This window comes from Rhinolophus hipposideros (genome assembly GCF_964194185.1).
Source record: "Rhinolophus hipposideros genome assembly, chromosome: 1".
Lineage (NCBI taxonomy): Eukaryota > Metazoa > Chordata > Mammalia > Chiroptera > Rhinolophidae > Rhinolophus > Rhinolophus hipposideros.
In genome coordinates, this window is record NC_138047.1 from 89,117,876 (window position 1) to 89,406,233 (window position 288,358).

Consider the following 288,358-nt stretch of genomic DNA (forward strand, 5'->3'; position numbering starts at 1 on the left):
AGTTCTAAACTCATTTGTCACCACTTAGTACTGGAAAGCTACACGTCTCTTATGTTAAGTGGTAAAGGCTCTTCCCTGTGTCTTTCATATAAATATTCCATATTCAATGATAGTAATAATTATTCTCTCTGCCTTGAATTATTATTATTTTGCTTTAAATTAAAATAACTGACCTACTGAATTCATGGGTTGTCAAGAAAATTAAATAAGCAGTACCTTTTAATTTTTATATGTCTTATAATAATAAGACATTTTCCACGTATTATATTCAAATAAAGGAGATTTTGGAAAAATACAACATTCTCCATTTTCGATATAAAGATGCTATGATTAAGAGAAATTCACCTTCCTCTTTGAAATAGTAGATGTAGTTATGTCCTTGGTGTCTTAAAAGAGTTAGAATCATATTCTTTGTTCCAGTGCTTTTTGTTAATGAAATTATAGGAAATGTTTAAGAAAGTTAATATGTGCTTTTTTTATGGTTGTTTATTTATTCTGTCCTTCAAGATTTATTGAAAAAGTGATCCATATCAGGGGTCAAGAAAAGAGAACAAAAGGAAAAACAAAACAAAAAAGAAATCCCTGCCCTCTAGGAGCTTTTATTGTAATTGTGGGGAGGGGAGCAAATATGACAAACAAGTCAAATAAAGTGTTTAATAAGTTAGGTAGAGATACTTACTAAGGGGAAAAAATAAATATTACAGGTGAAAAGTTGTGTTCAGGACGCATGTCAATTTTATAAAGGATAGTCAGGAAAAGGTTCCCCAATGAGAAGACAATTGAAATCTACAGGAAGCAAGAAACAGACTAGGAGTTCTGCATGTGAAGGAAACTGAAATTGCAAAGATCCAGAAGTAGGTGGGTGCTGGTTGTTTTTAAGGAATAACAAAGTAGACACAAAAAGAAGAAAATTGAGGAAAAGGAAGAAAAGGAAGAGATGATGTCTGAAAGTTAACAAACGCGGGCAAAGTTCCAGTTATTGTTGGGCCTTAGAGGTTTTTTTTTATTTTTACTGAGTAAAATTTGAAAACAATGCAAGACTAAGTGACATTCTAGTATAATCTAAATAATTTTAACATGTCACCTCAGCTGCAATATCGTGTATAGAGCCTAGTCGATACACAATAAGAGAAGAAAGAGGAAGCTAGTTTGGTGGCTAATGCAGGAATCAAGAAAAAGGATGACAATCATATGAATCAAGGTCTATAGTTGGAAGTTAAAGCAAAACGAGGTATTAGATTGAAGAGATTGGGAGGGGTGAAAGAAAAAAAGAGGCAAGAACTTACTTTAGGGTTTGTAGCCTGTTGAATAAATTTAGTATTTAAGAAGGTATGACCGATTTGAGGTCAAAGACCAGGAATTCAGTTTTGGATTTATAAAATGTGAGATACTATTAGACATTTAAGTAGAAGTATTAAGTAAGTAGATATATACACTATTCTGAAAGGAAAATTGATAATGCAGAGGAAAGAGGGAGAGAATTGCTGGTACAGTATATTTGAGAGGCTGAGAGGTGTTGGGTCTAGTTTATTATTGAAAACAAGACAACAGGCCCAAAATGAAGTCACTTATGTTAAGCTCCATGTCACCAAACCAAGACTTAATCACAATTTCAAGTCTCCTAGAAATGGAATCTTAAACCAGTTGTTCAGGAATCACCTGATCAGCATTTCTTAGGTAATCTACCTGATAAACCCCTGTCATTTCCTAAAGGGAATGGGCCTTGCAATAACCAATTTGCTTTTGTGTCTAGAATAGCTTCTTTGATCCTGCTCCCTTCTGCCTATATAAGTCTCTCATTTTGTGGAGCTCTTTGAAGTTCTTTCTATCTGTTCGATTGGATGCTGTACTATTGGGATCCATTTTTGCTCAAACAAACTCTTAAAATGTGTAATATTCCTTACTGAATCTTTTAATAGTTCAAATTGAGAGTTTGGCCTTAGCTGGATTTTCATCCTTGAGAACATAAGAAGAGCATTTCATGGAGGTATATGGACATGGGTTTTAGCAGGTGGAAGTTCTTTTCTATTTATTTTAATTTCTCTTTAACGTAGGAAATAGAGTTGCCAGGTGAGGGGAAGAAAGAGAACGAGATGTTGATTGTTGGGGAGAGAAGAGAACTTAGGAAATAGATATTTAAGATATTGGAGGCACTAAGGACCACTAGGAGCAAGAGTATGCTTATTAGGCAACGATAAATAAACATAAACATAAAGTAAGACCAGCTGCATACATATGGGAGAGAATTTAGGTGGAGAGTTAAATTTAAGCATAATTGGAGTTTAGCCATACTAATATACAAAGTTTGACAGAGGCCAAGGAATTTATATCATATACAAAGGATTGAAATGACTGACTATGGAATTTAAATAGGATTTAACCAATTTTGCAATAAGTACTTAGTGATTCCCTTTGATGTGGCCAGTATCCTTTCCTGATAGACATGAGACAGGATACTGTCTGTAATGTTGGCAAATATTCATGCAAGACTTAATTTGTGTTTAGCAGAACCAATTTCTGGTAGTCAAACCAAAATATTATAGACCTTTAAATAAAGAATATAAGAGAAAATGTAAATAAATAAAATTATAATAAAAATACTGGATCACGCCAATGAATTGGTTAAATGCGGTTACATAAAATGCATTCAATAATAGCAACAAAAACTTTTTAGCACACTAGACATTACATTGTGCTTTATAACAGTGAAGAATTCCACATCATTGTATGACAGATTCATTCACTCCTTCATTCCACAAATAATCATTGATTTCCCACTTTGTGCTAAGCAACTGTATTACTTTTCTGTTACTTGCTGTAACAAATAAATTACCGCAAACTAGTCACTTAAAAAACACAGATTTCTTACCTTACAATTAGGTAGGTCAGAAGACCAAGACAGGTCTCAGAGATTAAAATCCAGGTATCAGCGGGTCTGAATTTTGTTCTGGAGGTTTAAAGAAACAATCTGTTTCCTTGCATTTTCCAGCTTCTAGGCTCTTGGCCCCCTTCCTCCACCTTTAAAGACAGCAACATCAAATATTTCCGACCTTTCTTTAGTAGTCACATCTCTCTAGCTGATCATAGCCTGGGAAGATTCTCCATGTTTATGGAATCATGTGATTAGATTGGGACTGCCTGAATAATCTCCCATGTAAATGCCATCAACGTTAATGATCTGAAAATTCCCTTTTTTCATCTAAGGTAAAATATTCCCACATTACAGATATGAGGATGTGAACCTCTGTGGAGGGTTTAGTTTTCTGTCTACCAACACAGTGGAAATATTGTTCTGCCTCCATTGAGTTAACATTTGAATGGGCCAGAATATTTCTATGTAGTGCATAATTATCATTAATTGATGTGTGAACTAGTCATGAGCTGTATTTGTATATTAATCATGTGGCTTTAGAATTCAAAAATGTGGTGAAAACTGACTGTGGTTATTATTGTACTACATTAATGAGCAAGAGCAATAATGCATCAATATCTCTTTGGGGAATATTGTTGAACACCAGAACATCAACTGCTTAAGGTGACAAAGTCCTAATAATCAATCTCACCAGTCTTTTTCTATGTCCTGTTTAATGAAGGTTTTACATTTCTCTTTTTTGAGAGAACTGAGAATCCTTACGTGGAAGAAACAACAAAGAATTCTTAGAGCATTCTAAACAACACCCATCACACTCAGGTGTGATGCTTAAGGAGCTGTGACCTGGAAAGCAGTGAAGTGTACCAAAGATAGGATGCCAGTACATTAAGGAACAGACTCAGTTTCATCTGGGCACCTGGCTTATGCAAATGTGGAATTCCCATGTGAGATACTGCTTCTTTGGGAGGCCATGGCATTGTTCTCTGAAAAGATCCCCTTTCTACGGGGGTAGGGAAAGGTAGGTCAGTTCATTATCATATTCTCTAATTCCACTCCTTTGTCCAGTGCTCTCCTAAGATCCCAACCCCTGACTTTAAGGAGTTTGCAATATCCTTCAGAGACAAATTACATCAAAGAAGCAATTAGAATAAATACTGTCAGATCACAGGCTATCATGAATTTAAATAGGAGAGAAGTTAAGAGAAGGAAAAAGATATAGACCAGGAATAATTAATCTCTGAATGCTCAAACTTTGTGTATCTGAACACTTTTTTTCTATGATCTATTGAGAGACAGGAGGGGATATAGAGCTTCATCACATAGAAGGGATTCATTCTCATTATGTTGAAAGGCTTTCTATCAAGTCTAACCTTATAAAAGTTTTGTTTGTCTGCTATGAAACACCTCAGCACATTTGTTAAAGAACTTTGGCAAGCACACTTGTCTTCATCAACAGAGTCAGCTATAGTCAAACACTTTATCTCCAAGTTCTGTCATCTCTTTTTCTGCTTTTCCTGCACCATATTACATAGAGCTGTTGCTCAGGAACTTTCAGACAATTCCAGGGTTTCAGGCTGACTCAAGCCAATTTGGTCTCGACAACTCCTCATAATATTGGCCTCCAAAGTGAGAGATGGATGAGTTAGTCACTCCCAAAATCTCACCACTCACTGACTAAATCCTGCTGTATATACAAACATGTATTAAACAAAAATTTACCATGAAGAAGGTTGTTACAGCGTGTCCAGTAAAGATGATGAAACTCCATCTTTCTGTTGTTTCAGATTCTTTCACTATACTTTTCATGCAAAGCTCACTTGAATCAGATACAGTAATATTATGGAAGCAGGATTTAGTTAGTGGAATGAGGCAACTAGAATCCTATGAATAACAGCTGGACTTAAACACATTTTAGAATAAATTCTACACACCATTCCAGAGGATCCAAGCCACCATCTCTGAGTCTTGCTCTCTAGAAGAGTGAAAAGTATCTCTAAAATAATTGAGCCAGTCCACATGCCCGACCACCTTTACTTTTACCAATGACAGCCCATTTCTAAAATGTGTTATCATAATAAGCTTCTGAGAACGTAAATCAAAAGCGATTTCTAAAATTTACTATAAAAATTAACAAAGCTTTGGTGGTAAAGAAACTTGAAATATTTCTAATACCATTCTATGGAGTGTGAGCTTTCTAAATAAATGCTAGGTGACTTCGCTGAAAGTCTGAAAATCCCTGATGAAAGCAAATGATAGCCCTTGCAGTATACATTTATATTAATTTACATGTACATATCTATTTTATCTTCTATTCAGACCCTCCCATACACAGAATTATAGACTTGTACACTTCCAAATTCTACTGCTTACTATATAACTCCACAAAAATCTCTAATAGCATTTGAAATTCAATATATCCAAAGAACAGTTTGATTCTTAGTCAATGTTTCCAAATTTTGCTTTTGGACTTTCCCTATTTAAGTGTATAAAACCAGTATGCACCAATTGCTCTGGTCAAAAGCTTACAAGGGTTCCTTGTTTGTCTTTGTTCCCATCTTCTCATTCTAACCCGTGAAAAAACCCTCTCCAAGCTACGTAAAGTCTTCTCATTTTCATTGGCACCTTCATAGTTGGAAAACATCATTGTTTCCTGTATGGTTTAATCAAATGCTCTCCTAACCAGTCTCCTTCACTTTTGTCTTCACCTAATTCCATCACTACCTAGCAGACAGATTGAACTCTTAAAGATTTAAATCAGATAGCACTATACCAAATGTTAACGTAATCAAAGGTTCTCATGATATTTAAAATAAACTCAAGACTTTTTACCATGATCTATAAATTCCAGTGTTATTAGTCCTTGCCTCATTTCAGTCTCATTTCACATGATTTCTTCTTTCTCGTGCTCCATGTTTTATGGGGTAAAAAATAAAAACACAAAAGACTCTTTTAAAATGCTTCTGTTTGTTTTACTGTCAGTGATAGAAAAAAAGACGACTGTTTTTAATAATGTTGGAATAAACATGATTTTTAGAGAAATATTCAATTTAAACATGTGCAATCAGTCACCTCCATACAACATATTTAAAACATTGACTTACCTCTAAGCAGAAAGTGCTACTTTCACTGTGATGACTCCTCAACTTACTCATATAGAGGAAGTTCAGGTAAAATATACCAGAACAGTTTTTTTTTCCTCCTATATTAAGAGATGACTATGCTTTTTCAAAGGTGAAAATTGAGAGGAGGAAAATATATCTATGCATAACATAACAGAAGAAGTGTAATCTTTTCCTGCCATTGATTTAGCTTACGCTTATCCATGCCAAACCCTCATAGTGAAATCACCCCCATTGCTGTTATTATTGGCATTTTTCATTGGTCCTAACCATTATTCCAGTCATCTCGTAAAAAAGAAAATGGAGTTTGAGGGCCACTGATTATTAATGCATGTTTTAGAATAAAATTATAAAAATAGTGATAAATCTATTATATTAAGGAACTTGTAAAAGTCCACAATTTCTTGGATGATCAGACTCTCCACATTTGATACAACTATTAGACCATGGGAGAAGCTCAACTTCCAACTTGGAATTGACACTGTTAAGAGGGGATATTTAATTAATTCTGTTGATGGGATTGTCCTGGTGACATAGATGACATCACCTGAGTACATAGAGGAACAACACATTTTTTTTCATGACATAGTATTAAAAAATTCTGAAATGCATTGAATGTCAGAATCATTTGAAGAACTTGAAGTTGAATTGCATGATAATGTAACATTTTTCACAAAAAAAGGAATTTTCTAAACTAACATCATTTTACCTTAAAATCTGTCATCATATTTAAAGAATTACCATATGCTTAAGGGGATCATACATTTCAGGACATCTAAGGTCTTTCTCCCTCTTTCAAAAGAACGTGTCATCAAATAAATGCTGTCAACATATTTTAACTCTATTCGTTGTTTCTATCTTTTAATTCTTTTGCGCTTAGGGTAGTTACTTTTTAAAAAGTTCTGTTTTAGAGAGGCATTGTCTACCACCTTTAAAAAAAGTGACAACTTTTGTGTTGCTGAAGGTTTTAAATGGGTTAGATTTAGTAACAACTTGTAAAATTTTAATTAGAAGCAAGGCTGATTTTACACTTGGGCGGGGGTTTTGCAAATTATAGTGTTTTAAGGACATTTAAAATTTGGTTACACAGTTCTTTTATTTTTCTTGCATTACAACTAGATCTTCTTTGTAAGAAATATTGATATTTGTAAGTTCACAAACAAAATGGAGCTATTAAAGATAATTATTTGTATTAAAACCATATTCATGAGAGGATTGCATTGAATTGCACTTTCCTCTTATGCATATCAAATAGGATTTGATTTTCAGTGTTAATTTACATTTTCATTAAAACATTTTTAATGAACTGAAATAATCCTGTAAATATTTTTACTTCAGTTTAATCTTTTCTTGCTTTATTAAAATATCTAGGTTATTTAAGATATTTAATAAATTACAGCCACCATTCTTAATAATATATGGATATTAAAGTATGTGCAGTATACATGAATATATACATACATAAGTATATATATACACACATACATATACATATGTATATATGTGTGTGTGCGTATATATATACATATATGTATATATATATATATACACATACATATATATATATATATATATATATATATATATATATATATATACACATTTGAAACTGGAATTTCAAGTTTTATGCTTCTTTTGATTCAACTAATGCTCAAAGACTCCCTGCTGGACTTAATCAAATTATTTACTTCCTGTTGTATTCTTTTACAGAAAACAAAAGCCACAAATCCATTGCTTAGTTCAGTCATTATATCCAGAAATAAAGTTAGATTTAATAATCAAAACAGTTAATTAATTATCTTTGCAGACACTATATTTTAACTTTATTAAATTTTTATTTGTCTCTAGTATATCACCAAACTCTTCTAACTACTTGCATTTCCCTCAACTTTCTCTTTGGCCACTTTATATTATAATTTAAAGTGGCCACACATTACCAGCATTAATAGAGGCACAACAGGATCTGAGAGTTAAACACTTGGATTCCAGAATCTTATATCCTTGCTTGAAAGTTGTGGCTACTATCATTTAACAACTGGAGAACCATGGATGAGTTCCTTAATGTGCATAAGGAATGCTTTTTATTTGAAAATAGGCATCATAAGGATGTCTAACTTCACAGGACCTTTATCATAATTGAATGAATTAATTCATATCAATATTTTTGCACAGAGTTAAAACACAAGAAATTTTTAATGAATGTATTAGAGACCTTTTACAATTTGAGGACAAATATGGAAAATCAGTTTGGAAAAGTCTTAATCTATGAGTTTTTTGTAATTGTTATTGTTGTCTTTATTAACTATTCTCATTATATGCATTATAAAAGTGATGCAATCACTTTTTTCTAAAATATGTTTCATGGGAAAAAGCACATCTGATAAAACCCTATAGTAATAAATTCCAGTAAATCAACGTTCATTTTCCATTTTTCCTGAAAAGTGCTTTAGAATCACAAACCTAACAAACACAATAATGAAAGTATTTCAAATGTGCCAAAATGCTTTGCTGAAAATAATTCAACATAGTGCCATTGTTGATATCATAGAAGGAAACAGAACTGATCTACAATTTATTTATTTATTTATTTTTTATTTTGGAGGCTTTTTTGGACATTCCCTCTGCATCTCCATTGTATTTATTATATACTTGTAATCTACTATGCGATATTTAAAATTACTATGTTTTATTTTTCAGACATTTGAAAAATCATAAATTGATCAGGGAAAATAAAGTGCAGCTGTAAAGTATTGTGCATTGGCTACCATTTTGTGTTGTTGTTGTTGTTGCTTTTAGTAATGCTACTTGAAATAGAAACTAACCCCTGGCTGGCAGGGGTGGGCTGGGGGGTAGCGAGAGAGAGAGAAAGAAAAAGAGAGAGAGAGTGAGAGAGAGAGAGAGAGAGAGAGAGAGAGAGAGAGAGAGAGAGAGAGAGAATGGGATAGAATGAGGCAGAATAGGTATCCTTCAGACAGAATAAAAAGACACCAATGGAGATATGGTGATACAAAAGGATAAATGGAAACTGAAGGGGAAAATATATGGGTTATTCTAAACGAGTATGCTATGAAAAATAGTTATAGTATCTTGTGTACCTTAAATATATATGTAAAATTAAAATGCATGTTTTTTAAAAGGACCAAACTGCAGTGACATAATACTGGTTACATGGAAATGAATAAAAATGGTGATACTAAGTCTAAATAGAAACAACATTCTGGAAATGAAATATTTCATACTAGTTATGAAATATTAGAAATTCAAGATGCATCTCAGACATTTCCTGTAGAAGCCAACTTTGGCCTTAAATCTGGGCTAATCCCTCATTTTTTCATCTTCCATAACAACCTCTATGTACTGTTATTGTTACTTTTCCACTTACCATATTAAATTCACTTTATTAGTTTCCATGTCAGCTACTCCAGATTCTACACCTTCAGTATAAAATCCATAACACCTTCAACCAGGATCTGGCACAAATAAGGCATGCAATAAATAACGACTGACCTATTTATTCCTCCTTCCCATTTACTCAGTTTCAGTCAAATTTTTATAAGTTACTTTATTATGTATTGTACTCTAGAGAGAGAAGAAACTTGAACAATCACAGAACAGATATGAACATAATCTTATGAGTCTAGATGAAAGTAAGATAGACATTTAAGAGTCAATGTGCAGATAGTCTGAAAAAGACAAACAAACAAACCTAAAAGCAGGCCATAAAAAAGAAGAGTGTGATGGAAGGTTGGTGATTATGGTCTGAGCACAGTGTGTTAGAGAACAACTGGGTGAGGAAAGCTTCTGTACCGAGTGGACAGTACTGGTGAGCAGCTCATGCATGAGGTCTCCAAGCACCTTTGTATAACATTTTTTTTCATTGCAAAGGGATGAAAAAGTAACTTTGTAATGGAGACCCTTCTGGAAGATTCCTCTTAAAACAAGGAAGAAATCACAGTTACAATTACCAATACTAGGACAAACTGAAATTGTAAGCCAATTGTTCTGATATAAGAAAACAGCATCTTTTCTATGACACATTTTGGTAATATAAGGAAACACCAGGCAGACCCCAGTAAAGTATCATTATTCAAAATAATTGGCCTGTAATAGTAAAAATTGTCAGCATCATAAAAATCAGATGCAAATATTCTAGATTAAAAGAAATAAAGGTTCCAACAAAACGCAACACAGGTTCTAGGTAGCGTATGTTTCCTTTAGAGGTCATTATTAGGATAATTAATTAAACTTATAATGAATCTGAAATTTAAAAGGTAGAATGTATCAGTGTTAACATATTAGCATTGATGAGTATATTGTATTTATATAAGAGAATAAATATCCTTTCTTATAAGAAATGCACTTAATTATTTGAGATATTGGGACATCATATCAGCAACTTAATCTCAAAAAGTTTAGGAAAGAAAATCCCTTTATATTTTTTAACATGTCTCTAGCTGTAAGATTATTTCCAATTAAACATTTTAAAAAGTAAAGGTGGTATAAATATGTTGAGTATTCATACAGCATATCAATGACAGAGCAATGAAAGAATGTATGCCTTCAAGAGAAATTATCAGAAATATGCACAAGATCAAGTGTAGAAGTTAGAAGCGTATGCTTACCTTGGAGTCAACTGTAATTTCTCCTTATGTGCTATTGTTTTATAAGCAATGACTGTTAAACTTTCTAATTACATGCAACACTATAGTGAACTTATTCTATGATGTGAGACCTCTTTTTTCTTGAATAGTCCAAATATAATGGGGATATAAAGTGTTTCAAAAAGATGGATACATGGAACAATTTCCCAAGAAGGCTACTGGGCTTCTTTGAAAGAAGAAGCCACTGTAGGCCTTCTTTGAAAACCAGTATGGTTTGCAAGTGTGTGTGTGTGTGTGTGTGTGTGTGTGTGTGTGTTTGAGTGTGTGTGTGTGTGTACATGTGTACGTGTGCGTGTGCCCAGGTACAAATAGCTTTAAAAAGCTTGGCACCAGTGAAACCTGAATAGCTCTATTCTTCTCTAAAATAGACTCATAAAGAAATGGTTGATTCTATATAAGGAATGGAATAAAAAATGTGAACATAAACATTTGTTAAGCCAGAAAAAGAGCTCCAACACTCCTGAGGATGTGTCAAAAGCACACAGACCCCAGTGAGAAGGGCACTCTGGCTAAATTGTGTACAACCTGAGCATCCAAAGGAATAATAAGAATACATTATATTGAAACAAAAGATCAAGAAGTACATAATAATTTACAAAATTAGGAAGGAAGAGGAATATTTTCTTAAGATAACGCTATGAGTTAAACTTAAAAATCATCATTTTACATTACTTAATATATTACAAGATTCAGGTATATATCAAGAATTGTTTCTGAAATCAATATATGCAAAGGTTTGGGAGAACAATATTCATGCCACCTTGAAGTACTACCTGAAAGTATGATTATTACTTACAAAGGGAAATAAATGGTTCTCTTTGAGTGGAGAGATCAGAGAAGATGCCACTTACGTTTCTACCAGACATTTTTAACCAAACCCCTTTTTCAACCTTAACATTGAAGTACAGTTAAATTGTTGGAAATCCCCTAAGCCGAATGATCAGAACTCTTCAGTAGTATCCATATTATAAAAAAAAAAAAAAAAAAAAAAAAAAAAAAAAGTGAAGTATCTCTAAATTTAAGAAGTCTAGAGATACAGGACAATCAAATGAAATGTGTGTCCTCTGATAGCATTCTGGGCTGAGGAAAACTGATACTATGAAAATTTGGGGTACAAATGGGAAATTCTGAAAGTGAACTATGTAGGTAAACAATATTATAATATCAATATAAATCAACTTTCTTTTGTGTCATAATGCTATTGCAGTCATGTAGCAGATTTTTCTTCTTTTTAGGAGACAGGTGCTAAAAGATTTCGAATGTTTCAGTGAAAAAAAGAACCAGGAGAAAGGAAGGGGAAGAAAAATGTGAGGTAGCAGAGAGAGAAGAGAAGAGAGGGAAGGGAAGGGAAGGGAAGGGAAGGGAAGGGAAGGGAAGGGAAGGGAAGGGAAGGGAAGGGAAGGGAAGGGAAGGGGAGGAAAAGGTAGGGAGGAGAGGAGAGGAGAGGAGAGGAGAGGAGAGGAGAGGGGAGAGGAGAGAGGAGAGGAGAGGAGGAGAGGAGAAAAGGAGGGAGACAAGCAAGGTAGAGGTCAAGCAATGTGGCAAATATTAACAATTGGTGAACCTTAAGTAAATGGTATATAAAAATTACTCAATACCTTCTCATTTTCTGTAATATTGATATTTTTCATTATAAAATGTTGGAAATGTATAAAAAATGGGCCACCCACTTATATCAATGCATAATATATTCCTTGGTATTCATAATGTTTCTACCTTTATCCACTTTGTGTTCTAAAAATTCATATATATGTATATATATATGAATTATATATATATATATATATATATATATGAATATACGCCATTAAAACACGTATTTATTCTCCTCCATCAGGTATATTAATATATACTCATAATTTCTGTGAACAGGAATTGCTATTTGTCTAACACCGATCATTGTAGTGTCATGTACATTTATGATGCTATTTAGATAAATAAAATAATGCTCAATTTCTTATGCATTTTATTGCACTCCTCTAAAATAAAATAAGCATTTAGAATTGATGTCTCACATAAATATTGAGCTCATATTTATTTATTATCTTTGTCATACATTCATAATGAAATAACATATTTTATTTTATATTTCATGACATTTACTTTTATAATCTGAAAAATCACTTCAATTAATCTATGAAATATTCACAACTGCTTTATAGCTGGAAACAAAAACCCTATATTTTAGAAGTATTTCACATTCTTAAAATTTTCCTGTTAGAAAAATTGATGGGATTAATTTCAGAAGTCTCTCTTTCTATAAAAATAAAATTTAATACAGTTCTCTGACCCTTTTTTTATGCAGTTTTAGCTTTAGAGAACATTCTTCAGTATTTTACAACATGGACTAGCAGGCCAAATTAATCTTCTGTGGTAGATTGCAAATATGGCTACAATTCTTCACTCCTTCCTGTATCTTCATCTTTTGCATTCTGACAGTATTTTCCTCTCACTTAAAAGGCAAAGTTTATTTCCCTATCACTGGAATTTGGACTGGCTTTGTAAGTTGCTTTGGCTTATAAAATATGGCAGAAGAATTGCATGCCAGTTCTGAAGGGGGAATGCAAGAGGTCACGTGTACTTCACTGAGAACTACATCACTAGGAGAAACTGGATCCATGTGAAAGCTGCAATGTTTCAACAAAACCAGCATGGTCAAGTATTAACATCCAAAGGCTGTCACCACATTTTTATACAGTGTCATTTTTTGTTGCTTTTTCATTTTTCACTAGGGTCTTTTATGTCTAAATATTATGATTTTTGTTTTGTATACTACATAATCAATCATAAGAACATTTTTTTAAACCTAGTTGAGGCTATCTATCTTAACCTTTCCTACCTCTGTCATGTTTTCCAAATTTTATATATATACTCATATATATACATATATATATATATATATATAGTATATGTACACAAAATAATATGCAACAAATGTATATAAATAATATGTACAAGTATAATAATCATATATTAAATGTGACACACTATTGTAATAAATATAAATAAAATAAAATATAAATACTATATAAATAAAATTATATATGTAAAATTGTCTATATGTAAATAAACACAGAGAGAGAGAGCGAGAGGGAGAAAGTAAATCTACATCTAACCAATTCAACTAAATAACTTCCGTGATAAGTTTCGGGCAACCGGGATGAGGTCATCATGGTCACCATACTTCAGAAGCTGCATTTAGCTCTCTTTGTAAAGGGGTCAAAACCTCTAAAAGAATGTTTTTTTTCTTCATGGAGAAGATAATGATGACGAGGAAAAATGCTTTCTTGGGTAGATAATATTACATTATTATTTCTTGGATCTTTTTAGTGTTTCCCTTTTCAACTGCCGTGTTCTTTTTTTTCAACTGCCGTGTTCTTTTTAATTAAATGAGTTATGGTTGGGGGGGGGGAGGAGGTGCTGAAGTAGAAGTAAAAAGTAGCAATAATCTCACTTACCAGGTGGAATTCTTTGTGGCTTTGGCTCTAATAAATTATAAAATGCCAAAGCAGCTATGAATCTTCATGAATTAATGTGGATCAGTTTGTGAAGAAAAAAATAAACAGAAACAACAAACTTGGCTCTGTAAAGCCAAATAATTCAGCAAAAATAAAAAAATAAAAATAAATAAATATTTACTTTAAAATTTCTACACAGAAGAAGGTTGAAAAAAAGGATCTTAAAACCACTTGTTTTTGAAAGTATAGGAAAAAATTAAGATGCATAGCTGTTAATATTGTTAATTTGTGTTTGTTGAAAAGTTCTCAGAAGATTGAATTCTCACAATTTGGCATGTGTAAAATAGGGTTTTAATTTGTGAACTTCTGGGAGTTGATGAAAAGGAGTTAACCTAATCTTGTAAGAAATAACAAGAAACCGTGGTTAGTTTTTCTGAGCTCCTTCTGTTCTTCTAGGTTATAATTTTCAGATTATTTAAAACTGCTTTTGATTAATGATGTTTGGGATTCATGCAAGCCATATAATGAAGCTTATTTATGAATGATTTTTACAAACTACTACTTTTATTAGGAACATTTCTGCTTGACATTTTGTGTTTTGACTGGCATTTTTTTGTTGCCAGCTGTCATAAAAAGGACTGCAACCCATGCCATTAGTAACATATGCCTTTTTGGGTGCTGAATAGCATTTTCATACAAAAAAATCAAATGATCCATAACATATTACTCTGTCACTTGAAAGCAGCATCAGAAATGAAACATTTTTCATGCCTGTAATATATTTTCTCCCCCAAGGCTCAATCTAGCATTTTCTTACTACTTTAAAAAATACAATGAGGTGAATGTTTATTCTTTAATTGACACTATTAGAGTTTTCAGAATACTAATATATATATATATATATATATATATATATATGTGTGTGTGTGTGTGTGTGTGTGTGTGTGTGTGTGTGTGTGTGTGTGCGTGTGTGTGTGAAGGTTGTAAAAATACATTTAGATGGCTTCATATATTGTTTATTTTACCAGTGTCTACTTAGTCTTCTGTTCCTCAGGAATATCTTTTTGTATACTTATTATATATCAGTAATTACATATACTTATCACCATGTAAAATTACATCTAAAGGCTGTTTTGTATCTTGGGTTGGAGCTCACTTAATAGAATATATGCAAATCAATGCAAAATATGCAGCAATAGATTAAAATATATGGCTAAACTGCATTATTAATTCTACTTAATTTTCTGTGTAATATATATCAAATAACAGTTTAGGATTTATACTGTAGGAATATCACCGAAGCCTTTATAAAAAATGGTTTGAAATTAGCAAAGCTGCTTTCCTACTTACTCAAATTTGACCCTCAAACTTTTGATATTGTATACTTAAATACAATTTATTTTTAAATTTTCTCTCTCCCTATTTTACTTAATTAAATCTCCAGAAAATAAACATTTTTTTTCTAAAGTATAGTATATATTTATGTTTGTTAGACAAAAGCATAGCTCAGCATATGATTACCTATGTTGTATATTTTTTGGACTCTGATATCTAGAAAAACATATTAAATTGTGTAAAAGTGTCTAGCTTATACATTTTAATTTCTTTTAGTTCAAACAGAGAATTTGTCTTATTAATTAATATCTTACAATCTCTCCATTCTACCAGTACCTGCTTTGTTCCCTAATGCAAAAATGTTAAATGAAGAACTAGATGTGAGTGATAGAATGAATGATACTTTTAAGAAAAAAGTTTAAAAACTCATTGATTACTGTATGAAAATGGCAAATATAAAGACATCATTATAAAAAAAAGACATCATTAAAAAGAAATATTAACATTACATAGCTAACTATGGCCTCTGTGAATCATATGGTTTGTGAATGACATTACCCATAAAATATCACTTTAAAATGGAGTTCAAAAACCAGTCTCAAACACCAGAAATGGAGGGTGCTTTCATGCAGAATCTAAATAGGTTTTGATTGGGGAGTTAAGACACTGACTTCCCACCACCAATGTTGGAGTCCTTAATGGAAACCAGCCATTTTCTGAGATAGTTCTTGAGTGTGACATTAGCAAGAATAAAACAAGTTCCGTGTTTTCAGTCCTGAGAACAAATGTACATCAAATTGTGGATCCCTTACTGAAAATAGCTTTTAATACATGGAGATAGATAATTCAAAAATGTGATATGAGTTACTACCATGTGAGAAATTGCCAAAACTTGTGGTTCTCATTTTGTTAAGAGAGATATGCAAAGTAAATTTGAAGTGGAGGTTAAGAAATTTACCTTAAATATTTTATGACAAAACTATTAGGGGAGTTTAAGTACTTTGATCTCCAGGGTTGTCGTTGATGAAATGGTTCAGAAAAAATAAATTAAACTTAGAAAGTATTAAGCTGAAGGTATCATTGAGCAGGTATTTTGTTATAAATCAAAGTCATTTATATTTCATGAGAAGAATTTTTATCCCTTGAAGCAAGACAATCTTATGCCAAAATATTTCATTTAATCTCAGCCATTTTGTTTCATTGCTAACTCAGATTATTGCAGGTGTTAAAAGATAGACTGAGGCATATTAAACATTTTTAAGAGTTTATTTGAGCAAAAATCAATTCAAAGAGGGCATCATCCATTCTAGCAGACAGGAGCTCCAAGAAGCTGTGCAAAAAGAAAGACCTATAGGCTGAAGGGAGCAGGGAAATGGAAGTTATATTAGATAAAAAAAGCGAATTGGTTATTGCAAGGCTGCTTTCCTTTAGAAAATGGCAGAGGTCTATCAGGCACATTAACTAAGTAGTGTTGATCAGGTGATTCCTGATTGACTAGTTTAAGATTCCATTACTGGAGAAACTTTAAGTCTTGGTTTCTTGGTTTGGTCTTGTGGATCTTAGCATAAGTGACTCCATTTTGAATCTCAGTTATTGCCTCTGTGTATGCATATAGTATGCATCACTGAATATAAAGAAATCATTCTCACACCTATCTTTAAGGAAGCATATTGATATAAATGAGAAAAAGAAATGTTAAATGTTGAATTGAGATTATCATCTATAACTTTATTTCAAAAGAAAAAATATCGTATCTTTCAAGTTATTAAATCCATCATTTTGCACCTGATTATCAACTATGAATTAAAGGAAAGGATGATCTTTAGCTAAACATTTGTAAAATGTTTACGGAATATGGTTATACTTGAAGAAAATACAGAAAATTTAGTGATGAAATGAAATAAAAGTTCCGAAAAGCATTTGATTTAATTGGTAAAACAAACAAACAAAAAAAAAATTCAAGTAACCTCTGACCATTTGTCACAATTTTTTTTTAAAACATTCAATGAGTCTTCAACAGTAACAGATTTGGTAAAGTCACACAAAGGCAAGGACAAAAGTAGGAGCAAGCCAATGATGAATGTATTTCTAAGGGAGTGCTATGACCAAATTGCCCCAAATAAGATACAACAATAAATTTAAAACATACAAATAAGATACAACAATAAATTTAAAAATGGAAATAGCTTTTTAAAAGATTTTTTAGTCATTAGCCCCTGTCTCAATGTTTGTCTGGTGACTATATATATATATATATATTCAGATCTAAGAAGAGGTATTCAATAGACACTAAAAAAAGGAGTGATGCTGTTATTTATTAATTTATGCCATTTGTAATATTTCCTCATGAGAGAATGAGCATAGAAAATGGACAATGGTCAGATTTTGCATGGAAATAGAACTATGACTCAGCCACCAGTTGGGGATGCCAAACTGTCTCTGCAGCAATTGGCCCAGAATAGTCAGGACTTGGTCACTAACTGCCAGCTTCTCTCATTTTTGTTCTCCCATTTCCAACCTCTTCAACCCCTCCACCCGCCCTATCTAGCTCATGACCAGCCACAGAAAACCAAATATGCTCTCCAAACCTATTACATAGGATGTCTCATGCTTTTCGTTAGCCTGCTTCAGCCTTCTTCATGCCAACCGCCGTCACTCACGGCATAACTGAAGCATTCCTTTTTGTTCAGTGCAAAGCTTTTCCACTCTGCGTCTGCTTTTGAGCCTGCCAAATGCAAATGATGATGGCTGGCTCTCTTCATATAGCAAGTTCTGAATAAATAACTCTGATTGTTCCTATTTGGACTTTGTTTACTTCTACACCTAAGGTGTTCAACAAATTTATATTAATTCTTAATTGACCACATATCTGTAGTATAATTATAACCATGGTATTATCATCATCCACATAGCTTTATTTTGAACTCAGCAGTAGAACCTTAAATAATTAATATAACTTCCTTTTCAACTGAAGCCCCAAATTAGATATAATTAAAACTCTACTTCATTCGTATTGTTTTACTCTATAGTCTGTCCTAAATGTTTTATGGTTGCTTTTCTTCCATGATTACAGATTGAATACACAAGGTCTAACAAAAGGTTAGACCAACAGGTCGCGATCTTGTTGCAACAATGTTCTAAACTTTTTTGATATTAGAGGCCTTATCCACTATGAATTTATACCAAACTGGACAAACAGTTGTTTAACCAAGTTTACTATTTGGAAGTGCTGAAAAGGCTGAGAGAAAAAGTTAGGCAATCTGAACTTTCTGCCATCGATTCATGGTTCTTGTATCAAGACAATGCAACAGTTCACACAGCACTGTCTGTGAGGGAATTTTGAGCAAGGAAACAAATAACTGCATTGGAACATCCTTTCTACTTACCTGATCTGGCCCTCAATGACTTCTTTCTTTACCTGAAGATAAAGGAAATATTGAAAGGAAGGCATTTTGATGACATTTAGGACATTAATAGTAATACGACGACAGCTCTGATGACCATTCCAGAAAGAGTTCCAAAATTGTTTTGAAGAGTGGACTAGGCACTGGCATTGGTGCATAGCTTTCCAGGGGTAATACTTTGAAGGTGACTGTAGCAATATTCAGCAATGAAGTATGTAGCACTTTTTCTAGGACGAGTTTGCAAACTTATTTGTCAGACCTTGTAGGACTAGATAGAGTCACTAGGGTGGTTTTGGAGAAATTGTCACTCTACCTAGTTTAAATCATGTCTCAGCCATTACTCGGGTCCTTTTTAATATGCATTACTCTTAACCTTTCTTGGCCTCTATGTATCACCTACAAAATAAGGATATTGGCTTATATAATATTTAACCTGGGTTTTTTTACAACTCTAAAACTTATATTCCAATCAAATATCCATTTTCTTTTCTCTTTTCATTTAATAATTAACAAAACAAAGCAAACAGAAAAACATTACTTTTCAGTGAAACTTTCTCTGCAAGTTTTTACTTCCCCAAGACAGCTTAAAATCCCTAACATACAGAAATTTCCAAAGCATCGCTAGTTACTAAAAGTAGACTCCAATTTGTCCTGCCAATGAATCAGTCCTTCAATCATCATCCATACTCTCACTAATACTATAATCTTAAAATACAGAAGTCATCTAATATTTTACCTAACTTAAAACCTTTATGGCATCCCTACTTTATGCAGGATAAAACCACTATCCATAATTCATATCTACTTTATAACATTATAAATAAATATTTGTTAATACCATTACCTTACCCAGCAAGCAAGAACTCTTTAAGGGTATAAGGATCTTAACTGTATTTATCTTTGTATTCCTAGGACCTAGCACAGAGTGGCAAATAAAGTAAGCACTCAGAAGTTACTCAAGGAATAATGGAATGAAGCAGAAATTCATCTCTGAGTTTTAACAAGATTTGAAGATGTCTTGCAATTAGATTCCCCCTATTAATGATTTGATTAAATGCAAGTTTATCATCTACATAGGGAACTTGCAAAGAATTCTTCAGAATCAAGGCTGAAAACAACACCCACTAACATTTTGATATTTAAAGAATGCTAAATTTTGTTCTTGTCCCTGTTAGTTCACTTCATGATGTTAACAATCCCCAGAATCGCGCAATTAATAGAAGCTCATCCTTAACATTTTGAAATCTCATTGTGAACATTCTTCAAAAAGTGTACTTATCTGTTTTACTTAATGGGTTTCAGCAAGACAAAATGTTATGTATATTAGAAAATTGCTATGCAATTAATTATTTGCTTAATTCATAATATTGATATGATAGAAAAATTCAGCTAAATAATTTTATAAGAGTAAAAGGTATTTTTAGGTTAAATGTCCCAACATATTTTCATAATTTTCAGTGAGAAAATTATCAATGATGAAACAATAGTTTTGAGAAAAGTTATAAAGTAAAATAAAATAAGATAGATATAAAATCCAAAGTACAGAAAATACAAAAATAATTTTAATATTTTAACTTTCTGAAGCAAATGAAAACATAATATATCTAAAATGAAACACATATTTAAAATGCATATGAACATGATAAAGTACGTATCATTAGCTGTATAAACAGTGATCAACTATGTTTGATATAATAAACATATTAATAATTTATTATAATTTATAATTTATTATATTAAAAATTATAACATATTTTAGAACAGTTGTATTAATTTATTTATAGCAGTTTTGTTAATACTGATTGTCTGAAATAAGATATAAGATATAGAAAATATATAATCTATGTGAACTATTTGATTGGCCAAGTGACTATAGCACTGATGAGTATATCTGGATATATAGATAGGCCCATAAATTGAGAAGAGTCAGCTATTATTTTTTGAATTTTTTTTTAAATCTTTTGGCACAGCAGTATGAACAGGTGTCACTAAATATACAGAGACATGTGGAGCCAATGTGGCAAGTCTATCAGGAAAATAAAAAAAAACAAAAAGATTTTTCTGCAGTCTTCTAATTTTGCAGATGTCATAAGGAAAATTCTGCAAGATGCTTTTCTTAAACTGAGTATCACCTGGCACTTCGAACTGTTGCCACTGCTGCCAAGGGTCCTACCGATCCTTGAGGAGGCAATATGCCATGGAAACAGATGAGCACAAATATAGACACCAAAATATAAATCCTAAAGATGAAATATATGATTTGGAGGATTATTTCTTAGGTGGACAAATTGACATGACTGGTACATATGGATAAGTATCTTCAACAGTGTCAAATGCAAGTTGTCTTTAAAGGAAACCAAAGCTAAGAAGAAAAAAAAAAAAAAACTGAATTACAAAACCATTTTTGTATGATGCAATCTGATTGCTACTAGTTACCCTAGTTCTCAGAATACTAACAACTGCATCCTTTTTTCACACTTCCAATTCATTATTTTGCTGAAGAATTCATTATTGTTTATTAATCAGTACCTTCATTGTTTCCTCTTTCTTCCATTTGTCCTCATACTTATATTTCTTAGTCACTCTTGATTCATTTGATTTCATAAATCATAATACCATCAATATCACTTTTATGTACAAACAACATTTTGTTTTGTTTTTTTAAAATCTGCTCTATCGTCTGTAAGATGACTATAAACTTTGATTGCAAACTAGCTCCTTTAGGTAGGAACAGCTACTGTATTGTACAACCTAGAAAACTCTTAACACAACCAGCATTTTTTTGCCTGTTCTACCCTGGGAGTTTCTTATTTACTGTTTTGTTGTTGTTACTTTTGAAGTCTTTCTCATCCTTTAGATCCAGTTAATGTGTCATTTTTCTTGGCCAAAATAACCCGTCTCGTTTCTCTTTATTCTCATTGTATTTTTGTTAGAATATCAACAAGAATTCTTATTTCATTCTGCTTTGTATTATATGAATTTTTAAATCCTCTTTTTCCTCTGCAAAGTATAATTGGGTTCTTGCAGAGAAGTTGTGTAGTTCAACTTTATAGTCCTAAAATTGTAAGGCAGATTGTTGGTATGTTTTAATTATTCCATGTGGGAGATCTCATCAAACTTTGAAACATGGAATTTGAGGATTTTAAGAATCTCTCTAAAGATTTTATAAAAGTACATCTGTCAATTTAAATTAGCATTCAAACTGATTGAGGGCTAAAAGTGAACCAAATGCATCCATAAAGGCAATTAATTTTAACTTGATCGATAAATATTTGCTTGATTTTTTTCGCACAGAATTAAAAGAATCCAAATTGCAAATAAGAAGATATCTTTGAAATATAAAGTAATAAAAGTATGTAACTTAACACTCCCTGGCAAGCACAGCAATGCATTTGAAAAGAAGAAAAATCGAATAGTTTATCACATAAAATGAATCAATGCAGTCTCTAAAATGTGCCACTTTTTATATATTTGCAGCTGAACATTTTCAAATATTGCAAGTCAGAAATATATTCTATTTATTTCTTTAATGCATGTTTTTATATATTATCTCATGAATTTTGACAATAAACAAAGAGGTAGACAATGTATTTCCATGCCACAGTCATTGAAACAGCATCAATGATAGAGTTAATATCAACACTCAGGTTTATACACCATTGCTGCCTCTGCATAAATTCTAGCCTCCATTTTACGATTTATTTTGATAAGTTCAAAAAAAACTTTTCAACTTGGAAATATTGTAAAGCTATGTTCACAGTGCATCCAGCTCTCTTTCGTTAGTAAACAAACAAACAAACAAACAAAAAAGCACTTCTTTTATTTCCAGTCCCAAAATGAGTAGGAAATAACAATCCTACTCAAAACTTTTAGGTTATGTTAAAAGTTATATCTTTTTAACATTTAATATAAAACAAAATATGTGTCAGTACTTAAATATTTTGAATCTTTGAAGATGTTGTGGAATTCTCAATTGGTTGCCAAACTTTGAAACCGAAGTTGTCCTACAAACATGAGTGGTTTCCTGTGGAATCTTCTGGAACACTTAAATCAAAACTATTTTTAATATTATAATTTCAGATAGAATGTTCCAAACATGAATTATAGAATTCAGATCTCTGCTGACATAAAAATGACACTTTACTTCAAAATAGTTGTTGTCAGTTAAAAATAAGCAGAATAAATCAGGTGGCTGTTGCATGAGTAACTGTATGGTTAACTGAAGTGGAATAACTTCAAACAGTGAGCAGAGGGCAAAATAGTACTAGAAGACATTAAAGATTAAGTTATACAATGAGAGGGACATTATAGAAAGGAGGAGAAGAGACTAGCAGTAGATTTTATTCCCTGTAGCAGGCCACAAATAGCTTATTTAAATGCTGCCATCAAATAACCACTGAGAAAATGTGTGTGATTTTTCCCTCTCAAATTGTATTTCAAAAAAAAAAAAAATATATGAATTTTAAAAATGTGAGATTGGCAAAAGACAGCACCCTTTAAGTTGAAAACTATAGCAACTTAAAATAACAAATAAACAGGGAAAACAATGCATAGCAATGAGTATTAGTAGTAGCTTCAATTATTGACCACTTACTAAATAGCAAGCTATATACAAAAGATATCAAATATGTTTATTCACCTCATTCTGTGACTAGCCTGCGAAGGTAATGTCAGACACATACTCCTACAACCAAATTTTACAAATGAAGGAACAGGTTCATACAGTTTGAGTAGCATGCTCAAGAAAATTTGACTAGCAAACTGGAGATTCAAAATTTTAACTCAGATGCATTGATTACAGAGCTTTCGCCATAAACGTAAAAGGTAGATGCACAGAATTATGCAGTTTTATGAGTGGATTTGGAGCAGTCATATATTGGGAAGGACCTGCAGTTTGTATACTTAATCTATGGCAATTAATTGTATATTTAATCTATTTATAACAGTGCTTGGCACACCGTAAAAAGTCAAAAATATTATTTTAATTTGGTATTATTAATACCATGCTAAACATTTGCAAATGTGAGATTAAAAGAACATTTTGAGCAGGCCATATACTTGCCAATGGATGGGCAACTAATATCTAAAACAAAATTTATCTTGGTTCCTAAATTACTCAATTAAGTTGGGTTGATGTCCAACATGAAGCAAATAATGGCCATGCAGTCTGTCACTCGGGGATGTTCATACACAGTTTATCTCAATCCAGTGACAGAGAACTAATATAGGTTAGTGTTATCTCACCTTAGCCCCAAAGAAAACTGACAGGTGAAGGGGTGTGGGGGCAGGTCCAGGAATAGCCTTGATGACACAGAGTCAGTTACTTGCCTGAAGTTTACGTGTTTGTGTAAATTGTGGCAGTGGTTGCACAGACCTGCAATTCAGAGGTATTTTCCTTCACTTAATCTACTTAGTATTTGATTTAAAAATGTTATGGACAGATTCTCATGCAAATATAAGGTTTTTTATTTATGTATAAAATGATTAAGTATTTCTACTAGAGAAAAAGTTATCCCTTTTATTTATCAAAATATAGTATTAAACTTATTAAATATTACTATCATCTCCAGTGTGTGCTTTCTGCAGAATATTAGGCAACTTCTGCTCTTTCTTTATAAGTGTGAGTGCAAAAAATCAAAGTTAAAAAGAGGGCTGTTTGAATTCCTTTGAAGAATGTAAAAGACTCAGTTTTTGCTACCGCGGCAGTGAAGTGAAATCAGAGGTTATCCACTGTGGGAGTAACAGGGTTTTAAGGTGACACATTCAAAAAGCTCTTTTTTGAATACACTTGTTGTGCTTTTGATCCTTTCTGAGAAGTAGAAAAAAGGAGGGGGAAAATAGTGTGTTCTACTGAATATGGCATGAGCTTCAGAAATAACTGGAATTGCACTGCATTAAATCTACTGCATTAAAAGATATAAGTAGCGCACTACTGATGGTTCGGCAGTAGTTTAATGGTAGTCAAGTATAAAATGTACTTGCTATTTTTTTGCACAATTTCTCAAATGACATGAGCAATGCAGCATTCAGTGCATTGGCTGTAACCAATTTTATAAATTTCTTTAACAAGTGAAATCGTCTTAAAGTAAGATATATTCTGGCACCCATCCTCTTATTTGCTATGCTTTCTAGATAACAATCAAATGACAGTTATTTTTTTTTTTACTATTGCTATTGTATTTTCTGTGGCTGTAACAGCATCATATATGTAGATATTCTGTTATGAATACTGAAAATAAAAATACATAATCAGGCCACCTACTGCTCAATTTTATTTTCAATCTGTCAACGATGGAAGTAAATTTACTTTACTTCTACGGAATCTTCTGCGTTGTAGTTTCTCTCTCTCCCTCTCCCTCTCCCTCTCCCTCTCCCTCTCCCTCTCCCTCTCCCTCTCCCTCTCCCTCTCCCTCTCCCTCTCCCTCTCCCTCTCCCTCTCCCCTCTCCCTCTCCCTCTCCCTCTCCCTCTCCCTCTCCCTCTCCCTCTCCCTCTCCCTCTCCCTCTCCCTCTCCCTCTCCCTCTCTCTTTCTCTGAGAAAATGACTCAAAGGATAAAAGGGGTTCACTATAAGCTTGGCAATCAAGAAAGTTACAAGCATCTAAATTGCCATCCAACTGAATAGACTATTTCAATAATAATAATAAAAAAATCCATTTGAAAAGAGAGTGGTTTTATTCCTTGTTATAAGGAACCGTGATCATTCAAGAAAGATTAGTCTCATCAGCTCTCAAAGGAATTACCCTTCTTTAGGAATCTTTTCTCTTTTTGATATTAAAAAAAAAAAAATCCTTTTCCTTCTAAACGAAAAAGAAAAAAATGTAATAACTTCAGAGATCTTGACAAACATTTCCTTAAACACTGACTGGCAGACATGTTGATGATTCTTGCAAAAAGATTAAAATGAAAATGCATCAGAGGAAAGAGGAGAGAAAAGGAATTGCTCATGTTCCGGCAGAAAGCTCCTCTGTTGTAAGGTCAACACTGGGAGCACATTTCAGGAACAAAAGTATTTTCCAGCCAAAACCCCTAGTGAGGCCAAGGTCAGTCCTGAGCTGGGAAAAGACAGCATGACTTTCACCTTGCCAGGTAGTTGCAATCTGTATCCAAATTGCTGCAACAAGGTGTGCTTACAAGACAAAATGTCAGTGTAAGTGAGGCTGTGTCAGCAATTGGCAGAAAAGTGAAACCTTCAGTCACAAAGTTGTCTTGTTTGTGAAGTTTCTACCAGACATCCAGCTCATAGGGAAATAAAGATGACTTGTAAAATTACCTTTTAAGATGATTGTTGGTGTGTGGGAACACATGATACCTCTTGTTGATGACTTTTCTAGCAACCAGTTCTTAGCAGATTTGACCAGTTGCAAGTAGCTGAGACTTGCTTTTACCACTTCCAAGACCTGCATATAGTTCGTTTTACTTCCTATGTTTGGCAGTTTCTCTGATGATGCCATTTGGAAAATTTGCAGGAGTCCTTTGGTATTCTAGCACAGCAACCAACAAGTGTGGCAATGCTAACACCTGAGGGAGCATCCTGGACCAATGAGGGAACAGAAGCCAATGGGTAAATGCTTCCCCTTACTCTTCCTTGGGCAAATAGTGTTGAGGTTCATAAGGCTTCTCAGACTTTCCTGTGAAATTGAGCACTGGGCACCTCAGGTGGCCGACTCAGTAATTCCAGGCATGGAGTATTGTGTATTGTGGTTCCCTAGTTTCTCGTTCTTACGATACATATATGTGTGTGTGTGTGTATATATATATATGTATATATATATATATATATATATATATATATATATGCACACATATATATACATATACATATCTATACATATATGTGTATATATATAATGCTTTATTAGTAAACTAGTCTACCAACTTTTGACACTGTCTGTTTTGGAAGAATTCCAGGAACTTAGAAGATGCACTTGTTAAAGTAAGTAGAAGCATTTATTTCTAGGCAAAGACTCTTTTTATTTTTATTTTTAATTTATTTATTTTTTATTACTAACTGTCTATCTGGAGGTTTTCCTGTATCTGCAAAAGTAAGCATAGTAGTATTTTTTGTTTATTTGTTTGTTTTTAAAGCACATTAAGCTGAGCAGATTTTAAATAACCTGTATGCCTTGCCACATTGTCTCTGGAACAAAGTTCAAGGTCTTTAACATGGCTTGCAGACCATTCAGGATCTACCAGATGCACTTCCTGTCACCACCAGCTACTGCTTACACACACACACACACACACACACACACACACACACACACGCACCACTCATACACATGCACATGAAATCTACATTTTGCCAAAACCAACACAAAATTACTCGATGTTCTCACAATTCATGATTGTCATGTTTCTTGATCTGTTTGTGTCTTCTTTCTTCTGCAAAAAAATTGTCCCCCTATTTGCCCATTAGATACACCTACTACTTTTTTTTTGCATGTACTCCACTGGATCCTTTCATCTATATTAGACAAGGTTATGTGATCGTCAGTAGTCTTATAAAAACATTCTCATATGTCAACTTTACAATGCACTAATTAAATTAGTGCTTACTTTTTAATGTGTTTCATGTGAAACTGAGGGCAGGACTTTTGTTCTATTTATAGTTTTACCTTCAGTGCCTCAGAGTAGATGCTCTATTAATATTAGAGATAAATCAATAATTGAATTATGATAGCATTTAGCCTTCCCTTAAATATATAATCCTTCTCTGAGGTCTCATAAGGATGACATTAGTTGAACTTTTATTAAAGATACCAAGCAGCATCGCTTCATAGTGTAGCCCAGCAAAAGAAGTGTATTATACACTCTTCAATTTCAGCCCTTTTAGATTATTTCCCTCAGATCATTAGCTTATTGGACTAATACTACTTCCTGTTCATTATATATCAGGCACTGAGACAAACACATGGGAAAAAATATATGGTTGCTTTCCCATGCTTTCTTAAAACTTAGATTATAGCCTAATGAGGAAACCAGGAATATACGAATAAGTAAATATAATTTCTATATTTAAAAGTTGTGACATGTAGTATAAAGGTAGTAAATGGCTAGTCAATAGAAAGACACGCTTTCAAGAGGAGAGGGGCAGCTTAAGTTAAAAACTGACTTTTTACATTATAAGGGGAGAAACATGTAAGGCCGAAGGAACAACATGTAAGGAACATCTGACATGAAAAGAACGGGTTATCTCCAATGAACTGAAAGAAAAGTGGTGTGCATAGACTTGGTAAGGAGAGGGAGGGCCTGTTAGGAATGAATTCAGAGAGAAAAGTAAGGGCAAGAGCAGGGTCACACGAGTCAACTTCAAAACTTCGTTTCTTTTGGGTTGGAATGAGAAGTTATTGAAGATTTTAAAGGACTGGAGTTAGAGGATGTGCTGAATACTTTACGAACAATTGGGCTTGTTACTTTGTGGAGAATTGTGTAGAAGAGATTAAGAGTGGAATTGAGAAGAAAGGAGTTAGATACATGTGTCTGAATCCGGCAGAGAAATTGTATATGAGATATACATTTGTGAGTCAATATTTAAATCATAGTTAAAGCAAAGGAAATAGATTAGATCACCAAGGTAAGGAGAGAATGAGAGAAAGAAGTGAAGCCTGTCCCTGTAAGAATTCAACAAAGAAAAGCTCAGCCTATCCTAGGGAAAGTCTGGAATATTCAGTGTCCCAGAAACTACACGATAAAAGTGTTTCAAGATGTTGAGAAGTATTAATTATGTGATATGCTATGTCAAGAGTTCTAGAAAGTTTATTACAAAAGTGTATTATTTGAAATAGGTAAAATGTAGGTCTTTGCCATTAGAAGAAACATGCTTGCGCTGACTTGGGTTAGAAGACACCAGAAAAAATAAGAAAGAAGTTGTAGTAACAATGAAAAACATGTATGAATTTTTAAGTTTGTTGTTGTAGGTTTGTTGTTAGTTTGCCTAACAATTGGTAAATACTAGATGTTGGAGTGCAGCTGCAGCAAGGATATAGAAATCAGGGAGAGAAAATCAGATACTCAGAGAAAACTTATTTGACACTTGAACAGTATTGGGGTAAGGGATTTGATCCCTGGGCAGATGAAAATCCTGTAAAACATATGACTCCCTAAAAACTTATTTGTGCCTCAGTTTGTGAGGGGGCATTCGTCCCAGGATGCCACACAAATACCAAAATCCATGAATACTCAAGTTCCCTACATAAAATGGCATAGATAAATGCATACAGTTGGCTCTCCACATTTGCAGACTCCCATTGTTAATGGAAAACGTACAGGTATTTACTGAAAAAAATCCACTTATAGATGGATCCACGCAGTTCAAACTTATATTGTTCAAGGGTCAACTGTATTTATAAGAGGTGAATGCTTAGCCAAGTCACAGGAATAAATAGGATGTAGTCAGCCATTCTTACAGATGGAGCAACTATGGGACAATATAAATAAAGAGGTGTGATTATATTACATTGGGGCGTTTTCACATAACCTTCATCAATCAACGTGTTGAAAAACAGAGCTTACTACTTCTTCAGAACAGTATCCACATTTATAAATTCAGCATGTTCTGCTCCACATTCTTCATATTTTCACTTATAAGACATGGAGAATTACAGAAGATTGAATCTCTATGGTAGTACTAGACCACAAAGTTAATTTGTAAATTAATTTTCAGTATCTTCTTACAAATATTTAACTATATTTGATCTTGAACATTTTTGATTTTTTAAAAAAATTACTTATTTTTCAAAGTTCAAATCAAAGTACCTCTTTTTGGCAAGTCATAGTTTGATTTATGCCAGATAAATTCAATTTGCAATCTAGCTATATACATTTAAAATATGCAATCATTTCAAATACTAGAACTCAAATCTCAAACTAACATCCTCTACAACTTTTTAAGTTTTGTTCGAGAAGAATATTAGTCTACATGCAAGTTGCTTCTATGACTTTTCTTAAAGGATCAGTGATAATAAGATGTCTAGGTACATTAAAGAATTAATTATATGTTGAATTTTTAAGAGAATATAGAAGACATATGGTCTCTAAGGAAAACCCACCTGCTTGGGAAAGGCTTTTATTGGGTATTGAGAATTTTACAGTTGTCACTATGTCTTGAAAAACAGAAAATATTTTCTAGGAACTTCTTTGTAATTTCCGAAAACAGCAGGATTAATTCATTGCCTTTGACTCAGAACCCAATGAACTGAAAAGAGAAAGACTCATTTTCATTTGCATGCTCAGGAGAATAAGGCAGTTGGACAGAAAAGTAATACAACTAACTATATGACCTCATATTGAGACAGTAATGTTAAGAATCTTGCCAGCAGTTATATGACTTGGGATTCAGTGATTTCGTTCTCAATATAATACTGAAATATACCTTATTAAATTAGTTACTGTCAATGAAAGTAAGAAGCATATGGAAAATCATTGGTAAAATGATCTTAATTAATTGCTTTCCTGTCCTTGTAAAATGCAAAGTGTAATATCTACAGAAGACAAAAAAAAAGAAAGTTCTTACTTGTAATTATTATAGAGAGGTTTGCATTGAAGTAAAGTCAAATAGATTTCCTCCATTTTATAAAGGCAAGCATTCTTACGCAGATAATTTAAACATACTGTTTAATGTTTAAATAATAAAAAAATGAAAACATTGTACATTATGGCCTTTTAAAATTTTTTCAGATCTTAAAAAAATATTTCATTTAGATACACATTTATTGAATAAGTTGATGTTAAAGAATAAGCAATTATTTTAGAAACCTGTCATTGTTTACAAGACATAGGACAAAAATTATTACTTTTAACTAATAGGTATAATTATTGGTTATAACATAATTTTTATAACTAAATGTAATTAAATATTATACAAATAATGTTTATAAATATTTCTAAATATATATTTGTAAATATTTATAAATATTTGTATATTATAATTATATTAAGTAAATATTAGACTACATTCACTTGTTTCTTCTAAACTCTTAAATTTATTTCAACTTCAGTTTTTTTAATTGGATCTTTGAAAATGAACTGTAGTTTCTTACTTATAACAATGTATGCATATTTGATGCACTTAAGTCTAATTTTTAAAGGGTTTGGAGCCTCTACTTTTCTTCCAGCTCCATTTTTATCACTATATTTCTATTTATATTTACTTTTGTAAAGAAAGACATAGGAAACAAGTTTATTTCAATATGTCTTTCACATTATTTGCATCTGTAGCCTCCCCCAAGTCAAACATGTAGAAAATTAATCCATTCTATACTTTTAACAAGTTACTTGATTTTAAATTAGTTGTAGCTACAAATTTTTCTCCCTTCATTTTCCTAAGGTATTTAATTATCTAGTTCATCCTAGATCACTCTGTAGATCATGTTGTTTTTTTTTTCTTTATGTATAGGATATCTTATATTTGTATTTTTGATAATTTCATTATTGCCACTTTGAAAACCTTAACATAGAGAGGGCATAGATTGAAAAAAAAAAAAAAAAGAAAGCCAATTATGGTGATAGTGTTATAAAATATGTTAGTGATATAGGTGTCACAATAATTTCCTAGGAGCTGAAGAACTCAAGGAACTCCTTATGAAAACATTGTTTTGTAAGTTGATTTTATGTGAAGGAGAGTATTTTAATAGATGATAGCAGTTTACCAAAACAGTCCATCTACTTGTTTTATTCCAGGGGTAGCAGAAAATATATGGTACTCCAGCTTAATAAAATTTTACTTATAACTGAGGGAAATATATATATATATATATATATATATATATATATATATATATATATATATATATATATATATACCTTTGTAATGCTGTTTTCAACAGAAATTGTAATTTGAAAATAACTTTAAGTAACACCAACTATCTGCTAATTTTTTGATGAAGTAATTGGTGTTAGATTAGCCCTGGCATGTGAACAACTATAAAGTTTGACAAAAGAAATAAAACAACTGTTCAGCTATTGGAAAACAAGCAGCAATAAATTGTGATACTTTACACACGTAAACTGCTTACATTTCGGCCTGGAGTTACTCTTGGGATTACTGCACTGGAGCTCAAGCAGAACAATTTAGTTTTGCTGACCTGTAGAGAAAGACATAGGATTCAAGGTCACTGAGGCAGTAGACATTTTCAGGGCAGTATAGTTAATAAACAGAAAGAAGCAGTGCAGAGAAGGAGCTGTAGAACCGTAAGTAGTTGTCCCCTTGAGTCTTGTCTCTATGCAAAGCCGTACATATGCAAGACATGAAGCCAGATAGGCACAGGACAACTACCATGAAACAAACAAAAACAGGGAACTATGATTTGAACACCTGACAGTACACAGGAATGTAAATGTTTTAGTTAAGCCAGAATGAATATATGAGTTTGATTAACCCATGCATTTAGTTGTGACTTCAGAAATGCTAGAAAAAGTTTGTCTAGTTCCAAGTCTTAAAACAGCCTTGAGCTGGGATTCTGGGAAAAAAATGGCGGCGTGAAGTGAGCCTCTGTAGCGCTCCCCTGGAATTTACAATGAATCAGACAACAATAACTCCACAAAGGACTCCCTACACAGCAGACAGGCAAGACGAAGAAGCCCACTACTGAATTCACCTTCAGCTGGGTAAATCACGCGAGCGAGGGAGGAGGGAGAGGAGAAGTGCGAAGATGGAGCCGCGCGGGCGCAGGACTCAGACCTAGCTCAGTGCTCAGAGCTCGCTGCTCCCGAACTGCACCAGCTGCGAAAGAGGGAAGGACTCAGACTGCTAGGGCTCCGCTTATGGTACACAGGGCTGAGGGGGCAGAATATAGCACAGCTGAACCCAACGCTCGCTCACCGCAGACCTCTGAGCGAAGACTGAGGGAGGAGGGCTGAAATCAGTGGTTTGAGCCCTCACTGCCAAGCGGAGAACGGAAGCCTTAGGCACGGAGACTAGCCGCTCCCTCCCTACCCTCCCAGAGCTTGCCCCGCCCCAACCTGCTTGGTGCTAGAAGTGATAAAGTAGCAGTGTCAGATCAAAGGACAGAATATTTGCTGCTCTGAGAACTGTGGACCGCAGACACAGATTCGCAGCTCAAGTAGTTCCGGCAAAGGGGAGGGAGCTATTGAAGCAGGACTGGCTGTGGTGCTGGTCACTGCCATTGCTCTGGGCCATCTCTCACAACTCACCCTGCCCCTGGCCCCACCTATCTGGGCGGATCCCTGCAGGAGTAAACAAAACTGCTGAAACATACGGTCTCTGAATCTGGTGCAGAAAGAGCTTTGGAAATTCAAAAGCTCTTCGCTTACCTATCAACCTGTTGCAGAAACCACTCCTGTAGATGTCTAGGAAAAGAAATAGTAAATCTTGATTGCCATGAATAACAAAGGCAACAAGATAGCTCAGAAAGAAAGTGAAAAGTCTCCAGAAAAGGAACTTAGAGATATGGAAATATGTGATTTAAATGACAGAGAATTCAAGATTGCAATTCTGAAAAAACTGAACAAGATGCAAGAAAACACAGAAAGGCAGTTTAATGAACTCAGAAACAATCAAAGAACACCATGAGCATTTTACAAGAGATTGAAATTTTGAAAAAGAACCCAAGTAGAATTTCTGGAGATTAAGAACTCAATAGAAGAATTAACAATAAAATATCCAGCTTAGGTAGTAGAGTTGACCAGATGGAGGAAAGAATCAGTGACATCGAAGATAGGAACCTGGAATTTACACAAAGGGAAGAAGAAAGAGACTTGAGACTTAAAAGAAATGAAAGAACTCTACACGAACTTTCTGACTCCATCAGAAAAAGCAATATAAGAATAATGGGCATACCAGAAGGAGAAGAAAGAGGGAAGGGAACAGAGAATATATTCAAACAAATCGTCGATGAGAACTTCCCAAACTTGTGGAAAGAACTGGATCCTCGAATCCAAGAAGCAAATAGAACACCTAATTACCTCAATCCCAACAGGCCTTCACCAAGGCACATTGTATTGAAGCTGTCTAAAATCAATGACAAAGAAAGAATCCTCAAGGCAGCCAGGGAAAAGAAGACGGTAACTTACAAAGGAAAGCCCATTAGATAATCATCAGATTTTTCAGCAGAAACTCTACAAGCTAGGAGGGAATGGAACCAAATATTCAAACTCTTGAAAGAGAGAAATTATGAGCCAAGAATAATATATCCAGCAAAGATCTCCTTTAAATATGAAGGAGGAATAAAGACCTTTCCAGACATCCAGAAGCTGAGAGAATTTTCTAATATACGACCTGCACTGCAAGAAATACTAAAGGAGGTTATTTGACCACCATCAACAGGGACAACTTTGGCAACCAAAACATAAAAAGGGGGAGAGTAAGGCCTGAACTGGAATACGGGAATAGAGCAAGTAAGCGTGCTGAAGAAACTGGAATACTCTAAATATCAAACTTTCTTTTACATAAACTTAAGGGTAACCACTAAGAAAACATCCAGAACTGAAATATATACTGTAATAAAAGAAGAAACAGAGGGAAACATCATAGAATACCACCAAACAGAAATAATAGACAAAACAAAAAGGCAAAGAAACAATGGAGACACAGCTTTACCAGAAAACTAAAGATAGAATGACAGGAAATCTTCACATATCAATAATCACCCTAAATGTAAATGGACTGAACTCACCATTAAAGAGACACAGAGTAGCAGATTGGATCAAAAAACTAAACCCAACCATATGCTGCCTACAAGAGACACATCTCAGCTACAAGGACAAGCATAGACTCAAAGTGAAAGGGTGGAAATTGACACTCCAAGCAAATGGTACCCAGAGAAAATCAGGTGTAGCCATAATGATATCAGATGAAACAGACTTCAGGGTGAAAAAGATAACAAGAGACAAAGATTGACATTTCATAATGGTAAAGGGGACTATACAACAAGAAGACATAACGGTCATCAGTATTTATGCCCCCAATCAGGGAACACCGAAATATACCAAGCTACTACTAACAGAACTAAAGGGAGAAATTGACCAAAACACTATTATACTAGGGGACTTAAATGCATCATTGACAGCTATGGATAGATCATCCAAACAGAAGATAAATAACAAAATAGCAGCCCTAAATGACACATTAGATGAAATAATTGACATATATAGAGCACTTCATCTTAAAACATCAGACTATACATTCTTTTCTAGTGTACATGGAACATTATCAAGGATAGACCATATATTGGGACACAAAATCAGCCTCAGCAAATTTAAGAAGATTGAAATCATACCAAGCATATTCTCCGATCAGAAGGCTTTGAAATTGGATATCAACTGCGAAAAGAAAGCAGAAAAAAACACAAATACATAAAGATTAAACAACATAGTTTTAAAGAACGACTGTGTTAAAGAAGAAATTAGAGGAGAGATCAAAAAATACATAGAAACAAATGACAATGAAAATACATCCTACCAAAATTTTTGGGATGCCGCAAAAGCAGTTTTAAGAGGGAAAGTTATATCATTACAGGCCTATCTCACGAAAAAAGAAAAATCCCAAATAAATAACCTCATGTTACACCTTAAAGAACTAGAAAAAGAAGAACAAGCGAAACCCAAGGTCAGCAGAAGAAAGCAGATAACAAAAATCAAAGCAGAACTAAATGAAATAGAGAACAAAAAGACAATAGAAAAAATTAATGTGACAAAGAGCTGGTTCTTTGAAAAGATTAACAAAATTGACAAACCCTTGGCTAGACTCACTAAGATAAAAAGAGAGAAGACACTAATTAACAAAATCAGAAATTAGAAAGGGGAAGTTATCACGGACACCACAGAAATACAAAGGATTATCCAAGAATACTATGAAGGACTACATGCCACCAAATTCAATAACTTGGAATAAATGGACAAGTTCTTAGAAACATATAGCCTTCCAAGGCTGAATCATGAAGAACTGGAAAATCTAAACAGGCCGATCACCAGTAACGAAATTGAATCAGTCATCAAAAACCTTCCCAAAATCAAAAGTCCTGGACCAGATGGCTTCACTAGTGAATTCTACCAAACCTTCAAAGAGGATCTAATACCAATCATGCTCAAACTCTTCCAAAAAATTGAAGAAGAGAAAGAACTCCCTAACTCATTTTATAAGGCCAAAATTACCCTGATACCAAAACCTGGTAAGGACAACACAAAAAAAGAAAACTACAGACCAATATCTCTGATGAATACAGATGCTAAAATCCTAAACAAAATTCTAGCAAATCGAATACAACAATGCATTAAAAAGATTATTCATCACGACCAGGTGGGGTTCATCCCTGGGCACCAGGATGGTTCAACATCTGCAAATCCATCAATGTGATACATCACATAAACAAAATAAAGGACAAAAATCATATGATTCTATCAATTGCTGCAGAAAAAGCATTTGATAAGATACAACATCCATTTATGATTAAAACACTTAATAAAATAGGTATAGAAGGAAAATACCTCAACATAATAAAGGTCATATATGACAAACCCTCAGCTAATCTCATAATTAATAGTGAAAAGCTGAAGCCCTTTGCTCTACCTTCAGGAACACAACAAGGTTGTCCCCTATCACCTCTGCTTTTAAACATAGTGTTGGAAGTCCTTGCCAGAGCCATCAGGCAAGAGAAAGAAATAAAAGGCATCCAAATTGGGAATGAAGAAGTTAAATTGTCACTCTTTGCAGATGACATGATGCTATATATAGAAAACCCTAAAGACTCCACCAAAAAGCTATTAGAAACAATCAATGAATACAGTAGAGTTGCTGACTACAAAATCAACATACAAAAGTCCATTGCTTTCCTATATACCAATGATGAAATCTCGGAAAAAGAAATAGAAAAAAACAATTCCTTTTGCAATTGCAGCAAAAAGAATAAAATACCTAGGAATAAACTTAACCAAGGATGTGAAGGACTTATATGCTGAAAACTATAAGACATTTTTGAAAGAAATTGAAGAAGACACAAAGAAATGGAAAGACATTCCGTGCTCATGGATTGGAAGAATCAACATAGTTAAAATGGCCATATTACCCAAAGCCATATACAGATTTAATGCAATCCTCATCAAAATCCCAATGGCATTTTTTAAAGAAATAGAACAAAAAATCATCAGATTTGTTTGGAACCACAAAAAACCCCAAATAGCCAAAGCATTACTAAAAAAAAGAACAATACTGGAGGTATCACACTCCCTGATTTTTGCTTGTACTACAGGGCTACCATAATCAAAACAGCTTGGTATTGGCGGAAAAACAGACACATAGACCAATGGAATAGAATTGAGAACCCAGAAATAAAACCACATAAATATGGACAGATAATTTTTGACAAAGAAGCTAAAAGCATACAATGGAGGAAAGACAGCCTCTTCAATAAGTGGTGCTGGCAGAATTGGATAGCCACGTGCAAAACAATGAAACTGGACTGCTATCTGTCACCATGTACCAAAATTAATTCAAAATGTATCAAAGACTTAAGCATAAGACCTGACACAATAAACTGCATTGAAGAAAACATAGGTACTAAACTTATGGACCTTGAGTTCAAAGAGCATTTTATGAATTTGACTCCAAAGGCAATGGAAGTAAAAACTAAAATAAATGAATGGGATTATATGAAACTGAAAAGCTTCTTCACAGCAAAAGAAACTATTGACAAAATAATGAGGCAACCAACTGAATGGGAGAAGATTTTTGCAAACAGTACCTCTGATAAGGGGCTAATATCCAAAATATACAAGGAACTCATGAAACTCAATAACAAAAAAAACAAAGAACCCAATTAAAAAATGGACAGAGGACCTGAAGAGACATTTCTTTAAATGGGATATACAAATGGCAAATAGACATATGAAAAAATGCTCAACATCGCTAATCATCAGAGAAATGCAAATGAAAACCACAATGAGATATCACCTCACACCAGTCAGATTGGCTTTCATCAACAAGACAAATAGTAATAAGTGTTGGAGAGGCTGTGGAGAAAAAGGAACCTTCATACACTGTTGGTGGGAATGCAGACTGGTGCAGCCGCTATGGAAGACAGTGTGGAGGTTCCTCAAGAAATTACGAATAGAATTACCATATGACCCAGCAATCGCTCTCCTGGGTATCTACCCAAAAAATATAAAAGCTTTTCTCTATAGAGACACGTGTACTCCAATGTTCATTGCAGCTTTGTTTATGGTGGCCAAGACATGGAAACAACCAAAATGTCCTTCGATAGAGGAATGGATGAAGAAGCTGTGGTACATATACACAATGGAATACTATTCGGCGTTAAGGAAAGATGATATAGGAACATTTGTGACAACATGGATGGATCTTGAGAGTATAATGCTAAGTGAAATACATCAGACAGAAAAAGCAGAGAACCCTATGATTTCACTGATATGTGGTATATAAACCAAAAACAACAAAGGAACAAGAAAAACAAATGAGAAAGAAAAACTCATAGACACAGACAATAATTTAGTGGTTACCAGAGGGTAAGGGGGTGGGGGGGTGGGTGATGAGGGTAAGGGGGATCAAATATATGGTGATGGAAGGAGAATTGACTCTGGGTGGTGAACACACAGTGGGATTTATAGATGATGTAATACAGAATTGTACACCTGAAATCTGTGTAAATTTACTAACAATTGTCACCCCAATAAATTTAATAAATTAAAAAAAAAAAACAGCCTCGAAAGGTTTAAGTTGACCCAAATGTAAATGAACTACCTTGCTTAAACAAATATTATTTAAAGGATGGTAATATCCAATGAATTGATAACATAATGCAATTTGTCTACTATCCAATCCAAAATTAGTATACATGCAAAAAAGCAGAAAATGTCATCCATAACTGAGAAACAGAATCAGTCAATTGAAACAACCATGCATTGACAAAGATAATGAAATTAGCAGCTAAGCTGTTTATAACAGTTATTACAAACATATTTATATATCTAAAGGAAAACACAAATTGGTAATATAAATGAAAGATATTAAAAAAACAAAATGAAATGTCTAGTACTCAAAGTAGAATCTACCTAATATAAAGCACAGAGATTTTAAAAAAAAAGCACAAAAATATAAAGAAAAATATAGTGTAATGTGGATAGTATTAAACAGATTAATATAAGAGTAATTGAAGTATTTGATGTAGTGAGGGGATTGGAGCAGATCAATATTTAAAGATAAAACCTGAATTCCTGAAATTTGATAAAAATGTAAGCTGAAGACTTATTTAAGTTATATTAATGAATATAGTATGCCTTTAGCATAAAGATAAGCAAAAAAATCAATGCAACTCAATCCATAGTCCAGAAATAGACTATATTTTTAGCATCAGTCGATTTTCAATTAAGGGAACCAAAACAAAGCGATAATATTGACATACAGTTGGCAAAATACACACAGCTGGACTCTTATGATCAGTGTATTTTATTTATGTAAATAATTTCTCAATCAACAAAAACAACAAAGCTATCTTTCTATTACTAAAATTTCTATTAAATACACTTCTGTTGCTCAAGATTTAGAATTTTAACATAGCATGTATTCTATGTATATATGGAATTATCTGTTGCAATAATAGGTGACAGGTGATAAATGTTAGAGAGAGAGAGAGAGAGAGAGAGAGAGAGAGAGAGAGAGAGAGAGAGAGAGAGAGAGAGAGAGGATAGATGGATGGATGGATGGATGAATGGATGGATGGATGGATGGATGGATAGATAGAGTGGTTTAATGAGCAAATATGAACTCTGCTGCATCACCCAGTATAATCTGCTGTAAGCTATTTTATAATTATTTTATTTTATACTGTGTATGTTCTTGGATCAATGGTTATATTAAAGTTAATATTTTATGCTCCATTTCTCAGAATAAATCTTTGATGGCATAGGTTAAAAATACTCTGAAGGCAAATCTTTCTAAAAACATTTCAGAGGAATACAAAGTTATGTTACCATAGGCTAACTGGACTGCACATTGTATGATTTGTCTTTTGTAGTTTGTAAGATACCTCTTGAGCATTAAGAAATAAAAGGCAAGCGTTTTCCTTTTGTATTCAAATTTCTTCCAAAGCAAGACCCCATGAGCACAAGCTTACCCAGAGGAATAAGATAATTTGTTCATATTAGACTATAAGGGATAAAAAATTGTGTAAAAAATAATTTTAAAAAACTTGTAAGACATGTGAAATGGAAAAGCAAGTTAATTTACCCAGGGAACATAAACTACTGCAACATTTGAACTGTGTATTTCAAGATCCGTAAAAAATTTAGAATTAAGCTGAAAAATAATTTTCCAAGAAAACCAATTCACAATATTTACGTGTTTTGTACATATTCACTTGAGAGCATAAAAATAATATTATTTCACTTGTCTAGTTATTATTAAATTTCTGCTTTCTAATATTAGCTGCATTTCCTTTTTAAAGTGTGAATGCTTATTTGTCTAACACTTTTGCACATATATAGAATTTTTCCCTCAGAGAAACAGTCATTGCCATAAAAGTTCTACTTATGTACTTTAATTCTTTATGCTCTACAGAAATCATGAAAAAATAATCTGTATAAAAGAACTGGTACTGGTAAATATGTTAAAATATGTTAAGAAAATGGATACATAGTTCACTCACATTATTGTGAAAATTTTTATTAAAATGTAGTTTTATTTCTAATCGCTTATGGGCCTGGATATTGACTATGCAGATCATAATGCGGTCATGTTATATTTTATAAAGACTTTTATTAAATTTGAGGATTCAGTTAAAGCATCACAGTATTCTAAATTATCAGTTTTTGTTTTCTAACCTATAATATTAAATTGGACAAAACCCAGAATTTACTAATCTACTACATAAAAAAATCCTGAATTTTTGTTACTAAATACAGGCTGAAACATATGTGAAGTCATAATGATTATCTTAAGAAATGTATTGCTAAAGTTATTTTTAAAACATTTTTCTATGTTATTCCTTTCACTTTATTAATATTACATTTAGTGATTCAATTTTATATGCATTGATAAACATTCGGTGCTTGATTTTAATAATCATATTAAAATTACATCTTTAAAATATCTTAATGTGTATATGTATATATACACATATATACATATTTAAATATATATAGCGCCATGTATACACACACACATTAAGTATATACATATACATATATATTTGGTAGAATTGATATAATTTGTTCACTTTTTATAAATCTGAATAAAATGTATTAATTAGAAAAATAATCTTATTATTTTCCCATCATAATCTGAGTTCTCACCAATCATCATCCCCAATAAAAAATTTTAAAAGTTTATTTCCAAACTATTATTTATTTACCCAGCACAATTAAACAAGCAAACTGAATTAAACTAAAGCAAAATAAAACAGGGAGGGAAATATGTATTGTATTTTCCATGGCTGCATCATATCCAAGTGTTTGTTTTGCTCTGTGATGCATTTCCCTTAGCCATTACTCCATTCTTCTTTTCATAGGGACCAAAATGAAGATTTGAAAAAGAGACCTGAATTCGGTGACAGTAGAATTATTATTCAGTGATAGAAGTTTCAGAAAATAGTTAATACTAAGTCTGATTCTTTTTTTCCACTTCTTCCCTATGGTGTTACTTCCAAAATGGGTATCTTCAAAACACTGACAAATAGTGAGTTGATTTAATGATTATAACTTGAAAACATCTTGATAGGTCCTTTTATTATGTAAGTTTAAATATATTACATATAATTAATTCTATTAAATATCATATTTCATTCTTATATATTCAACCTTCACTATACTGGCAAATAATGATTTAAAAAATCATTAAATGAGTTCCTCAATAGATAAAAATAGCCCCAATAAAACACAACCCTTTAAAGTTATTATAGAAACATATCTCAGATTCTTGTTATTCTTCTATATTTTCTCTTTCTCTCTTGCGTGTTTTCTCCAGGAGCTGGTGATTCCCTGCCACATTTGGAAGCTTTGGGATTGAGAACAGAATTTGATATTGTGTTATAATCACAATCTTGGGTGTCACCAAAATTGATCTGGCCATTGTCCCTCCAATCACAACCAAAAATCACTGACATAAATGTCATTTTTCCTTCAAAGAGTAACTTATTTTAATATAAGTAGTGGCACAATTAAAGTGTGTCACAAAGTAACTGGGAGCAGTGGAAGGTAACATAGAAACAGAGAATCAGGATGGAGAGAGGAACTATGCAGTCAGAGGAGGTGGTGAGAACAATGGTACATTGGCAAGAAACCCAACAAAATAACAAAATGTGCAGATTTTTATGTGTTTAGAGCCCAAAAAGCAAGGTTGAGAGCCAGAAATAATGAGGTGGGACAAAACCAAAATTTCATGGTTGACAGTTCACAAAAGAGGAAGAGTTTATGACAATATAGACATGAACAAATGTTACTCAAATATTACTGTATTATTAGATACACATCGAGTAAAGTCCACAAAAAAAGAGACTCGAGTATGATGAAATGATGAACCACAATTATTTATTTAAATTCCCCTAATTGCAAGCCATACAGAGTCAATTCTATAATAAAAACCTGGTTTGGAATATTATGTGGTAAATTAATGTTTAAAAAGCTACTCAATTTTCAAGTAATGCCAGAACATGGACTAAATGAGAGAGTACATGTTTTTCTAAAACTAAAAAGTCTTCTTTTTTCTTGCTACTTTTAGGTCTTTTAATTAAGTTGTCAATGTAATCAATGATTCAATGATTTCCTTTATTTAAAATATCGCCACCTAAAACTATATGGTTCACTTTTTATTTTAAATTTTATATCAATTATTAAACACTGATTCCCAAAATAAAAATTCTATGCATTAGTACTTGGACTTCAAGTTTGTTTCCCTTTGTTCGGTTTTTAAAATATGTGTAATATAGGCTGCCTGCAAACAGTTGCTATATCTACATATAGCTGTTTATTTCCAGCTGCTTTATAAAGCACATCTTTATTTTTCAATACGCACACGAATGAATTCTTCATAAGAGTGAAATTCACATGCTTTTACATAGCGACTACAAACCCTAAAATAAAAAGAGTTCCTTGCTGTGAAATAGAGACATAAAAATATGTTAACTGGAAGTTATTGTAAAACTGCTTTTTTCTAAGCAATATATTCTTGGTATAATTACCTTTGCTACATCAACCAGACAAACTTAGAATTTCAATCTTTATGAGAAAAATAAAATAAAACATTAATCCTTGTAAACTGGAAATTATAATAAAGCCAATTTACCGGTATAAAAAATATACTGCAATCTAATTTCCTCTAGTGGGAAGACATGACTAGGATGAAGACACTGAAGGTGAATATTATTAAACTAAAACCAGACACAGAAGAATGAAAATAAGTTATTGTATTTAATTATTTAGAAATATATTCAATATTAAAAATAATCTCCTGCCAAACAAAGATGAAAATGTTGAGTTAGAGCTGTTATTACTTTGCTTCCAAAACAATATCTCTGGAGTTGAAAATCTGATAGGAAAGAAAAAAAAACACAAAGTAAGAATGCAACTAAGAAATGGGTCTATACATGTAATATCTTGGATATCAAGAGTGGTTTGAATAGGAAACTACGAATTCGACTTTCAGCTGTCTGATGGACTTCAAATTTTGGAAAAACAAAATTTAAAAGTCACTCTAAAATATACTTACATTTTCTGAATAGATTACAACATATATTTTATTAAATGCATAGCTAAAGGAAAGGTGCAAGAAAATTCCCTTTTGCCAAAAACAAATGCTTGAAACCAGTGGTAACTGAGTACTCACACCCCAGGAGCATTTACCAACATCAAAAATCGTGAGCCTTAAGTGTAGATGACGATGTTGGTGAGAGAAGAAATGTGTAAGTTCCATTTATGGTGGGGATGACACCACTTCATAGAAATAGGTGTGAGGACAGGCTAGGTGCAGTTTGCCTGGCAGCAAAAGGAAATAGCCTGGTAAATTGTGTCAGACAGGAATGTGTTTACACCACTGTCCGCAGGCTTTAGAGGGTGATGTGCCAGCCTTTGGAGCAAGGAGTTTACATGACCAAGGGGACTGAATCATCCAGAATCCATGACACTTCTAGATCACATTCTGATGTCAGGACCCCAGATTTCCTTGTCCAACAGAAATAGGCTGCATTCAGGCCCTTTCATGAGAGGCTTCTCTGGTCTCATCCTCTCAAGGAAATGCACACAATTTAGGATTGAAAGTTGGCCAAGGGGAGGACTAGAGGTGGACCGGGGTTTATGGAACTTAAGAGAAATGTGCCTTTTTCCAGCCAGGACCACCATCTTCCAGTAATTCCTCAAAATGGCCAACACAACAGGAAAGAGGGGAGGCCTCTGCTATATGTTCTGTTCTCTAGGCCTTTTAGAAAACATGGAGTTGTTCCTTTGGCCATATACATGCGAATCTACAAGAAAGGAGATATCGTGGACATCAAGGGAATGGGCACTGTTCAAAAAGGAATGCCCCCAACTGTTACCATGGCAAAACTGGAAGGGTCTACCATATTGCCCAGCATGTGGTTGGCATTGTTGTAAACAAACAAGTTAAGGGCAAGGTTCTTGCCAAGATAATTAATGTACATAGTGAGCATATTAAATACTCTAAGAGCCAAGATAGCTTCCTGAAATGGGTGAAGAAAACAATCAGAAAAAGAAGGATGCCAAAAAGAAAGGTACCGGGGTTCAACTGAAATGCCATCCTGCGCCACCCAGAGAAGCACACTTGTGAGAACCAATGGAAAGGAGCCTAAGCTGCTGGAACCCATTCCCTATGAATTCATGGCATAAGTGTTAAAAATTAAAAGTCCTCTGTACTGTTGAGAGAAAGAGAGAGAGAGAGAGAGAGTGAGAGAGAGAGAGGTGCTACACCGTCTTGTTATCGATATGATGGTATGTAGGGCCCTTGTTTGTACAGAACACAAATAGTGCTTGGAAGAGAGAAGTGGACTACACATCAGAGATCTACATTTGTGTCCTTAACCCAGCCACACAAATGTTACTGATACACCTGGTCTCCAGATTTATTTCAGTGTATAAAATAATTAACACCCTTAGGAATTTATCATCAGAAGCTGTACTCACAGATGCAAATTTATACTATATGGATAGTCTGAAGATCATCAAATGAGCAGTAATCTTGAAGTGGTCTTAAGTTTACAGTGACTGGCAAAGCAAAAGAAAGCTCTGAAAAAAAGTGTAACACTTTTCCCCCATTAATCGAAAAATGAGCATCTCCTCCTCTCCTCAATCGGAAGGATTTTATATTATAATTTCTAAAAGTAAAATTAAACCTAAAAAAATAATAATTCAGTGTTTCACTTCATATATATCATCCTTCCTTAGTCTCTCTAAATCATGTTTTGGCAAACTATAGACCTCAATCCAGTCACCAGTTATACAGCCTGCAAGATAAAAATGTCATTATATTTTTAAATATTTGCAAAAAAAAAATGGAAGGAAAAATGACATTTGTGACATTAACATGAATTGATATTCCACTCCCTTCATGAACATAAGTTTGCTTTTTCAGGCCTCTTCTGCCCAGGCAAATGGTTTGGATGTTCATGACAGGATCTGAAAGACCCATAGCTCTTCAATGGAGAGCATCAACAAAATTCATACCCTATGATTCTTTAAGTTATTCACCTCAATCCTCATCCCACTGTTTTCCTTGCTCCTGAAATAGTTTATCATCCTTTCCCATTCTAACCTAATCAGAGTCTCACAGTGAAAGACCTACCGTAAACACAATTTCACATGAGAGTAGTTTCTGTTATCCTAAGGGGATACATTCCAGGATCCTTAGTGGATGTCTGAAACTACAGATAGTGCTAAATTATATATTTACTCTGTTTGTATCTTATACATACATATACACATTTTCACTTAAAGAAAACTTTACAGCTTCTCTTCAGCATAGCAGGATTGTCAGCTGTATTACTCTTGTGCTTTGGAGCTGCTATTAAGTAAAATACGGGTTACTTGAACACGAGCATTGTGATTCTGTGATTGTAGATTTGGTAACTGTTATGGCTACCAGATGGCCAATGAGTGGTAACATATACAATGTAAATCCACTGGACATAGAGATGGTTCATGTCCCAGGCAGGACAGAGTGGGACAGTGCTAGATTTTATTGCACTACTCAGAATGTCTTGTGGTTTAAAACTTATGAACTGTTTATTTCTGCAATTTGCCATTTAATTTGTTCAGACCATGGCTGACCATCAGTAACTGAAACTGCAAAAAGTGAAAATCTCAATAAGAGGGGACTATGGTATCAACAAATTCAGACCTTAGCTCCCTCCATCAGAGACACTGCCAAAGCTTTGGGGAGATTGTGTTTTCTCTCCCCATGGTAAACAATAAACTCAGTTTGCCTTATCAACAGATTGTGTTGGTAATATTTAGCGATATAGCTTTCAAGACTTTAGTAGTTACCACAAAGATCATATGGTCCACTAAGCCTAAAAAGAATGTACTATCCCTTGAAAGAAAGAGTTGTCTACCTCTGTTCTACATGAACAATATTAGTTCCATTGTAATCAAAACATCCAATCAAATATCTTCAAAGGTGTATTATTGCTTTGTTTACATCAGACTACAAGAGCCTCCTTCTTTGTTTTTCCCAAAATAATTTCTGGGAAAGGGCGGAGGGTAGGGGATTATACTTATATGTAAAAAATAAACTTTAAATCTGATGTTTTTAAGAACTGAGGCATTACCTGGTTTTTATCTAGTGGATGTTCCCCTCATTTCTTCCTGTATGCAGAATGTTTAGTAAATTGCAAAGATCATATTTTTAAAAATTCTGAGTGAGATACCCTGTCCACCATAATTTGGTGTCATTTTAGCAAGATTTGAAGCAACATGGGTATCACACAGAGTGGGTTAAAGGACAAGGATGGGGTTTGTACATAGTCAAGGGTGGAGTTTTCATGTAGATGGTGGTATCTTATCATAATTTCCTTCTCTGGGAATATACAAAGACTACCCCAACGAGAACCAACAGGCTATTTATGCAGAGCTGGCTATTGCAAGGGAGTCAGCCAGCATCACTCACATCTGGCAGAGACTCAAAAACTGTCAGAGGGATATAGATGTTTTGTAGTAGAAAAAAGGGAAGGCCTCAGGTATGCCCTGATTGGAGGTTGTTGGCAAGGGGAAGCTGGGTTAGGGCTAATTAGAAGCAGGGTATTGTATATGACTGGTTTAGTGAACATTTGGCTTTCTCTGGATAGGTTCTGATTTGGAAGTGGGGGCAAGCAATAGGGAAGCCGGTGGGCAGTGACCACATCCTGACTGTACTGGGCCTGTTGCTGCAGAGGCTGTGGTTTGGCTGTCTGTTCTGGTTGCTACAGAGGTTGTGGGTCGGAGTTCTTTCATATGTGTTCTAGCCAAAGTCCATTTGGGTATTCAATCTCACTGCTCCTTTTCTTTTCTACACTGAAAAAGGATTTCGCAGTAAATTCAACCTTGAACTGTTTCCATTTCTTTAAAAATTTCATCATTTCAGGAGTGATAACAGACTGAACTATAGGTTTGTTGTTGAGCTGTTCTTAGTTCCCCCACTCTTAAAAAAAGAGACACATTTTTTTCTTCTTTTCTGCATACCTGAGTTACATCTATCCCTAACACACTTAGAGGAGTTACAGGCCCTGAACCACCTCTAGTTCACATAGGGTAATTATAGCTGTTGGAAAAAACAACAACAAAAACACTGTATGTCAGAACACTGACAATACCAATATACTACAGTAAAATTGAAATTGTACTGTAAAATCAAGATTGCACTGGTTTTCCTAAAAACACCTTTGTAACAATTCCCGACAAGTTTTTATGTTTCTTTTCTTGTAAGATGAAAGGAAATTATCTATTAAATTACATTAATGTGAAATTAAGCTCCCAAAAGTATTCTTATTTTACACAGAAACTTTAGGAAAGCATGCTATAAAAATAATGGCCATTGCTTGATGTCCACCTTCCTTAAGTAGGAAAAAAAAAATCCTTCACAGGGAAAGTCCATTATACTGGTATGAATCCCTAATGGCTAAATACTGTGTGGAAAACACATTACGGTAACTTCCTTTACTCAGATTAATTTAGATATGAGGGACCGTTTGGATGAGAAAAATAATAATATATAATGGCTTTAGTCTAACAAGAGGAGTTTAAAAATATAATGATAAGAAGCTCTATTTTAACTTGTAAAGGCCCACTCATCTTTATAAAGAAAACATTGATGTTAAAAATGGGAGTGTTTAAAACATATTTTAATTTGTTGGATGAAAAACTATATCCAGGGATTTCAGAGTCTTAAGTAATGTCTTTTGGGGAAAAAAATCCCATGAAAAACAAAACAACTGTGGCACAAATATGAAATATGATGAATTTGTAGTTGACTATTTTCACTAGATGTGATTTGGTGATTTTAAGTTAAAAATAACAAGATGACATTTAATGTTTGAATATAAAACTGAAATGTATGCAAATTTGTCTTTACGAAACAGTTACTCTAGTTTTTATATCTATATTGTAAGTTGCAAAAGAGAAATTTGGAGATAAGATGTAGCTACTGGCCAATTGATGTAAGTTGGTCCTTGTCAATTTCAAGAGTCAAATTTCAACAATTAGAAAAAAAAACCTGTCTATTGGAATGCAAATTAGGATGTGTATATATGGCATTTTTCAATTTAGTTAAAGTAATGTTGAAATATTTAGATGTGATGCATAGTACAGCATAACTTAAATTAGGGGAAATATATATTTTGTCTGAAGTGCTTTTATAAAGTCAAGATAATCTGCAATTTGTATGAATCTATTAAAGAGTTTCTCCGTGAACTTTCTATGAGGAATTCAAAAATGTAGTATCTGTCACATGTTTATCCTTTTAAAAAAACACAAAACTGCCAGTTGAAGACAATTTTTACATATTCTGGCTATGTATAATAAAATTCTTAATTTTTATGAAATGTGAATGTGTAGCTACAAATATTTATAGAAAGTCAAAAGCGTTTAAGAAACTGGATAGCTGTACTGCCTTTAACTATAACTAAAATAAAGATATTTATATAATACAGTTTATAATATATGTCTGTGCATGTGCATGCACTTGTGTGTGTGTGTGTGTGGTGTGTGTGTGTGTGTGTGTGTGTGTGTGTGTATGATACATTTGGATTTTTAACAAGGAGTCAAAAGTAGGTTTTGGACAAACCTCCAAGTAGCTGTATATAAATATGGTAGTTTTTTGTTAATCATACAGCATTCAAAATACATTGGTTTTTTTCTTGATTCCCCTGCAGGAAATTTTTAAAATTTGATAAGAATTAAGTCAAGACTAAAGTAACTAGGAGAATAACTGGTCTTTACATATTTTAAGCTTTGGCATAGCAATGCATTGGCTGTTATATTAAGTTGAGAATGCCATATATATAAGAGTAGATCTAAAATTGGAGTAAGATGTAGTACAAAGTTTGGAGGGTCAGGACAGGCTTTAGCATAATTAACATCAAATAGTTAGCTTTATAAAAATACATGAATTCTAGTATTACTAGACATAAATCAGTAGACATAAAAATTGGTTTATGCGGGATATATATATATATATATATGTGTGTGTGTGTGTGTGTGTGTGTGTGTGTGTACATTCATATATATATATGAACCCTGCTCTTATATCTGTGTATTAAGTCATCCCTGATAGACTAGATATTGGTTAAATTATTAAAGTTAAATTATTTAAAGTCATTTTGAAAATTAAATTGTTTTATTATTTTAAGGAAGATAAAACTTTTATCTGTTCTTGTGTCTGACAGTTTCTTTCAAAAAGACTAGACGAAACAAGGCTGTATTTTCTAGGAACTTAAAACTATAAACCTTTAGAATGCCAATGACTTCAAGTTGAAATCAAACTGAATCAATTTACCAAATTATCCTGCAGTTAATTCTACCTACATTCACACAGATTAAGTAAGAACAAATAACCAGAGCACCAACCTCATTCAAATGCAGTACAAATCAAAAGAAAATTCCAGAAAATTTTGAACTTTATTCAGTAATTGCATTGCTTGATTTAATGTTCTATTTTTTTATTATTATTTCCCTGATTTATTTTAAAAAGTAATTATATTTATTTTTAGGAAGCCAAAGTTTCTTGTTTTACTAAATCTATTTGGGTGGCAATAGTAAGTAAAATTATATAGGGTTCAAGTGCACATTTCTATAATACATTATCTATATATTTCATTCTGTGTTCACCACCCAGAGTCAAGCAAAAGTAAGAACATTTATATGTAAGGATTTACACAAACATAATACTCTTAGAACTGTATTGAAAACATCATTATGAATGTATGCATTTAGAACATATGTCAATTAAACTTATATATTTTTCTATTTCTCTTTCCAGAAACAGAGATAGAAAAATATCTACTACCCTAGTAGTAAAGACACCCATACAGTGCATCCCAGTGCATAGATTCTGGTTTCTAATCCTATTTTTCCACTAGAAGGAACTAGAGTCTTTTGAAATAAAAAATGGCTAATTCAATATCTGGGTCTGAAAAGTACAAGATAAGCCTAACATAGCTTATTGTACCATAAACAATGAAACTTTAAAAGATTAATGGGGTCATGTTGAAACAATACAGGAGTCAATAAAAAGGGGACTCCCACTGGCTAAAGTTGAGACAATCTGAGCATTCAAATACTACTGGGATAATTTGACTGACATATAATACACCTGAAAAATCATAAGTACCTAAAAACACAAACATAGAACATGTTAAAATCTTCAAAAGGAATGCAAACAAATTGAATATATTCTGAAGAGTTGTTCAATAATTCTAATATCTGAAGCTCATTTATTGTATCAGTCAGAAGAGAAACTAAGTAAAATTATATCAGGCATTTCTAGGGTCAAGAAATGTTTAATTGAATGATCCAACATGTGTTGATCTCAAATCAAACAAAAATATCAAAACTTCAATGGGATATAATTTTGTTTCATTTAGAGTTATGTTACCTTAGTATTAAGAAAACATGCAGTTTTTCATCAATTCCAATGCTTAAAATTATGTTTCTTAGAATCTCATCAAGTTCTATAGTTAGAAGGAGAAAGATATTTATCTCAAGGACAAGCCAACATGGGCAAGAAACAATATAAAATTATGTTTTCTTAGAATCTCATCAAATTCCATAGTTAGAAAGAGAAAGAGCTCTACTTGTCTTAAGAATGAGTAAATGTGGGCAGGAAATAATATTTTATTAGATCATGAGGTCATAGTTTTTACTTGAATCTCAGGAAATTGTCCAAGACAGTCATCATTTGCCTATTGAAATTAGACAATCAACAATAACAACAAAATATAAGGTTCAATGGATCCCATCGTCTTCATATACTAGGATCTAAGCAGCTTTCCTATTAGTAGAAAGTAAAGACAATCCTCCACCTCACAGAAAAAAGAGTAGGAATGCAGGTTGCATGTAATTAAAGACCTCTCCAATTATCACAATAAATATAGGCTGCAGATACAAAAATGAGGACGTACAAACCCCAAGAACGGCTAAACCCATTTCAGGTCATTACCACCCAATAGCTAAGATCACACTTGCTCTTTTCATTGGATATATATATATATATATGAGCTGCCAGACTGCCAACATTGGTGGAGATTCGCTAATATAAAAAATTATGGAGAAAGAACTTCTGCCTGGAACAACCACATCAACACTGCCATCAAAACAAGGTGAACCTGCTGCTTCTGCAAATCGCGGAGGGCACGTTAATCTCTGAAAGCCTGAAGCAAACCACATTTTTCACAGCTCTCTGGCAGCTAAACTGGAAAATAAAAGAAGCATACCTCATAGCGTTTACAATTGACTAATGAAAACCACAATAAAGTCTGTGAAAAAGCACATGGACACACATCTTTAGGATTAGTGTTACAAATCGAGGAATCGTGGGCTAATATTGGCTATAGCAGGCATTTGTTCTTGCTTTGCTTAGGACTGCAGTTTTTTGGTATCTGGTAGAAAGATTTTCTTTCTTTACCAGTCTCCTTTTCTATCTTCTTCAGTTGTCCCTTATAGTCACGGTGACCAATCACAATCCCTGGACAGACGTTATCATGGCCTACTGTATCCATGCATATGTGGTTGTAAGGGTATGGATTTATACATACATCCACACATAGGAGGAATTATGAGGAAAATCAGTAACCCCCCCCAATCAGAAAAATGTATCTTTTTAAACTTCTATTTATTTAAGTGTGTTTTTACAGGACCCATCAGCTCCAAGTCAGGTAGTTGTTTCAATTTAGTTGTGGAGGGCACAGCTCACAGTGGCCCATGTGGGGATACAACCAGCAACCTTGTTGCTCAGAGCCCTGAGCTCTAACAAACTGAGCCAAACTGCCACACCCAAAAATTATTTTATGTGTTCAAATGTAACTATTAAAAAAAGAGCAGAACTTAATACTTTATCCCATCAGCATCATTCTACCTTAACTATTTTAAACAAATAATAGAACGCTCCTACTTTCCAAAAATATCTGAACTTATTTTCAGATATATGTTTGCTATCCTTAGTTTCTAAATTTGTATCAAATTGTTTTCAAATAAACTTTATTAGCTTGTTTAGTTGTGAGTCTAAGAACCGGTGAATCCAGAAAAAAATCTGGGAAGGTGAAGTGTGTGCAGTGCCCCAGCAGGCAGAGCTAAAACCTTAGGTTGTAATTATGAAGTGAAGAGAACCCACAAATCTAGTGTGAAAAAAACCAAGGTAAAGTAGAAACCTGACTTCTGCCTGGTGGATGTTTCTCTCATTTCTTCCTGAAGGCAGAATTTTAGTAAAAAACTAGAATCATATTCTTAAAAAAAAAAAGTAAATAACTTTCAATATGTAGTTTTGTTTCCACAATAATCCTCAATACAGACACCTCAATATTCTCACAGACAAAGACTCATAACATATGGGCTCAGAATCTAAAAGCAGACAATAGACAAAGAAAGAATCCACCATGAACAAAAGTTAGCAGGAAGAAGTAGGCCAAAGAGCTTCATATATTAAAGTTAGAATTGCTTAAGATGCTGATTAGATACATAAGAAGAAATAATAATTGAAGTGAAGATTTAAAGTAGATGCTTATTGTTATTTTAGAACTACACTTTAACAAAAGTTGAGATTTGTTAGTTAAGTATAACCACAACTGTGAAAATATATTTGTTTGGGGACAAACTAATGATCTTAAGCAATTTATTTCTTAACTTCTTTAAGCCTCAGATTTCTTATTTAAAAAAAAGAATAACAGGATGACATACTCTTTCTTGGGATTACTGTAAAGACTAATGATTTGATATGCAAAATGTATTAATAAAGTTATTTTTCCACAATATACTCACAATAAATGTTAACTACTATTATATCATAAACTACAATAATCAAATTGTCTTTAAACTTGAACAACACAATTTGTATTGCCTACATGTTATATTATTTCACATAACATTAAATTTGACTTCAGGAGTAATGAAAGCTCATCATAGAGTATTTGATTTATCCAAAAATACTTAAAGTACATTTTAAGAAATAAAAACAGAACTACTGCTCACAATTTTGTGTTTATCTTCTACTTTAAAAAAAATACACATTTTTATGTGAATGCAATTTCCTAGCAATTTGGAATATTGTCTCCTGAATATACCAATGTTCTAATAGTAAATATTCTAAAAATAGGTCTTTAATAGCTACAAAGTAGCCTGCTAATATCAATATTCATTTGCCCAGTACCCAAATATTAGACATTTAGGCTGCTCGTTTTTTTTTTTTAATATTGTAAATAATGATTCAGAATGTCTTTTGTATATAAATGTACACACATTTATGAGTATTTGCTTGGATGAATTGTTAATAAAGGAAGTGCTGTGCTAAAGGATATAAACAATTTTAAAAGATTTGGATACATGTCATATTTCACTCTTACATTTTGAACCAATTTATACTTCAAACATCCTATGAAGATTTTTTTCCCTGTACTCATGCCAACAAAGAGAATTATCCTGGAACATTTGATAGACAAATGCCTTTTCAATTTAACAAAATGAAACTCAAAGGTACATTTTACTGTTAATTACAGCAGTTAGTAAAACCTGAATAAAATATTCTGAGACTCAGAAAATTGTTTGATTCGTAGTCATCGTTTGATAAATATGTTAAGTGAATGCCACAGCTTCAAATACATAATACATAAATTGCCGCATCTTCTAATAATCCTTAATCTCTTCAAAATGAATTGCTGAATAACACAGATTAATATAAATTAAACTCTCCTGGCATTAATCTTACTGGATTTCAAATTTACTATTGTCAATATCAGAAAATATTTATGAAATAATTAAGAATAGCTTTCATCTCTTGATATATTTATTTTTGTAAGATAGTTTATTAATATGTTATGAATCTTTTACATATCATTTTGATGTCCATCTTTGTAATTGACATAATCAAATTTCAAGAATATTCTTTGAGGTATAGAAATAAAGCATACTTCAAAATGCTTTTGTACTTTTACTTCTACAAAATATCATAAGGACCTGACAGAGACTCTTTTAAGTTGAGTAAGCATATTTCTTATATTCTGAAATCCTATGAGTTTTATTTACAGAATAACAAAATACTAAAGAAGCATACAACAGTTTTCCTTACTTTATATATTTCAGTGCTGTATCTCCAAAGGAGAAAACCCACTAAGTATTTTCTCACAGAGAAAGTCAGTTAGACTAATAATATGCTAGAATGTAAACACAATATTGCAATATAGACTGAAATCCATCAATTTAATCATGTATGCTACAAACATTTTGAGTCTATCATATAGAGGCTATTCATATGCTCCCTGTGGTGAGTTTTATTACTTATCATTTTAAGATTATGCTGAGGTTCTTCATAAAGCAGAAGACAAAAGGAGACATATCTATGTACTTATGTTTCATGTGCAGATGTTTTAGCAACTTGGTTTAAGTTACCACTATAGATTTAAGATTTTTAAGAAGCAAAAGATATTTCTACTTGTTATAGAAATAGGGAATAGTGGGTTTGAGGTGGTAAGGGAACACATAGACTAATGTTTTACATTGGGGTTCTCCAGAAGCAGAACCTGAGAAAAAAATAAAGTAATTTAGGGAGAGGTTAACAGAACATAAGTAGGGGATACAAAATAAAGAGGGCAGTAAATGAAGTTTGTATTATCAAGGTAGTTACCATTTTATATAATTTATACATGTCTGCTGGAACTTAATCCAGCACACAAAACTGATCTGGGGCCAGTATAAAGCAATCATCCAATTTGTGCCAAGACAACTGGGTTACCGTATTTGCCGGCGTATAAGACGACTGGGCGTATAAGACGACCCCCTAACATTTCCACTCAAAATACACAGTTTGTTATATACTCGCCGTATAAGACTACCCCCTCTTCCGCACACCTTCCACACACCAAATAACTTTCAGTTTAAAATTTGCATCATACTTCTTTCTTTTGGCTGGTGCCATGATAGGGATGATAGGGGTTTGACTGGTCGACATTTTCTATGCTGTACTGTACAATGGTGCAGTATTGTGGTTGGCTGTTGGCTGTATACAAAGCCTGATTTGATTGGTCCCTGCTCCGTTTGCCCGCCCTGTCACTATAGCAGTCTGGTCCACCCTTGCATCAGCATCTCCCTGGGACCTCACTAGTGCGCAAGTGCGAGCTCTTCAACATTCTAACAGGCACCATGATAGCGCAAAATCGCGAATCTTCAATGCATATGTAAAGAAATATACGGTAACCCAAATTTACCACACTCGCAAAATCGCACACAGCCGACCATACACCCAGTATGGTATTGCGATTCGCGATTTTGCGCTATCATACTGGGTGTATGCTCGGCTGTGTGCGATTTTGCGAGTGTGGTAAAATCGCATAACAGCAAAATCGCATAACAGCCGAGCATACACCCAGCAGTGCTGCTGATGCCTGAACAGTATGTGGAATGAAGTGGGCGGGCATCGGGAGGCCACTATGGCACGGGGCAAGCACTATGGGCAGTCTATCTGAAGTGTACCTGGCGTATAAGACGACCCCCCCACTTGGAGGCATATTTTTCGGGGCCAAAAAATCTTATACGTCGGCAAATACGGTACTTATTTACCTACTCCTGTCAATTATTACTTTAGGTATGCTTTCAAGAACATTAATTATTGAGCACTTCCAGTCTACATTACATAAGATAATCTGTAGTCCCACAAAGACTGTAACAATAACAACTAAAGGAGGCTAGGAAACAAGATGGTGGTAATTCCATGCTGATTTATATCCAAAGTGCCCGTAACTCCTCTTACTGCTTCATTCTCTTTCAAACAAACAAAGAAGCAGACAAACAAAAAAACAAAACACAAAAAACAAAGTTTTTTATAAAAGTTTTAATATAAACATCTGTAACCTCTGCAGGGAATAGACTGTATTTTAGGAATATTGAAATATGCAAGCTTATTTTTGGATAAGAAAACGATCAATCTGACTCTTTCTCCAGAGTAGAATTTAAGGCCTCTGGGCTCCAGGACAAGAGTAGGAATACCAAACCAACAAAAGGAGAAATTAACAGAAGTCTGCATGAAAAACAAGAGATACTCCTCCAGAGCTACTTCCCCAACTTTGTTGAAAGGATATTGGAACGGTGTTTAAGCCACTAATCAAAAACAGGTATATATATAGAAACTAACATTGAAGGATCCCCCAATGAGTCAGTCCTGTCAGATAACACAACAGCGTAGCAACCCAGTCCACAAGCCGTCCTCTGTGAGAGTGACTTGATCAACTTTTAATTGTCTTATTTAGAGGCATGATTAGTCAGTCAAATATTGTAGAGATGGGAGCAATACTGAGAGTAGGAAAGTCAGATATTAGAGATCAAGCATTAGAAGGGCAAGGTAATAGTAAGGGGAAAACCATCATAAAAGCATCAATGTTCGTTTCATGGTTTAATTTCTGAGAGCTCACACTTTGAGTTATCAATATTTCTAAACGCTATGATTATAGATATTGATTTTTTAAAAATATCATTCACATTTTGAGGATCTTTGAGAATTATGCACACAATACTTTACTAGTGGCACAAACTATGTCTATGAACATAGTTTTCCTACAAAAATTTATTGAACACATGGCATGTGATACCATACTACCAAGTGTGGCAGGGTTTTAAGCAGTGACTGTCCAGACTGCTTAAATTCTAACATTTTTTAAAGCATATATTTCAATAGTCATTAATTACAATTCACTGCGACTTCTATTTTGCACTTTTTCAAATGATAATATATTATAATTTATAAATTAGCCGATCTTTCTATGTTACTGGGCAATATCATGCTCACCTCCAGAGAGAACTGGACTCACTCATGGTGAAAGAATCACTCTGTATGAACCTAATTCTTAGGTAAATTTATATTAATATTGGTGAAATTGTTTTATTTTTTCAATTTCTTGTAAAGACTCTTTGCTTTCCAAGAATTCCCTTAGTGATGTAATGTCAGATGAACTTATTCTTGCCAGAAGTGGAAAGTTTTGAAAGTCAGCAATTAGACAGACTATAATTTTTAACTAATTCACACACACACACACACACACACACAAATAGTGAAAATAATGTCACAACTTTTGAACTATATAATTAAGATGAAATTACTAAGACTAAAGAGGAATGAAATTTTAAAAATGTATTCCAAAACTGACGTCACATTGATAATTTTAAGTGGAGTTTTCCATATATATAAGATCTTGACAAATAATAATAAATGTATAAGCAAACTCTGAACAATCACTTTTTAACTGTTTTCATTTGTTACCTTCTTTCCCAGTATCCAATAACAATAGCCATTTTCCATCATGTGTGTCAAGTCCTTTTCTCTACCTTCCATCATACTTGTTACTTATACACTACTGCTTTTAATACTCTCTTTAATATTTTCTAAGACATTTATAATTAACATAATTTTCTATTGGATTTTCATACATAATGGAGTATTTTAAGACATAAATTCATATACCTACATAGATAAGAAAGTATACAAGTAGCCCTCAATTTATAATTATTATGGAGGTCTTTGTTTTGATTTAAATAAACTAGCTTAACTGAGGTCAATGTGTGGCATAGCAAGATGACTACCAGACACAAATAAATACATGAAGCACAAACACACTTATAGCATTTTACTTGTCAACAAACATTTCCCAGTAAGGGAACACACTGAGTTTTTTCTGAATTTTGATTAAAAGATGAAATACAACATGATTATGGTACAGAAAGAAAACAGGCTTCTCAAATATGCAAGATCCTCTTTCGCACAGACTATATTATCAGCTATTCTGTATGCACATTAGAGGTTTTGGAGTCTAAAGAAACCTAGAGAGAGGACCAATTAGGAAATGGAACTAAGGCAGATCCACCTTTTTTTTAAAGTGTGTTGTTCCAGGACCCATCAGCTCCAAGTCAAGTAGTTGTTTCAATCTAGTTGTGGAGGGCGCAGCTCACAGTGGTCCATGCTGGGATTAAACCAGCAACCTTCATCTTCAGATCACCGTGCTCTAACAAACTGAGCTAACCAACCGCTCCCTAAGGAAGGTCCATCTTTGAAAATCTCGATGAAAAAAAATTTACTCCTATGCCAAATATGTCTATAATTGATTATATTCTAATAACATCTTTTACTCCTAGTATGAGGAAGGGGATTTAAATGTGTCCTAACTTCCTATGATCTCAGATCCTCTCATGTAAAGAAAGATGCAAAGGAAGAGAGGAGGTTCTTATAACAGTCCAAGTGATTAAATGGTGAACTGAAAGAGCATGCTCATGACTTTTCGAAGCAAACATGGGTAACAAAAAACACATCCACTATTAGATCTTGGAAATGTTCAGAAGAAGATGGAGGATGAATCACATAAATGATTGACCTTCTTAATTAGCAAATAGCTTCAAATGCTATCATGATAAATATGTACTAGCTTGCTAATCTATGAGGATGAGAATTTAAGAAACACATTTAGAAGTTTAGGAGAAGTATTAGGATAGGCTGAGTTGATGGGCTACAGTGCTACAATCACCTGGAATTGTTGGCAGCCCTTTCCATATGTCTAATCCATACACTGAGAAAATTCACTGTTTTATTACTCAATTACGCATATCACAGAGGCAATTGTAAGGTGTATATTTCATAGCTGATATCACATCGTTTGTACAGAACATATTATATGATATCTAAATCTCACTTGCAATGTAAAAATAAACATGATTTTTTAAATTAAATTTTGTGAATTTTGTCTCCCACTTTCACAGAAAAATAGTATACTGTACTTTACTGTTTAGCTCATCCCCTTACATAATTATCAATATATATATTTTATTAAGAAACATTTTTTGAATGAAACATCTGATGTATATTCTTTTCAAATTTATTCTACACTTATATATGACTAATTTTGCAAAGAGGAGATTATCATTTACTTAATGAAGATTTCTCTCATTTAAATTGGAGATAATTTTATAATCAAACTTCAAGCCCAAACTCATCAGTAAATGTAAGAAATTCCTAGAACAAAAATAATATATTTAAATTAGATTAGTCAATTACCCATATTTCTTATTAGCAGGAGTACAGTGTCTATCTTGAATTCTAGCAATCTTAAATATTTATAAACTCATAGACTTTTGTGATCCAAAAGGACTTGTTCTTTCTTTTCCACCCCAAATGAAAAGAATTTGATTCCCAGTACGGTTTAACATTGCTGTGCATGCCATTAATCATTGACATATTCTCAGTCCCAAAGCTAAGACCCAGAAAGTTCTACAGATAATCCTCATCATTGTCAAGCTTTTGTCCAAACTACCATATTTCTAAAAGGAGAATATCCAACTTCTTCAGTGATAAACTTGGAAAAGATTGCCTCTCCTATGAATTCCCAACCTTATAGCTGATGATGCTTAGTATTAGATCCTTTGCGTTTTAAGTTCCTTCTAGAAACACCAATCGAATGAAAAAGCACTAAACTGGAATGGGTTCTAGCATCATGTAACACAGGATTCCAACACCACTATGAACACAAACTTTTCGTGGGACAGGTCTTGAAAAAGGGATCAGTTTATATTTTAAACCTACATAATACAAAATATTTTGCTATATTCACTTTCCAAGGTCAACTAGGTTTCTTGCATAACTACCAACGTGACCTTGGGGACCCTATTTTTACTCATCCATGTAGAACCCCATCTGTGATTAAAAAGTGAATCGGGGCACTTTGGTTACAACAAAAAAGAGAAATACAAACATTTAATCTATAATGGGATACCCGTTTGATAGGGCATCAAACTCAAGTTTAGATTGAAATATTAGTTTAAATCTTCTGTGACTGATCATATTATTTCAATCCAGAGTAATACACATAACTTTGCAAAAGGTATAACAATAGACTTTAACACTATAAAAGATTATATTTCCAACAAAATAGAAATGACTCCATTTGTATGTCAATATCTCAAACAGACTACGTTATCTGTTTTTGTTTTTGTTTTTTGTGGGGTTTTTTTTGTTTGTTTGTTTAGCTCAAGCAATCTTTAGCAGAATCCAATGTTATTCATTTAGAATTGTGTCTAACTGCAGAGGAAACAAAGAGTCCTATGAAAACTGCAGTTTCCTTATATAGCAGTTATGTCTATTATCTCTCACCAGCATATGGCTTAAATTTCTATTCACAGCCCAATTATTTTTTATTCCCTTGGAAATTCATTCAAAACTATGGATTTATTCTCTCTTACACATCAGGTATCCCTTTAGGTGCTTAGTTACAGTGATGGACAAAAGAAACATTATCCAAGTTATCTTTGAGTTATAGTCTGCAGACTCAAGTTTCCCTGGCACCAATTACTAGTGTTCTGAGTCCCACGTGATTTCTTTCTGAATGTATTAGTAACAGTGCCACAGAGGTGATTCTTTTCCTGCTCTGTCTCTGACCATGTGTCACAGTTTCTGTGATATCTGGATCCTACTCTGGTGATCTGCTCTCATATATGATTGATGGATTCCTCAGGCTGAAGTTGCTGCTTTTTTGTTGGCTCCACTTCTCTCCACATTCTTTTCTATTCCATTGATAGCATTCAGGAGGCTCTTACCATATGTCTCTACAGCAGAGGTGAGAGTAGTTTGGATCTTTTCACAAGACTTTACAGAATATTCATTGATAACAGATGAACTTTATAACTAAACACCTAGAATTTTCTCTTTTCAGAAACTAAAGGCCTAGTGTATTGCGTTCAGCTCCTGAGAAACCTCTTCGTGGCAGGAACAAGCGCATGTTCACCACAAGGAGGGTGAAAAAATGTCTAGATTTCTATTTAGGCCAAATTACCAGACGCTCTCAAGAGAGAAGTTATTACCTATGAGTACTTCCTATATTCTAAGATAGACCTCACCAAGCTGGACTGGTTCCTTTTTAGAAAAGTCCATTGCCTTTAAGCGTCACAATCAGTGATGTCATATTCCCTCTGGATAAAATAGAACAATTATACCATAATGCAAGAAACCAAAATCAGAATCTTTTGGAACATTCAATCATAAATAAAATCATATATAAGACTGTAACACTCTAATTTCTTTATATTGCACTATCTTTTCCTTGCAGTAAAAGTTTTCACTTCATATTCTTCCTGTAATCATTTTTAATTCATATCCGATACTCATTTGTTCAATCAAGAACACAAACAATAAAATAAAATCAGTAAAAAAATCTCAGTCACCTATATATATACTACTACATATCATAATTTACAATACAAAAGAGGATTTTTTCTCAGCTACATATCAGGCTGTTTTTGTCTTCTTTGAGGTATGTTTGTAATATCTCCCTATACTTTTTTCTTCTTGTAATAAAAGAAAAGGAAAAAAACTAATTTAAAAAATGAGTGTAAGGCACTTAATCTTCCATGTTAGGAAATTATTATTTATTTTGAAAAACATCTTCTGCCCATTGTTTAAATTATTTCCACGATTAGTCTTAGTCAAAATATTCTGTTTTACTCATTCTCAGTTGAGAGTATTAATTTTGTTTAGGACATACATTATTGAGATATGAGTGTTCCAAACACCTCTTTCCTTCATCCTCAAATGGAAATTCTATTTTGGAGTACTTTACACTTCCCAGATGTTCTTCATACTAATGTTTTTCTTTCTGGGGAATTTTTTATGTTCTCAAACCAGTTATTTCAAAGTTTGTAGCATAAAACAAGGAGTATGGAGAGACTAAGACAGTATGGAGAGACTAAGAGAAGAACAGGTAATAAGAGTAGGTATGAGTGATGAAGTTAAGACAGGATAGGAGATTGGAAGATCTTGAAATGAGAGAGGCTTAGATGTATATGCTCTGTAAAGAAAGAGGGAAAAAAAGGTAAGTAGAATCAGGTGTCTATAGAGAGTCTCCTCTTGGAGAAGAAAATGTACACAAATAATTTAGATTATTTTGAAATTATTTGCTTTCTATACTGTGTATTTAAAAAGCACATTCTAGACCTCATGGGTCAACATTATATAGCATATGATACAAAATTCAAGAATATTTCTCAGATAATTTATAAATCATTTTAAGTTTGGAACGACAGTTTTTGCAAGATTGAACCCAATAGTTTCATCACATATAGATGAACAAGTCGTGCTAGGTTTCCATAAATTAACCTGGTTCCATTTCTAAGGTAAGAAAATTTATAGAATTAAAAGCCATGTCTTTCTCTGGATTCAGTTTAGGACGCTTTCTAATATAGCAGCCTTACCTGATTATAATTTCTCTATCAATTATAATTAATAATATATTTACATAGACATTATCAATCATCAAAAGGATCTAAAACATTCTGATTATTTCTTTTGATTTTCATGAGATTCCACAGAATGTCCTCTCAACTCTTCTCATATTCTTGCTTTCAGTAGACTTCTTTTCTTGAAAAGTAAATCTTGTTTTGACTGGAGAGCTAACTTCCAAACATTTTACTCATTTGGGTCAGGACATAGGAGGAACCCTGATGATGTTGCCTGGAGCCTTGCCCTCAGGATAGTTCTGAACTGAAAAGGATGCAGAGATCTGTTTTGCTCTTTTGAGCCCAAAGGAGGTTAGGAGGAGCCCAAAGGACTTTTGAGCCCAAAGTCTCACTATGTTTTTGTGATTTCTGCTATTGATGTCTTTATAACTTTTCAGCACTTAGATTCATCATAGTCTCACCAAACAACGTTGAGTATGCAATTAATCTGCATAATGGGCTTATGCTTTGTATTCCTCACTTACTATATTTTTTTGCATTTGAATGTGATAACTCAATTTTATTAGACTGTTTAAAAAACGTGTACTTAAACATATGTATTTATCGTTCACCTATTTCCAACATATGTGTTGTTGTTTTTTTTTGAAACCAAGGGACACTATTAGATTCTTTTGTATTTCTACTTATTTCCAGATAACGTGATCCTTTGATATCTTTCAGAGGGTAATTAATACATGAGTAGCATCAAAATGTCCTTGAAAAGGTGACTGTCTGAAAAGGTTTACCTTTACTTTCTAAGGGTGCTGACTGATGAGAAGATATAACGTATCTTACTCCTTTAAATAAAAAAAGCAACATTTCTGGGATTATCATGCTTTTAAGACTATTTGATATTTTTCAGTTGATTCTGTTTTGATAGTTTCTGAAGTTTCTGTTCTCTGTGTTATGGCACATAAAATAAGTTTAAAATAAATACATGTAGTATATAAATATGTAAATCCTAATATACTTTATTAAGATTGAGAGACGTTCTCCTTTTTTTTCTCTTTACTGAATTCAAACTACAGTCATTCTGACTGAGACAATGGCTTAACATATCATGAAAAATAAAATTCATGAACAGAACTGAAAACTGTAACACAATAACTTTCTACAAGGGAACTTTCATAGATTGGGCAGTTATATTCTTGTTCTTCAGCTGTTGTTTTAGGGCCAACAAAAGTAATTTTCAATAATTTATGAGTCTATTTTAATTCTGAACATACCTAAGATCCTATTACATTTCCTATGCTTGATTTCTATTAGTTTAAGTAACAAATGCTGAAATTTCAAATATTTGGAAGGTATTTTATAAACACCAAAAAAGTCAGGATATATGCTCCTTAATAAATGAATGAATATTAATTTAGATAGTTATACATAAAGATATAAATATGTAACACAGACTCCTCTGCATTATTTGAACAAAACCCAATTCTGAATAGATTAAGAGACACAAAGTTCCAATATATCAGAATTTGTCACTGTTAATAAGGTTCACTTGAGTTTCTTCAAGGAGGAATAGTGGTTCACTTGTTTCTTCAAGTTGTCTGCTACTCCATGTTACCTCTATTGAATTTGTTCAGTTTATGGAATATTTATTATTTTTATGTTTACAGTCCCCTTTCCTGAAGTATTTACATCAGACATCTCCTTTACTTCTTTACCCCCTACAAAATCACCAAAACAACAATCTATAATTATAGAGGATACAAAAATATAGAGAATATGAAAAAAAAAGATCAATATATCCGTCCTACAAATATTAATTTTGTTTTGACATAATTATTCAGCTACACTATCACCAGATATTTCTCATTGGTTATCTGTACTACAAGATTGCAGTCTTGTATTCTGCCTTTGTCTTTCTGTTCATATGCGAGTATGCCTAAATCCATGTTAAAATTCAATGTGAAAGAGTATGGCTATCTCATTCTTTCTCTTTGTATTCAGCATTTATAATTCTTTGGCTTGTCTGAATACTATTCTCCTTCCCATTTCCTACTCTACTTTCTATGTAGTGTTAGATCATCTCTTTTCACTATGGGTGCTAAAGGGTCCACATCTTTTCTTTCTGCACTGCAACATCCATAGCAATTGGGTCATTGAGTAGAGCTCAGCAAACCGATACTTATTTCCAGGTTTTTGACAAAAGAATAAAAGAAAAATGTAAGAACAGGGGGAAAGGTTTGTAATCAGATTTTCCAAGAGGGTCGGTGGTGTTTGTATCAGAATGGTGCTTTTAAAATAGTTGCTGCATTGCCAGTCCTATGGCAATTTGCAGTCAAACCCTCTACCACTGAGCTATAGCCCCACTCCGATGGCCATTTGAAGAACCCAAGCTGCATACATAACCTAAGAATTCTATAAACAGCCAAGAAAGCATTCTCCTTCACATCAGGGAAAAAACATGCAGAAATGCAGGATCAGAGAGTAGAATACCTGTGTAAATTATCTGAAGAAAACCCCTGATATATGGCACTAAGCAAATATCAAAGAAGAGAGAAGTCAAGCTGTGTCAAGATTTATTATTGTCTTTTTATAACTCCTAAACTACAGGTAACCTATAAAGTAACTTTCACGTTTTGTTTTCTCAACTTTCCAATTTGTTTGAAATATGTGGAGTGATCTATGTCTTCTTGATTGACACTGTTAAAGAAAACTAATCCAAATAATGCATACTACTAAGGCATTTTACATATATTCTCTGGATATTTAATCTAGAGTAACATTTCCATTCCCATTTTTTGATAAATTTGTGATGATTTATTTAACTGTGTTTACTAGTTTTTAATAAGTTTAGGGTTTACAAACTCTGTAATCAACAGTATATAGGATTTACTAAATGTACCTGATTTTATTCAAAGTTTATTTGGGAGCTGGAAAAATTCTGTTCCCTGATACATATTGTCAGAGGCCTTTGTTTTTATGTGTGTTTGTATCTACTGTGGCTTTGCCTAACTAAGGTGTTATCCTCTGTTCTTTTCATTGCCCAAATTACAACATTTCTAAAATTTTTATCTGCACAAGGAGAGCACAGGAACGACACAACAACCTGCATTCTTCTAATACTCTAGTGCTTTATGCTAGGTGGAAATGCACTTGTTACGACGCAAGGTAAACAACTAATTCAGCCTTTTTTATATATCTTTACTGACAATTTCGTAGGAAAAAATATGTTGATATTTTGCTGTGTGAGGACAATACAATGATTCAAAAAAGGCAAACAATGATTCCAGAAACATTATTTATGCAGTTGATATACAAGTAATCTTCTATTTTATTTGTCCCAAGTGACTTTAATCTATGTTCCCGAGAGTTTTTTTTTTTTTATTTTTTCTAGGCTCATTATGGTGACAGATACTTGGTTTCAGAGAAACACAATTCATTTACAATGGTGCAATTTTTAATAACTTTTAGTTTAGTTTTTGTTGTTGTTTAACATTCAATGGGTGATTTAATGAAAACTTGATATAAGCTTCCTGGAAATCTTATAATGAATAACATTTAAAACTTTCTCCTTTAGAAGCTTGTTTGAGGGCAAAACATATTTAATCTGACCACTCCTTTGATTTTTGAGATCTTTTCTAAAGTTCCTAGAAAAAGAGCTATTTCCATCTTCATACTCATCCAATTGCAATGATGAGGAACTCAGTAAATCCTAAGTGATACATTGTAATCATTTTTTCCCTCCTGAAAAATTATTTATCTCCTTGTAACTTCCATTCTTTTAGACCAAACAACTTGCTTTGTTTTGTTTTTCTATAATTTGACAGCTCTCCAAATATTTGAAGAAAGTTAAATTAACCAAAAAAACGAACAACAAATATGGAAGAAATATATGAGATAACATTTTTCAAGACTTAAATGTAACCTATACCATGCCCTCCCCCAAATAAACCTTAAACACCTTACAAAGATTTTTCAAGAATATACACACCCATTTAGGTTCTGTGCAAAATGGATAAAGTTTGAGAAAGAGAAAATAAACTGAACTACTCTTATTAAAAATATTGAATTAAACAACTAACTAAATTGCCAACCACACACACAAAATCTCTCAAATGATTACTGTATTGGTGAAGTAAAGAAAGCATCCATCTACTAATTTGACTATGGGAGAAAGTAGACCTATGTATGTGTTATTTCCAATGGACTAGTCATTGAATTTACACTAGAAAAGATCATTTTCCCCAAAACACTAAGTTTAGATGATTGTACAGGAACGTAGTTTTAAAAGTGTGGTCCTTGGACCAACAGCATTACCATCACCAGAGAACCTGGGGAATACAAATTCTCAAGACTCTCAGCAATTGCACTGAATCAAAAACTTACATTGTGCAGTTTTCAAAAACCCTGGACCTATGTGATCCTGAACCATGGTATAATTGAAAACCACTGATATGGAATACAATCCTTTAAATTTGAGTTAGAGTTGCACCTTTAAGAAACAGCATTAATACTGCCAATACTAAATGCAATATTAGATAAAATTGATATTTAGATATAATTGGTGAGCACATAAATGCCCCCACCCTCCCATCCACGTCAATCAAATTGGTAAATAGAGAATGTAAAATCTTGGCTTCCCTGATCTCCAGGGGGAAAAACTTTCATCTCTCCCTTCTTGCCCACTTTATACTGAGCCAGAGATGGGTCAGAATTAATGGAAAGAGAGTCCTTCTCCAGTTCTTCCTGGAACCATCAACTTTGTTGAGTACACTATTGCAGTAATAGTGTGATGAATGTATCATCAATGGCTCAAAAAATGATGTCTGTATGACATTCAGACAGACTTTTAAATAGGTATTGTGCATTATGCATTTCATATTCATTTGTGTTGATTATAAGTACTCATTTATATTTTTATATCTCTTTGTATTGACTTCTTGGTAAATTATTCGGTAATATTATCTGTCATATATTCTCTCTTAATTTGTGGTTGCCCTAGACTAGATTCCTTCTAAGTGAACTTTTATCCCAATGACTCTATCTTTTAATTTAACTGATATTATATTGCCTTTAAAAAACATTTGCCCACTTTGTCTTATAATTTATTGCTCTTTTACTAGGGGATTTTTCCCTTCATTTATTTTGTTGAGCATCTTAAATATATTTACTTCAAGTAATTTGAAAATGTCCCATAAATTTTATTTCATCAGGAGTGATTTCATGTTCAGTTTGTCAAGATTATTGGCTGTTTTCCTAAACAACACAATTTTTCATGTTTTGGAATAACTTTCTGGGATCACTTGTTGCTATAGTTTGAGGACAAATATCACTTAACCTGGCCACTTCTTCAATGTTTGGGACCCTTTGTAAACATCCTAGCCACACAGTAATTTTATCTCCACTCTCACAGTATATCAGGAATGGGGAACTCACTAAATCTTCAGTAATAGTTTCAAATCTTTTTTTTTTTATTTATATTTTTTATTTTGTAAGCAATTATTTATTCCTTGTGTTTTTTTTTTTTTTTTTTTGCTTCTTTCTTTTGCTCCTACTATAATCACCTTTTCATAACCAATAGTTTTATGGCTGCTCCCATCACTCCTGTGTACCTCCCTGTCATTCCAGATGGCCTTTCAGAGCTCCTGCCTACTGTGGCACTGGGGATAATATAAACCCAATCAAAAAGCCAGTGGGGCAGCTTGGTTCACTTCCTGGGTGTGGCTATGCATGAGCCCTCCAGCTTCTCAGGCCAACAGCTTGCTAAAATCTGTAGCATCAGACAATTGGACACAGTTGTTTTGTTTTTGTTTTTCATCACACTTTTTCTTCACCGTGGGAACACATAGTCAGGCCCCATAAATACCTTTCCTGTTCACTTCCACCCTTGAAGGCGTATTATTTCCTTTCTGCAGTTGCCAAATTCTGAGCTACCACTGCCTGTTCCTTGACCCAAAACTGGAGTTAGGGCCCTGTTTTCATTTTTACAGTTTTGTTCCATCTTCAGTTCATAAATATGTTTATCTGTTCTCAGTATCACTTTAGGTATTTGGTTTTCTGTTTCATACTTTTTCTATCATTGCTATGTTTTAAAAACAGAAGGTGTGTATCAAAGAATGAAAATTTAGGAACATCTTAGCTGGAAATCACTGACGCTGAATTTTCAAACTTGAGTCATGACTTTCTATGGAAAAACACTAGGTGGACACTAAATACCTAAGTTAATGATTATGTTCAGCAGCAGGCTGGAGGAGATGAGTCAGAAGCCAAGTTGACTTGAAATATATAGTTATTCAGGCGTCAGGAGGACAAATGGGGCTGACACAGCACCTGGGACCATCTGCTGTGTGGCTGAGAGAGAGCCACAAGCAACAGTTACAACTGATGACAGAAGTCTAATATCTCAAAGCTAAGTAATGATACACTATAGAAGTAAGGGTCGGTGCTACCACTACTACTTCTACTACTAATAAATCTCTACACATTTGTAGTGCAGCTGCCAAGATCATGCTCTGGGCATCTACAGTCATAAAGTGTGGGCACATCATGTAAAATTCTACTGATGTGTGAGGCATCACGATCTATCAGTCAGGCCAAGATAACAGCAGTTAGACTGTGTTACGTACGGTTCTATTACTCCAGGTTTCTGATGTCATCATCATTGTTTGGTTTTGGTCCTATCCCTTATTGTTAGTTAAAGCAGAATAGTTCAAGTAGATATCCATAAGACTACAGCACTTTAAACATGTTCTTTAAAGTAGAAAAAATTAAACTAGTCCTGTATTTTAGGAACTTGCCATTCTTTAGGTTGGTTTGAAAAAGATGGTCAGTTATAAACCATTACGAATAAACTAATTGGGCCAAATTCAAGAGATAATATTTTAAAATTGATTGAGAGACAGGTACTCGATATTTTCAGATCAAATGCTTTTATAAACAACCTATATTAAACAGTATTGTGTTGAAATGGATTTCTTTGGATTTTGATTTCATGTTTGAGATAATAATAAAGGCAATTCTAGCATATTAATCCCAATAATAAAATATCTACAAAAGGATATCTTTAATCACACACTTATTTTGATTAATTTATTAACTGTTATGATGCAGTTTCCTTTTAATTAATAATTGTAGGTACTATTAACACATTAGTATGTCATATGTATTTTATTAATAAAAATAGATTTTATATAACATATTTATTCTATTACATAATCATTAGAAAGTATATTCATTTAGTTTGGAACAACTTTTGATGGACTTAGATATTCATGAGTTTCTCAAAATAAGAAAGAAAGCCATTCACTTCCAAGAGATATTAGGAATATCACGGTATTTATTAAATCCTTCACGCTCATTATAATAAACTAAAATTTTCACTTTGCTTCCTGCCATAAAGTGTTTAGTTTCCAGGTATGATACCATTGATATAAGAAAACATTCTTTCTGTCTCCCAATAATTTCATTTATTCAGAAAATTTTAATTTTTATCTACTTTATAATAAATATTTGTGTGTGTTTCTCAGCTGTGTATCACAAACAGGGTGGCTTAACCAACAGGTATATATTCTATCACTGTTCTGGAAAGTAAAGATCCAAAATTCAGGTGATAAAAGGGCCTGGTGGGGTGAATCCTACCTTGTCTCTTGCTAATTTCTGGAGGTTTACCAGAAATCTTTGGTATTCCTTGGCTTGCAGCTATCATTCTTCAATATCTGCTTCTGTCATCACATGATGTTCTCTTCTCTTGTGTCTCTGTCTCTTCTCCTCTTCTTACAAGGACACAATTCATACTGGATAAAGGCCATTGTAATTCTGTATAACCTCATCCTAATTTGATAGCATCACAAAGACCGTATTTCTAAATAAGTTCACATTCACCAGTACTGTGGTAAGAATTTAACATATCCTTTTGGGGAACACAGTTTAATCCAGAAAAGCAATCCTATGGCACCTCAAATGTATACCCTTCCTGTGGGCAAAATACATTCACCTAATCACAACATGCCCCAAAGTCATAACCCATTCTAGCATCAACTCTAATTGTAAAATTTCCTTTAAATATCATCGACTCTAAAAGTCTCAAATATCATCACCTAAGTAATATATATCATTTATAGGTAAGACTCAGGGCATGAGTCATTTTTGTGTATGGAATATAATTTATCTGCTTCCAAAACATAGTAGTGGAGCATGCATAAGATAGATAGTCTTATCCCAAAGGGGAGAAACTAGAGGGAATAAAGGGGTCATGGGTTCCAAAGAAGGCAACAACTCAAACATGTTTCCTTTGGTTTCAGGTCCATAGTATAATCACCTCTGGCTGGATATTCTGTCTTTTGAGGCTTCTGGGATGGCAGCCCTGCCCTTTGGGCCATATCTTTTGTAATATAAATAGGCTGAAAATTTTCCAAATATTAAGTTCTGGTTACTGTTTGCTAGTTTATTCTTCACTTTATCTCTTTTCTCTCATATTAGTCTTACTCTCTTGCATCAAACATGGGCTCAGACTTCTGCATTAATGGCTCTGCCCTCAGAGTTATTCTTTCTTCTCTAGTAGAGTTTCTATTGGTATGAAATTATCAAAACATTGTCTTTCTCTCATGCAATTCATGAGAGTTCAAGTGACCAGACAAGAGGGTATTCTCCAGATCTTTCCCAGGTAACTGTATTTCTATTTCTGGCTTTTGCTGAGATGGCTAATTGGATACGTAAATCACACACCTAATCTCTTTGCAAATGATTGCCCAGCCTCAATCTTGGTATTCTCTCCAGAACATGCTTTCACATTTTTTGTATTATGGATAGGCTGAGAATTTCCAAATCAGCAAGCACTGGCTCCTATTTGCTAGTTTTTTTTTCCTCAATTTGTCTCTTTCCTCCTGCATTTTACTATAAGCAGTAAGGAGATACCAGGTTGCACCTTTCACCCATTGTCTGATCATTTTCTCAGCCAAATATTCAAGTTCATTACTTTCAAGTTCTATTTTCCATTCAAAACAAGTACATAATCCAGCCAAGTTCTCTGCCAAGAATAATTGTTTCCTGCAATGTCCAATAGTATGTTTGGCATTGCCTTCTATTACCTGACCTCACCAGGAAAGCATTTACCGTCAATATTTTTCTAATAACCTCTTCAAGAAATCTAAGTTTTTCCTATTTTGCACCTCAATATTTTTACAGCCTCTGCCAACAACCCAATTCCACACTTTTAGGTATTTATTACAGTATTCTAGTAGACACTGGGATAAAATAAAATAAAATAAAATAAAATAAAATAATTCTTCTGCATGGATTTAGTATAAATTTACAATTTAGCCTTTCATAATTTCCTAATTAATTTACTCAGTATAGTACAAGGATATACTTGATATATAAACTATTCCAAACAGTCTTGAAATTGATTTAAAAAAATCCCTCATTCCTGTAAAAAAAAAAAAAAAAAAAAAAAACTCTTTATGAAACATAGTAATATTATTAATAATAGCTAATAGCTACCATTTATTTAATGCTCATTGTAAACCAAATACTAGGCTAAGGGCTTTACATGGTTAATATTATGTAATTAATATTGACACTGTTATGATGCAGGTAGGTACCATTACCTGCATTTCAGAGATGAGTATACTGAGACTCAAGGAGATAGTTCTTTTGCTCAAAGTTACACAGCTAATAATTTTTGAAACAAGATTCTGCTTTTTGAGCCTTTCCTTTAAAACAAAACAAAACAAAACAAACAAACAAACAAAAAACCGAAAGAAAACCTCTCTACTGTTTCACAGAGAAGGAAATAAGGCAATACTCACATTTTGTATCCAAAGAAAAAACGGATACAATTATCGAAAGAGTACTAGCATTGAAGAAATCTGTATCAAACCAGTGAACCAGAGTGGAAAATACAGCCAACACCTCTGTGCCTCCATCCCATGGAGAAGGTGCCCAGTAGACACTCTCAGTGCTTCACCCCTTCCATTTCTAACAATTTGCATGCTCACCAGATCTCGAGCTTTTATTTACCAAGATTTTGCTCCCAAGAGCCAGTCTGAGTCTCATTATGGGAAAGCTAGTGTGGGGACAAAGTCCCAAAAAGCAGTTTCCAGGCTCTCAGCCTCACATAGAAAGGTGCTGGCTTGGGTAGTAAATGACCATCAACTGAAATCAGATGTCCAGCAGCTGTGGCTAGTTGGCCATCAGCTGTAACCCCTAAGCCATTCGCCACTAATATAACTGCTGTGGCTACGCTAGCAGAAAAGAATGGGAGCTAGCAAGAAGATGGTGGCTGAGCTAGCAAGAGCGGATTGCAGGTAGCATGGCGGATTGTGGGTCACAGATTGCAGAGAGTGGACAGCAGATTGCAGATAGTGTGGTTCCTGCTTCCTGTTCCTCCACCCCAGCCGCCAGCGAGAATATAGTAGTATGACTCCCCTATCTATGTCTCCGTGGGTGTTCCTTTTTGTCCTCACCATGTCCTGCGTTCTTATGTGGGGAGCGGGAGCTGAGACCCCGCAGGCCACCTCACACAACAAATGGCGCAGCGAGCAGGGTCCCCTGCACGACAGCTATTCTCAGCCTGCCCCAACTGCTCTGTCTACACACAGAGGATGCGTGCTTAGGGATTGTGCTCCTCCAGAGTTAGCCCTTAGTGACTGCAGGAGGACTACACATAGGCAAGCTCTCCCCTACTAATAAGCAACCCAGATGTGTGAGGCAGTTTTCTGTGATCTGCTTCGCACAGTGCTCAAAATTACCCTTTGTGGAACTTTGCTTGATAGTAACTATTTACTTGGTCCCTCTGCTTTCCCATTCCATTTCTTCACTCCTTTTCCAGGTTTTTCCTGGAAACACTGTCTAGTGAATTAGTCTAACTTGATTTCTTATCTAAAATTCTGCTCTGGAGAACCCAACCTAAGAAGTAAGAATGTCTATGTATATAAGGCAAGGGTGACAAACAGTGTATTGAAAAGGCAACTCTAATTGATTTCCTTTCCTTAGATTACAGTTGGCAAGGTTTACCTTTGTTTACTTCAGTTCAGATACTACGAAAACAATCATACTGAATGTACCCATCACTTAAATTTGATTGTGATACAGCTGTGAATCTTTTTTCACATGAAAAGCATTAATCTTATCACCGGGGGACTCACTGTGGGTGGGACAGCCAGAACAACTGTTAATATGTGTTAGGATCAAGTTAAACATTCTTTTTTTTTTTTTTTTGAAATCTAAAGACTGTTCAATGAGTACAGGAGAACTATTCAGAGTCCGAATTCACAATTTTAAATAAGCGTAAGTCATCATCTATAAAATAATGCTAATAATTTCATAATATTGAGAGAAATGATAATTTTGTATTTCAACCACAGTATATGTGGCGGCCATGAAAATGTGCCACCTACATCTTCCTTCAATAAAGAACTTCCTGAGAGCCATGTAGTTACCTGATAGCCACAAATTGCAGCATTCATGCCAAGACATGAATGTGTGAGATTTTGACTGACAAAACATGGCAGTGAAACCCAACTCAAGGTCTTTTCCAACCAAGTAGGCATTGGCCTCCTCTAATAGGCAATCTTTGCCCTGAAGTCCTCCACTGACCTAGCTGAGAAATTCCCACAGATGAACTGCAGTCTGAATCTTCTTTTCTTCCACCTCTCTGTTGAGAGGTTGAGTACCTGAATCATAGTCTAAAAGCTTTCCTGCCGATTCCTACACACAATCCCCTTTACCAACCAGAGTGTTTCCCCTTCAGTATCTTTCGCACTTCAAATTCTTTCTCATATCACCCAAACTGTCAGAACATTTACATTTAATTTAATTACAGTTAACTTTACTTTTAAGTCAAGTTCCACCTCCGATCAATTTCTTCTCTCCTGATAAATTAGAAAAGTTAATGCTCTATTAAATGTTAACAAGTATTTGACTGTATTGAATAATTTCATATATTCAGATTAAACATGGAGCCAGAAGTTTGGGTGAGGATTCACACTGATATGTTCCTTATACAGTTTGGCTGATAAATCGATAAGCACATTATAATCAAAAGTGAGAATTGTGAACATTTCAGCTTGGGAGCACCCATGAATGGATTCTCCTGCACTCTTTGGCTACATCTGAGTTGGGGAAGTATTTCTTCCTGTTCTGCTGAAAAAGTTGGACATGTCTTTTAATGTCTTATAACATGACTTTTTTTTGTCTAAATAAAATAAAGAAAGTGAAATGTTGGGAAAGTGTCAGACAACAAGTAATCAAACTATGTTTGGTAAGATTTCTTTGTAAGAAATCTTATTCTGAAGATTAAAATTCATGATGACTTGACTCCAAAGTAACAGATTCATGTGATTTTAGAAAATGAATATATCACCTACGGGCACCACTCTAGCAAGTCATTTAAAATCATAAAAAAATTGTCTTTGCTGGTATTATCAGGGTCATAAAGAAATTGATACCATCTCATCTTTCATGTCATAATGCAGGGGAACACTTTTACACTTGTCCAACAGATTACCTCGATATATTTCCTTTAAATAAGGTTGTTTTTGTTGTTGTTTTTTTTTTTTTAAATATGTTTTAGACTTCCTGGAACTCTAAATCTTGAGTATATTTATAAAAATTCACTGTTCATCTTCAACAAATTTAAATAGAGAGACCAAATATCTAACCAGACTTTTCTTCAGACAGGTATTCCCTTATATTCACTTTTTCCTATATTACTCACAATTTTTGGTTTTTCTACTTCCTGAAATCACCTAAGAGTTCTTGATATAGTTGAGTATATAAGGGAAAAATGCTGCATCAGCCTTATAACAGGGTAGCAAATGTCCATTCCTTACATTATGAAAAATAATAAAAGAATGTACTCTTGTCAGATGAGGTTTTTGTCTCTATAATTAAAGCATAGGTGAGTACTTCAATATATTTGCAATCATTAAAATATTGTAGGTTTTATTAATTTCTGTTCTACAATGTTTCCAACTTTTCCCAGAAAGCTATTTTTTTAATTCTAATCATCTTATGTTGCTATGATAGAACACAGTTACAATCTTAGCATATACTAGTAACTAATTTCTTAGAAATTCTACTGATTTTGAAGATTTAAACATCTGTTAATAATAAAGTATTATTTAGTGAGTTGAAGTATTTTCAGAGCAGTATAATTGTGACTTATTTAAATTTAAAATGTATTTGAGATTAATTCTCTCTTTTACTTTTACCTATTTCTTTTTCTATCTACGTATAATCTTATTTGTGACTGAAAAAATTAAACTACAAGCTCCTTAATTTTACTGGACAGTCAAAGCATTACTCTTCCAGCAGAGACAGTATTTCTCAACAACTTCATAAATATTGCTTTTGGTCATGCAATATACTTCCCTAAATTCCTTCACATTTTAATGAATAAATTGTCAAATATCTTAGTGTTATGAGTGTGTTACTACCAAAGAATATCAATTGCTTCTTACTGTAGTTATCAAAAGAAAAAAAATAAGATACAGTGAATGCAGCATGGAAACTAAAAATGGTATATAAAAAATAGGCTAAAATCATGATTACTGTGTTCATCATAGTCAATTAAATGTAATTGAGCACTTAGTATTTATCTAGCCTTAGAGTGGGTGCAAAAGATAATGAGAAATGTGGTATATTCACAGCCTTAACGGTTTGCTTGATAACTTAAGACAATCAAAAAAAAAGATCATTTGGAGACAATAATCTCATCTTTAAGAATGCCTCAGATTAATGTTGTATAAACAACAAACTCTCTAAAGGTAGGTAATATATTATTCAGTATTTAATTTATGGTCTATCAAATAATGATAATGCCAAGTGTAAGTTGAATGGTTGCATAAGTTGTTGGAAATAAGATCCAATATTCTTGATATTACTTTTAATTCCCCTTTATAAATTATTACTAAAATTTCTGTTTTTTTCAAAAATTAACTTCTTATATATTTATTAAACAAGAAGGCAATAATACTTTCTTTAAACTAATTTCCTTGTAGCAAAATCACTTTCCTTTTCATCGGTGAGTATAGCTTTCTCAAACTTCAGAGCTAATTCTAGTTCTCTGGAATGTGTTAAACTAATAAGTGAATTTTCATATTACATCACCCTAGACTTGTAGAAGGATTCTATTACAAGCTGTACAAGGCAAAGGGAAAGAAAAAAAAAAGTGAATGAGAATCATTTCCTTGGATGTGCCAAAATGCCAGAAATAAAATTTTACAGGTGAATGAGAGTTGAGATGTTATCTGGTTAAAACATCATTCTACAACACAGAATACTGAGATCTATGAGGTGATTGATTCAGTTTTTCTGAGCTGGCTCTAGGCTGATCATGGATTTAATCTAGAATTGCCTTTCCCGGGCAATTCTAGTGTTCATTTAGTGTTCAATTCTAGTGTTCATCTAGTGTTCAATTCTAGAGTTCATTTATAATGAACCAATTCCTTTCCACTCTTGTCCTTCTACGTTTAAACATCCTGGTAGTTTTATTTTGTTGGGCTCCAACAGTTTCTTACTATTCCCAATCATCTAGAAAACTAAAATTACTTTTTTTAGAACTTCCTTGCTTTTACATATTTTTTTTCCCCCTTTGGCTCACTAGAATTGCAAACTCACTAGAATTGCAACTCACTAGAATTGCAGATATTATTCTGGTTTGGATGTGCTTTACAAGGAGCTCTTTAACTATTGCCCTCCTTGATGATGCATCGGGGTTACAATTTTGGGTTATTCTAAAATGTTTTTGTCAAGGAGTAACTTACAAAGTTTCATTTTGAGTTATGATCATTTGGCACACTATAAATTGAAAGTGTTTATAAAGCAATTAATATTGAATAAAAAATAAAGAGCACTCCTATAAAAGAACTACATAAAACCGTTAACTAAAATACAGTTTTATATGTGTAGAAAATCTCTCAGAGAAAAATAGGTGAATCATATTTATACCATTCTATTAGGCCATCAAGAAAATTGCTGGACTTTAAAATGCATATGTATTTACTTCTAAATAATTAAACATTTAAGAAAGCAAACAAATTCAAGTCGATTCTATCATAAATAACTGTCAGTGCTTTGGGTATTTATAAATTATTTCTTTGTAAATAATGTTTACAAAGCTAACTTCAAAATTAAGGTTCAATTTAACACCCTTAGTTTTACTGTGCATTATATTACCATGGAGTTAAAAATGTTTTATACATTTAATTATGACTTATGGCAGGTTTCATTCTATGATACACTATTGTTTGGGGAGGTGCTGTTATGCCTTGGTTTCATGTTTCTCGGCAGGAGGAATCTCTATTATGCTACCTTTCCTCAGTTATTGCTGCTACAAATTCATAAATTTGAGAGAAAAAACAGGGCTAGTGTGGCTCAGCAACATAAAGGGTATATGTTGATATCTACCTGCCAACACATATTATGTCTGTTATTTACTCTTTTGAGTGTACTAAAAAGGTCAGCCCCTTTTCTATAGAAGCCCACAAATGTAAGACAGTGCATGAGTGGGTAAATTTTTGTTCAATTTTAGTTTCCTGAATCCAAGCTTTATTGCCCAAACAACTTTATTTCTAATAAAGAGATTATTTTGATTTCCACTTGCCTGTCTCCTTTTCTATTTCTCACTTGCTTCCAAGTTCTTCTTGGGAATAAGATTAATTATTTATTAAGCTTAAAAAAACCCTAGCAATCACAATGTACTTATAAATTCATTCTATATAAATCTGCAATAAAATTTTACAAATACTTGTATACATGAGAAAGTGTTTTATACCAGAATTCCAGAGTGGCTTACTACGTCAATAAACATAAAGACATGTAAGATATGCGATATTTAGTATAAAATCATTTTTAAATTATAATTCAAAAAGTATTTGAAGAGATGACCCATTCAATATCCTTATCGATGATGACGTTAGCTATTTATGAAACCCTGCTAAGTTGATCAACTATATAATTATTTTTTAACTGCATTTCATTGATTAGTGACATTGTAAAATACAAATGATTAATCAGCAATTTCCTTTTTTTGTGTCCCCAAAATCCTGAAAGAAAAAAACACACACAAAAGAACACTGTATGATCTTGCCCCATCTCAATAACTTTCTGTTCTCATTTCCTGTTATTTTCCCATCATTTATTATGAGCTGAGTGGTTTGTTTTTTAATGTACACAGAAATATATTTAGATGTATTTTTCTTCCTCTCACTAAAATTTTATTTAATGAATAATATAGAGCTTGTATCCTGATATTTTCACATCCCATCAGCTTTTTATCCCACACTAGTACATTTACTTTTGTAAACAGATTTTAAAAATCTGCAATATTACCATTCTACCATAATGTTTGCATGTTACATTGTTTCTAGTTATTTGTTTGTATTCAGACAGAAATAAATATCTTTAATTTTCCTATGAAAATTTAATAATTACCTTATAGATAGCATTACTTTTTTTTCAAACAGGTGGTTCATCTAATCAAAATCTCCCAGCGTTAAGCTTTATCAATTATTTTTAAAAAATAGCAAATTTTTTGTAAAAATGATACTTACTGTTTAGATGTTCATCTTCTAGTTGCTAGTACTATTTTTCTACTTGCAGTTTTTAACGCAATATTTGTTTACCTAAATTTCCTATTTTTCTACCAATGTTAGCATTTGTTTGTAGTTTTCAAACACATAATTAATATTTTTGGCTTCCTAATGTTCTAAACATTATGTCACTTAATGTTCTAAATATTAAAATGACATAATACTTATTAACTTTTTTTATTAACGTTTAGAAATGGTAATAATATGTGTACATTTTCTTGTAGGATTTTTTTGTGCCTTTAATACTTATGAGATACTTTTCTAAAATGATATGATAAATTATAATTAGAATTTGATTCTAGTTGTTTCATGCTCCTAATTTTACATTCAACTTTTTAATTCAACAGGTATATATTTTGGGTGGTTATATGATGATCAATTTCTTTTAAAAATATTAATAAACAATATATTGTCTGTTTATATAAGAATCTTATTTATCATATATTCTAGTCATACTTATTTTAGGGATAATTTCTTATATTTTATCAATTGCCTACTATTAATTCAATATTCTACCATTTCAAGTAAGGTTAATATATATAGATTGTACTTTCCTGTTTCATAGGAAGTACACACACCACCTACTCCATTGTACTTCTAAAATTGTTTCTTTGGTATATGTTTGTAGAATTTGGAAAATGGAATCTTATTGTGGAGACATAAATATATATATTTTAAAATATTAGATCTAAGCATTAGATATTTTTGTAAATATCAAATCATACATATAATTTGCATATAATATCTGTTTTATTTATATATTTTGTCATTGTTCTTATTTTGGTGATTAGAATTCTAATAAATGTTAACTAAAAATGATATTGGATGGCTTTAAAAACAAATCTAAGTATTTTTCATCTGATTATGCATAAAAGATACTTAGGAAATCACATAAAACCCAAGTTAATATTGATTATGAGGGGGAAATAATTACACTAACCAATTTTCACTACATTAATAAGAAAACAACAAAAAAGATCAACTGAAGAAACAATGATAAATCTTGGAAGAAGTATGAACATGATATAACTCAAAATAATGAGTGGCATTAAGGAATATGAATAAAATCTCCCTATAATATGATTTATCTAAGCAACAGGCTATAGAATATATAAAACGAGAATATGCATTCTTGAAGACAAAATCTATTAGATTAAAACAAAACTACCACATTAAGAAGAGATCATCTTTGAAGTACTTGAAATGAACATAGTCAATATGAATATCAAATTAAAATCTGCAAATATATTGGCATTTTTAATACAATGAAGAGACAGCAATTGTTTGGAGCATTCATTTAAGTTATTGCATAAAGACACTCTAAAGAAAGTCTTACAGAGTTTAAAAGGAAAAGACACAAATTTAAATAAACACATAAAAGAGAGAGGAAACAAGCCACAAAACACAAATCCAAGAGATAGAATATATTTATAGTTAAATAAATAGAAGAACATTTGGGGACAATGTATTAAAAATATTAAGTAACAAGTTGAATTAAAAATAATCACTAGATAAACCAACATAGATAAAATTAAATACTTGAAAAAGATCAAAACCTGTTTATAAGCAGATGAGAAAAATAATCATCTGTCAAAAATTCTATAGCTATACTTCATAAAAATTGCATTTAAAAATGAGAAAACCACTTCCAGCTTCCAGTTTTACACGTACGGAGCTTGGAAGTCCCCAATCCATCCTAAGAACAAATAAGAAGCTGAACAGAATTTAAAATCACCAGCTCTTCTTGTATTCTTAAGAGAGGTAGGACACACTGCAAACCGCTGCCCCCAAGGTTAGAGAAACAGATGGAGAAATACAGAGCAGAGTCCCAAATGGAAACTGCTGTGGGAACCAATGCCCGTAGTAGGAAACATGAACTGTAATTTATGAATTGCTGGAGGCTCTGTGCGGACAATTCTGAGAGTTAAAAAGTCCGGAGAGATCCAGTCACAGCACAATGAAATACCACTGCAAACCTATTAAAACGGATAAAAAAACAAAACAACAACAACAAAAAAAAACAACCCTGACAATACCCACTGCTAGAAGGATGCAGAGCAACAGGAACTCTCATTCATTGCTAGTGGGGATGAAAAATGATACAGTTCACTTTGGAAGATAATTTAGTAGCTGTTTACCAACCCAAACATAGTCTTACCTTATGATCCAATAACAGTGCTTGTAAGTATTTACGTAACTAATTTGAATATTTATATGATATGACTAAAATGACACTTTACCAAAATCCATCCATAACCCCAGTGGATTCATGCCAAAAGCATCAGAAAATTTTCTCATGTTTATGGGCATACTACCAAAAAATAATTTTTTAAAAAATGACAGAACTCCAATATGTCAAGGTTATCAAAAAGAAGAAAACACATAACAAATGTTTCTAAGAAAATATGATGGTATCATGAGGGAAGAAAACAGGAAAGGAGGCAAAACCAAGGAAATTTCAATAAAGTATGGATTTTAGTTAATAATCTATCAATATTGGTCCATTGATGCAACAAATGTATAATTCTAATATGTTAATAATAGAAACTTGGGTGTGGGAGCTATGGGAACTCTAATATCTTTTCAGATTTTTTTATATAAATCTGAAATTCTTCTTAAAAGTAGTCATTTATTATTATTATTATTATTATTATTATTATTATTTTTAATGATAAACAAAACAAACTTACAGGCAAGTGTCAAATCAAAACTTAGTTTTCCAAGTCACTTCTAAGCTTCTTCCTTTCCCAGTTTTGGCGCCCTCAGCCTGCTCTGCTAATGGCTGGAGGAAACCTTGACTTCTCTGCTGTTCCCTCTCCTATCTTCTACTCTTTCACAGCCATTTGTTTGTTGCCTTTGTATTCTCTGAGGTCGGAATAAAATAAAAAATGATAAAAAGATAATAATGATAAAATTCTGAAATTTAGAGACCGTGAAAGAAGGAAGAAACTGGATTGAAATATGGAAAGACTATTTTCAGAGGACAATTTTGGCACTGTCCTCCTGTATGTGGCCAACATCTAAGTAATAGGTATTACTTATATTAGCCTAGGAAATGTAGTTAATCTGGTGCCTGCTGAGATTTCCTAAGTTTAATGTAACATTTAATGTATACATTTGATTTGCTATTTCTAGGACACCACTAATAAATTCACATAGTTCAATATTAGCTTTATGACAACTATATGTGACAGATTTCTGCAAAGTTTAGGGAAGATAATTTTCAAAATTACACTCTACTATTTCAGTTTTCTTGAAAATAATTTTTTTCTTTAAAAAAAAGAAACAACATTTGGAGGCATTTTGTCTCAGTAGTGAAGAGGGGACAACATGCTAGAAATGCAATATTGCCTCCAGTACAGTAATATAGATTTTTTGAAGACTGTTTTGCTGCACATAGAACATAGTATAAATCCTGAGTACATGGGAGACAGCAGTTGGCATGTGTTTTTCAGTTTGACCACTCAACTTAGTTTTTTTACAGCTCAGCACATCTTTACTAGTCCACTAACCACTGTTACTGTTCAGAAGAGAAGGCGCCATGCTCAGGTATTTGTGAGAGGCTGAGTATTAAGTTGAAAGATTCTATAAAATGTAGTCTGTTAAAGTGTCACAACATTTTATGATTTCTCTCTCTTCACCCCCCACCTGAGTGAAATGGTAATTCCAAAATTAACTTATTTAAATGATTATTTTAATTCAAATAATAAAAATATTTTCTATAAATACTGCCTATATAAAAGATGCTGTGCTAGGTCCTAAGTTTGCAGAAATAGATGATACATTTTTCATTAAAGATATGTTTGCTTTAAAAGACCCTCTTGGTTTACATCTTTATAGAGTAAATATATTTTCTTTTCTTTTTTCTCTTCCTTTTGTATGCATCTACAGGCTTTTGGCTGACTTCTCTATTTTCATAACAGATATTCTCTGAATCCCCTGTTCTGCTGTTGAAAAATTATATTGCATTCTCTTCAACAGAATGTTTATTGAAGTTATAGTCCAAATAACTGCAGATATCATAAACTTGGATCCATTTTTTTAAAAAATGTCAATCTTTCATTATAACCATACAGAGATTGCATTCTTTAAGAATTTGCCCTTTAAGATAACTGCTAGCTTATTATTGGGCATTGGTTAAAACTGTCCTCATTTTTGAAGGACATCAGATAATTTTGAGGACAAAAGTACCCAATTATATCTTGGGAGTATCAGAGGGGCATTCAAATAGTCAGAGAGCAGGACACCAGAGCACACCCATAAAATGGAAATGGTGTATTCAAAGGCATGCTAGAGAATTAATTTCAGGGGTAGTGTACTGCATGCATGAGAAGGTAGCTTCTCTACCCATAAGGCCAACCATAGAGCTCTCCCTTGATATCCCCACTGCCATCACTGTGTGGTCTGAAGTCTGTGATTCCCTCCCATCCCAGGCAAAACAGGCAGCCTGGTTCACAGATGGGAGCGTCCAGATTGAAGACCACATTGTTCTTTTGCAATCAACACCATTATGACTTCATGCTACTAAAGCTTGATGGAGGAAGGTAAAGGCAAGTCTGTGCACTGGGCATAAATACAACCTGTTTATTTAATAATAGAAGAAAACTTAGGCTCCAATTTTAGGGGATCATTTGCATTTTTACAGGCTCTTGTAATCTAGCCAATGTATCTGCTATATCATCATGTGAATGGGCCTCAACAATTGGGCAAAAATGAACCCAATATAGGTACTCATTTAAAGAAAGTTCCCTAGATATTTAGAGGAAGAAATAAAGTGGGATTGTATTTATGCTTGCCCAAAAATACAACGTATAAATTAGAAAAATGAAAACAAATATAATCCATTTTCCAGCTCAGACAGAGATTGCAATGCTAAAGCTGATGTCTGAATTCAATTTCTTAGTAGTTACCATGATTCATGAAATAACTGGTCATGCTATTCTTTGGCTATGCCCCATGGTCAAAGACATGGCATTTCTTTTGGTCTCCATGAAATGATTAACATAAAAAATATACTAAATGTAAACAGAAGAAAACAATTTGAAAATAGAGGAGGGTAGTTTTTCTAGTTTTTCATATTATATGTCATACAGTATATAATTTATTCTTTATTATTTGTTATTTACTGCCTATCTCTCTTCATTGGAATATAAGATGAATGAATTTATTCTTGTCTCATTAATTTATACTAAAAACATTTAAGAGTGACAAGGATATAATAGGTTCACAAAAGTATTGAATTACTTAATGAATGTGGTCAAGATAAGTTATGGAGTCTGGAGCTACAATGGACAATGGGCACAAGGGAAGTCTGAGGATTCTAGATGGGGTTAAAAAGCTGTGCTTGTATGACATATAGAAGTAAAGAAGGAGAGAGAGAAGGAGGAAGAGGAGAAAAGAGAAAAGAGAATAGGAGAAAAAAAGAAAGAGCAACTTATGGGAATGAGGAGAACAGAGAAAAAACACAAAACAGGAGAGGGGGATATAAGATTAACTCATCTCTAGAGCTCTTCATTTCTAGAGTACTTTTAGTTCTTGGTCCTATGATCCTTGGTTATTACTCCTTGACTTTCTGGATCCCTGAGGAACTTTCTAAGGGACTTCTATATCTCTGTATGTAACCACTCTAAACCACATATTTCCCAACCATTTAAAAAATGGATTCCCAGTTTTACACACACACACACACACACACACACACACACACACATTCACATACAGACACACACACAAAAAAAGAAGGAATCCCCTGGAATCTACCATGAAATAGTTTTCTCTAGTTCAACTATAATATGAACAAAAATAACAGTAAAACGATTTTGATAGCAAACAAAAATGTTCCCATTTTTCCTTTAAAATTAATATAACCCACTGACACTTCATTTTTTTTTTAATTTGATCTTTAGGAAAGATGTGAATTTTTAAAATTTCCAATAAAAACCATGAAAATAAAATAGATGACATTAGAAATTCTTCAGTAACACGTTATTTCTAGTCTAAAATAGTTATAATTAGAGTTGACTGTGTCCTCCTTTTAACCTTACAGAAACAATAAATATTAATAAGACACTTAATTTTTGTGTGGAGTTGTTCACATGCAAAAAAAAATAAAAATAAAAATTTATCTGCTAACATCTGTGGTGCCCACAGACTTATACAAAAGTTGAAAATTTCATTCTCAAATAATGTACAATAATATTCCTATGTTGACAAAATATAAACTTGTAATTTGAATGCCTCATTTATTTAAAAAAAACAAAAAGATTCTAAATCTGATACAAAATTTATCACATTTTTTTCTGATTAATGTAAGGACTTTGGGAGAATAAATAAAACAATCAGATCACATGATGAAGGATATTTAATACTAGAGTTTAATTTTATTCTCTATTCAGAAGTTTTAATTAGAGCATGAAGTGTTGTTTTCTTCTTAAGTTTTTAATATTAAGGAATTGATATTATAATGGTTTATACAAGATGAGTGTGTCGGATACATTAAAATGAAAGAAAACAAGCCAGGCATATTAGAACAGATTAAGAGCCACAGGGATAACATATAAAAAGTGTCCCTTATTATAATAAATAAACTAAATGAGTAAAATAAACCAAACTCTTTCTAATATGAATGGCTTTTCTACTAATTATGTGTGGTATGAAGAACAACGGACCCACAAAAATGTCCACATCCTAATCCCCTGAAGCTGTGAATGTTATTTGATATGACAAAGGGGAATTAAGGTTGCAGATGATATTAATACGGTTAATCGGCTGAATTTATAATGAGATTATCTATAAATATTCAGGTGGTTCAATGTAATCTTAAGGGTACTTTAAATTGAAAGAGGAAAGCAGAAGAGGTAAGAATGATTAGATGTGATAAGAACTCAAACTATTAGTGCTAGCTTTGAAGATGGATGAAGAGAACCTTAAACCAAGGAATGCGGGTACCCACAGAAGCTAGAAAACACAAGACCACACATTATCCCATAGAGCCTTCAGAAAGACAGGCTTGCCTATGGCATCTATGGATGCCTTGATATTAGCCTAGTGAGACCCATTTTGGACTTCTGACCTCCAGAAACTATGAAATTATAGATTTTTGTTTCAATGCATACTTTTATGGTAATTGTTACATCATCACCCACAGAAAACTATTCATCATTCAAAACTAGAATTCCCTTCTGTATTGTCCTCTTCTGGGCATTCTGGGTTAAATAACTTGTTTATCTTCTTTTTTCTTTCTTTATTCACATGCCTTATTATCAAAGTTATTAAAATACTGTAATTAGTCTACAACACTTCTAAGATAAGTAACTCAGTTAAAGTCAACATTATTTCATTTTTAAGGATTTCCGAATTAATAATTTATTAATTTAATATATTAATCTAAACTGAATATCTCAGGTACCTGACACTTCCAAATCTGTCTTCAGAAATTGCTATTGTACTCACTCTTTGTTTTTATTCATTTCCTATCTATTTTACAAATGTACATTGATTTTTATTAGTTACAAATATTATTTTAAGTACTCAGCGCGAGAGTTGAAGTCTGTGCTATAGACAGCATTCCGGGAGGCCTTGAAACTAACCAGAGTTGCAAATACTCTGCATCATTTCCTCCTATTGGTTGTAAATTTGACTTGTGAATATAATAGGACATCACTAGCATAATTGTATCACCTTATATGATAAAGGGATTTTGCAGAAACAATTATCAAGCCAATCAGTTGACTTTGAGTTACTCAAATGTACATTGCCCTAAGAAAGTTATTTTTTTTTTAAAGTCATAGAGAATTGAAGTGAGCCTTGAAGGAGCAACCTACCATGATATGTGGAGAATGGTTAGAGTTTTTTAGGAGATCAGAATAACCTTAATTGACAGCTAGCACGAGTGAAAACCTTCGTCTTACAACCAAAAGTAATTCAATTCTGCCAACAACAGCGAAAATGGAAAAGGACTCTGAACCTCAGACAAGATCACAACTGTGCCTTACACCTTGGTTTCAGTATGGTAACACCTTGAACAGAGGAACCAGTGAAAATATACTAGACTCCTGATGCATGAAAACTGTGAGATAATAAATATATGTCACTTTAAGTTGTGAAATTTGTGGTAATTTAATATGCAGCAATAGGAAAAAATTACACAGTTATAGCATTTGTTCAACAAACCTCTCTTACTTTATCTCTCTGTCTCCCTTTATACAACTATCCACTGCACAGGCCAAATAAATACATTGAATGGGGATATAATAGTTACTCCCAGCCCTGCATCCTTCAAAGTCTTTGATGGTGACACTAATCTGCAATCCCTCCACTAATATAATGTTGCTTTTGGTTTATTGTTTTTCTACCTAAAGGCAGTTCTAGTGGCTTCCCATAGGACTTTACCCCCATAACGTCCCTCACTTTACAGGTCAGGGAACCAGTGCTGGGATTCTGCCAGGTGTAGAATCTGTCTATTACAATTATGCATTTTGGAACTGGGGATATAACCAACAATGGGTTTGGGGACCCACTGAACCTACTGTAAAATGAACCTGAGCTAAAACTCTATTGATCACCTTATCTCCATAAGCTTTTTCTCTGACTGGTGAACCACAGTAATAAGTGTCAGTTCAGAGAATGTGTCCAGCAATCCCTGGAAAAAACAAATTTCTTTCCCGCAAAGTACATCACCTTGGAAAAAGGATGTAGGTCCCTCCAGGGAATGTTGAGAGAAAGATTAATGGTATACATTTTTTACTGTATACTAGGGTCCTTCCTCTAAGGGAACTGGTCCCCCCTTTATCAAAGGGATTTGTGTCTGTATACAGGCTTAGGTCTGGGAATTGATGGAAGGACCACGACTCTCTGTTTTGGTAATCCAAGTTAGACTTCTATTTATTTGATCTAGAACTCTTTCACTTACACAGATCAAGTAAGAATGTATTGTACTGCTCATCTGTATCTCTCATAGGCATGCCATGATCAACTAGCCAGTGTCATAGGTTTCTTCAAGTCAGACTATCCTGACTACTGTTTCGACTCCGCTTCTGTTCTTTATAGTAACCACGTCAACCTTGTCTTTTGCAATGAAGTGCTTGCAATTAAGAGCTGCCACTTGAGCCCTTACACCTTGGCATCTAATTATTCCCATTGCATTTAAGGATCTCAGTTCAGTGGCATCTGTTTCCACTATAATTTCTGATCTGTAGAAAAAGCATCCATAGAGCTCTTCAAAGATGCTTGGCCTCACCTCACACATGTATTTCTCACAGGTGTGGTAAAGATATGTTCCCCAGGTGGGTGAACAGATCTTTCATGATAAACCCATCCTAAAATTCCAATCTCCCTAAGCCTTTTGATACCTTCTTCTACAATATGTCAAGGCAGTTATGACATTTTAACATAATTTAGGATAGGCTATTTTTTGCTCTGTTTCAGCATCCCAATAAGGCAAACTGTTAGAAATATTTTGAACACTTTAAGCTGAAACACTAAATCCAGAATCTCTGCTTATCAGCAAATTTGGTTAGATTCAAATTTATGTCCCTTACACCAATATCCTACTCTCTTAGTATCTATTCCCACACCTATTCCTAGGATTTCTGTCTGTTTAAATTAGAAATTTTATGCAGTTCTTTTGGATGTACTATACATACTCATGGTTCACACTTAGTACTTCATCTTATGGTCTCTACTGGCCCGTGGGTCTAGTTATAGGTTTAGGAGCAAAGAGGAATAGGAAGGGTAGGTTCTGAGAAGAATCAAAAGTGTCTTGAAAACTAACTACCTAAAAAGGAGGTCATTACAGTTTCCTTAGCCAAGCTGTATTAACGTATTCAGAGAAGAACTTGACATAATTCCTCTGCCAAGAAGAATTCTTGATTCAGTGTCCACAGCTACACCAGGATATCTGCTCATAAGTCCCGATTGTAATTTTCAGGATACCGCCTTTCCTAATCAATGCAGTCACTTTAACAGCAGACACCCTGTAATGTTGGGGATTCAGTTCGTGTTGTAATTCACCCGCTCATAGGATGAGAGTCTGGGTTTTATTACGCAAATCTCATCTCTATGGATATAGGAGATAAAGGTTCCATTCAGGGAAGACATAGAAACTTTCAGGTCATTTATGCAAGAAATTTGAAGCCTTGAGCACATCCTTTTAAATTGTTTTTTTTTTTATTTTTAAAAATTGTTTTTGTACATTGTCCAGCACAGTTATGCATATCCAGCCAATCTCATTAGAGTCATTATTTTGACAAAATTTTTTCTAAGATAGCAAATATATAGTCACTCAAAACCTTGCCTTTATAAATATTTGATTAGGAGCACCCAACAGTGAAAATTTGTGTATCTGTATTGCCACATCATGTCATGGATAATCAGTGTCCTCTTTACCATTAGAAATAGAAGAATTGATTCCTTTAATTAGAACCAGATAATAGAGGCAATTCCATAAATCTCAAAATTAATTCAGAAAACTCACTTTTAGGATTCTGTTCCTCTAGAACAACTCTCAGTACCAAACTCTGTAACAGCAAGATTCTCCAGAGAAACAAAACATTTATTTATTTATTTATTTATTTATTTATTTATTTATCTATCTAATTTATGCCTTCCTTCTTTCCTTTCTCCCTGCTTTTCTCCTTTCCCTCCTTCCTTCCTTTCTCCCTTCCTTCCTCCTTCCCTCCCTTCCTCCCTCTCTTCCTTCCTTTCTCTCTTTCTTCCTTCCTCCTTTTATTCCTTCCATCCTCCCTCTATTTGTAGAACTTGGCTCACACACTTATGGCAGGTGACAAGTCCAAAATCTATACAGAAGACTGATAGACTGGAAACTCAGGCAATAGTTGTTTGCATTTTTGAGTTCAAAATCCATAAGTAAAGGCAGCTTTCTAAAATATCAAGCAGGATTTCTGTTATAGTATTAACTCAGAATTCCTTCATCTCTGGGAAGCATGTTTTGCTCTTAAAGGCCTTTATCTGATTCAATAAAGTCTACCATCTTGTTGAGGGTAATCTCCTTTATTCAAATTCAACTGGTTGTAGATATTAATCACATTTACAAAATATCTTCACATTAAAATCTAGACTAGCATTTGACCAAGGTCTACCTATCCCTTCAGCACTATATGCTACCCAAGTTGACACATAAAATTTAACCATTACATTCAACAAAGACAATCTTAAATGAACTGGCTTGGTTTTGCCTCTCAGGCCATAGCAGTGTAAAATACAATGACTATTAATGCAGTTTAATGTCACTGACTTTATTTGTGCTCAATTGCTAGAATTTAACCAACATTATTTTTGTACCAGAATTGCAAATGTCAACATAATGAAAAAGACAAATACCACTTTAGCATTTTTATGAGAACAGTTTTAACCTCATAGACCTCCTTGATTTGTTAGATAAAGCCATAGAGGTACACAGAACTACTTTGAAAATCCCTGTTCTAGCAAATTACCATTATCTTGTTTCTACAGGTTTAATTATCAGCTTGTTTTATAGAGACATAAAATTGAGAAAACATGTATTCTTTTTTTCCTTGAAGAACTAGAACACAGTTACTTAACTAAGTTTCCCATAGTTACTAATCAGGAACAACACTAACTTATAGAAAAAGCTTAGGATACAATGTTTATTTAGTATGTATATAATCATGCAATTTGCATTATTGCTTTTTTGCTTTGCTTTTACCTTATTAAATGAAGGGTTTTTTTAATTTTTATTTTTAATGTTTAATATATAATTTTGGTTGAATGTACAAAAAAGTTATTGATTGTTCCAAATAAAAGTGTACTTTAAATAGAAATATTTGCATGTACTCTTGTGTCAATATGTTATTAAAATATTGAAATGAAAAATAAATGACATGCCTCAAACTGAGATTGTACACTTTATTTTAATATCAATCGACTAGGTTCTGAATAGTTTTCTTTTTTTTAAATATTAATAGAAATCATTAACAAGTAAATGAGCTCATAATTCATTACTAAAAAAACAATTCTTAAAGAAATCATAGGAAACAATTTAAGTGAATGCTTCTTAGAATAATCCTTTGAATAAATGATTTCTTTCAAGATTCATTTTAGACTCAGGGTAACAAGTGAACAGAGCAATGAACTAACAATCACACTTATATATTATTTTTTTGAAAGCTTTTTTAAAAAAACTGACTTAGAAAAATTCTTCTTATAATGTGGAGAGAAGAATTTTACTTATATAGCTAGTAGTATTTAATGTATGGTTACTGCTTTTATATTTTCCATGTACTTGTTCAACTTCCTCCTCTTTATTTAAGATTATTTATTAAATATTAACTAATGTTTCAAGATAGTTTTGGCTTCAGATACTATTTTTTCTTTTAATAAAACCTGAAATTAATAATATGCACTATCTAATGGGCTTTTTCTACAATAAAGTCAATGCTGTTTTATAACACTTTTAATGAAGCAAAATCTTTCAATATTTCTGCCATTATATTAATAGTGTATAATTATAATATTTTTTATCCATTTTAGAGAATCTTTTTGGTTGAACAATTCTCACTATTTACAATCTTATTTTAATGTTTTGGGAAACAATAATTCAAAATCTGTAATCAACTTATTTTAATATTTGGTTTTATGGCTACCACAGCCAAAAAGCATACTTCATAAAGATATATGTAGATGCAAATAAAAATAAAGCATATGGTGTACTAATTAAATCATGGTGCTTTTTCTATCCAATCCACCAATTTTATAGGAATGTTAAGGTATAAATATTAAAATATATCTTGGTGGAATTTCTAAGCTTTCATCACATGGGGAGTCACTTAGGAAAAGTATCTGTTAGTGTTAGATTTTTAAGTACTATGTTCAATTTAAAAAAAAATGTGGGATAATTTCAAGAAAATCCTCATGAAAAGAAAATGTTACCAGCAATTTATTAATAGTAGATAGGTACTATTCTTAGATAAATAAGAATTCTGAGAAAACTGTTCCCATGAGCTATGCTTAAGAAAAAACAAAAATGTAATGATATACTGAAAACTGACAGATGTATCAAAACAAAGACCTTACTCACAGAGAAGTCTTAAGAAGAGTGAAATTGTAAATAATTCAGACCATTTGTACAGCAATATAAAAACTGAATGCCAAGAGTTACACTTTAAGATATGGTATGCACACTTTGACAGTGTAAAATTGAGCAATGAGCAAAGTATGGAAATGGGGGGAGGTATAGATGAGAAAAACAAGCATGTTAATTCCACATATTCATAATCAGAACCTAATAAATTACTTGAAATACGTGATTTAAATTAAGTAGATCCTCTGGAGATACAAATAACAACTAAACAAACAAACAAAAACTAGCTTTTAAAATAGAAGATATTTCAGGAGTAATGCATGTTATGATTATTTATTTGAAGGTTAGCCTATTAAACCTTCACATTAACTTTAATTCATTCTTGATTAAACTTAAAATTAAATGAATTCATTTGTATTATATCAGCATGTTTAGCATTGCATCATATTTAACCACAAATATTTAATCATGCCCTCCTACACAATGACAAAAAAATGAAAATCTATTATACTCTGAATAGTATAAAAAATAAAAATAGGTATCTTGATTAGAAGAGTGTTATTTCAAAGACAAATAAGAAACTGTATATTATTTCTCTTAGAAATTTGATCAGCCCATGAGAAAATTTTCAATCATACAAACACCACACATTTTCCAATGAAACCACCAAACTGATCAAATAAAATAAATAAGATAATCAGAACTGAAGATCCCAGAAAGACATACATGCAACAGGTATACAGAGAAACCCAATTAGGGCAGAAAGAATAGCAGTGTTATTTACAAGAAATAGTTCTTTTATTTACAAGAAAACAAAATTTAGCACCACCTTATGGACTTCAGTGTATTGAAACTGATTTAGGTAATTGGGACAGAGAACTGTGAGAGTGAATTAAGAATAATTATTAAAGTATTGTTATTTGCATTCCTTAATATCAATTCCCATCGTTGTTCTACAGTGATAAAATCCTTTTAGCTCAGCAAATGGTTGCATGAAATACATGCAGTTCTCACTCTCATTGGCAGTTTTGGGTGGTCATATGAACAAGTTATTGAAAATAAGTCTAAGTGTAACTTGTGGAAAATGCCATTAATACAAAAGTAAGCCCTTCTTTTCCCTTTTTTGCCTGCTGAAGTAAAGATACAATAATTGGATATCATGGAACATAAAATGGCTTTGCAAAATGTAGGCTTCACATGGCGGAGTAATATAATTAAACGATCCAGTATCCTAACACTATAGAGGAATATAGCAGCCTTGGACTACCAACTTCGAGATATTTCAATGGGAGATGAACAAACTTCTTATGGTTTAAACTATGGGCATGTTGTGATCAGTCAGTGGAAACCATCATATCGATAATAGAATTTATTACTGTAATGGTACATGTATAACACTTGACAAGACGTAAAATATTTGCCATTGCCTTAGTGTAGGTGAGCAGAGACTGAGGCTCAAGAATTCAGCTATTGTAGACTGGGAAACTGGAGCCTTTTGATATGTTCACGCAATCATTGAACATTATCTTACACTCTAGTACAAAGCAATGTTTCAGTCTCATCTTGTACTTTCCTTTACCCAGCTCGAGTAAACTTGGTTCCCTTTAATGGAAGATCATTTGCTAAATTTATTTGAAGTTCTTTTCTTTTTTCTTTTTAAAATATGCATGGAGAGATAAACTATATTATGTCCACTTAAAGCCACCAATGATTATTTCTAGATGTTAGAATTTAATTTAAAAAAAATGTTTTTGTTTCTATACTCTCTGAAGTTCTTAGAATTATCATGGTTATTTTTAAAAGCATGTTAATCTAAAATAAAAGAAAACTGTTCATAAATGATTATTGTTGACTTCTGAACTACACAATGGTTGATTTTTAAGTAAAAAATAATATAAATTTTCCAGAGTAATTTCTAAACTTTCTCAATTAAAAAAAAGATAGTTGTTGTTTGTTTGTTTGCCTTTCTTTCTTTCTTTCTTTCTTTCTTTCTTTCTTTCTTTCTTTCTTTCTTTCTTTCTTTCTTTCTTTCTTTCTTTCTCTTCCTTCCTTCCTTCCTTCCTTCCTTCCTTCCTTCCTTCCTTCCTTCCTTCCTTCCTTCCTTCCCTCCCTCCCTCCCTCCCTCCCTCCCTCCCTCCCTCCCTCCCTCCCTCCCTCCCTTCCTCCCTCCCTTCCTTCTTTCTTTCTTTCTTTCTTCTTCTTTTTTTTTTTTAATGGAGAAGGCTTCATAGAGGCACCAAAGGAACTCGCATACTAGAAAGTGATTCTTAACATATCTCCAGAGTTATTGAATTGAATGTGGGATTAACTCACAAAAATAATATTTATTTAGATCTGATTACAAATATTGGTTATTGTTTCTAAATATTTTGCAAAATTAAAATGTTATAAACTGACAACTTTTTCCCAGAAATTGAGTTACCAGCCTTTACTTTCACAGTTTGTATTTATGGTTTTTAGATTTTCAGGTCTTTTCCATTTGAGAGCTCTACTTCTATAACTTCTTTGAATGAATAACTTAGTATTGAATACACATATCATTTATTTTTCAATTAAAGTCGTCCCCTCTTATCCTCGGGTCCACTGGCCACAGTTTCAGTCACCTACAGTCAACTGTGGACCAAAAATATCAAATGGAAAATTCCAGAAATAAACAATTCATAAGTTTTAAATTGACGGCTGTTCTGAGTAGGATAATGAAACCTTGTGCAAACCTGCTCCATCCTGCCCAGAATGGTTACATTCCTTTGTTCAGTGGATCCAAGCTCTACATAGAGTACATACAATAAGATACAAGTATTTTGAGAAAGACCTTATTTAATTTTTATTGCAGTTTATTGTTATAATTGGTCCATTTTATCATTAGTTATTGCTGTTCTTACTAAGCCTAATTTATCAATAAAACTTTATCATATGTATGTATAAAAAGAAAACATAATCTATGTAGGCTTCTGTACTCTCTGAGGTTTCAGGAATCCACTGTGGGTCTTGGAATGTATCCCTCATGGATAAGGGGGAACTATTGTATCTTCAGACAAATTGCTTTTAAATAATATTTTTACCTTTTTTTGGTACTTAATATGCTCAGACATTTTTTCCAAAATTTGAAGGTATTGTATTTAAATCTTTTTTTTAATCTTCAGATCTAGTGTTCCTTTGTAAACTAATTTACTCAATTCGAAAGAAATGTTAGTTCTATTTTTTCTAAATTATTTTATTGTGTAATAGATATAAATTGAAGTTTTCACTGTAAGATCTAAACATGATATTTAGAATTAATATAGTGATACCTAACTTCTGCAATTTTATATTGTCAGTATTAACTTATTTTTGGATGACTTTTAATTATGTAATGACATATAATAACATTCAAAGGTAAAATTAAACTACAACTATTTTTTACATAAATCTTACTGATATGTTCACTATTTATTTCACTATTGTTTTATTTATTTTCAGTAAGGGGTATTTCTTCACTGCTTCTGTTCAGAAAACAGATTATTTTCATCTAAATAGCCAGTATTCCTACTACTGATAAGCATATTTACATATGCCAAAAAGTAATTGAATTTTACAACAAATTTTAAGATTTCATGTGACCATTTACATTCAGATAACCCTGGAAGTATCTGGGGGCAAAGGACTATCTGTCCCACAATTTCTAGGATAATAGTAACTTATGGTCTTACATAAAAGTCCAGTCTGATCTCATAGTAAAAGACAATTCTGTGCTCCATTGTCACAATCATTGTAAAATGTCTACTCAATGTATTAGCTTACTTTTTAAAAATGTCCTTATACTATCATGATGCTTTTTAACTGATTTATTTTTAAAATAACAATGTGCTATAATTTTCTTCCTTTATACGATTTAGCAATAAAAGTATTCTTTTGTTTTCATGCTACTATGGACCAATATAAAATAAGTTTCATTGAATTTGTACTGCAATTAGTGAATAGTAGAAAATAGTTCTTACTTTTCTATTAGGCTTAAAATGGCATTTATCAAATTATAAAGAGTTATAATATTTTAATTCAAAATTTTATTGCATTTTTTTTGACATACTAAAGCATTTTACCACTAGCTTAAGAATTATGTTTTATTCCCCAAATAGTAGCTATTATTTTCTGGTATTAATGTCTACTCGCTCTCATTTTTTTAACAGACTGAATAGTTGATGATCCTAATTAATTAAGTAAATCTACAAGACCAGTTTTGAGCAATAATAGAATTGAAATAAAATATGAAATCAGAGAACTAAAAAATTGAAATATAAAGTCATTAAGATAAGAAAGATGGATTTAACATAGTAATTTGTCCACCTGATAGATTGAAGAAAGACAGTTACAATCCTGAGCTTTCCTGGACATTCCACCATGATTTTGAGAAGAGTAATAATGATTGTTTCTCAAGGAACAGTAATTCAAACACTTTAAAATATATAGGATTAAAATGTGTTTTAACAAAGTCCTATGTCTTAGAAACATAATTGGAATATTGGCTTTGTTAAAGTTTTTTTACCTATAAAATAGAAATGTATCATTTTCCACATAATATTGTAGCAATTTTTTAGAGATATAAAGCACCTTATCAGGTACTTAGTCATCAGTGAACACAGATCAGTTTTCCCTTGTATTCCTTATAATAGCACTATTATAGTTAACTATTGTTATAGGTAAAACTAACCCACACTCAGTGTCTTCATACTGTGTTTGCCTATCAGTGCCCTGTCATCAATAAATGCATGGTTTTCTAATAATCAATGTGCAGTGCATGGTAATCACAAATCGTTTTATATTAAATATGAAGAACAATGAGTAAAAATTTAAAGATTGCTATTAATTTATTCAGTCATGCATTTATTCATCTATTTCTGCAACAAATACTAATTAACATTTGTCAGTCACCACCTTATACATCGGAAATTAAGATGTAAGAGTTGAATCATCTCTGTCCTCATGAAGATTATAAATTATTTTGATTCTAACCTATATTACAGGCTTAAGATGAATTAAAAGACTCCTGAAATGTCAAACCTAGAATGAACATGGGGGAGAACTACAGAAATGGGAGGTTTTCTCGGAGCCTCTAAAATCACATTTCATTGGTAACTGAATAGTTGATACTCCTTTATAACTTTATTAACAATGTAATATGGATGCAAGTCTTCTCAGATATCTACTTCTATTGACAATACTTGTAATAGCAAGAATTTGCTGTTTTCTTATAATCACTCAACTAGATGTTACTGACTACTTTCCAGGTAGCAGAGTTAAATACTGAAGATATAAAACTGAAGCTGGCAAAATTGCTATCCACAGGAGTTATCCTGTTGCTATCCACATTGTCTATTATGAGATGGGGAGAAAAATTGCACAAACAGAATTGAAATCTAGAATGATGAATGCTATTGTTTTTACATTTTATTGCCTATTTTTAGAAGTAGATAACAAAAATGATAAGGATTATTTAGTAAATTCTACTAAAACTAATGATGTTTCTTTTTAAAAGTTATATTCCTTAAAGATTTTTATATCAAATAACTTCCTATATTGTTGTTGTCATGTGCATTTTAGCATAAGTACAAACAGAAATGATTTTCTGTGTTGTAGCTAATGCTTCAGAGATGGTGGAGCAAATCTAGAAAGAAAAATTGAAGAAACACATTTTTATTTTACATAAACATTGAACACATTGATTGGCTTATAAAACTATAATAATGTTTCCTGTGGGGCTTACCTTTTGTTTATATGATGAAATGACTGAATGATCTACGTATTAGCTTTTCTCAAAATTATTATTATTTTGTGTCACTTTAGTAATGCTCTGCACTTACTTACTCATGGGAAGACAAAAGAAACCGATGAACACTGATAGCCATGGAATCTAAAGTATTGACTCAGGTGCCTAAATCCATGCTCCACATCTTTAAAGACATACTTAAATTTATGGTATTTTCATAGTCGTAGGAAATACTTAGAATAATGTGGTGAAATACCAAATCATTATTACATATTAACTAATTTATCAGTTGTAAAACAATGACTTCCTCAAATACTGAGACTTGCTCAAATGCTTACATACCAATGAAGTTAAAGGAAAAAAAAAACAAACTGTATCATTTGAAAAAATAATAGATATAGCACAGTGAAATTGATATACTGGAATTTTAAAACATAAATTATGTTATTATTTTTCTTAGTTTTGCTAATATGGTACACATTTGTAGACAGATATAGATAGATATACAGATATACAGAGATAGTTGCCACTTAAATGCACCTTAGTACATATATATTTTGTTAATTATATAGATATAGAGATACATGCAAATATATGGGTATATATTTCATACCCTTACTCACTACTCACATATCTTCTCTGACATTCTACCGCATCCTATGAATATCTAGACTGCCCTTCATAATTTTGTTTCAACATATAATTCTGGTCTGATTTTTCATCAGTATCCCCATGTGTTCTACCTTGTAGCCAGACTGGGTGGCTGCTGTTTAGGTAAATGTGATCTATCATGATACGTTTGTCACTTTCTATTTCCACTGAAAATTCTCTTTAGTAGTAACTACAGATGACAAATTTAGGTGACTGTATTCATGAAATCTTTCATGATTTCATCAAATTACTTGGTATTTCTTATTTATTTGGACCTTTTTTCCAGATATTTATTAAGGCATAACAAACATCCACATACTTACTGGTGTAAAAAAAAAAAAAAAGTACCACGTTCATGGATGTTCGTAGGTCAAGAATTAGGACAAGGAGCAATGCATATGGCTTATGTCTGTTTCTCAATGTCTTTGGCTTCAGTCTGGAGACTTGAACTGCTGGAAATGATACAAAAGGCTGGGGTTGGAATTATTTGGACATGACTTTATTTACATGTCTATAATCTGAGTCGGAAGTCTCCAAGATTGGGCTCAGTTTAGACTTTTGACTTAAGCACCTACATACAAGCACTTCTCGTGGCTGGGGCTTCCTCACATATGCTGCCCTGGGGATAACCCGACCTTATACTGCAACTCGGGGCTCTGAGAGTCATCGCAGAAACTGCATAGCGTGTCCTGCCTAGTTTCAGGAGTTATACGGTGTTGCTTTGCCTCAAGTGTTGTCTAAGGCAAGATGAGATTCAAGGGTCAGGCAATAACATCCTACTTCTAGGTGAAAGGAGAGTCAAAGAACTTGAGGCTATTTTTAAAAATCATCAGAGACCCCTCTGTAACATTCTAACAAACATAAATATATTTCCTGAGATTTGTGTTTTCCTTGTTAGGTTTTTTTCCTCTGATATCTCCACCTGAAATAAAACAGTTTAAAAGCATAGCTATTTTACTCCCTCCCAAATATTTGAGTGGCCAACACCATAGTATACATACTATTTCTGGTTCCTGAACTCTATAGTCCACTGACAGTGACTAATATTTTAATGAACCACAAATAGTTATTAAATTATGGAATAGAGTTAAGAGCCATAAAGAATAAACATAGGGTCTCATAAAAATTTAGGTAGAATAATTCATATTTAATTTATTTTTGAAAGGAAAATGTTATTTCATAACGATTCTATAAATTAACACTTCTGTACAACATAACTAAAAGTATCGAAATTGCATATACATATATATGATATTAATTACAAGAAAGAATGCCAAAAATCACTTTAAATTCGGAAATTATTTATTTGACAAATTATATTAATTTAGGTCCTAGAAAATTGTTTCCATAGGCTCATTTCTGCATAGAATGAACAAGAAATTTGAAAATCATATAGGTTTTAAAATTACGCTGTAAAACTCAATACATATCCTGAAATCATTGTTAGCTTATCTTTATTGAGAAAATAAAATCATTATATATCAACCCAACACATCTATTTTATCTATTTTTGCCCTGAAGTCATGGCTCTTTTTTTTTCTTTTTTTGGTTATTATATTCTACTATGGATGACTAAATTATTATTCTGATCATATGTGTTGAATAATCATTGAATGATACACTAGCAAACTTTTTTGTTTTGGCTAACACATTCTTGAATTTTTGGCAAATAGTTTTCTTATGTGACGATTTTCTCATATACAATACATGCACATCAATATTCAGATTTATAATAATCAATTTTATTTTTGTCAGTATAGAAATAACCTTTTGTGCTAATTGTGTTTGTTTAAACAAAGTTTGATATTAGTTTCTAATGCTCTACTATCCAGTCCATCTTGAAACATAACATTTTCTGAAATTTAAAAAAAGTGTGTAATAACCATTAGAAGATGTTTTCACTTGATAGATGAAACACAACTTATGACTAAAAGTAATACACAAATAAAAATTCTGAGCAGTTATTAAAATAATTTAATCTAGATTTTGGTATTGTACTTCACAACTGCTAAAACAACTCAGAGTGTGGCTTTTGATTTAATGCTTCAGCACAGCAAGCAAGAAAGTGATGATAAATAGAACTGATAAAGAGAACAGCAGATGCCTCATTGTTTATCTGTATTGCTTTACTAAGAGTATAGTTGCAAAGATTCTTTGACAGTACATTTGAAATGATGTGGATGGGAATCCTATTTATGAATTCAACTGGCTGATCTTTGCTAAATTGGAAAAACGATAATAAAGTCTCTGAGTATATGACAAAGTGAATCTGAAGGTGTGATTCATTGAACGATTCTGTTCTTGGAGCTGACCAAGTTACAGATTATCTTTAGTTTACTTCATTTATATATATATATATATATATATATATATATATATATATATATATATATATATATATGATGTTTATATATATATATATACACATATATATATGATCTATTTTAAAAAGTCTTGTGTATCCAAAGTGCAAATTCACATTAAGAAGAAAGCATGAAAGTTTATACACTAAATAAAAGTAAATGTTCTGGATTCAGATAGTTGTTTGTACTTTGTACTTCCTATAAATGTAAAAATAAATTGTTGCAGAATAGTTTTCTAATTTTGAGCCTAGGAAATTGAATGTTATTTATTGCATTTGGAATAAAAAATGACCTGTCTCCTACTCTCCTCCCCATAATAAGCATATGACAATTGTGAAGCCTTGAATATTTCAAAATTTTCAGTGAGAAAAGACTTAAACAATTTCATAGTTCTGATGATACCAGGGAAATGATCATTAGACATGCTTTGGGGAGAGGCAATTTCTGGACAGCTGACTGGAGTACAACGTGTAGTCTATCACAAACTATCAAAAACAATGAGTGCTTCCTGAGGAAGAAATGATAATTGTACCTTACACTGTGGTCCTACAGTATGTGACAAAGAATTACTTGTGAGTTTTTTCAATGGCAAGATCACAAATGTAAAAGTGACCTTAGTGCACAGCAGACCAAGGGCAAAAAATTTACTCCTCCAAGGCAGTGCCTCTTAGCATAGGTCTGTTAAAAGTTTGAGCAGGGAGTTGACACCCACACTTCTTTTCTGGTGCCCAGAATTAACTCAAAACATTTCTAATGTGAAATATGTTCCAATCTTTGACATTGATGTACAAAAATAATCAAACAAAAATAAAACACATTAGTTTTTATTAAGAGACGAATGTATTGAATAAAGGATTAGCTTATAAGATTTTAAAATTAAGAGTTGAAAAACAATGAATATAATTATTGAATTATTAATTAACATTAAAAGTACATGATTCCACAAAAAGCAATAAGCAGCAATATTGCATGTATTGAATTATTTAAACAGTACTGTGTAGATAACTTGAAATGTAATAATAATAAATAGTATTTATTTTACTATGTGTATTATAAGATATAGGTTATCTAAAGATATAGGTTATCTTTAGTTTACTTCATAAACTAAACTTATTTATTATGTAAATAAATAATAAATGTGCTGAGTTTGAACCCCTTGTATATTATATATCTTATGAATATTACACTACTGTTTTCCTAGAAGAGTATTGGTTTGGGGTAAAATTTTTATTTTGTCTTTTATAGTTTTCAAAATATAGCATTCATTAATAATCAACTCTATATCATCATACTGTTGGGACATTAAGTTCTTTTAGCAGCAGTTAGGGTTCTGATTCACATTATAAGCTAAAGACATGGTCATAGCAAATAGCTAAGGTTAAGTGAATTTTGGGGGGGAAACGTTGCAGAGGGAATAACAGAGCATACATTAAAAGTCATGTAACAGCGCATACATTAAAAGTCAGAAAGAACCGAAGAAATAAGATGTATGGATCTTGAGAGCCTTTGTTAAAGAAATTCAAATTAATTTGTTTCTTGCTAATCAATGCTAACTTGTAATAAATTAGTCACCCAACTGCCAGATCATGAACCAAAATATCTCAAACTTGTCAACTAATTTTTAAAGATAAACGTGTGTGTGTGTGTGTGTGTGTGTGTTTCTTATGCACTCCAAAATCATTTTAAATAGTCCCCTGTAAACACTTCATTGCAGTAAATGCCTTTATTTTGATGATTCATAGTAAGTTGTTTACTCAAGGATACTTTCTTTCTTGCAGGTTTCAAACATATGAGTATACACGATTCAAATAGTTAGAAAACATCTCAGAGATGCAGAGGTAAAGTTATTTTCAATCTTTTAAACATTATGTACATGATAGTTATCAATTAGTATTCTCTATGTCCTCAAACTTTCACCTCCTATCAGTTTTAATGACATTTTTTTACTAGTTGTTTTTAATAAAGGTGAAATAATTTGAAATTAGAGTGGATTATACTCATAATGATGATTTATATATTTTTTAAAGTGACACAGGACAATTAAAGTATAGAATAGGGTTTGTTAGCTTAGCTGGAATTAGGATTCATAATTTTCCAGTTTATGGTGATAGTTATTTGCTCCTTGCCATTACAGTACATATTTATATCCATTGAAATGTGTAGCGACTAAACAGCATCGACAAAGAATAATTTAAATCAGCCCCACAAGTGGTATTCAGACATAGAGAAGCATACATAATGGGATGTGTGGATTGATGGATGAGATAATAGGTCAAAATTATAAAGATTAAAAACCATTGAACAATATTTTCGCAAAATAATGAACTTCTTGTCAGTATCCTCAAAAGTGGGCCTGGGAAGACAAGTGACAGCAAGTCCCATAGCACAGCAAAAGCAAAAGCAAGGGGAAAGGTATGGTTGAATATTGAGTCAACAGAATAATGGCAATTGTAGCAAATGGTACCTTGGTTTGCCAGAGCTTAGCAATGGAAGTGGTTTCGGAGGACTGTTCAAACTTATTTAAGAGTACATGTAAGACTACCTCTAGGTACAAAATTAACTCAATAAAAAGGCCTTACTTCTTTCAGTCACATAAGCGGGTAACAAGGCAAACACAATCTTGGAAGTAATATGACTATGTTGCTTTTTTGCATTTTTTCCTTATATTTGGGGGGCACTTGGAAATTATATCAAGTTTATGTGGGTTAGCTTGATTGGGAAAAAAATGGTAATATCTTTAAAATCACATTGTAGGACAGAATTGTTCTTAGGAAACCTGGTATCTCATGATCTCAGTTGAGATAATCATTTCACTGAAATAGTGATTTCCTTAAAAACCTCTTTTCAAAACATAATGTCTTCAGAACTAAATCTTTATTTCCAGTCTTCCTATAAGTCCTATGTGTTATGACGAGAAAAAATCTGAAACAGACTAAGCAATTTTTAGCAATTATTATGACTACAACATAAGTAGTGATGTCCAACATGTCAGATTTAAACATAGGCTGCCAACCATACCACTCTCAAAAGCCTCGTTTTTCTTTGTTTTGAATCTGTGTTTTTCATCTATTTATGCTGAAATGAAATTGGCCATAAATGTTCTTTCATCTTGATACTTCATTTTGTTAAATTACAAAATACAATTAGCACATGTGGTGAGTATAAATCTTACTTCAAAACTCAATTTCAATCCTCATTCTGCTGCCCAAGTGGAAATAAAGTTTTCATTTGTAGTCAGTCTTTTCTCTTCGCCTTAGTTCTGGGTCTGTAGACATTTGTCATGAGTTCAGAATATTGGGTCAGGAGTAGTAAATCTTTTCTCTAAGTCAAATATCCTCACTGTAATAATAACACCAAGATAATCGTACGTATCTCTAGTCATTGATTCACACAAAATACTGTGGAGGTGCTCTCCATTTCCATAGCTCTTACAGGTTTGGTTGGTACCCCAAACACTACCTTGCCCCAAGTGGCTGTGTTTGTATCATTTTGACTCCCATGCTATGCTAACAAATAGAAAACATTGTTTAAGGCCCAGTGGGCTTACACACGCCATGCAGACAATTCTCTTGTGTTAAACCTTAAGAGAAGATGAGAAGGCAAGTAAACAATAGAGAATATGGCACATTCACAAATCTACAGTGATCTGTACACAAGGAAAAAATTAGGCCATCTTAAATAAGAACTGACTGGCTATAAAATTGTCTTTCTCCTATTATCTCTCTCTTTGAGGAGTCTATACTTGAGTTTACACTTTGTAAAAAGACAACAAGAGATAATAAAATAGAGGAGGGAGTAAAGACCTTCCTAGCAGAGGAGAAAACATGAGGTGGAAATTTTGATTCTAGCTAGAATGAAGTAACTTGTACTAAATTGGTCCTTTCAACTGTGGACAACTAACTATATAATTGGATAAAATATAGGAACAACTGCTTGCAGACATAAGACAGTAGACAGGACAAAATTGTTTTCCAGGAGAGAAGGGCAACAAACAAGATGAACCCCAATAAATGTATTCCCAAAGAGAAAATTATTATTGAAATAATAATTAAAACTCGTTCCAACAATTTTATGAAAAATTATCTTAATAACTTTCTTTTTTTGTTACCAAAGAAGCAAGAAGTTAAGTGCAATAATGTGTAACTAACTACATTTACTGTGTATTACATGCTTACTACATGATGAGATTGATATACTTGTCAATAAGTGTAGTTTATGTGAATGTAACAAAGTAACTGGATTTAGTATTTTAGCTTTACCTGCCCATAAGTGGACTTGAGTAATTATTATATTACAAGGAAAAATGGATCCAGACTGTCTGATATTCAATTCCTAACAGGGTTCCAAAATTTCAGTTGGATCTTAAGCTAAGTCATGTTTCTGCGTAAGCTCCATAAAGGGATTGCTGAACCTATGTATTGATTAGCCACCTGTGGGAGACTGCATTCTGCAGGAGAGATAAACACCTACTCAGGGTCCTATTCTTTGAAAAAAGCACTCATTTAAGTGAGAAAATCTAAAACTATTTTTCTTAATTTTGACGTTGACATTCTTTTCCAAATTATTTTTTTCTATTTTGTATAATTAATGAAAGAAAATAGAATACGTTTTAGTTTTCCTCACTTTTACAACTCCTATCACTAAATGTGACTGTAATATCCGCAAAGACATCTTAATCTCACAAATAATTGGCCTCTTGCACTCTGATTACGTTCAACTCAGCTTTCTGTGAGCCACAAGGGGCTACAGTTATACATGTAACATATGCACATAGAAATTCCAATATGGGATTATCACCTCACACTCTCCCATCTTGTAATCTGATACTTTTAACTCTTACTACATATATCTTCAATATTTTCATTCACTCATTAATTTATTCAATCTACAAGGATCAGAACCCTACTATATGCTAATAATTCCCTAAACTCTCCAAGTGGGATGCTGAAAATATAAATATACTTGACCAAACTACATATTTATAATGAGCTTTATGTAATATGTGTATTATTCAAGTAATTAGATGGTATGCATATTAAGAATAATAAAAAAGACGTGTTTTCTGTGTGCTGTTGAAACAGAAAGGAAGAAATAACAAACTCAGCATAGCTGAAGAATCATTTTAAAAAAATGTGGTGGGTGAACTAAGTCTGAGGTTGGTGGCAGAAGTAGGAAGATCCAGGCTGAATAACAGCCCAAAGGCCTGAGATTCCTTGTGAGTTTTGGGGTTCTATTGCCCTGCATCTATACCCTGTTTCCCAAAAAATAAGACCTAGCTGGACAATCAGCTCTAATGCATTTTTTGGAGCAAAAATTAATATAAGAACTGGTATTATATTACATTATATGACCCAGTCTTATAGTAAAGTAAGATCTGGTCTTATGTAAGACCCGGTCTTATAGTAAAATAATGCCGGGTTTTATATTAATTTTTGCTCCAAAAGACACATTAGAGCTGACTGTCTGGCTAGGTCTTATTTTCAGGGAAACAAGATAAATAGAAAAGATGCGACTGGAAATGTCACGTCTGTGTTCAGATCATAAAGGACCCTGTACTCTGTGCTTTTTATGTCCCATGCTAAGTATTGGAAGTCACGTGCCACTTTGCAACCTCTAGAATTTGGGTTTGGTTATCGTTAATCAGAATTGGAGTCAAATTCAGAAAAAAAGATATAAATCTCTTTCTCACTGTCCTTCATCTAACCTCTTCCGACCTTCAAATTCTATTTCAGAAGTGTGAACCACAATACCTGGCTGAATGATGGAAGAAAGTTTCAAGTTAGACAACATAATTGCTGTGTTGTTAAAACTCATTAATCAAAGTGAGTGTCCACCCACCCTCTTGATTATTAAACAATAGAAATATTGAAAGATTGACCTCCTATTCAAATGAAAAGAAAATAGACAGCATGTCCCAAGAAATCATATACTGGAATTTATTATCAGTTAAGGCCATGCAGTAAATAGATATTCCAAAGAAATATGAATGTCAGAAATTTCATTTAAAATTGTTAGTGCCATTTATCTGAGTGAGATCATATGTGGGTATATAATTACATATAATTTTATCTTTTGATCTCTCTCTTTCTCAATCTCTTTCACTCATTTTTTCTTTCCTTTCTTTCATTGTCTTGTTATCTACCTCTCTGACTGATAAAAACCACCTGACCATCTCTCTATGAATGCCTTTTCTTTATCAACTTATCTTTTGCTTCTGTCCACTTAGATGAAATTTCATGAATTTGCAGATTCTGTTCCTATGTCCTGTTGATAGTTTTTGTTTCGTATTTTCCAATTAAAGTTCTCTAGAGACAAAAATCTGACAGGCTCAACACTTAATGAATAAGTATGTTATTTACTTCTCCATGTCTTGTCACAAATTATCTACTTCCTATCTATCTCTACCACAAACAAGCTTCATTTCATTTATCTTTACATTGTCTTGCTCTCTTGCCATTCTCCCCAACCGAAATCCCACCTTACCCTGCTTCACTTACTCAATTTATCCTTCAACCTTGGAGATAAGGTGTTTTAGGAGTATTCCTTGCAACCAGTTTTGTATTTTTAAACTATAATTAACTTTTTTTATCACAACATTTTAAGAAACAGTTTAATTGTCTATATGCTGAGCAGTATCTTCCACTAAACTGTAAGAGTTATAATGTCAGGGCACTATCTGCCTTGACCAATATTTTATCCGTGGAGTTCAGTTTGATTTCTTAGTATTCATACGTATCTGATAAATAAACAAAAGATGAAAAGGAGTGAAGAAAAACACTCAAACTTGGTTCAAGTCACTTACTAGCTTTGCCATCTTGACATCAGCCCTGTACTTCTCATTACTTCAGATTCTAAGCTATATAATGAGAATTGTGAACTAGATGCCAAATAACTTCCTTTTCAGGTGTATCTTCTATAAATAGTAATATTTATTTGACGGGGGACCTACTTTTCATAGGCATTATATTCCCATATTGCAAAACCTGCACCAGAATAATATTCCTGATTTAATTACTCTCTAAGTAAGAAAAACTGATTTTTTTGACTGGCAGATTTGGTAGAAGGTACTGGCCATGAGTATAGACAGGGCAGCAGAGAGGCCATGTTCTCTCCTGCTTGTACCAAAATGATTAGGGCCGATTCTCTTTCTGTGAATGAAAGTCTGCAGATAACAAATACTGCCTGTGACCAGGGTGTAAGTATCTCTATATTAGGCCTTGTTGCCTGTAGACCTAAGTCACATTACCAGCATTTGATTAGTGTTGGACATGGTATTTTGATTTCCATTTTCCTGACACTTTTGACTGTCTCTAATGTAATACTGAGCTTGAGAGAGAAATATAGTACTATCTATGAGACCTCTAAAATCTCAAAAGGGAACAGCTAAACACAATGCTAGTTATTTATTGTTCTTTGTTTCCAATCCTTCCTAAGAAGCAAAAGTGTATTTTGAACATTTGGGGGGGGGGGTATTTGTTTGGAAGGGGTATGTTTCTATAGTTACAAGGATACCTAGACTTTAAATTATATGGAAAACTTAAACTTGTGTATTTTATACAATCAATCTGAGACTATTGGGTTTGGTTAAATTACTGTCCACAGTCCTTTAGTGGTGCAGGGAAGGGTTTATATTTGTGAGAACAAAACAATACCACAATGGGGATTAGCACATTTTGAAAGGAGAAATAGTTGTAAATAAACTGGTAGAATAAATCATTTACAAATTCCTATTTTCCCAATGTGGCTATTTATATAGTTTCAAATAATAAAAATGTATACTTGTTTTATGAAAAATAAATAGTAGTGAAATTTTAAAGCAAAGATTGAGAAGTGGTAATCTATTACTGAAGTTATACACCTTAAAGATCATAAAAGTCTTGAGCTCCCTGGTAACATCTTGGCAACCAGGGGAGAATACACAACAGAACACTGAAAGGAAACAAGCGGGAGAAGGTAAGAGAGAGACAGAATCCTAATGACATTGCTTCAAATTCTGAAATCAGTGTTCCATGAAGTCATCTCCACTCTATTTGCCCAATAACTACATCATAAAAAAATACATTCATTTGTTCCTCTTAAGCTGGTTGGAAGTAGAAATCTCAACCAAGAACCCTGACTAATACATAACAATAAACACAAAACATAAACATAAGTAAACACAAAACATAACAATAAAGATTCTTGGGGTTTACAAAATACGGAATAAAAAATTTATGTAGAAAGAGTAGGGAATGGTTGAGGGATTAATGACAGATTACCATTGCTTTAAAATTCCTTTCATTTAAAAAAAATATTTTATTTACAGAGTATGAGGAAATTTTGGAGGAAATGGGCATGAAATACTGCATATATTAATGTTTTTGTGTGTGTGGTTTCTTTGGGGGGCAACTCGAATCCACATTTACAGAAAAGGACTCTACCATCACTTCAAAATTCACCCAAAAGACCACTTTGACATTAATAACGTGTCCCATGCTTGCAGTGAGGAAGTTGAAAGACATGTACCATGTGTGTGTCACTCACAGTGTAATGGAAAGATTATGGATTTTGGAATCATAGTAACCCACTCTGGTACCTATAGTCACTGTAGCATGTATGAGTTAACACAAAACCATTCTCTACCCCTATTTTTACCTCTATTTCAAAGATGAAGAAATCGAGACTCATAGCAATGAGATAGCTAACCTAATATCTCAGAACTAGAAAATGTGAGAGTAAATACTTAATTTCAGACTTTTCAGGCACAATGCTAAAACTGTTTTTGTGTGTTTGTTTTCTATGTTTTACTTGTTTATTGACCAACATCCCAAAGAGAAACATAACAATAGAAAAATGTGACATTTTGATGTTGATAAAGAAACAGGAATGGCCAGCCAATTGGAATGTGACATTAAGTTGACCAAAACAGCCTTTTTTTTTTTTTTTTTTACTTAGAGGTTTATCATGTATATCCCTCACACTGTGTGAACCCCCTTCTCGCCATCCACTATCCCTCTGACATCGCACAGAGCCATTACATTTCCACTGTCTCAATTCCTAATGCTGTACTCCACTTCTTGTAGGTATATACATACATATATACACATATATATACATTTACATGTATATATATGTGTGTGTGTGTGTGTGTGTATATATATATATATATATATATATATATATATATATATATATATATATAAAATTATAGTTGGCATTCATTTTGTTCAGCTTCAGCTTCAGGTGTACAGTGCAGTGATCAGGCATCTACATCATCCCTGGGGTGGTCTCCCAAATGGGACAAGTGTCCACCAGATATCCTACAAAATAATCAACATTATTGATTGCATTCCTCAAATTAATTTTCAAAACTCCTTGGCCATCTTGTGGTTACTGACTGTTTCTAATCCCCTCACCTCCCCCTTTATCCCCACTCCCCCTTCCCGTCTAGCAACCCTCAGTTTTTCCTCTATGTCTCCAAAACTGTTTCTGATTAGTTCATTTACTTATTCTTTTCTTTAGATTCCACATATAAGCAAGATCACATGGTATCTATCTTTGACTAATTTCACTCAACACAATGTTCTCTAGGTCCATCCATGTTGTTGCAAATGGTAAGATTTCTTTCTTCTTTATGGCTGCGTAGTACTCTATTGTATAAATGTACCACGGCTTCTTAATCCAGTCATCTACCGATGGACATTTCGGTTGTTTCCGTATCTTGGCTGTTGTGTATAATGCTGCAATAAACATAGGAGTGCATAAAGATTTTTGAATTAGAGTTTTGGATTTCTGCAGATAGATACCTAAGAGTGGAATTGCACAACGCCTCTGGTGCACCAGAGGCTAAACATTAATGAATGCCAACTATAATTTTATGTGTGTGATGTGATGGCTGGGTGTGAGGTCGGAGGGATGGTGTGGGGGGGAGGGGGGTTCACAGTGTGAGGGATGTAGATGGTGGGCGTCTAAGTATTACCTTGTCTTGTACACCTGAAACTAATAAAAAATAAAAAATAAAAGAGTGGAATTGCTGGATCATAACGTAGTTCCATTTTCAGATTTTTGAGATACCTCCATATTGTTTTCCATAGTGGCTGCACCAATCTGCAATCCCACCAACCATGCACAAGGGTTCCCTTTTCTCCACATCCATGCCAGCACTTGTTGTTTGTTGATTTATTGATTATAGCCTTTCTGACAAGAGTGAGGTGGTATTTCATTGTGGTTTTTATTTGCATTTCTCTGATGGTTAGTGAAGTTGAGCATTTCTTCAGATGTCTGCTTGCCATCTGTGTGTCCTTTTTAGAAAAATGTCTCTTCATGTCCTCTGCCCATTTTTTAATTGGGTTGTTTGTTTTTTTGGAGTTGAGTTCAGTGAATTTTTTATAAATTTGTGATATTAACCCCTTATCAGATATATCATTGGCAAATATCTTTTCCCATTCAGTAGGATCTCTTTTTGTTTTATTGATGGTTTCTTTTGCTGTGAAAAAAACTTTTCAGTTTGATGTAATCCCATGTTTATTTTTTCTCTTACTTCCCTCACGCGAGGGGATATATCAGTAAAAATCTTACTTTGGGTAATGTCTGTGAAGTTTCTTCCTATATTTTCTTCTAGAAATTTTATGGTTTCAGATCTTACATTTAAGTCTTTAAGACATTTTGAATTTATTTTTGTATATGGTGTAAGGAGGTGGTCCAGCTTCATTTTTTTCCATGTGTCTGTCCAGGTTTCCCAGCACCATTTATGAATAGACTGTCTTTACCCCACTGTACATTCTTGCATCCATTGTCGTAGATTAAATGGCCATATAGGCATGGATTTATTTCTGAGGTCTCTATTCTGTTCCATTGATCTATGTGTCTGTTTTTATGCCAGGACCATGCTGTTTTGATTACTGTAGCCTGGTAGTATAATTTGATGTCAGGTATTGTTATACCTCCCACTTTGTTCTTATTTCTCAATATTGCTGAGGCTATCTGGGGTCTTTTATGGTCCCATATAAATTTTAGGAATATATGTTCTATTTCTGTGAAAAACATCATTGGTAGTTTGATAGGAATTGCGTTGAATATGTATATTGTCCTAGGCAGTATGGACATTGTAACTATATTAATTCTTCCTATCCATGAACATGGTATATGTTTCCATCTATTTTTATCTTCTTTCATTTCTTTCTTCAGTGTCTCATAATTTTCTGAGTACAGATTTTTTACTTCTTTGGTTAAATTTATTCCCGGGTATTTTATAGTCTTTGGAGAAATTTTAAATGGGATTTTTTTTTTAATTTCTCCTTCTGATGTTTTATTATTGGTATATATAAATGCAACTGATTTCTGAATATTAATTTTGTATCCTGCTACTTTACTAAATTCATCTATCAGCTCTAATAATACCTTGGTGGAGTCTTTAGGGTTCTCTATACATAGTATACTATCATCGGCATATAATGACAATTTTACTTCCTCCTTACTGACTTGGATGCATTTCATTTCTTTTTCTTGTCTGATTGCTGTGGCTAGAACTTCCAGTACTATGTTGAATAGAAGTGGAGAAAGTGGGCAACCTTGCCTTGTTCCTGATCTTAAGGGGAATGGTTTTAGCTTTTCCCTATTGAGTATGATGTTAGCTGTGGATTTATCAGATGACCTTCATTATGTTGAGATATGATCCCTCTATTACCACTTTCTTAAATGTTTTTATCATAAATGGCTGCTAGATTTTATCAAATTCTTTTTCTGCAACTATTGATATGATCATGTGATATTTATTTTTCATTTTGTTAATGTGGTGTGTAACATTAATTGATTTGCAGATGTTGAACAAACCTTGCATAACAGGGATGAATCCCACTTGATCATGGTGTATGCTCTTTTTAATGTATTGCTGAATTCTGTTCGCTAATATTTTGTTGAAGATTTTTGCATCTATGTTCATTAGCGATATCCGCCTGTACTTTTCTATTTTTGTGGTGTTTTTGTCTGATTTGGGGATCAGGGTGACAGTGGCTTCATAAAAAGTGTTTGGGAGTCTTCCCTCCTTCTGGATGTTTTGGAAGAGCTTGAGGAGAATAGGTGATAATTCTTTTTTGAACGTTTTGTAAAATTCACCTGTAAAGCATCTGGTCCAGGCCTTTTTTTGTTGGGAGATTGTTGATTACTGATTCAATTTCCCTGGTGGTAATCAGTTTCTTCTTGAGCTAGCCTTGAAAGGTCGTGCACCTCTAGAAAATTGTCCATTTCTTCCAGATTGTCAAATTTGTTGGCATATAGTTGCTCATAGTAATTTCTTAATTTTTTTTTTTTTTTTTTTTTTTTTTGTATTTCTGCGGTGTCTGTTGTCACTTTTCCACTTTCATTTCTGATTTTATTTATTTGGGTCTTCTCTCTCACTCTTTTTTTAATGAGTCTGGCTAAAGGTTTGACGATTTTGTTTATCTTCTCTAAGAACCAACTCTTGGATTCATTGATCTTTTGTGTTGTTTTTCTGGTTTTTATTCCATTTTTTTCCCTTTCTGATCTTTATTATCTCCTTCCTTGTACTACCTTTGGGCTTATTTTGCTGTTCTTTTTCCAGATCCCTTAAGTGTGAAGATAAACTGTTGATTAGTGATGTTTCTTGTTTCTTTAGGTAGGCCTGCAATGCTATGATTTTCCCTCTTAGGACTGCTTTCACAGCATCCCATTGATTTTGGGGTAGTCGTGTTTCATTTTCGTTTGTCTCAAGATATCTTTTGATTTCTTCCTTGATCTCCTAGTTGACCCATTCATTGTTCAGTAACATGTTATTCAGCCTCCATGAATTGGTGTGTCTTCCAGTTTTTTTCCTGTAGTTCATTTCTAATTTCATAGCACTGTGGTCAGAGAAGACAACTGGTATGATTTCAATTTTCTGAAATTTATCAAGATTGTTTTGTGGCCTAACATATGGTCTATCTTGGAAAATGTTCCATGTGCGCTTGAGAAGAACGTGTATTCTGAAGCATTGGGTGAAATGCTCTGAAAATATCGATTAAATCCAAGTGGTCCAATGTGTCATTTAATGCTGTTATTTCCATATTGATTTTCTGTCTGGAAGACTTGTCCCTTGTTGTCAGAGGTGTGTTGAAGTTCCCTACTATGATAATGTTACTGTTGATCTCTGTCTTTATGTCAGTCAATAGCTGTTTTATATATTTAGGTGCTCCTATGTTGGGTGCATAGATGTTTACTAGGGTTATGTCCTCTTGTAGGATCAATCCATTTATTATTATATAGTGCCCATCTTTGTCTTTTAATATGTTCTTTATTTTAAAGTCTATTTTGTGAAATATAAGTATTGAAACTCCAGCTTTTTTCTCATTTCCATATGCATGTAATATCTTCCTCCAACTCTTGACTTTCAGCCTGTATGTGTCTTTTAATCTGAGGTGAGTCTCTTGTATACAGCATATACAAGGGTCTTTCTTTCTTATCCACTCAGCCACCCTATATCTCTTGATTGGAGCATTTAATCCGTTTACATTTAAAGTGATTATTGATAGGTACATAGTTAATTGCCATTTTTAAATTTGTAGTTAGTTTTCATCTTTCTTCTATTTACAGAAGTCCTTTTAGTATTTCTTGCAATGCTGGCTTGTGGTAATAAATTCCTTTAGCTTATTCCTTTCTGGAAAGCTCTTTATCTCTTCATCAACTTTAAATGATAGCCTTGCTGGACAAAGCAATCTAGGTTGTAGGCCTTTGTTTTCCATCACTTTGAGTATCTTCTGTCACTCCCTCCTTGCCTTCAATGTTTCCGTAAAAGTCATTTGATAATCTTATAGGAGTTCCCTCTGTCATTCTCTTTCTGTTTTTTGGATTCTCTCTTTGTCTTTAACCTTTGCCATTTTAACTATAATGTGTCTTGGTGTGGACCTGTTTGGGTTTATCCTGGTTGGAACTCTCTTCTCTTCTTGTACTTGTATGTTGGTTTCCTTCATCAGGTTAGGGAAGTTTTCGGACATTATTACTTCAAATATGTTCTCAATCCCTTGCTTCCTCTCTTCACCTTCTGGTATTCCTATGATGCGCATGTTGTTGCACTTCATGTTATCCCAGAGGTCTCTTAAACCATCTCCATTGTTTTTTATTCTTTTTTCTTTCTGTTGTTCTGTTTGGGTGATCTCTGCTAACTGATCTTCTAAGTCTCTGATTTGATCCTCTGCTTCATCTAAGCTGCTGTTAATTCCTTCAAGTGAGTTCTTTATTTCGGTAATTGTGTTCTTTATTTCTAACTGGTTGTTTTTATGTTCTCTCTATCCTTCTTTATGTCGTCTCTAAGCTCCTTAAACATTCTTATTATCAGTGTTCTGAACTCTGTCTCTAATAGGTCGGTTACCTCTGTTTCATTTGGTTCCATTTCTGGAGGTTTATTCTGTTCTTTTATTTGGGACATGTTTCTTTGTTTCCCTATTACGGCTGCCTCTCTGTGTTTGCTTTGATGTATTAGATAGAATCCCTAGGGTTCTTAGATATTGCTGGGTTATTTTATGTAGTTTGTGTCCTTTATATCTGACTTTCACTACTTCATTCTTCTCTGCGTGTGCTCCAAAGGTGACTCATTTTGTGTATATTGTCCTGTTAAAGAAGCTCTTTAATGGCTTTTTGCTTGTGAGTAGGTAAGGTTAACTCCTAGGCTGACTAGTTGTGAGACTTGGCTCTGCCCACCGCAGGGTGTTCTGCTGCATAAGGGTTGGCCACTTAAATATGGTTTGGCCTCTATGGGCTCTTGTGCCTGTAGAGAATTCCCTCTGGGTGAGTCACTTGTAGGTCAAACCCGGTAATACTCTGGTTTGGTCTGGAGTTGGCCTCTGGTTATGGTGAATCTTGTGCCTCTTAAGCTGGGCCCTATTGTGACAACATGGATGGACCCCAAGGGCACCACGTTAAGGGAAATAAGTAAGACAAAGACATACACTGTATGATATAACTGACACGTGGAATCTCATTTTCCCAGGGTCGCTACAGTAATCCACGATTACAATCTTTGGAAGAAAAAGGTTGTTTTTTTCCACAGTTCCAGGTTTCTCAAAAGATATATTTTTGAAACCCAAATTAGTATAGTGAGAGCACCTGAGGAAAAGTATATCTGCTTCACAACTTTTTGTAAGTTTTAATCCTTTCTGTGTACTGGACAATACCATAAAGAGACATTGTCAGAATAATTTCAAAATAAAACAACATATATTTCATTTTAATAGGTACTGTTAAAGTTATTTCTTTGTTTTTATCATGTTTCATTCATTCTCAATATTCATTCTATACATAATACTGCATAGAAATACAGAAAAATGTATTTTTTTCTAAATTAAAAGCATTTGATAGATTTTTTTCTTATTGTCACACTAAATTTCTATACAAAGTTGTCAGAAACCATTTTTCCTTAATGTATAATACAATGCATTGTGACAGGTCATATTTTACAATATACCTAAGTTCCTTAGGAGGTTGTTGTAACTTCTATAGTATAGAGAGCCATGTGTAGATTTACAGGTTGTTGAAATTTTAAATAGCTTTAAAATCAAAATAATACGCTGCCTTAATAATGCCAAAAATATATTTTAATCCTCAAATCCATTTTATAAAATACTGTCCTACCAAGAAATCAAGGTTAAACAAAGATGGAATAATGTATCAAGATTTTTTTTTTTTTTTAGTTATGAGGATGTATAATAGACTAAAACATAAAAGCAGGCATGATAATATTACTGTGGCGCTAAAATTAATCAAAATCAAAATGCTCTGTAGGTAAACATAGAAACCACAACATTAGTTACTACAACAGTTACCATGTGGAAATAAACATGCCTATAAGAATTATTAGTGTTAAAAATTTGGACAAAATTTCTGTGATTCAAAGTTTTACAGTGGTAAGTAGATAAATACATTTAAAACCCTTCTGTTTAAAACTCAAATGTGGCTCTTATGGTTAATTGTATATAAGGAAACACTGCTTTCTTTCTAATTTCCTATAAAAATTATATAAGAGCCACAATACGCTGCATTACAGAACTTCTGACTAAAAATTTATGACATTTGGAAATTGGTCTTAACTGAGCCATCAAGAATTATTACATTAGGTATACTTTGCACAATAATTTCTCTCTGCCTTTGTTTCCTAAGTGGTAAAATTAGTTATAGGAAAATGTTAGAGCAAGATTTCTTTATGGAATTAGAGGCTCTGAGATACGTGCTTATTCCTTTGGAATAATCAGTAATGATTTGCAGAGATTCATAATATTGGGGTACCCATTTTTTTCCATATCCTTATTAAATTATATAGTTAATTCTCATTTTTTTTCTATTTTAAATCCCCCATTTGAAAATGCACCCAAGTATACACCTGGAAGTACACATTTCATGGAGAACATTGAGCAAAGATATTTCTGGAGTGTGATTTCCCCAGAAATATCACTTTTCTCTCTCTTTAGTTCTCATCCCACTTTCGTCGAAAACTTTACAACTACTTCTATGTATGGCCAAACATCCTATTAAAGTTGAAATAAAAGCACTTATCCCTGTCACATTCATTGGTTCAGATCAGCACCAGCTGGAATTTTCATGGTTTGTGATTCTACAGACCAACACATTGAGGTCATTTTTGTTTTTTTCCTGTCAGTTCCAAATGATGGAAAATATCAGTTTATGAGGAGCAACAACTCCCAAAAGTGGCATGGCCAACTAATTTCGGCTGACACATGTGGCTGCTGTTCATTTTGATGGTTTCATACTCGTATACGCCCAGACATAACGTGCCTTTAGAAAATGCTGAAGTTGTTATCTTTTAACCTTTGTTTGTGAGAACACTTTGTCTCATGGCTTTGATGAATTATTATAGTTTCAATCATTTATATAATCTCCAAATTTACTTTATATTCTGTTATTTTTACATTTGATTTTAACCACAGATTATTTTGCATATATATGAAATTCTCATTCTATTTTTAATGTCCATTTTTGGCTTCCAGATATCCAGCATAGAAATGAAAATTAGAAATAAAATTTACAGAATTATCTCAAATAGTTTTTCTAACACAAAAAAAAAGACATAGCAATATTTGATCACTATTTCCTTTCACCTCTTAATAATTTGTTTTTACACAGATGCAAGTCCAATTTTAAAGTGTTGTTGATAATGACAACTAATTTTCACCAAGATAAAATAAGTTACATGGTGGGCTGACAGTAAATTCTATTTAATTATGTTTAATTATTTACCAGTAACCTTTCACTTTATAATTCTTGAAATGGGTTTTTCTTTATTAAATTCAACACAGGAAATACCAGTATCTACTGAAGAGCAGAAATTATTATATCACTTTAAGGATATTATATAGAGACATCATGTAAGTAGAACAACAACATGTATTAAAAATCTAAAACATAGGGTACTTATAATTAAGGATATAAGGTAGAATTTTCTTCTGTAAAACGGTATAAATTATTTTGCATATGTAAAGAAAATTTTTCAATAGTGCAAATTACAAATAAAATATTAAGATATGCCTATTCCCTTTTTTCTTTATGATCTATTAGATATACTTTGTAAAATATCAACCTCAAAGTAAAATCAAATTAATAATATATATAAAAGAATTTTTTTCTAATGTACCCAATTTTTATTATTTCAATGAACTGTGATTTTAAAAAACTTGGAGGGAAAACCTGTTTTTCATACTATGCTTATCTTAAACTTCAACGGTTCATTTAGTTCTTCCATGGTAAAGACAGTCATCCTTAAGTTAATGTAGAAAAGTAAGGACAGAATGCAAATGAAGATAGAGAATATGGAAATTCACCTGCAGTGAGTAGATTGTCTAAGTTACTGGGGTTCTGTGACAAATCAAATTCATGTTTCCTCTTGTAGTTATTAGTAACCATTACTTTTTGCCTTTCTGTATGTTTGTGTTTGTGTATCTGTGTGTATGTGTGTGTGTGTGTGTGTGTGTGTTTCTAAATACTATTATTACTATTATCTTTTGAGGTTTATTTTTGCAGTCTTTCCTCTATCAAAGACTGTCACTCTTGAGCATGCCCTCAGTCAGGCTGTGATTGGAAGTCAGACTCTACGTGCTGCTCCTTCTGGCCTTGTAATTGCCTACAGGAGAGCAATCAAATATATCAGCTAGAACAATCGCCTGTATCAGCTGGAAACCTTTCTTTAATTTAAGTGAACACACCAGTTTAAACACATTTATTTGGAGAGTTTCTTTTCTTTTTTTTTTTTTTTTGGAAAGACATCATGTGTCTATCCCAAGGCTTTTTGAATTAAAGAATGAGATGTACGATTTTAGGACCAGAATGTGTGGAGATAATCAAGAGGACATGCCTTGTTCTTTTCATGTTGCTAAGTTAAAGGATGTGAAAATCAATATGTGGTGACTCCTATGAGGAAATCTTTAAATACCAGCCTGTCGAACATTATTTAGTATGTTTGCAAGCTTCCTACCTTTATAATAAACTAAGAATGAAAAACTATTTTTTATTTATTAAATAGATTTTCTTATTTTCTTAAAAAAGAAACTTGAATTGCATGTGTGACAGTAAGTAACTCCAAATCAGTGCTTTTTTCCAATTCACCTTTTCCAAATTCAGCAAGAACAGCAATTACAGTCAGTGACACAGACGGACTACATAGCATGAGGTGAACAACTGGTTAATCCGGAAAACAGCTTAAAGAGACATAGAGGGTTTTGATGACTAAGAACTGGCAATTGAATAGCATTTAATGATATTAAAAACATATGCACATAAGGAAAATGAAGAAACTGCATCATTAAATCTCTGTGACTTTTATATATGGATAAAATTAAAACACTAGCTCCTTTGTATTCATTGTAAATATATCTCATTTCAGAATGTACAAAACTGCCTTGAAGTCATTAAACTATTTAGTAATGATCTTTAGTCACTTGTCAAACAATGCCTCAAATAATCACCTGTGATTATCCCTATGAAACTAGTCCCTTCGTTTCAAACTCTTAGTTTTCCCAAAACTGGATGCGTATGTATCATAACTCATCGGAATGATCAGCAAGGGACCAGGAAAAGTCTTATGTGTACCATTGATAAGGATATTTTAAGAGACATCCTAATAGCTCTGCTTCGATTCAATTTGCCATTTGGTATTGAACCAAGTGTATGCTTGTTCGATGAATATATTATACTAACCAATCAACACGTGAAGAGTATTCTTTCAGATTTTTCAAATACCAATGAGGTTGAAGAGAAGAGTTATTTGATACATTTACAACATTCTAGCCAAAATTAAGATGAGCATTTATGTTGTATTGACATCACATACTTCTTCTTATTCCAGTAAGATAACAACTGTACTGTATTGTGAACTATACTTTTCTAATGCACTTTGGAGAAATACAGACAAAATGGGGTAAAGAAACCGTCTTTATTCTTACTTTTTTCAGAGAATGGTTCATGCAAAATCATTTCCAAAATAACAGTAATTTAGAATTGAACTGAGACTTGTTTTAGCTATCATTTTGCCCACACAGAAATAAATATTTTTTATAGTACAGAGTGCACAGTGGATGTTAAAGTGTTTATTAAATTTTGTGGAAATTATAACTTTTCCTAATTTTGTCTTTATTCCTCCAATGTTATAATAAGATTCAGAAACACATGTAACTATAATATTAATTTAATTTGGTTCAATGAAGCACACATTTGGAAAGAATCCCAACAGTCCATTTGTTAGATAATTCCTACTCTTAAACCCCTCCTTTCCTTGATAATTTGAATATAATCTGAAAAAGTGAAATATTTAAAAATAAGAATAAATATGTATCATGACTCTGGCCAGTGAAATCTAAGTGAAACTCTCCTGTGGGTATGTTAAGAAAGCTTAAGCCTCCCTAATAAATAAAAGGGGTAGATTCTGCCTTCAGCCTGTCTTGGACATAAATTAATACCTGGATATGTAGCAAACACATGACTGATAATACCAAGAGAATTCAGGGATGATGAACCAATACCAGCAGCTACCTATTTCCAGATGACTTATTTTTAGGCAGGCTTTCTATATAAGTTGCTATTATATTATCAAACATTAATTAATTATATTTGTAAGTTATTTAGTTTATCAATTCATGCTCATTAAATTCAGTTCTTAGTGCAAATGGGAAAATGAAGAATATGGTCATGTTACTTACTCTTTCCCCAAGAAATATTAAGTGCCCCTTTTATTTTCCAAGTTTATCCCAAGCCTGATGATGAGTGAGACAATAATGAACACATATAAAATCTGTTATTCTAATAATATGTAAACATTTTCACACTGATATGCATTATCTAACAACATAACATTTTTAAATGCCAAATGTATGAAAATTATATGTAATTTGCTCTACCAAAAAAGTATTAAATGTAGAAACCAATGCAAATCAATCACTATAATAGATATAACAACTTCAAAACATTTTAATAATCAACTAAACATCATTTAACTTGTAAATGAAATACAAATTAATTTTGGATAGCTTAGACATCAATGAATGTTAAATATTACATATTAAAATTCATGGTACATGGCCAAAGTTCTAGTCAAATAAAATATATAACTTTAAATAGCTATTATTAAGCCAAGAGTAATAGAATTAATGTTGATAGCATTTAAATTAAGAGACTAGTAAATCTCTTAACTTATTAAGTAGGATACTGAGAAAAATGAAGATAAATGAATAAAATATGTAAATTAAAGAAACTGAAAACAAAAACTATAAAATATATAAAACTGTGGTCTGGTTCTTTAGGAAAATCTGCATGATTAATTAAACTCTGACTACCCGATCAAAACCACACACACACACACACACACTCACTCAAACAAAAATAACTTCACTTGGAATGAAAAAAATGCATTTAACCAGAATATTAAAGATAATAACATGTATTTAAATGCTATGTAAAGATTGTTTTAATTAATCAGAAAATTTTGAAGTAATTACTGATAATTTTGGAATTCAAAACACTAAAGTTATTGATGTGAAGAATACGTGTAGAACAATAAGAATACGTGTAGAACAAAACTACAGGAGAAAGAAAGCAAATAAAATTCAAAGGCTATCTGCAAAAATTCTAAGCCCAGAGAGTTTTAAATATATTTACATTAAACACCCCACTTTCATGGGACAAATAAATTCCAAATAGTTTCAAGAAAATAAATGTATTATGTGAAATATTATAAATATATGGTACAAACCAAGCTTAGAATAAACAATTAACTTGTTAATTATCAAATAAACATCTATTGCCAAACAGTTTTCCTCTGTTGTGATGCCTATCAATAAGAAAAAAATAATTATACTTAATATAAGTAACTATATGGTATGGAGTTGCAATTCCCTTTAAATATAATAGGCAAATATTTTGCAAAGGCTACTTTCACTATCAATGGTATGAAAGCAAATTCAGTCAAAATGAAGTATTTTTATTCGTTAGGTTGGCATATGAGTACATCAATATTTTTCAGTGTTTCCCCATTTTCAATCCAATTTTCTCACCCTCATACCCAAATATTCAACTTCCACCCTATAACTGGCCCTTAAAAGTTCAGGCACGTCAAACTCAATAGGTCCATACAAATCTCACATGACTCTTTTCTAAAGGAGATCTCTTTCTAGGTTTTTTGGCTCTCATGTAAAAACAGGAATTAGGATTTATCCTAAATGCCTTATACTAACTCAGATCCTCATATTACAAGAACTAATATTTTCACTTCCAACACATCTCTTAAATTTCTCTTCCTTTCCATTAAAACCAACTTAAAAAGCCATCATTATTACTCATCCTCACTACTGCTTTTGTTTCCTAATCAGTCTTCTTAATCCAACTTGCTTACACCTCCAAATCAATCTTTTCACTGTACGCAGAAATGTCCTTTTAAAATGAAAAACTAATTGTAAAACTTTCCTGTTTAAAATCCTAAAATGGCTTCTCTTTGCTTTTTGGATGAAGATCAAAATATTTATCATGGCTTGCAAAGCCATGAGTCTTGGCTCAATGCCAGCCCCTATTGAAACAATTCCTCTGCCCCTCCCACAAGTCTGTGCTGCAAAAAAAAAAAAAAAGAAAAAGAAAAAAAAAAAAGACCTCTCATCACAGAAGACTGTGTTGTATCTTGTTGCCTTTGGGGTTGCAGCATCTCAAGATTCCCTACTGGAGTAAAGGCAACCAAAGAAAACAAAGAGCAACAATGTGCCTGAGGGTTATAGGCTTTAAAGGAAGGAGTAGAAAAATAAAGATTAATGTTATTGGAGACATATTTCATCTTTTTTATAAATAGTGCCAAGATTGGCCTTATCATTTTCTACTTTAGTTGTTCTTAAAGGGAACTGTTCTGGAATTGACTGTAATGTCAAGTATGACCTGTCACAGAACGTGAAAGCTATCCTAGTATACCTATTATTTAGACTAACTTGTTATGGACATCTCTTGGTTTTATATAAAATTGTATCTGACAATGCTAGTATTTCTGTGTGAAATATATGATACATTTAAAAATAAAATTGAAATATTAAATTAATAGAAAATGGTAAATTTGAAAAGCAAGTTGTCCTCTGTTGGTCTTAAAAGTCAATAGATAACATGTTGCTAAAAGCACATTTGTTGATAATAGAAGTGTGATGTTTATAACTTTACATTTCTGTGTTGATGGTCTACATTTGATGGTGAAAGATATTTTGCTAGATCTAAGAGAGGAAATTGATCTTATTGATTTCCAATGTATCCATCTGGGGATAGATTTGATGATGACAGGAGAAGGGAGGCTATCCAGGCAAAGCAGTAAAGTGTCTGCTTATTTATTCTGAAAACTTGTTTGGTCGCTATTATGATCTGGTTGTGCAGGGTTAATCCTTTTTCTTGTACAGAAAGACCTTTGTTGATTTTGAAATAGGCAAGAATGTGGCTATCAATAGATTTGCAGACTCTAGATGCCTAATTTTACTTGTCTCCCAGATTGTCAATTCTCCAGTCATTTTAAATAACATTGGAATATACCAAGTTACATCCGATGAAAGGAGGCAAAGTTTATTTTCTTCTTTTCCATCTAAGATTTCCTGGAAATTAGAGTTATTTGCTCACCTCCCACTTGATGTCTCAACAACTCAATGGGACTTTATGCTCTACATTAGGTTCAATATATATTATGAATATAATATTATTTACAGAAAGTTCAAGGTCATCAGAAAAGCATGCGTTATGGAGAAGGCATAAAGAACTGGACAATGTAGAAAATTTTACTGTGTGTGTGCAGAATAAAAGGGTATCTCTAGTCTTCCACTTCAGTGATGAAGTGAATTCTCCCCATGGATAACACAATCCTGACCTTCGTCTTTCTTCTCTGGTATCTCGCCACCCACATAGAGCCCTCTTTTACGTATTTTAGCAACTACCTCATAGACTTTCTTGAGAAGACCTCTAAATCTCCCCATTAGAACTTTTACCTATTGATATTTTCTTGTTTCCTGTTATTATGAGTACTCCCCAGATTTGGGCCACATGCCTATGCATACTTTCTTCTCAAACATCTTAGACTCAAAGAAAAATAAGCACCTCAAAAAGTGAAATCTGCTGCAAGTAATCCGATTCTTAATGTCTTCTCACAGTGAAAGTTATTTCTTTCACGTGAAATAAGCACAGATCTAGTGGCACACATTTTTTTTTCTTTAGTGAGTCAATTAACCCATACTGAGTTAATGATCTTTCTGCCTTTCATGGGGTTCTAACTTTGTATTTAGGAACAAAGAGCTACATTCCCATTATTTTCTTGAGATGAATATGAATCTTTTCTTCCCGGCATACAGCCTAACTGAATTACAAGAGAAAGGACAGGGACTACTGAGTATAACTGGTAACACATAGAGTGAACCAGCTCAGATGATCATATTTTTATTTGAAATCTCCTTTCTGATAGAAAAGGCAAGGAAGAACAGGATGCTGCCCTTTGTGAATATTCTCAAATACCCTTTTTATCAACCCACAGATACCCCTTAACCCCTCCAAAACAAACTCTATTGTAGGGAACATATAGACATATTTTCTCTTTTTTAAGAAGAAAAGAAAATCATTCAATTATGTTATTAATATATATAGTATACATTATAATAAACAGAATGATACTTACAAATTATCTATATATCTCTAAATTTGCTTAACTATTTTTTAAAAAATCTATTGCAGGAAAAAAGTGGCTGTCCACCAAAGTACCATCAATAAGATAAAGAAATTTATTTGGGTTTCCAAACTCTAACAGTATTTTTTCCTCAATACTTTTGTCCATGTATTAGACCTTCTTGAGGGCAGGGATCAAGAAGTTTCTGGATAAGGAAAAATAAAAGAAGGAAGGAAAAGAGAAGGAAAGGAAGAAAGCAAATATAGGAGAAAGAGGAAGGAGGGAAAGGTAAAACAATAAAAACTCTTGGAGCAAGGGGAACTTTTGGATCCAGGTAGAGTTGTAACTTTTTTAGTGCATTCAGCTTTTTTTCTTGTTAGGAGTGACAACTTCCAAACTTTAAAATGCTGACATTCAAAGATAATCATATTGATAAACAGCTTACTATATTTAATGACAATAACAGTCTTTTTTTTCAGGAAGGCTTTATTAAAAACTTATGAACTGAGTAGGTGGTCATTTACAGGGTTTTATGATGCACTTTCATTTATTTAAAAGATTCTTAAATAACAACTTAGACTACATTTTCTCCTCTACTTTTTACTCCACACATAAAATGTAATAGTTGGCTATTAATTGGGGACACAGATTCTGGAAAAAAATGAATGAAAACTAAACACTACAATAAAACAGTGCTGAGAATTTTTATTTTGCTAGTTTTCACTTTAGTAGGAAAGCTTTGCCAATTGATTGTCCACTACTACAAAAGGTGCAAGCAATTATTGGTATTTTCCATTAAGGAGTTAGATTGATTGAGAGATCATTGTTCAGCGGAAAAATAAAAGCTGAGCTCTGAACACTTGTCATTATTCAATACCTCCATGATATCGTTGGTGTAAGTGGAGTTGTGAAACTATTGTCCTTGACAATTTCTAGTTTCAGTACGAATGGTCTGTCCACCCAAATTCCTCTTGCACTTCAACTGATTTTTTTTAAACTTCCTATCATGTAAAGTATCCTCATACTTCATATTATGCTTTATATTGTTAACTTAGAGAGTTTCAGTTTAGTAGTGAATGTTTTTGCTTTGCAGCATTGTTCAATATTATGCTTCCATGAAATTAAATTAAGTTCACAGAAATCTTTGGGATGTTAGTATCAATTTGTGGCCAATAGGTTATAAATTGATTTATCATTTTTTATTGTTAAAATGTTATTTTTAAGCAAATTTCTATTAAAATGTTGTTTCTGAAAGAAAATGCTGATCTCTTATTCTTATGTTTTTTTAGCATGGAGGAAGAAGCCATTTTTGCCTTCTTCTTTGCTTACATTAGAGCTCTTTGAGAGGCCTCAGTATTTATACTGTGCCTGCTTCAGAAATGCTGTAATTACTCCTTATATCCATTATGTTTTGCTACACGTCAGCTCACCCAAAATCTGTGGCCATAAAGCAGCGGACTTTCTTTCAGTTTACTATTCTGTGGGTTGGGAAATGTAGCTGGGTGTTTTGCTCTGATGGCCTCACACATGAAGCTGCAGTAAAATATGAATTAGCTATAAGTTGGATGGATCCATGATCCTCCAGCAGGCTAGCATACTCTTCACATGAGTATCCTAGAATGCCAAGACTGAGAGCAGAGGCTCACAAATCTCTTGATGTTTAGATTTATGACTGATACAATAGCAATTTCACCACATGGCTATTAGCCAAAGCTAAATACAAGGCCAATTCGGATTCCAGGGGAAGGAGAAATAGGCTCCAGGAATAAACTACAGAGAATTGCAATAATTTTTGCAATATACCACAATCATTTTTCTCTCTTTCTGGTCTTCACTGCCATGCGAGAATTTTCCATCAGAGAAAAAGCTTTAGGAGAAGATACTTGAGAATTTCAATATTGCATTATCTTTGAAAAAGTTTATAAAACAGTGACAAAGTTATGATTTTTTGGGTGTCATTTATGAAAACCATGGTGCACTTTTGAGATTTATGTTTGTATATGTTTTAAAAAGATTTTGAGAGTCAGTCCTGAGACTATAAGTACCTTGGGGCCCAGAAAAGAAAAAGCAGAGTCATTACAGCCAGCGTGTTCTGTCAGGAGATTCAGGCAGCTACACCTAAGCTGAACAAAACCTAAAAGCAGACAGACCATTGCTCTACAAATGAATGTCAGACATCACTTATGGAAGCTTTTAGTGTGTGTTGGTGGGGGGTGTGGAAGGGGTGGGAGGGGGTGGATTGTTAACTGCTGGCTGCATGTGCTTATGGATTTTTCAGCAGAAGTGGCCCGTGGCCATACCCAGTAGATTTGCTGAGCCTTAGTTCAGCTACTCAGTGTCATAAGGTCATATGGCCACAGTGCTTCTCTTTGGGAAAAGCTGCAATGTTGCAGAAGATTAAAGTCCACACCCCTGAATTTGAGTGTTACCACATAGTGACACAATACATTCATGTGACTTGATTAATATTTGAATTGTAGTTCGTATTTTCCAATTTGTTTTATTAACTTAATGAATTATGTGAGTTATTTCCTACTCCATGTTTACTAGATTCATTTGTTAAATGCAATCATTCCACTAAATTATTGTCTGTGTCTATGAGTTTTTCTTCCTCATTTGTTTGTCTTGTTCTTTTTGGTTTATATACCACATATCAGTGAAATCATAGGGTTCTCTGCTTTGTCTGTCTGACTTATTTCACTTAGCATTATACTCTCAAGATCCATCCATGTTGTCACAAATGCTCCTATATCATCTTTCCTTAACGCAGAATAGTATTCCATTGTGTATATATACCACAACTTCTTTATCCATTCATCTATTGAAGGACATTTTGGTTGTTTCCGTGTCTTGGCCACCGTAAACAAAGCTGCAATGAACATTGGAGTACACATGTCTCTATAGAGAAATGCTTTCACATTTTTTGGGTAGATACCCAGGAGAGCGATTGCTGGGTCATATGGTAATTCTATTCGTAATTTCTTGGGGTGGGGGGTGGGTGATGAGGGTAAAGGGGATCAAATATATGGTGATGGAAGGAGAACTGACTCTGGGTGGTGAACACACAATGGGATTTATAGACGATGTAATACAGAATTGTACACCTGAAATCTATGTAAATTTACGAACAATTGTCACCCCAATAAATTTAATTAAAAAAAATTTAAAAAAAAAAAGCAATCATTCCAATAAAAAATAAATAATTTAAGAAAGGCAAAGTAAGGACTAGGTACAGATAAGTAGCCAGAACGTAACATGGTGCTTCTGGTGATTTTAGGGCCATCAATGCCAAGAGAAATGGTACTTAGAAGGACAAAGAATTTTTATCTTTAGGTTGCATAATGCCATCAAACGTAATATGATTTTTTTTCTTTCATTCAAGGACTTCAACAGACCCTTTAAGCTTATAAGTGAATACTACATTTTGGAGAACTATAGAAGAATATCCTCTGCAAAGTCTATTTTGGAGGTGATTTCGGGGAAATGTATCAGAAAAGAAATAGAGAGGAATTAAAAAAGTAATGAAATATACAAATCAAATTAAAATTAACATCACTTTCTCTCATCAAGTGGGAAAATGAAAGCCTAACAGTTACCTTAACAGTATGAGACACCATTGGAGGCTAGATGTAAGTGAGGAAGCAGTAACATTGCTTACTCTATACATGAATAGGTACTGACACAGTAATAACAGAGTATTTTGCATATAAATAGCGCTTTACTTTGTGAAAACTTTTTTAAACGATAATTATCATTATTAGAATGCTTCTGAAATGAAGATAGATGAGAATATTACCCCTCCTGTCTTGAATTGAAACTTGGACCAGGTTAATAGAGCTAACATACTTAATTTTAATACTTTATGGCTTGTAGTTCCTAGAGTTTTACCAATTACCTATTGAATATTTTGGGAAATTGGCAATATCTGTAAATTCCTTCCGAATATATGTTTTAATTTACTTGGGAATTAGATGAATAGATAATCTTTAACTTGAATTTATAATTTTCAAATTCCTAAGTGTTTATAAGGACTACTAAAACTACTCCATATTGTCAGAGCATTTCTGAATCAATAATAGACTTTTTTTTTTGGCAACTTAGGATACTGAAGAACCACAAAAACAACGACAAAAAATGCCCGTACCCTTCTTAGATTTCTAAGGAAGATGAGTTCACAGAGAAAATTTTTTTCTTATTCATTCAATAATGATTATTAATTAAAACCAGTTCTTAAATAGGTTATGCATGCAATGTCTGCAACCTATGTCATTTTTATGGCTTACACTAAGAGTGAAAAATGTAGGTTTTGCTTTGCTCCAAGTTGCTTCACTTTCCCTTAGCTTTTTGCTCTGAAAAGTTCTGATATCTATCCTATCTCTTTTCACAGTTGCACGACAAAAATAACTAGAAACATTTTTAAACATTTTACAACTATAAATAATTTTAGTTACTTCATATACTATACTTTTTTAATTAAAATTTATTGGGATGACAAAGGTTAGTAAAATTCCAAAGGTTTTAAGTGTACAATTCTGTAATGCATCATCTATATATATCACATTGTGTGTTCACCACTCAAAGTCAGTTCTCCCTCCATCACCATATATTTGACCCCATTTACCCTCATCTACCACTCCCCTCCTGCCTTACCCTCTGGTAACCACTAAACTATTATCTGTGTCTATGAGTTTTTATTTCTTTATTTGTTTGTTTTGCTCTTTTGTTGTTTTCAGTTTTATATTCCACATATCAGTGAAATCATATGGTTCTTGACTTTTTTCTGTGGATCTTATTTCGTTTATCATAATAATCTCAAGATCCATCCATGTTGTCGCAAATGGCAGGCTTTCATCTTATGGCAGAGTAATATTCCATTGTGTATATATACCACATCATCTTTATCCAACCATCTATGGAAGGACAATTTGGTTGCTTCTATGTCGTGGCCACCGTAAATAAAGCTGCAATGAACATCAGAGCACACATGTCTTTACCAATAAATGCTTTCAGATTTTTGGAGTATATACCCAGGACAGAGATTGCTGGGGCACATGGTAAATCTATTCTTATCTTTTTGAGAAACCTCCACACTGCCTTCCATAGCGGCTGCACCAGTCTGCATTCCCACCAACAGTGTATGAGGGTTCCTTTTTCTCCACAGCCTCTCCAACACTTGTTACTATTTGTCTTGTTGATGATAGCCATTCTAACTGGGATCAGGTGATATCTCATTGTGGTTTTTATCTGCATTTTTCTGATAATTAGTGATGTTGAGCATTGTTTCATATGTCTATTGGCCATCTGTTTGTGCTCTTTGGAGAAATGTCTATTCAGGTTCTCTGCCCACTTTTTAATTGGAATGTTTGTCTTTTTTTGTTGTTGAGTTATATGAGTTCCTTGTATATTTTGGATTTTAGCCCCTTACTGGTGGTGTTGTACTATACTTTTAATTATGAGATTAGTCCAACATCTCATAACTCTCAGGATCCGTGAATTCTCAAGGTGCCCAACAAATAAATTCTCAGCTCTGTAGATTTTCATCTCCAGAGTCACTGTCACAACCGTCCCATAAAACTAATATATTAATTAAAAATTTTTTCATATGAACCCTCTTATTGATAGAATAAATAAATATTTCCATTGATAAAATTTTAAAAAATCACATAGGCAAATGTTTCTTGCTATAGGAACAATATAAATAAAAAGCCAATAAAAAATAATAAGCTGTGAGAAGGAAACAAATCATTGTGCTAAGAGTCAGGACACTTGCAATTTCCACTCAGTGTGATGACCTTCAGTAACACACTTCACTTTGCTGGAGCTGGTGTCCTCTTTTCTAATATGAAAAGGTTACTCTAGGTAATTTTAAGGTCTCCGCTAACTTTAAATTCTATGAAGCTTTACATCGCTTTCTCACAATGCTTCATATTTTGTTGACATATCAGCAGGGAACTTCACACTTCATTGGAAATCCATTAAAACAATTACCATGTCATTAGTAAAGACTTTTAATTATGAGCTTAGTAACCTAAAAAATTCACTGTGATAGGCAAGATTAGCTCTGTGAGCATGTGCTACATTGGGATGTATTAAGTGGAGAGAGGTCTTTCCTTTGGAGAATTTGTAGCTATCATTCACAAAGCAATCAGTATTGTTGATTAAGCATGTCAGCCAAAAGTTAGGGAGTGCGGGAAAAATTGATAACCTTTCAGGTATTTTAATGACTAGAACCCCCACCCCCAAAGGAATGGAACCTCATTTCATTCGACCTGATTCAATGAGAGAATAGAGGGTGACAGCACTAGGAAGAAACATTCCAAAGATGATAAGGAGGGGAAAGAAAGAGGTGCAGATGTGAATTTATAGGTAAAATAAGGAGATCAGAATTATGCCTATAATATTGCTGAGCTAGAACTTGTAGCAAAAGTCCTGGTGATAGCTCACTTCATGCCTGGTTCTGTCTTCACATATTATGTGCTTCCATTAAAATAAAGTTGGCCCTCTACACATAGCCCAAGCCACAGATCAAGTAAGAAGCATATTTTTTCTTCTTTCTTGTGCTAAAGTGGAATATCCTATGATGTTCCCATTCAAAGCCAAATATATAGTCCAGAAAAATGGCTGCCGATGTAATCTCACTGATTCAGGGCAGCACTCAGGGTTCACTGTGCCTTCCTTGTATCCTCCTTTGTTATATATATGGAGACAATTTTTAGTTCTCACCTTTACAGAAAATCTCTCTGACATCTACAACTAGAAATTTGAAAGTACCCAGGGTTGCATTCTTCTTCACTTCTGTTCTCCTCACTGTGTTTTCTAATTGTTTTAATCAAAATTATTTGATGTGATGGTAATATACATGCTAGTTTAATAGGACAGAAACATTGATTTTGTAAAACTGAGAGGAAGCATAAGTGATCATTTTAAGTCTGGGCGCAGGAACTATATATTTTTTTGAATCCTGGTTCCTATTTGTTTGCTCTGGAAAATTTGTCACAGTGTCTGTACTTTTTTAGCTTTGAATTTTGTGTGAAATCAGAAGTTCCTATATACTTGAGTCAAGAAATACTTGGCATATAGTATTCAATACATGTAAACAACATAACACCACCTCACAGAATCAAATATATTTTGGACTTTAAGAACTGGGAGTTAAGGACCAGAATTTAAAGTAATTTTATTTCTTCATCCATTTCTGCACATATCTATCCTGTAATCTCTCCTGTAGTCTATGATATTACCCCTTTTATTTTATTTTAAAAAAATTTTCATAGCTCTTTTTGTTTTCCTACTCTAGGAATATAGGAATATAACCAAATTCACTACAATCAATTTTCTCTGAAGTGTAGGCATATATGGCAGGGCACACATATGGCATATATGAGGCCCATTAGCAATTTCCTAGAACTTCAAAGAAGACTGTGTTTAGGAGTACTTCCCAAAGAAGGAAAGCTTAGAAATAAAACTTCTGAAGTATACTGAGTAATCTCTGTTAACTATATTTCAAAATCTCTATATCTGATCTCAATTTCTCCTTCCTATACACCTCTATCAATTATATCCTCCAAACAAACATCAGAGTAATACTTATAAAAGACAAATAGAATCATGCTTATTATTCTATTTCAAATCTTTCAATTATTCCAGTCTCTTACTGAAAATATACAGCACACAATCATGCCTTTTAAAGGATTTTGGTAATCTAGGTATAGAGGATCTTTCCTTTGTTGTTTTTATAACTTACCATCACTGAACTTCAAAAACTCAAGTACTTGTATGTGTCTAAATGAGTTGTATCCTCTGAGTTTTTGTACCTCTGGACTTACTCTCTGGAATATCTATGTGTTCTTATCCACCTGTACATTTTGTACAACCTATACATTTTGGTTCATGGTTTTAAAATATTGTTGGAGTAGGTAATCAAGAGGAAGTGACCACAAGTTGACCTTCAAGGCAAGTAATAGGAGCCTGCTCACCCCTTCATATACTTGCAATGATGTTCCGCCCACTGTTCCCACACTAGGAGCTGTTTTGTGGACACAAGCTTAAGAGCGTAAACTATTGTTTAGACCACTTGGCCTGAATATATGACTGAACCAGTTAAGAATTCTGTATAAGCTTTTAAGATTCTGGCAGATGGAGTCTCACAGGTGTACTCATCTTGTTGCCCAAGACAAGCCTGTCATACGAGATATGATAAAACAATATATATATATGGTGAATGTTTACATTAAAAAAATATTACAATAAAAGACATATTACCATTAGTCCCCTTCAAAACACTCCCCCTCACTTCGAACACACTTATCCCATCATTCTTGACACTTTCTGAAGCAATTCTGGAAGTCCTCTTTCGTGGGTATCTTTAGTTGTGTTGTTGTGGCTGCCTCGATGTCCTGAACCAATTCAAAACATTTACCTTTCATGGTCATTTAGACTTTGGGGAAGAGCCTGAAGTCACCTGGTGACAGATCTGGTGAATCAGATGGATGAAGACACACCATAATGCTTTTATTTGACAGAAATTTCTGTATATCAGAAGTGACGTGTGACACGTAACATTGTCATGATAGAGGATGATTTACAGCACACTTTAAATACACCTTCTCTCAACCGTAGCTCACACCTGACTGACTGCACCAAACAAGTTGAAACTTGTCACACACTGTTACTAAGGTTCAAGGAGCTGCTTCCTGTATTGAATATCCATGCTTTTCCATTGGATGCCACTCAGACGTGGAATTTACCTTTTTTCCCCCCTGATCACAACTCATATACCTCACTTTATTACACCTGCCACCTACCAATCTGGAGTGGTCTGCCTCTTTCTTTGGTCTTCTTTTACCCTCTGTGTCTGAAGGCCAGATTATGAATCAACAGACATAATAAATCGCTTTGGGCTGTAATGGTCAGGGAGTTTCCCCAAATTAAGGTAGGATTTGAAGTGTACTTTACATAATATAAAAATTAGAATTTTAAAAAATCAACTAAATATGATAAAAATAATTCATTTTATGATTTAATAAACTTTATAATTTAATTTTTATCTACAAAACATCTTTGCATCTGGGAAATATTTTTACTAATAATTATTTTAATGACAAATTAATTAATAAACCTGTTTCATTTTTTTTAAACCTTAGTCTAACTTATTTATAGTAGAGCATTTGAGATATTACACTAAAAACATAGTACCTCTCCCAATTAAATAATATTCCTAACAGGCAAACTATTACAATGCAAAATAACATGTAAAAGGACTAAACTTCTTAACCAGATTGATATGAACAAAAGATAAAATACAGAACTAAAGAAAGTAACATGAATTTTCGAAAATCATGAATTATCACATTTTGAACATGAGTTCATTTCCTCGTTAAAAACAACTTCAAAATTCATAGGTGTGGTCATTGAGCTATAATATACTTAGTGCCAAAGAAATGGACAATTGGAAAAAAAAATCAGGGAGTTTAATAATATTTTTTTCTTTTAAAACTGAGAACAGAATAGATTTTTGTTATTGCACATGCAACACTTTTTGTGTTATCTTTTGAAAATGTATACAATTTACTGGTTATTTCTCTCTAAAATTATATGCTAGTTGACGAAAATATAATCTATTTTGATGACACATTGGAGCTCTAAACAAAATGAATTAAATATTAGGAAGTTGCTGCCTGAATAAACATTTCTAAAATCCCACATATAAATTAAATGTATTCTATGACTTTTAGGATATTAAATAACACTCATTACTTAGAGAACATTAACTTAGTTGATCCCCATATATAAACTGCTACTATAAATCTGTGGATATATAAATATTAAGCATTGCTGATTTTGCACACATTGAGAGGCTAAAGCAAAACAAAAATATTATATATATAAATATATATATACACATATATATGTATATATATATATATATATATATATATATATATGCTTTAATGTGGCATTAATTTCGATGTGAAGTAATTGCCTCTCTATCTTTTTTATTACTAGTATTGCTTGTTTTGTATTTTTCCACTTCTTTGTTTATAACAAACACACACACACATACACACACAGACACACACTCATACATTTCGGTACTCTTTTTTGTTTGCCCCCTGCTTCTTTTATTCTTTGCTTTTCCCTCATTTGGTCCATGTGTTGATGTCTACAGAATCAGGGTGATGTCCGAAATTTCATACTTTGAAAATTAATTCTTAATCTTACAAATACATTAAGAACCACTCTATCTTAACTTGTAATTTATTGCTCTTTTTACCATATTGTTCTTATTCAAAAGTCTATCATATCTTTATATGATATATAGAAATAAGTCATAGGAAAATATAGAAGAAGATAAAGAAGAAGGAAAAGAGAGAGAATGAAAAGAAGAAAGAGGAGAGGAGGGAGATTTTAGACAAAGATGTGTAGTATGTAAAATCCAAGTGAAAACTACTCCACTCCACAACTGACTACAAAGCAGACATCAATTATTAAAACTAAGTTATCTTTCATAATAGACCGCCTAATTACCTCAATCCCAACAGGCCTTCTCCAAGGCACATTGTATAGAAGCTGTCTAAAATCAACGACATAGAAAGAATCCTCAAAGTAGCCAGGGAAAAGAAGACGGTAACCTACAAAGGAAAGCCCATTAGAAAATCATCAGATTTTTCAGCAGAAACTCTACAAGCCAGGAGGGAGTGGAACCAAATATTCAAACTATTGATACAAAGAAATCATGAGCCAAGAATAATATATCCAGCAAAGATATCCTTTAGATGTGAAGGAGGAATAAAGACCTTCCGAGACATACAGAAACTGAGGGAATTTTCTAATACACAACCTGCACTACAAGAAATACTAAATGAGGCTATTCGACCACCATCATCAGAGACAACTTCTGGCAACCAAAACATAAAAAGGGGAAGAGTAAAGGCCTGAAGAGAAATATGGTAATGGAGAAAGTAAGTGTGCTGAAGAAAATGGAATACTCTAAACATCAAACTTTCTTTTACATAAACTTAAAGGTAACCACTCAAAAAAAAAAAAAAAGAAAAAATCCAGAACTGAAATATATACTGTAATAAAAGAAACAGAGGGTAACATCATAGAATACCACCACACAAAAATAATAGACAACATCAAAAAGGCAAAGAAACACGGAGACACAACCTTACCAGGCAAGAGAAAGAAATAGAAGGCATCCAAATTTGGAATGAAGAAGTTAAATTATCACTCTTTGCAGATGACATGATGCTATATATAGAAAACCCTAAAGACTCCACCAAAAAGCTATTAGAAACAATTAAAGAATACAGTAAAGTTGCTGGCTACAAAATCAACGTACAAAAGTCTATTTCATTCTTATATACTAACAATGAAATTTCAGAAAACGAAATACAAAAAAACAATTTGTTTTGCAATTGCAGCAAAAAGAATAAAAGACCTAGGAATAAACTTAACCAAGGATGTGAAAGACCTATATGCTGAAAACTATAAGACATTTTTCAAGATAATGAAGAAGACACAAAGAAATGGAAAGACATTCTGTGCTGATGAATTAGAAGAATCAACATAGTTAAAATGGCCATATTACCCAAAGCAACATACAGATTTAATGCAATCCCCATCAATATCCCAATGGCATTTTTAAAAGAAATGGAACAAAAAATCATCCGGTTTGTTTGAAACCACAAAAGATCCCGAATAGCCAAAGCAATCTTAAGAAAAAAGAACAATACCGGAGGTATCACACTCCCTGACTTTAGCTTTTACAACAGGGCTACAATAATCAAAACAGCATGGTATTGGCAGAAAAACAGACACATAGACCAATGGAATAGAATTGAGAACCCAGAAATAAAACTACGTAAATATGGACAGACAATTTTTGACAAAGAAGCTAAAAACGTACAATGGAGGAAAGACAGCCTCTTCAATAAACGGTTCTGGGAGATTTGGATAGCCACGTGCAAAAGAATGAAACTGGAGTGTTATCTGTCACCATGTACCTAAATTAATTCAAAATGGATCAAAGACTTAAGCATGAGACCTGACACAATAAACTGCATAGAAGAAAACAGGTACTGAACTTTTGAACCTTGCGTTCAAGGAGTGTTTTATGAATTTGATTCTAAAGGCAATGCAAGTAAAATCTAAAATAAAGAATGGGACTATATGAAACTTAAAAGCTTCTGCACATCAAAAGAAACCATTGACAAATGAAGAGGCAACCAAGTGAATGAAGGAAGATTTTTGCAAACAGTGCCTCCAATAAGGGGCCAATATCCAAAATATAAAAGGAACTCATGAAGCTCAATTCAGAAAAACAAACAACCCAATTGAAATATGGGCAGAGAACCTGAAGAGACATTTCTCCAAAGAGGACATAGAAATGGCAAATAGACCTATGAAAAAATGCTCATCACTAATCATCAGAGAAATTCAAATAAAAACCACAATGTCATATCACCTAGCCCTAGGCAGAATGGATCTCATGAACAAGAAAAATAGTAACAAGTGTTGGAGAGGCTGTGGAGAATAAGGAACACTCATACACTGTTGGTGGGAATGCAGACTGGTGCAGTCGTTATGGAAGGCAGTGTGGAGCTTCCTCAAAAAATTACAAATAGAATTACCATATGACCCAACAATCCCTCTTCTGGGTATCTACCCAAAAAATCTGAAAACATTTATACATAAAGACACGTGAGGTCCAATGTTCATTGCAGCTTTGTTTATGGTGGCCAAGACATGGAAACAACCAAAATGTCTTTTGATAGATGAATGGATAAAGGAGTTGTGGTATATATACACAATGGAATACTATTTGGCGGTAGAAAAAGATGATATAGGAACATTTGTGACAATATGGATGGATCTTGAGAGTATAATGCTAAGCGAAATAAGTCAGACAGAAAAAGCAGAGAACCCTATGATTTTACTGGTATGTGGTATATAAACCAAAACAACAAAAGAACAAAACAAACAAATGAGAAACAAAAACTCATAGACACAGACAATATTTTAGTGTTTACCAAAGGGTAAGGGGGTGGGGGTGGGAGATGAGGGTAAGGGTGATCAAATATATGGTGATAGAAGAAGAACTGACTCTGAGTGGTGAACACACAATGGGATTTATAGATGATGTAATACAGAATTGTACACCTGAAATCTATGTAATTTTGCTAACAATTGTCACCCCAATAAATTTTTTAAAAAGATAAAAAAATGAAATTATTTGCAGATGTACAAAAAATATGCATTGTTTATAGTGCTACTCTGCAGAAAATATTAAAAATGATACTATTCTTGTATTTTTAAAATTTTGATAGTTATTGCCATCAATAATTTGCTTAATGATAAAAACATTTTAGTGGCATTTATTATTGAATTATAGAACAGTGAATACTTTGAAATTCTATTTTATAAATAAAAATAATAAATTATAATCATTACTTCATTTTCATTACCTATTTCAATTCCCAAATCGATGAAGAGTAAGAAAAAATTTCTTATTTTGAAACACTGAACAGAAGAATTTGTGTGTCTGTGTGTGTGTCAAAAAGAGAAAGAATTAAGTTTTTTACTCTAAAATTATATCACATATTTTAATAAAATCAGTTTCTATAGTCATTCTCAGAAATATAAGGTTAATCAGTTCTATCAATTTGAAACTTTTTTTGCCTCATAAATATTTTTTTCCCCTAGCTTTAACTACCTTCTTTCTCCCATTGACTTTTTCTGATTTTTTTTTTTTAGTTCCAGTACCATGCTTATGACCTAGACAAACAGAATTCCTGACCCAGATTTGAAGAAGCTGTACTTTGTATTATCTGGGAAGATTCTGTATTGCTATAGTCAGATTTCACATCATTACTTATTTACTTACAGTGAACTAAAATTTGGAATACAAAAGCCTGTCATTCATTAAGGGATTTATTTGTGTCATGCTCAAAAATAACAAATGGTTTGTATGGGCTTTTATAAAGCTCTATTTCCCTCGAGAGGATTTTTATCTTGACTAACAGCATCACTTCATCTCATATGCTGCCCTCTGGTCAATAAAATAAAATTCAAACACTATGAAGGTTACCATCTAAGTTCTCTATGAAAAAATGAGAAAGCAAAAATTAATCCCAAAATCAAGAAAATAAATAGCGTTCACAGAGAAAGATTCTCTTATTCCCTCAGTCACGAGCAATGTTTTGACACTATGTTTGAATTGAAGGATTTGCACCAGTCAGGAAACCAGAAGCCTTTTCCCATTATCCTCTCATTCAACACACAGTGCTGGTATTTTTTCTTAAGCTATTTGTGTTTCATATAGCGGAGTTGCTTTCAGATCTGGACCCTGATGAAATGAGTCTGGATATCCATGGAACGTGCTCAGTGTCCTAGAGTCAAAAACTCCCCACATGATTCTTATGTGTAACGCGATTTGGGCACAATTGACATACATTTCTTCTGTCTATGCCTCATACCCAACAAGAACCACTGTGTCTTCACACTCTCTGAAAATATGATTTTGGGTTCCCAGTGCATACAGCATAAAGTATGTGGAAGATGGGTGGGGGTCACTCCATGTTGCTTCTTGCATCATTTCCACTACAAAAGTGAGGTAAGAAAGAACAAGAAGCCAGTGAAAAACAATATCTGAAGCAATGCTTTTTGAAGACTATTTCCCCACCCCAGATTCTTTAAGACATAAACCCTCAACCATCAGACACCACCCTAAATGATAAAGTTTTATGTCACAAGTAATAAAAAAATAGTAACATGAAGCCCTTGATGTGACACACTAAGAATGTTATATCATTTCGGTGGTCTCCTTGCCAAAAAATAAGTAACTTTATCCAAATCATGAGGAAACATCAGATGAATGCAAATTCAGGGCCATTCAACAAAATCTCTGACAACTTTTCCTAAATATTAAGATCATTAAAGGTAAGCAAAGCTTGATGCAGTATTACATACAGAAGAAAACCAAGCAACCATAACAACTAAATGCAATGTGGGATTCTGCCTAAGATCATGGAGCAGAAAAAGAATCATTAGAGGAAATTCTGGTGACATTTCAATAAGGTCTGTAGTTTAGTTAATTGTATTGAATCAATATTCATTTCCTGGTCATGATCATTTTACTAAGGTTATGTAAGGTGCTGATATTAGGGGAACCTGTGAAGAGAGGTACACAAGAAATTTCTGAACTATTTTTGCAACTTTTCTGTGTCAAATTCATTCAAAATTTAAAAGTTTTAGAAACATTAAATGATAAATTCTCCATATTTTATGAGTGAATCATTTGTAAGAGGAGAAGGAAGTCCAAATCAGTACACACAAACCTCAGTCGCTAAGTCTACTAGTTATCTTTAGATTATGAAGTCTAAGCAGTAGCACATTTTATCAGAAGCAAAATGAACATTGAAATTGGACAACCACATTTCACATAGCTGGCATACTGATAATAAAGTCTTCGTCTACAATTTCTTGCACATAATAAAATTGATTAATAGAAATGAAACACTTAGAACACTGCCTGCCATGTAATAAGCATTACACAAGTATAGCAATTATTTTAATTGCTAATGAAAGAACACAGGTAAACATGAGCCTCTTAGAAAAAATCTCTACTGCATTACTGAAGACTATTTTTCTAGAGATTCAAACTAAAAAACACATTACTGGAAATCATTTTACACAGTAAGAAGATGCACAATTCATTTTTTAAACAATTCTAAATATATTTAATAAACAGTTACTATGCAATGTTCTTGCTGCAAGGGATATTAAGGTGAACAAAAACAAATCTAGTCCCTACTTTTACTGGGATTACACTCTAATGAACAGATTTAAGAAAATAGCCATTTTATTTCCTGGAGAATAAATTATAGTTTCTATCCACTGGACCAAATGGTCTTTGTATTTAAAGGGACGTAGTATGGAGAGTGATTAAAGCATACAGAATCAGATGAACTTGGGTGGAAATTTAAATACTTCTGAGACCCGGGTAAATTTGAAAAACTGATAAAAGCAACATTTTTATCTGTAAAATTGAAATAATATTATCTAGATTATAAGAATACAATAGGGATTAACATATGTAAAAAAATCTATTATATTGCCTGAACATATTGGAACATAAAAACAATCAATAAATAGTCTAATAAATTTTAATAGTGATGAGTGAATATTAAATAAAAATAAAGCATATATAAATAAAATGGGCTACAATGCATATCAATATAAAGGAATAGAGTAACGAGATACATAAATACTTCAAATATTCTAAAAGTTAATAACATGCAATTTATAAATTGATTATTAAAAAATGAAATTGACCAGATGATTTCATTACTGTGATACAATTCATACTTCTGAAGAATTTCCCAAATTATGAAAAAGGATGAAGACATAATTATAAGAGTAGATGCCATATATTCAAGTGACAGATTATAAATCCAGTCTATGAGAACTTTTAAGGAAAGCATCTATATCAAATGAAACAGAAGCAATCACAATATTTACAATAAAATACAATTTTCTTTAACTAAAAGTAAGTAATAGTCCTCAGTACGTATTGTAAAGCGAAGCAATGCAAAATTTATAGATAAGCCATACCTAAATGTATCATGGGGGAAAAATTTTTTAAAAAGTTTTCTACGGGTAGTATCCAGAGAACAGAGAGAAGGGAGAAAGTTTTCTTCAAAAGAAACAAAACAGATATGGATTCAGACTTCTCTTATTTAAAAGTTACTTAAAGCACATGAACAAATTTTTGAGAGGTTTGAGGGATAACAGAAGTATTCTCTACCAAGATATTATTGAAAATAATGAAAACAACAACAGCTGTATTACTTTTATGTTAAAGATGAAAATAATACATTAGAAAAATAATTATTGTAATCTACAGTTGATTATGTGTCTGCTTTATGAAGGATATATAATTAAATTCTCAAAAAATCTAATGAATTGAATGGATATTAATTTAATCATTTGTAGATGAAACACTGATTTCAGACAGGTCAATTGCCTATTATTATATTAAGAGTAGTATTCAATCCCAGTATAGTAATGATAATTAAGTATCTATTCAAATGTAAAAACTATAGAACAATATTATCAAACATAAAAGAGCTCATAAGTTGCATTGCCCATTTACCCTTCCTGGTATACCCTTTTGAAATCATTCTGAAAAGAGATGGATTACAATTGAGAAAACTTGTGCATAGGAAAGTTTTAGGAAAAATTGGAGAAACTATGATTTAAAGAATTAGTATATGATCCAGCAATCCCTCGCCTGGGTATCTACCCAAAAATTCTGAAAACATTTAACCAGAAACATATATGTGCTCCAATTCATTGCAGCTTTCTTTACGGTGGCCAAGACATGGAAACAGTCAAAGTGTCCTTCAATAGATGATGGGATAAAGAAGTTATGGTATACTATTGGAATACTATTGGAATACTAATACACAATGGAATACTATTCTGCCATAAGAAAAGATGAAATAGTACAATTTGTGACAACATGGATGGATCTTGAGATTATTATGCTGAGTGAAATAAGTCAGACAGAAAAACTTGAGAACCATATGATTTCACTGATATGTGGTATATAAACCAAAAACAACAAAAGAACAAGACAAACAAATGAAGAAACAAAAACTCACAGACACAGACAATAGTTTAGTGGTTACCAGAGGGTGGGGGGGTGGAAAATCGGGGGTGGTAGATGAGGGTAAAAAGGGGTCAAATATATGGTGATTGAAGGAGAACTGATGCTGGGTGATGAACACACAATGTGATATGCAGATAATGTATCACAGAATTTTACACCTGAAATCTATGTAACTTTACTAACAATTGTACCCCAATAAACACTAAAAAAAATTAACAATCCCACAGAGAAATAGTTTATTGACTTGGCATAAAAATCTGGTTTTGTTCAATAATGTCTCTTGGACAAGTTCTTTGAATTCTGATTCCAATAACATAGTAATAATAATAGGACCCTCCATGTATGCTGTAAAAATAAAGAAAAATGTCCTTAACACTCTTAGAACAGGGCCAGGTATGTTTTAAGCCTACATAAATGTAAGCTTGCACTATTATTACCAAGTCCTGGAAATGGTTAGACAAAGACAAGTCCAGATGGGTTATGTAAGCATTACTACAAAATTTAGATTGCAAATGTCAACAGAAATTATTAAAAGGGATATAGCTCATAAAACAAACAAGCAAAATCATCATCCCAGGGTAAGACATAGACAAAAAACCTTTTAAACAATTTGTTTAAATAAATATGTTATAATTTTCCTTAGAATATGTTCTTTATGTAGCCTTTTTGTAACTTGTGTAATTATAATCAAATTATTTTTACTCTGATGCCTTAAATAGTGTAATAAGAATCTAACATCCAAGTAAATGAACTTAATTGCTTACAAGGATTTTTTTTTTAGAGATGATGCAATAACTACTGCTATCAGCTTGCTGCTTCAAATGCTAGCAAAAATAATTTAAACATTTTATTGTATGATTCTAAGAAAAATAACTTATGTAAAAGTTATTGACTCCCTTTGCAGTGCTAGGTGCGATGTCCATCCCTAAATGAAAAGGAAGTAATTCATGTTCATATGAAAAACAAAATAAAGTAAAATATGTTGCCATCTTGAGGGAGCCCTATGAAATAGTCACAATTTCTGTTTCAGAAGAATACCAGCTAAGGAGCTGCTCAGGGATTTTGAGATAACAGTGAACCAATTCATCAATCACTTTAAAATTATGTATTTAAATAAATTCCTTGTGTAGGAGAATGTCAGGTAATTTCACTCAATCTTACAGAAAGAGGAAGTCATATAGAGACACACACACACATGAATGTACACACATACACATATACATATTCTAGAATGTTTTCAGAAAAAGGCATATGTATGAGATGGACAATTAAGTCCATATCATCCTAGAAAAAGAGCTACATACCTCATTGTTAAATGTCAATCAACACGTTCACCCTCAAAGTACTCCCCTTGGGAACATGTATACCCATGTCAGTGCCTAGTCCACCCTTCAAAACAATTTTGGAACTCTTTTTCTGGAATGGAATGGCTATCAGAGCTTCTTTGTATTATCCTTAATGTCCTGAATGTCATCAAAATGTCTGCCTTTTAATATTTCCTTTATCTTCAGGTAAAGAAAGAAGTCGGGGACCAGATCAAGTGAGTAGGGAGGGTGTTTCAATATAGCTATTTGTTTACTTGCTAAAAACTCCCCCACAGACAGTGCTGTGTGAGCTGGTGCATTGTAGTGATGCAAGGGCCATGAATTGTTGGCGAAAGTTCAGGTCATCTAACTTTTTCACGCAGCCTTTTCAGCACTTCCAAATAGTAAACTTGGTTAACTGTCCATTTAATACAAATTCATAATAATCCCTCTGATATCAAAAAACAGTTAGCACCATCATTGTAACAAGTTTCTGAACTTAATGGTAAGACCTCCCATATATTTTATATACCGTATTTCCCTGAAAATAAGACCTAGCCAGACTATCAGCTCTAATGTGTCTTTTGGAGTAAAAATTAATATAAGACCCAGTCTTATTTTACTATAATGTAAGACTGGGTGTAATGTAATGTAATATAATATAGTATAGTATAATATGATATAAAATAATATACTATACTATAATATAATATAATATTGGGTCTTATGTTAATTTTTGCTCCAAAAGATGCATTAGAACTGATTGTCCGGCTAGGTCTTATTTTCAGGAAAACACTGTGTGTGTGTGTGTGTGTGTGTGTGTGTGTGTGTACACACACCCATATATAATATACATTACATATATATTATATGCATTGCATATATAATATATATATAATATATACAATATATAATATATAAAATAAATTGATATTTTACTATATATTACATTTAATATATAATATATATTATATATAATATACATGTAATATATAATATACATTATATAGATTATATATTATTATATAACTTTTTATAATTATATATGATTAATTATATATATAATATATAATGTATTATATATATATATATAATTAATTATATATATATGATTAATTATATATATATTCACAAATAGGATAAACCAATGATGTATGCAGCCCATAACTAGAACTTGGAGAGAAAAAGTGTACATATGTAATTTCTTAAAAAAGTAATATTATATTTAAAAGTGTTCGAAAAATCATAAATAACTAATTGAAGTAATACGTATAAGATTTAAAGAACAAATAAAAATGTAAAAGTAGAATACAAATACAAATTGTAAATTACCATTTAAAAAACATTCTAACTAACCAAAATATGTTAATTAAAACAAGATTCCAGCTTTTTATTCCTCATATTACAGATATATATTTTTAAAATGTAACGTTCAGCTCTGGAGAAGGTGTTAGGAGTGATTACCCATACTCTTGTAAATTCAATTTAAGTCTAAGAAAAAAAATAATCATAAGCTAGAAATGTATTTATCAATTTCCCTTATAAACCTTCCCACCAGATTCTTTCAAAATAATAATTTGAGTGGAAAAAAAAGAACAAAATTCTACCGATAGAAATATGGTAAATAAAATGTAATGTGTTACTATGTAGCCATTTAAAATTATGTTTTTATGAACAGATTTGTGACATGAGAAACACTTCTGATGCAATGTTAAAAAATTTATGGAATTTTAAATATAGTGATTTTCTCAAGATAGTGATCTTAAGTGTAATATGTAGTCTTTCCCACTCTCTTTATCTTTTTCTATATCCTCAGGGTTTCAAAAATGATTAAATATCACTTCTGTAATAAGAAAATAGTAAATGTTTTAATAATATAAACCTTTAAGTAGTTTGTCCAGAAGAAATATATTAAAGTTTATATTAGAAACCTACTTTATTCTGTTTCAGACTGCCAGTACCTAGAGGTACCAAAACATTTAGATGATTTTAAAACCCTCATTCTTGTCCATAATTCTGTTTAATAGATAAAGACATGAAAGATTTGCTCTAAATAATAATATTCTACTGCAGAAGCATATTTTTACAAGTGTTATATTCAGGTACTATACAAGGTTCTGTTCTGGGGAATAATAAAATATTGATGAAGTACATCAGGAATGGGGAAAAAAACTAAAGGATAGTATAGAAAATGAGATCCCAACAATCGACGTGAACCCAAATAAATGAGCCTTTCCTTCTATGAAGATATATATTTGTGGGTCAACTAAGTCATGTGTTTCAATCAATGACAAACCACATGCCTAACGGTGTGCAGTAGGCTATACCACCTAGGATTGTGTAAGTGCAGTCTATGATGCTTGCACAGTGACAAAGTCACCTAAGGACACATGTTTCAGAATGAATCCCTGTGGTTAAGCGATGAGTGACTGTAATAGATATATCCACCATCTACCAAAAAACAAAATGAAACAAAGTTAAAACATCTTCAAAAAATGCAGGGAAATGAAGACAAGTAGTATATATTTTATACCTTATGAATTCTCTTTGAAAACGATTTGTATACAGTGGATATTGATTCAATTGGTTCTAACTGCTGACTGTCTACCTAACTAAGAAGTTAAAAGTGGAAATGTCAGCTTTGCAATCAGTGAAAATATTTCACTTTTCAAAGAGGTCACAGAAATGTCTCAATAGGCTTCCAAGGCAAGGAACAAAGGCAGTACAAACTAGCAATTTTAATTTTTTTCTTATATAATTTAGAAAACAAGTGGACTTGCGTTTCAATTATACATTTACTCTGCCACTTTACACCTTTTAGAACACTGCTATTTCCTAAAATGCATTATGAAAAAGATGTTCTTACACAGTTTTCAAAGAAACAGAGAATGAAAATAAAATTGGCCTAGTCAAATCAGCAAGATGCAGTGTTTTCGTTTCTTTATATTATCACACTTATTTTAGTTCAACATCTGTTCAATGAAATCTCAGGCTATATTTTGGGAAGTGTGACAATTTTTTTTTTTCTTCACAAATGCTTTACTCACAACTCAGGATGTTCCCATTAATTGTGATTTGTAAAGAAAGCATTTAACTCGGGGCAGATGCTGAGCAGCATGAGTATGGAACTAAGTACAAAATGACATGAAATTCACAAGCGGGCACGGATGGCCAGATGGTATTGGCATCTGAGAGATTTATTACACTAACTTGGCAATAAAACATGTGTGATCACTAATTTAACATATAAAACTGGTCCAGAAAAATGTTTATGTTAAACAGATTTCCTCTCTAAATATCAGGTGCGACATATTTTATTACATAGTTTTAGTTCTCTGCTAAGAGAACCAAGCATAGAAAATTGAATCCCTCTTTTGGGACAAGTTCCTTTCATTTTGGGAAGGTCATGCCTATATAAGCAAATTGAAATTAAATACATGCATAATTCTCAAGATTGCAGGCTAGTGAAACCAGAGAGTAAGCAAATTTGGATATGATTTTGCTTGATTTGTCTAAATCATTACCTTAGTCCTTCACTTGACTTTGTTTGGGCTAGACGTTTTGTTCTTACAAACCATGCTAGCTAAAATGTTGAAAATTCTAAATCAAGACATGTACGTTACGCTTTAGGTCACCAGAAGTTTCTTTATGTCGTTTACTCAAACTTGTCTTAGGAAACCAACGTATGTAACAATTGTACAAATTGAATTAGTAAGCAGGAACCTCCCTGGAATTTGTTTTTTCTTGATTTGGCCTCCTAGTTACAACTCTTTTATTATATTAAGTATCACCTCAACTGCTACCACATACATGAAGACTTCCCAGTTCTCTCCACCATGGTTGGATGCATCCTTCTCAGAGTTTCCTGGCCACTAAATACACCTCTGGTATAGGTTTCCTCTCGAGTTACTAAAAGGGCAAGCTAAAGTTAACTTATAGCACCTTGTGTCAGGTGCAACCTGTTTCTAAGCTGTGCAATATTTTGTTAATCAGTTTCCTAGTTCGTAAAATAAGAATAATAACACCAACTCTACTAGAGGTTTCATTTTAAAGTTACATTAGAAAACATACATAACGATTTAGCAAAATGTATAGAACATAATAAAATAGAATTTATTGTAAGAAAAGATCGACATCACACTAGACTCTGAGTATTTCTGATGCCAGAGACTGTATATTCATCTTTTTAAAATTAATTTACTGATTTATTATAAAAGAATATGACTTAGGCAAAGTCAAATGGAAGAGATACATAGGACAAATCATGGAGAGAGGGCACAGAGATCCCATGCTCTCTCTAGGAGAGTCACTCTCCCAGCACCTTTATGTGTTCACCAACCCAGAAGCTCTCCAGCTCTATCCTTTGGGTTTTTTATGGAGTCCTGATTGATTAAATCATTGGCCATCTGAGATGGATTCAACCTCCAGGTCCTCTCCCCTCCCTGGATGTCAGGTGGGTGGGATTGAAAATTCTAACCCTCTAATCACATGGTTGGTTTTCTGGCAACCAACCCGCAAACTTAGGTGTAGTCCAAAAGTAACCTCATTAACCTAATGGGAAATATATATGTGTGTGTGTGTGTGTGTGTGTGTGTGTGTGTGTGTGTGTGTGTGTATGTATGTATGTATATAGAATCTCCTCACTTAGAAATTCCAAGATTTTAGGAGCTCTGTACCAGAAATAGGAATGAAGACCAAATACTCATTTCTTATAAATCACAATATCGCTGTTCATCCCTGCTCTTTAAACATAGATCTTTTATTAAAACTGTCATGCAAATCAAAGGCTACTAGCACATTACTTGAAACCCATTCAGTCATTAATAACTATCCAGTCCATCATCATATTGTATGAAAATGTCTCCCAGGGCGAGGCAACTCACGTTTGCTAAGATATAATATCATTTTTTTGCTCTGAAGCTCTTCTGACGTGTTAATATAATATTAAATTTTCCTCAGTACATAACCCATTTATTTATTACCTAACCATTAGCAGCTATTTTTTCCTTGTCTCTATTGTCAGCTACAAAAAATACAATAGCCAGTTATCTTACCAGCAAAATTAGTTTATTCTGGAACAGCAAAACAGTGTAATTTTCAACAAGTAAGATATGGCAAACCATATGCAAGTCCAAAGAGACAAAGGGAAGGTTAGCTCTTATTAGGTTTTAGGAGGAAATTGGCGACGATTGTTTTGAACAAAAGTTTTTGAAGAAGACAAGAGTTCAAGGTTGTGGTGGTTTTTCATTGGCTGCAAGCAGTGGTTAGTGGGTTGTTGCTGGGGCAGGAAGGGAATTTTCTTCCTTCTCTTAAAGCGGGAGATAAAATCTCTATGTGAAATAATGTCAAAATATTTTTTATCGTCCTTCCTCCTGCTGGTTAGGCAGGCTGCAACAAGTGCTACATTCGTGAGAGCTCCCCCTTTAGGGCTTCCAAACTCCGTTTTAAATAAGGTTTCCTTTGTTTGTGTTCACACCATTTATACCCAAACTTTTCTACCTCTGGAAGGGACAGTAGGTTTGGCCACTTGCCCATCTAGAGAGCAGGCAGCGATACTACCCTAGCAAGTCCCCTCCCCTCAGTGCACTCCTGTTCACATAGAGTAAGGTTACATAGGTGCAATTAGTGGGATATTGTTACCACCAGGTAATTTGGCTTAAATCACAATTAATCCCAATATGGCAGATGGGATAAAGGCACATCCTGTCCCACCAGGTTCTCAGGCACTGTAACATAAATGTTAAAAACACAGTTACAGCTTCTTGCTTAGGAATCATCCCTGCTTCCAGCCCTTGTGGTTGCAGCTCTGATCCTGTGACCACGGTATCAAGTAGGGGAGAAAATAAAGCAAGTGGTGGTGCTGTGGGGAGGAAGGTGTATCAGCATATTCCCCATCCCTCCACCCCCAGATTCAGCAGATAACAGGGAAATCTGTCCAGTGGGGTCGCTCCTTTATTAGCCCAACTTGTTCATGTTGAGAGTGAGCACACGTTTATGAAGGTATGTAAACCAGCCCCTCACACTTTTATCTCCTCGTTTTAGACCAATGTTTTAAGGGCCTGGTCCAATTCTCTACCATAAAGTAGTAAGTAGCCTGAGGAAGATAATCTCTCTGCCCATTGTTGGACGTTATCAGGTGTACAAGAAGTTCCATGTCTGGAGAAATGATGTTCAGCTGTCCAAATTGTGTCAGTATCTTCTGTGTTTATTTAGGGTACTCAGAGCATTTACATCTATGACCAGGTGAGCAAAGCACCACCTCGAGTCAGTGTCTATTCTTGTCAAGACTCATTTGTATCCCTGCCCCCACAAGGGCTACCAGCATCAGTCTGACTGACAGCAAGCTGGGCTTTCCCACCAGAGAATCTGCCACATTCCATCTTCAGTTTCTGTCTTTATTGCTGGCAAACAGAACAGTTCTTACTGGGAATTGTGCCTCAGTGGGTGCAAGAGAAATAGATCTAGATTTAGCCCATCTCTTTATTGCTGCATACACTCAATGTCCACTTATTTCATGAACCCAGGTAGCCACCTCAAGAGAGCATGTGGGGATATCTGCTTCTTGATTCCAATCCCCTTCCAAACCTGGAAGGAGGTTCTTTTGATGGGGCACTGATGTTTTTTTTTTTTTTTTTTTTTTTTTTTTTTTTTTTTTTTTGTTTACTGTAATACCCTCTCACAGTTTCCTAGGGCTGTGCCTACAAGAGCATCCTTGTAATAGGACAGGTTTCCATTGCCCTCCTGCCTGACCATATGCCTAGGACTTTGGTTACTGCTCATCAGTTACAAAAAAACCTACGCATAGGACTTTATCACTGTTTAGCACTTCTATCATTGCTAGGAAAATAACATGTAATTCAGCTTACTAAGTTGAGTACTTTTACCTTCCTCTATCGGATGGGTAGCCTTCCAAGCAGGACGTTTTCCATTCACCTTGAAACTGCAATCCATAAACCAAGTAGCTCTTCAGCTCTTCATCTGTCAAGAGTTGTTTATAGGGATATAATCCAGCAGCTCCTCATGCAGTTTGGCAGTTAATCCTGGGGTAAAAAAAAAAAAGGTCCCTGCTTTTGAGCATTGCCTCCTTGCATTCTCTGGGCAGCATTTTCCTGTATAAATTATTTCCATTTTATTGGGAAACTCTTCTGGGCACTGCCAGCCCCATTAGTTTCTCTGACATCACCCAAGATATCATGGGTATTGCGGGTTTGAAGATTTTTAAGATCAGTCTATGTCCTTCAGTCATAGGGGTATCTTCAATTAATAATGTTCAATAAAAGGTAGCAACTGCCTCTCACATGCTAATTCTCTAGTCCAAAGCCCCAGTAGTTATTGCTGGGAGGAGTTCATAGGTTTTGCCATAAGCTCTGGTTTATTGCCCAGAGAATTTGTTCCTATCAGCCCTCCAGCTTCTATTCCACACTGGGCAGGCATGAGCAATCTTACTGATTCCCATTTATCATGTCCAATTACCACTGCCTGAAGACTGGATTTACATGCTCTCTTTTCTTGAAATGTTAGGTAGCAGATACATTCCCCAATCAGATACAATGCCCACCCCCATAATACAATCAGATAAAAATAAATAAATAAATAAATAAATAAATAAATAAATAAATAAATGCAACTGTAACAGATGAATTCCTTAGAGGAATTCTGCTTTGGGCTTGAGTTTTACAAAAATAGCTCCTTACCAGAAACTTCCTCTCCCGAGGACATAAGGGAGGTATGTATTCTTTATCAAAGTTTTGAAGAACCTCATGACCAAACTCACATCAACTAGCATCAACAGACTAAGCACAATTTTCATCGGACCCATGCTGGTACTCAGATGTCTACCGTGGTCAGTCTCCTCTTGCCTTTCCAGTTTCCCCTTCTCTTGACATAAAAGAAGCCTGAACGCTATACTTTCTTAAGACAGACTTGAGTCACCACTAAGTCTCCCATCTTCCCAGTTGGTGCCTTCTCAATCAATAAACCTTCCCTTATTCCAAACTCTGACATTTTGAGTTTTGGCCTTTCAAAGCATTGGGCACACGGACTTGAGACCAGTAACTCAACTACTTCACATAAAACCTGTTCAAACATAGTAATTCTCCTACAAACGTTTACCTTAATTCCATCAACCTTTACATTTCTAACTGTAGTCTCCATTAGAACATCATCAATAGGTTTCAGTACCAAGTCCGTAGGCTCCTGTATAAAGGAATTCTGGTGACTTCTCTTCTCCATCACCTGACCATTTTTCCCACAGGCTTTGGGTCCTCAGTAAGAGGTTGAGCTGAGGGACCGGGCCTGTTATCAATCTTGATTAATCTGCCTTACCATTGCCCCAAGAGATTGCCGGTCAGGGTTCCCCAAGTAAAGCGCACTTTCTGACTTTTAAAATGTTTCCAAACTGGGATAAATAGAGCAGACTTATTTGGAGCCCCTTAATGTGGAGAAAGCTGTTGGGAGTCTCTTTGGTCCACCCAACTTTTGGTAGTGCTGTATTAAAACTTTGTTGTAACCTTATCCATGTCCATTTTATTCATGCTACTTTTTATAACCATCTAAAGATTTCCACCCTGCTGAGATGAGTTCTGTGACCTTCCCCTTTCTGTTCCCTCTCTGTTTTGCTGTTGTCAATGTTCCCTTTATTCGCCTTATTTCTTAATAACCCCAAATTTCCATCTTGTTGGAAAGAGTCTCCTGACCCTCCCACTAGACCACTCTGCATTCTCTTATTAATTAACCTAAAGTTTTTATCACCATATGTAAAAGCTGTGAGGGGAACCTGAAACAGCAAATTTGGTAAGCCTTTCCAAACTGTTTTATCAGTTTGGCAACAATAAATTTGTATAGAATGCACAAGTGAAAGAGACCCCCTTAATTACAGCATTTACCATGACCTAGGTAGTGAACTGTGGGTTCTGTATCAACCCAAACATATTCTTCTACTCTGCGGCACTCAAAACCAAAAACACAGCTCTGACACAAGTTACTGTCATAATTCATTTTGGTAAAGGTTTTCAGGAAGCTGAGAATACTGATCTACCAAAATGAAAGAACTCCTTCACATTATGCCCCCTTGTTTCAATAGTTTATTGTTTTTGCCCTTCCCTTACCTTGATTTTCTCCTTTGGGAATGGCTTTACGGCTAATGGCCAAAGCTCAGATTCTGAAATCTGATCTTTGTCTAGCATCAAGCTTCAACCCAGTTTTCTCTTTTACTTTTAGTTTAGCTATTACAGATAACAATAACCAAGGGACTGATTATTTTTCCTTTCTCTTATTAATTTGCATTTTTTATGCATCCAGTGAAACCCTTCTCTGGAAGTAGTATCCATCTTTAGCAACAGTTTCCAGCATAGCTGGCTGTTCCACGCCGTGGATGACCATGTGGTCATTCAGAAATCAAAGGTTTCTCCTCCTTTACCTTCTAATCCTTTCTCTTCCCAAAACACATGGTTCCTTGAACCAGGGTCTTTCTAGCAAATCCCACTTCTCTCACACCAACTATTTTCGGTTCATGTATCAATCCCAATATATGTATGTGGGGGGAGGAGGGACTTCCCATAAAACACCAAGTAGTTCTCAGGACGCCAATTGGATATCCAATAATTCAACACAGTTCTGACACTTTCTACCTAAAGATAACATCACCTTCCACAGGTTAAGAGCTCAGTCCTACCCCACACACTCTTTCAGATGCCAGTGAGAAGTCCAGGTTGTTACCTGTACTTCTAGTGACAGGTAATAATAGATTGAAGGATCCCACAACCCCCTCCTTGGGTTTCATTAACTTGCTAGAGTAGCTCACAGAACTCAGAGAAACATTGTACTTAGTAGATTACTGATTTTCTATAAAATGACATAACGCAGGAACAGCCAGACAGAAGAGATGCATAGAGTACAATATTGAGAAAGGCCGTGGACCTCCCATGCCCTCTCCAAGGTGCGATTTTCCCAGCTCTTCCATGTATTCACCAACCCAAAAGCTTTATGAATTCATCTTTATATCACTGAACATGTTACACACTGTTTGGAACACACAATATACTTACACACATATTTGTGTGTGTGGGGGGGTGTATGTATGTTTAGATGGAGTAAAACGTCAAAAAACAAACAAGCAATTTCAGGTGACAAGAAAGAGACTCTTACAGTCCGTGACCTGAAACTTCTTTTCAAACCAGCGTGTATTAAATAGCAGAACTTAAGGGCAAGATCACGGCCACAAAATATATTACCAAATAACATATATACTACTTGGATATGCAAAATTAGATATAATGACTAGAACTAGGTTTATCTTTATACTTTCCTGAGGCAAACATACTAAGATCTAGAACAAGAATCAGGCAGCCAATGACAAGAAAATGAGTACATCTAATTATCTGTATGAATTGTAATTGCACCTTTTTAAAAATAGACTTCTATTTTATTGAATTTTCATAATGCCAAATAAAATTGTGGTTAATTACATTGTACACTTCAGTCCAACCATAAACCAATAAAAACATGTTTGTCGTCCAGAAAGCCTATCACAGACCAATACATCTCAGTGTTCTGTAATATGAAATACTAAAGTAATTTTGTAATCAAGGTAGGTGGTTAAAAGATGAAATAAATCATTCACTATGAGTAATTCTAGTTACTATATGCTCTTTTGTTTTGTTTTGATATTTTTCCAAGCATTTAACTAACAATATGAATTTTTAATTTACAAAGAAGCGAGGTTTACACCTGGAGTGTTTTCAGTTTTTATCCCAAAACGTCTCAACTTTCAAAAATAGATTGTATATGTCTTTATACAGATAAAAAATATTTTTATATAAAACTTGTATTTTAATGGCTGTATGTGGGGAGTATTTTAAGAAAGTGTCTTTTGTTTTATTTTTGATGAGATGTATGTCTTTTAAAGTATTAACAATTCTGGGAAATGCTCATGACTCATGAAAAAGCCTAGTTCTATGTTGTTATGTAAAATGAGTAAATCACTGTATGAAATAGTATATTTAGACCATGACCACAAAAATTTTTTTAAAGTATTGAAAAACTGCTAGCATTTATTGATTGCTGACATAATTCTAAACTCTGACTTAAGCACCTTACATGCATAATTTTGTTTAATCTTCAAAATAAACCTATGATGTATAATTATTATCACCATTTTAGAGATAAACACAAGTCACAGAGTGACTAAATAGCTTACCCAATGTCACGCAGCTGGATTCAAGATTAAAATCCGGTTTTGATTACAAAGCCCTTCTGCTTTGCCAATGCATTCAATACAGAATCTTGAAAAATAAAAAAATTGTAAATGAGAAAGTGTAACAAAATGTTAAGTTACCTTTCAGTTGATCTTTTTGGGTAAACTGTTTTAAGGAAATTTCTATATTGGGCATGAATTACCACCATCATAAAAAACAAATTTTATTGTAATAACACGATTCATGAAATTTAAAAATTAAGTAGACTGTCAAACTGACTGATATAATCTTTATAACTTGTTTTTAACAGAAAAGATTGGAAGACACCAAGGTTTAGAAACATCACATTAAAATAGAAAGTTTTATCTTCATACTTCTACTGATTTGTATTGTGATTCTACAGGATTAAAGCTAAAGCATGACTTTGGAAAATATTTTCTCTTCTTTTGATTCTATATCTAAAACAAGACTGATAATATTTGATTAAAGAAATGAAAAAATTAAGATAAAACAATATTGAATAAATTCCTCTGTGCTCATATAAATGTCTGTGACACCATCAGTGCATCTCATATTTGCTTACATATTCCCTGTCAGCTTAAATTCATTATATATCTCCAGAAGAAACCTATCTCTTCATACTAGCCAGTAACTACTACTGTTATGATTGATTAAATCACTTAGAGACTCCGTTAAATGTCTTCTAATTATAAAATTAGGCCACGTTGAAGAGTAACTCTTAATGTATTTATTTTTTAATGAATTGTCTAGGGTTGCCAGCAAGTGCAAGATACAATAGTTCTGGGAATCCAGGACGAAGAAGAAACTTGCTATTTTTACATAAAATTGTTCTCAGCTGAGAAGACGGATAGGCAAAATGACTATTACATCCTAATACTGTATTTTCTGAAAGCAAAGATATACAGACAAGGCATAGGGCTGTCTGAAGTAGTGCTGAAATATGCCTAAAGAAGCCAGGACAGATTTTTCAATGAGGTGGCATCTTATCTCAACATTGAAGGATATTTTACCAGAAGAAAACTCAGGTAAAATCTTCCAGGCAGTAATAACTACAAAAGGAAAGGCTTGAGACATGAGAAAGCATAGTTTGTTCAAGGAAACATGATTGTTTTTCAATTATGAAGAGTAATGAAGCCAGTGGAGATGAGTATGCATTAGTATTCACAAGGAAGATAAAGAATCATGTTATATGTTATGCATAATAATTTAAAATGTTCTGAAGACTATGTGGGCAAATAAAAAATATTGGTGAGGGCAATGAAATTAAACATACACAGATTATACAGATGATAGATAGATAGATAGATAGATAGATAGATAGATAGATAGATAGATAGATAGATAGAAGAAAGAGCACTCTGGTGGCAGACGTGTGACTATAAAGGATCAAGTGGGTCTAGACACAAGGAAATTACTACCCTTGTCCAAAAAACGTAGTAGTGAATTATTTGGACTTAGCCAAAGTCAATGGTGATGTCCAGGAGATCAGAGTTTTTATGATATGCTAAAGCCATAATTGCAAGATTTAGATATTAATTCAAAGTGAATGGAATGTGAGTTGGGGAAATCTGGTAGGTCCTCAATGCTCAATGCTCAATCTGGTAGTGACAAAAATTTAAAAAACAAACAAACAAACAAAAAGCAGAATAGTGATGGATCCAAAACTTTGAGTAAAAAGGAAGGGTGTTTACAGAAGTAAGAAATACATGAAGGTGAGTAGCCTTGGAGATAAAAGAACAAGCTCAGTGTTGGGTTTATTAAACTAGAGGGGCTCTTAGAATATCCAGGTAGAGACTGCTCGTAGGTATTTGGGTGTATAGATCTGAAGGTAGATTTCAGGTACCTATCCATGTAGATTGAGAGTTATTTTTACAAAAGTGATAGTAGAAATATTGGAGCTAAATGAAAATGAGCTATGAAAAATGTGTAAAGTGGGAAGAAACATGTGATGAAGACAAGAAACCGTGGAAATATTCACTTTTGTGAAGTGAATGAAGAAAAATTAGCAAAACAGGAACAACTGAGAGCCAGAAAGGGAACAGAAAATGATATCTCAGAAATTAAGAACAGAGGACGTTTGAGGAAAGTGTTAAAAGTGGAAAAGAGAAAGAATAAATATTGCAATAATTCCAATGGATTCATGATGAATGGCCGGAGCAGTTTCATGAACTGGTGGCATTAGGAACTAAACTTAGGTGGGTTGCAAAGTGAAAGAAAGGGAAGTATTGGGTACAATTATCTATACAACTCTTTGTAGAAAATTGGAATGGAGTGAAGCTGAGAGGTAAGTTAGTAATTAGAAGTAATTGCAAGACCAAGAGAAGGCCTCTGTATTTAAGTCCACACTCATTTCTAACTAAACTGGCTACAGTTAATAAATTTAATGTTGAAACAATGCAATTATTTTATATAGTGCCCATATTCTAAGTTCCCAATTAGCCAAATAGTGTCTTTTAAACTATTTTCTTTATCTAAATAGAACCCAATCAATGACATATATTTTGAGTATCTTTAATTTAGAACAGTTTATCAGCCTGATCTATTTATGTTTTATTTTGTTCGTATAACTGCTATATTTCTTATGCTCTGGGTCATTTGTTTTACAGAACGGTCCTCAATTTGGCTTGCTGGATTGTTCCCTTATAATTAAATTCAAGTTATTATTTTTTTTTACAGAAATACCTTACAAGTAATTTTGTGTTATTCTCAGTATATCACATCCTGAGGCATGTGATGTCAAATTGTTTCATTATTGGTGATGTTAAGTTTCTTCACTTAATTAGAATGGTGTCTGCCTGATTGTTGTCATAAAAATATACATTGTCCCTTTGAGGTGAGGTGATAATTTGAAGGAATGTAAATAGCCTGCTTACCAATCTTTGGCTTAATGTTTAGCATCAATTCATTATTCTTTACTAAACAAACTTTTACTGTGTGTTTTTTGTAATGCTGATTTTTCAAATTCTATTATTCCGTCTATATTTACTAGTTGGTATTTAATGTGAGAGAAATTTGAGCAATATTTAAGCTGACAAGGAAAAAAATTTCCATCCTTATTAGAAATATATATATGCATCAAAAAACTTTGCTAAAACATACAGTTACACTTTCTATAAATTTCAAAATATAATCCATCTTATTTTAGAAAAAGGATTGTTTGTAACCTTAAAAATTGGCAAGGCATATGTTTTCTTCCCTAGCATTAGTTTAGTTACCAGTTGATTAAGCTATAAAAAAGGAAAAACAAAAGAAACATAATTTTTTAAACACATGAAATACCTTCTTTGCAAAACTGGTTTAAGAACTAATTCATTTACTTTACTCAAGTGTTAAAAATGAAATATGACAAAAGTTTTAAGAATTATTTCTATTACTTTTAGGCTAAAGAACAAAATAGAAAAGAAACTATGTTCTACATACTTTCCTAGCCAATCAAAATATTTTTTCTATCACCATGGTAACAATTATAAAGACTTAGTGGAATCAATCAAAGCGTGATAATATCACTGGACTAAACAGTATGTTACAAAACAGTCTTGTTGCCTATAACAACAAATGAATATGTTATCGCTCATTAGCTGTAAAAGACTGCATGAGACTGCCTAGAGAACTCCCAGAAAAAAAAAAAAAAACTACAAAGTAAATTCATAAAACTAAACTAAATTAAACAACTTGAAAATGTAATTGGAGTCCTATGAAGAATAATTAAACACAGTAACTGCAGATAGATTCTTTTGTTGCTGATGTGCAGACTAGCATCTGGAGAACATTTTTCTTTTCCTCCATATGTTGGGATAAGACATTTTTTTGAACAAGTTGACCTAAGCAACTAATTTCAAGAATAATTATACTTGGTAAAAGTTTAAATGGAAAGATGTTCTCAAAGTTAGCAATATCTCATTCTCATAGACATAGTGGTACTGCTGTCCCTTACTTTTCCTTACCTGGATTATATTAGAATCTTGCTTCTAACTCCAATTTTTCTTTTTTTATTTACACCGCTTGCAGATTAATCATTTGGGAATGTAATTCTGCTCACTATTTGCTGCTTTATAAAAAGTTCAATTCATAAATGTTCTGTAATCTGACTACATTTTATCTTTAGTTTCAACTAGTTTCAAATAATTTCTGTTCAATTTTTAAAAATCGTTATTACAACTACGTATTTTGCCAGCAATGTGTTAGATCTTGATTTCAGAGAAAGCCCTAGTTTAAAAAAAAATAATGTTTAATAAGGATTACACTACACAATAAACATATACATGTAATTAATTCTATCACAAGGGTTACATGGAGATAGAATACTTATTTCCTTAGAGGAGACTGGTAAAAAGTCAAACAATAAGCCATTTATGATTTGTTTGTTGAAAGATTAAAAGATCTTTACCAAGAAAATGAGAAAGGAGGCAGGAACTGAAAATGGCCTTTCAGTTGAAAGTGTGGGTGTGAGGGTGGGGCAGACAGTGGGGTGGGGGTGAGTAGGGAACTATGGTAGTGGTTGAATAGAATTGTGTTGCAGGTTTAATTAACTACTGTCCGACTTGTAGCTGCTACAATAAAATATCAGAGACTAGGTGGCTTATAAATAATAGCAATTTATTTCTCACAGTTCTGGAGACTGGAAATCCAAGATCAGAGCTCCCACATAGTCATGTTCTGGTGTGGGCACTCTTTTGCGTTGCAGGCTGATGCATCTTCACATGGCAGAAAGAGATCAAGAGAGCTCTTTGGAATATCTGTTATAAGGGCACTGATCCCTTTCATTAGGGTGGAACCATCATGACCTAATTACCTCTCAAAGGTAAAAATACCATCACATTGGAGATTAGAATTTCAACACATGAATTTTAGAAGAAAACAAGCATTCAGTCCATAGATAAATCCCATTGTAAGGGTTTGCAAAGTAGGGGAAAAGACAGTATAAGATGTTACAAAAGTAGGCTGCTTCCACAGTCATGATAGCTTTTCCTTCTGGGCAAACTTCTCAACAGTTATCAGACCACGTCCAAACTGGACTCCTAAATATTCAAGTATAGGTGTGTGAGTGTGTGTGTGTGTGTGTGTGTGTGTGTGTGTGTGTGTTACTGTACGTTTGTTGTTTGCTGAGTTGTGTTTATGGCTTGTTAAATTTGAAAAGTGTGGGTTTGCTTAAAGGAAGTTGTATTTGGTCTCTGAGATTTCTACTTAAATCCTCAAATAAAACTTCAATTTACTATTTGACAAAAATGATGCATTTCTTCACAACTTGACCCTTGATTTATTTTTCTGAGTGCAATAGGCTGCAAAATATTTAGAGAGTAGGGATGTTAGCTTCATCTGGGTTCTAGCATAATATTAATAACTCATACACAGTAGAGTGTTATTTAGTATTTTCAAAGAACAGTTAGGGAAACAATAAAACACATAATAGTGGATGGATTTTGGTAATGACATTTGTTTCTTGTAATTTGTAACATTGCTTCATTAATTTTCAGTTATCAGCAGCCCACATTTTTTCCAAGGTACATATCTTCTCTTTATTGGATAAAATTTATTGTAATCATTAGTCAGGGCACTCTACGCTTATAGACAAATCAATGTCCCCTGCAAGGATGTCCCTGTCCGCAGTCCTGGAACCCATAAATATGATACTTTGTATGGCAAAGTCAACTTCCAGAAATGATTACATTAAGAACTTGGTGATGGGAAAATCATCTTGTATTATCAGACTGAGCTAAGGTAATCAAACAGGATCTTATAAGAAAAAAAGGATGATTGAATCAGAACAGGATATACGATAATTGAAGCAGAGCTGGGGACATGTGCTGGGAAGATGGAGGGAGGGTTCATGATCCAAAGAAGGCGGGTGGCCTCTAAGGGCTAGAAATCGCGCTAGAAATTGAAAGGAAACAGATTCGCTCTTGGAGTCTATAGAAGTAATGCAGCCTTACTGACCCTTTGATTTTAACCCTGTAAAACTAATTTCAGACTTCTGATCTCCAGAACTATTAGATTATAACTTTCTCTTCTTTTAAGCTACTACATTTATGGTAATTGTCACGGTAACAACAGAAAACGAATACAGCCCTTGCTAGTTGATCAGTAGACTCACGACCCAAGCCAAAGCAAAAGGACAGTTGTTCCTTGAACAAATTAGATGGTGTTTCAAGGCTGCCAATGATTAAATCTGTGATAATACTCTGAAGAAAACATGTTACTTGTAGAGAAATTACCAGCAATTTCTTATTTCCTGTTACCTTGACTTGAGTTTCTCCAAAAGCAAACCCTGAAACAAGAATTTAAGAGCATATAACAGGGATGCAGAAGTAGGGAGACGAAAATAGGGAGAAGAAAAAGCCAGTAAAAGATGTTTAACCTAGGTCTCTGAATTAGACATCAGAGTAGGTGCTAGGAAAGCATGTAGAACGCCTTAGATATTGGTGTGTCTGAGGCTGGGACATGTCATACGTTCTTATTCTCCATCAGTTGAGAGCTGTCCCCTGGGCCTTAACTTCCCTGCCAACATCAGCTACCACTGCAGGCAGAGCAGGCCCCAAGGCTTCAGAGAGAGCCCTGAGGCAGGAAAGTGAAGACACTTGTGGAGCAGTAGCTTGAGGCACAACACTGTCAACAGGCACAACTGTGACAAAAATCATAGATTAGCCCAGGGGATGCAATGGTCACCAAAAGCATCCGAGCACCTGTTCTTTATAAGCCAGGTTCTTGAGAGCCTTGTTTTTTCTATGAACTGCCAGTATTTTCTTTTTGGCTTAGGCAAATCCCACTCAGTCATTTGGAGTTTGCAAACAAGAACGTTTGTTGACATATGGTTCCTAAGTGATTCTTCTGTGGTTCAATTCATTCTTTTTCTAAATTATTTTCATCTTAATCACTTTAGGGATCAGTTAGCTAAAAATCATGACCTTTATTTCTTGAATATTTAGCATGAATATTCAATGCATCCCTTTCCATTTTTGTGACTCACCCATATACACCTTACAAGTATATACGCTGACGATTATCAAAAAGCAATTTAACATTTGTTTAAAATACAGAATCATAGATAAGTGTGACACTGTTTTATCCAATTCTTGCCATGTATCATAACCAGTGTGAAAAAAAAGAATTACACTGTATTTTCAAGGCCAGATTGTGGTAATATATACATTTTGAAGATAAGCTAAAGAAGACACAGTTTTAGAGTAATTGTTGTCACACAGATTCTGTTAGTTTTGTCCTGTTTAAACTTTATTGACACAAAAAAGAACATTCAGCTTTCAACTATATGAACCACTTCATAAAATTAGAAAAACCTGACATGTAGAAATCTTTCACAGTCAAGTCTCGATTGTCTCCCATTCCCTAACCTAGCCCAGTGTCATTGTGCCAAAACCCAGGACACACAGTGGTAATTAATCTGCCCTGTGCTAGCTGTGCAGTGATGCCATCTGTGGAAAACTGTCAAATCAAGTGATCCTTTCCCACATTGTGCCTATCCTGGGCATCACACACATGCCGTGACTCCCTTTTCTTCTGCTTCTCACTGCTCATAGTGCAGATCATGCCACCTCAGAGAATCTTTTCTCATAATTATTGTGCACGAATTAGTCCCCCATCTTCTTTCTTTGTTTCTTCCATTCTTGCCTAACTACCTATACAAAACATCCCTTCTGTTTCGTGCATACTCTCCTGGATTTTGACATCTACCTTTGCTACATTTCCTTCTGTCTTCCTTCCTCCTCCTCTTCATCCCTAGATTCTTCATTTTCTGCTTTCCTTCAATAATCTTTACTTTTTAAAATCACTCTTTTTTCACTTTCTCCATTCTTCCATCATTTCTTCTCTTCTTGCACTCTTCATTAATTTTCTAGCTTTATAACTATATTGAAAGTAATCATTGGAGAAATACCAGTGATAAATTTCCTCAAAAAAAAAACCAAGCCGTGGATATGAAAATCATTTAATATAAAACTAGTTTCATAAAGCCTAGAAGCCTTTCGTTTCCTACTGTTACGCTTCTCCTTACCAAACCCACCCTGCAAATAATAATGTTTTTTGAGTGCTACTCACTAGTTACAGAAGACATTTAATCCTTCATTTTCAAAAGCAGGAACATTTTATAATATTTTATAATTCAAATTAACTTAAATATTTAAAATTATGTGAGGCCATGTTGCTTTTGTACATACTGGTATTCCCTTTGCAATCTGAATCCCAGCATATTGCTACTCTCTACAGACTTGTGTCACTCTACCTCTTTCCTTGAATTTTTGTTTGTTTGTTTGTTTCTGGTTCAGTGTCTCACTCTCCAGTATTACTGCTATCATTATTATTGGTGATTTCATTACACACATAGATGATTTCTCAACTACTATGGCAGATCACGGTCTTAAAATCTACTCCTCCTCTGATTTTGTCCTCTATTCTAGCTACCAATTTTCATGGTTATATCTCAATCAATAGTAACTGGAATCTCTTTATAATTTAATGTCCAAGCAACAGGATCCTAAGCCAACACCTCAAATATTTCCAATTTAATGTTCCAAGAATTGTAAATCCTACATATTTTTTGTTTTTTTACCCATCAGCACCTACAGTATATGGATCCCATCTCATTTCTCTGTCACAGCTTCATGATGACCTTACTTTCTTATGTACTCAGCCTAAAAGATTCAATAGCTTATTATTAAAATGTATGTTTTATGTATGTTCTAACCCCCTGGCACCTTTCTTTCATCATTTACTTCACCTGGGGGGGGGGTGGAGAAATTGCTCTGGTTAAATATAGTTCTTTGCCTACTTTACACTTGTAGAGGTAAAGCTGAAGTTTACTGGGGAGAAATCACAAAAGTGCTAATTGGTCCCATTTGACATTCATGATGCCAACTTACAAGCTCACCCTTAGTGCTGCCCAAGAAGTCCACAACACGTCCCTAGTCTGTTTACTCATTCATTCCTCTCACTGAGAATTTTACACTGTTTCCTCTCTCCTCACCTCTACAACACAGTCTCAGGTAGAAATTACTCAATAGTAATGCTGATTTCTATTTTACTGAGAAAAGGGAATTTACAGAGGAAAATTTCCACATGATCTCATCAATTTTATTTATCCCCTACTTTCATCTGTATTCATAAATTCTCCCTCTCTCCCATACCATGAAAAAACATGTTTCATTCATATCTTCAAACCAAATTCTCCAAATTGAGCATCATGTGGCATAAGTGTCCGTGATCTCATTGCATGAGAGGAGGGTTCAGTCTACCCTCTGATCAAGGTCTTTTGATAATTTCCCATCTTATTTGAAATAATAGAAAAGTGCCCTAGTATTCCCAAGGGGCGCTGACTATATCTAGTCCCTGGTTAGCAGAAGTTCTTACGTGTCTACCCTGTCAGCCATATTAGTTTCTCCCCCAGTATTTAAACTCACCAAGCATGTTGTGAATTCCAGGCATTTGTACTTTCTGCTCTTTAGGGCATGTTATGGTACCCTCTTAGCTTCTCAGATGTCTGCATACAAAGAAGCTCTTTTCTAATTAACCATAAAACACGCAGTCCAAACACCCTAACTGATCTTTAATTTGCTTTACTTTTCTATAAAGTATATCCATTTTTCTTTTTAAGTTGTTTATTGTTTTCATCCTCACCTCTAGTGCCACTATACCCAATATACTCATGTATAACCTGCATGACAGCTGGTGTCTGTCTCACACATTCACAGACATATCCTTAATATCGAGAACCATAGAGGAATTTAATAAATGTTTGTAGAATGACTGAATGAATGAATGGATACATGAATTTTCATAAAACCTAAGTAAATTTCCTTATAATGTGTTTGTAGGTTACTTATTTCAAATTACTCAAGATGCTTATTTAGCATATTTAGCATATTATGCATAATCTTAATTAAATCTGAATCACTGGACTTGAGACTCAATGATCTACATTATTCTCTTTTTTTTTGTTTTTTTTTTTTTTGTTTTTACCGTTCTAGAAGATTTATAGTCAAATAAGTTTTTGGAAGTGTTGGTCTACAGGATTAAATCCAAATCTCACAGCCTTATAAACTGCCCTTTGTGATCTAATCCTTGCTTACTTCTTTGCTAGCTTCATCTCTAAGGATTCGCACTCATACATCATGTTCTCCAAGCATACTGATCTGCTGGGTGGAAAATCAATTGACATTATTATATGCGATGGCTTTCATCCACTTTTCTTACCTGTGCAAATCCCTAGTGTTTATTTGACTCTTTTCCAGTGATATAACAGAGAAAAAGAAGTAAATAACGATGGCTTTATGTATCATGTGTGGTGACAATTGATAACTGGTATGAAGGGAACCAGATAAAGACTTTTGGAAGGGATCAAGCATTTGTATAAGCCTCTGAGTGGGTGATTTATGCTACAAGTTAATCAAATTGTGCAAAAAGCTCTGAGCACTTTGTGCTAGCAGTTACACCATGATGTGCATGCATCCATCAGATTGTTAGTTGTAAGTATCTTCACTGAGAGCTTTAAGGAGTAAAGGGATGTATTAAGGGGACTTAGCACAATCACCAGGAGTGGTGGAGAACCAGACTTGTGAAATTGAGCAGATGTACAACATGGCTAGTGAGGTAACCCCCCTGGACAAATCAGCCTAGTGAGGACTATCTAGTAAGAACCAGCATTACCACTGCTGGAAAGCACGTACCATAGCTTGCACTATGCTGCGAGTTCTTGACAGCACTGTTTGCACGTACCCTTGGTAACTGAATATTGCTACCACTTTCACAGCTATACCTGCAATGACTTTTCTACCATTCTTATTCTTGTGTCACTAGCCATTGTATAAACATGAGTGAATGTATCAGATTGGCTGAGACAGGCAATAGGCTTGCACTGAACATGGAGACTTGGCTGAGAGAGCTATCATGACAGATAAAAATCTGCTCCCCAAAATGATTCATACAGTGGGGAGATTTCCACACATGTAAGGGGGGTGGCAAGTAGATGCTGGGCAGCGAATAGTATGACAATTACCCAATACAATTAAGAACACTAAGTTTCCAATTACAACTAATTTTTTTGTAAAGTTCTGATTTTTTTTTTTTTTTTTTTTTTTTTTTTTAAGGACTGATGTGTGACAGATATGCTAGTATCTGGCTCTGAGAATTGCAAGACCTATACTCCAATCTGAGCTTTATAAAGAAGGTAGTTCCTTAGTTTTGGTGAGCACACACATAAGAAGTTTCTGTTCCAGAGCTAGTTGTCTTCCACCCATGTATGTTTGCCCTTGCTTTCTCCTTTAACTGCCTTTGTTACTGGGATAAATCTGGTACTAACTTGTCATACATTCTTCTTTTTATGTTTATAATTTTTATTTATTTATTCTTTCCTTCTTTTCTTTTTTAATTTAATTTATTGGGGTCACATTGGTTAGTAAAATTATATAGGTTTCAAGTGTACAATTCTATTATACATCATCTATACTTTGCATTTTGTGCAAAGTCAATTCTCCTTCCATCACCATGTATCTTTGACCACTTTTACCTGCTTGTACCCCCACCTCCCTAACCCTCCGGTAACTACTAAATTGTTGTCTGTGCCTATGAGTTTTAGCTTGTTTGTTGGTCTTATTTGTATGTTACTTTCAGTTTTATATCCCATATATGAGTGAAGTCATATGGTTCTCGACTTATTTGCCTGACTTACTTCACTTAGCATGATAATCTCAAGATCCATCCCTGTTGTCACAAATGGCAGTATTTCATCATTTATTATGGCTGAGCAATATTCCATTGTATCTATGTACCACATCTTCTTTATCTAATCATCTTTTGAAGGACACTTTTGTTGTTTTCATGTTTGCCACTGTGAATAATGCTGCAATGAACATAGTGGTACATATATCTTTATGGATATTTTCAGATTTTTGGGGTAGATAACTGGAAGAGGAATTGCTGGGTCATATGGTAATTCTATTGTTAATTTTTTAAGAAAATTCCATGTTGTTTTTCATAGTAGCTGTACCAGTATACATTTACATGGAATGTACCAATTTACATTCCCACCACAAGTGTGTAAGGGTTCCTTTTTCTCTACAGCCTCTCCAACACTTCTTATTGCTTGTCTTGTTGATGATCTAGCTTGCCTTGTTGATAAAGCCTCATAGTGGCTTTGATTTGCATTTCTCTAGTAGCTAGAGAAGGCAAGCATTTTTTCACATATCTGTTAGCTGTTTCTATGTCTTCTTGGTAGAAATGTCTTTTCAGATCCTCTGCACATCTTTAATTAGATTGTTTTTTGTTGTTGTTGAGTTGTATAAGTGCTTTATATATTTTGGGTATTAGCCCCTTATTGGAGGTGTTGATTGCAAATATCTTATCCTATTCAGTTGGTTGCCTCCTTATTTTATCGATGTTTTTTTTGCTATGCAGAAGCTTTTTTCATTTGACATAGTCCCATTCATTTATTTTAGCTTTTACTTCCCTTGTCTTTGAGGTCAAATTCACAAAATCCTCTCTAAACCCAAGATCCATAAGTTAACTACTCACACTTTCTTTTATGCAATTTATTATTTCAGGTATATTTATATTTAGGTCTCTGATCCATTTTGAGTTAATTTTGGTATACGTTGATAGATAGCAGTCTACTTTCATGGTTTTGCATGTGGCTTTCCAATTTTCCAAGCAGCATTTGTTGAAGAGGCTTTCTTTTTTGCATTGTATGTGTTTTGCTCCTTTGTCAAAAATCATATATATATATGACATCTATTGTATATATGTTTTATATATATATACTATATATTATATATAATACATAGTATGCATAATATATATTATATATGACATATATTGTATATGTCTATGTGTTTTATATATAATATATATAATATATATTTTATACATATATACATATATACATATACATATGTATGTATGTATGTATGTATGTATGTATGTATATATTCCTGGATTATTCTGTTTTATTGGTCTGTGTGTCTGTTTTTTTCCTGACAACATCATGCTGTTTTAATTATTGTTGCTTTGTAGTACATTTTGAATTCAGGGAGTGAGATACTTCCAGCTTTTTTTGTCTTCTTCTCAGGATTGCTTTGGCTGTCTTGGTCTTTTCTAATTCCATACAAATATAATGGAATATGTATAATGGAAAAAAAACATGTGATATATATATATATATATATATATATATATATATATATATATATACATATATATATATATTCCAAATATAATAATATAATCGAATATATAATGGAAAAAACAAATATAATGGAATATATAATGGAAAAAACAAATATAATGATTTTTTATTGTTGTTCTATTTCTTTTAAAAAATGCCATTGGGATTTTGATGGGGATTGCATTAAACATGTATATTGCTTTGGGTGATATGACATTTTATCTATGTTGAATCTTTCAATCCATAAACACAGAAAATATTTCCAAACATTCAAGGATGATTTAGTACCTGTCCTTCTCAAACTCTTCCAAAAAATAAAGAAGAGGCAATACTTCCTAACTCATTTTATGAGTCTAACATTACTCTGACAGCAAAACCTGGTAAGGATAATTATACACACACACACACACACACACACACACACACACACACACACACACACACAGAAGAAAGAATACAAAAGAAAAAAGAAAGGAAGGAAGGAAGGAAGGAAGGAAGGAAGAAAGGAAGGAAGGAAGGAAGGATAGAAGGAAGGAAGAAAGAAAGGAAAAAAAAAAGATGAATTATCTCTGATGAATAGATGCAAAAATTATACATATTATAATAGCAAATTGAATACAACAATACATTAAAAAGATTATACATCACAATCAATTGTGGTTCATTCTAGGGGTGCAAGTGTGGTTCAACAGAAGCAATATTTTAGTGCAATACACCACATAAACAAAATAAAGGATAAAAATCATATGAACATATCAACAGATGCAGAAAAAGCATTTGACATAATAAAATACCCACTTCTGATTAAAACACGGAATAAAAGGGATATAGAAGGAATGTACCTCAACATAATAAAAGTAATATATGACAAACTCTCAGGCAATATCGTCCTAATGGTGAAAAACTAAAAGGTTTTCCTCTAAGATCTGGAATAAGACAGGGATGACCCCTCTCACCACTGTTATTTAACATAATATTGGAAGTCCTCACCAGAGCGATCAAACAAGAGAAGTAAACAAAAAGTATCCAAATTGCGGATGAAGAAATCAAACTGTCATTTTTTGCAGATGGCATAATTCTTTACATATAAAACCTTAAAGATTCCACCAAAAAGATACAAAATTAATGTACAAAAATCCATTGCAATTCTATATACTATCAATGAAATAATAATAATAATAATAATAATAGTAATAGTAATGATAATAATAATTCCTTCTGCAATTTAATAAAAATAATAAAATGCCTAGGATCAACTTAACAAAGGTTGTGAAGGACCTATACCCTGAAAACTATAAGATATTATTAAAGGAAATTGAAGAAGACATAAAGAAATGGAAAGATATTCCATGGTCATTCCTTCTTCTAATGGCACCTTATACTTTGTTTCCTTTCCAAAGGTGATCTTAACACCTAAAGGCAGACAAGCTTCACGTGGCAGAGGTATATCTATCCAAAAGTGTCCACAAATTGAGAACAGTCCTTTATATCTGTATTTACAGTACCCCACAATGAGTCTGACACATAAGGCAGGTATCAATAAATACTTATTGCATAACAAAGTAGAATTTGAAGGGAAAGTATATTCCATTGGGTTGTTCTGGGTCTGTATTTGGTACTAATCGAAAAGAAAAAAAAGATTATCAAGAGTGAGAGAGAGGAAATTTCCTAAACAAAGTAATGGACACGTTAGTATTTTCACTGGAAATAGGTCAAGCATATTCCAAATTGTCCACTGCCAGATTAAATTTTATTTTGCTGCTCTTTTCTGTGTTTAAACTGAACTAAAATACCAGAGGAAAAAAAATGTCAATGAAAATAATTCAAATATAATTATTCACCAGTGCCTCATTGCTTGGAATTATTTTTCTATTGATCGGTTGTATGCTGTACTCAGAAGAGAAAGTATGCCATGAGATAGTACATCATGCTGGTTATTGATCTGCTGTGATGTACTACTTCACCCATTCATAGTTCTCATTTAGGAAGAGTACATTTCTACCAACAGGAACACTTTTGTGCTTAATTTCTAAAGCTTCATTAATCTCCTAAGAATCTCTTCCTTCGATGGACATATATTATGACTACACAGATGTGGCTGTTGATTTAATTTCCAGAAGCTGCACTTCAGAAATATAGCTAGTACTCAAACAATAAGCACAAAAAGATATGGTAATAAAGTTCAAGAATAATGAATTTTTCAGGGTATATGTTCTCTCTAATGTACTCAGACCACGCTTGATCATCCCTTTGAAACTAGAATGAATATCTCATAAAATAAAGTTAGTTTATATTTTGACTATAACTGATGCATGTCCATAGCTTGTCCACAATTCATCTTACATTTATACATGTATTTTAATTGAATAAAAGTAATGTAGTCTCCACATTCTACCTTACAATTAGTGGTTATAAATATTTTTATGGTTTCAATTAAATATTAAATAATATTTCAGCCAGATTTCACATGATAATGATTTTCTCCTTCATTTAAAAAATTAGCAGTGTCAATAAGTTTAGATTAGGAATATTTTTTAAAAAACATTTCCATTGTTTTAAAAAAACAATACAATATTAATTTACGGTAGAATCACTGTTTTTAGGACATACACTTTATAGCACTCCATTTTAAGTTCTTAGCAATATAGACATATAAGCTAAGGCAATGGATAATTAGTTCTTATACACATGTTGCTCTATATTCCTCTATAAATAAATAGCTTTTACAAATGAAGTACAGATGATTCTTGAACAACTTGGGTGTGAGGACTGCTGATCCACCTTGCAGTCAACAGAATTTTGATTCCCCAAAATCTTAACTACTAAGAGCCATAAGGATAACATAAGCAGGAGACTAACATACATTTTGTATGTCATATGTATTATATACTGTATTCTTACAATACAGTAAGCTAGGAAAATGTAAATGTTATCAAGAAAATCATAAGGAAGACAAAATACATTTTTTGTATTTATTGATAAAAAATCTATCTGTATGTGGAAACATGCAGTCCAAAATCATGTTATTCAAGAGTCAAGTATACATTTTTTGCCTTAGGATATTTTTTTCTCTGAAAGAGAATAAAATACTTTATTATCAAGCATTCTCCTAGTTGTAGAATTAATGATTTCCATAGCCTAAAGATTCAGGGCATGCAGGATGAACAAATCAGCTCTTTCTATGTGATTATTTTTCTAAAATATAATAAAACAAAAGTCCAAAGTAAGAGCTCATTATTTTGCCAACAACTTATATAAGCTCTTATAAATAAGATAAAAAGAGTTGGCTATCATTTATTTTTTCCAGTTTAGAGTTCCAAATAGTATGTTATATATAGTGTATATAATTGTGGCGAAGGGGGATTGCAATGGGACATGTATAAAAAATAACATGATATAAAAAATAAGTCATGATATAAAAAATATCATTATCAGCTAAATTTACACCTAAGTTACTCTTCTGAAAGCCAGCTAGTGATACCAAAAATATGGGATGCCATGTATGCTATAAGTCATATGTAAAAATACCCTCAGTTATCGATGGTAATTAAATCTGTTAGCATGAGTCATTTTATGAAACAGGTATGTATCTTTATTTTAACATAGGAAATCATAAAGGTGAATTCATATCCAGATTGTTTAAATAGTAGATTTTGTTTTATATTCTAAATTAAAATAATTTGTGATTCTTAGAAAAATTAGAAAAATGCATTTTATTAAATATTTGGAATTCAATGCAGATTTTTAATAAACTCAAACAAATTGCAAATCTATAAAAAATAAAGTACAAAGGTGATATCACAAAACAATAATTGAATAGCAACCCTGCAAAAGTCTTTCTAAACAATTATGAAAATAATAACATAAAATTGAATGCACATATAGTAAACTAATACATTTCCAAAAGACTGCCTTAACAATGAACCAAAAAAGACAACTTGGAGGAAAAGTATTTTAGCATAAATGGCAAATAAATCAACATAAACCAACATAAAAGTACAATTAAATAAACACACAAACGCGCACACACATATGGACCTACAGCACGAGCTACTAAAATAATAAAGTTGTCAGGCAAATAGAAGCTTAAGTTACATGCCTGAAAGTCAATGAACACTACCAATATATATGATAAATTGTTAGCTAAGATACATGCCGGGTTGATAAATACTACTGAGATTAAAATGGTTTATTGACACGTTGTAATAAATGAGTGTGCATGTAAACACATAAATGTCTATATATGGATATATATACATATATATATGTACTGATATATATATCAGTAGTATTCTTCTGCTTCCTATAAGTTGTGTGAGTAAGTCAGCTTACTTTTTGACTTGCCTCATTCCTAGTTCAGATTCAGCATCTTCAGCTCCACTGAATAATTTGCTCTTGTCCACCTGCTTTCCAGGTCCCAGTAATTTATTGTAAAATTCTCTCACTTTGAATATATATATATATATATATATGGATATATATATATATATATATATATATATACACACACACACATATATATATATATACTGTCTCTAGACACACATAGATACACATATGCATACATATATCAGTGTTTATTCCTGCATATATACATCATATATATCAGTGTTTATTTATGCATATATATACAAGTATATATATATATATATATATATATATATATATATATATATATATATATATATGTAGGGTTGTGTAGATGTGTTTATAGTCACATATAGACATTTCCTAAAAAGAAAGTAGCTGATAAAAAGATGTTTAAAATTAGATTGTGATGAGGGTTGCACAACTCTGTGCACATACTAATAAATATTGACTTGGTTTGATAAATGAATGGATTGTGTAGTACATAAACTACTTCCGAGTAAAGTTATTTCTAAAGAAGAAAGAAAAGGGAAACTCCTGAACCATTGCTTCTTGAAATTCTACAGTAAGTACAATAAAAAGTGGTGATTTGTTTTTCTATAAACCCTAAAGGCAAAAAGAAAAAAAAAAGTGAGAGAATTTTACAATAAATTACTGGGACCTGGAAAGCAGGTGGACAAGAGCAAATTATTCAGTGGAGCTGAAGATGCTGAATCTGAACTAGGAATGAGGCAAGTCAAAAAGTAAGCTGACTTACTCACACAACTTATAGGAAGCACAAGAATTGGGATACCCTGAAATGTCAGGAAAGATTGTCTTAAATTAAAAAAAAAATGTTTTAGAGTTTAAGACAAATTTAGAGACCTACATATCCTCCCAGTTCAGCACAGTTAGGAAATTGTTTTATCTATATCCTGAGAGATAACTGGAAACAATCAAATAAAGGGTATCAGGATTAGCAGAAAAAAAGGTGTAGCTCAGGAGAACGTATTCTGATTTCCAAGCCAAACTTCTCATGGTCTACTCTCAACATACAGATTTCACAAAAGCTGTCATTATGAAACATATAAATAAGTACATAACATCCACAAAATAAGATATGTATGAGATGTTCCATTAGTTTAGATTTCTGAGAGAAATTTACATTAGACTGGGCTAAAATTGAATCAGATGGATACATTGAAAGAGTGAAAATAAACCCAAGCGGTTGTAACACAGTGAGATATTAGACTTGTTGTTATTGCAACACAACTTAACTTGTCCTAGCTAATATAGGTACTCAAAAAGTGGTAGCTAAGATTTATAAGGAGGAAATTATCAACTGTCAAATGTTGCCTACTCTAAAAAAACGAGGCCTGAAAAAGATATTTAGCAAATGCAAGATACCCATCATCTGGAGAGTGTAATTTTACTAGTTATATAGCTGACAGATTGCAAGTGTTAAATAATAAAACTGTCTTTTCTCATTTCTATTGTTACAAATTAAAATGCAGATGCTATTCTGAAACTTGTTTCTTGTCTTGCTTCATTTTATTTTTTTATGTTGAGCTTTGAAGAGGATCTTTGGTCTGCAGTGCTCTAATAATATGTTTTGCTTTGGGTGTATTCCTAATATGCAGATGCTGGAAATCGAGAGCTTATTCTCCAGACTTCGTTTTAAATAATATTTTATTTTATATTTTGCTTTTATTTTTCTGTTTGGACTCTATTTTAAGTTAGTGCTCTCTCAATTATACCTTCTAACTTTTCTGTTAATTTTAGTTGTGCTATAATTTTAACTTTACAAAGTATTTTGTGATAATCTTAATGAGATACAGATATAGATGATGACATAGATGTAGATGATGATATAGATGTAGATGTAGATATAGATATAGATAGATATGTACACACATATATAGATATAGATATACACACATATACACATATATGTCATTCATTAGAAATGGTCATAATTAAAAGTTATGGTGAACACAAAAAGAACATAACAGTATAGTCTTTGTCACCCAGTATTTACTTTTAAAGTTGGTTATATGAGGTCCAACAATTAAGTTTGCAAACTCAGCCAAGAAAAAGTGCTACATACTTCATGGCTGAATATCACTATAGTCACCTTTGAATTGTTCCCCTTGGGAAGCTATGCACCGATGCCAGCGCCTAGTCCACCCTTCAAAGCAACTTTGGATCTCTTTTCCTAGAATGACCATCAGAGCTGTTGTATTTCCCTTGATGTCTTGAATGTCATCAAAATGTCTTCCTTTCAATATTTCCTTTGTCTTCGGGTAAAGAAAGAAGTCTTTGGGGCCAGATCAGGTGAATAGGGAGGGTGTTCCAATATAGTTATTTGTTAACTGGCTAAAAACTCCCTTACTGACAGTGCCATGTGAGCTGGTGCATTGTCGTGATGTAAGAGCCATGAACTGTTGGCGAAAAGTGAAGGTCATTTTTGTCTAACTTTTTATGCAGCCTTTTTCAGCACTTCCAAATAGACAACTTGAGTAACTGGTTTGTCAGTTGGTACAAATTCATAAGGAATAATCCCTCTGATATAAAAAAAAAAAAATTTAGCAAAATCGTTGCAACAAGTTTGCTAACTTAATTGTCAGATCTCACAAACATGGTATATAAACTGTTATGTATTATTTAATCTCTTATTTACAGCTTTTTTCCTCCAGAATTTTACTGTCATAACATGCTCCTTATATTTTAGAAAAAAATAAAAAGAACGCATCATCAAAATGGTATTTATTTTTTCAGTTCTCTGTAATAGCTTCTTTTCATACCTCACTTCATGATCACAATCTTAGGAAATAGATGGTATTCTTTCTTTTATTTCTATCCTTTAAATATTTGTATAATTTTCTATAAAGTATCTCAAGATCTTGAGAAAAGGGGATGTCTTACTGACATAAAATGTTACGTGATAAAGTCGGTCACAAAAAAAGTTTTGGAATATAATTTTAATGAACTGAATAAAACATAAGCAATTAATGTGTAGGAAATAGTGAGATAATTATTTTTTTTAAGGATGAAACAAAGAAGAAAGAATGTTACTTCTTGAAATGGGATTTTTGACTAGAATTGAGACTAAATAGGGAGTAAACTTAAAATGATACGATGTTTTATGTTGAAATAACAAAGGGAGTTAAAAGTGATAATTAGTCAAAAGTTCAAATGATTTCAATAGAGACATAGAATTATTTAAATGAAAGCTAGGACATTCTTTTAAGATCACTTCAAATAAATGAGATACCCACTGTGTCAGTATTTTTAATATGCACTTTCCCCTATAATTGAGAAAGATTTGTTCATTTGAGGGAAATAAAAAAAGAACAATAAGCAGGGTTGAATGATTTTATAGAGTATCATGAAATAAATGTCAGAAACAGTGATTCACATACACTCCCCATATGCTAATTTACATATGAGTAGTATGAGTTGCATATATCAATTTTTCTGACATTTATTTCAGGAAGCATTGTAAATCTTTCAACTCTGGTTAGAGCACTCACTTTGAATTTTATCTCAATGATGGTGTCGTTGCCAAATGGAGAAATGGCACCGAAATTGCTGCCTATATATTCTGTTTCCTATCACATTATGATTACATGGAGATGTATATTTCTGCATAGTCACATTTTCCCTTGTCAGTTGCATATCAAATATGATGACATGAAAACAAATGAACCATAAATATATGAGTTATTTCTTACTACTTCATCAAAACTCAAGGTACACCTCAACAAAAAAATGAAATTTAAATATTGATGGGAGAAGGGTCCCTCTGGACAGTACTATGTTAAGTGAAGAAAAACTGCATTTATGTCATATTATAAATAGTTTCTTTCAAAAATACTTAATAATGTAAATGTTCTATATATTGCCGTGTTAAAATGTAAAGTTCCTAGTGAACTTTATAAAATAAAACAATTCCAATCCATGATGAGTTACAGGAAAGGGAAAACACTGCAAGGTATTAAATCTTAAGTAATTCATTTTTTATTAAATGGCCAAAAACTTAATGTTAGGAATTAGTCCCCCTCAAAAAACAAAAAAGTAGAAATTAATTATACATTTCTTATTAGTTCAGTGGATTAATGCAAATTTCCAGCCTGGTTGAAAAAAATTAGTTTTCAGGTTATATGCCATAGGAAAATCGGAGTTGATAACAAAAATCCTATAGCTAGATGGAAGTCTGTTTTGGTGACATGACTTGAAATCTATAATTACCCAAATGCTTTATATTAATGCCTTCCAAGAGAGCCGCTTGCTCATTTTTGCTTTTTTTTTTAGCATAATACAGTATCCTGATTCAAAAGAAAAGATATTTGGTGCTATTCAGGGATTAGCAGAGGTTTAAATGTTAATACTCTGCAACACTATTTCTTCTGAAGAATTCCCATTTAAATTCTTACAGGGGCCCTCAGAGTATATGCTATGCTTTAAAAGGGCATTTGTGGGAAAAATACTATCTTGGAAATGCAAAATGCAACACACCACAATAATCTTTGAACATTACAACACTCTGCCGTTTAGTGTTTTGAATACAACAGACAGCATATAACTTAATGGATATATTTTACTTAAGCAAATATTTACCTGGAGGTAAAATAATATTTTATTCATTTTAAATTATTTATGTGTATAAATATAATTTTAGTATTGTCAAAAGGAGAGATCAACTTTCTTCACATTTATATACAGAGTAAGAAATTTCAAATAACATTTATTTTAAGTAAACCAACAACTCTCTCTCTCTCTCTCTCTCTCTCTCTCTGTCTGTCTTTCTCTTACTCTCTCTCCCCTCTTCCCTCCTTCTCCTCCTTCCTTCCTCCCTCCCTTTTTTAGTCTGGCTCCTTCCTTCCTCCAATTTTCCCACCCTGGTTCCCTCCCTTTCTCTCACCCTCCCTCCTGCCCTTCTTTCCTTTTTTTTTCTTTTCCATGCTTATTATAAACAGAAGCATAATATCTCAATTCAAGCAGAAACCTTCTCTAAAAGAGGAATATTTATTTTACAAGAATTAAAAAAAAGAAAGAAAATCACATGACTTCTTAATGTCCATGTAACTCTTGCCTATAGTTCTCTGAAAATGTAGTGTGACATTCCATTTTGTTCTGTGTGCCTCAGTCAATGAACATTCAGAAAAAAAAACAAAAAAACTATCTTCTCAGCTTTTCCATGTTTGTTTCAGAATCTAGTGTTTGCTCTAATCTGAGATTAGTGCATTCTCTAAACAGAGTATCAGACAATAGCTAGTGTAGAGATGTCTTTAGGAGTCTTAGGAATCCTGGGTAAATTAGGCTGGAGCCCGCGGGCCAGTGCCTTAGGCTTTAATAAGATGCCAAATGCTGTGCACCAATTCATCGCCTGATAGCACGGGGCTGCAGGAGCTACCGTGTTTCTCTACACTCCCAATTACTTTATGTCCTTTGGTTTGTTAACTCCAGTACAATCTACAACAGATATGACATGCAGTTTTAGATTTTAAAATTATATTTTTATAATTTATTTAATTTATAAATAAGGACATCAAAGTCCAGCGTGGTTAAAATACACATCCAAGGTCATAAACCTGGTGAATGACAAAGTGTAGGTTAATATAGAATTTCCTGACACCTAATACATTATATGTATTTTTTATCTGTACTCTCAAAATGATTTCCAGTTCTTACATTAGATGTAGAAATGAAGGATGGCCCATTAAAGCCAGGAGCTCTCAACTTTACACTGAAAAAATTCTCTTTGCTGGAAGAGCATACATTTTAATAACCCAAGTGACAGGGCCTTTGAGTGACAGCTCACCCACCACAGACAGCACAGTAAGGCTCAGCAGATCCATAGATTGTCAAATAAAGTAGCAAATTCTTTGACCATCTGTAATGGCAATTACCAGTTGTGAAATGATGTTTAGGAGAAACTAGCATATGCTAATTTCTAATAGAAACCTATGTGTATCCCGGTACCAATATAAATATCAGCATTTGTTTCCTCTACTGTCTTTTCTCTGCATACCACTCTCTAAGAGAAACACAGTATTATCTTTTGTCACCAGGAAATCTCCTTGGCTTAACAATATCAAGGTTTACATTTCCATTGGATCTTACAAATGTTCCTTTCCATTTATCAGGGGAGAGAGAACTATACCTGTTAACTTCCTTTACCTATATTCATAGTCAATGAGAAAATAACTGAATCAGAATGATAATGTGGTTACTGAGAAGCATTGGCAGAAACATGCAACATAGAAATAGAGTTTACCTGATAACAAAACTCAAATTTTAAATAAATGAATATTTTGAGTTATCCTTGAATCCCATTACTCAAAATGGAATAATGGCGATGCTACTAATAGATTCTAAATGACTAGCAAGAGAGCCAAAGAGCAGAGTAGAAGCAAATTGACACATGAAATGCTTTTCGCTGTTCACACAGTTTAAGCTTTTTGGCACCTTATAAAAAAGTAGTCAACAAATTGAGACACAGGCACCAATCCCAAATGTAAGACAATCTCCCTATCAGAGAGATTGAAAGGTGTTCCAGAGGTGTTCCAGAGAACACATGGTGTTCCAGAGGTCAGTGTAACAATGAAATATGACTGTTGTCACCAGAGAGCATGAAGACAACAAAGTTGACATTGATGAAGAGCAAGTGTCATATCTCACTGAAACCTTGACCAAAGATTGTCTAAATAAAATAAAATACAAGACCATCTTGGACTACTTTTAAATGTTTTCTATCGCAGTGTTTCTCACATTCATAAATCAAACCTAACTAGAACGTAACTGAGTAATGATCTAAAATACAGTAACAGTAATGAGTCTGATTCTTCCAAATCAAGGTAAACATGTTGTGAACCGCTGTATTATGTTCTTAGAGGCTGTGCAAAAAAAAAAAGCCTGCATTTCAAACACCTGATGGTTATGTTTTATAAAATTTTAAGGATAGCGCCTTGCACACAACAGGTGCTCAAATCTATAAATATTTAGTGAACAAATAAACATGGATGCTGAACCCATGCTCTGACCCTTCTGACAACCACCAAATTCATCTTCAATTCCATACCAACACTCCACTTCAGGATGAGTTATCTACTGGTACTTTCCTACACATTTTACCCTACTCACCTTTGTAATGTGGCTTTCTTCAAAGCACCCAATTCTCTTCTACATTCGGCCGACCTAAACAGTACACTTTCCCCAAAAAACTCAGCTCATCTAAGTTATCCATTAAGCTTTCCCTGTCTCTTCAAAAATGAGATTCGAGAATTGTGCTGTCTCAACCAAGTTGTCATGGAATCAACTCACTTTGTGAAACATTTCCCCTTCATATGTGCCTTCCTACTTACAGCGTCTGTGCCCTTTAGTGACTGCTTATATACTGGTTTACCCAAATATACAGTATGCACACAGTGAACTTTATTAGTAAATATAAACTGCTTATTAAACACTCACGCTTTGGATTACTTTGTGACAAGTGAACATGCAAGGGAAAGAAGGGTAATTGTAGAGACTGCCTGTGATGGACAAATAAGTAGAAGTTTTAACTTGTCTGAGATAATGTCCTGTTTGATACTCTGATCATTAGACCTTGATAGGCAAAGTCTGTAATAAAACTCTTGGGGTTAAGAGCTCTTAATTCAATTAAAGCACACACATACACACACACACACACACACACAAATTAGAGAGAAAGAGAAAATCAGTGCTAATACTGAAAGTTATGAGCATCTGGCACCATCTGTTGCAACTTATTTGATATTTGATTACATTCCCTAGTGCTGTCTCCTTTTCCACTTTTGTTATTTTCTCACAAATTTCTAGAATGTAAACTTTGGAAGAAAACTGGAAAGCAAACTTGGGTTTACTTCCCCAGTATTTTCAAATTTGTACAATAAAACACTTGTGATTCGTCATCTAATAACTCAGAAATATACTATATGGATAACTAAATTTAAGAAATAGTACACACTCCATCTTTCTGTTGGAGATTCATAACATCTATGTGGACACCAAGCTTTCTGACCCTTTTTTGATTTCACAAAGACATGTAGATCCAGGCATATGTTTCAGCAAGAAGACACTATATCAACTCTTCAGCAATATTAATCTATTTCAACTTAAAACAAACCTATGAGAACTAGTATGATTATGCTCATTGTGTACAAGAAAGAATGAGAGATTAAATCATTTTTTCAAGATCACAAATGTAGAATAAGGTACAACGTTGATTTGTACCCAGGCCATCTGGCTCCAGGGTCCATTCTCTTACTCACTGTCCATGCTACTTCTCATCTAAATCAAAAGTTAATTTATTGTAAACTCCTTCCACAGATTTATAGCTTGAATGGCCAGTATCTTTTGTAAATTGGTCTTTCCAATATTGGAAGCCAATTTTTTCTTCAAGTTACATTGTTTTGGTAATAATAATATTGACTAGATTATTTCTTAATGGCAAAACAGAAAAAAACAAAACAAAAACCAGGGAGATAAGGACAGTAGTAGTAGCCTATAGATGAGGTAAAGCCTGATTATAGGAAGATTTAAGAAATCAGTGTTTGGTAGCTTTGAACCTACTGTATTATAGGGCAACAATCAGCCAGGAAAGAAGATCCACGTTTAGTTTATTTATTTATTTTTTTATGGTAACTCTGCATCTTCTACCTGGTCTGCTGCACCCATTGATATGCATGCATGTATATGTACACATGTGTGTATATACACACACACATTACCAATGTTTTAAAACTTTCAGTGAAAATTCACAAATCAGAAAATATAGTCTGCAACCTACATGTGAGATTGCACCTGTGAGTCACTACTACGACGTTTCTATTTTATTTTTATCTAACACCTAACCACTCTTTAAAGCCTTCCCTAACCAACTCAAAATAGAGAGAACTTTATCAGGTTAACTGAGTTAGTTTTAGGCTTGTTTTTGGCAATTTCATGCAAATATTGTTTCTCCATCCAGATTTCATGTTTAAGAAAGGCAAAACACATTTCTCACCCTCTTGCCGTCACCCCCACAGCAGCAAATGCAATAGTGTGCTTGATTAAGTTAATTAAGTAAATTATTTCAGTCTTTTAAAATGCATCTATCATAAACTACTTTGGGAAATGCTTAACTATATTGCAACAAAGTACACCCATTTTTCTTTTGTTTAATCAATTTATTCCTCCACTTTAAAACACTGAGTAGCTCCTTGTAATTGTGGATGAAGATGAATCTTGTAAACAAACAAAAAAAAAATGTTGTAAGCAAAGACAGGCCTATTGAGCACGGTTTTGCATGTACACCCCAGACAGAAACATTAAAGCATGACACATTTATATTGTTGATTTTGATATTATTCATTTCTTATCCAAATTAATCTGCTTACAATAAATTATTTTAACATTGCTTTTAATCATGTTCTCTAACCAAACTTTCTTATAATAGATAGATGTCATAACTAGATGAAGTAAGACATGAAAATACATTTTTTCTCAGATCAATGATGTTTTTCCCTTATAAGATAAAGAGAGAGAGAAAGAGAGAGAGAGAGAGAATGAGACAATATAGCATGAGCCAGCCTACTGCTGCCACAAGTGACATATTCCTGGTGGCAAGCAAATCTGTGGAAATTACAGCCACGTCATGGCTCTGGATTGCGGAACATCATATGAAATGGCCCTTCAAGATGACTCGCTCAGCAAGTCGGTGGGTCAAGTGTGACATTCCAAGACTCTCCTCAGGAAAACCTAGTATCATTCAATTGCCTGCCACCTTCTGTGACTATTTTGGAGCAATAGAAAATTCTCAGATTTAAGGGGGGCATGTAGAGATAAATAGTACTGTGCTACCCACAGAAACAGAGACAAAACCAGTATCTCTTGTTTGTAATCAGCAAAACATTTCCTCATTACCAGGCACTCAATAGACATTTGCTGGTTTTAAAGTCAAATACAATCAGAGGCAGGAAAAAAAGGAATTGCTTCTGAAAATGAACGCACCAGTCTCCCGCGTTCCTAAACCAATTCATCTCCCCAGATTTTAAGTGTCTGTCTAAAACAACATGGAAAAAATTGACATATTTATGTCATCAGCAAGGCTACGTTTACTGACTTATTGATTTATCAAGCATGTGTGTGATGGGGAAGTGCACTCTGGTTTCACAGGCAGCTCTGGCAAGATCTTTCTAAATGAGTTAGACAGCCAACACATTTCTTACTAAGTCAATTAGCATATGATTAATTGAAAATGGTAGATAGGGTGAGACTGCTGCTTGGAGCCTTTACTTTCAGCTTGGAGGCAAAGGTCTGTTGAGGGAACCAAAGTCCATATTTGGTTCCAGTCGCTATTTAGTGTTACCATTTATTGAAGCAAGTGACCATTTATTGCATGTGTTCAAAAATTCAGGATACAGGATGTAATAAAATGAGCATTTGTGTAATCACATTATCTCTAAGACCCTTAGAGAAAACTGTCATCCATCCCATTGTCCCTTAATTCCTCAGTGTTTGTTTTGGTGTTGCAGTATTCCAAAAAAAATGTGGGGGTGTTTCTTTTAAAAATTATATCTTGGGGTAGTTGAAGTGGAAATGTGATAAAACTGACAGTTGTCACATTACAAAAACAATATAAGTAGGGGAAAAAACACAAAAAATTCCTAGCAGTAAATGAAAACGACTCTAAAGTGTTCCTAGAGGCAAAGCAAGAAAATAGGATCACTTTCCTAAACTCTGTTTAACAGATGAGCATCCCTGTAGTCCAGTGAATAAAAGTCAATACATATACGTATAATTATACCCTAATCTCTCTACTGTGACTAATCCTAACCCAAACTATAAAGCATGGAGCTATGTCTTAAAGAGACCTACTCTTCAATCTTTGAGATCGAAGAAAACAAGAGAAAAATTCTATCATGATCATTTGGTAGCTGTGTTACTTTTGACTTGTTATTTAAACATTATAAGTTTGAATTTCTTTCCAAATTTGCTCTGTGGAATAAATCATCTCTTATGTCATATGGTGCATATATACATGGGGTGCCAAAAATTGTGCACACAATTTAAGAGATGTTGTCTATGTATTACTTTTCATAGTTGAATTGAATTATGGTAGCAAAATACATAGTATGATGTTCTCTCAAAAGATGTTGCTAATCAAATGAATGCTAGCGTCACCATACCACAGGTAGGACAATCGAAGAGAATGGAGGAAGCATGGTTATTGTTTGAGGAGCGCAAGACCATTTTGAAGTGGTGTTTGAAATTCGAGAACATTGTGGAAGTACAACAATGGGTGCGTGAGGATGCAACAAAACCTCCAACATGCCTAACAACTGCACACATTTGTGATAAGTTTTAAATGCATGGTACTGTGTGTGATGTGCACAAGGAAAGAACCAGAAACTTCACACAGCAACAAGTCCTGCTTCTTCTGCTATGGTTTATATGCTCCCCAGAGAAGTCTACCAAACAATGTTCGCCATAATCAGAAGTGTCTGGACACTAATGGTAACCACTTTGAGCACCTCTTATAATTGCAGAAGTCAAACATGACTTGTATTCATCTTTTGTTATTGGTACATATTGAATATTACAATTTTAATGCAGTTTTTTTCCTTTCTTAAAATGTTTATACTTTTTTTTGTCATCCCTTGTATGTATGCCATCAATTACAAGAGGTATGGAAAATTATGAGTATTAAATATATGTGTATACAGTATGTGTGTGTATATACATTTTTTTTTATCATTTATCAACCTCTCTGTCAAGAATAGGAGGAAGTACATTAGTGACAGCAACTAGGTATTTTTAATGGATGGAATTACTCAAGGTTAGCAAGTAAATAGTTTATCATTTTACTTCTTCCTTTATGTTTAAAACTTTACCCTTAATGAAATAACTCAGACAAGGAAAAGCAAATATAACATGATAGTACATGGAATCTAAAACAACAGGAATGCAGTTAGCTGACAATACACAGCCACTGGCTCAGGACGACAAAAGAAAAACAACTCATAGATACAGAAAACAGACTGGTGGTTGCCGATACAGAGTGTAGGGAAAGTGGATGAAATAGGTGAAGGTGGTCAAAAGGTACAGACTTTCAGTGATAAAATAAATAAGTCCGAGGAATGTAATAGACAGCATGGTGACTATAATTAATAACACTGTAATGTATATTTGACAGTTGCTAAGAGAGTAGGTCTTAAAAATCCTCATAACAAGAAAAAAACTTGAAATTATGTGTGGTAATGGATGTTAACTTAGACTTACCGTGTTGATCATTTCCCAATATATACATATATTGAATCATTATGTTGTACGCCTGAGATTAATATAATGTTATAAGACTCATTAAAAGATCCCAATTAAAAACAAACTAAACTTTATGCTTACCATTGGGACATCCATCCATCCATCCATCCATCCATCCATCCTTCCATCCATCCATTTATTCCACAAATAGTTTTAAGTAACTTCCCCAGGTTAGGAATTCTGAGTGTGTCAGCTGGGTCTTCAGATGCCAAGATGAAATTAAAATTGCATGAGACTTACTGATGGAAATGCCCATGAAAGACAGGAGAGGGGCACGAGTAGGCAGGAAAAGACTTGACGTGGTGCAGTATGACACCTATGCAAAGAGAGGAGGAAGAAAGGAAAATTGACAGGAAGAATCTCATTCTGTAAAGCTGCTCTGAGAGTCTCAACAAGTTCCAGAGGAGAGTCAGCAAAAAGATTTCCTATAAAGGAGTCATAGAGGGCAGAAATGACCAGATCCTAGTGTTCCCATTGAGCTCAGTCATTGCCTGGAAGCTGCCTGAAAAATATGTGAATAGCCACAGCTTAAATAATTTGATAAGTCCTGAAAGCCAGTGGCTGCGTATTGTCAGCTAACTGCATTCCTTACAGCAGATAGGCAGGTTCTTTCTTGATAGGAGATGGAGCTGCGTAGCTGCAAGATTACCACCGAGAGGCACTGGAGATTAAACAGACCTAGATCTACTAAGGCAGAACACATAGTCCTTTCTCTACTGAGGAGTGGCAGTTGGAAGTAAATAACTCAGTTTGAGTGAGATGGGTACAAGAATGACACTGAAATACAACCATACGTCCAATTGTGTCTATGGAAGTGGACAACTCACACCTTCCAGTCCAAACCACCAAATACATTTAATGAGAATGGAAGTCGGGAAAGTAGCGTTATAAACTAACCAAATAGAACAGGTGACACTAAGATCATCTATTGTTTCCTGAGGAAAAGGTTTAAAATGTCTACATTTAAGTGATCCCTATTTCCTTTATTTCTCTTCTGAGTTTTGCTCTTTTCTTTGTCATGTACACAGTATAGAATTCAATTTTCTCATTTATTATACCTATAAAACATATTTCCCAACAAGGCTAACACTCATAAATATCTCTTGTAAAGCAAATGATGAATATCACATTTAACTGTATTGTTATGTTTGATTTTTACAAACGCTTGTCAAATTGTTCAATAGAGGAAAAATAGAAAAACAAAAACAAAAACTTCTAAAGTAGTTTGAATAAATTCCTGTAATTTATTTTAGTCTCAATTCCTTTCTAAAGACGTATAAGTCTCTTTCATATGCAACCATGCAGATTTTTATGTCATTTCCTGCCCAAGACTTGCTAGATTCTCTCTCAACCCTTTGAACATAATATTTAACATCTAATTTTATACTCTTTATATGAAATAGACTGCAATTCTTTATCTCATTCAAAATTCCATTTGAATAACTTTCTCCTATAAAAATCTTCCTAATGGTGGTCAGTCTGTGTAGCTAAATGTAAATAGAAATGCTTCAGGGCACAGCTCAAATGCTCCTTCTCAATGGAGAATTTACTTTTCTCCTTTGATAGGAAAGTGTTTTACCCTCTGACTATCTCTATATTGCATTTACTCTGTCTCTTTTAAAACATCTTACTTTCTAATGTAATTATCCATATCAAGAATAATAATAGCTCTTAAGTACACAGAATGCTTCAGTTTGTAAAACCCTTTTATATACATCTCATTCAATAACTACAACAACCCCATAAAGATGGACTTATTATACAAATCTTATTAATTCTAACTCAGAGGACTGGTTAACTTAGCAGATTCCAAAATTATAAAGTGGCAAAACCAAGAATTAAATGTTGACCTTTTAGGACCAAATTAAATGAAGTTTCTTTAACACTTTGCTGTTAACCCTTTGAGGGCAAAAATTATATTTGTGTGTACTGTGCAAACTTCCATGAAATTACTATTTAATTAAAAAAATGAGTAAAGGAACTAATAGGATCCAACCTACACATATCATTTAAATATATCCCTCACAAATAGCAGAGAGCTGGATTTATTTCTTCCATTTGACTGTACTCTATTTGGCATTTATCAATTATTTGTTTCTGTTGGTAGTTCTAAGTAATTTATTCATGCATATTTTTTTGTCTGCAAAGTCCTAGTATGTTCACCAAGGACAAAAAGTAGTTTTTCATTGTTGTTTATTGGGTGTTTTGGGCATCTATTGCATTATTTTAAAATAAAGAGTTAAAGTATAGGCAAATCTTTAGCCTCCCTTAGAGAAAAGGAAAAATAGCCCTTGAAAATTGAAAAATTATGTCTAGGGGAAATTTATTTAAGAATTATAACTTCTGTTATTATAAATTTCTATTTTTTTCTAAAATTTTCCAAAAGTGGCAAGTCCTTATAACATCATAGAATATTAATAATGAAATAGTGAATTTTTAAAATGCATTTTTATCTTAAATTGAGAAATGCATTGTGAATTTTCTTGACTGATTATGTATTGCTTTCTTATATTTCCTGGTATATAAGGAAATATATTTCCTTACATTACTTGCAAATCAACTTAATAAATTTATTTTTAGAAAAACATGTTTTAAGCTAGGTATATCTAAACCAGGAATAATTTATTTAAAGTATTTATACATGTAACAGAAAGCTTATAATTTATGCATATAAATTTACAAACTTTATCTCATAATCTCTTTGTCATTCTGAGTTCCAATGTTGACAACTAAAGCACAATGGTTATTTTACAAAGCAATTTTCAAAATAGTGTGAAACATAAGTGTTCTGCGCATGCAGTCTTTATATTCTCTATGTAGCTCAAGGAAAGGGATGTAAAAGTGAAAAAGTGGGGTTTAACATTTTATTTCAGTACAAATGTGTTCTGACCATTTTTGAACAGTGTATCTTACAGGAAATTTCCAGATCTTTAAGTGACGTACACCTAGGGTTTTGTTCTCTTCCTAAATGAAAGCTTTTTTTTTTTTTTTTTTCCCAAGTGGCTTAAAAGGTTTTAGATGGGAAGGTACAAGATGTCAGCAGTCCCAATCTTTCTAGTGCGACTATAATAGAGAACAGCTTAGTGATTACTGCTGCGGAATTTAACCTTCAGGTCACTAGTTGAGCCCCTTATTGCTCCTGGCTTTTTGATAATAATAGGTCTTTCCCACATATACAATGCGTGCACACACACACACACACACACACACACACACACCACATACATGCACGAAGAAAACTAGCAGTCAAAGCAACATATTCATAGAATCTAAAAAGTTCTGTCTTAAAATGAGTTGCAAAGAGAAAAATAAATGTTGTTTACTATTCCTCATATAAAAGTGTTAATGGGTAAAACAATGTAAGTTTACTAGCTCAAAAATATTTTAAATAACATACTGTAGAATAATATTCTGGATTTTGAATTTTCTCATTACTCTTTTACTAGGACTTAAGGGAGTATTTCCACTTTTTCATCGCCAGTCACCTTTATTGTGGTCCTGGTCTTCAAAATTGTATGGAAGTTTAAAGTCAACCAAACCCTGGAGTGTTCCAGGAGAGGATGTGGAGATTCAGTAGATGCTGTGTTTCCCTATGTGTCAGAATAAGCTGATCACTTTAAAGTACTTTTTGATTGTGAATGGGATGGGTTCAAGCTCAGCAAGAAGCCAGGCTATATATTCACATAAAACTAATGCAGCAAGGACACTGTGGTTACTAGAGAGCTACCTTAGGTTGCAGAGTAAACTTTCAGTCTCTCAGTAATGATATTTCAGAATGGAAGACTATTTCAGAAAGGCCTTTGCTTGTGTTGAAAATAAAATGTTTCAAGGAATCTTATGAGCAGAAAAAAAAAAAAAGAAATAGCAATAAAAAGAAACAGCAATAGCAATAACCATCGTGATTGCAAATGATTTGATTGACAACTTGATTTATACTAACAGGGGCTCTGCTCAAGAGGTCAATTTTATTTTAAAATATTTTAAATCAAGGACACAGATATTAAAACCCTCATTTTTTGGTAGAAACAGAGGTTTTTAGCGGTCAAATAAGTGGCTAGAAGTCATAGACTCGGTACATAGAAAAGTCCATGGTGAGGTTCCCATACAGGTATTTCTGAACACTGATACTCTCAATCACATTGCTATATTGCAGTGTTCATTAAAGATGAACTAAAAGAGAAAAATGACTTCCAAAATATTCAGCATGTATCTAATGAGGATGCTTCAGGTCTTCAGAAATGTTATTTGCATAAGAAAAGGAAAAGGAAGGCTACATACACTTCCAGGTAGAGTCCTCTGACCCTGAACAAATTCATCAACAGGATATAAGCAACATTTGTCCCTTAATTTCTCATTCAGTGTTTCATAGCATTGCTTTAGTGCAGTGACTTGTGTTCATCATTGTGCTGGCAGTAAACACCACTCTATCTACTCCTTGATGATGTATAACTTTGGGATATTGTCTAATTTATGTACCTACACCTTGCCTTTCCAACTTCACTGTAGATTCTGTGATCTCTTCTCTCTTTTTTCTTGCCAATGTTAGATATAAATATGAAACAAAACATTATTCTTAAGTGAACTATTATCTTTAAAAAGGGAATAAGAAATAGTCTAAGACAATCATCATGTGCCTTTCTTGACTCAAATATCTAATCAATATCACTTGTGCTACCTACCTACCACAAGCAGGATTTATTTTCTTTCATTTGAATCTTTTATCATCCTTGAATTACATTCCATTAATAATCAACCTAGCTAGATTTCCAACCAACCCTCTAAAGAAATTCCTAACAATGAGCCGTTTAGAATTATTGAGCCACGTGAATCTCTTAAAAGTAATGAGACGGGTCAAGAAACTGTAGAGCTCCGGCTCTAAACAGTTTTGAGCTTCACCTTTCTTGTCAGCATTGACTCCCATAAGGCTGTGTGTGTGTGGGTGTGTGTGTGTGTGTGCGTGTACTTAATATATACATATTGGGAGTGCCAAAAAAATGTATACACATGACTTGTACTCTATTGAGTATATAATGAGTACTACAATTTCAATACAATTTTTTCCTTTCTTAAAATGTGTATACATTTTTTGATCACCCTTCCTCCTTCTCATTCATACATATATATGATTTACAAGGTGATTCTGACAGCACTGAAGTAAAACTGTTACTATGCTACTATATCTAACAATTCAGAGTGTAATCTTCTAGGGTACATTTCACTTCTTACTAAAAAATAAAATAAAATTAAATTAAAGTAACATTTTATTATTTTTTTTGCTTAGGAAATTCCAAATCCTGCCCCATTATATTAAGGAAAATCCTGTGAGACTCACTCAGTCTTCATTCAACAATATTACTTTCAGTAAAAAAAATATAAATATATTATATGTAATATACTTATATAATATTTTATATAATATTATATATAATATTTGCATATTATAAATTATATATATATGTATATAAACATAAAAATAAGAGAGTCTCTTTGCTCAATCCCAGAGAATATTATTTTGTTGTTGCATTTACTGCATCGTTCATTACATAACTTTACATCTTTGCCTCATCTGACAAAGAAAGGACTCATATTTCAAATGTGAAATAAGAATCACTACAGAACCTCAGGCAATTTTCACAAAAGCAAACAAAAACATGATATAGAACTATTAAATCCTAGTGTTTTAGTCCACTTTGGTAATATATAGTTCTTGAAGTTTTAGCCAGCTATAATTTCTTTCTTTTTTTTTTTTTTTTTTTTTTTTTACAATATGCTATCAGTTTATGTTGGATAGCTTTCTGCTCTGGTAAGCAAACTACAAATTTTATTCCACAATAAAAGCAGGGTATACCTGCTTTTAGCATGAAGAAAAAAAAAAATGCGTGCTACATATTATGCTCAAAATTTTACATTTATTGCTGTCCGTTCTCCTCTTCCCTGTACTTAAAAACCATTAATATGGTATTTCCTATTAAAATTACTATGAAAGGATTTTGGAGTTGTAACACTTTTAAAACATTCTAAAGATACCAGAAGACAAATATGTCTACTGATGAACTTCTATATTACGGAAAATTTTGACACATGACCTGAATATAACTGGTTAAAAATCAGCTTCTGCACAGCAAAATAAACCATCAACAAAATAAAGACCAACTGAATGGGAGAATATTTTTGCAAACAGTGCCTCCAATAAGGGGCTAATATCCAAAATATACAAGGAACTCATGAAACTCAACAACAAAAAAACAAACAACCCAATTGAAAAATGGGCAGAGGACCTGAAGAGACATTTCTCCAAAGAGGACATACAAATGGCAAATAGACATATGAAAAAATGCTCAACATCATTAATCATCAGAGAAATGCAAATAAAACCACAATGAGATATCACCTCACCCCAGTCAGAATGGCTATCATCAACAACACAAATAGTAACAAGTGTTGGAGAGGCTGTGGAGAATAAGGAACCCTCATACACTGTTGGTGGGAATGCAGACTGGTGCAGCCGTTATGAAAGGCAGGTTCCTCAAAAAATTACGAATAGAATTACCATGTGATCCAGCAATCCCTCTCCTGGATATCTACCCAAAAAATCTGAAAACATTTATACATAAAGACACGTGTGCTCCAATATTCATTGCAGCTTTATTTACGGTGGCCAAGACATGGAAACAACCAAAATGTCCTTTGATAGATGAATGGATAAAGAAGTTGTGGTATATATATGCAATGGAATACTATTCGGCGATAAGAAAAAATGAAATAGGACCATTTGTGACAACATGGATGGATCTTGATAATATAATGCTAAGCAAAATAAGTCAGACAGAAAAAGCAAAGAACCATATAATTTCACTGATATGTGGTATATGAACCAAAAACAACAAATGAACAAGACAAACAAATGAGAAACAAAAACTCATAGACACAGACAATAGTTTGGTGGTTACCAGAGGGTAAGAGGGGAGGGGAGTGGTAGATGAGGGTAAAGGGGATCAAATATATGGTGATGGAAGAAGAACTGACTCTGGGTGGTGAACACACAATGGGATTTATAGGCAATGTAATACAGAATTGTACAACTGAAATCCATATAACATTACTAACAATTGTCACCCCAATATACTTTAATTAAAAAAAAAATCTATGAAGATACTATGTGCAACTCATAAGATCCTGAACTTTTGCGATTATTGCAGTTTTAAATTCAGCATAGCATTTGTCCATCTTCTCTTATTTTATGTATATATATATATATATATATATATATATATATATATATATATATTTAATGAAGTTATTATCTAATTTAACAAAAATGTATTATATGCCAATCTCTGTGGTGATTTTAGGAGATACAAAGACAGATGTGATTTTTAAGCCACAGATATTTTACTTTAGTGTAAGGGCAGATTATTTAAAAAAAAAAAAAGAGCTATGATAAAAGTTCATATTAAAGTTTTGCACACATAAGTAAGCTTTTAAAAATTACTAAATGATGCTTTATTCCATGGCATAATAGATAATAGCCAAACAGAAAAAGATCATTGAATACGTGGACTTAATTATCTCATAGACCAATCATGTATGCCACACTGGATATATATTATTGACAATTAAAAAAAAATAGGCTTAAATCATTGGGTAATATCACCTCTAAGAATTGTACTAAGTCTAATATAACTTAATATTAAAAATGTTCATTGTATAGTTGTATGGAATACATTCCTGCAAAACATATCACAATTAAATTTCATAATGCATCTGTGTGGCAGGAGTGATTGTTTTCATTTTATTAGTAATGGAACTGGAATCCACAGATATTGCCCAGGTCAAATAACTAGAAAAAATCTGATTGGTATGTTCACCTATATTTTTCTTTAACTTTAGTTTGGATCCAAACCTCATCTCTCAAATCTGTTATTTGCTTAGAAATGTTAAGGAACAGAGAGTTTCTCCTATTCTTTTCAAATGGACATAAGAAGAAATTCTATCATAATTCCTTCATGTATTTAAGATTGTTCTTCCATACGAGGTTAAGTTTTTCAAGACTTACGGTTATTTCTTTCTTGTAATTGAAAAATGAAAGATCATCTAATCTCATTAACACATTATAAGGAAAAATAACACATTATAAGGAAAAATTACTATAGCATTAGGTATATTAGTTATAATGAAATAGCATTGGTTTTTCAAAATATTAATATTTTTCTTTGTTTCCCCTTAAGTTAGTGGTCAAATAATGCTAAAGTAGCATCAGTGATAAATATGAAAAATCATGTGTTCCAAGTAGAAAAATAAGTTATCATTTGTAAAGGACTTCAGAAATTTTCACAATATTGACACTTGGCTATACAGTTTTAAACTACTTAGTATTAGGATATCTTGGAAATTTGGAACCTTTAAAAATATAATGTGTTATCAATAAATCTATACAAGAAAGACATATTAAACTTGAACTAAGAAAGAAAGGGAAAATAAATTTCAATATTATTTATTTACTAACTTTACCCTTAATCTCTTTGTTTTTTGGTCAGTAAAACAGGCATTTGTGTTAGATATATTGAAGTGCATTCCATTTCTAAGGTCCTATTAGGACCAAATAGATCACCTTTCAAGTGTCAATTATGGAATTGTCAATTACTTCTAAAAATTTCAAAATAGTTCAGTATTCTAGTACTGTTAGATTAAGACTTGATTTTCCCAGAACATTGAGTGCCAGTCTGCAAAGACAATTAATAAAATCACTAGTTGATAGAAGATGAAATTATGGATATATATAGTTTTTCATGGAAAGACTTGAAATTAACAAAGGTAAAAAAATTTTGTGCAGACTAGCATTATATAACTGTGACAGACATTTTTCCTCCAATTAGCCTGGTACCAAAGGCTGAATAAATAAATAAAGCTTCCTTACTGCTAATTTGTGTAACTGTATTAATATAAATCCATAACTATTACAAGGGTAACTAATAAGTTACTATCAGCACACACATATACATGCATGACACACTGAGTTATTTTCCTTAATTAAAGCTTTGTGTATTTTCTTTAAGCTCAAAATAATGTGATTTTGAAAATAAACTATAAACTTTCAACAATCACACATAAACTCTGTATGTATAGACCAAGGATTCTCTGAATTGGTATCTGGAATACGTATAGTCTATTAAGATGGTAACTGACATCCACAACATATGTTTTAAAAAGTTTAACACTTCATTACTATGAAGTAAGGTAAAAATCCTTCAAATGTGATAAAAGACCACATAGTTAAGATAAGACGTGGGCTTTCATCTTAACTAACGCATCTACCACAGAGACTAGGAGAGGATAATGAGATGGAAAGGAACAAATTTAGAATGTATTTAGAATGTGAGCATAATGATATATCTATTTTTAAAAATACTATCCTTAGAACTTCAGCATAGACATAAGTGATTTCTGGATAATCACATTAAATATTTAGCAACATTTTGATGTAAAGCCAAAAATAATACTTCAAGCAAGCCAAACTTTTACTTTTATTATAAGTAAAATTAGACCAAACACTATATTTTATTCTGAAACAAAGTAATTAAGGAAGGAAAGGGGAGGAAAGAGATAGAAATGAGTTTGCAAGTTTCCTAGCAGAATTTTGCATAAACTTACGCGTATGTTGGAAATATGAAAAGTGCAGACTGACATAGACAGACTAATGGGAAGGAAAAAAGGAAAATGAGTTAGCATTAAGACCAACCTTGACGTAGCAACATTTCTTTTAATCCTCACAAGAGCTGAAGGTCCAGAAGTTACTATTTTCCTTTTCATGGTCTACTTGCATAGTGTTGTTGTTAACATAACAGAAATTCATATACACTTTGGAGGGGATTGCAAGGACAATGAATAGTGTCAGTAAGAAAAAAAAGTATTGGTTTTTAGTAAACTGTAATTACTATGCATAAATATAGTATTTGTACTGCTGTTTATTTATCCAAACATATTTTCAATGAGCACATGACAGATACTGTATCATTGTTTTGTTTTTCTTCCCATCCATCAAGTCATTTCATTGTGCAATGAGGAGCTACGCAGCTCTTTAGCCTTGTTTTCCAAAAAAAAAAAAAAAAGCTTCATATGATGGAATTTATCAATCTTCCTTCTAAATGTGCATGACATTGTCTGAGTGAAATGTTTTGTCATATGTAGCTACAGAACAGACCGTAATAGGATATTTATTATATTGACACTATCTTACTGAAGGAATCATGCTTTAGAATTTCAAGACTTTAGTATATGCCTTTGACATTCAGTATCAAATTCTCAAATTATTTAAATCTTTCCCATCTGACTCACATTGAGCTGTTTCTTCAAGTCACAACATTCATGTTTGACTAATATGAAGGGAATGAAATTAAGGGGAACAGATAATTTGATCATTATGTAAGAAATTTCCATTGGCATTAGTTAAAAAAACCCTATATATACATTAAATATCTATATACACATAAATGTGTGTATATATGTATATATATGAGTGTGTGTGTTATATCTCTGTGCATTATAGTATATATATATAATATATATAATATAATATATAATGTCATATAATCTCTGTGTATAATATATGTATATCATATATGTGTTTATGCATATATGTATATATGTGTGTGTATATATATCTATATATATATAATTTTTTTCTTTTATATCAAATCACAAGCTTTAATATATTAGGAAACACTACTTAAGCAAATATCTACATACAAAAATTATTAAAAATCAAAATAGTTAGTTTATTGTCCTCTAAACTTTTTTTAAAATCTTGGTCTTAAGTATCTATCTGTAATTAAGATGTTATTATCTTAATAAAGAGAAGCTTTTGTTTAAAGCATTAGTGCATATCTTTAGCCAAAGAACCAAACCTACTATCGAAGATAGAATAAGCTAAGAAAATTACCATTTATGGTAGACTGAGATAATGTATCTCAAAATAAATTCAAAGAATTAAAAACATATTTTCATTCAAAATTAAAAGGCTAAAAACATCACCAAAACTTTAGAAATGCATGTCCCAGATTCTATTTTGTTCAATAATGCTTCCAAGTTATAAATATTTGTGTCATTTAGAGAACAAAAATGATTTTCTTCACCAAATAAGTTTAAGCCATGTTGTGTTAAATAAAGTTGAACGGATTTCTTTACTACAGAACTTCACTTAACAAAACCTTTCACATGTCAATTTATTGTGGAATCCAAGAACGGAACATACATGTGAGTGTTTTGGCTTTAGATCACCAACCTTTGTGCTATGATTTTTTGTGTCATCATCAATCCATAGCCACTATGAGACTCACATTTATAATGGATATCACATGTAAATATAAGTGTAGTTATCCTAAATTAAATTATAAAAAGTAATGTTAACAGTAAATATGAGTCATCCAAAATACATACGTACAAGTAAATTTTCTTTCACAATTGACCTCTTGATAGTTGTAAATAAAATATTTATTTTTACAGCTTTCAAGAATGCTGATATTGCTTTCTGTAAATGTTTGAATATAACAAAAAAAAAGTGTTAACTTTGCCAAAGTATGCAACATTTTTTATGACACAATGATGTTTTACATATAGAATAAAATATTTTAAAAAATGCTGGATTGCAATTACTTAGCTTTATATCTGTTATTTGATCATTTTACATTTAATGATTACCCTATGCTATGAATGCAATTCCATAATTTATTCTACACCAATGTTCAGCAAAGTGAAATCAGATGATGATGATACTAATAATAATACGTTTTCAAAACATGACATTACAAAAGCAAATTTTGATTCATGTAGAGGAAAAGAGTTATTGACAGGATGTAAAATTAAAAGATATTTTTAAACGTATTTTACTTTAGTAGTAAGTTCTGTAATTTTAAATTCCTCTTAGAGACATGGAACTCTTGGAAAGTCCAGGGGCAGTTACTAGATATTTTTTATTTGCACTTAGAAATTATAGCATTTATCTGCAGTTATTTATCTTTTCTTATATAAGATGATGAATTAATCAAATTTTGTCATTGAGGGACTTATTTTTTACATCAGTATCACTCTTCTACTCTGTTATTACCTCTTTAAAACAACTAACACAAGGCAGCACGTGAGCTCTCTCTCTCTCTCTCTCTCTCACTTTCACCCCATTGGCCTTAAATTTCTGCTTAGCTAGTTTTACTCCCAACCTTCTACACAATGCTTTTAATCATTTTGGATACACATTTCCTCATTAAAATTCTACCTCACTATTTCTCTTTTCTTGAGAGCTTCCTTAAAATTAAGGTAACACTTTTCAGTAAGGCACACAAAATTTTAATCAAGCAAAATTATAAAGTGGAAGTTTGTGCATCCCCAAAGAGGCAGAAGGGGATAAAAATTGTTGTCATGGGGCTTATATTATATTGACAGATGCTTTTTTATTTCTGGAGACAAAACTAAAAGTGATTCCAAAGTCCTTTAGATTGTAATTTCAACAAGCTTTTGTTTGATGTGCAAATCTACTCAAAGGCTACTCACATAGTATATCGTTCATCATTTTTGGTATAACTTTAGTTTTAAGTAGCACAAAATATCACTAAACTGACTGAAGCAATACAGATTATTGATAGGCTCACTTTAATGTCTGAGCAGTAACCCAACTTTTGGTAATAATGGTCAGTCAGGGTCTGGCTTAGTTTCTCTGCAGTGGCTTCTCTACCCTATTCCATCTGTTGGCTTCATTCTTAGGCTGTCTTCTCAAAGTCACCAAATGCTAATGTGCTTCTTTACTCGTGTTGATAGGAAGTAGTGTTTCCAGTCATAACCATTAAAAACTATTCTGAGATTTTCATTGCTTGAGCCATACTTCAAGAATATTTACCTTTAGGTAATGTAACATACAAATAAGATTAAGTCTAGATTACCGAAACCAATGGCTGTAGTTAGGAGCACGTGACTACCCTCATTGCTCCAGCCAACCTACAGGGTTACTCTCCCAATGGTAGAAATATGAATTAGCTGGAAAAAAAAATGTGCAGGAGCAGAAAATTATAGTCTCATGATTCTGATTATATGCAATTTATTTTTTTCAAAAGATGAGTTACACAATGTATAAATTATTGATCATATTAAAATCTATTCCAATAGTGATATTCGATTCCTTCATGCTTCAAATTTGAACTCAATGTGTTTGTTTTAGGATACATAGCTCTATGTGTTCTGGGCTTTGGACATTATAATGCCCTTTTTCTGCTAAAGCTTATACATCTCTCTGTAGGTCATCTCCAAATTCCCGTCAAGGACATAAAAATATGTATTTTCCACAGAGTTCCTGCATTCATGCACTTCTTCAGTTACTATAAAAGAATAACTGTGCTATTGGAAAGTCTTCCTTTCTGAATATTAAGAGCATTAAAAATTAACATTCAATTGAAACTCTAGAAAATACATAAATACATGTACATCATGTTGTTTGTTCATTAGATGATAGCAATTGCAGGTATACAAGTCTTAACAGATTTAAGCACTTTCCAATATAAATTATTTTTTTAATTAATGATAAATTAAATAGCTGTAGTGAGGGAAAATGAATAATTTTATTTATATATATGTATTTATAAAAGGTAATATTATATTACTCCCCATTCAAAAAATACATAGAGACTCATCAAACACTCCTTCTACACTCTGTTCTTGAGAACTCCTATTCATCAATCAGAATTAATTCAGACACTACTTCATCCTCATTCCTTTCCTGAACAACTCAGCCAGAATCAATCATGTACTGCCCTAAATGGCTACACACTTTATCCCATTTCTATTGTTCAGTTTGTTTTACACTGTTGTAAATATTTGTTTTCACATCTGTGATCCACTAGAACAGGCCTCGCAAAGTTTCTCTGTAAAGAGTCATATCGTAAATGTCTCAGGCTTTAAGGGTCATATAGCCTAAATTGTAATTACTCATATCTGGGATTACAGTGCAAAAGTAGCCAGCCATAGATAGTAAGGAAGGAAGGTACGGCTATGTTCCAGCAGTATTGTATGTATTTAAACAAGTTACAGGCTAGACTTGGCCACAAATTAGAGCACGCAGTTCCTTGAAAGTAAAGTGTGGGATTGTCTCTGCTTTTCATCTTTGTTTTGCAGTTGTTAGCACAATTGTCAATTGTTGCAGTTGTCAGCTTTGCAAGCTGAGCAGGCAAAGGAGGGTTGATAAACGTATTTTTAATTTTAGTTTAGTTGAATCAAATTACAGCAACTCAAGTTCTAGTGATTCCCAACTGTTAGAAGTACAGTGCTTGAAAGCTGAGATGTGTGCCACCCGATATGTAACCACTAGTGAAGTATGATTGTTTAATCTTAAATTAATTAAAATCAAATGAAATTACAAATTCAGTTCCTCTGTCACATTAACCACATTCCAGAGGCTGAATACACATATTTAGTTAATAACCACCATATTTAAACAATGCAGATATAGAACAAAATCATCAGTATGAAAAGTTCATTGGGAAGTCCTAGCTTAGATGACACGGATATTAAGAAATGGAGATCTCATCAAGAAGAATTCCAGTAGTATAAAAATTATGGTTCGGTAAGGATCAAATACACTATCTGGACAGAATTTTCAGAAAATGAAGTTACAATATGTACAACAAATAAGACTGAATTTATGTAATAAATTAGGTGATTAGACAATTTTATTCTACATTTGAAGCAGGATGGATGCTTCAGTAAAACTTTGTGTATATTGTATTTGTGTGTATATGTGTAACGAAACTTTAAGTTTCATATTAGTAGATATTAGGCAATTAAAAAATGGTTCTTGTTATTAAGAAGTTTCAAACTTATTGATGAAGTATTGGAGGAACATAGAGAATATTTCTGTGATATTTCTTTAGTGACTGTGTTTGTGTGTATGTGTTTGTGTGAACATATATAATTTTGTCCAAAGAATTGAATAAGATAAACAGTTGCCATTTAACATTTTAATGGAACTTTAGCCACCTATTCTTCAACTCTTGTTTTCCTCTCCAAGCTGATTTTTTTTCATGCTCTAATCATTTCTCACCTTGATTGCATCAATAATCTACTAATCTGTCTTCCCACAGGATTAGCACCTTTAATCAGTGCTAAATCAAATGACTTTTATTCAGTCATTTGAGATAGATTTCAAAGGTAAGGAGGGCTACGTCCTGTTGTTGCTTACAAACTTTCCGTGACTCTTCAATGACTACAAGGTTAAGTAGAGGCCTTAACCATCCTTTACATTGTGAGCTCACTTCTCCAGCATTCCTAAATACCCTTTGACCTTTATACTTCACAGTGTAAATTACTAAACTACTTGGGTATTCCAAGGACACTGCCTTTGTTGTGACTTTAATATTGTTTTATTTACCCATATATAGACTTTCCCTCACCCTTTACTCATCCTTTAAATTTCATTCAATAAATTTATAATATTGTTCAATTTGCTTATTTCTATTGAGATAAGTAAAAAAACAATTAATAATTATAAGTGAGTTGTTAGGGATATGCCCAGAGGACAATCTTCTAACCATGTTTAGTAAAGAATGGTAAGAGAAGGCTTCACACTAAAGAGGAAATCTAACGTGTGACAAGATAGAGTAGAATTCAGCCAGGTAAAAAGGAGAAAAAGAATGTTCCAGTCAATCAAGGAAAGAATGTGTTCAAGATATGGCCTGCAAAAAGAAAAAAAGAAATAGATCTTGATAGATCTGCAATCAATTTAGTACACTTGGAGAAACATTTCTGAATGTTGGGACATACCTAATGATGCAACTGGAGACTGAAGCAGGACCCTAGTCTTGAAGGGTCTTTAAATGGCATTCCAAGAAATTTACAAGATCAGAGAGAGAGAGAGAGAGAGAGAGAGAGAGAGAGAGAGAGAGAGAGAGAGAGAGATAAAGAGTTTAAGATGCAGAAGTTTGAACAATCAGAAATATTCTTCTGAAGTCTATCTAGAGAAGCAAAGTTTATTTGGAGATTCTTATCTAATTGCCTAAAATATGTTGGCAGTTCAGAGTGGATAGGTCAGAGAGTTATTAAAGAGGTGAAAGTAAGTGTTTCATAATTAATTGGACATGCTTGGCAAGTGGTGAAAGAGCAACTGAAGAGTATAGTAGACTTCTGGTATGGGCTACTATTTGAATGGTTTTATTATTTTATTCACTGAAAACACTAATGACTGAAGGAGAGGGAGAGAGAGAGAGAGAGAGAGAGAGAGAAGGAAAAGGAGAAGAAGGAGAAATAATGAGTTAATTTTTGTATGTTGATATTCTTTTGGTCATCCAAGTAGAGTTGGCTGTTGAAAGTAAATATTTAAGATGCTTGATTTTGAAAAAAAAACAAGAGAGTTTAGGAATGAAAATATAAATTTAAGTGGCATCAAATTATAGATGAGAGACTAGATCTTGGAAGTAGAATATTAAATGTTTTAAGGGCAGGCTATATAACAAATGGTATCCTGAAGACAAATTTAAAGAAGGAGAAAAACTATGAAAGTACGGTGTCAGAAGAACTACACACTGGGGTTAGAGGAATAACTCAAAGATGAAAATGTGGTAAACAGAATTCTAAGCTAGCTCTAAGATTCCTAACCTGTTGTTTAAATGACTAATTTGATCTCCTTCCTTTGAGTGTGGGCAGAACCTGTAAATATGAAGAGATAGACTTTCCTACTCCTGATTTGATGAACTTGTATGGCAAAGGTAATGGTATTACCATTTTTTTCATTTAAAATTTTTCCATAGCAGGCTGGAGGAGATTCTCACATTGGCTTTGAAGAAGAGAACTACTATGTTGTAAGAAAAGCCCAGTGGTTAGGACATGAATGCATCCTCAAGGAGCAGACTGTGATCTCTGATTAATAGCCAGCAGTAAAAAAACAGGAACCTCTGTCCTTAACCTGAATAACCTTGGAAGATGGCCCAGAACTTAAGATGGTAACTCAGCCCAAACAACACTTTGTTTCAGTCTTATGGGTTGCTGAGCAGGAAACCAGTCACACCATAGCTAGATTCACGACCTATAAAACTAAAAGTTAACAAATGGATACTGTTTTAAAATAAAATAAAAATGATTGTTATTAAATATTTGATAATTTGTTACACAGAAGTACAAAACTAACACAGAAATATTCCAAATTACTGAAGAAACATGAAACAAAATGTTTATCTTGGATTTACCAGTCAGTTTGTTGGTGATACAAGTTAAAGCTGTTTCAATAAAAAGATGGATGGGACTCAAACTTTGTCACATTAAATAGGAAAAAGGGTAGAAGGGGGACAGATGTGACTATAAGTGACTGTAAGCCACCCTTAAAAATTTCACTATGTAAGGATGAGAAAACTAGAATAGTATTTAAAAGGGATCATTTTTTCTTTTATGTTTTAATATAGAACAATGATAATTATTAATATTATTTCTGTTGTTTGATAGTAATAGAGAAAATCCAGAGAGGAGATTGAAGCTCCAGATGAGAAACAGATTACACAAAAGAGAAGGAACTGTATAGGCAGAAGAGGATAATATTAGGTGCTAATAAACTAAGGAAGCAAACAACTTCGACCGTATGGAGAAAATGACAAACAGAGGACACAATGCATTTAAAATGGAAATGCAGGAAAGAAGACAATTTTCATCAAATGGATTCTTAATACTGAATAATGAAATAAGAAATTTTGGGGTATTTTTTGTTTTGCTTTGTTTTTTGGTTTTGGCTTTTTCTTTCTGAAAGAGGTATTTAAGATCATGAGCTTGCAAATTCAAACTCAAGCTTCAACTATTATTCATTATAGAACCTTGACATTGTGCTTCATATTTCTCACCTTCAGTTTACTTCACTAAATGAAAACAGTAAAACCTCCTCCGTAGGCTGTTGAGAGGGTAATATGAGGAGATCTGTAGAGGGCTTAGTAGATTGTTCAGCACATTGAGTACTCAGGAAATTATAGCTATTTTATTACTGAGATTGAGTATAGCTTGGTGGGATATGGTATTCAAGTAGAGTGGGGAAGGTTTGAAATAGCTTTGTGAAGAATAAGAGAGGCATTAAGTGGGAAAATGTGGAAGAACTTACCAAAAAAATAAAAAATTAAGGCCCAGGTGACATAGGACAAAATGAATTTCTTCTAATACCAGGTTACATGATTATTTTGTTTTAGCTGTATCAGGATGCCAGATACAGGATGAGAGATGCAGGGAAGTGAATTTTGGATTAAAATTTTGGTGGGCTAATTGTAATCTAGGAATGATGGAAACGGACTTGAAGGCTATGCAAGGGAGTAATAAAAGTGAGGGGACAAAAGGAGAAAGGAGAAAAGCCAATGTGCAGAAATTCCCATTGATGCCAGAGATGTGCAGTGCTAGGAATAACACGAGAGAAAGGGAGAAAAATGGAAGACTTTGATTACTGACTTTGATGCTCACATTTAATTTTTTAAAGGTGAAATAGATAAGCATAGAATAAGAAAACAATAATAAAAAAAGTCTTAAATGTTGTCCAGGATGATGGTAAGAATTGAGGTAACAGGAAGACCATAAAACCAGGTATCAAAGAATTTTAAGGAAACTTAGAAGTGACTTGCACGTTGGAAGAAGACCATGGAAGGAATGGGGGGAATGATAGAGATAAATGTTGTTCTACCCGCAAAGGGATATTTATTATATTACTGCGTTTTTTTAATCGTTGGAGGTGTTTGAACTAAATCGGAATTGAAAGACATTATTTTATGTCTGATGGTTCAAAACTTCAAGAGCTATTAGTTTTTTTCTTTATTTTATTTATTATTATTAATATTTTGTCATGTTTAGTGAAGTTTTCTCAGTAAGAATGACAATACTGCTGAAATGCTGCTAGTGCTGCAAATGAATGTGGACACAGTGGTGAAATATGAGTTAAGAAAGGTACTTTTTTGGTGTTTAATGTACACAATATAGAGAATCACAAATTGTTGGTTTTACTAGACTATTTGGAGTCTAAGGAGTACTGAGGTAACACACACACACACACACACACCCTGAGTTCTAACGATAGATACATGACTATTAGTTTCCTTTTGTTGCTCAGTTAATAGAAAACAAAGCAATGCAGTAAATATTTTGATTTGTGCTACAGTACCCACATCTTTAGGTCATTAAACTTCCTCATGATGTATACTGTTTCCCTCTTTCAGAATCAGGAGGCACCCGGGTGGGGGAATGACGGGCGGGAAATCTCTGCACTGATCCCTCCTTAGCATTATTTTCAGCAATACCAAATTCTGTGTCTTTCCCTTGACCTTAAGATAGCACCTGCAAGCTCTTCCAGGGCCAGCAGTACAGGGCACTGCCTCACAGAAACATGCTTACCAGGGAAGGCTGGAGGCAGGTGACACACACTTGACACCTGTTTAGATGTCATGTTACTTCACTGAATTGCTTAGGTTTTTACCTCATGAAAATTTGGAGTTCAAACTGCCAACTAGCCTTCTTTAGCAGAGTGTACTTTTCTCTGATTTTGGAACTTGATTGCTTTTTCTAACTCACCTGCACCTTCCACAAGTTTAAAAAAAAAAATAAAAACTGGTTCGTGCCAGTTTTTATAACTGAGTTCTTCTCAGAGCCCCCACTATGTGGCCATGTAATCAGTCAGCTATGTTCCCTACTGGGTCTTAGTTATCCCTGTGAATAGCTTTTGATATTCAAGTTTAATCACTTTTGCAGGTTCAAGACTCCCTTAATAATCTTTGGTACGGTGCACACAGTAGAAGCTATTTATTCTGCATGCCAATGCTGGAATAATCTGTGCACTGCTCAAGTTCTGAAACTACTGCTTCTCACAGAATTCATAAAAAATAATAAAAATAAAATAAAATTGTATTTTGCTGCTCTCTTTCCCGCCCCCCCCCATTGTACCAATTGGAACATCATAATAACAAACTCATAATACAGATTCCAAATTGGGCCCATTATAATAATGTTTTTAATTTATTAGGAAACAGCCTGCTTTTGATGTCTATATAATACAAGGTACAAATTGAGGATTTTTGTTTGTTTGTTTTTCACATATGACTATCCAATTATTTTACCATCATTTTTTAAAGACTATCCTTTCTCCATTCAATTTCCTTTGCACTTTTGTCAAAAATCAACTGACCATGTATATATGAATCTATTTTTGGACTCTCTGTTCTGCTTCATTTACCTGTCATTATGTTCAATACAGTAGTTTTATAATGTGTGTTAAAATTGGATAATGCAAGTCCTCCACCTTTGCTCTCCTTTTTCAGAGCTGTTGGGTTACTTGAAATTGCTTGCATTTCTATACAAATTTCAGAATCTGCTTGTCAATTTTTACAAAAAAGCCTGTAGGATTTTGCTTGTGATGACATTTAATGTATAAATTAATTTGAGAAGTGATTTAATAGCAAAAATAAAATTTTAAACTTTCATTTAAACTCATGTTCATAAATAACAAATTAGTTTTTTTAACATCTTCTGTTAGACTTATTTGGGGAAGGTTTTATTGATTCATAATGATCACTGATTCTTATTGAACATGCATTATGCCCCAGATAAGAATATTTAATATATTTCTCTGTTAATAATTCTGTGTATCTGTTGCTAATATTTTAGCAATTTTTCCTTTATTGTCATTATTCTCTTTGAATATAGAACTTCTTTGAATTTTACATCAATTCATAGCTATATATGTTATCATAGCTTATTTTACCATTTTCACTTGATATTTATTTTAGTTCGCTGATACTTAATATCTGTATGAGGGTACATACTTAATTTTTAGCTCTTTTTTTGGCTTAGAAAGCATTCGTCATTCTGTAAGTAAAGCACACACACATAAACACATATAAAATATTCTTCAATTTTCTATAACGTATTAACTTACTATGAAATAATACGTTTCTATTATAAACAACTTCAAAATCTCAGTCACTTTAAACAACACACATTTATTTTTCATGCTCATGGGCTATCATTCAGCAGCAACTCTATTTGGTTAAGCTGTAAATCATTGGTTTTGTTCCAGATTATAGATAAAAACAAATACTCTAAATATATCTTCATTGTAGGGTCAAAGTTCCCCTGGACATGTTCTTGCCATGGTAGATGGAGAATCATGAAAGCAAGTCAACCTGTAAAACCACATGTAAAACCCTTGCTCATATTCTGCTTATTTTCCAAATTAAGTCACATGTTCAAGTCCAAATATAATGGCACAGGCAGGTGCACATTACCAACTCTAAAGCTAGGGCAAGGGAGGTAGAGAAGGATGAATTCTTAGTTTATAATCCGGTGTGACCACAGCTATTTCAAATTTGTATTGAAAGTACACTTGCATTTTGAACTTTATAGCTTTATATTTATACATGGCATTATGTAGAGACCCTATTTTATCAATATTCATACATAATTTAATATATAGCTACTATATTAATACAATGGATGAATTAAATATATTAAATTATTGCATCAAGATTCATTGAATAGTCCATTTCCTATCTACTGTTTAAAATGGCCCCTCTATCTTATATCAAAACATCACATATTCTTACTTTCAGATCTATCATTAAGTTACTTGCATACTTCTATGCAACACAGTATTATTATAATCAATGAAAATTTAGACTGCATGAAAATGGTGCTTTGTCTTTATTCTTTCCTCAAATATTTATGGCTCTTCTGAGTCCCTTTCTCTTAAATAAGATGTGATAATCAATTTTATGCATCAATGTGCCTAGGCTATAATACCAGTTATTTAATTAAACACTAATCGAGGTGTTGCTCTAAAGCTATTTTATAGATGTGGTTAATGTCTATAATCAATTGCCTTTAAGTAAAGGAGATTTTCCTTGATAGTGTGCTGGGCCTCATCTAATCAGTTGCAGGCCTTACGAACATAAACTAGGGTATTCCAGTGTAGGGAGCAAAAAACAAAACAAATAAACAAACAAACAAATAAAGAACATTTCCTTCTTCCTTTCTAGATTCTTTGCCTAGCCTCATAATTAAATTAGCATAAGACAGATTAACAGGAGAAAAACAAATTTAATTTTATACATACGAGCGTGCCATAAAAATATGAGACTTCCAAATAGTCAGGCAATTGAAGCTTATATAGTACTATCCTAAGGAAAGAAGGAGGTAGGGTCCGAGGTTTCAAAATGGAGAAAGACTACTTACAAGAATGCAAAAAGAGCAAATATTTGGTAAACAAATGTTTGGCATGCCATGCAGGTAAGTCTCTCTGATTTAAAGCAAAACAAAACAAAAAACAAAAACAAAAACGATCTCTGGTAATATTTCTATTCCTGGTACAGGTTCCTATCTAAATTCTTGTAAATAGTTAAGAGAAATATAAAGCTCTTTCTGAGTCTTCTGGATCTTGATTGCCTTCAGCTGAAAATCATCCCCATGCCAAAGTAGCACACTTTGGAATGACACATGCTACTCCCCTTCTCCAGAGAAAAATAAATTCACTTCAAGACTGCAGCCTAAGAACACTTACTGATCTGCTAGATAGGTAGACAAGCTTGCCAAGTTTCACGAACCTATTTGAAATAGCTTGGGAATTACATTTAAACACAGATGAATTCAGAGACAATTGACATTTTTATAATATTTAATTTTCTTATAAAAGAAAGTGGGATGATATCATGTGGGTCACTTTACATTCTCTTAATAAAATTTTATATATTTCTGCCCTAGACATGTCAGTTCATTACGAGATACTTTACAGTTTTTGTGTTATTATGAATAGACTCTTTTATAGCTATTATGATTTTATGCTGTGGCTGGTATCGAATTAAGTGACATTCTTTTTTTTTCCATATCTATCACTTGAATCTATCCACGTTGTCTTTTTTTTTTAACTATTTTGAAATTGAACATTTTAGATTTTTAAAAATAGGCTATTTTTATGAAGAATGTCTTCTTTTCCTGGAGAATATGTCCTTTCATTTAGGAGTAATTCTCTAAAACCAGCACTTCTGGACATGCTCTGTCCTCTCACTCGTTCATTTGTAGGGGAGAAATAACTTAATCTGTATAATACATTGGGTGGGTGGGGGGGGAATGTCTATGCTATATATGTTACTTTATCCTGGGATAAAAACAACCTCCATGAATGAAATTTGTTTTTCACGTTCTTTTCTTCTGTTTTCTTATCATGTTGAACAAGAACTGAATGAATAATCTCTTACTTGTATATATTTGAAAAAAATAATTCAATCAATAAATTGAGGTAAGTAAAAATTCAATTACCTTTTTTTAATATAGAAATTTTCAGGTGTGATTAAAAGCAATAAGTACCCTTTGAGTACTCCACAGGGAAAATAAAACAAAACAAATAAACAACAAAACCTTTTTGGTTATCTTGACCAGTCTTTTCATAACTTGGCAATGATTCTAAATATTTCTAAATACAGTATCATGACATTAAAAAGAAGTCATTGAAGATTATGAACAATGGAAATAGATACTAAAATTATTCTCCTATGACCTCTAAAAGCATAGGAGATGAGGAACAGAGATCAAAAAGTATATTTAAATGTAGTAAGACTTTTAAATTTGCATTTAAAATCTTTCTATTTGCAAAGTATTACATACCTATACAACATATACTTAAATATATATCTCTGTACAATATGTGTGAAATGAGGCAAATGTGTTCTCATGAACCTTATTTTCTAGTAGGGAATATAGACAGTAAGCAATAGAAATGAGCAAAATAATACCACATAATATGAGACCTAATTTTCCGGAATAAATGTAGTACAAAACTTACTAAATCACAGATTTATATTTTTCTTCAAAAACTGGGACAAATTTAGCACTCAGTTTTCCTTCTAAGATTTCATTAATTTCATAAAATATGGCAATGTGTGCATACTGTGAAACATTACCATAGTTGATTATAATTAAACTACACTTATCAAAATAATGAATAAAACACATTTCATGGTACAACAGTGTTGATGTTTTTCATATTTATTTGTTCACTAACTAATCTGCCAAATTTAGTAATCTCTAGTGAGTCTCTCAGTTATTAGTGTAAATTACCTAAGGTCTACTCTGCTAATAAATAATAATAGCAATTCTGGGAAGCGAATCATTAGCAGTTTAATGTCTAAACATTTTGTGTGGATAGTATAAATTAAGAACACAATGAAACATTTTCCATTCAATTAGAATATGTTTCCAGAGGGTTATAATGTGATTTAAAAAGCAGCTTATAATGAATATAACAAAGCACCTGAATTTCAATGCTATCAAAAAGTGTTCAAGATGTTCTGAAGAAGGGAATTAGTTATGTAATGTACCACCCAAAAGGAAGTACATGACAAGAAAACATCTCTAAACCTAAGATTGGAAATGTCTTTAATGAAGCTATCCATTTCCTCAGACTCTGAAACTAGAACCTACTACGTATACTCATAAATTCCATTATTTACGGGCCAAGAGCATCTACAAAATCCAGACAGTGAATTAATTAATGAATTAACTAATCATTAATTAAACAAATAAAAACTGAGTATCTGCTATGTATCTGGTACTCTTCTAGGCACTGGAGGTGTACACTACTGAACAAAGAGCAAATCTTCTGCCTGTGTGGCAGTTCTCAATCAAATTCAGAAAGAGAGAGGAAAATAACATAAACAAGTAAAAAGAGTTTACGCACATAGTCCAGAGGATACAAGGTGGGTTCCTAAATCTACTTTCCTCCCTGAACATATGTCTACCTTGCATTTTCAAACTTCCCTTGAAGTGAAGTTTCGCCATAAGTGTGGCATATATCTCAAGAATCATGATAAGCAGAAGAGATTTCGCTCTCTTTTATGACAGGTCAGAGAAACCTGCACATGAGTGTGCTTATGAATGAATTGGTCAAACTGGCATACACCACTGTGCCCTAGAGTATACTCTAGCATATACCCTAAAGTTACGCTGAATCTGAACTGCCATGATGAGTTGTATTTGGGGTGAGAAATAAATTTCTATTTTCTTTAGAAAATTTACTGTTGCGTAATTTTGTGTCAGCATCGCAGGCATTCCCTGTCTGATTCAGTTTGTTAGGTGATGTTAAAAATTGAGGAGATGAAGCATGTAAGACATGGAGAGAATACGGAGGAAAATTTGCTTCTCTGCCATGTTTGGCTGTTCCCTCATGATCCAGTATGGGCTGTTCAGTCTCCAGATTGCATTATCTGCATTTTAGCCAATAAGAAGGAGAAAAGTACTAAGAAAGCCTTATCTAAATTCAAAGATTTGTGGTGAGGATTAAATTGAAGGACACTGTGAAAAATTCACACAAGACATGTCTGCTTACAGACTGTTAACTTGAATATTATCAGATGCCCTCCTTTGACTTAAAAATAAAATGGAAAATGCATTATTTATTCTAGGATGCATTGGCACACAGAAATATTGGGACTTTTATTAGTGAGGATTGAGGGGAAATATTGTGGGACACCTAGAAGTGTTGACATAGGGAGTTAGGTATGAGAGAATTGCTAGTGGTAGACACTCTTTTAAAGTTGAATATTAAAAATAATTTAAAATTAGCCAGGTAAACAAGAATTGAAGGGAAGGGTGGTTGGGGCAAAAGAATAGGCAAGTAGGGAAGAGTGAGCTTGGTGCATTTAGGAATCCAGAAGACCCATTCTGTGTTTCAGATGCTCAACAAATCTAAAAAAGAAAAAGAAGAAAAAAAAAAGAAAAAGAAAAAAAAGAAAGGAAGGCTAGAAAATGTATAATAGCTGAAGAAATAAATTTGAGAATTATCACAACACAGGTAATTTTGAAACCAAGAATGTTGATGAAATCACAAGGTAGAATGCATATAGAAAGATGAGGGATATACTTAAGTGTGGCCTGAAGAGAAGTGAGTAGAAATAAAAAGAAGAATCGGAGAGGCAAAACTGATATTTATTATGAGGATTTCTAGTATTAGCAAACTTAATTTAGAGGCATTATCAGAAAGACAAGATACCAGGAATGAGAAACTTGATCAAGAATACAGAAACTCAGACTAGGATGCAAAAATGGGGAAAATTTGCATCATAGTTTGAATTTGTCTTTGGAGCATTTGCTGGTGAAGGGTAATAGATTATGCCACTCCAAAATATGACTGTAGGAGTTTAGGACATACCACCCTAAAATATGCCACTTTGTTATATTGATTATTTTGTGCTTTAGGCACTTGAAAAAGAACGAATGCAGAGAGAAACCTCCTCTGAACTCCCCTATCTATCTAAAGATAGATCCAACAAAAGGAACTCAATTTCCATAACCCTTTCTTGGAAGTTTCATCAACCAGGTAAGATTAACTTTTATCATAGGAGAGACTAGAAGTTGGCATCACACTCAGACAAACTTTGTTAAAAATGATCGTACTTCCCATCTATTCTTCTAGCGGCCCATTCATCTTTCCTAAAAATCATTTATTCTCACCTAAGAATGAGGACCACGTTCCCTTTCCTTAAAATAGTATTTAATTCTGAATTCTAAGCTAACTTGGGGAATTAATCTTTTTTTCCCCCCTGGGTATCTTCCATGAATACATGAGGTATACATGTTAATAAACTTGCTTGTTTGTCTCTTGTTAATCTGTCTTTTATTACAGGGGTCTCAGCTAAGAACTCAAATAAATGGAAAAAATATGTATTTTTTCCTCCTCTATGCTGCGATTTTTGAAATTTGGCTTTCTATACAGTGTTTATTAAACACAAAACAACTTTAAAAATAATTAATCATAGGTGTTTAATGAAACGAAGCATGTATATTGGTGTATAGGTCAGCCCTAGAATCAGATTTTGGTTAGAATCTCAGCACCAGCATAACTGAAAGTAAAACTTTAGAATAAGTCCTAACCTTCTCTGTGTCTGTCTCCAGTATGTAGACTAGCTGTGATAGCATCAATTGTAAAGTTTTGCAATAAGGATTAATTAGAATGACACAGGTAAAGTTAATAGGATCATCTCAAGTACATAAGAAGTACTCAATAAATAAAAGCTATTAGTTTACTGATGTACATTTCTAGTAGAAACACTGATAATGAAAGAATAGAGAAAATAGAAAAGCAGTTCAAGGTGGCAACAGAGTTAATGGAAGTTTTTTGGTTTCTTAGAGTGAGGCAAGTGAGACTATGTTTAAAAGTTATAGAGCAAGTGCAATGGAGTTGGTAAATAAATGAGAAAAAAATGATAAATTACACGGATATAAACCTTTCAATAAAGAAGAGGTCTAGAGTTTTTGAAAACGATGTGGATAACAGAAACTGTAGGTTATTAGGTAAAATAAAGTATATAAAAGATTAGCAGAAACCTGTTGAAGGGAGAAGCTTAATTTATAATAGACACAGGCAGTGTGGTTTGATAACCGTCTTCAGTGTTTTGCCTAATAGAAAATTTTTTAAAAAATGATTTTCTCCTTTTACAGACAAAAACATTCAAATCAAGTTATTGGGGGAGAGAACAACTGAGCGAGAGAGATACAGGTAGAGGTAAAGAAAGAAAATGAAAATCTATAGAGTAAGAAACTTTACCATAGACCTCATAATTTATTCCAGTCGCCCCTGTCCTTCTTATTCTCGGTTCCTCATATTACATTTTAGAGGCTTTTTTTGATCTGGACAATAATGAGGGCACTAGCTAAGACTCAGTATGAAAAAGGCCATTGGATATTTTAAGACAGTGCTATTCTACTTTATTATAATGATAGCTTTGTTCTAACAGCACAGGGGCCTTGACTGTATAATTTTTCTTGTCTTGCTTTGGGTGACCTCCTGTTCAGACCAAGTCAACTCAACTCACATTAGACTCTATTATGACTGGGAAACTCTTGCAGCTAGGTCTGGGGTTGTTCATTAATTACAGATAGTGTATTGTTCTTTAAATGTTTGCAGTCAATATTTAGACAGAGCTCTAATAGCTTTTTAGTTTTCTTAGACCCTTGGTTTTTTACACATAAAGAAAGGTAATCTACAGATCACCATCATTTTTTAATAATGCCTTTAAAAATAACTATTTATCATTCCACAATCTGGACCCACCCCCAGCCTGATACTGCATGTCAGTAAGATGAATATGACTCAAAGCATGAATACACTGACCCATCTCTTAGCACTGAATGATGAAAATATCAAGTTGCATCAAAATTTTAGAAGACCAGATAATAATGTTGTCTTGTAAACAAGAATTAATATTATATATGAGTATATTACATATTTACGTATATATTATTATGTAATGTTATATGATATATATAGGAATATATAATATATATAGGATATATTAGGAAGGAATGAAATTTTACACATCTAAGAAATAAAAAATGCCAAACAACAACAAAGAAAACCACACCAGTGTCCATAGTGTAAAAATAAATTAATGGAAAGTAAAAGACTGATAAAGCACTAGAAATAGTACTTTATAGTGAAGAGTCTTATACGATACACTACAACCATATAAATTAGTACACGTTAACATTTTTTTCCTTCCTATTATTTTTTATATTCTACTTTTTTTCAGTCACATTAGGGTAGGTCCTTGCTACCACATGCCTGAATTGTTTAAACAACGTTCTTATTTAGTCTCCAGTATTTCAATCTCTTTCCATTATCTGGGTCTTAAGCATCATCACCAGATTCATACCTCTGATACTAGTTTTATATTATGTCTGGACCCCAGACAGTGTTTTTCAACAATTTATTAATTAGTTTAGTCATCCATCCATCCAGCCTGCTGTTTGTTTATGAGGCAGAACCAAGTCCTGGTTGATATTAAGAGTAAAAGATCCTATGATTTCCTTAAAGGGATTTACAAGTTAGTAGCTCTTTGCTCCTGGAGGATAAAGTCCAAATTGTTTCACTTATACTTAAATGAGCCCTATTTATCTGAATTTTGACACCAACATGTTTACTTACATTGTTATATGTACCTCAGAAATTCTGTCCACATTCTGACTCCTAATGCACCCTGCACATTCTTTGGTCTTGAATTTCCCCTCTCTCCATTTACCAGGATACTGACATTTAAGAATAAGTTCCAGGGCCACTTTTGCTTTTGAACTTTTCCTGATCATAATATTCTGAATCATTTTAAAATAATACCAATAAATAGTTCATGATTACAAGGAATCACTGTGTTAATGGCAGTATACTGAGTTTCATGTGGATTACATTTTCAATACTTGAAAAAAACTAATCTGTTTATTCAATAAATATTTATTGAGCACTTATTATGTGCTATAAACTAACCTGAAGCTAGAATGCAGTGTAGACAGCATAGTGAATCAGACAAATAAAGCTACTGCCCTCACAAAGCTATCCCAATCTGAGGACACAAACAAACAAACAAATAAACAAGCAACATGATTTTAGATAGTAAGAAAACTCCCAGAAAAATGAAAAAAGCAAGCTGTAGGAATAATTACTACGATCATTAAGCTGGTCTTCTTTTAAACTACTAAGGCATGTGTGTGTGAGTATAATTTTTTTTACATAAAAAATATTTATTTGCGTTTTTAATTATACACATTGACTCGTTCTCTTTTCCAGGATTTAAATTCCTTGAGACGCAGATTAGCATTCTCTTTGTTAATCATCTTTGTTTCCTTCACATGGACTATACTAGCGTCTTGTCCTAAATAAACCAAAACAAAACACTAATAATATATTTTATTTAAATTTTCTATTTACAACTGTAATCCCAGGGTGAATATTGGAAGGTACATGTAAAGCATAAATGAGAAGAACATTCAATTACCAACATTTGGCATTTTTAGTACTTGAAAGTTGTCATTGTTTCCATTTTGATTTATAACATGTTTCTTTGCTTAAACATGTGTTGTAAATATTTTCCCAAGATCATATGATGACCATGACTGAAAAATATTCCATGATATGGAAAACATGAGATACATTTATCCAATTTCGGTTTGTTGTCTTAGGTTCTGTCAATTTGTAGCAAAAATTAAAATAGCTGTAATTCTTCCAATGTACACTCTACTTATCCAATATATATGCTGAAATTTTAGAAGGGAGATAGAGATTTTGAACAATTATATCATCTGCTCATAAAGGGAAATAGAGTTCAATACACATAAAGTCAAATACGTTGTTTTTTTCTTATATACAGCTAAATTTTTACTTTAGTTAACAAAATTTATATTTCCTTTCCATCTTCAGTAACACAAATTATAATTAATTTTTTTAATAAAAAATATATATGCTAGTCCTTTGCTTCTTCACAATTATTAAGTTGTTTTCTTTGAAAGAACAGAGTATAAATAAACTTCTATTTAATTCTTAAATAATTTCCAAAGGAATGCAAGTTGTTTCCACCCCCCCCCCATTTCCTTTAGTTAAGCTAATTGGCTTAACTAAATATTTATTTTCCTAAATATTAATAATCTCAATGTTTGAATGGTTATCCAACATGATTTCTTTTTATCTTGTAACTATGTAGCAATAATATATTGACATTGAAAATGCTAGAATGTGTTCTTAAATTTAAATACCAATTATATAGTTAAAATAAGACCCTGACTCTTCTGTTGTAATGTTGAAAAGAAAATAACTGTTGGGCAATAAGTACAATGTTTTAATATATTTCATTAATAATCATACAGACATACAGAGGAAACTTCTTGCAACATTGAAGTCAGTCATGATTGGGTTCTTTTAAATTACTGTTTGAATTATCATTTCTTACTTATCAATATTTAGTCTTTGTGACTTATTTTAAACTTTCAATCTGACTCTTGTAAATGATTTTTTGCATACAGATACTAAGAATTTCATAAAAACAAGAAGCCACGCTGCATTTTCTTCCTAATAGATACGATGGATATACAGTTATGGTATCTCTTGATATTATAGTTATTTAACATTAAAATTGACAAAATAAATAAATCGATGTGTCTGCAGGACCTCGCCAGAGCTTGGAGCTCTCTGTGATTATCATAGTAAAGACTCCAAAACTCATTATTGGTTTTTGCTAAAGTGCTTCTTATCTGTTTGTCCCCGGAAATGGTGGGGGAAGATGATGAAATAAAATAGTTTTGTAAAAAAAGAATTGGAAACAGAAAATCATTCCTATTCTTTGCCTAATTGTGAAGAAGCAATTCAAATACATTCAAGATATTCAAAACCTTCCACTGAAAAGCATTTCTGTGCTTGTGTGCACATAAGCACATGCACACACATACACACAGACATGTTAACTGATATTAACAACAAATGAGTGACTCATTAAAAAAAATAAAAACGGCATCAACAATACGAACTATCATTTATTGACAACTGACTCTGTATCAAGAACTATGCTAATTATTTTAAGGTCATGTATTAACTATTCCTTATATCTCAATATGGGAGAGTCTATAATTTTCTCTATTTTACAAATGAGAAGATAAAAGCTCAAAAAGGTTAGCTATGTTGCCAATTTTCACACAGCTAAGAGGTTGATCCATACCCAATGCCTAAGCCTGTATGTTTAAAAACTGAACACATTCATTCATGTACACTTTCAAAAACTGCATCCTTTTGTATAATTTCTAGTTGCCTTACACTTTCCCTGGGTTATGGACCTTCTGGTTTAGACTCCCAACTACATCTCAAGTACTTTCTCCATTTAAAAGACATATTCCACAACCTCAGGCTGTGAAAGTTTAAAGGATAATGTACACAATATATAAATACAGTAGGGATATTATTAAATATATATCTTAAACACCATTGAAAAACTGTAGGTAAAGGAGCTTAAAGCTTAGAATGTCATAGAAGGAAGAGTGAAGCAGTTTAGGTGATTTAAATCATGGATTCTGTCACTTAGTAGCTCTTTAACTTTGGAAATTAAATAAATCTAGCTTTGCCTAAGTTTCCTTAGCTATAAAGTAGAACTAACAATAGCTCCTAGCTTCTAGTGTTGTTTTTAGGACAAATACATTAATCAATGTAAATAGCTCAGAACAGTGTGACTCTTTATAAGCCCTTGATAAATGTTGGCTGTAATGATGAGGACTATTATGTAAGAAAGAGAAAGATTTCCTATACAGGAGAAACCTCACAGGAAAAGCACAGGTATAAAAAAGTTTTTAATACACTCAGAGAAACAGGAATTACTTTGGTTGGCAAGAGCTTGAGAAACATTAAAGAATAGAAAGAATGAAGCTGGAAAGAAAAGGGACCAAAGATGAAGGGCTATTCACTGGGCATAACAATTTTTTGATGTAAGTTATGGGATGGAGTGATTGAAAGATTTTATGTGGTGAAATGATATGGCCAGGTGTACATTTTAGAAACACAAATCTTGGAAGAAGTGTGTAGAATAATTTGAAAGATTTGAAGGAAGAGTTGGTGGCAGAAGCGAACAGTGATAGAGTTTATTAGAGGGTAACCCCTAGCTTGTTATTTTTAGAATTGAAAAAATGAAACTTGGTATGCACAATAGGTAACTACTGGGGCCATTATGAGTATTTAACACAGTTCTCAGTATAGAGTTAAGACTCAATTTATGTTAGCTATAATTATCATTGTTTGCTTGATACATTTAATACGAATTAATGAATGCTATGACAAAGACTCCATCATTAAATGACAAACGGATAAAATGGAAGAGTGAATTTGGATCAGGAAGCCAATGGCTTAATAATAGACCCACTGTGTTTGAGACTTCCATGAGATATTCAAGCATAGGTGTGTAGAAATCATAGGGAAAAGGAGATTAAGAATTCAGCAGCTTGGGTATGTGGAGTGGGAAGTGGAAGAGTTGTATCCATGGCAACCAATATTATATGGGGTGCAGGAAAAGCATTGGAATAGATTAGTTCAGTTAAGAAGAGAGATACAAATAAGAACAGCATAAACAAAAGAATATGAATATGACTTCAATGTTCATGACCTTTTTCTTCTCATATGGATGAAGATTAATCAGAGAGTGAATGGTTGAAGAGATATGAGAATCAATAATTGGTGGTTTCATAGGAAAACATTAACCGATAACAGTGAGTGATCACTAATATGCCAGGTGGTATAAGTACTGTATAAGTATTAACTTCTTCAATAATTTAAAAAATAAATAAATAAAATAAAAGACTTTCACGTAGGTTCTGTTATTGAATCTTTTTTTACAGAGAAGAAAACTCGATGTGTTTTCTTCTCTGTAAAAGAAAAGTACCTGAGCCAGGAGAACTTAAAGCAGATGGGCAGTCACCACAGCATGCAAGTACTGTTAGATCAGTACTGAAAATGGTCCATTGGCTTTGGCAATTAGAAGGTGTAACCATCCTACTCCAGAATAGTTGCAGCAGGGAGGGAGAGGTAAAAATCAAATTGCAATATAGTAGGAAGTGGTAGGTCGAAATTAATAAAGGAAAGAGTACAAATACTTTTTCTAAAATTCCTTAGTTTTCTTTTTTTAACTAAAGGTGAATGCACTTAGACATTATCAAAATAAATTACATTTGCTTCTCTGATCAGCTAAAAATGTGGATTTAACAGGAGATTGTGTTCCACAAAGATAAATTTACCTTCCAGTCTCTTCTCATTTCTTTTATTCCAGACAAGCTGACTGCAGTGTCTAGTGATTACTTTATACTCTAGTAATACTTTATATGTCTTAAAGTGTTTTAATATTTGAGTTTGTTGAATCCCAAAAAAAATATCAGTTATTGAGTATAATATGGACCAAGAATTGTGCCAAAATCTTCATAGAGAATATTTCATTAAACTTCACAATAACTATAATTTAACATTACCCATTTTCAGATGAAGAACCAAAGACATAAAAGATGCCCAAGGTTAAAGACTAGAAAATGATGGAGCCACTAATTAGTCCAAGAGAAAATTCATTCCTGTACTACTTCCTCCTTATCAAAATTTCAAAAGACACAGAACTTATTTTTCTTCATTTAATGATTCCAATCAGTAACAGAATATTACAAGCAGTGAGTTTCAACAGTTTTATATTTATAACCTAATTTTGAGTTAATGATAAAGTTTGCATCTCTGTCATTTTATTTTATCTTAAGTTCTTGTACTTAAAAAGCTTTAGGAGCTTTTTATACATTCATTCATGTACATATTACATTCATTTTTGAGTCTCTCTACATTTCAATGAGGTATGAAATACATGTATTTACAAAATAAATTCTTGGTAGCCGGTGTTGAAAAGAATTGTATCTGAAAGAAATTCTAAGATTATTTTGTCACAGTACAGTTGTAAACAAAATTTTAATTATCTCACACCTTGTATAGATTATTAAACTCATTAAATGTTTTCTGTATGTTTTAACTAGAATTAACTAGATTAACACAGTATGTTAAAGACGCATTGTGCTTTAAGCAGCCTTCTAAAGAAATAAACAATTTGACTTAACCTGTATATTTTACTAAGTGTTGAATGTTTCCTTAAAAGTATTTTCCATTTTGAAAAGGGGGAAAAAAATCAAAAATTCAAAATTGCCACTTAGGGATAAAATGATCTGACTTTTTAATTTATTAAACCATTTTAAGTAACTGTCATAAAAATATAACATAAAAATTAATTCCTATCATAATTGTCTCTTTTTTAGAGTTTATCAATAGAGATATATTTGGAAACGGAAATGTATCTCCCTTGTGGTCTTCTAATTACTTACTGAAAATTGCAGTAGGTTGGGAGTTGGGCATCTTATGAGACTAATTACCTGACTGTTAAAACTGTCATATAACCTTCATCTGGCTACATTTAATATCCATATATTAGGGTAAGTTCAGTTCAAGCTATATTCCAACTTAATATTCCAAGTTTTTATGACATTAATGTACTCACCTAGTTAAAATGCCATGTGTATTTTCATCAGTTGGTTTTGAACTTGGAAAAAGTAGTTGAAAGAACCTATGACTGATATTTCCCTCTTTCGATAGAAAATTTAATTAGACTAATTAACAATCATAAAAATAAATCAGAGTAAATATTGGAAATGATGTGTAAATTGAAAGTAGTGATCATTGGGCAATTGCTATGTAGAATGACTTTTGTCATCATTTTAACTTCTTGAATATTTTATCCTAGAAAGCTTTTCAGAGTGTGCCTTATTTTAAAAATAGCATATGTTATTTTTGTTTAATACATGAAGCAGACGTAGAGTTCCTCTTCTGCTTGCTAAAAATGTTGAAAGCCTTTTTCTTTAATTGATCCTCAATCTTCAGGGGAAATCAGGGTCACCTCAATGAAGACTTTGACCCTTCAACTTGAAATCACCTAATTCAAATTATATTAAAACTTTCTTAAGAGATTTTTCTCATTAGATGTACAATAGTGTGTGTGTGTGTGTTTGTGTGTGTGTGTGGGGGGTGGGTGTGTGTGTTTGTGTGTGTGTGTGCTTGTGTAGGTATTATGGGGAGGGAGGAACAGAGGGAGGGAGGGAGGATGAAAATTTTCTTATTAGATTACGGACACTAAATAAAACAGATTGATTTTCTTTTTATAAGCTAATGTATAGTGGGCTTACAAATATCTAGTAAATGAACATTTTTAGTGAATTCAAATTCTTGGGCCCTATTTCCCCAAAAATAAGACCTAGTCAGACAATGAGCTCTAATGCGTTTTTTGGAGCAAAAATTAACATAAGACCCAGTCTTATTTTACTATAATATAAGACCGGGTCTAATATAATATAACATAACATAATACAATGCAATGCAATGCAATGCAATACAATACAATACAATACAATACAATACAATACAATACAATACAATACAATACAATACAATACAATACAATACAATGCAATACTGGGTCTTATATTATTTTTTGCTCCAAAAGATGCATTAGAGCTGATTGTCTGTCTAGGTCTTATTTTCTGGAGAAACACGGTACTAAATATTATCATCTGTCCACATTTATAGTGGGAATTTCCAATAAAATTCTCTATTGAACAAAAACAAACCAAAACAAAAGTTTGGACAGTTGCTTGAACTTTTTTCCCTTTTTTAAAATAAAACTGCTGATGCAAGTTCTGTTTCTCACCATTACTAGATTCTAAAATTTAAAACACGGCCCACAGCTAAGGCACTAACTCAATCTTACCTAGCAGGAAGTAGTGAACCATATCTCAACAAGTGCCAAAATTAGGGAGTGATTGTGTATTTTCTGTGGCATATTATCAGTATCTTTAAGAATTGACTTTTGGTTAATCAAGAATTTAGAAATGAAACTTTCAGAACATTTCCTATTAGTCTTCAGTACAGAGTGTTCTAATGTATCACAAGGGACCAGGGATCATAAGTTGGTTTTCACCATGTGTAGTTCTTTTTTCCTTTGTCCTTTACTGAATCTTATGCTCCTTTTATTCTACCTCTGAAGCACTCTTGAGGGGATAGTTAAACCAAGATAGAATATTTAACTCCTGCTTCAGTCCTTGGGAAGAAGCTAGCAGAGTAAAGGAAAAGGAAAAAATATAGGAAAATGAAAGGCGTAGAAAAATCCTAATCGAAAAGAAAATCATAGGCAACTATCAATAATTTAAAGTTATAATAAATTTTGACATAGATGATTTCAAACCCAAGTTTAAAAATTAGACAACCAGAGCATTGTAGACTTAAGGAAATTTTGAGTAAGTTAGCATTAATGCTTCACAGTATATATTAGGATTTTGCTTTTATATTCCTTTACTGTTAGCAAGAACTCTCTGAGTTGATGACATCATCAAAATACCCATGTTAGACAGATGTTTTCTGTAGTGAAAGAGATTAAGAAAGTTGCTAGTGGTCATATATAAAGATAAATCACATATTCTTTACCCATTGATAATCAAAAGGATAGTAATTATATTTAGAATCTGTCCTATGTCAATGTAATGTCTACATAAAGAAAAAGATATGATGCATTAAGTCAAAATTGCTCAAAAAAATTCACCACGATTATTCCACTGCTTGTCTGCTTTTAACTGCCCTAGGCAGCAGAATTTTGACTTGAGTATTATGTGGGGTCCAACTCACTCAGTATAAATACATAGAGAGCTATGTAGTTGTAATCCTAAATCCTAAATTAGTAGGTTTTTCATTTTTCTTTTTCTACTAAGAATTTTTCAAAATTGTCAAAGGAATGACTGGACTGACATCTGTAAGAGGAACTATATCAAGTGTAGTTCACATAATTTTACACAAAAATAATAAAGGACGTGTACAAGATTCTGTTTACAGATACTGATTTTTCTCTCACTAGTGTCTAGTGATAACTGCCATATCTAAGAAAATGGTTCTGATCCAGTTGATAATACATAGCATATTTTGCAAATACTGTGGCCTGTATTTTTCTCTAGATTTATTGCTTCAGCATTCAATTTACCCTGTTTTAGTTTTGTTTATACATTTTCTCAAATAATACCTTTTAATTAAATAGCATTTATTGATTCTTAATAAATGCTTAATTCCCTTCAATATGCTATAGTCATGCCTGATTCACCTCTACTTTCTCTAATTGGAGAACTCAATGTCTAAATTTGCGTTTCCTTCTATGGTTTAATTTTTTAAGCATCGGCAATTTTCTGTACAGTGGTAAGACAATTTCTACCTCTCAGGTGTTGAGATAATTCTTTATTTAGACAATCAGGGTTATTGTTCAAGTTTTTATGTAGATATTATAGAGAGACTTATATGATCACATGTTAAAGTTGTTTTTTCCAAAAAATGAAATGGGAAAATGTGCAAATGTGGACTTAGTGAGAAAGGAAATAAATTCCATTTCCTGCAGATTTTTGATCCCTATATCCTTGGCAAAAAAAAAAGTGTAAATAGCTGACATCAGAGTCCACTAATTACTATCAGCTTCCTGTCTATAGCTCGAGGTCCTATAAAACAACAGAAAAAATAACCTAAAGGTTTTGATGCTAAGGTATGAGCTTCTAGAGTCTAGTTATGTTTTGCTTTTTACCATGTATGAGCTTGAACAAATTATCTAATATCTCTAAGTCTGGTAGAAATCTACTTGAACAGAAGAAAAAGAAAACACGTCAAGAAATATGAAAGAAAAATTATGTAGCTGAGAATATGAAGAGAATAAACCAACTAAGAAATAAAATAGTGCTAAAATAATATTTCTCTGATTTGATGAAAAAACTGACATTTCAGATATAAAGAACCCACTATGTGCCTAGGAGAGTATATTATAAATTATGCAATCTCTTTACATATTACAAAATGGTAATATGAGATTTATCCTGTCTTTGGAAGCATATATATTCTATTGTGGATGATATATACATATACATGTATAAATATATGTACATGGACATATATTTATGCATGTATATGTATACGTATATGTATATATCATCCTAATATAATTTCAACTGCAACACAGGATGCTCAAAAATAATAGATCAATGCTTTTGAATTTAGTATAAAAAAGACAAATAATGAAAAACTTTTTATTGGAACCCCAATTTTCTATTTTAAATGAGTTATTAAATGATAAATTTTAAAGTTAAAATAGTAACTCTAGTCCAAATATAAATTTAACACATTCCAATTATTTATTTAATTGATGAAGAAACCAGTAAGATATACAAATTGGTTCAAGAAGAGATCCAAAAGCAGTTACATATATAAGCTATCAGGAATCTAAAATAATTGGCTTCATAAATGCAAAACTAGATTTTCTTTTTTGGGTTGAGGGGTTGATCAATTGTACCTCCAACAGACAAATTTATTTGTACTACTGTGGAAAAAATAATTTGCATTGCTCTTCATTTTCTACGTCTTTCAGAGTAGTAAAATAAGAATAATGTAACTAAAAGACAATGAAAGGCACAGACTCCATCCACATAATATAACCTACTGAGTTATAGCTTTTTAATGAAAAGACACTTTTTGGTCTATTTCAATGTCTTTCATTGAAAATAAAATGTCAGATATGAAAACGATTTCCTATCCATGCACTTTTTTTTAATACAACAATCATAATGATGTAATACACAGAATGAAAGTGAAATTTTGTATGTAAACCCGCAGTATGGCTGACTAAGAGATTGTTTTTGTGAGATAAAAGAAAACATTACATATGTTGTTTACTCCTGCTCAACTTTCTTCTACTCTGGTTTCTAGTATTGGTACCTCTAGTTGCCCTTAGGGGGGAAATACCTCAAATTTAGTCTGTTATTTGATCATGGAATTGATGCATTTAGGCTTTGATTTAGTGTATTAATTAGAGAAATGAAGTAAATAAATGAATTAAGTATACTTAGAAAAACATAGCTAGCAAAAAGAAAGAAAAAAAGCCTTAGTTGATTGAATATAAGTCACAAAGTACAGAAAACAAGCAAAGACTAGCATACAAAACCTAAATATTTCTAAGAGAAACTAAAATATATGTAATTAGATTATACTCTTCCTTTAAAAGATGGTTTACAGATTCAACTGAAATAAAAAGCAAAATAATATATGTTGTTACAAGAAATACTTAAAATATTATAGCACAGAAACTTTGGAAAATAATCAGGATACGTTACATAAATTATGATTCAGTGATTAATATATTATTATAAAATTATAGAATATAATTTGTGGCAAATCCATTCTTCCAGTTATGCAGGCAAAAAAATACTTGGAGACAGCATGTATCCAATCTAACAGAAAATGCTATTAACATTACTTCAAAATGCATACATGATATAATCATTCTTCAACATTCTCCCACTATTTCCCTGAAACAAGTCACGATCATCTCTCATCAGAACTATTTCAACAGCATCCTAAATCATTTCTATGATAGCTGTATAGTGATTTTTTCAAATAAAGTTAGCTTATTGTCTTCCTCTACTCAAAACTCTGCAATCGTTTCTCATTTCAAGCAGTAAAAGCCTTGTAGGTCACTGTAAAAATTTTAGCTTTTTGGATTGATATGTGTGGATGTGTTCAAGTTTGTGGGGCATGGGCAATTGAAAGAATGGATTTCCCATAAAAAATACCCCATATGGCATTGAAGCTGCTCAGTAAATAGTAGTTGATTAAATGAAAGAACTGAGGGAATAAATCTTCTGACATGACTTTCACAGAAACACAGAAACGAAGTACATTAAAATTTAAATCATGTAATAAATGTACATAATCCTAGCATTAAGACTAATGTAACAGGCATATAGAGTAACAATACTCCCTAAAATTAGAGAGTGCATTTTTTTCAAGTACAAATGGAACTTTGGGAAAAACTAATAGCATAATAAACCTTGAAGGAAGTAGCAAATATATTACAAATAATCAACATCAAATATGAGGTCAGATGATTAAGTTATGACCTTATCCTAGAAAAAGTGGTACATACTTCATTGCTGAATATCACTAAACAGTCACCTTTCAATACTCCCCTTGTGAAGCTTTACACCAATGCCAACACCTTGGACACCCTTCAAAGCAATTTTGGAACTCTCTCTGGAATGGCCATCAGAGCTGTCATCGTATTACCTTGATGTCCTGAATGTCATCAAAATGTCTTCCTTTCAATATTTCCTTTATCTTCAAGTAAAGAGATAAGTCACTGGGGGCTAGATCAGGTGAGAAGGGAGGATGTTCCAATACAGTTATTAGTTTATTGGCTAAAAACTCCCTCACAGACAGTGTCGTGTAAGCTAGTGCATTGTCGTGATGCAAGAGCCATGAATTGTTGGCAGAAAGTATAGGTCATTTTTGTCTAACATTTTCAAGCAGCCTTTTCAGCACTTCCAAATAGAAAACTTGGTTAACTGTTTATCCATTTGATGAAAATTCATAATGAATAATCCCTCTGATATGAATAAACGTTAGCAACATTGTTGCAACAAGTTGGCGAACTTAATTGTCAGACTTCATATATACAATGGAATATTACTCAGCCGTAAGGAAAGATGAAATACTGCCATTTGCTACAATATAGATTTGATAATTGAGACTATCATGCTAAGCAAAATAAATCAGACAAACAAAGTCAAGAACCATATGATTTAACTCACATATAGGATATGAAGCTGAAAGCAACAAACAGACAAGACAAATAAACAAAAACTCATAGACACAGACAACTGTGTAGTGGTTACCAGAGGGAAGGGGGGAGGTGGGTGGTAGAAAGGGAGTCAAATATATGGTGAGGGAAAGAGAACCGACTATGGTGGTAAACACACAATGCAATATGTAGATGATGTATTGTAGAAATGTACACTTGAAACCTATATAATTTTACTAACAAATGTCACACCAATAAATTTAATAAAAATTAAAAAAAGAAGAAAAAGAAGACCAGGTGGAACCTGCAAAATCTGGCTTTTCAGAGAATATACCGTGTATACATATTTTAATATATAATATATATTTATTTATTCTATAGCTATATATTTATTTGATATATTTTATATGTATATATTTTCCGTTTTATTAAATATGTACACACGCATATGTATGCAATTGCATATGTATGCAATTTCTAATATACATCATATAAGCATGGGCATGGCGCTGGAGTTTTGAAATTCATCTCCAAACACCACTCTGAATTGCTGAATTCACACAATATTTCAAAAGATGTATTTAGTTGATGAAAATTTTTGACGCAAGTTCAGTTGACATGCATATTACATGGGTCAAAATGTTAAGAGAAAGAGAGGAGTGGGGTTATAAAAGAACAGGGAAATCTCTGAAATATGAATGGGGCAAATGATCAGCTTTTTGTGAATAACAAGGTCTCCTGGATTAAATTAATTCTCAGTGGTAAAGGTCTAAGGGCAGAGTGAACAAGCAATGTAATTATAGAGTGCAATGTCTGACTTCCACAAACAAGAGGCAAGAGGCTTCTGTACTGTGTTGTGTTGAATAGAAGGACGACACTGGTCAAATTGTTTCTCTACTTGGTTTTCTAAAGACTTTATGACAATTGACTGTTTGCTTTGCAATTGGGCCTGATAGCTCTGTAATTACTTTGTCTCAACAAACACTGATATTGTAAAAAGGTTTTATTGTTCTCATTTGTGTTTTTCTTGCTAGGTCTTCCTTTGGGACCCTGTGACCGTAGCAACTTGATGAAAATGTTTGTGGGAGAAGAATGTGTCCAGTGATGGTTTACTTTTCTTATTTCTGTTTTACTCGGCTTTGCTGCATAAGGCGTTATAGCTTACCCTCCAAGTCCCCAGGAAGACAGTGATGCCTTTATTCATTTTACCTTTGTTATCTAGCTGTTGGAGATTAATGTTGGAGGGAAGTCTGATGTCAACTCCACCTGGGAAGAGAGGGTTTCAACCAAAACGCTGAGAAAGTCTTTACAGATAAGACAAGTGTCTCACTTTCAGTTTTTTGAAGCATGATAGATTGGCATGATTTATGTAACTACTCATGCTATATAGTTTGTTCTCTGCATACCAGTACTTTGCTGTAACTCTGTACCAACTAACCTATAATGATGCGGTACATTCCTATCCTATTTTTTCTGAATCCTTCAATAATGTACTATCCTCACATCACCATTCTACTTATAACTGGGGAGACTGATGTGCACAGACAGAGTCAGCTCTACCATTGGCTTCAGGACATGCATCTATGTATGATTTTGAACCTAAGTAAAATAAATCACAGGGTAAGACTGGACCGCTGAGGTCAGTTATTTTACAGTGGATATGGTTATTTGAACTTTGATGACCCCAGAAAGTTCTATGCCATGTCCCAAACCAGATCTAAATGCTTTCATTTCTTTTTCACAGGGTCTATAAAAATAAAAAGAAATACTATTTTGTACGATGGACATCATAATAAAGATACTGTTCTGAATGAAGCAGAATTTCTGAAAATTCAGAATATACTGCAATGTTTACCTTTATTTTTTTTTTCTATACTATGCAGTACCAAATTAATCAACTTGTGGTCAGACAGAAGTAGATGATTGAAATTTTCAACATTTTATTACAGGGCTGTTTAATTTTTGCCAACATTGTCCTTGATAGTAGACAGAAAAATCACCTGGTGAACTAGCCAAACACAATTATGTGATTCAGTATGAATGCAATGGGACTTGAGAAGTTGAATTTAGGAAGGAAGGAAGGAAGGAAGGAAGGAAGGAAGGAAGGAAGGAAGGAAGGAAGGAAGGAAGGAAGGAAGGAAGGAAGGAAGGAAGGAAGGAAGGAAGAAAGAAAGAGAAAGAAAGAAAGAAAAGGAAAAGAAACACCTTAGATTAAAAAAAATAATAATAACACCTAGATAAAGCCCTAGGCATTTATAACTACAAGTGGTCTGTGGACAGTAATTTGAGAAGTACAGCCCAGCCACCTCTGCCTACAAAGGAATCCTCTTGGTTTTAATATAAACCATATAGATGGCTGATGCTTTCTTCAGTCATAACTCTAGGTCAAAACCATCAGTATGGAAAATATAATCTATGCAATATTCTAATCCACCTTAATGGAAACTAATGACAAATTCTCATTGATTATGCTTAAAATTTTATATAATAATCCCCCCTCAAAGAAACAAAAGCAAACGTCTTAGTGACTCACCAAAGGACTAGAATAATGCAGCACTTAATTTTGTCTACGCTTGTGTCCGTATTGCTTCTCTCTCTCTCAATACGTGCAGGTAGACCACATTGCTCACACTTCTCCAGACAAAGAAAGGCGTGACCTGTTTAAGAATGCTGGAACTAAAGAGCCTAGAATGGCTGAAAGGCGAAGGGGAACCATCCAGTGGGATAGAGCAAGGCATTTGGCGAAAATACGTAGCTTGGAGAAACCTAATGTGACAGGAAGAAACCAGCACCTGAGAAATGTAAACTGACTGTAGATGGAAAGGAGGCACCCTGGCAAGGAACAGCATTTAGCAACTTAGAGCTGCAAAAGCAGTTATAATGTATTCACTCCTGTTTTTATTATTACATGGACAGATTCTGTGAATAAACACCACGGTTGACAATCAACAGGCAATTAATTCCCAGCTCCTCGGACATTTGCCCAGCTAATCAGTCAGGATTCTGCTGCTCTCTCTAATAGAAACTTGAACATGGAACTTCAGTGCAGCAGCACTCAAACCCACAGGGTTTCTAACGGCAGATTTCATGCTTTTAAAACACTCTTGGTTTAAAACCATACTAGGAAACATGAGTCACAGAGAATAAAGCCGAACTTTAGTAGAGAGTAAAGACTGCTTTCCTTAAGATAGCTAGTATTCAGATACCCCGAAAAGTACACGTTCTCTCCAGACTAGTAGCCAGTTGTATACAGTTGGTAAGGGGTGGGAAGGAAAGACAGATAACAACTGCAGCTGATGTTATGAAGAGATAGTTTTATATGGTCAAAATTATAGGACTGTTGATATGAGAAATGTTGGTTTCTGTAGTTGGATCAATTTGAATTTACAAGTGGAGTCACATCTTATTCAGCAGTGATTCTATAAATTCAATACATAAACTAAATTTGAAATAAACTTACTGTTACCCTTAAAAATTCTTTCTCATATTTTTGTCCTGGAAAGATGGATACACGGTTTCTCAATAAGTCCAATAGCCACTTTTCCCTCCACTATTATAAAAAGAGTATTGTTTGTCCAGATATAATAGATGAAATCATTACATTGGTAAACTTTTTGTGCTAGATTGTACCAAAAATACATATGTTTAATTCTAGAATTATAGGCATTACAAAATACTGCCATCGTGGGAGGGTAGGGTCATCGGAACTAAAATACAGCGAGGAAAAAACAAACACATTTACCTCATCTCATCCTTATTTAAAGGCACAAGCTGATTTTGAAACAATTGCTCATACCACCTCTTCTTCCAGCCTGTCTAAATATTCTTGTACTAATAAAAATAACTGACATGTATTGAGGAGTTAATACAGTAATTACTCCTCACAACAACAGTATTTTACCAATTTTTCAAATAATGAGACCGAGGAAAGACTAAATCGAGTGATTTTCTCCAGATTGTGTGACGAGAATTTATCACAGCCAAGATACACAGACCAGTCCTGAGGTTCCAAGTCCTGTACTTAATCCTGGTCATTAGCAGAATTCTAAAATGGTACCCTGCACAATCTCTGACACTGTGAATTTGATGGATTTTATTCTCATAATTAAATTTTGTGACACATTACAGCTCACCTTCAAATAGGGAGCTTACGTGGATGGGCCAGACCTACTCACATGAAGCCTTTAAAAGGAAAGTTTTCTCCAGCTAGTCACAGAGAGGAAGTCAATATGATGCCCTCTGGCTAGTCTGGAAGAATGCAGACATCCTGGTGCTGAGTTGCCATAAAAGAGGATATGGCAGCATATGGCAGCTACAAGCAGTTCTCCTCTGATATTTGTTAGGGAATGGAGACCTCAGTCTTACCACTCATTTCTGCTAACCTCAAGCATGAACCGGGAAGTGGAGTTTTCCCTGGATCCTCCAGCCAATCACTCAGTCTGGACAATATCTTGATTTCAGGTTTGAGATGCCCTGAGCAGAAAATTAAGCTATGCCATACCAGATTTCTGACCTATAGAACCATGAGCTGTAAATGACTAAGTTTATGGTAAGTTGCTATGCAGCAGTAGCAAACTAATAAATGCCCTGTGTGATGCATATAGAGCTATGCGGGAACTCTGTCCACTTTGTGTTTCTACCTGCTGGTCCCGATGCTAGTCTGTAGAGATATACAAATCAGTTTGGGTTGTTCAATTGTCAGCATGAATCAATTCACAGTTGGTGTCAAAAATAATCAAAAGTAGTATAACATGATTATTTTAATAAATACAGTCTTTGCAAAGCATGTTTTAAGCCAAATATTAAATGCTTTTCAATATTTCCTGACTCTGCCTAAATTTACTTATATCTAACTATCTCAGTGTTGGCACCAATAGTACAGGAGATCTCATTTTGTCTGCCAGTTATCCCAGAAAAATCTGTGCTACCCTTAGGGAATGATCTATATTTACCTTTGTCTACAAATTTGTTTTTTTTTACACTCTTCATTCTACATCATTCACTTAGATTTGTTTTTTTATTAAATGACAAGAAAATTATGGAATGTATGCAATTCTTTATCTTTAGTTAATGGGACATCTTTATTTTGGCAGTGTGATTACATTTTATTTCCAAGTAAACTGCTAAGAATAGCTTTGTCTAATTTACAGTTTTGTTATGACATATGCTAATTTCTTTGCTATTCCCCTTTTTTTATTTCACATGCAGATTATGACTAAGAAAATAGTATCCAATGAAGTACAAAAAATTAATCACTCTTTAAGAACTAAAAAATAATTAAGTTCAAATATCTTAAACTTATAACAATTACTTAAAGTTATCATCAATAATATGAAATCATAGGTACATTTTTAGGAAAATAATATTACTTCTCAATTTTCTCTGATAAATTATGAAAGTAATCATGAACTTTTAGAAAATCTGCTTTCCAGAAGAAAACAATAGTAAACTAATTAATAGGACTATCCATGTTATAATTATTGCAAAAAATTGAATTATCGCAATTAGGAAGACTCCCAGGAGCAAGTTTACTTATAGGTGACATAAATGAAAAAAACAAAATAAAATTAACTAGTTGAACCTCTTTCTTAAGAGATATAAAGTCTTCATAAAGGTCATATAAATTCTAAAAGGGAAAACACAATAAATATTAATTAAATATTCTGTTCTGGTTTATTGTGCAAATATGAGCACGATTATGACATTATATGTGACATGCACACATTTAAATTGAACTAAGCCTCATGATTAAATGAATAATTTTACAGCCAAAAAGAATCTAAATGTCTTCTGACTCCCCTCTCTCAATTTGAAGATAGAGAAATAGATCTATAGATTATCAAACCACTAGTCAAAAATAGTAAGTATACGGTGGGTAAAACCAGGATGGAAAGTTGAACATCCTATTGTTTGATGTCTGTTCAGTGGACTTTCTACCACTCCCCTTTCAGGAAAATCTAAGCCCTCTCTCCATCCTCTTTCTCAGACTCGGTCCACTCTGATGACTTCCAAAGAGATCTTTTAGTCCATGACTCTGAATCAATGATTTTATCCCTGACCTCACATAAAACTTCTACAGCATTGTTTTCTACTATTTCTACAATATCTTTAGTTTTTGCTTTATCCTCATCTCAAACCCATGATCTTTAAAATTGGAGTTTTTGAAACTATATATTCACATTTTATGAAACTCGGTACACTGTTGTGAATGAATAAGCACTTTGTAATCGTATGTTTCTTTGCAGGCAAACACACATCTTTGATTTATTTAAAGCAGTAACCTTAGTCAGAAATTTAACTATGGAATCAGTTTCTGAGAAAGTACAATTTTCTTTATGGCATAACTACCAGTGATATTTTCAGAAAATGTAAGGACTTCATCCATCATTATAATAGTACTCTACTTTTTAAAAATAGATTTAGAGAATGAAGTCAAAAGCAGCAGTTACACACACACACACACACACACACACACACACACACTAGGGGGTGCCAACAAATATATATACAAGTGGACACTTTGGTCAATGTGGCTGAAGCAGTAGTTCACCGTAATCAGAAGTCTCTGAGCGCTGACAGTAACCACTTTGAGCACTTCTTATAATTGCAGAAGTCAAATATGACTTGTATGCATCTTTTGTTACGGCTAGATATTGAGTATTACAAGTTTAATAATTTTTTTCCTTTCTTAAAATGTGTATACTTTTTTGGCACACTCTATATATTATATATATTATATGTGCACATATTCATATACATATATGTAATTTTTGTGATGTATATATGTATATATCTTATATATATACATTTAAATATATATTTACATATTATATATAATATATATGTCTGTGTGTGTGTATATATATATATTTAGTAGGAGACAGACTTTCTCTAATCCTCAAGGCTAACTGCTTACTTTCAGGAGCTCTTCTCATTCCACAGATCTGAACACGTATCAATTTCTCTTTGGAATTCAGAAGTACTCCCTACTTGGCTGTGTTACAATAGATATGTACTCTCCATTTAATTAGTGCTCTAAGGATGCTGTCTTTCTGCCCAGCTCTATTTATGTGATCCTCATGATAAAGGACTTTGAATTCTCACTAACACAGTGAATTACACTATCACTAATTATTAAATTACTTTTTTGGCTTTGATATAACTTCTGAAAGGAAAAATAGTTTTAAATGACAATATAGGTGTGTTTTTTTTTCCATTTCTGACTTCTTTTCTTTGCATCACTTTATTCTCTTTCATTTTCTCTGCTCCCCATCATTTATACAATTAACTGTCCAAACTGTGAACTGTATTCACAGGTGTCTACTTTAATTAGTTCAATAATGAATTTTTACAGTCTTTCAAACTGTAAATTACTGTGACAGACAGTATGTAGTCAAGAAAATGAATAAGACATAGTCTTTTTACTCAAGGAGCTTACTTTCTTATATGGAGGCTAGCCAAATACAGCTGTGGGCCACGTGTACTTCACCATCTATTTTTGTCAATTAATTTTTCATTGAAATTTAGTCATGGTAATTAAGTCATGTATTATTTGAAGCTGCTTGTACACACCACAGTGACGGAATACAATAGTTTTGACAGAGATTGAATGGTCTGCAAAGTTTACTATGTTTACTATTTGGCCCTCTACAGAAAAGTTTGCCAATCCCTAGTATAGTACATATTGTAAACACTGAAATAAAGAACAGGGAAAATGTTAAAATGTGTTTGGAAATGTTATGGAAGATATGTTATAGAAAAATGTTAATTGAAAGTATGGAAATGGAGGAAGATTCTACGAGCACAATTTATGTGGATTCTGAAAAACACGTAGGCTTTCAAATGAAAGAAAGGAAAGGAAAAGAGAACGCTGGGTGGATCAGAATTTTGAAATACTATCAAAGATTAAGCATGTATCTCTGTTAAATGTACACGTAATTATGGCACAACGGTGGAGGAAAACTTTTCCAGGATATAATGGAGTTCTGTGGCATTTTTTAATATGTATTGTATGTAGGTGGCAGTTACTTCTAGATGTTGTTAATGTGATTATACAAAACATTTCTTAAAGCCACATCAAATATATGTTAGATCTGATCTATTAGAAATTATGTCAACCATTAAAATCAACATTTGCATTTTTATTTACAAAAATAAGAGTTTATACTAACAAGTAAAATTCTTCATAAGCAATCTGCCATTAGACTTTCTAAATATGAATTTAATTAACTTAAATGAAGTGTTTATTTTAATGCATTTACAGGAAATATCAATGCAAAATTATTGGGGAGAAAAGAAAAACTATATCATAGTGAGATGTTTTAGCTGTATGGACATTTTAAGGGTGGTAATGATAAGTAAATATTCAAATTGGTTCAAGTTTTCAAGCATACTTGCTGTAATCATATACTGGAATTAGTAGTCTCACTTTTGCTTAATTACCTATGTCATTATTCTTTTACTTAGAATATCTCTGCAATTTTATATTCTCACATGATATTCTTTAGATTAAGATTAAATATTTTAACTCAGATTGTCTCAATATTTATTTTACTTTTAAATTTGTGTTCATTTGTTTCCCAGTAATTAAGGCAGGAATTCCATAAATTTTGTTTTATTTATAGACTAAACACTAATTAATTATTTACATAACATCATAACATTCATTTTAATTAGTTGTTTAGAAGAAGTATCGCATACAATAGGCTGCTTGTAGTACTGAGAACATACTGTCTTGATAATATAATTGAGAATTGTAAGAGAGAGTATGAAAACCTTGACATAAAATTTTATAATACATTTTTTTAAACATGTGTAATATCAGAGAAAATATAATGTTCAATTACAAGTATTCTAAAATGTTAAATATTTATATGACCTTGAGACAAGATTAAACATGTAAGTCTCATATACAAATCATAGTTCTGATACATTTGCGGTAATCTTGGAATATTTAATTTTTTTGCTCCAATCCAAGCGAATAATATAAAAACAAACCTTTGATAAGAATGAAGCTATTATCCGAGCATTGAGCTCATTTAGGTTCATTGGGGACAATAAATAATGCTATCTAATTAATTAGAATGACAGGAAACTGCATGACATATTTCTTACGGCTGGCTGGTTTAACATTCTAAAACCCTCCTGTTGATTAGAACTTGCATGTTTTAAATAGAAAAGGATGTTAGACATCCCATCTGTTGTGTAGCAGAGCTTCCGAAAAAATTAAAAAGGTACACTCAAGTCTTGATAAGTTCAAGTCAGCAGAACAAGACAAACGTAACATGTTATCTGATACATGACATCGAAGGCTAATTGTTTCCCAAATTCTTTTGTGTTTTCATCAAGCTACAATTAAGGAAAATGACTATTTGAAATCTTGGCATTGTGGCCTGTTTTGTCATGTTGTAGAACACCTAGCTTAAATTCAGAATGTTTCTTTTTTGTGTATGTGTGTACAAAACAGGCATAGTTGAAGAAGCACAACTTATTTTATACTCAGTATGTTATGCATAAAAAAGAATATTACTCAGAGCTTCATTCCCAACTATGCACTTATTCTGAAAGAAATTTAGTACAAAGCATGCAAAATAAATGATTTGTTTAATGGCTGAAAACATTAACAGAAAAATCATGTATCTATTTATTTTTTATACATGGTTGATAAGTATATGCCAAACATGGATGGGAAATGATTGGACATATTTATGCTGAATTAGGCTGAAACTAGAGTTACTATACATTTTTGTGACATCATATGTAGTTTTCTATAAAATGCACAAGTAGGCTATTTACTACATGTTGGCACAAAACAAAACTGAACAAAAATCCACAATTACTTACCAAAACAATGATAGCTGGTTCTCAGAAAGGATCATCTATTATATAATGTCTATAAAACTCTTATACTCATGTAGCCATTCATGAAAAATAACTATAACTAAACTCTAAAAATAAAATTGAAAAAAAAGAAAAAATTTCATACTTCATTTTTCTTTCAATTCTACCAGGAATATCTTTCTTTAATTTGAAAATAGAAAGCACCAGCTATTCAGTATTCAGTTTTTCAATTCATGGCTAATTTCTAACTCATATGCAAATCAAAAACTAGAACCAATAGATTAAGACAGAAGCTACGAAATTTATCCTGGCATATAATGAAAAGAGAAATAATGGCAAGTAATTGCCACCAGCAAAATTTCATCTCATCAAGAAAATCTACCAAACACTATACTTAATCTAGATATGAGATGAAAATAAGGTATCAGTAACCAGAAAATGGAACTAGATCAGAAGACCAACATATAAGTCATAGGTCTTCAAAAAAAGGATATCTTATTAAAAGCATAAACAATAAGGGACAGAAAAAAAAATCAACAAGGGTGATATAGAACAAGGTATACCTTGATTTCCCCACTAGGATCTTAATTTATATACAGTCATAAACACAAAATAGTTACTTCATGCATGCTACACCAGCAATGGGTAGAGTTTTAATAAAAAGGGAACCGAAAGAAAATATACTTTGGCGAGGTTAATTATCTTCAACTTCAATCTGTATTTTCTAGTTCTGTTCTGTTTTCCCCATTTCTTCTATCAGGCAATAGTTTTTGTACTAATATTTCAGGTTTGTCTGTTTTCTAGTCCAGTTCCACCAAGGAAACATCACTGACTCCTACTCTATTGATCTTTTCAGATACATTCATACTTCCCCATAATCTGTTTTTTAAAATACTAGACATAGAATAAGATCTTTGAAACAGAATTGGAATTAATAATATCAGTTCAATGAGTCCCCTAGTTCAAATCTTGTCAATGGTTTCTTTGTTTTCTTAGGATAAAGACCAAAATTATTAATAAAATCAACATGGCCCAGACTGTACTTCTCTGATATCATACACAAGTACTGGAGAATAAGAAAGATGGTTCAAGTTCCAGCTCGACCATTCGATGCCTATGTAATCCTGGGCAAGTTTCTCAATTCTCTGAGCGTCACTTCAATTATCTCTATAATAGGTAATTATAGTTACTTACCTTGAACAATAGCTGTGAAGATTAGCGATTATAAGTGTAAAATTCTGGGTTTGTAATAAAAATAGCCAGTGTCTATTCAGCACTTCCTAAAATCCTGGGTTTGGAATAAAAATAGCCAATGTCTACTCAGCACATTCTAAAAGAAGCTAAGTTTGGGGAGTTTTAATAAGTTGGTCAAAGTAACAAACTAGTAGATGATATTTTCCCCTATTATGCACTGAGCTCAAAACCAATACATCTTTCTGGAGACGGGGAATGGGTGAGTACATAGTAATTTAGTGAATGATAGGTGCTGGTATTAATCTTCCTGCTTTTCCCTTTCTCTCATACCCTTCCTCTGTCTACACTCACTGTATAACTGCAGAACAAGTTTTCAACACAAGCTTTCTTACTGTGACTCTGCCTTTGCTAACCCTTAGAATGGAAAGTGTTATGACCGCCACAGACTTACAATGGATCAAAGGAAAGATGTATCTGCCTATAATTCAATGCCTTAGTGACTTTTGATCAGAGAGCTCAGTAAACTGCATCTTGTTGCCTGTGTTAGAAATGGATAAAATATGAGAGAAGATTTGTATGGTGAGAATATAGGTTAACTAAGCTAATACCCACTGTTTACATAACCAATCTCTAACACACATACACCATATTTCACCCACAAAACTGTTTCTTAAATATAATCTGAAGATAACTGAATCGAATATTAACTTCTACATCTTTGCCATTACAGGGGGGGTATGTGAGTGTGTGTGTGTGTGTGTGTGTGTGTGTGTGTGTGTGTGTGCATGTACATACGTAACTACAGATAAAATCTAAAAGTTGATCTTAAATCAATAAGAAAGTGATAGACATGAAACACCCACTAAAGCTATTTCCAACTGTTTTAAATTTGAAGAGTTGTAGAAATTCTATTTTGTTTTTTGAGGTTTCACATAGATTCTATTTCTGGATCCAAATGTTTCACAGGATGTTATTCTTGTTTTTATTTTATTGTTTTTTTTTTTTAAAAAGAGCTTTACTTAGCTATTTGAAAGGACACTAATTGAGCAAAGAAGGTGGATGTAAATTCAACAAAGGTATCATGCATAGCACAGATCAAGACACTGCATACGCAAAATACAATGTCTACACTTAGAATATGAACACAGAGGTATTTATAGCATGTCTAGGATGAAAGGGCATTGTAAAACACTTGAATAGAATACATTTTCTTTTTTTCTCTCTGCTGCTTACATTACATTACACAAGACTCTTATTCTTACCCTAAAATAAACTTGTTTCATTAATCATTCATTAATGTTTCATTAAAACATTCATTAATGAAAACAAATAAACTAGTTTTCATTAAGAAAACATAATGTACATTCAAGTCAACTCTCCCCTAATTTAAGGAGCTAACTGTTCAAATCTATGAAATTACATAGAAAAGGCATAATTAGCATATATCTAGCTTAACTGCATTTGGATTCTATCCTCATTGTAGGTTGTGCAATGAGAATAGTCTAGAAATTACCCAGCAATTGATAACAAAGGTTTTGAATCATCCTATCTAAACTACTATTACCTCACTCTAGGTTATATTTTAAATCTTTGCCCCCGGGATCTGTTTTTAATATTCTGTCTTTCTCTTTCCTGTCCCCTTTCCCCTGAGGTGGGGCTGGAGTGTGGCTGACCCCTGTGGCTGCCTCATCCAAGTACCCTAGTAACTTGACTTCTGCTTGGCTGAGGTAAAGCAGCAGACCACTGCGTAGGAACAGAAAAAAGTTTCTTTCCTCATCCTCTCAGCACTTACTCCACATTTCTGGCAATAGTTGCATTTCTTTAGAGCATCACCAGGTAACCTATCCTTCATGACTGCCAATGTCACTAATCTCTGTTAACACTACTTCCTTCCCTTGGTACTTTAGTCCTAGTAGAAATATTGCTTCCCCAATCTTGATAGTCTCAGGGATCCCTGCCATCCCTCATTTGTTCTCCTTACTTGACCCATGCCTCTGATTGCAGATCCTAACATTTGAACTATCAAAGGTGAATCCTGTTTCCTTTTAGAATGCTGACTAAGACAGTCGGTATGTTTAATTGATGAGATTCATTTCTGACCTGCTCTTTCCTATAATTAACTATAAAATGATGAAAATCTTATTCATAGGAAAACAAAGGCTCCACACTGCATTTCACATGATTTTCCTAGATAATAGACTGTTCAACATTGTCTAAGGACAGACACCATCCTTTTAGACAATCACTGTTTGCTTATATAAATGCAGTCTTATCAACATGGATCACCATTTAATTCTAATGTGAGACCCATGTCTTCAACACACCATATATGGCTCCTGTTTTCTCTAGTCAATCTAATTTAGCTTTATGATTAAAAAATATGAAGTATTTTTTTAAGATTAAATAAGAAATAATTTTATATTTAAAGCTCCCTCTACAGCTATGCTTGTTGTAGTAAACTCGATGCATAATCACTAAAGCTGTCTTATCTCAAAGAGTGGCCGACCAATCTCCTGCTCATAATTATACAGGTTCATGGTTTAAAAACAAAACAAAATGTATTTTTCTGGGCAATAACTCATACTAAGTAAATATAAAACTACGTGGGATGGGAGGTGGAGTATTTTAAGAAGCAGCCTAGGTGATGCCAATACATTCTAAAGTTCAAGTAGTTGCTTTAAGGTGAAAACTATTTTTGCATTAGTCTTTGTATTGCCAATACCTACTAAAGTTACTAGAACAAAAGAGTAAATCAATATTTATTAAATAAATAATGGAATTGATTGATTTTGTTGGCTGCCATTTTCTCCTCTTGTATCCTACTTGACAAACTTCCTTTATTCTCAAACATTTGAGAGGTAACATCAATATTCTTCTCTCTTTGCTCCAATGACCCATAGCACTTGCTTCTTATCCTATCTCTAAGCCACTTTTTATTATTTTTTTTATTTACTTGCTTTAAGTCTTATAAGTTTACTATTATTATTAGGTTGGTGCAAAAGTAATTGCAGTTTTTGCAATTATTTTTAACCTTTTAAACCGCAATTACTTTTGCACCAACCTCGGTAAGGTGGTAACCTTACTGAGGAGATACATGTATCAAAAAGTTTAAGCAAAGTGCTCAAGTATTAAATGTTATATTGCAAAGTAAGAATAGTATCTCTTTCAACTCTTTTTTTTTTCATTTTTGAACTGCTCTTTAGCACTTAGCATCATTTTACATTTACAAAAACTTTAGAGTATTTATTGAATGAACAAATGAATGCCCGAATGAATGTGTAATGTGGTCTTTACATCAAGATAACTTTAGAGGGTTTCTAATCTAACCTCTAACTAGCTAAAACCATAAATTTGTATGTATTTGTAAGTTGTTTAGATTGAACATTAAAAGTGTCTATAACAGTGACTGTCCAAGTGCAGATAATTTAAGAAGTCTGTCTTTATGGTGTTTAATAAACTCCTAAGATGGTTTAAACTCTGGTGAATACATAATGTGAGATATAGACGATGTATTACAGAATTGCACACCTTAAATTTATGTAATTTTACAAACAATTGTCGCTGAAATAAATGTAATCAAAATAAATAAATAAATAAATAAATAAATAAATAAATAAATAAATAAAAGATGATTTAAACTGACTTCCCCAAAAGAGGAGGTCTATTCCCCTGACTTGACCAAAGGAAATTCTGAGTTTGTCAATGTGGTTTTTCCTGGGATTGGTCTCCCTTGCTAGCCTAGTATGGACACAATTGCGGACACAAATATCAATAATATACCTTCACCCAACTTTGCAGACATCAGAGATGCCAGCAGCACACTTAGCCAAAGGGGGACATGACTGTTGATGAAGAACAATAAGAAAGTCACATGGTAGCTAAAAGATGTGCTCATAAGACAAAGTGAATCCTCTGAAGTCTTCTAGAATAATTGAGAGAAAAATAATTAGTGAAATAAAGATTTGGAGGCCCCTTAACAGTAAGTGAAGATAATATTCAGGAAAACATAAATAATTATTTTGGTAATTATTCCATTTCTTTCAGTGTCAAAAAATAATGGCAATAAAAGCATTACACATTTCCAAGCCACAAATTTAAATATCGCCACAATATTCCTAGGTTTCCTTTGAGACATATAAGCATCTCAAATTCCAGATTTGAATCTTTTGTAGGTACATTTGTTCATTCATCATTTAATAAGCATTTTCTGAATACAAACAATGGGTCAAGCACCGTGCAAGGTTTTTCAATACAGAATTGAATAAAACATAGTACTTATTATTGTGTAACTCATAGTCTAGTGGATGATACAGATATATAAACACATAATTAAATTGACATAAGTTTTTAAAGACTATTATGAAAATTAATTGTGACAACACCGAGGACGGAACAATAGATGTGCTATTTCATTAGAAAATTACAAATATCTTTCCTACTATTTCTCACAGCCTATCTTTTCTCTCAATGTTCAAGTGACAAATCCCTTTTCAATATGATGCATCTCAATACAACAGCATTCATTTCAACATCTGGGAATGCATTAATTAAAATTTAACAAACAAAAACTGAATGCCTATTATGAGACATTACTAGATATTATTTATACAACAATTCACCCATAGAAGTCACTAGAACTTTGAACTGTATCTGAAGAGATAAATTGATATCAATGAACTTAAATATGGGAATGATTTTCCTGTAAAAATTATTCTAATACCTTGCAAAAGGAAAACAGGAGTGGACGGATTTCACTCAAACTAAATAATCTTAAAAAAAAAAGAAAAGTCAATTAGAAAAACTGAAAATAACCTGTAAAGGAAAAACTAAACTTTGAAAAATACCTTAGGCAAAGGTTTTCTAGGTGAAAAGATTTGTAGAAGCAATGATAGAATAAAAAATAAAACGCATAGTTAACTAATCAGTTCTGGATAACCAAAAAAGATGTTGCAAGAGGGTTTAACATAACAAATGTTGGTCAACAGATGATTGGATAAATGTGTGGTATACATACACAATGGGATATTATTCTACCAGGAGAAAGATGCCAATCTTACCATTTGTGACAACATGGATGAGCCTTGAGTGCTTCACGCTTAGTGAGATAAGTCAGACCGAGAAAGACAAATCTGTATGATATCACTGACACGTGGAATCTAAAAAAGCCAAACTTGTAGACAGCTCACATTGATGGCTCCCAGGGGCTGGCGGGGTGGCAGAATTGGGGTGAGGTTTGTCAAAAGGTATAATTTCTAGTTAAAAGATGAGTAAGTTCTAGAACCCTAATGCACAGCATTGTGATTACAGTCAACTACACTGTACACTATACTTTGAAGTTGCTGAGAGACTAGGTCTTAAATGTTCTCACCACAAAACGAAATAATTATGTGGCATGATGGAGGTGTTAGCTAACACCATGGTGGTGATCTGATTGGAATGTATGAATGTATGCATAAACATACATTGTACACTTAAACTTACACATTATAATATGACAATTATATCTCAATTTAAAAGTTTGGGAAATCTGGTTGGGGTTGGAACACTTTGGAGGAATGTGCAATTTGTTCAGTGTATAAATTGGAATCATAAAAGGTTTTCATAAAATAATTAAAATACTTTTTCTGTTTTAGAATGCATGGAGAGACAATTTGTAGAAGAGCTAAGAGAAGAATAAAAGGTCGTTATAGGATTTAAAAGTGCAAAGTGTTAAAAAGAAAGAAAAAAAAAAAAACAACCTTGAGAAACATCTAATGAAAGGAACTAATGCAGGAAAGTAACCCTAATGAAATAGAGCACAAAGAGAGTTAGAAAATGAATAAAATCAAATGATTTATAGCAATACCCACATGTCTAAGATTATTCCTAAACTTATCATCAACAATGCCAACTAATAATAGACTTAGACCAATTCAAGAGCTTTTAATCTGCACTGCATTCATATTTTTGGTCATAATCAAATTAATTCTATCGAGGTCAAACGTGTCAAATTTTTGGGCAACAAAAAAAAGTCATTTTCTTTTTTCTATATTTAACTATTTTTTAATAAACAAGTTATAATATTAATGGTATCACATAAAAAGAAATCTGGATTTCTGTCTTCTCAAAAATATGAAAATAATATAACATAATCTGACAGTACTTGGTTTAGATCTTTCTTCATGTCAAGAACTAGTGGTGCCATCAGAGAGTACAGTGCACTAAAATTCTTACCACCCTCTGTGGGATTCCTGATACCACTTCAGGGTCAATTATCATTTACATTTACATTTGCTACAGTTATATTCATTGAAAGAAACTATTCCTCTGTAATAATGTCTGCAGCAAATGCATAAACATGAAATGCAGAACGAGGGGGTGATGAGTCGCAAGAAAATGGGCACAAAATAAAATGCAGTACCTAAAACAGTTTCTGACATGAAGTAGGCAGTCAATAAATATGTACTCAAGAAATGAATACATTTCTATTGTGTGTCTACTTCTAATTACCTGCCTAAGTCATAAGAGGCGTTTGAATGCTGGGCTCACTGTCAAGAATGTACCCGATAGGTTCTTTGTAACTCAGTTGATTTATCACTAATAATAGAAAGGGAAAAGCTGATGACCTCATGAGTTATTGCAAAAACAATGAAACTCAAGAATCCCAAAATAAAATAACTGTTTTCTGCCTTTCAAATTCAATAATGCTAATGGTTCTTTCTTTTTTCTCCAGCCCCTAACACTTTACACAAATAGAGTGATTATTAACCCAATATTACCAGTCATGATAAGAATCATTTACGTTAAAATAATTGCAATATAAAAAAAGCTGTATTAAAATATATATGATAATTTATATACTTGTAAGAAAGATGCTGCCATAAAGAACGTCAAATACTACATCTGCTATCATTTAATGGAAGCAAGAAAAATGTGTCTATAGTGGTTCCTGCATCACTTTGATGGATTTCTCTTCTCCTTTCCGCCCTGTTTCTAGTGAAAACGCATTGACTATCAAACTGTGTTTTTGTTTATTGTTTCATTTTCTCTCCCTCTGCGTGGGTCTGCTGTTAGAGCAGAAAGAAACTTTGTGCCAAGATATAATCCTCTTGATCATTTTATTATTCATATGCAGAAACCTTTATTTTTCTCCTTCATGAAAATAGAGAATGTTTATAGTAATGCTATCAATACTTTGATGTGGAAATGAGATAGACCAGTGAGAGAGACTGGAAACAAATAAGAGGGAATTACAATCAGTGTACTAATGTAGAAACCGGTATACTGATAATGTGAGACTGACTATACAAATGGACCACGGCCAGACCATCTATCAAAATAGAACTTGGACCTACAACTTACAGCAAACAACCCAGGAAACCAAACCTTTATCTACAATAAACAATCCTGGAGACCAGTCTGCTATAAATCATATTTGTAGAAAGCCAGATTGCAATCTCTAGTAATAATCCAGGAAGTTAAACAATTGGCCCAAAATTGTCCAGACTTGATTGATAACTGACGGCTTTCCTAATACTTGTCCTATCTTCCAACTTTGGGTTATCCAAAAAAAGTCAAATATGTACTCCTAACCCCTAACTGGTAGGATGTTCGCTTCTAATTGGCCTTCCTACAGCTTCCCCATGCCAAGTCTCCAATCAGTGCATACCTGAAGCCTTTCTTCTTTCCATTATAAAGCTTTCCGTCTCTGTCTGCCTTTGAGTCTCTGCCAAAATGCAGGTGATGGTGGCTGACCCACTTTGCTATAGCAACTGGGAATAAATAACTTTGCTTTTCTCATTTGGTTGGGTTTCATTTTTGTTTGTTTGTTTGTTTCTCTCACACTGAAGATATTAAAGAAATGGCCTAATTCAGTGGGCCATTTCTGAATGGCACAAAGGCAAGAGATGCATTATAATTGATGTAAAACAGGTGAGAACACCCTTCCTTTTTTATTTTTGACCTCTCACAATCAATTTTTGGGGTATTATTTATGTCAGCACAGATTATTTGTTTGGTTGGTTGGTTTATTGAGTTCTTAGTTTCATTTGCATATGAAAAACACAAGTAAACCACTCATCTCTCTTCTTCTCCCTTCCACTTGCTATCAAAAATCCTTTTCTCCCAGGTCCCTCACTTTTCCTATCTTCCTCACTTTTATCCTATGTCTTCTTCTATCTACGATAATTTTTCATTTTTTCTCCAAGAAAATATTATTCAAAGTCCATAATATCAGCATATCAGTGAAGTGCCTATGATATCAGGATTTAACAACAATAAGAAAGACACAAAATAGTTTACAGAGAGGTCTCTTCTGTGCTAGAATATTTTCAGGGAGAATAATAGGGAATTTCTATGGGTTTGTTATCTTGTTCACAAACTTTCAACCAATGGTCTATAATAGTAATGATGTTAATAACTTTAGAGCACTCATGATAACGTTGGCACAGAATAAAGTGTTACATTAGTTATTTATTGCTGAGTTGCAAATTACTCCAAAATTTAGTGGCTTAAAACAATCAACTTCCATTCAGTCAAAATTTCCGGTGCTCAGGAACACAAGAGGGACTTAGCTGTCAAGTTGTGGCTTGCAGTCTCTCACGAGAAGGCCGACAAGATAAAGATCAGGATTACAGTCATGTGAAGACTGACTAAAGCAAGAGGATCCATTTCGAAGAGGGCTCGGACACACAGTTATTGTGAGGAGGCCTCCATTTGTCACTGCTGTTGGCAGGATGTGTCAGTTTCTCATCATGTGGACCTCCCCAAAGGGCTGCTTGAATCCTCCCCACATGCTGGCTGGCTCCAGACACCGTGAGCGATCCAAGAGAGAGAACAAATAGAAGCCATCTGATCTTTGGAAATCTAATCTATGAAGTCACATTGGTCACTTTTGACTCGTTCTTTTTGATAGAAGTGAGTTACTAAGACTGGCCAAACTTAAGAAAGGGGACTTACGTTCCACTTTTTTTGCAGGGCATGTCTGAGATTTTGTGACTATATTGTAAATCACAAAAAAAATGTTTTCTATGATTATTCATGCAATCTCTCCTAAAACTCCATGAAACAGGCATTACTATCCCATTTCACAGATGAAGAAGGTGAGGCTCAAAGAGACTAACTACATTGTTCTCACAGCTAGTATTTTACAGAGCTAGGATTTTGAATTAGACAGTCTGCCTTGTGAGTCTGTACTTTTAACTTCTCTGGTAAACTGCTTTGCTGTCTACAATCTACACATTTCACTTGACAGATTATTTCTCAGTTCTGAAAACATCTCTGCTAGATCAATATCCCCTATGATTCCTGATTCCCATGTTTGCTTTTTTAATCTTGTTGGAACAGCACCCTTCAGCACCCTTGGCTTTCAGAGCTCCAATCTCCTTGCTTTCTGGGGAAATTACCTTCCCCAACAAAGCAATCTTCTTTCTCCCTCTGACTGTGATTCAGTCTGTTGTTTGTTGCCTATCAGAGAAGAAGTGAGCTCACTCCTTCCTCTGAGAGACATGGCTGAATTATTGTATTTAGAGGTCCAAGACACTGAAGAGGTTATTGGCTAAAGAATATGACAGAAGAGGCAGGGACACTGGTAATTAAAAATAAAAACACCATTTAATTGTAAGATATGGTAATGCACAGAAATGCCCATGTGTTTGTTTTTGTTTGTTTTTCCATTTTGACTCCATCAATGTGCCTTTTAAAATAACCCAAAATAAATACTCTTATTTTGTTTTCATGGCTCTGTTTTTTAAGTGCCCTAAATATGCATTTGATTTGACTCTTAAATAATCTTAGCACTGAAAAGAGGCTTATGCTTCAAAGGGACACAGGTCTAGAACTTTGTTGTCCTAATTCTTAGGACCCGCATCATCAATGCAAATTATGGGACCCCACCAGAAAAGTGAATTATATCAGTGGTATTGTGGGTTAATTAGACAGTTACTGATATTATTTACTCAATGGGGAAAATATACTTTATAATATGAAGAGCTGACATCAAACAATTGAGAACAAGTTAGATAATAATGGCATTTCATAGACATTTTCCTATTAATATAAATGGGGAAAGTATTTCAATCTGTTCCAAGATCTAATTTTAACATTATTAGGTTCAGCAAGCAGAATTCTTTTCTTTCTAAAATATTTCTGAACTACTTAGGCTGATATAAGTTGATTAAGAATTTCAAGAAAACAATCAAAGAAGCTGATCTAATATACCAGCAAATCAGTGTTGGAAATCAATCCTATAGCTTTATGTAAATTTTAGGATTAAATTAAAATTACTGAAGAAAAGTTTTAAATGGTACCCCTTTTAGTATTTTTCTGTCCCCATGTATTAAATCACACACTTCTTTCAAAAATAATTGCACTAAGACAAATGACTAATTTCAATGTCTGTTTACCTTCTTAATTGCTGGTCATTTTTAACAATTGGCCAGTGTCTACTTGACATCTGGTAACAAACTTTCTCTTCCATTGAGTGATTTCAATGAAAGCTTCATATGGGCTTGCTCATATTTAGTCTTCAAAAACATCCGACAAACTGATGGATCCGTCACTATCACAATCTCATAATTTTGACCAGTCTGTCCTATTTTAGTGGCAATCATTCCTCCTTTTCTAATCCATGGGAAAATTTGAACAGTGTGGATGATCTCTTTGGAAAAGTTAGGCCTAGTCCCCTGAGGCAACTCATGTTAATGTTAATACAAATAACACATGTAGCCCCACAAAAACACTCCATAGAAGATGGTTGGTGAAATTAGAGGGGATTTCCTTTTTTCTTCAAATATACAACCATGTATAACATAGAAAGAAGAAAGAAAAAAACACAAAAAACTGTTTTACCCTAATATTAAACCAGTATTCCTACTTTCTGTCTTCTAGAAATCATAAGAGTCATCATCATAACCATCACCTGTTTAAATGTGTGCCAGCCATCCCATAGAGAAGGGACAGCCTGGAGTTACATATGGTGGGATTATTTATTTGAACACCTGAATTCTATAACCTCCCATTGTCCTAGGAGCTTATTACCAAACAAAGACCACAGGGAGATAGGATCAAGATTGCAAGCCTAGTTTGCATATCATCTCTCCTATCTTAACTCCATTGGAATGGCAGAGAATATTTTCTCTTGAAAAATATATCAAGAACAGTGCCAGGAAATATGAACTATTATCATCCATGGGCCAACATTTTTTTGAGAAATTCTTAGAGGATAGAAAGCAGATGGGATCAGACAAACGGAGTGAAAGTATTTGCAGGAGACAAGCAGGGTAGGCCTGCTGGGAAGAAGGGAGTGGTCAGAGGGAGGCCTGGGGCAATTGACAGGTTGATGAATAGACTAATTGCCCTTTGATCAGTTGGGTTTCTATCTACAGGCTCTCCTCTCTCCCCTGAGTTTTCTGATTAACTGACTGTGCTACATCTGCCTCCCTGACAAGCAAGGGGGTGTGGGTGCTGGGGTTCAAGAGGCATGAAGAGGTCACAGATAGCCAGCATTCCCAGGGAATATAGAACCATCACAGAGGAAAATAGCTATAGCATCCCCTGAGAGTAGAACATTTCATTTTCGTCCTATAACACTAAGGGCAATCCTTATAGTCAGAAACTTTTACTGTGTATACTTCGTCAATATGTAGAAAGTTTATAATGAGGATATGTTCCTTCGTAGGCTCCATTTCTGGAACTCAGGCTGGAGTGTTCTAATCCCAACTCCCCTTCTTTCTCTCAGTCTTGTTGTCAATCACCAGTTGAGGTCCTGCCCCTTTCCATGAATGGATAACTTCCTGAACCTGACTGACCTTGTTAAACCAACTAGAGTTGAACATACAGCAGGATCTAGTCTGGGCAAAAGTGACTCTCTATCTTTACTGCTCATACTTAAACACTTGAACCTATATTGTGCTTACAATGGACTGACATTGAGCAGAAAGTTTACATGGAAATGCTGTATTTATTTAAGAAATAAGTAGAAACAGAGCTTCCGTCACCTCCACATAGATATATACTCTTTACCTAAAAGTGAACATTTGTATCCTCAAAAATAATGACAGCAAGTTATTTTCCATCCATATTTCCATGGTAGGACATGCACCCTTGTACCTGACTGCCCCAGTCTGACACAGAAAAGTCACTGGCATTAAGACATACTCTACTTAGCAAAGAAAGTCTTAAACCAAGAAGGCTGAAAGCCAAATAAAAAAACTTACTTCATTGTAACTCTAGAATCACGGACCTTGCTCCTAATTATTTACCACAGCCTAATGAAAGGCTAGACTTCAGACAACTCTGCCTTTCTGACATGTCAGGTACAGCTTGGATAGGTGGAATTTGGATTCCTAACAACAGCTCTTTACTCAGCCTATGACGCATATTGTGTGTGTGTGTGTGTGTGTGTGTGTGTGTGTGTGTGTGTGTGAATTAAGTATTTATTTTCCTTTAAGCCTCAGAAATACCATGTCCCATGAATTATGAAGACTTCTGGATTCACAATTTTAATCTTTATTTTCTTGAATTTTAAAGCAGCATTAAAATGATTCCTTGCATTATTTACTTTAAAGTGTTTAAAACACATCTTTGTTTCTCAATACCTTTTTTGAATTTTTTTGTGTTCTTTTTATTTTAACAACTTCTTTGAATATTTTTGCAGACTGACAGTAGGAAAAATCAAGTTGAATTATTTCTTGCTAATTTTAAACCACAAAATGTTTTCATCATACAGTAGAAATATATGGGATCAAAAGAAATAGGCACAGACACAGTTAGAATCTATTTCTGAATCTATACATGTGACTCTCCCATCTGACTCTATCTTATGCTCAACTATGTAATGACATGGTTATAGTTATCATTCTGCTCCCTCACTAACTTGGAAAATGCAGAATCATGAATGTGCCTTCAATGATATGCACGGCTTCATGCTATTGTTAGGTCAAACTTCACCTAATGCAGAAAAAATGCCAAGCATGTGAGAGGTCACATACTTGGGATTGTGGCGGCACCGGTGGTGTTTCTCCAGGTTTAATGGAGCACATGTGGAAGAAATGAAATGGGAGACGGGCTCTGGGAACTCAGGTGGGAGCCATGAATTTGAAGTGCGTGCTTCTAGCTGCTTTTTCAAAACTAGTGATCACTCTTCCAAATATATATATATATATATATATATATATATACATAAGCTATATATATATATCATAAGCTTTAAGTTCACAAGAAAAGGAGAGCCAGGGATGAGGTACACCACACAATAACAAAACATGATTAGTAAGAAATGATCAGTTTACAGTGTTGCATTTCCTTGGTGAGATTAAGGCCTGTGATGTGAATTTATATTAAAGACACTGCTGAGGATATGTCAGTCAGAATGCTTTAACCTTGGGAACAGGTTTGAAGGAGTATCAGATATAACGTGACATAAGCAACAATAACTCCACATAGGCCCCGTTTGAAAGCTCAATAGAACCATAAAGAAAAGCACCGCTGCTGTCGTGGTATTATAAAACCACAAAGAAAAATATCCATCTTCCTGACTCCTTGCTCCACTCACTCTCCAGCTTTCCTCATCTCCTGTTATAAAGATTAACGCATACCTCCCACCTCCTCATTTTTCCTTTTTTGTTGTTTTCTGGCCAAAGAAACTTGTTACCAGTCTAACCTATTTCAAAATAACTAGCTACAAAATTAAATCCATTACATTTCCATCCCTTCATTAACTCCTATTTTTTCAGCACAGCTGGATCTCATGCAGTCCTTTGATAAAAGAAATATTAACAAATGAACTGGCTTTAAAGTTTTTCATACAGGAAAATCAGCTTTACCAATTACTTTCCTTACAAAGGACATTGTTTTTTGTTATCTGTGTCTCAAGACGTGTAGAACAAGGTCCCTTTCTTGGAAGGTTATCTCCATGTCACACATGATGTTTGTTTGTATTTTATAAAGGGACGTATGTATCTATAAGTGGTACAACTGTTGACAATATTAGCAGACAGACTAAAGAAATGGATTGAGTTTTGAAGAAGAACACCATTCAAACTTAGTAAAATCATATCTCAGAACAAGTAATAGTGGCTCTGGGATGGGTGGGGTGGAAGGGCATAACCCATATTCTCCTGGGGGAGAGAAAATCAATCACTTGCTTTTATTATATCTAGAAATATGGTTTCTTGTAAGGAGTTTTGAGCCCTCTTGTATATTTTTTATGGTGACATAGTCGTAGAGCACTTTATATTAAAAATGAGTTAAGGAAAAGCAGGTACCAAACTCTGGGTCCTAAAATCTGAACTAAATTGAATTTTGCTCTTCAACAAAGTATGCTCAGGCACTCTAGTTTGTAGGGTAACATTTCACAGAACAATGCTAAGTGCTTAAAATTTGACAGGAGAAAGGAAATGAGAGATACAGAGAGGAAATTATGGGCAGCCATAAAAATATAGTTTTTACCCACATGTGAAATAACACCAAATCATTTAAACTCATTCCAGAAGAAATTACAATTTTTTTGAATAATGAAATTGACTTACCGGATACCTTCTTAGATCTTCATGACTGTGTTTGCTTCTGACGTAACTGATTGAGGAAAGTTGCTAACATTCTGTCATCCTAATTACATGTGAAGGGAGAGAGGAGATGGCAAATTAAAGGTGGCTACTGAATAGTCAATGTTGATAAAGGTTAATAGAAATTTTTTTGGGGGAAATGATTTGCAAGACTCAAATTGCAAAGATTCAAATATATATCGTCAGAATTATGTAAAAGCCATCTGTACTTTAGTTATTCTACCAAATTCTATACTGTCATGTGCAACTTACAATGTTTATAAATATATTCCTGCAGCCAAAGAAATTAGTACCTTTACCACAACTTATGAGAGAAATCCAGGGACAGAGAAAGGAAAAACTATCTTTCCTACCTTTGGTTTTGCAGACGCTGAGATAGTAAACCTCAGCTGTGTGAATCATCATTATTTCAAGAAATTGCCTGCAGTCTCCTGATTTTTCTTCTGCCTAATTTTAATAGTATCACTTACCTATTTCAAAAATGAGGCAATGAGTAGAAATGCTAATCCTGAACTCTTTTTTTCTCTATAATAAATTTGGTATTTTTGAGAAAATAGTACCTTTATTTCCGAGAGCGAAAAGGCCTTTTACTGACATTTCATTAAATCACAAAACAACCTGTGACAAAACTACAAGGTACTATTATTATCTTCAATTTCCAGATGGAAACGTGAGGGATAGAAAGAGTTTAGTTACTTTGTTAGGAGTCCCTAGATAATGACTACCAAGCTGGCCTAGAAGGCTATATCCTCTAGTTTTTTTCCAGACTCCAGGCCTGCCTGATTGAGTCTGCCTTTCTAGTACACGTGCTTTCGAAGCTAGCACGAGTCTGCCTTTCTAATATGTTACACACCTTTATGTTGGAAGCATCCACATTGCTTATATGTTGTCAGCCAAGTATTTACTCATCAAATGCTTGTCTTTGTGCATCACGATTTTAAATGACTGTTTGGGTCATACTATTCCCTCCAGTGATTATTTTTTGTCTAGTCTCCTAGAGATGGGTAATTAAATAAAAACTCCTGGACTAAATTAAGCCAATCAGATTCTATATCCCCTAGTAATTTGAAACATGAGCAAAAGACATATGCATTAAAATTCTGTAGATACTGACTCATAAAACGAGAGCACCCTACAGCAAAATATGATAAACATGATTGTACGAATACCTGGGTGCTCCCTGAATTGTAACCTACCTGCAGTTTTCCTTATTCAACTCCTCTATTTATCAATGATCTACCATGATTTCCACCAACCATTTTTCCTTGAGAGGCACGTGACCAAAAGAAAGTTTAATTCCATATAGTTTGTGGCTCTCTTTTTATAAAATCTATTTACTCACAGTATATTTTTTTAAAATCCTCTGATGAAATCATTACTGACATTGCCAAATCATGTTTTTTCTATCATCACCAAACTTTCTTGATTGCTTGCATCATAGTGTTCTCACTAGTTTAATCTTCTTTCACTGAGTCATAAATATGCTGTCTTTTATCTAAGCAAATATCCCCTCAAAGCACCGTTTTACAATATCTGTTTCAGTTTGAACCCATTATTCTATTTACTGATTTGTTAACATAATTAAATAAAAAAGAGCTAAAGAAGCATACCTACAAAATTTAAGTTCAATCATGCTTTGTATAACGTTGGACCTGACCACATAAATGATGGTGGGCTCATAAGATCATAAGTTGTAAAATTCCTATCGCCTACTGATGTCATAGCCTTTTTAGCTGTCTTAAGTCAGGTTGTAGTGTCGTGATGCCCATAGGTTGCAACGATGTTTTACTGTTTTGTGCTGGTCTTAGTCTACGGATGACAACGCAATGGGCTAGTCACCTGGGCCCTGGAGCTTCCCAGACATCTCCCTTTCTTAAACCAACGTTACCTCCAGACTGACCCTTGTGGTTCTTGTTATGACTGTAAGACACCTTTCAGGGGTAACCATCCGGAAACTTTGAAGAAAAAGAGAGTTTATTACTTACAGGTTCTGGAGCTTATGAGGTATGCCAAGGGGGCACACAGTGTGGTTTTGTGGGAGGTGGAGATGAGAGAGAGAGAGAGAGAAAGAGGAAGTACAGACGCACAGGCTTGAGGTTGAGCTTTTATTGGGGTTCAGGGTGGAGGCCTAGAGCTTTGTGGACTCACCACTGGTGAATTTAAAACATATGATCTGGAATTTAATCAGAGGACTGAAAACAAACACGAAGCCCAAGTGGCCAGATATTGAAATCAACCAAGATCTCTAAAACAGAAGCCTCAGTGGTAGAGAGAGTCTGGTACTTTATCTGGCTGTGTGTCTGGTGATGTGCTTGTTCCTTAAGACAGATGCCTCCTTAAAATGAATATCTCTTTGAAGGGGATGCCTCAGCAATCAAAGCTTAGTCAGGCACTTGCATTACCAAAATAAAATTCAGCTGTCAGGGCTTAAACTACAGTTACAATGACGTGTTTTGCGGTGAGGCTGGTGTAAACAAACCTACTGCGCTGCCTGTCCTGTAAAAGTATAGCACGTACGATTACAGGCTATCCCTTCCTAGGCTATCCCTTCCTAGGTTTGTGTAAGTACAATCTATGTTAGCACAAAAACAAAACTGCCTAAGCACACATTTCTCAGAATATACCCCTGTTGTAAAGCGGCACATGATTGCTCAAAACAGTTTGGATAAAATACTTTTAACATTAATAATGTACAACTCTTAACAATTTGCAAATTTATTTACTATAAGTAAAAAATAAATAAATAAATAAAAGTAAAATAAATATATTTTTTCTCAAAATGCTTAGAAACATACAAAAAGTGAAAAACATGTGTTAAGTACTCTTGATTCAATATCTATGTCTGTCACTAGGTACCTCTATTGCTACTTGGTTAGAGCTTAAGTTCCTGTGAAACAAGGAAGATGAGAGATTAAAAAGGCTAAAAAGAAGGAAGAGGGTCAGGGGGATTGTTTTGAGTTCCAGATTAAATACTTCTGACTATAGCATTCTTATGAGTATTTTGAAAGACTGTGGAATATATATGAATGTAACCTTTGGATTTAACATATGTCATGTGACAGAACATGATATTGATAAATATATTTAATATGTGAATCATTTTGTAGTACATAGTAATTATGCAATATGCAATATTTAATAATTACAGTAATACTATTTAATATTTTAAATTATTGTGTCTGATTGTTATTCTTTTAAGGGCAATTATTAAGAAGTTTTGAGGAGAATCATATATGCAATTTGAAGATATGCAATTTGAGGAATACGCAATTTGAGGAAAGCATATATGCAATTACCAACCATTAAAAATGATTAATTATAAAAGATGTAATTGATGTTACATACATATATAAAAATGCACATACACGTATGCTTATACAAAGAACACAGAGATTAACATATATGGACCCTTATGACCATTAATATTTTAAAAGATATTTTCACATTGTCATTACTTTTCTATTCTTTTGTATTGGCTGAAATAAAATTAGTGGATAGGTTAATATTAATTTTGTTGCAATGCAGGTATACTGGGTTTGACGTAGGCTTTGAAGTTCAGTCAGATTAAACTCAAATATAGGCTCTGCTGCTTATTAACGTCCTCAGTTTCGATATGTATAAAGCCCTGTCAAGAGGTTGTTGCAAGGAGGAAATAAAATCCGTACATAATAGACACAGCACAGTGTAGGCCGTCTTTATTATCATTGCTGATCACATGGAAAATTGCCCTACAGCACCCATTTTGGGGGGCAGGAGGTGAGATCTGTAGCAAACTGTAGGAGAAACACATATTCCAGACAGGACTAACTATACACGATGCCCATAGCTAACTATACATAATATTCAATATTCATTTCTGTTTAACAGATTATTTTTAAGAAACTAACTCAAAATCATGAAGAATGTATTGATCTAAGAGGCAGTGAGAAGAGTCTTCCTAGAAATTTTTACTAAAATATAATGAAGTTGCATATATTTTTTAAAAAACTATTACACTGGAATAAGAACAGTCACAAATGATTTACGTTGCCCAAGAATATCTGTGATGTTTTCCCCCATTTTTAAGGAGCAATATTATTTCTTTCCAAAATAAAGTATTCATATGACAATTCATTGTCATAATTAGTGGAAAAATGTAAAATATTCATCTTGTTTCCATTGTCTTTTTGAAAGAAAAATGAAACATTATAAGGGGAAGAATACTCAGTTAATATTAAATAATAAAGTATATTTTAATTGAAATCAATTTATATTAAAGAATTGCAATAAATGTAATTTTTGTTTTTAGTAATTTTTAAATGTTTCGACACAATTATAAAGCTGCTTTTTGAAAATTTTATCTTTCTGTATCTCCTTCCTGCTTGAGTACACATTGGTCGTGCAGGGTGTTACTGGCTGCAGCTATCAAAACAAGAGAAAGGGAAGATTCCTACTTCTTAATGCTTATGAACATGAGCTTGTCCTATTATAACTTCTAGTTTCCAAAATACAGTTACATGGGTCAGGCTATGCACTGACATGTGAACTTACTTTTCTCATAAAAAGAGTTGAAATATATAAAAAGAGTTGAAATGTCAACTCATCTGGTCAAATATTGACAATGTTTCTCTTCAATACTGTGGCCAATACACCATTCCAGTACTAACAAAAAGAGAAGCAAGTTTATTTTTTTCTACATAATAAACTGTATCTCAAAAACTTTCCTCTTAATACAACACAGAGGACAAGTCCATAATTACTACTACACTGGCAGACGTAGATTCAAATTTATAATAAAATTATAACTTTCTAACAGTTAATTAACAGTCCATAGTTGAATACACATTGTATACAAGGAGCAAGACACTATGAGCAGTATAAAACATTGTGAGGTAAACGAACAAAATAAAAATTGTTCCACTATTTCTAGAGTTTTACTTTAGAGTTCAAATTTTAAATGGTAATGCTAATGGTAATTTTCCAATGGTACTGCCATTGGAATTTAAAATACATATGCGTTTATCCTAATAATCTCCGTGTATTTGTTATGTGAACTTAAGTAACTTAATCTATCTAAATATTTGGTCCCCCATCTATACAATGGGGATAATAATGATAATGATAATGTTGAAATGATGATAGAAATATATATCTCATGATTTTGTGATGAGATGTTAGTGAAATAATTTATGTATAGGGTTTACAATACTACTTAGTGCAGAGTAAGTATTTAATAAAAAAGCAAAGTATTTTTTTATTGGAATACACAGAAATAATTTTGTAGCATATATTTTAATAAATTGACACTAATAAAATGACTATTGTTTACTAATATGCTGAAGATGAAATATGCACAATAAAATACAAGGAAAAAGGAAGGTTAATACCACATATTTAATCACTTACTCTTTAGTTGAAGATAAATTTCCTTTCTATAATTTTATTTAAAATATTATATATATTCTATAAAGTCTTAAACCCTTTAAATTATCTTTACTTACTTTGTCTTACTGTCATTTAAATTCCTTATAAGTGCTTAACTGACAGAGTCTCAAGTATTCTACTTCCAGGGAATACTTGCATGGGAAAAACCTCATATGTACCCTCAACAAAATATTAACAAATCAAATCCAACAATGTATCAAAGCAATTATACATCATGACCAGTTTATTGCAGGTATGAAAGGATGGTTCAACTTTCAAAAATCAATTAATGCAATCCATTAAATAAACAGAGTAAGTAAGAAAAATCACATGATCATATCAATTGAAGTAGAAAAAACATTTGACAAAATCTGACACAAATTCATGTAAACAAATTCTCAGTAAACTAAGAATAGAGGAAATCTTCCTCAATTTGATAAGCATCTACAAGAGCCCTGCAGCTAATATGATAATTAATAGTTAAAAACTCATTTTTCTTTTTCTCCCCATGAAGATTAAGTAAAAGGCAACAATGACTCCTTTCACCACTCCATTCAACATTAGGCTAGAAATACTTCCTAATGCAATAAGATAAGAAAAGGAAATAAAAGGCATGCAGATTGGGAAGAAACAAATAAAATTGTCTGCTTAGAGATGCACCTATGTAGGAAATCTAAAATAATTAATAAATACTCCTAGAATGGATAAGCAATTAAAGCAAGGCTACAGGATACAAGGCTGACATGCAAAATTTAATCACTTTCCTATATACCAGCAATTAATAAATGAAATGTGAAATAAAAAAACAGAGTATCATTTACATTAGCAGCCCCCAAAATACAATACTTAGATATGCATCTACACAAATGTTTACAAGATATTCACGAAGAAAATTCTTAAACTAACAAATATTAAATAAATAAATAAATAAATAAATAAATGGAGAGATATTCCATGTTCATGGATAAGAAGACTCAGTATTGTCAAGCTGTCAGTTATTTCCAATGTGACACTTAGATTCAATGCATTCACAATCAAATCCCAGCAAGTTATTTTGTGTATACCAACAAATCATTTTTAAATACTATAAGGTGAGACAAAAAACCCAGGACTGACAAAATTTTGAAGGAAAAGAACTAAATTGGAGGACTGACACTACCCAACTTCAAGATGTACTAGAAAGCTACAGTAATCAAGACAGTATGGCATTGGTGAAAGAATAGACACATAGATATACGGTACAGAATAGAAAGCACAGATATAGGCACCCATAAATATATTTAGTGACCTTTGATGAACAAGTAAAGGAAATACAATGGAGAAAAGACAATTTTCAACAAATGATGCTAGAACAATTGGACACCCACAAAAAGAAGTCAATAAACCTATACAAAGACCTTACACCCTTCACAAAAATTAACTTAAAATGGATTATAGATCTAAATATAAAAAATGCAAAATCATAAAACTCCTAGAAGATAACATAGAAGAAGCCCTAGATTTCCTTGGGTGTGTTGATGACTTTTTGATGCAATGCCCAAAATATGATCCATAAAAGAAATGATAGATAAGCTGAACTTTGAAAAATTAAAAACTGCTTTGGGAATAACAATGTCAAGAGAATGAGAGGCAAAACACAGACAGGGAAAAAATATTTGCAGAATACACATTTGTAAAAGACCATTATATGAATTTGCAAAGTGCTCTTAAAACTTAACATTAAGAAAACAATCAACCTAACTTAAAAACAGGGCAAAAATTTTAACAAAACCTTCACCAAAAAAGATGTATAGGTGGCAAATAAGCATAGCAAAAGACATTCCACCTCTTACATCATTAGGAATATAAAAATTAATAGGGATATACAACTACACACCTATTAAAATAGACTAAATTTGAATCACCAAATGCTTGTGAGGATGTGGCACAACAGAAACTCTCATACACATTGGTGAGAATACAGCTACTTTACACAATAATATGGCAATCTCTTACAAAACTAAACATTCTTACCATACACTCCAGTAATCATGCTCCTATCACGTCATGAAAAGACCAGGAGGAAACTTAAATGTATATTACTAAGTGAAAAAAGCCAATCTGCAAAGGCTAAATACTATAGTTCCAAAACCTACTATAATGTTTTGCTGAAAATAAGACCAGGTCTTATATTAATTTTTGCTCCAAAAGACTCATTAGGGCATATTTTCAGGGGACGTCTTATTTTTTCACATACAACAGTCTACCTTTATTCAAATACAGTCACATCATCTTCTTCCGGAACATCGTCATAACGTACTAAATGTGTCTATCTGGCTGACGATCTTAACTGGCGTTTAATTTCGGGGTAGGTCTTATTTTCGGGGAAACACAATATATGAAATTCTTGAAAAGACAAAACTATGGAGACAATAAGATCAGCGGTTGCCAGGGGTTAGGGGTGGTAGGGGGTGGGAGTGAATAGGCAGATCACAGAAAATTTTTAGGGCAGTAAAACTACTCTGCATTATACCCATAATGATGGATACATGTCATTATACATTTGTCCAAACCCATAGAATGTCCAAGAGTGAATCATAATGTAAACTACGGAATTTGGGTGATTATGATGTGTCAGTGTAGGTTCATCAGTTGTGACAAAATTTCCTACTCCAGTAGGGGATGTCCTACTCCAGTAGGATGACATCCTACATCCAGGGGATGTTCTCAATCGGTTGGCTATACAAGTGTCGGCGGGGGTATATGGGAAATCTCTATTTCTTTCTCTCAATTTTGCTCTGAGCCTAAAACTGTTCTAAAAACATAAAGTTTTAATAATTTTCTTTAGCCAATTTATGTTTCAAATGAATGGCAGATACTTTTGCCCTATACACTTTGCTCAATAGCAGTTCAAACATATACAACAAAGGCTAGAAATATATAGCATAGAAAGATACCTACTCTGTTTTTCTGTTAGTGTTTTTAATTTGTTTGTTTGTTTTTTTAAGACTTGCCAGGGTTGGGACAGAAACCTATAGTTAATTTGCTATTGTCCCTTCCACACGCCTGGCAGAAAGGAGGCCATCATAGTCAATCATGCCAGTGGCCACCAAAGTGAGTGTAGAGAGGATTATTCTGTCTTTGTCAGTGGTAAATTCAACAAATCTTGTGTTTTCTCGATGTCAAGTTTTCTGCTTTAAACTTGCCAAAATTTGTGTCCACTAAGTATGTAATTACAGTCTTTAAAATAAAACTAGGCCTCTTTTCTTACTTTGGAAGAACTCTGAGGCTTAAGAGAAAATAAAATGGCCTTTGCTTTACTTCATAATTAAAAAAAATTAAATTCAACTGGAAATTAAGTATATAGATACTCCCCGCCCCTGCTTTCCCCAGATAGATACATAACACAACACTATATTTATTGTGGTGATGACAACTTAGTTATTTTCACCCCTTGTGTAATGCAACAGGGATTTCTTTTTTGTTAACTTGTCTACCTTGTTAATTTGTTATCCCAAAGCATGTCACCTGAAAAAGGTTAATCTGGGGTCTGAGATTATTTTAATGTAATTCATCATTTGATGGTTCTGTAAGAATATTGAATTGACACCTAGTTCTAAGGTACCATCATCATAATATTTAAATGTCTCTATTATAAGCTGTGAGCATTCACCAATTGATCTTCTATATGTTTCCAATCAATTAATTTCCTACAGTAGAAAAGAAGGGAACTACATAGGAACTACATAGCACATTCCACATTTGATGTGTGTGTTTTATCCACGTACTGTGAGAATAAATTACCTTCCATTAAAATATTTATCTTTATTGGTCATAAAATTTTCAGTGTAATATCCTTTTCATTAGAGATTAGAAAGTTAAAAGTCACCATACTGCAATGTGAGAAAGACTTGGTGTTTCAAGTTTTTCATTACTTCAGTTTCAAGTAATACATAGGCATGAAACTTGTTCAAAATTTTCAAAAGACACAACATGAAAAATATTTATAATCAGTCAACTTTAGTACATTACTTTTTTTTCATTAAACTTTTTGGTTTTTGTTTTTGAAAGTTATATCAGACATTTCATTAGTTGGTGAAAAGAGTAGATATGCTATTCTCATTATATGCAGTCATTAAAAATAACATGCTTTAATGAGTTTCTTCAGGGAAAAAAAATCATCTCATTTTAAGTTAAAAAGAGCAGTGTTTGCTTTGGTGTATCTTTTGTGTGTAGCACATTTTACAGGCTTCCTTGGTCAGAATTGGGAGCTTATTTCTGAGTATTTAAGAAAATGTTTAATTTAGAATTAAACATAATAGTACAACCAGTGACAAAATCAAAAAGTGCAATAGTCAGACATAAGAGTATCTATGTTGTCCATATTTCATTCATATTTTTTATATTCTATATGTGAGCTTCCCATCCGTGACCACCACAAAACACATATATAGTCGACACTGGTGCTGCTCATTAAATGTGTTTAGCTCTCCTGCTTTCTTGCCTCAGAATAAAAATTCACTACTTGCCCCATTTGATGGTGGGTGGGGGTGGGGCATTGTGACTAGTTCTAGCTAAAGATTTGTGAGCATAAGTGAAGCATTTCACTTCTAGGCAAAACATTGACTTGTCAGTGTGAGACCCTTCACAATTCTATTTTCACTGGTCATTAAGAATATTCAAAGTGTTTAGTATTGTCAGGTTTGCTCCCAGAGTGACATAATTATCATTATTGTTTACCGATGATGGACATGTAAAATGAGCAAAATAGAAACATCTGTTGCTTGAGCCACCAAGATTTTGGGATTAGTTGTTACCACAGCATAACCTATTCAGTCTTTCCTGATTGACACATAAACCAAAACCATAAGAGAGATGTTGCTATAATAAAACAAACAAACCCAAATATGTGGCAGTATCTTAAGGATGGGTAATTTGAAGTTGAGGAAACTGAAAAAATAGAAATCCATGTTATGTAGTAGATAAACATTTGATTCAAAACTCATCTGAGATACTTTGAAAGTCAGAATACATAGTAAATGATGTTGTAATGTTCAGAAAAGAGATTGGACCTCAGAATGAGAGTGGCGCTATTGGATGTGATTAGCTTCATTTGACAAGATATTACTGTTAAGAAATAACTTCAGTAAATAATTGGGCCATTTGAAAGCAGGGACAAAAGGATATGCACAAATAGTTCAGAAATAAGTAAAAATTTACGTTGGAAATGGCTACTGCTCCTCAGAACTATGGAGATGGAGATAAAAAGAGAAATATAAGCAAAAATACCAAAGTTTACCTGTCAGGGTCACACCAAATAAAGAACGATGACACTAATTGTTAAAACCTCTGAAAAATTAATATTGTCCCAGACAATATCCTTTATTGACAACTTTTCAGGAAAAGTTTTAATGGTACAACACGTCGATTAAAGCTGATAAACTTCAATTATTTATGCTTAAGGCAAAAGAAAGAAGAATGTCCTAAAGAGAACTGTGGTTGTAGTTATTATTGGCACATGGGACTGACTGTGCTCCAGTTGTTAAGAAGGTAAGTTGTTGAGGGAGTTGCATTGCCCAAAGAACTATTACCTAGACCCAAAGGAACTATGACTGTCCAAGGCTTAGAATAATCTTTTTCTGGAAAGGAATCTGGCTGAGAATTCTACTCAGACATCGGGAGGACATATAATTTGCTTTTTTGTTTTTTTTTGTGTTCTTTTTTTTTTCCAACTTGAATTTCCGATGTGGCTAAGAATGATGGGTAAAATCTCTTGAAGAGAAGCATTGGACCACAGAGAACACTAGAGTAAGGGACTCATCCCACAGAGCAGAATCAGGGAATTTTCAAATAACATGTTTCACCCACTCGTGTTAGGATACCTCAAAAGGTTTGCCCAGTGGTGATTTCAGAATTCAGAAACTATAAATTACTGCATGTTGTGTCTCACATATTCCCCTTTTAAAATATGAGTATTGATTGCAGTTTTCTGGTATTTATTGTATATTGGGTCGTGGGGCAGATAACATATTTATCTGGGTCAAGAAGAGTCATTTCAGATCCTTACGTAGAGAATTTCACATATCAGCTCCATGTAAAGACCAACATGCATCACCCAAAGATCTTAAGCTTTTGGTTTGATATTGTGACTCATTAGTGCGTATAAGTTGTTTAAGAAGTGAGTAAGCCCACATTATTTGCAGCAAGGAGAGTGAACCAACTATTTGGTGATCGAAAGGGCAAATGGTAGTTGCCATAAGTGCTGTTCAGTAAGTGTTTCTGGTTCTTCCCCTTTTGGCCCTTGGTAGTACACACTTTGTGTGTGACTTAGAAGTGGATATAACCAACTGACTAGATATGTCTTTGGAGTTATGAATGTAAGGACTGATATGTAACCTCCTTTGATTCTGAGACAGTGACCAGCAAAATATGAGACAGTGGCCATAAGTCATAGATGACTATGAGGAGGAGAATGGCTGGCCAAACCTCAGTGGACGTAAATGACAGCAAGAAATACAGTTGTACGGTTTTAAAATCCCTGAGATTTTTGGAGGGTGTTTGTCACTACAGAGTAATTTAGCCTATGCTGACTTTTTCCAAATCAATAGTATAATCTGCTTCTTTCATAACTAATTATATTTCTCTAGAAAATAACTAAAAATAGATTCATGTATAAGAACAAACTATTTTAAGGGCTTGATTTTAAGAAAGAAAGCATGCTTGTATCAAGCCAATGAAAACTCTCTGTAATATAAAGTATTGATACCACATATAAATTTAATTTGAGTATATCTGTTAATGACATATCTTTCAATATCACTTCAGTATAGGCTCTAAATAATGACACACAAAGAATAGCCTTGTCACATTGAACTTAGAAAGGAAGTCAGAACACTGTTAGAATAAGACTTAGGATTGCTTCCACTCTGGCTGATTTTTTTAGAACTAACCTAACTTAGTCAGAAAATTGAACCACTGTATTTTTAAAAATACATACCAGAAGCATCATTGCTGTTTTTCCCAGTGCCAGGCTGACAGAGAATGCTATCTCTGGAAAACTGTTATTCTACTGATTTCTCTTTGAAAGTGAGGAATATATAAACTACTCAGTATTTCTCCAGTGCCTCAGTAGTGCCAAAAACTCTATTGTTGATAGTGCTGATTGTCAAAGAAAGTCTTCGTATCAAGACAAATTCTTTAGCAGTGAAATTTCCCTTCAGAGATATTTCACAACAGCGATTTCTGCTCTCATTTTCTGAAAGTTATATCAAAAGTTATTGCTTTTTCTACTAATTTGCTATAGAAGATAATAAATGTAGGATTTTGAAAGCATTTTATATCTATTCAACTAGATTTGTGGCTCCAAAATCAGTCTAGTAAGTGTCCAAAGGAAAATTGGTGGAAATGTGACATAGAAATGTTATGCAAAAAAAAAAAAAAGCAAAATGATTATACATATATATGGAGTTGTGAAGACAACAGGCCATTGACTGGCTGTATTTTGTTGTGTATATCCATGCTATTATGAAGCCACTATTAGATTATCCTAAACATATTTTTGTCTTCTTTTTTCCTCTCTTTCTCCTTCAGTCTAATTAAGAATGTAAAAATAAATTTTCAATCTTTTACTATTAAAATAAAATACCACACGTGTCCCACGAATAATCTTCTTGACTCTTCTGGGATGGTATTTTACGCTATCTCTAGGATTTAGATAAAGTTCAAGAAAGCAATTTACTCAACTCAAAATGTGAATCTTAGTTATGGTGGAAAAAACAGGACTATACAAGTGTAATCAGTTCAGGGATGACTCCTTTCCACAATCTACTACTTTCATTGTCACCATTACTAAGTCAACAATATAGTAATAACGAAAAAGAAACTTGGGCGTCCTTCTGGCCTTGGCTTACAGCCACAATTCTAGTCCACTATATATGTTGCACTATCCTTGATCTCTCCAGGTTTTCCCAAGGCAAGTTCTTATTTCTCTCAGAAGTTCTTCCACTTTTTAATTCCAAATTCCAATCTACATGTACCACTTATTTTCAAAAACTGACCTTTTGATTTGATGTTGGCACATTATGCAAAGGCTGAGTTGGAGAGATTTTTTGTTATATCACTCTATATTCTTTCCTCCCCATTTCCGCACTGAAAAAGCTATGTATACTAAAAATCACATATACCAGGCACTGAAATAACTTCCTCAGTCTTTCCTTACCTGTATCTCACTATTCTCAGCATAAGAAAAAAAGAACATGAGTCCAAGAAGATCACTTTTTTATATATATTTTTCTTTTTTATAATCCACCATATTTCCTACTACTCAGGTTTGAAAAACAAAAACTTCTATTTAAGCATATAAATTTATGGAAATAACTATTTTCAGAATTACAGTTGATTCGTTGGATAATTGGTTAACTTTTCTACTGAAACAGCTAAAAATACTGGATTATTATACATTTTTAGATTTTTTTATTTTTATCAATGGACAGGAAATTGAAATCTTAAGGTCAAAATCTAAGTGAACTCAGAGAGATCAGATTTCTCCTTGAGGACATTTGTCTAATTGTGATTTTTAGCTTTAGTATCCACTTCCTTTTTGGGAGAAAATACACAGGTGATAAAACAGAGGTTTCTCCTAAACTACAACCTCCTAAGGGCTATATTCTTGGCCTAAGAGTAAAATAGAAACCCATTGCTCAACAAATCCTTCATTCCTATCCCTAAGAGGAAATTTGCCTTTCTTAGGCACCTACACCATGGTGGGGGATAGGGGGAGAAAGTAAATGGAAAAAAAAGAAATCTTTCTGTGAGACGTCATAGCCATAAGTTAAGTTTGAAATCAAATTCATAGTGTAGGGACGATGTGGAAAGGGAAAAAAAGAAAAAAAAAAAAACAAAAAAAAAACAAGGTAAGTTTTATTTAAAATTATTCTAGGCTGTCAGTATTCCCAATCCTAGAAATAAGAAATACAAATTATTTAAGAAGTAAGAGAAACTTCTTCACAATCAGGTCTAAAATAATTCTTAATGGATAAATTTCAGTGCATATGAGTTCACAATACATGCAAGAACTGTTAACCCAGAATCTTATAACCTGCAAAATGAAATAAAAACAAAATAAAATAACCTTTCAATATGAAGAATAAATAAAAGTAATGTAGGATATTTTTAGGCAGGAAAACCCAAGAGTTGACAAGAACAGATTTTATCAATAGGAAATTTGGTAGTGTATAATTCAGGCAAAATGGAATTAATTACAATGAAAGATCTAAAAAGTAAGATGATAAATAAAGATAATGGATCATCCAATTAATTGCATTAAATGATAATGTTTTGAGAGTTTATAAAACATAGTAAAAATAATTTATGACAATAATTTTTATAAATAAGAGGGAGGATGATAAAATTGCTCCAACAGTCCTGAAATACCTGGAAAGGATAGAATTTTTATAAATTGTAGAGTTTGATATATTAAATTATTAAGTTAAAATTTCTAGAGTAACCATTAAAAAAAGAGAAGTTAAAAAGTAAAGGGAGAGAAAAGAAAAAAGAAAAAAAGCATTAATCAAATCAAAACTAAAAAAAAAAAAAGTCAAGGAGGGTCAAAAGAAAAAGAAGAGGTGAGTTGAACAAATAATGATGTTAAATAATGATACAGAATTGGTACAATTTTACAAAAACCAGATCTTGAGAAAAATTTAAAATTGCAATAATGTGCTATAGAGGATATGATACAATGAGATGACTTACTAATTAGATACAAGTGTGAGTAGCAACCACCTTGGGAAACAATTTAGCATTAATTTATAAAATTGAATATGTAAGTACCTTTAAGCAAGTCACACCTAGATTTACACATATAGTAGCTCTTACATATGTGCACCCCAAAACATTTATAAAATATGCAATCCCACTGTTTGGATGGAAATAACTATCAAAAATATAATGGATAAAGAATGAAATATAGTCAAAAGAATTCTATATGTCTATAAAAATGAATTAATCAATGCTGCATTCAACTACATAGATGAACATCAGAAACAGCATTGAGAGAAAAAAGGCAAATTATTCCATTCCTATAAAGTCCCCAAATCTTCCAAAATTAGATTTACTTTCTAGTGATACAAACCTAAGTGGTAAAATTCTAAAACAGTAAGTAAAAATGATAAGCCTAAAATTAAATTACTAGTTAATGCTAAAGTAGAAAGAGATTGGACTGTGTATACAAAGTGATTGTATTGAGTATACAAGGTGAGTCTCTTCTTTAAAATTAATTATTTTTATCCTTAAGGCTTGTTTCTACTTTATTAATATTTTTATACCTAATAATGAACAAAAATGAAAAGTGAAAATTCATGTATAAAATGAGAGTTAGTGGTAAAGTTGACTTGGGCAGAAAGTGATCTTTACTAGTAGAATCCAGACTTCTGTTTATCCAGCCTATCCCCCAAATGTTGTAAACATGTCTATAGTAATCCAATCCTTCAACCTCCTGTGGCTTGCCAGCCTTCCTTCCCTTCTTTCTCTTTTTTGTCATCATGTCTTTTATCCATTTAACTACCTATGTATTTATTGATTATGACAGATATTCTAATAATTCTAAGGCATTGCTGGAATTAATTTCGGTTTTTTGAAATACAATAACCAAAAATGATGTGTTTTTTTTTCCACGTGATGCCAAAAGTGTAGTCACATCACATTTTTTGTGTACTTTTATTTTCTCATTTAGTTTTGGCGTTATATGTCTTGATTTCCTCTACAAAATTTTGATTCAGTGCTGGTTATGGAATTAAAACCCAAAAAGAGTCTATTGGCTTTTGGGATTTGTTTTTGCAGAAGCATTTTTCTCCCCATACTATAAATTTTGAGAGTTGGAGGATAAGGACTCCACATGCACTAAAATGTGCTTTAAACTTTAAAGTGGTGTCTGTTGAGAGATTTTTTTGTTGTAGTTAATGTGTGCTGTGGCTGCTCAATATATCCCACATCCTTCAACTTTTGTCTTGAAAAATGGAAGATTAGCATTTTATACTGTATCATTCAGTATGTAGCTGTTTCCACTTATCTTTATTCTCTTCTGAAAGGCAAAAAATATGCAAGCATTTTACAAGAAGTCTTTAGGTTTTATGATCTCTCTGCATGTAAATAAGTTAAAAAGAAACTACAGTACATCTAAAACAGTACCCTTAGGTCAGTGTGGAGGAAATACAAAATGATTAATATCTGAATGTACATGTTAAAACCAGAGACTCTCTTGTTGTTTTTTTGTTTTTTTTTTTTTTTTTTTGGACTTTAGTCTAAGCAAAAATAAAGCATTCAACATAATATAATCTATATATTCTGGGTGTCAGTGCTTTGTTGGCAGAGTTGTTTTTCTTTATGTCCTGGCTATTTTATTCAATCTCCAAGTAAGTGTTAAAACTTACTTTTATATTTTACAAAGGCCGTCTGTACCTCATAAGCAGTTTTTAAATCCATTTGGTGAAGATACTTTGGACGATATTCAAGTATTAGGGTATTACGGTTGATTAGTCTCCATCAGAATATTAAGGAACGCACTTCTGCTTACATTAAAACAGAAGTGCTTGGAGCTCAATAGTAAACTCCATTCATCCCAATTTTGGAACACTGAAGCTATCCACTTAACAGGAAACCACTGATGTCTCAAATGCATGCATAAGAATCATGCTGCAGAAGAGAAGAGCACAGTCCAACATGACATTTAAGATCAACAATGAAAGAGGAGAAAACACTTTCAAATGGGAGAACAAACTCCAATACATAGTATAACAATCTGAATAGGTTTTTCAAACAAAGATCAGAAAAACAATGATGGAATTACCTCCCTAAAACAATAAGTGGCGATTATGAGACAAAAACAGAAAAGTATGACAAAACAAAAAGGAACAATAAGATAAATTACAATGAGTTCTTGAAAACTAGGTATAACTTTTGAAATAATTTAAAACATAGAAGGCAAATTAGCTAAATAGACACTATTATGAAAGAATGGTGACTAAATGATCAGACTGAGGAATTCTCCCAGAATGCAGTGCAAATATATGTACAGATAAAATCAAGAGATGTCCAGCAAACCAGAGTGGCAATAGTCATCTAATAATATTTTCAGATGAACAGTAAGACAAATGGGAGAAAATATCAATAATTAAATTTTTTTCTGGAATTGAAAAAGTCAAATTATCTCATACAAGAAAACTCAGCAAATGTTAAGTAGGAAATTGAGAAGTGGAAAAAAGAGAAAAGAGCACACACATTGACACACTGTAGTAAATCTTAAAAACATTGAGACTAACAATAAAACTCGAATAGCTACAAAAGTTAAGGACAAATTACCAATAATGGAATGAAAATGAGACTATCTGTATTATAATTTTATCAGTGATATTTGATACAAGGAGGGATGAAAAATATTTTCAAAATGCTGCATAAGATTTCTTTATACATAAAATTCCTTGTCTACATAAATTGTCATTCAAGGACAAATAAGTAATATAGATATTTTTAGATTAATAAAAATAAATATATATATATATATATATATATATATATATATATATATATATATATGAGTAGGTCATCCATCTTTAAAAAAACTATTTGAGAAAAGATATTACGACAAAAAGAAAATACAGTAAAGGCAAAAATATATAACCAAAAGACAATTTAAATCTAAATGTTAATAATAAATTGTATATGTGAATTATGTATGTATAAATTTACAACTGATGTCAATATATATATTGGATGACAAAGAGATATAAAACTATATGCCAAGTCTGTTGACTTTCTAAGAGAAAGGATATCAAATCTGACTAATTCTAGATGATTTTAAGAAATAAAAGCTTGTATGTATTAAACATATGAGCAAACTCCTGGAAGAATAGGTTTGGAATATAGAACTTTCAAATCAAACAAAAATAATAGGAATAAAATAAAAGATAGTAAAAACACATTTTTTTATGGAAAGCTACCAATAATGGAATTATTTATTCAAGAAGTGATGAGGACTTATGCCCTTTGGTATCTTAAATCAATCCTAATCATAAGCAGAGAATAATTCTGTTTTTAAAAGATCAGATTCTTAGACTCTTAGACTGCTAGTGATCCAAGGTTATGAAGAAGGTGCTCATCGTATCATTTTACTAATTTACAATTGATGGTGAATTCTATACCACACAAAATGTTTAACAAGATCATCTTTTTTTTTCACCTGACAAATTAAAAACAGAAAAGCTAAAAACAACCTTGAAAATGGCAATTACTCTCCACAGTAGAAGCACTATAGTTTTAAAAAATGTTTGGAAACAAATAGCTGGAAGCCAGAAATACAAATTATTCTTTGTTTGTAAATTAGAGGTAATATTGTTTTAAAAAACTACATGCCAGTTTACTTTCAAACAAAAATACTATTCATGATTTGTATGCACCTAAAATCCCAGGGTATGGATTTTCACTGTGAAAAATTGAAATTACCTCAATCTGGACAAACAAAGCCCATTAAATTACAATTTCTCAAGACATGGAGAAATTCACAATAAAATGAGTGGTTTTAAAAAAAATTCACTATTTCACTCAGTCTGAAATATTGTTTTTAACTTGACATTTCTTATCCTGCTTATGTTTAACCAGGTTACTGCAGAGCCATTTTAAACTAATTGTTCCTCTGTAGAGTGGCATGCTCATTGGTTACTTAGTAATTACCATTTTCTGCCATATTATGTTAAAAGTGTGTTCTAAATTATAAAGATTCCTGTATCAAATCTGATGGAATATAACTACTTTTCGGTGAAATTTTTCATTCCTGCAAACACTATTTTTAACAACTTTATTAACATGTAATTTACATGTTATATAATTTGCCCATTTAAAGTGTACCATTCAATGGTTTTTGTGCATTCACGGAACTGTGCATCCATTTATACAATCAAATAAGAACATTTTCTTTGCCCCTCGAAAAAACCCAGTTCTAATTAGCTATCACTCTCCAATACCACTATAGGCTCCCACTAACCTACCTTCTATCTCTATAGATTTTCCTGTTCTGGACATCTCTTATCAATGTAATTATACCAAATGAGTTTTTTTGTGTGTTTAGCTTTTTTTCACTAAGAATAATATTTTCAAGGTTCATCTATGTGGTAGATTGTATCAGTACTTCATTTATTTTTATTGCAAAATAATATTACATTTTTTTTATTATTTATGTATTTATCCTTTTGTTGGTTGAGAGACACTTTGTTTGTTTTCACTTTTTGGCTATTATTAATAATCCTGCTATGGATAGCCATGTGCAAGTTTCCGCTGGAACATATGTTTTGGTTTCTCTTTGATATGTGCCGCACAGTGGAATTTGTGAGTCATATAGTTTAAGCATTTGTAGAAATGCCAGAACGTCTTCCAACATAGCTGCCACATTTTACATTCCTACCAGTAGTGTTATGAGTGATGAATTTATCTATATTCTTGTCAACACATGTAATTATTAATCTTTTTTATTATAGCCATCATATTGGCTATGAAGTACCATCTCATTGTGGTGTTGATTTTCATTTCCTTGGTGGCTAAGATATAGAGCATCTTTTCCTGTGCTTTTAGTCTTTGTGTATTTTCTTTGAAGAAATATCTATTGAGATACTTTGTTCACTTTTAATTAGGCTATTTGTTTTTTAATTATTGAGTTTTAATATATGTCATCTTAATAATATGTGGAATATAATATGTAGAAAATAAATATTCTACATATAAGCATGCATAGTTTAATGCTACCCCCAAATTCTCAAATCTTAAGACTCCATTTAAAATTGAACATTAGATAGATAATATCTATACTCTTTTGACTACATGGCACAAAGTTCTCCTATAAATTATAATGTGACAAACACACACACACACACACACACACACACACATTTTAATCAATCACACACATTTTAATCAATAGATATTGACTAATCTATCTTTTCCAGAAGTGAAGATGTAGTGAAGTTGTTTGAGTTATTTTATTATTCATTTCATTATCAATAATAGCTTCTCTTTCCAATATCCATACACAGCTGTTTTAGTGTTAATTAGTAATTTTTTGTGTGTGTGTTTTTTTTGTTGTTGTTGTTTTTCTAGACAGAGGTTTGAATAGAGTATTTTGTAATGAATTTATAGAATGTGGTCATTTCTTCAAAAGCTAAATACCAATAAATTTTAATAACCTATCTTAATTATAGTTTTACAGCATTTAAATTAACCAAAGCTATTTCTTATAACAGAGTTCACTGTATCATATGAGGTATTATAAATTTAGAAACATCTCTATCTTCTTTTAATCCAGATTCGTGTTCTTTAACCATTTTGATTATTTCTTCATGTTACTGGAATTGTCACACGTTAGGACTCTACATTCTTTTCCTACTTGCTTAATTTCATTTGTTTACCCATCTTTCATGTTTTTCTATTAAATTTGTAATTTCACATTTGGTTATTTCCAAATAAGAGAGATAATTTTTTTCTAACCTGTTAAGCATTCTGGTTACCTGTTAACCATCTCAGGTTCCATCTTCAAAAATGTGTTTATAATTCTCCTAGTATCTGAATTGACTCAAATTAAACTGAAATACACTCTCTGCATTTTTAATAGCTGCTCCTATGTCCTTCCAGAGAATCAGTCCATGCCTTCCCCTTTTGAATGTAAATCTTCCTTTGTACAATGGCTCTGGGAACCATCCCTTTAAATGTGGAGGCTTCCTAAATTTAATTCCATAGAAGCTAAGCTTTTTGGAAGCATCAATACCACTATTGCATTGTATTTCTGCAATTCTTTTTATTTTCTCAATCAATTAAAATAAAAATATATGTATTTTTCTTTTCACAATATAAAGAAACAATAAGTGAGTGTTCATGAAGCACTATTATTTGTTCTGAAGTGTGCCTGGATGCCATAAGAGACACAAAAATAGTCTGAGCTCAAAGCCAGTGCAGAGAGAGAGAGAGAGAGAGAGAGAGAGAGAGAGAGAGAGAGAGAGACAGAGAGAGAGACAGAGAGAGAGACAGAGAGAGAGAAAGCCAGAGCCTTAAGAAAGTTTTATTTGATCCTTAAAAATCTTTTGGATGTTCATGTTTTAAGCCATCATACTATTTGTCCTTTTAATTTTTGTTTCTAAATATGCTTATAAGTATTTTATACATGTAATATATGTGTTTATATATAATAGATATACAATATGCATTTATATATAAATATATAATATGTATATTTATATATAATGTATACCTATATATACATATATATGTATATGTATACATATATATGTGTATATATACACACACATATATATACACATACATGTTTTATATATATATATATATATACATAATTTGTAACTCAATAGAATGTTTGATTTGTGGAAGCCATGTTTGTTTTTCTGTTATATATTTAGGTCTTAGATTATGTTAAATAAATCATCAAAAATGCATGATGAATCAGTGACTAAGAGATAAAAATCAATGATAATTGAATAGTCCGTATCTACAGAGATTTAACTTACAGAGATTGTGAGGTTCAGGAAGAACCTAGAAAGATGTTGAAATTTAAGGAATTGAAGAAAAAAGTATAGGTGAAAAGAATTCCAGAGTAAATGGCAGATTAAGTAATGGAAAGCATGAAATTTTGTGGCAATTTCATGGGATAATGAGATAATTGAGAAGATTAATGTTTGTATGTGGGAAATCAAGTTAGATACATTGTATGAAATCAGATTATAAAGGGTCTTAAAAATCAGGTAATTTAGACTCCTGTGGTAGATAAGGGAGACATTGAAGATTTTTACCACAGGGAGCAGTACAATGAAAGCAGTAGTTTTGAGAAATATTACTTAGAACATTTCTGGTAGTTTTCTGTCCTGAAGTTATATGCAGAGTAAATGGGAATATTTTTGAGTCTAGAAAATAACTCAAAGTTAAATGTTCTCAGATTTAAAAGTTTTACTTAGCCAAACTCTTCTGGAAAAAAATCGCGCGCGCGCGTGCGTGCGTGCGTGTGTGTGTGTGTGTGTGTGTGTGTGTGTGTGTGTACAAAGCCCCAAAAAACAGTTTCCAGGCACTCGGCCTCACATAGAAAGGTGCTGGCTCAGGCAGTAAATGGCCATCAACTGTGATCAGATGGCCAACAGCTGTGGCTAGTTGGCCGTCAGCTGTAACCCGTAAGCCATTGGCCACTAATATAACTGCTGTGGCTACGCTAGCAGAAAAAGAATGGGGGGTAGCAAGAGCAGATTGCAGAGAGGTGGATGCCGCCGGTGAGAATATAGTGCTATGACTCCTCTACTTATGGCTCCGTGGGTGTTCCTTTTTGGCCTCACCATGTCCTGAGTTCTTATGTGGGGAGCGGGAGCAGAGACCCCGCAGGCCGCCCCGCCGGACACCCCACAGGACACATGGTGTAGTCGTCAGGATACAGTGCTGGCCAAAGCTTTCCGAAGGGCAGTGGAGCTGTTTGTGCGTATGAAAGCTCAGTCTGAGGAAGACCAGGAGGAGCAGCTGCAGGAGAGCTCGATTCCCGTGGAGGGGTGGAAGGACATGGATGGTGCCCCAACCATCAGAGGCCGGAGAAAGCAGAGAAAGCGAAGGTTGTTGCCGCCCTGTGGGCTGGGAAGTGCTTGCTGAGGCAGCTCGGATGCGGGACTTGTCCCAGGAGGAAACGCTTGCTGAGTCCTCCGTTGGAGATGAGGGTGAGGTCAAGGTCATCCCTCACCCCCAGGACAGCCCTGGCGAATGACTATGGACTATGAGGAATTGCCTTCTATCCCTGATTTAATGGACGCTTGACTGTTTGTGAACATACCACCGTGTAGTGGGACTGGCGGATGTTTGCTTTGTGTCTTGACTGGCCGCCATTGATAATATGTAAGCACCTTGATGTGAGCCGCTGTTGTTCCAGCACAGTACCCTGAGAAGCCCAGAGAGAGAGTGGCAGTGTCTTGAGAGGCCCTGGCTGTGTCCAGGAAGTCTGGCTGAGCCCAGAGAGAGTGGCAGTGCCCTGAGAGCCCTGGCTGTGTCCAGGAAGTCTGGCTGTGCCCAGAGAGAGTAGCAGTGCCCTGAGAGGCCCTGGCTGTGCCCGGGGAGACAGGTGGTACCCTAAGAACCCCAGGAAGTCTGGCTGTGCCCAGAAGTAATGGTGGTGCCCTGAGAAACCCAGGCTGTGCTCAGAGAGCCAGGCTGTATCCAGGATATTGCATTCGTCTCCAGGTTCCTGGCACAGGGACCCTCGTGAAAGACACTTGTCACGTAGATTATGAGGCGAGACCTTGTAGGGGTGGAGTGTGGGGACAAAGCCCCAAAAACTGGTTTCCAGGCTCTCGGCCTCACATAGAAAGGTGCTGGCTCGGGTAGTAAATGGCCATCAACTGTGATCAGATGGCCAGCAGCTGTGGCTAGTTGGCCGTCAGCTGTAACCCGTAAGCCATTGGCCACTAATATAACTGCCATGGCTACGCTAGCAGAGAGAGTGGGGGCTAGCAAGAAGATGGTGGCTGGCAAACGCGGACTGCTGTTAGGACGGCGGGTTGCAGATTATGTAGATCCTGCTTCCTGTGTCTCCAGCCCAGCCGCCAGCGAGAATATATTGGTTTGACTCCCCTACCTATAGCTCCATGGATGTTCCTGTTTGGCCTTACCGTGTCCTGCGTTCTTGGGCGGGGAGCGGGAGCTGAAACCCCGCCGGACGCCCCGCACGACAATGTGTATATATGTATCACCTGAAACTATTCATTATTTTACTTGTCCTTACTCATATGTTGCAGCTTTATATTATCTGAGGGATAAAATAATTCATTTTATCTCTTAAACAGGTTGATGGCAACTCAGATATGGCAGTCACTTGCATCTGCCTACCTGATGTTGGGCAAGTTCAACAAAGAAACAGTGGCTTCTGCCACCTCCTCCAACCAGTAGAAATCTGCCTCTCCAGCCCTCGCTCTCATGCCAGACAATTAAGCTCCACCCCATATGTCCCTGGCACCTTTTGGGTGCTGCCCCAGCACTGGAGCTCAGAGAAAATGAATCCATCAATGAGTAAGTCCATTTATGGGCCCTTTAAGAGGAGCACCTGGGAGTGCAGCCACCCTCTGTCTCACTCAGTCACAATCTCCCCTGGTTTTCACAGACATAAGTTATGGAGACTTGTCTCCTGGCAACCCTGGTCTGGGGAGGGGCTGGGACCCCTCGATTCTCTGAGTGGGGAGGGGGTCCTCCACATCCAAGATATCCCTCCTGATTTTTAATGGTCACACGATGGTGTGGGACCAGCCCGTTCTGCATCTCCATCCCCTCCTACCAGGTTCAAGGTGGCTTCTTCTGTATGTTCTTTGTTATAGGGCTTCAGTTCAGCTAGACTTCAGGCAATTCTCAAAGATGGTTGTTCTGTCGTTTCCTTATAATATTGATGTTTTCATGAGAAGAGATACAAAAAGCATTAACCTACTTCCCCATCTTGACCAGATCTCCTACATTTTAATGTCTTTTGACACAGGAATAACATTGCTGTTAATTTTCCCAAGAAGTGGACACACACACACACATACAAATTAATGTGTATCAATATTTGTTGCAGCATTATTTATAAAGTAAAAATTAAAAATAGTATAAATGTCCAATAATATAAGACAACATTTATACATGGCATCATACATTTATGTAACCGAGTACTATGCAGCATATTTTTTCATGTTTTCAATTAATATGATAATATGGAAATTCTTTAAATATTTGAAATGAGAAAGGCAGCATAAAAAGAAAATAACTCTTGAACCAAAGTGTCATTTCAGGAAAGGTGCAAGGTTTATAGACCACTTGTTTTTCTTTTAAAAAGAAAATTATTGTCCCACAGAAAACGCTTTTCATTAATATTGCTTAGATTACTGTATTTAAAACATAAGCATCGGTAAGAAAATGACAAAACTTTCTAGCTACTATCATAATGTTAAAAGATGGAAATATCTATTAATTAGCTATCCAGAGGCTCTTTTCTGACTGTATAATGTGTTGTTTGTTTTGAGTTCATTCATTTCATTCATCAGCCGGTGAAAGGTGTGGTGCAGAAACAGAGTCAGAGTGATTCCTTGCCCCAAATCACACAGGGATTTGTCAATACATGTAGTTAGCTCCAGAAATATTCTTTGAATCCTAGGTGTTGTAGAACATATTTTTAAAACAATATTATATTTTGTTTAAATGGTTATTTAATATCGATTAAAACATTATTTGCAATATACCTAACTTTTCAAAAATTTCCCTAATAACAATAGGATAACTTTGCTATTACATAACACTTCTCTTTTTAGTATCAAAATAAAATCAAGTGTACATTTTGGTTAAATTCTTAAGTTTAAAGAGTCTTCTGAATTACTTTAGGCTTTTCAGTAACAGAGTTTATTTTCTATACCATGCAAAAGGCCTTAAATGCTTCAGTTTCTTTAAAATTCATAATATGTTTTCAAAGCACACAAATGATTTTAACATTTTATCTATAGTTCCTCTTTGGTGAAACATGGAGTTTCACTTTATTTTGTTCATTGAACTACACATTGTTCAAAGTTAAATATCTGTGTTGAGAGTCATCTAGAAGCTTTTGGCAGATATTTAGTACTTAAATTATACTCTTTCCAGACAGACCAACATAGCCTTCTAGCCATGACTGGGATATATTATGAAGGACTTAGAAAAGTCTGTTACATTGCCTGGTTGGTGACAACCTTCAAGTCCATACTTTCTTCAATACAGCACTATGTTGTTATTGCGTTTGAAAACATATAAAGTAGCATTGGGTTCTACTAATTTAAATTAAAATGCACATGCAATACCAATGCAAATGATTCAATGTAGCTCATGGTTGAATATGCAGGAGTGGGATTCATAGGACTAATTTTGCCCATGTCCAGGTAATAACTATGAACAGCATACCATAAATTACTTCTCTGAGTAACAACTGACATATGTATTTTAACCTGACTGTAATACAAATTCTGATTTCAGAAATATAATGTATTAGGAAGAAAAGGTGCTCTGGAGTCTATCATATATGTAGCAATTTATTTAATGCTGCATTTGTTAAGTACTGTTGGCTATCTGTATTGTGTTATGTCTAGAGATGCTATGAGAAAATGGTTCCTTTCCTTCCCACCACTCAGTCCTTGCTCCATGCTGAGCCCATTCATCTTTACTGTGGTTGAAAACTTTACTCTGGACTTATACTGGTGAGGTGGGGCAAGTTCTACAAACAAGGCCATCTCTAGTAATGTCTATGTTACAAATGTACCTTAATGCCAGATCATCCTGCCAATCTAGCTGTGTGCTCTTGAGTCCTCAGGCTGCTCCTGGTGACAGAGGACACTACTTTGTCAGGATGTTGACCCCATCCCGGCATGAACAAACATCCTCTTTTGTCAGGGGGCCTTTTCACTGATAATTATTTTCTGCCTGGTCAGTAGTCTAGCCCTGCCAGAGATCATGTACCAGAATACAAATATCTCCTTGGTTCATCAAGGGGATGAATATGTCCAAAATATATTCACACATTACCCGTTCATCTCTATAAGTAGGGCCTCTATCCAATCAATTATGAAACACCAAATATAGGAGTTGTCTATATTATCTCTTTCTTCTCCATCCTTTGACTCTACTCCATCAGTAAGTTCTTGCCAAAACTCATCCTAAAGTAGTCCTTTTTCCATCTTTACCCTTGCTATAGGTGAAATCACATTGGCTTCTTTTCTGAATTACTAGAATAGCCTTCTAATATTTATTTTTAATTCTTGCCTCTGATTATCTGTTTTTAGCTAATCGTGGTGTTTTAAACATAAATCAGATCCTGGAACTCCATTTCTTAAAATTCTCAGTGATCCCCATCACATAGTCAGACATATTATACTGGTTTGTGTCCGAATGTATTACCCGATTTTGTAAGGCGTTCCTTGGTACTGCTCTTGCCTGGATCTCTCACCTCAATTCTCTCTACCTCACTTTGCTGCAGCTGCACTGAATTTCTTCCTCGTCTTTATTATGCCAAACTTTTTTCTTCCTTACATGCTTTGCACAGATCTTTGACCCAGAAGATCATCCCCTTGACTTTCCAAAATGTTAACTATTCTGGTTATTTTCTATTAGAGAAATTTCCCTTAACTGTCATCTTTTCTGAGGCTGTTTTCCTTACCCACCCACTTTATAATAGTTCCCCAGTCTCTTACCATAATGCCACTATACTATTTATTGCTATCTAATATACTTTGTACATTTCTATGTACTTAGGCATTTATTGTGTTTCTTCTAATTAGAATGTGAGATATTGGATAAGGACTTTGTCTGCCTTTTTCACAATTGTATTTCTAACTGTAAGCTAAATCCCTGAAGCAGTTTAGCAATGATACGTGTGATAATCTGGGTCCCCTAAAAAACAGAATCCTCAGGTAAAGAGACAAGGAAAGAAGAAAAGAAGGGAGCAAAAATAGGTTGGGCAGAAACATCTTAGCTGCCCTGAAGTTCTAAGGAATAATCAGCAAGGTCATTGGGGAGTCCTTGAGCTAAAGTTGCCTATCATTAGTGGAGTAGTGATCCCAGGAATTGGCCTGCCTTAGAACCTCTCCACAGTTAATCATATCTGAGAGAAGCTGAAAGGAAGTGCAGCCTCAGTGCCAATTGGGTGAAAACTCATTAGCACACGTGCTGGGCTGCACAGTGAATTTTCTCTCTAGAGTTGGAAATCTGAAAAATGTATTTTTGTGGCCATTACAGAAGGTGAAAGGGCTAAAGGTTTTCCTTCTCTCATATAGATGTTCTACATAAGATGTGTGTGTGGGGTGGGGCAGAGAGGTATTTAAAGGGGCTATATACTCACCCACACACACACACACACTCACACACCTTACTACAAATATAACTTTAAACAAAAAAAGAAATCAACTGAATCCAATGAAATGAGTACAAGAAATGACTAAAAACATGTTAAAATAATTATCTTAGAGTGGTGGACTTGACGGTAATTTTTATTTTCTACTTTCTTTAGTCCTCCACTTTTCAAGCTTTTAAAAAAATATATATAGTTTCCTATGACAAACAGAAAAAGTTATTTTAAAGGAACAAGAAACAATGTGATAAAGAAATATATGAATAAAGTGGGTGTTTTTTCCCTTCACATTCATATCATAAAATCATAGAAACTTGAGATTAGCAAGGTCATAAAAGATCATATCTTATATCCAGTGACTATACAACTGCATTTATTTAAATATTGAACATAAAAAGTACAGTTGAATTTTTTTCCATGAAATTAAAAAAATTGTAAACACAAAATATAAGAAATATAAAACTCTGAGTTTCTATATGAAAGGGTGATTAGAATCTGGAGAAAGGATTACAAGCACCAAAAATAACAAAAATAATTAAAAGCTACTGTGCTTATCTGGTCCTTTGCAAATATTTTCTTCACTATAGTCGATGATAACTTTTCATAATTAGAATTGCCAAATTTAGCAAATAAAATATACTAAAATATAGTGTATTAGTTTCTTAGGGCTGCCAAAACAAAGTACCAGAGACTGCGTGGCTTAAATAATGGAAATTCATTTTCTCACAGGTCTGGAGCTAGATATCTGAGACAAGGTGTTAACATGACTGCTTTTTCCTGAGGCCTTTTTCCTTGGCTGTAGATGGCCTTCTTCTACCTAGGTTTTCGTATTGTCTTTTTTCGGTACAAGTCTATGTCCAAATTTTCCCTTCCTATAAGAACACCAATCACATTGGCCAAATCTAATGATCTCATTTTAACTTAATTACCTCTTTTAAGTAATTAAGGTCCTATCTTCAAATAGTCATATTATGAAGTATAGAGGGTTAGGATTTCCATGTATGTATTTGTGAGGGGGGGGAGATGCAATTCAGACCACAATACATACTAAAAACATACTCATTGTTTATCTGAAACTCAAATTCAACTGGGTATCATTTTATCTGACTCTCCTATCATAATCCTAAAATTGTGGTTTCATTGATTTTTATTTATTTTTGTTTATTTTTAGGATCTATTTTTCAGTAGGTGGTTTTAAAAGCCACAGGAGAAATTTTATTTGAAATACAAATTCCATTTATATTGCTACCGAAGAAATCCCTTTGATTTAAAAATGTATTGTTAATTTGAAAGCAAAACTTGAGCCAGTATCATCTCCTTTAAAGATTAATCACATGTAAACTAGGTAAAACAATACCTTACTTAATTTATGTTTCGCATGTTCTTGCATTGATTAAAACACGAGAATCTTTTGGAATACTTTAATCACTAAAGAACCCAGTATAATGGTTTTAGTATCACCTACATTTATTATCTGAGTTTGTAAAATCTGGAATCTTTGACATTATATTTAAATAATCATCTGAGCAGAAGAATATTCCTGCTAAAAACGCTTTTTCTATCTTTAGTAAATTAATGGCACTGAGTTTCCTTTATAATTATGGTTCACCTCTATTACCTCAGCTAAAGTTCACATATACTTAGGTATATCATGTAATTCCAAATGTTAAAAATATTCTCTTTACCTGAGCTGCACTCGCTAACAGTACTTTTTTACCCAGGCCTATTTTCTTAAAGCTAATGTTTCTTAGTTATAAGTTATTTTATATTTTAAATGCTTATATATTACAAATAATGTTGATGTTACTACACTAGAATTTTGTAGTCATTATCCTAAGAGTTTGCTTCTATCCCAGGTATAGTATCAGTTGAAATTGTTTACAGGCAATCCAATGTCAGTTATAATAAACAGAATCAAAACAATAAAAAAGCACATACTGAAAAAAAGAATTATGTGTGATATACACTTCATCAAATCTAAATTTTTAGCAGCAGTAAAAACAGCATTCATGTTCATTGGAATGAGACAGTCTGGAGTTGTTCCGTCAACTTTGCCACTTAATAGCAAACTTAGGAAAAGACTTAACTTTTAGATTTTTAGTTCCTCACTTTTAAAATGGAAATGATAGTTCTCATTAGAAATTTGATCTAAGGACAAAATGAGATAAAATATGAAATATTTTAAGACTCTTACAGTTGCAGTTGTTAACACTACCTGTGGGGAGAAAAATTAATCAGTGCCATACTGAGAGAATTATTTGTTTATAATGTTAATTGTCTATGATCTTCAATTGAGTCTAAGAATTTAATATAATATGAAGATAGTTATATTTAATAATATATCAAGAACTGGTAATTATTGGTTTTAGGGTTTGGCAAGATAAGAGTCAATGCTGTGGTTTTCTGAGTAGCACCTTTAAAACATATACATACTACTTGGGAATTCTGAGTTTTATTTATTTTTTCTAAATGTACTAGTAATTTATTTTCCAGAGAAGTACTTTCTTAATGTCACATTAGAAAATTTGAATTTAAGTAAAATTCTTCTTATAAAAGAAAAATACAGACATAGAACTAGAGAAATGTAATCAAAATGGAATAAAACATAATGTGTCCATATACCTTAAAATATTTATTGCTATACATTTCTCTTAATGGTTCATGTCAAGCATTGACAGATTTCTAACTATGTATCATGTACTATACTGCTGGTTTATGTAGTTTTCTCATTTAATCAGCACAAAATCCAGGTAGTAATTATTATTTTCCTTAACTTGTTGATAAATAAACAGGCTTTTAGATAATCACTTTTTCAAAGCAAAAAAGCTGGTGGTGAGGGTCAAGGATTTGACTATATTGTTTCCAAATCAATTATGCTAAATAATCTGCCAGTCTAAAAAGTATAGATATTATCTGATGCCTTACCTATGACAGATTTTTTTTAAAAATATTTTAAAAGTCAGTCCAATTTTTTCATATCTTCGGCAACGTGAAAAAGAGAAGAGTTGTATAAGTTACACCTACGAGTTGTTTGCTGGTAACTCATTGGCAATAAGCTAATTTAAGGTAGCTTCAGAGAATAAACACCAATGGAAATATAGAGCAGCACAACTCTAGATTTTGTTGAAGCTACACAAATAGGGTTTCTGTAGAGTTAATCCCACTTAACAGAGTCTCTGTGCTATAAACATATCTGCAAAGGGCTACAAGATATATTTCTCTTGTAGCCTTTCAGGTGTATGTGGGTACATTTCTTTAATTGCTATATCCTAGAAAATGCCTGCTTATCATTTGTATTACTCTCCTGGATCTGCCACAATATATTATCACAGGTGGGGTGATTTAAATAACAGAAATTTATATTCCTACCATTCTTGAGTCTGGGGTCCACGATCAAGTGGCCAGCCAGGTTGGTTTCTGGTCAGACTCTCTTCCTACCATGAAGATGTTTGCCTTCTCATTGTATTCCCACACAGTGTTTCCTCTGTACACAGGAAGAGAAACCTCTCCTCTCTCTTTTTCTTATAAGAACAGTAGTCCTATCAGATTAGGAGCACACTTTTATGACTTCATTTAACCTTAATTACCTGCTTAAAGTCCCTACCCTGTTTCCCCAAAAATAAGACCTAGCTGGACAACCAGCTATAATGTTTCTTTTGGAGCAAAAATTAATATAAAACCCGGTATTATATTATGTTATTATATTATGTTACGTTATGTTATGTTATGTTATTTGTTATATTATATTATATAAGACCCAGTCCTATAGTATAGTAAAATAAGACCAGGTCTTTTATTAATTTTTGCTCCAAAAGACACATTAGAGCTGATTGTCTGGCTGGGTCTTATTTTGGGGGAAACACGGTATCTCCAAATACAGTCACATAGAGGATTAGAGCTTCAACACAGAATTGAATGGCAGGGGATGGGGTATGCACATTTCAGGCCACAGAAGCTTAGAATTGTAATCTTCCATTTACCATGTAGCATTTATCCATTCCTGTTGTTTCAGTCTTTAGAAAGAGGAAGATAACACTCCCATTGAAAATAACTGGCTTGTTAACAAGCGTTGATGATTTAAGTATAGATGGGGGCAAGGAGAGGAGTAAATGATGATTGAAATTGCTCAAATCGATTCTTGGTATACATGAAAATGTTCTTGAATAGAAATGCATGCCAAACTAGAAAAGATGAGTAATCTTGGCTCTTGATATAGCACTTAGGGGTTACGTATGGAAAAATGAAAACACTGTTTGGAATGTCAAACTACATAGAGAACATGTAAGTGCATGTGTTCTGCTGATAATAAAGTAGGTTTACATTCTTTGTAACTATTCAACAACAGAGGTACCTAATCCTTCACTCAGTAGCTCATTATGCATTGTCATGAAACAGCTAATACAGTTTCAACAAACCTCTTTTGATTTGATGTTGAACAAATTCTCTCAAAGCCATTTAATAAACAAATAGAAAAAGCAAACTTGAAATCTCAATTTGTATAATCGATTACTTTGAGACATCTATTACTCTTCCCTCAAAACAGATGTACATTTTTACCCCACTGAGGATATTTTGGAAATTGAGGTTTACATAAACAGCATATTAAGATAAAAATAAGACAGCAGGCTTTTTTAATATTTCAAATTAAAATTAAGATTATATTAAATTATTTCTCATATTGAGAATAAACAAGCAATTAACCTAAATTAAAACTCTTTTATTTCTTACAAAAAATGGCTCTTTAACTCCTTATATTTTTTTCAGAAAAATGTTTTAATAATGCATTCTATAAACCAGTTATATAAGGCTCCTTATAAGTCCTCAATTTTACTTTAAAATATTTGTTATTCCTCCTTCCTTCAATGTTCTTTCAGACACACATAATTTCTAGAGGGCATACTCTGCCTTTTCTTCAAGATTGAATTTAAGAATGACTCTTGTGTGAGAACTTTTTGAACCCACTAACTCAAAGTGATTTGGCAGTTTCTCTTTTCCTGTTTTAAGAAATTGTTGTCCTCCTTTACAATATCTATCTACATCAAGACTGCATCAAGACTCATATAGAATTTATCTCTGTTTATCTCTTACCTAAAATAATCTCTAGTCCAAGGTAAGCATTTAAAAACCTGTGAAATCACAACCCACCAAGTAAGAGCATAGGTTTTCTTTCAGGATAATTGTATTTGATTTAGTCTGTGCCACTTACCGAAGTTGTCCTAAGTGAATTACGTAACGTCTTAAAGTTTTAGTTTGCCTGTTTGAAGGGGAGAAAGTATTGTTCTTACATATTGTATTATTATTTGCATTAAATCAGATTATAAAGAGATAAAGAAAAAGAGGGGGAAAGAGAGGGAGAAAGAAAATAACAATGAAGCTTAACATAATACTGGCATATATGCTAACTTTAAGTCTTTCTATTACTCATTATTTCTCTGAAAAGACAAGTTAGATGACTTACTATACAAGCTATATGATTTACTACTTACTCACTTTTGCATCAAACAAAAACAGGAACTTTAATGGACATATTAATTGTGGTACCTAGTTAAGTCTGTCATTGTGTTTGCTTATATTTAGGTTATCATAAACCTTATGTTTCAGAAAAGCAAAGACAAAAATACAATATAACCATGATTTTTAGTCAATTAATTTAATGCAATTGAAAACCAAATTTCTATGAAGACTTTTGGAAATAAATTAACTTATATAAGTTGTAAAGCTGTTTCAAATATCTTATAAATATATCTGTTACTGATTTGCTTATGTATGACCCTTCAGACTACAATAGCTATCCCTGTATATCTCTCATTAGTTAGCACAATTGTAATTTTTTAATTGTGTGATTTTCTGTTCAATTGCTATTTGTTCCACCAAACTATAAGTTCAACGTGACAGAAACCATATCTATTTGTTTGTTGGAGTTCCCTTGGTACCTCCGAGTTCCAAGGCATAGTTGTTCAAAAAATGTTTTGAGAATGAGGAAAAAAAAGAAAACTTGAAATAGTTATACATAACATTTAGCATATCACAAAGTCTTTTCAGAAACATTTCATTTGCCACAGCATTTCTCACCATAAGATGGAAAATTCTGCCTAATCTTATATTCAGACCGAAGGACTTACTATTACAAGGGAAAAAAAAAAGTCAGCATTTCTATAGTAGTAAGAATAGTGGAAGAAAATAATTTTAAACTTTGATAAAGGATGAGGTAAAGAGAAGAAAGAATAAATAATGAACAAATAAGCTAACAAGTCATTCTTACACAGTGTTAGAGGTAGAGGTGATAGCAGCAGATGGATGATGGGCTAGTTATGAGAAGAGTCAATAAAGCAGGTGGCATATGAACCTAACCACCATAATGGTTAGACCATTGGCAAGAGTTAGAATGATGAGCAGCAGCTATAGTCTCACACACACACACACACGCGCACACACACACACAATATCAGTGTATTTTAAACAATGAGAATAGTTCAAAGATGAGATAATCTTTCTCATGAGAAAATGAGCTTCCCATAGATTGAGCATCTATTTTACAAGAGCATTTTTGGATTTTTGGAAGAACTCAAGCATCGGGTTCCTTTTAGTCAGGCACTTCTTTAATAAAGACTCCTTTTCTTTTCATTCTTGAGAGAGCAGAAATCTTCTTTATCAGGAAACTTCTAAATATACAACAGAGTAATGAAAGAAATCTTGATAGCTTCTCTTACTATTCATTTGTGTTAATTAAAGACAATAGACGTAGCAACAATTCCAGAGATTAAAATAATAAAGAGATTTTAATGTTTGTCCTAAATAAAGGTGGGTGATTCCGTGAACAGACACTGCAATAATATAAAGTCATCACCAATTTATTCACGATTTATTATAGGTAATTATCTAGATGAACTATATTTTGCTGGTTTTTTTAATTAAATTGTTAATTTTAGGACTCTATTTCAGAAATATTAAAAATTTAGGTTTAATTATTGTTTTTAAGAAGTCTTTCCTTACATTGATGATACCACATGCAAATTCAGTTACTGAACTGCTACCCCATGCATTACCAGAAATAGAGTCAACTATAAAATTGTAGCCACAAGGAACTTAGAAAAAAAAAATATCTACCAGATAACTGTAAATAGTCTATAAGATAATGAAATCTAACACAATAAAATTTGATTAGTAGGCTACCCCAAATACAGCATAATATTCATCTGTAGATAGATGAAGTTGAGTATCATTGGAAGACAAATAGTTATTTTGGGAGGTTTGTTTTTTCTGTTTGTTTTTCATTCAGTTTAGGTTTGAATAACTTTTATTTATTTATTTTTTAATTATAATATGGGCTAATCCGTTGCAGAGGTTCAGTTTCTCTTATTTTCTTCATAAGAACATTGAGGTTTATTTCAGGAGACAGTTCAAGTACTAGCTAGTAATACTGAACTTTGGTAGGCTTGTTTTTATATTTTGTTAAAGCAGATTTATGGACAGCCCAAGAAATTTACGAATTCTCTAATTTGTCAGGACTCAGAATACAAACTCTACTTTCCCTGTGAATCTGTTTAGGTTTTCTGTAGACTTTCTTAGAGTTGGTCTAGAGTAAGTCCTATTCTAGAGCATGGGCATTTGGTCTTTCTGGGGTGCCTTCATACTAATGTTGGCCCTACATTCCAATTGGGCCAGAATTCTAGTCTCTCCAGGAACTGTTTGATCTTTAGTACATCCATTCTACTCCTAACTCTATAAAAACTATTTTTTGATAAACCTTATGTTGTCTTACCCTGAATCTATGCAGCTCAGCTCTTAACAAATTCTTGCAAAAAATACCCCAATCAGAATTCAACATTGATCTGCCGCCTCCTCTCCAGTGCCATACTCCAGAGATTACATCAGCAGCCCCGAGAGCCCTGAACTCTGCCTCTTTTGTTTAGCAGAACCTCTGTGCCATACTTTCCTGTGACATAGCCAGGAAATTATCCACAGATAGAGATCTGGGGCAAATACCGACCTCATAATGTAAATTTATCTTTTCTCCAATATCTGAAAACAGTTGTACGTTTTGTTCAATTTAACAGGTTTTTTCATGGGTTTTTTTAGAATGTTTACATCTTTCACTTTAATTAAACCTATTGGGGTAACACTGATTAAAAACATTATATAAGTTTCAGGCATATAACTTTATAATAAAACATCTTTATATTCTACTGTGTGGTGAGCACACAATTTAACAGGTTTTTGTTGTTGTTT

General features: G+C 33.2%; 1 long non-coding RNA gene across 1 annotated transcript; it reads right to left on the reverse strand.

Moving 5' to 3' along the window:
- Window positions 1-29,177: 29,177 nt before the first annotated feature.
- On the reverse strand, window positions 29,178-185,771 carry LOC308491798. Its single transcript, XR_013992412.1, has 5 exons — window positions 185,508-185,771; window positions 155,410-155,494; window positions 151,097-151,252; window positions 31,864-31,932; window positions 29,178-30,044 (listed from the first exon to the last, which is right to left on the reverse strand). It is a non-coding gene; the product is annotated as an uncharacterized lncRNA (long non-coding RNA).
- Between the last annotated feature and the right edge of the window lie 102,587 nt (window positions 185,772-288,358).